Source organism: Cheilinus undulatus, linkage group 16 (genome assembly GCF_018320785.1).
Source record: "Cheilinus undulatus linkage group 16, ASM1832078v1, whole genome shotgun sequence".
Classification (NCBI taxonomy): domain Eukaryota; kingdom Metazoa; phylum Chordata; class Actinopteri; order Labriformes; family Labridae; genus Cheilinus; species Cheilinus undulatus.
In genome coordinates this window covers 25,989,935-26,197,628 of record NC_054880.1, presented here as the reverse complement: position 1 = coordinate 26,197,628, position 207,694 = coordinate 25,989,935, and the positions used below count along the sequence as shown (strand labels likewise).

General features: G+C 39.1%; 1 protein-coding gene across 3 annotated transcripts; it reads right to left on the bottom strand.

The window, feature by feature from the left end:
- Positions 1-7,503: 7,503 nt before the first annotated feature.
- Positions 7,504-133,894, bottom strand: phf14 (PHD finger protein 14). Of its 3 annotated transcripts, none has more exons than XM_041808434.1 (18): positions 133,810-133,894; positions 129,411-129,521; positions 128,440-129,167; positions 127,152-127,284; positions 107,927-108,086; positions 107,026-107,137; positions 102,257-102,394; positions 101,754-101,900; positions 99,627-99,897; positions 97,769-97,875; positions 91,788-91,883; positions 81,557-81,663; positions 80,884-81,015; positions 78,073-78,235; positions 72,519-72,581; positions 70,791-70,915; positions 37,882-37,999; positions 7,504-8,548 (listed from the first exon to the last, which is right to left on the bottom strand). In XM_041808434.1, coding segments are annotated over exons 1-18 (2,787 nt in total). In that variant the 5' UTR covers positions 133,811-133,894; the 3' UTR covers positions 7,504-8,473. The 3 variants fall into 3 exon arrangements, with proteins under 3 accessions (XP_041664368.1, XP_041664369.1, XP_041664370.1); XM_041808435.1 differs by having other exon boundaries at positions 78,085-78,235; XM_041808436.1 differs by lacking the exons at positions 7,504-8,548; positions 37,882-37,999 and adding an exon at positions 57,959-64,352.
- Positions 133,895-207,694: the final 73,800 nt, after the last annotated feature.

Here is a 207,694-nt window from a genome sequence, read left to right as displayed (position 1 = left end):
TCAGAGTAGTCATAGGTGTCTTGGTGGCCTCTCTCACTAGTCTCCTTTTTGCACGAACTGAACTCTTGGGGATTTTTGCCTTGAATTCTTTTTGCATCCATCCCCTGACTTTTACTTTTTAAGGATCTTTTCTCTGAGTTGCATTAAAATACAAACATAATCACTAAGTCTTAAGGTTTTCACATAACGTGAGCCAAACTCATGAAAAGACCTTTCATTGCCTGAGATAATCCACGGGTAAGAAGGGAGCTGCAGTTATGAAATGTACAGAGAGCAGACATTTTCACTCACCCTGTGGTTTTATAATTAAACTACTGACTTTATGAAGAGCTATTCAATATCACCGTATGGTATGTAAGGAAAATGGACTGCATAAATGCACTGTATGTCTGAAGTGGTGTGCTAAAGCCTCTGATTGCTGCTTGTTAATCTGTAATAACAGCACCTGCATCTGAAGTATGGGTATTATGGGTTATTGCTATGATTAAAGAAAGAAAAGAAGACTTATGGGTTTTAACCTATACACATGATGGACATAAACTCAGGGACAAGGGACTTAAACTTGTGTTACGTTTGGAAATACTGCTTTAAATGTATACTTTGTGTCCTATTTTTTCCTCACAGAAAAAGTTGAAACATCTCATAAATGCTGTTTGACGCTCACCTCGGTTAACTACACAGCGGGAGATCTCGTCCTGTGAGTTACATCAGCTGAAAGGTAGGATTTGCGTTCTTGGTGACATTTACCAGAAGATTTGAGGACGTTCTTCTTCTGTGTTTCTGCCTTTTAATTGCTGAGAATAATTCCAGCAAGAACAATTATTCCATGTGGTGAAGATGTCTGGATGACCTTTTACAGCTTCACTTTTATGACAAACTCAACTTGTGCCTCCTTCATGCTGCTGTATGTGTGTTCATGTGCACAAATATCAGCATGTAACATCACAGAACCCAGACCCCTATGCTCTATATTCACATTTACGGTACTGTGAACAAGTATTTGCCCCTTCCTTATTTCTTTTGCGTTTTTGTCACACTTAAATGTTTCAGATTATCAAAAAAAATGATAAAGATAACCCGAGTAAATACAAAATGCAGTTTTCAAATGATGATTTCATTTATTAAGGCAAAAATATGCCATCCAAACCTACTTGGCCCTATGTGAAAAAGTAATCGCACCCCTTTCTTATTCATAAATTTACTGTGATTAATCACATTTTTAGAAAGCTGAGTTCAGTTTCACAAACCAAATCCAGGCCTGATTACTGCCAGATTTGTTGAATCAAATAATCCCTTAAACAAAACCTTAGACAAAATGACGTAGGCTACAAGATCTCAAAAAGCAACACATCATGCTGCAACCTAAAGAATTCAAGAACAGATGAGAAACAAAGTCAATCACATCTGTCAGTTACAAAGCATTTCTAAGGCTTTGGGGCTCCAGTGAACCATGTGAGAGCCATTATCCACAAATGGGCAAAACTTGGAATAAAGGTGAACCTTCGCAGGAGTGGTTAACCAACATTACTTCAAAAGAACATCAACAACTCATCCAGGAGGTCACAAAAGAACCAAGAACAACATCTAAAAACCTGCAGGTGCCACTTGATATAAAAAGTGCAGTTACACTCAATGGCTAGTTAAAAGGTAACCAGATGAACTGATAAACAGAAAATCCACAAGGTGCAACATCTGCTATAACTACAATATTAACTAAAACAAAATCATTTGTGGATAGCAGGGGACACAGCATTTGTGTGCAACTGAAGAATGACAACTAATACCTTTGGAATAATCCAATGTCTACTGAACAATCCCTGGCATATTTTTCTTTTTCTGTTTCCAAAATGTGTTCAAGTGGCACTGGATTATTTACATGATATTATCATATACACATTTTTAACATGATATTGAATTATTTAATTATTTTTTAATACCATGATTATCGTCAAACTTGGTATACCGTGACAGCCGTACTTCACATTTGCCCAAAACATCTTGATGATCCCCAAGACTTTTGGAGAAATATTCTGTGGACTGACGGGACAAAAGTTGAACTTTCTGGCAGGTGTCATACCAACAGTCAAACACAGTGGCAGTGTGATGTCTGGGGCTGCTTTGCTGCTTCAGGACCTGGACCACTTGGACGCAATTGATGAAACCATGAATTGTGCTGTCTACCAGAAAATCTTGAAAGAGAATGTCAGGTCATCAGTTTGTGACCTTAAGCTCAAGCGCACTTGGGTTATGAAGCAGGACAACGATCTAGAACACCAGCAAGTCTACCTCTGAATGGCCTAAAAAGACAAAATGAATGTTTTGGAGAGGCCAAGTCAAAGGTCTTATTAATTAACTGTAAGAAACTGACCAGTTAGAGAGCATTTTCCTCATACATGTTTGTAAATACCCCCAACCAAACATGGAGTAATCAGCCTTGAACAAACTGGTCCATGAGTTGAACCAGTTACCTCAACTTGAAGAGTGTAAATGCCCTTAAAGTTAGTATCTGAACCACTTCTTTCTCAGTCCTTAAGTTACTAATTGAATTGTAGACGAAAGCAACACATGGAAAGCCTTAAACCATCAGCAGTGTTGGAGTAGTTACTCAAAAAATCAATCCATCACACATTATTTTCTTAAGAAGTCATAAACTTGCAAAGCAGATGGATACACCTGTTTCCGTGTTCCTCACTGGTGAATCCATCTTGCAAAGCTCCCGTCTGAACTGTTTGGGCCTGGTTAGAAAGTGACAGGACCAATCAGCGACGAGGGGCAGTACTTTCGGGTGCGGAGAAGTCATGACGTAAGCAAGCAGCAACAAGAGGCCGGTGCAATTTTGCCGGAAGACATTAGCGTGGATGCTGTTAAAGCGCCAGTTTTATCAGAACTTGGCGAGATTTCTTCATTAAAAGAAGAACAAGGAACAGCAGTGAGTTGTTTTCTTTTCAAAAGGAAGCTGTGTACTGACATGTCTACAGTCACCATGATTCGTGTTATGCAGTTCTGTATGGATTATACTCTTGGTAGGGGTGCAGCTCGGTAGCAGCTATGCCACGTGTTTTGTTGCGCTGATTGGCCCATTAGGTGTGACAGACAGAACGTTCATCCAATCACCCTCCGTTTTTTTTTTTTTTTTCAAAGGCTCTGCCCTTTCCTAATTGCTGTCTATGAGTGGTTTTCCAGATGGATGTGTGAAATGGCTAAAAGTTACTAGTTACACTACTTTTGTATTACTCCTTGTGACCTGAGATTTTCTCTGAGTCAGTCACCAGTTAAAAATAAGTCATGACTTACAGCTCATGAAAATCAAAAATCCAGTATCTCAAAATATTAGAATATTGTGGAAAAGTACATTTTCAAAGGTTTGCTGGACCCTTTTTTCTCTCATTCTGGTTCAGTACACACAACCACAATCATGGGGAAGACTGCTGACTTGACAAATGCCCAGAAGACAATCACTGACACCCTTCACAATGAGGGCAAGCCTCAGAAGGTCATTGCTGAAAGGGCAGGCTTCTCTCTGAGACTGTATCAAAGCATATTCATGGAGGGTTGACTGGAAGGGAACAGGGATGAGCTTAGCCTTCAGAGGACTGTCAAACAAAGCAGATTTAAGAACTCAGGGGAGCTTCACAAGGAATGGACTTAGACTGGAGTCAGCAGATTAAGAGCCACCACACAGACGGGTCTAGGAAATGAACTACAAGTGTCGTGTTCTTTGTGTCAAGCCACTCCTGAACCATTTATGGTCAGTGTCTCACCTGGGCTAAGGAGAAAAAAGATCTGGACTGTTGCTCAGTGGTCCAAAGTTCTGTTTTCAGCTGAAAGTCTAATTTGGAAATTAAGGTCCTGGAGTCTGGGGGAAGACTGAATCAGAGGAGCCTGAAGTCTAGTGTTTCTAGTTTCCACAGACAGTAGCTGGGTTTCCATTAATCTTGGAAATGCGCAAAATCTAAATAGCGCAATAAAAAACTGGTAATGAAAACACCTGAATCTTGAAAAACCTCTAAAATATAGCTAAAAAGTTTTTATGCTTTCATAAGGAGATTTTTCAGGCGTTTCGATATAGAAATATATTGCAAAAGTGTAATGGAAACACATTTTCCACATTTACACGTCACGTGACGTGATGCACGGTGTCACATGACCAGTCACTCCGAGACAACATGGTGTGGTACGTGTGGACAGAAGAGGAGAGGGTTTATACTTCTCTGTCACGTTCTTGTCCTTTTGGAAAAAAAAATCAAAAGTGGAGTTCATATCTCCACACATCTAAAGGTGCTCTCTGTATAGATGCTCAGTATGCCTTTAGATGTTATTAAAATTGGTCTCCCATTTAAGCAATCACCCTTCTTATGAATACTTGTTTTACAATTTACAATGATAAATCAGTTCATTTTTCTTTTGCTAAGAACAGCAGACACTTGTGTTTGCACCACTCTGCAGCATCACTGTGCAGCAGTGCAGTGTGATTGTGTGTTTGCATCATTGTGCAGTGGTGCTGTGTGATTGTGAGGATGTACCATGGCTGTAAGGACACAACAAAGCAGCTTTTCCCCCCACTCTCTGTGTAATTCTCTTCATCAGGAGCTGTTTAGTATGCTGCGGGTGTAAATGGGAGATTGGCGGGGCACTGGGTGGCAGAGCGGGCCACTCTGTCATTAATGTGCCCATCGCTGTTATCATACGCCTAATGACATCGCTCTCAGATGGCATGCTGGGAGCTCGACCACAGGGAGCCCGGCTCAAACGTCTGCAGGCGCTGCCGCCTCCCGTCATCAATTCTACACGTCTCCTCACCAAAAATGTGAGGCTGGGGATAATGTGTTTCACAGTTCAGTGCGCTCACAGGGCTTCCCTCCTGCCTGGCCTTGAAATGGGCAAATTAATAGTTCCTTTGAAACAAATTGGAATTACACCCCTCGATGCTTTAATGTCAGAAAACGACGAGCGCTGACGTCCCGGCTCTGACTGCTGATGGGATATGAAGATCTGAGAAACGCACCATGTGAGGGGGTGTAAAGATATGCAGGACCCCCGCTCCCACACACTGAGCTCAGCGTGGACCCGTACTGTACGGCGTGGCATCGGAATAAAAGACTGCCAGTGTTTAATCTTCAGCATCAAGAGGGAAACCCTTTGGTCCCATGGAAATCTATTAAGATGTTCTCCAGCACTGTTTGACTTTTATTCTTTTATTCCAGAGGGTTTTTATTTTTATCACACCGACCTTCAGTAAAAACTTAGACACATGTGATTAAAATGATTTGATTATAAAAGTTATATCCAAAATAAAACAATGCATTGTTGGTTGTGTTCAGTGAAATACACAAGATCAAACAACTGCTTCCTCAAAGAAAAAAAAACCTAATTTTACAGCTCTGCCATTGTAATAAACAAAATGTCCGAGCTGTTGCAGGCAGCTGTGTTACACTTTAGACAGATCAATTGACCAGAACTGTTGACTGGACTCACCAAATATATTAAAAATAAGTTTAACCGACTAGTAATTCTGGTTCCAACTACTTGAGGATCAGACTTTAACCATTTTCCAAGTAATCTTGGCACTCCTTAACCTGGCACGCCAGATGGATGTGTTTCACACATCCATCTGGAAAACCACTCATACACAGCGTTTGAGAAAGGGCAGAGCCCTTGGAAAAAAAAAAAAAAAAAAACCTCAGAGGGTGATTGGACGAATTCTGTCTGTCATATCTTTATGGGCCAATCAGAGCAACAAAACACGTGACGTAGCCACAACTGAGCTGCATCCCCACCGAAGACGTATCGCCATGAACCATGGACTTTTGTCGTTTTTGAAAAGAAAAAAACTCACTGCTGTTCTTTGTTCTTCTTTTAACGAAGAAATCTCGCCAAGTTCTGATAGAACTGGCGCTTAAGCAGCATCCTTGCTAATGTCTTCCGCCGTATTGCACTGGCCTCTTGTTGCTGCTTGCTTATGTCACGACTCTTCCGCACCTGAAAGTACTGCCCCTTGTCGCTGATTGGTCCTGTCACTTTCTAACCAGGCCTAAACAGTTCAGACGGGAGTTTAGCAAGATGGATTTGCCAGTGAGAAACACGGAAACGGGTGTATCCATCTGCTTTGCAAGGTTAGGCACCCCTAACTTAAAGGGTCAAATCAGACCACCAGCCCTGGCGCCCCCCCCAGGGGTGTGTCCTCTCACCAATGCTCTTCTCCCTCTAAAACAATGACTGCACCTCAGGGAACTATCAATGAAACTTCTGAAGTTTGCAGACGACAATGCTGTCATCGGTCTTATCTGTAATGTTGACGAGCCTGCATACTGACTGGGGGGTGGACGAGCTGGTCATTTGACAAACATGTCTTGAGTTTTTTTCTACAGTCTGTCGTCTCAGTGGAGAAAAGCAGCTGCTGATTCGGCACAAGTAAAACACACTTTATTCTGTTTTTTTTTTCTTCTTTTTTTTTTAACCTCTGTATATCCACATATACATAGCATGTAATATGCTGTTAACCAAGAACTATGTGACGATGTCACAGCTCACTACATCAATCATGAGTATGATACCTCATAAATGCTCTAAAATACATTTAGTTTATTTTCATTGTATTAATTTTATTAGACTATTCATTACTGTGTTGTTTTGTATTTTGCATCTTTTTGCATCCTTTTTTCCTTTTTTCATGTTTAATACACCACAGCCTATACCAACTATCACAGGTAGCTCGCGATTCACCAGAAAGATCAAACGTAAGCTATGCTACAACATTTGAAAAGTAATAAATAAGGGACATCTAGAATTTGGCCCATAAATATGGGACTTCCACAATCTTCCTGAGACAGCTCAGAAAGTTCAGCCTGCCACAGGAGCTGCTGATCATTTTCTACATAATCCAGTCTGTTCTCTGTACGTTCATCACCATCTGTTTTGGATCTGCAACCACACAGGACAGGAACAGAATGCATTGGACAATCAGATATGCAGGGCAATTTATCCAGACCTTCCTTCCATCCAGGACTTACAGTATACTGGTCCAAGCACAGGAAACACGCAGATCCCACACACCCCAGACCATAACCATTTAAACTCCTTCCTTCTGGTAGGCGTTACGGGGCACTACACGCCAAAACAACCCAACGCAGGAGCAGTTTCTTCCTGCAGGCAGTCACTTTGAAGACCACTCAACAGACACAGAGTTTCTCTGATAACCATTCAACAGTCACATCGTGGGGTTGGCCATATCATGTCAATACCACTACAATGGTGAGATTGAAAAACATGTCATGTGCATTGATTTTGAGTGATAAAGAGGAAAAAAACGTAATAAAAGCAACTAAAGACAAGGTATAGCGAGGTAACAAAACTCTCTGCTTTTTGTATGAGTAAATTATTATTTCCAAAGAGCTTAAAGATGCTCTGTCTGATCCAAAGACTTTAAGTCTGCCAAAGAACCATCTACCTGTGAAACTATTAAAAAACAAACCAGAACAAATCAGACTTTTTACACAGATACAATCATTTTTCAAACAGTTTTTATTACAAATCCAGTAACAACAAAGGTTGGTACACAACATTTTAAGGGGAAGCCTGGTACCTTCAAAGCTGGGCTTTTTTCCTGTTTTAAGGTCTAATTGGCTTGTACGTGTATATATTTTTATATATATAAAACAAAAAACCCCAAAACAAAATGGTTTTAAATTAGTCTAATAGATACTTTGCTTTGCAAGCAGCATGAAACAGCCCAATTCATGACTGCTAACAGAAAAATCTACCGGAAAATATCCTGAAGTTTTCTACATATTAGCCATTCTGGCTCTCAAAATGCAACAATGGGCCCCAGGTTTTAAAATATCAGGACCCCCCCTTTAAAATACTGTAAAAGAAACTGAAGAACATTTTTTCAGTGAGCAGACAACTTCACACAGCATAACTGAAGTAAATAAAACAAGCAGATATTGAAAATAGGGAAGAGTAAAAAGATATACATGGAATATAAAAATAAAATCCTCCAGTCGTATGTCGAATGAAATGTTTGACATCGACTCACGTCGACTCCACACGCACCACTGTGTAAACATGACTCTGAGGATTCTCCAAGTGTCGGGTCGTTTTAGTGTATGAAAATAGATTGCATGGACAGTGTCATAAATACATGGTGTTGCTGGGCTTTAACAGTCAGACACACGGTGCTGCCGGAGAAGAAGCACAGCACCGTATGTTTTTGTGAGGCTGGATGAAGATGTTTGATATCTGTTTGTGCGTCTGCTCAGCTCTGCTCATAAAAAGTACAAACTCTACGTCTGAATCTAAAGATATGGAGGATTTAAAATGTGTTTTCTAAAATACTCCTCTGTCTAATCTACTCGTAGTGATCTAAACTCGCTGCTGGCTGTCGATTAACTTTGGGAGGCTCGTAGAAAGTTTCATGTGCTGTTCGTCTGGACAGAAATGCTGTGATTGGAGGTGTTTGTCTCCTTCCTCCTGCTCAGTTTGGGATCTCCTGCTCAGCTGTTTCCTCTTTAACTGTTTCTTCTTCTTGTGGCCGCTCCTCTTCTTCCTCCTGCAAACACATGACACATCAAACCATCAAATTACGATCAGTACAGTGCTAAATTCAGTCAGAATCGGCTAAAATTGCATACTGTACACCTTATTTAAGGCTCAGTCCCATTTCTATTTTTCACCCTAATCCCCTCATTTTTGAGCACCCTCTTGCTCCTGGAAACAAAGTCTGGAGGGGAAGTAATGTACAAAATGTGATCCATCAAAACCCTGGTATATCATAGTTGTCTTTGATGGCATCTGCACACGGTTTCCAATACGCCGTCTTCAGCCACAGTAATTTCCCTTATATAGGCTTTTGGCATCTTTTTACTGAAGTCAGCAGAATCTCAGAGATATGAGAAGAGAAGACTGTGTCTTGAACAGCTGGGTAGATCAGCTGAGTTACTCAGAGCAAAGTAAACTAACTTCTAAAATGACAAAAACATCTTCAAAATGTAAATGTGAGTTTTAAACCCCACACAGAGAAAGTGACACAGTGAGCAGGAGTCACGGCGGGCCAAACGAGAAGCCAGCTGATTTACCAAAGCAGACAAAGTGAAAGTGACAGTGGAGAGAGCGGCGACGGTGATTAAACGACTCTGACAGATACAATTATCCCCCCTCCAGAGGTTAATGAACACATCTACACAGCAGAATGTGTGATCACCAGGTTAGGATCGTCAGCCCACAACACCTCGTGACTCCACGCTCCTGCAGCCGGCCCAGAGCAGACATTCTCTCTAATTCTCTGTCAGTCAAAAACATGGCTCCTCTCCCAAATGGACTCTTTGTCTGCTCATATAAATCTCCAAATATTATTTCTGAATATCGTTAACTTTTCCTTTTAGACTCATCCTGACACAATCTGTTCCATGCAGACACACAAATCTGTTTCTTTGAAACTTTCACATAAAACAGACCCATAATGTATGTGATCCTCATGGCAGCAGCTTTTCATACAGCAGAGTCCCAGCTGTGTGCTCCCTAATTAAAAGACGAGTCTTTAAAAGGCAAGAAACAGAAAACATCTTAAACAATGCACTGTGATGGGAATTTAACTGTCAAACAGTCTAAAGCCCAACTCTAAGGCAAACACATCGCTGTTGTGTTTTTAAATATTAAAAAAAAAAAAAAACTTTTCTCTGCTTTTAATGTATACATTTTGTGAATATCAAGTCAAAAGACTCTTATGTATATATTCATATCCCAACTACAGCTACAGTTTGGAAGCTAAATGCCTCTGTGAGGTTTAAAATCGTGGGATGGTGAAAGCACAGAGGTGAACTTCCATAATCTAATCAGTTCATCCATGAGTCGGAGTGGACACAAAGTTTAAAGAAAAACAAACAACGCCGCAAAAAATATCAGAATAAGATTTATTTTGTTCATTTAATATCTTTTATGTAATATATACATTTTTTTCATTTAAGCCTCTGCATTGATGTTACACCCTAGATCTGTGAAGACCTATGGGTGGGTGACTGTGGCTCAGTAGGTAGAGTTGGTTGACTTGCAGTCGGAAGGTGTGTGTCCTTGGGCAACAGATTTAACCCGAATATTTCCTCAGCTATTTCCTGAACAAAAAACACCATTTTACTGACTGTCAACTTTCCATGTAGACAGTGACATCAGCTAACAACAGACTGTATTGAGATGAAATGCTTGATGATTTTATATCATTGTAGCGTTGGGAGGACGTCTTGGGCTGTTATATTTGACCCCCAAATTGAACTAAGCCAGGAAAGGGTTGAGAAAACATCCTAACGGTGTAAATACAAAATGTCGGTGTTTTCACATGTTTATAGAAACCTTATTCCAACTGTGTGTTAAGATACAGATTTTGGATTTCACTTTTCAGAGTCTTTTAGCCTGATTTAAGGCCAGATTTACCAAGCCACTACTTGACCTCTGAAATTTGTCACAACTGATGATTTGTCCAATGACCTTCAAATGTGCGCTGTCAACACAGTTATTCTCACTGCTACCAATCAAGTCTTAGCTTTCCCTGATTTTGAGTTGTAAACATGATTCCAGGCCAGGCTTTAAGTTGTTGTCATTGTGTTTTGTTTTTTCTTTTGTTATTTGTTTTACATTAGGGAAACATCTCTTACTGACATTTGACAGCTAGGAGGTCTTTTAGTTTAAGTTTAGTTAGTTAAAGAGAATAGAAGAACAGCTCCCTGCCATTCATTTTTATTGTTATCACATGGTCAATGTTCAGTTTTTCTGCAGCATAAGTGTTTTCATTAGCATTGTGCGTGTTTAATGTGGAGTGGGAAGCTTTAAAGAACATTATGGTGCATCCTGTCATTATTATAAGTGCAGAGTCCTGGTTGCCATGCCAACTCATGAGGGTTCGCTATCTGCTTAAATGTCTGAATAACAGCACAACTGAGACATTTATGAACTGATTTAAACTAATAAAAGATATACTGAGGGCCATGATGATTACTTATAACCACTCTGTCTCTGTTAACAGAAACAGTGTGAAGTTTAAATCATCATAGAAAATATTTTAAAAATGAACAGTGGTGAGAAAACTGTGGAAGCGTTTCTTCAGAGATTCACCAGGTAGGTGTTTAAGATTCAAGCAGTATGTCATCGTTACATTCAGGAAAAGAAACACCAAAGTTTGTGTATGAACGAATGACTGCTTGGTAATAAAGATTGAAAATGAATGTGTCTGATGACCCAGGATCAAGATGAATTCATGTGTTGCTGTAAATAAATCAGAGCAGAGGATGTGTGCAGCTATTTGCAGAGGTTGTTAAGGCATGTGTAGAAACAGTAAATTAAGGTTAGGGTGAATGCAAAAGACAGCTCCTTTATTATTGCTTTTATAACATGAATCTTGTTTGGCTCTTTTTATCACTTCAGAAGTTTTCAGTGGTGGAAGGTAATTAATTATATTTACTCAAATTACTGTGATTGAACGGAACAAAAAGAAAGTCCGCTCAGCGCACTTTCTGAACGGATTTATCAATGAAAAGACATGAAGACGAGTGAGACTGAGAGTTTTCTGTGGTCAGACTATAAACCTGTATGTTAACATGAACAGTCATATGATAGAAAGCTTAGTTTTAGCAGACCAGCTGTTTGAATAAACAGAATAATTCCCCCTTCAGCACTACGAGGTCACAGATGTGAAACGGAGCTGTCCACACCCTGCAGGTGCAGATTGTCCATCAGACACGTCAATATTTATCAGATATTATGCCGGTTTATCAGAAGCGTCTCCTTTGGCTCTACAAAGAAATAATGGTTTCTTTTGTTTGTGTTATTTGAATCTTCTGACAATAGTTTATAGCAGTTAGAACAGGAGGGAAGGGAGTTTTTTGCAACACTCACCTCTCAGTGTTAAGGTGAGCCTGGAAACAAGACGTACATCGGATATAGAAGATAAGACTGTCTTACGTTACTGGTCTTAAACCTGGAGTCTGTCATTTTATTTATATCAGTTAGGTGACGGTTGATGCTGGTCCGCAGGCTCCTTAGGCTGGGAGCGCTGTACTCCCTGCTCAGAAAATATGACTGTCTCAGGTTGCTATAGTTACTCCAAACGGAGTAGCGGCTAACGGCTGCTGCGCATTAATTTGTAATGATTTTTGGCCAGAACTACTTGTGAAGTTCGAATGGTGTCCATAAATCAGAAGTTAATGGACGTCATGTCCAGAGCCAATCAGAATCGAGTATTCACCAAGACCATGGTGTAACTATATGTAGTTACATTGTTATATGTAGTTACACCATACCAACTCTGATGCAGACCAAACATGCAGACTCTGGCCCAGTTAAAAGCAGGGGTCTTGTTCGCTTCCAAACAAACCTTGGTGCGGTTCTTTTGAGGTGTTAAAGCAAAGTAGACCAACTTGTGAACCAAAGGAAGGAAGTGGCATAAAGCGTAATGATTTACAGATTTACATGTGTTATTTAATACACTCAAATACATTTCAGTACTTCGCTCAGCATCTGTGTAGCCATAGCAACACATCATAGTCTCTTGCATATGTTGGCTTGCCTTCTTCGGTACTGACTCACTCGTCTCATGTAAAGAACGACATGCTGGACAGCTCACTGCTCGTAATGCCCCAATGCAAACTCAGTACTTAGTACTTAGAGCAAACTTTAAATTAAATATTTTTTACTTTTACTTGGGTAAATGTATAGACCAGTACTGTAACTTAAGCAAATTTTAATCAGAGTAACTGTACTTTTACTTGAGTACAATAGATGTGTATTTTTTCCACCACTGGAAACTTCTAAATAAAACTGAACCTATTTTTTGGCTATACAAATCTGCCTATATCAGCTGTAAAGTGTGGCCCTATGAACAAATAAGTTAGTTGAGTTTAAGCCTGGACCAACAGGGCAACTTTGGCTGAAATCTTTTACTTTATTCATCCTAATTCCTTGTGCTTTTAAGTTTATTTAAAGACTAGAAATTTTTATTTGTTCATCCTCAAACTTTAAATGGTGTGTTGTAAGGTAGGCCTGGGCGATACGGCCTAAAAATCATATCACGGTATTTTTCTTGCCTTTGACGGTATTATATCATGGTATTACAAAATTAAAAAGAGATAATGCTTTTTAATCCAAATTCAAGTGTTATTAACCACCTTCTCCCCCTAAAACAAGCCTTTGATGACATACTCAATTTATCTCTAAGTATAGAAACACAGGAAACTTTTTTTATGTCTTTTTTAAGTCTCTCTATGTTTAGATTTAACTTCACTCCAAGTTGAGGTGTATTAAGCTGCTAATGACTCGAACACGTTTCCTAGTGAAGGTGTTCACAATAAAAGCGTTTCAGAAAAATAACAGCCGTGGACTTTTATTTTGAAGAGCTTGGCGGAAGCATTGTGTTTAGCATTGAGTTAGCTTAGCTTACCGTAGAATACGGCTAGTTTAAAGGAGCTTTTCTGACCTCGTTTAACATCGCAGCCTGGATGTTTGACTCACTGTGGACTTAGAAAAGACAGTCATAAGTTAAGATAGACTTTAAACAGTTGTTTATGCCGTTGTAAGAGGAAGAGCTGCAGTGCCGGCCTCTGAGACCAGCTTGTTATCAGTAAAGTCAGAGATGATCATGTAGGTCACATGCCCTATATGACCAGACCAAAACTGTATTAGGAGGTTAGACCAGGAAACAGTAGAAATTATAATTGGTCAATTGAATTGGAATTGTTGCACCTCTGGTTTAAGTAACTCCAAGAGCACAACATTGTTTGAGGAGAAAAACATTAAAAAAAATAGATTTAACCCCTTAATTTTGCTGTCAAAGTGTACTACTTTGATGTATTGAACTGTCAAATTAAAAAAAACCAAAAACAAACAAACAAATAAAAAACCCCGGGGGAGCAAGACCCCGGACCCCCTAGAAAGGTCGCAGTGCACATGACCAAAATGGTACCACCTATGCCTCAATTTGAGCCAGGAAAAACCTGCTGAGGTAATGCAAGTAAACCAAAGACTGAAAGTATAAATACTGGAAGAAAACATTTAGGTATAAAACTCTTCATTTTGCACCTTTAAGTTGTTGGTATATCTTTATATTTACCATCTTTTCAGTTGAATAATGACACTTTCCTTTCAAATGAAGCTGTTACACTTTCAAATCAACTGTGAGACTTTTATTTCGAGTCAGTTTAGCAACTCCGTGTCTATCCTGTAAATAAATCAGCGTGGAGGATGTGTACAGCCATTTGCAGACGTTGTTAAGGCATGTGTAGAAACAGTAAATTAAGGTTAGGGCTAATGCAAAGGACGGCTCGTATATCATCTCTTTCCTAACAGGAACCTTGTCGGCACCTCTGGAGCTGTCTTGATATGCAGTCTCGCCTGGAGAAAAATGTGCTACTTTTTCCTGAACTCTGGATACTTTGCGGTGCCGGTCCATGGGGTGGATATAAATCTCGCTGAGGGGTGACACCTCATGAACTTCGCCATCGTATACATTCGTGCCATCTACCAAATCTCCCTGACAAGCCTGCCAATTTTCCAATTACCTGTGGCGCCATCCGTTATCAGAGGGCCGGTCGGCTCTTAAATGGGAAACAAGAGGTGGGGAGGGGCCAGCACATGCTAACTATCTCATAAAGCCGGGGATGTGCCTCTGCTGCCTCCTCCTCCTCTGATTTAGTGCTCGTCCCTGAGGAGAGGGGTGACACAGGGCCTCCTGGCCTCTCGGGGCCTTCACAGAATTTCTCTGCTCTTTATCCTCCCCACTCAAACCTCTCAGCCACCCATCACTTCTGCCTCCGCCTGAGGGAGCAGACAGGAGTCGCTGGTATTATCCTGCTGTCTGTATGCCTGCAGAGCCGCCTCCTCCTCCTCCTCTGCTTGGGGAAGGAGAGAGGCAGCAAAGAGAGATGCAGCCCAATCTCCATCTGTTTTCATGTTTTTTGACTTTCACTGAAATGCAGCTTTTAAAGTGATATTGCAACAGAAAATTGCCCTCCACTTGAGCCCACTCCTCATAGTCAGCCTTATGGAGTGAGTCTGCACAAATTGTCTGTGTATCCTGCAGTTTAAAGTGTCAGAGAGACGAAGAAAACAAGCTCTTCATCATATTTTTATGTACATTTCATAACTGGTAAGCTGTTCGAGAAGGGGTTTGCTTCCTGTATGAGGGCACTCGTCGAAAAGTGACATCCATCTGGGCAACATCCCATAGACAGCGTTTGGAAGGGCAGAACCTTTTAAAAATCAAACTTGAAGGCAGAATGAACACTCTTTCTGTCACATTCATTACTGGACTTTAGAGCAAGAAAATGTTTGACAAAGTATGTACAACACTTCACTATCAGTGGGGCCAGTTAATAAATCAAACTCTTGCTAAAGCCTGTCAGGAGAAGAGAAAAGTCTTAAGTGTGTTTTATGCTCTTCTTTTAATAATGACATGTCCAGTTCTGGTCAAACTGCTGCTATAGCTGCATCCATGCTAGCCTCTTTACCAGCCACCATTGTTTACAGGCTTGCTGTCGATTCAGCTAAACCAAAGATGTAACTACTGTTTCTTTTCATTTCAAATGATGCTGAGTGGTCTGGTCATTATCTGACCCGGAACAAGCCCATCAGGTCAAAGCTTTGCATCTGGGCAATCCATTGGCTTTGCAAGGTTAGTTTTGAATCCCATAAGTTAAAAATGGTCAGGGTAAAATTGCGCCAAAAAAAGAAATAGTAAATAATTGTAAAGTAACAAATTTACATAAAAAATGAACTGCTTCAATTTGGTATGGATGCAGAACTATAGCCCAGTTCGTCAGCCGTAGGGTTTCAGGTCATTTTGTATAGACATCAAATCTGGTCAGTCCATTAGCTCTGCAAGGTTAGATTGGTAGGTCTCAAAAATAATAAATACAGCCAAAGTAAGGCTAAATGAAATATTGTTTAACAGGGAAGTGAGTAGGCCCAATAGTCCCATTGCAGGATGGGCAATGTTAGTCATGTGACCTTAAGCATGTCAGGCTGCCACTGCTTTGTTGTAGCAGAAGACCAACACCACAAGTTTTCATGTTTCTGTGACTAATATGGAGCTTAGTGTGAGGTCAAAGAAGTCATACAACCTACTGTAATCAGCTGAAGGCCAGCTGATTTCAATTATTGTCTCACAGTAAACTACAGCTCATTCTCTCAACAATGCAGTGCATTTGAGAAGAAGTTCCTCTTGCTGATCCCTGCTTCATCAATGTTATCAAAACTAAACTGTTTCCCCTCCTCCATCCCAGCCTTCTCCTTTCTAGCCTAAAGCTCTTGTTGCCGCCTAATATTCATGTTTATCTGACTATGGAGTTCATTGCTGCTGATGTAAATTTCACTGAATTCAACATGCATTTTGATAAATGTATCTATATAGGGGTCTCTAGCAATGCTCTCCCTCGAAAGTCAAAGCATTCTGCTTGACAAACCCAGGGAGCATCGTTTGAGAAGAGCCTTCACCACTGACTGAACATTAACCCTCTGTCAGCATGCACTGTCAACATTTTAATATTGTTCAAGTTTCCTTGACCAGTTGCTTTTTCTCTCAATCTTCTTTTAAATTTTTAAAGATTTATTTTTAGCTGGTCCTAGTCTTATCTTTCCATGAAAAAAATGCATTCAACAAACAATAATAATCAAAGTTTTAGTAGGAAAAAAAAAAAATTAATAAAACAAAGTGATGATATGTATGTAAAATGTTGAGTTTATATAAGAATTTTATGAAGAAATGTTGCCCCTTTCACCTGTTTTCCCTCTCCTCTTTCCCTCCTCCTCTGTTTGTGTGCATGTGTATCAGAGCCGCTGTTAGAGGGCTGCACAGTGTGATATTTGAAATCTGAAAATGACTTAAAGACCCAAATAGGAAAAAAATATAATTGCTGATTTAAAATGTAATTAATGTAAATAAAAAGTTATCCATCTGGTTAATTGCCCTTTTAAAAAAAAGCTATTTATCAGTTTTTCCAGTGTCTTTTTCAGGCTTAATTCACAGTATCCAGCAAGATGGACTCCATTGCCCACAAAGAGCATAAACAAAAGTGGATGCAAGTGATTGCAAAAGTTTGATCTGCAACAGAGGTGGGACAAAATAATCAGTTTGATTTGATAATAATATTTGAGCCTTCCACCCTGCATGTGACGATACAGGAACATGGCCGCCATTAGAATATGTTCTATTGGCATATTCAAGGAAATATGAAACAATTTTCTACTCAAAGAAAAATGTATGTTCTTCAAAAGTTCAAATTAATATATATAACAGCAAAAATGTAATCAACCAAAGTCTGTCAAATTCATCCTATCATCAGCATTTAATGTAAAAAATCCTATGTTTACATGATGACTTGTTTCTTGAATTATCATCTTAAACTGAAGACTATTAGTGATGTGAAATTTTGACCATGTTATTAATAATTTCAGCACGTTATAGATCCTCCAGCTGCTGAGCCAGAGAATCAGCATGGTCTGCTCCCTCGCTGTGGACCACACAAGCTCAGGTATGCAGGTACGGAGCCGTGATTTGCATGAGTGGCCGCTGCTGGAAACGCTTACATACCGACCCACCCCAGAAAGAGCCTGCAGGAGCTGATGGGCTCTGGCTTTGTGGGATATCTCTATCAATTCTCTCCAGGGAGACGAGGAAGAGGAGGAGGGTGGGTTTGTTGTCACCATTCTTTTTCTTTAGGCCCTCTGGCTCTAACATATACATGTATGATAATGAAATGCCACATTTTTCATTCTGGTTGGGGTCGGCGATTTAAAGGGCATGAGCAGAGCGCCGCTGTCATGTGATGCAGAAGAGGAGGAGGGATGAGAGCGAGCGTTAGGTGGCAACACAGACCAGCACACATACACTATATAATCAAGCTCATAAAGTGGATTAAAGCAGAGTGTAAAGGAATCATAATGTACAACACAGCATGCACTTTAATAAGCTTCCTCGTCTTTATCGAGCCTCTACAGTCCTCAAAAGAATTAGCTGTTAATTAGTGTGACTGATTCTCTTATCCTGTTTTCTGCTTTCTCTGTATTTATTTATGAGTGTGTGTGACTGTGCAGCGTTTGTGTGTGTTCAGAGACGCTCGGCTCTATAGCGTCCTCTCGTCTGTGATGGATTCGCCCCCCCTTGCTGTGAGATAAATGTTCAGCTGCACTGATAATAACGCAATCCTGCACATTTCTGTGCAACCCGATGAATGCCAAGAGAAGAGACGGGCATCAGGACTTCATGTTGTTCAAAATCCACAAGCACAGTGAGGTTAGAACAAGTTTATTATATTAAATTCATTTATTTAAAATCAAGTCTGCTCTGGTTTTAAATGGACATAATGCATGATTAGAATAAAATCCTAATAATAAAAACATGATTTGATATTTACAAACCTATTTAATTAAAGGCACAGTACATCTATTCTGACGCCAGTAGCAAAAGATAGACTTGCTTCTCACGTCGGCCCACCTCAACTTCTTAGTATCTTTTAAATTGAGGGCCACTAACAAAAACTGCCGTCCATAAGGTGTATTAACTTAACAGCACACCAATGTTTTGGTTTCATGGATGAATTTTTACATAATGAGGGAGAAAAGCAGTTGAAAGTGGCCCAAGCTACTCATAACTCATAACTTTTTAAAATTTTTTTAATTTAAGATTTATTTTTGGGCCTTTTCATGCCTTTATTGAGAATTTTTATTTTGTTCTGCAATGTCATCATGCGTTTCTATGCAGCTGTGTTGCTCTTTTGGAACCATCTGTTTTTGCCAAATGGAGTTTGAGCATCTACAAGCTATACCATGGCAGTTGCACTTAGCATTGTGAGAAGCTCACTTGTCTATAACTAAGGGGTGTTTTCAGTCAAACCAGCACTCCTCAGGGAAAAACAGTAAGGTGAGGTAAAGGTTTTTTCTTAAATGTAGGATTATGACCTAAAAGGGAGAAAAGAGGCTAAAAGGCCAGTCTGGTCAGTGATGTGTATTCCAGCATGTTCTAAGCAGAAAAGCAGCCACTTGGAATACACAGTATATTAGGTAAATTTTCAGTTATGTTTATCTGATTCAGCTCTTTATTCCGATATATTTGTCAGGCCGTCTCTAGGTAGCAGACAGCTTTTTAGATGGCCACAATAAAGTGAACATTTTAGTGCAAAAAATGTTAAAGGCATGCGCATTATCAGCATATCTGTAGAGGTAGATATGAACATTCCTGCAGATATTTACAATCTAACCTTTGCCAGCAGCTCTGGCAAAGGTTAGATTACTTAAGTCTTTTTCTTCATGATCCTGATTTCTTGCCGGCAAATTCCACATACTCCATGTCCAAATCATTGTATGTGCCCTGCGGTTCACCCCCACCCATTGGATGCGTTTCCAAAGATGTGAGTAGATGTGAGTTCACCCTAGGTTGTGCTAACGCTACGAATGTGTGGCACAAATCACACAAATTAGTAACTGAGGATAAGTTGTTGACTGGTGCAACTAATTCTCTTGAGTTCATTTTTTTGCATGGTCGCTAATGAAGCAAACGATGCATTTAACACATCACAAATTCTCCTCTTTCATGTAAATTACTTATTCAATTCATGCGAATGAGGGGAATTTGTGCGACGTTCAACATGCTGTTTGCTTCATTTGTGACCATTGAAAAATGTTAAATCAAGCGAATCAGTTGTGCCGTGATGGAAAATCAGCATGGAGATCCTCAGGTGATATATTTTACATATGTCACCTGAGGATCTCCAAAGGACCAGCCCTGAGGAGGGGGGAAGTTCATTCAACCAGAAAATGGAGGAGAAACTTCTTGTGTCTGTCTGTCTGCCTGAGCTATACGACACGTATAGCACGTGCCTGTTCTACTGGCACCGAGCTTGCTTGGAGGAAAGTGAGTGCGGAGCTGATGCCTGGTAAATTGTAAAGACATTGTCTGTCATTTCATTTCAACCATCTACTACTAAGTTAGCAGGTTTTGGGCTTTCCACAGCGGACTAAAAGCAGCAATCCTCTAAATGTAGTCAAGCTCAGCCATGTTTGTTGACATGTGAAAAAAGGAAGCCCCTCCCCTCTCCCATCTTTTGGGTACTCCCTTACGCGTGATTTGACGCGAGAGTGGAGCAAGTCATTTGCTGGAATTTTAAAATTAATTTGCATTAACTCCCTATGCTTGCTTGTTCAGATATGTGCGATTAGGCAATAGTTCATGTGTTGTGTGAACACAACATTGGTCCATGGTTTCGTGCAGGGATGCGTGATAATTATCGTACCGATAAATTATTGGCCAATATTGCAGATATTTAACATATTTTCATTATCCCGTTAATAAAAAAAACAGTAGGTGGCGCTGCGGTACGTGACCTGCTGTTAAGCACCAGAGAAGAGGAAGCAGCCTCAGTGCTAAGAGGCTAATAGAAGTTAACATCATGGCGGTACTGGCAGAGTTTTTCAGTATTTACAGAGAGGATAACACAACAGTGTTTGCAAAATTTGTCCCGCAAAGATCCTGAAGAGTGGAAAACAGTCCTCGAGTTTTAACACGTCAGATCCTTTAAGTCACTTAAAAGTCTTCATCCTAACAACTGTTAAACGAAGCGGCAGTAGCTGCTAGCCTCAGCCGCAGGCATTAGGACCAAGCCAAAGGCTAATACCAGGCAGAGTGCTGATTCAGCAACTAATGGAAACTGCAGAAAGTTTGCCAGAGCCAAAAGGGAACACTTATAACGACAAGATCAGTCTCACAGTCTCCTGATCCACCGCTACTTTCATAGACATTTCCCTGCCTGTACTGTTTGACGTGACATTAGGAACAGAATTTTAGCCACAGACCACAGTGTACTTAACATTTTTAACCTATTTCTGATATAAGTCATGTCAGTGTACATTTTTAATCTTTATGTAAAACATTTCAATTGCGAACATTGATTAGAAAGGAAGAGACTTACTCTGGAGTGCGCTCTGCATGGGATCACTGTGCCGACGGAGTATGTGGAGTTTGAGGGTTATCATTCTATCTTTCATTTCGCAGACCTGCCAACCTGTACGCATTTTGCATAGCAGGTATGCAATTTGACATGTTAATACACTGGCATGACTTGCCTTTCTAAACTACGCAAAAAGCTGCCGATGTGAGTTCTGAGGGGAATATGCACGTGCCGCATATGTCTGACATCACGATGCAGCAGCACGATGAAGCAGTTTCAACCAATTATAAAGAGTAGCGGAGAATAACGAGTCTGCTGAACCCATAGCGTTATATCCCTGCTCCCCCTCCTTCCTGCCTCCTGTCCTAGGCCTCCCTCCTCCAGCAATGACAAGGTGAGAGAGGTGCGTGCATGCCAGGCGCGCAGTTTTTACCTGTTGCCACAAAAACTTCAATCTCACTCTCAAACTTTGTGTGTATTGTTATGGTAAAGACACGATTTGGTGACAGATTTTTAGTTTTATTTACCATTTAACTCCAATAGTACTGCTGTTATCATTACACTGTTAGAGAGAAAAGAGGGATTTATTCATTAAGATTAGCTCTATAAACATCAGAACCCAGTGTGATACTACAATATGGACCAATATAAAAATGCATAGACCTAACACTTCAGTCCTTGAAACACAGTTAAAAGATGGACAAAGAAACATACTTCGGTCTCTAGAACACATTTTAAAGTGTAAGTAAATAAGATAAACACAGAAAAAGACTTCAGCTGTCCGTTGGTCCTGCCTAAGTAAAAAAAAAAAAAGAATGATAAAAGGATTACAGCAGCAAATAGCAGCATGAATGGAGCTCATTTGCTCCTCTGTCTGATCTCAAGGTCTGATTTCCAATTTCATATTGTTCTAATCGTCTTCAGGCACCAACACTTCTATGAAGTTAGTCAGCTTCCTGCATGTTGCTCTTGTTTTGTGTCTGGATGTGGAGATGAACCATCAGTGTCTCTCTTCTCTGCTGCACCCCAAAATTCTTAACAATGATTGGCTGTTAGCTTTGTTAGACATTAATGTAGGACTGTAATTTAGGCTGTTTTTCAAGTACTTTCACTTAGTGAGCATATATTTTGGTTACATGTTGGTTTTAGAGATGTAACAAACATTTTATATATTGTGCTACAGGTTTGAAATTAAAAGGCCTTCCATGGACAGGTGTTGAAAATTAGCACTTTGCTATAAACACTTATAGCAGTGCATCTGGGACCTGTGTATGATTAAATGTCACAGCATCAATGTTACTGTGTGTTCATGTCAAATAAAGGCTTAATGAATATGAAAATAATTTTTTGTTCTGTGCTAAAGGATTGTCAACCTCTGTAGCACCAATGCTATCTATATTCATGTGTGTGTGTGTATATATATATATATATATATACACACACAAACACACACACACATATGTACCTTCCTGTTAGTGAACTGATCCAGACAGTGAATGGGGAAATTACTGTGTGAAAAGCAAAGGAGTTGCAAAAATCTGAGAGAAAACCTGGACGACATAAGTGGTACTCAAAATATTTTGCCAAGGTTGGCAAGTCTGCATTTAGTAATCATTCTTTTTAATTCTAAAAAAAAAACAAAAAACAGCCTACTTTCTATTTTGTGAACTAGAGATTTCAAAGTCCTGTTTATGACTCCCAAAAAGGACCATGAAACTTAACATACAGGCATATTTGTTGTAGGCAAAAGTTTTAAATCATGCATCCCTAATTTTGTACCTTTTCTACTAAAGCTGCACTGTGAATATGAAAATGAAACATATAAGTCCTCAAAGGGCATTAAAAATAAGCGACAATTACTATAATACTTGTACTGTAACAACTTAATTGTTTTTTTTTTTTATCTGATTTCTGTATTCTGTTATAATGAGCCTATAATAATCTCTGATGTGTAACTGTTAGTTGTTCTCCCTCTCAGTGCTGTACAGGATCAACATCAGCTCATTCTCTCCTGTTACCCATTAAAAATGTTAAAACCTTCATAAAATTTACTGCAGTCAATCCAACATTTAGTAAACAGAGCCTCTCTCTGCTGTGTGTGTTTTCAGTGCCTGTGTGTGCTCTTGTCGCCATTCAAGAGACGATACAATTGCAGCGGGTCATAAACAGCAGCTTCATTAGCCTGTTTGGGCGCTGCGTTACGCGCTACATTTAACCACCTCTGCCCCCTGCCTCCCCCTCGTCTTCCTCCTCAGCATCCACAAACCTCAGAGCACAATTAAATTTCATGACTGCGCATATTTGCAATTCCCATTTCATTTATTACAAAGGGCATTCTTCAACGTCCTTTTTTCTCTTCCAGGAAACGTATTTCCATTTTAGTGAGGCATGACCAATACTGAGGTGAAGTTACCAGGCAACACCTAATTTAATCAGAGACAAATTCACAAGCAGCTTTTTCTTTTTATCGCCTGGTCAGATGACTCCAGACGCCTGCTGGAAGAGGATATACGGCTGGTGCTTTCTCTCTGATTTCTATTTGAAGCATTAAGAATAAAGCAGAGGATGGTAAAAAGGCCTGAGTGCTTTAAAACTGTAAAACAGGATGAGTTTCCCTGCTTTATTTCTCAGAGAGGCTGCAAACCCACACCAGGTTTGAGAGAGGATGAGAAAATGTCTCATAAACTAAGAACAAAGAGGGGGGGAAGTGTTAAATGTGTTTTACATAACATCAAGAGATCTTGATGTTTGATGCAGGTACACTTTAAACATAGTCATAGTTCACACTAAAGACCAGTGGGTTAACACAAAGACAGCTCACAACTACAGCAGCAACTGGCAATGATTGAAGTCAAAGCTAATGGTGAGCATTCAGAGGTTTGCATTTTACCTTAAAATTTAAAGTAAAGACCCCTTGCACGAGACATGACACATCTGTCGCACTTGGTCATGGCCCAGCTCGGATGCCGAAAAGGACTGTTCCTTGAATATGCAAATCTTAGAAAGCTTGAGAGGCCAGCTTTGGATGCTAGCAGATCTTTTAATTAGCATTAAATTCTTGCTTTCTCCAAAACATCTCATTTGTAACATAGAAACGCCTCTTTCAGTCGGCTCTTCACAATATTCTCTCTCTCAAATTTATGTTTGGTCAGCGTTGTGGTCTTGATGGAAATCCAGAGTTTGACTGAGACAAGACCAAGTAAAAAAATGCTCTCGAGTCAGAGACAAGACCAAGACATTCAAAACATGGTCTCGAGACCAAGACCGTTCTCAAGTACTACAACACTATCATATGCTGTATAATACACTGTTAGACCACTCAGTTGAAGGTTATAAAAAAAAAAAATTAGACGTGTTAACTTAAAAAAATCCAAAAATAGCTATTACAGCTCTATTTTTCTGAGTTAATACAACACATTTTAATTTGAAGCAAACAGGACTAAGCCATTCTAAGTTTTTGCATTGTACTCAAATTATCTGAGAATTATCCCTAAATCTACAGTTTTCCCAGAATGCCTGTGTGCATTACATTTTTTGACCATGAGTGAAGTTATTGACTCACCATAGTTTCGCCCATGTGAAGCAACTATAATATTCAATAGATGGTATACTGAACATGATAGGAAAGCACTTCCTGGTTCAGTATGCAGTATGCAGTAACCACATAAGTGATGATGATTGGCTAAGGTTTCATGGTAAGCCAATCAGAGGCAGTGTTCAGTTTACACACAAACCACACACGCACACAGCAGCCCCACACACCCAAACTAGCAGAGGAAAGCTGCAGCAATGGCGAGTCTGGAGGGAAAGTTGACGTTTTCAAAGTGGAAGTACAGACACTACTTTATTCTCATTGAGGTAAAAGGCAAGAATGTACCTGAAGTGTACATTATGTCCTGGAGCAAAGTGTTTGTCCATGTTCATTGTAAGCAACTCTACTCTAATGAAGCATCTCTCAATGGCATACGCTTCTACAAAACTAGTGGCCAAAAACACCATTGTTGACACTGTTGATAACAAAGGAAACGGAGCCACGCCGTCCAAGCAGCTGGCTGGATTTTTCTGTTCCAGCTTCACAAAAACTTGTGACAGAGACTGAACTGAATGGAAAAGTTCTGTGTAAGTACCTGCCTATGCAATTCTACTCTATGCCAGGGGTTCTCAACCTTTCAGCCTGCGACCCCCAAAATAAAGGTTGCTGAGACCGGGGACCCCCACTGTACCTGAAGGTGGTTGAACACAGTCGTGCATATTCAGAGAATAGTCATGTGCAGACAAGGCCGCCCATTAGGGGGTAAAAATGGGAGAGATTTCTGGGGCCCAGCCAAACTGGGGGCCAGCAGAATCATGGTCCATTATAAAGTTAAGCTGTGGTATTTTATATTTATCCTGAATAATAACCACTCTTATCAAAGAGACAAATTTTAAATCATTTGTGTAGTAAGTAGCCCTCTTAAAAATGTAAATCCTTTTGTTGAAAACAGAATTCAAATACAATAAAAATGGCTAAAATTGGTTAATAATGGCAAGACATGGTGGGAAGGTGGTGCAATTAGATTTTAAAAGTAGCAGAAGTTGTTAGAAATGCCAAAAATTAGATTAACGTGGCAAAATAACCTAAAAAAAGGCAAAAAAATGGCTTATTTAACTGTAAAATTGGATTCAAAAGTAGCTGATATTGCGTTACAGTGGCAAAAATAGGTGGAAATTTTGTGAAATGGGATGAAAATTGATATAAACTGGCAAAAAAGGGTTAGCTGAGGCAGAAAAAGTCAGAAACGGGCATAAATGGGTATATTAAATTAGGAAATGTGGCTTGAAAAGTGGTAAAAGGGGTTAATAGTGGCAATAATATGTCAACAGAGCCAGCAATAGGCAGAGGGTGGCAAGATTTGGTTTAGAAGTGGCAAAAACAGGCAGAGATAAGTGGTGGAAAGGGTTTAAAATGGCCAAAAAATATGTTTTAAGTTGCAAAAATGTTTTAAAATTGATAAAATTGGTGCGGAAAAGTGATGAAAATGGGTTAATGTGCTATACAAATAAACTTGCCTTGCCTTGCCTTAAAATTTGACAAAAATGATGTAAGTGGCAACAGTGTCATTTAAAAAATGTTCTTAGTTTTTAAAGCATCTGGAGACCCCCTCTCAGTGTCTCGCAACCGTCCCAACCCCAACGTTGAGAACCCCTGCTCTATGCAACTGGCTTTTGAAACCTGCTTAGAAAAAACTACAAATTCTTAGGCATATTTAAACTAAAAAAAAGTAATGTGATAGTTACTTTCCCTGGTAACTAGTTACTTTTATAGTGGAGTAATTTAGTTACTAACTCAGTTACTTTTTAGGGGAAGTAACTAGTAACGAGAACAAATTACTTTTTTAAGGTAACATGCCCAACACTGGTCATTACATAAGGAATATGGAGTTGGGGATGAGTGTGTGATTTTTGGCATGACCATTGGGCATTATAAGTAGCTGCTTCCCTGCACAACCAATGGTGGGATTCATGTTGATGGACCAGGCTAGTGGTGCTACTTTTACATGTTTACTCACTCATCAGGTAATGATTGTGCGAACCTTGTGGAGAGCTAGTTTGACTGAAAAGGTAAAAAGTGACCAGAGGATGTGGGCAGAGTGATTCACAGCCTGGGGATCTGTTCTTCTTCTTATGGTGACTATTTGTTGTTTCTTCACAGAAAAAAACAACATCTATTGTGTATCCCAATTCAGCTACACAATACAAAATGATATTTTTTAACAAAACTACCCAGCCTTAAGAATTAATTAGAAGTCAGCGGCAAAAAAGGATGATTAAGTCCATGAAGGTGGTGCCCCTAGGTGACCTGAGGTTGACCTGAGGTTAAACCCTGGTTATGGTCCTTAACGGTATTTAAGGGCAATAACTAGTAAAACAGCTTTTCAACCAGCAAACATTTACATTCATGTAGTTCCAGTGCCTAAACTTGCTGACAATCTGCTAAAGTCACTTTGTACTACAAACAGACACCAAAATGCATTTATAACCCAAACCAGCGTTTTCATTTCTAAAAGAATCTGTGAATGGAGATTATTCCCCAACAAGTTCAGGGTAAAAACATATCTAAAGTTTCCTCTTTTTCAGCTGTTTTGCTTCCACAAAAAGAAATGTTAAACTAAAGTTCATAATGTATATTTATTGCAGGAGTCTGTTGTGTCTCGGTGCAGGAAGCCATTAGCATCCAGCATGCTTTCTGCCCACGCAGCAGGAGCCGGAGACGGAGGGAACGTTATCTTAACGAAGGCTGGAGGAGCTGCTGCTCATGTCGGCTCCACTGTTTATGACCATAAAACACTGAGGGGGTCCGAGGGTGGTCTCATGTACACCCAGCGCTAAGAGGGTTATTAGAATGAGCCAGGTCCAGAGAAATGGAGTGCCGGGGCCACTGGGGACCTACACTGCAATCACACACTCCTGTTTACTCCACAAATTGGCCCCAGAGAGGAGCGCGGGCGTCTGTAGCGCCTAGTTAAAGTGATTGAGGTGACTCCCAGCCATTGATTTTCTCTTCGTCTTCGGCGTCCCGCCTGGCCACCCTTGACCATGTCCTGTGCTCCCTGCAGGCTGCGTTAGCTAGCTGCCCGTGTTTAGCTGCCACCAGCTGCCTGTAAATCACATTAAACTGTGGTTAAACTTTGGCCACGTCCAGGAGACAGCGCTCATTGATGAGGTTATCATGCTCTAAGCACCTCATGCGCTCGAGTAAAAACCTCGACTTATTGATCACACAGCCCTCACTGCTTAAAGATTAAACTTGAATACAGATCAGAGAAAGTAGGGAGGAAAAAAATTCAAATCACATGGAGGGATTTATCTTCATTCCATAAACGCAGCGATGATACCGATTAAACCAATCAGAGTGCTAATGAAAAAACGCCTCATTGACAGAATAAAAAGAGGCTAAAGGTGAGATTTCTCCACTGAGATAGTTGGTAAAAATACATTCCCTCTGCCTCGCTTAGAGCGTCTGATGAGTAATGATGCCTATTTTTCTTTCAATTTCCCAGATATAGTAAAGTCAGCCGAGTGTGACACTTCATTAAGCTAATTAGGCTAACTTAATTACAGTCTTTCACAGGTCAAGTGATGAAGCTTCTGATTGATGGCACAACTTGTAAAGGTAATCTTCCTCTGAATATCAGAGTGAACATTAGCAGCTACAAACATCAATAATTACAAACACTTAAGCCTCTTAAACAGCCTGAAGAAGAAACAGGCAAACACTGTTCCTACCATCATATTTACATGGACAGATAGGAATGCACTGTGGTACGGTGGCCTGGAGGTCTCTGACAAATAAGAGATCCCAAGCATGTTGGGAAAGGGGAAAACACAACCAGATGCTAACAGCTGCAACTCAAACACAAACGGCCATGATACTCATGCAAGTAGCCACACTGGCAGTCTGTTGGACACTTATTCATGGCGAACACATGAAAGCCAAAAGCCTTGAAGCAGAAGTTGAAGCCTGCCAACTGTTAAGAGCGTAAAAGGATAAATCTAAGTGGCCACAACTCTGATGCAAGTAGCCTCAGATTTTACAGAATTGATATGTCTGTAAATGCTGTGATGGCTGTTTAAAAATATATATCCCCCATGGTGCAGTTATCAAAAAAGCCTGCAGATGGCAGCAGTCATAAATCTGCATGATACAGCACGCCTCACTCAACCAAAACAAGTTGGTACTCTGGCTGGTAACATGGATCATAGTGTTTATCTACAGCCAGCAGACTAAAAGCAAACATACGTATTTCAGGTTTCTTCAAGCACAGGAGTTGGGACATGAGTCATGTACGCTGTAAAAACAAGTAAAACACTGCAGAAACACCAATCTTAATCGATACATGACCCCCAGGCTTAGTAGCACTGAGCAACAAAAGCTAGGCTCACTGGGTATTCTGTGGCGTCCCAACCAGCACTGAATGACGCTGTAAACTCAAAGTTTCCCTCAACTTCTGAACAGGAGCTCATAAACAGCACTTTATGCTTTGTTTGTAAAGGCATGGGCCAGAAAGTGGTGCTCATAACTACAACTTCAGGCAGCTACTTAATGAATGAGACTAACACTCTTCAATCCTCACTCATCCACTCATTACAAAGTCAATCTTACAAATTCAAGTGGGCTTATAGTAAAATAAAACCACAATATTATATAAAAAGTATGAAAAACAACAGCAAGAGAGACAACAGAGAGGTTAAATGAATTTAAATAGACTTTTTTGATTTACTTGTGTCTCTGAGGATCTGAATTTAACTGTTTTAAAATGAGAACCTTTAATCCAGTGGTACTCAACCTTATTTTACCAAAGAGCCACACTGTCTAAAAAATACTTTAGCGAGAGCCAAAATACAAACTGGGAATGTAAAGTAGATAATATATCAGATAATTTGTAGTAGAAATGAAATAGAACAGTGAATTGGTGGATAATTATGAGGTTAAATGGGATACAAATGTCTGTATAGAGTCAGAAGAACCAATATGTCACTGATAATCAGCATATATCTATTTTATTTATCACTGACATCAGGCTAAAACCTTGTATCTCAATTTTTAATGATTTTAATTTGTTTTTATAAATCATTTTTATAAATTATACATTTTTCATTCCCTAAAAAATGGTCGTTTTACGAAATACGAGTCTTTGGCCCAACAACAGCGTTATGAAAGTTCCACCTTGCCTAAAGATTTTTTAAGATATTAGAATGAGCTGAGTTTGAGCAATAAGATGCTTTTCAAAGAAAAAATTATGAATTATGGTTGGCTATTTGGGTATTTATATCTCACTTTGGGGCATTTACTGGAGTTCTGTGGCTTTATTAACATAAAAGAGATACTTTCTAATTTTTTCCACTCATTATAAGTTCTTTAGTAAAAGGGGGAGGGGTCTCATATTGGTCTTTGCCCTGGGCCTCCAAATGACTAAAACCAGCCCTGCCTCACACCTGCAGCTCTCCAGACACATCGTTTCACCCTGCCTCATTTTGGAGCTTTGGTTTTATATTTCTGCTCTTTTGACAATATTTACGATCATTAGTGCATTTAAGATCAAATAAAACACCCACATTTGACAAATTTTACTAGATATTACGTTATCTCCACGTGTGATCCGTTTGAGTTGTGCTCACTGATGACGCACATTGGCACAACTGTCATGAGATATGTGTGTGAGAGAGCATAGGCAGGATGTGGCTGGAGAAAAAGTTAAAACAAGGAAATGGGAAGCTTCAGATTAAACATGACAGCACACCTCAATGAATGAGCTCACTGAAAAGACGCAACACCTGCGGACTTCCTCTGCTCTCTTCTCTTACACTCACTCCTCCTCCATCCGATGGTAATAAAATGAAGATTTAAAATAATAAAGTTTTAAATTTGGAAGTCAAAGCCTGTCTTCTTTATGTGGGTAACAGATTAATTGATGTGACCTACCATGAATCTTTACTGATGACAGGTTTTACCTTCATAAAAGTTTTTTTGTTAAAGTTTGTGCTGCTGTCTGCACGTCAGCAGACACGCTCAGCCAATGGAGGCAGCAACACACTGCAGCTGTTTGTGTGTGTGTGTGCCGGGTGGGGGGTGGGGGGGCGCAGTAACAGAAACGAGAGAGGAAAATAATAAAATTAATGAATAGAAAAGCTCAAGAGTCATGCTTGCCTGATCGGGCAAGTCCTTACAAGTTTTGGTCGGCTTTTTAAAGTTGCCCCGGGCATTCGGGCAACTGTTAATGTCGGACCCTGCACAGTAAACGCAGTACAAGAACCGGGATGAGTTGTGATTGGTTGGTTGATGCAGCTGAGGGTGGGAATGTAATGGATGAACATGACTTGCAGCAAATCATTTCTGCTGACTTTTTCCCCTTTTTTATTTAAATATTATATCTTTTTAAGAGGCAGTAGGACTCCAAAGAGCCGCAACGAGTCATTAAAGAGCCAAATGCGGCTCGCGAGCCGCGGGTTGAGTATCACTGCTTTAATCTTTACCTCATCTGTTTTCCTTTAAAATTCAAATCAACATGTATGTTACGCATATCATTTTGTGGCCCCTGCATCATGAGGCTGGGGGAAACACCCAGACCCTGTGCTAGTGTCTAAACAGTGCCTGAATCAATACCTTTTATCCAATTTTCAATTATTGGGGCTACTTTGAACCTCAAATTGCCATATTTAAGATTTTAAATACACAAAAATGATAGGAGAAAATCCATATATGAATTAATAAATGCACACGCAACTGTTGCAAGTGCTTTCCATGGAAAATTGCTGCTGATGGACGTGGAAAAAGTTGAAAAAGCTAACATTTGCTCTGATACGCAGACACTTAACCCTCTTGAACCTTGTGGATCTCCAACAATTCCAAGTTGCAGCCCATGAGTTGTTTTCAGTATCTCAGGAACCATAACACAGATCTCTATTTAATAAATTGTAATCAGAAGCTTACCTTTTTTGCCAAGCTACAGGCAGCTCCTGGCGTTTATATCCCCTCCAGAACATTTTTAATCAGGGTGCCAACCACAGTGTTTACTCAGAGCTTTAATACCACAAATCCACATTGCTAAATCCATGATAATATGAATATTGATTATGTTTTTTCACAGAAAAACTTCACAGTGTTGCTATCAGTCTTCCATATCAACACTAGAAGTAAAAGAAACAGCTTCCTACAGCCTTTTGGCCAATCACAATGCTCAATTCTCTCGATTTTTTTCATGGCAGCCAGCCTCTGGCAGGGCCAAAGTTATCTGTTATCTGATATATAGAATATAGAATATATATAGAATGAGAATATGTATTCCTCTTTGACCAATAGAATGAAAAAAGGATGTTTGTGCTTCTAAAATGGTATTCATTTTATGCACTGGAATACCACGCATGCAGAAAATTAATTGGTTTTATGGACATTAATTATAATGATAGTTCCCATTGTTTGTTCATTAGAAAGTTGTTTTTTCTGACAGGGTCTGTAGAAACGAAATGCAGATGTAAAATGGCTTGTTCATGGTTAAACTGGATGTGATTTATATAAAGTTCTATGAGATTCAGTTTTGTTTTCTTCTTTTACTTTGTCTTTCTTGCCATACAACTTTATATAATGTCATCTGACATCCTTACAGCACATATATTCTGACAGTCCAAGTTGTCCTGAAAAAAAAGGTGTCTATATCTTGATCAAACTTAAAAGAGTTGAGATTCTACAAGCATTTTTACAAAAAACACAGGCAGATCAGAAATAGCAAAAACTTGCTTGCTTGGGTTAATAATAGCTATGATATCTAGTGATAATTGTTAACTAGCAGATCATTTTTCACCTACTTTCTCTGTATTTTCTATGGTGCATCCAAAATACTGGCAACAGTTGGCAGGTACCTCTCCTGGTTGAGGCTATCAGCCTACGATTGCTGGTCTTTATTATGGTTATTTGGATTCATCAGTCCATCAGACTTAAGTTGTTATGAACAAGTTGTTTATATTTGTGTTGTGGTTTTTCCCATTCATGTTTCCTCTTAACATGGTTGTGTTTTTCCCTGTTGCAAGGTGTTTGAGATATTTATTCATCTGAGACCTCCCAGCCACCGTACTTCAAATACAAACTGTTAGCTGAGTGGGAGTAGGCCTGTGGCTGTGGAGGAAGTGGAGAAAATGAAAGTTTTACGGGCTGTAATTTCAACAGTTGAATCCTTTTGATGACAACAAGTCTGAGAGCGGCTAAAGTGGTGCATCCCACACAAGTTCACAGCTGAGCACTTTAAACACTGCCCCAGCAACTTTAAGAGCTTTTGGCATTTCAAACCTTTTATCCAAATCTTCTGGTTTCTGATTCACCGTGTAGCTCAGCAGGCCAGGCGCCGCTGCAAGGGTATAAATAAAGCTTTAAACAAGCGGCGTTCGGCGCGCTAACAGGCTGGAATTAAAGGCCGTCCGTATATTACAGCAAGACTGTCACTTTATTACTGAAATCAATTCAGCTAGGGTCTGAGAAGACAGCAGGAGGGATGTGGCCTTGGTCAGAGTGAGGTTTATCTAAGCCAAGCAGGCCGACAGAAACACAGCGCCTATAATGAACTCCAGCCTGTCTAATAAAGCCTTTTATTGGCCCTTCACACAACAGAAACAAGCCAACAACATGCTCCTGTAAAACTGTAAACCAGCAACTCCTCTGTGATCATTACGGCTCCACAAACATCTCAACAAAACAGGAAAATCACCAGGCAAATTCTGTTTTGAAACAGGATGTCATCAACAGAATAAGAGAAAATGAGAAAGAATGAAAAGACCTGGGTCTGTAGCTGTGGTAAGACTAAGAGAACAAATAATCACTGATCCACACTAATCTGGCTTCATAGGATGTCCTTTATTTCCATGAACTGTCCTGATGAACTTTCCTGTGCAGTCCCAGTTTGATGATCTTTAAACCACTATTTCTCAGATGGACACCAACTGCTAGCCTTATGTTACACCTGTGGAGCTCCAGCCCATCTGTCACCTCTGAGAGTCGCTTCCTCTGTATCCCATCAACCGCAGAACCGCTAGGGCACCTGCCTGACCCATGTTTGAATAAAGTATGTCCATAAAATTACACCCAAGTTGCCAAATTGGCCTGTATCATACACTACGTTCATGTGTGTGCCCCCCACCACCTATCAGTAAGCAAAAGTCTGCTTCCAAAAAATTGTGTTGGTTACTTGTGCCTTGAGATATATAACAATGTTTTTGACACCCGACATGCAGCAGAACTTTCAGAATAACTGAATGCCGAAAAATAACTAAAAGTTAAAATAGTAGTGCTTACACGTAAGCAGACAGTGCGGCAGTGTTTAAAGAGCAGTAGTGAGCTTGAAGTTTGATTTTAAATTGTGAAGACTGAGATATATCATGGGAGCAGTACACCCTAAAATCACAGAACTATAATAATCAGTTTATAAAAGCATTGTTGAGCTCCTTCTCATCAGATATGCGATGAAGTTCATTGATTTCATGCAATTGCTTTTTCTTTTTGCCCATTTACTTTAGTTTCTGTAGTAAGTTAGCAATAGCCTAAATCCTTGCTTCAGAGTGACTCAAATTGCGGTACGTTAAAATTTTTCCATCCTTGTGAACACTAGGAATGTGTTGCCAAAGCTCACTAACAGTGCATCATGGGATACAAACAGACAATATGGCAGCAGCATAATCTGCTAACAGCAGAAACAATTGAAAAATGGATTGTAAAATGGATAAAAAGATGCTTAATATTAGAGTTACTGGTGTGGATTTAATCTCTAAAGACCCAGGGAAATCACTCAAGTTCCACGCTAGCTAGAAAACCTTCTGTAAGAGCTACGAAGCCATAGATGTCATTAGAACGTCTTTCAGAGGCAAACAAGTAAGCAGCAATAAAGTTGTTTAACTTTGAATAATGTGTCTCTTCTTGATGTATATGACAACACCATCCTCAGAGGGTTTAAGAACAATATCTTTTACTGGACATTGTTCGATAAACAGGAAAACTGCCAAAACTAGAATGCCCTCTGTTAAAGTCATTATCCTGTATTTGTTTTGGCATAAAGCTAATGGATTAGCTTCATGCAAAAAAAAAATTACATCCAAGTATGAAATACAAAAGCAGAAAAACTAGCCTACAACCTCTCTGGATCATTATATATATATTTAAAAAAAAAACCACACACATTTAATCATGCATTTGACACTTTTAATACTTTTAAAAGCCTTAATCTTTGCTCAATTGATTGATAAACTTTAAATACTTTTTAAGACCTGGCGGACATCCTGAATCAAAGCTCCCAGATCATCCTGTCTGTATGTTTCTCTATTATTTGTTGCTCATTCTTTTTTTTTTTTTTTTTAATAACTTTTAAACAACTCCGAAGAGAGCCAGCCATAATATCAAATAAGTGATAGGAATATAAAAAACTGTCTATAACTGGAGTGACTGTGAAGTGTGCAAACAAAACTGCAGGCTGTAGTCTGTAAATGCTCTCTCATAAAACGAGCATTTATGAATGTTAGACTTGGCTTTGCATCCTCTCATCACCAGCATAAAATGAAAAAATCCTCTTTACACTATGGATGAGTTATATAGTTGGTTTGAGGTGCTGCTGTGGGTGGCTGCTATAACTGCAATGGAAACTACCTCCTGACAGCAGTAAGAGGGTTGTTAACTGAAAACATCAGCTGATAAAGGTAGCTTAATCAAACAATCTAAAGTGAGATTTTAAATGTTAGAAATTGTCAACATATATCTAATGTCTAATATCTATTTAAAAAAAAAGAAATCAAAGTTTACTGTCCATCACATATTTGGGATGAAGTGACAGTACATTTAATCATTAACATTGTCCAATCCATAAAAAGTTTGTTTGATGCATATTTTTTTTTCTTTCTTGCTTCCCTTTCATGAAAGCATGCAGCTGTTACTTTATTAACAAATTGCTGCATTTTTCTACTAATGTTTTCACTGGCAACCATCAGCTGGCCCCTTCAGGACTTCCTCTTTGTCTTTAGACTTGAAGAGAGAACACCTGGTGTGAATAGGACCAAAATGTTTTAAACTCTCCTTGGACAATAGAACATTTTTTACCTTCTTCAAGCAAACCTCTGGCTTCTTTTGAAACACACAAACAGGCCGCCGTTCAAACAAGACGTTAAACCGAACCTGTGGTCAGCATCAAACACGCTAAGATCCTCTGTGCTGCTTCCTGCATGCCCCTCCCCTCACATGTTATACATCTTCCTCAAAGATAAGAGCGCTGGCTGCAGGGAGCTTTGACAAATCACTTCCCTACCGTACCGTTCTTTGTAGCACACTGCTGTGTAGAGGAGCTGACCGCCAGCTCTATCTCCACTGGCAGATGAATCTCAGCCGCTGCGATCAGGTAATATTCTGCACTTAATGCTGGCATTTAAGAAACATCCTCCCCTCGCAGGCAAAAACGGAGCACGGCTTGGCATTTAAAAGCAGATAATAAAACTTTCCTTAAATACAGCTCTCATCTCAGAGTGCTTTTTAGATGCCCTTAGTGGAGTCAATTATCTCCCCACACTTGCTATTACTGAGACACTTGGAGCACCTTGAGCCTTGAAAGGTCTGTACACCATGCTTTCTCAAAAATGTCACATTCTTAACTGCCTCTCAAAATGTAGACCCCGCAACATTCAAAACGCCCGACACGTGTTGGTTCCTTTCATCCATTTGTTGCTTAAACATACCTCTTCTACTCAAACTGAATAGTGAAAACTCTTTTAAAAAAGGCCTTCCTTCCTCATATATATACATGAGCATTATTCTGAAGTAGAGCATAAACAGATTTAAGTAAGGCTTTGAACTTTTTACACTTCTTCAAACCAGTGATTTCTGCTTGGTAGAAGAACAGAGAGAATAAACCTTCACACTTATTTGTCACGTCAATGAGGAAAATGTTATCCTCGTGTCGGCAGAGAAATGTCACCATGCTCCCAGGCAGAGGGAGCTGAGGGCCGGAGGTTCGAACATTTGATGTTAACAAGTGGGAGTAAGGAGGCGGAGGATGGGAACTTCAGGAGAACAAGATACTCCAAAGGAAAGGAGGAAAGAAAAGACATGGAAGAGGAAGAGACGCTACAAGACTGTCACTTCATTTAGACAACATTAAACAGGGATTTATGTCTGATTTGGACATTTGAATACAAAGTGGTTATCTTTAATCCTTTGTGTGGAAAACAGATTGATTTATGTGACTATGGTTTAATTGCTTTTGAACTAATTTTACTGTATTTAGTACGCAATTCCATTAATGTATCTGTCCAACTATGCACTCCCCGGAAAGTCAAAGCATGCTAACCCAGGGAGCAGAGACTTCTCTTCAAAGTAAAACAGTATATTTTGCATTAAAATGGTAAAATGTATGATGAGAGTGTTTCTGAACCGACCAACCACTACAGCAAGTAAATAAAAGCAATGTAACTGAGTGATTCTGACAGTAAACGGCATGAACTAAATCTTGGCTTTCTGCTTATTCCTACAGACTTTATGACTCTTTATGAGAGTTTTGTCATTACATTTCCCTCAACAAACCCTGAATCATTTTTTTCTTACAATTAAAAACTATCAGAACTCTATTGTTATTTTTCATTTTCGAGATAATACCATTCTTGAAAAGCTACAAATAAATGACTGTCTTTGTTGGTATCTTTGTGTATTTCAATGCCATTTTAGTAAATATCTCTAAAAAATTCATGTCCCAAAAATGTGTAGAAGTTAAGGCTTGATACATTGTTTCACTTGTGCTATTTTCTCTGCATATTTTTGCTTTAAACAGTAAACAAATCACCAGATATTTATGCTTTGTCCATTTAACAATACAATACAAAAAATAATATAAAAATTGTGCATTTTTAGACAAATTTCACTGTTATGGATTTTCATATGGAGACCCCTTAACATAAAAGAGAGCTTCAAACTTTTGGCTCTGATGCTGATTGAATATTTTGTTGCTGTGATTCAGCGTTTTTACTATAAGGCTTTTATAACTCTCTTCTTCTACAGCTGCATCAATCAGCCTCCTTTTTTTACATTAATGGAGCCCAGTAGGACAGACTGTGAAAATGAGGATACATCTATCAGGTTAAGACGCTGTCTTTATGGCAATTTAATTTAATGAAAAAATATCAAAGCAGTTAGTTTCAGGACAATTACATTTTGCTTTTATGTGCCTGCACAACTAAACATATGTATGCATGCATAATGAGTCTAGAGGTTTAATAAATGTGCTACAAGAATTACTAATTTCTTAAACATGAGGAAAATAAAGGGTTATTTAGATATATATATCCCATGTCAGTTATGGTAGTTTTAATAAGAAGTTAAAAGTTCTGATCTGCCTTTGAGCACAGCTTTTCTTTTCTACAGCAGAGATGTGGAAGGCTATCACAGCCCTGCCACAGAGTCCAGACTAACCTTTGAGGAGGAGGTGTCACACTCCTGGCAGATCCAGCCGTATCCCGTCTGCTTGGGGGATTTCTTCAACGGGGGGTCCAGACACCCGAAGTGATAGCAGAGACGACACTCGTCACACCTGGGAGGACAGAGAGGAAGGACTTGTATTACTCCTCACATAAATAAAACCTCTGTCCTCTTACAGTGATGAGCCATGGTAATGGATGGTGACACAGCGGCTCGTTGTCAGTCATGAGACTTTATTAATGCATTTTAAAGTTCGTCTAATCACTGCATCGCCTTGACCTCACACATACTTAGTGTCCAATGGCTCATATTAGAGTAGATAAATACAGGCCTTTTTAGTGAAGCATAAATGTCTAAAGGAAGTCTGTCTCTGAGGCAGATCAGTCAACCTCCAAATTCCCTTTGAGATCCTTGTTTTTGTTGCTAAAGCCCTGCATGAGCAGACGCTTGAATACATTTCTGACATGCATCCCTAGTAGATCCTTCAGATCTTCTCATACAGTCTTCATGTTGTCCCCTGGGTTTGTTTAAAAACTAAACGCTTTTGAACTTGTTGCACCCACTCTTGGGAAATCTCTTTCACTTCAGTAAAACTCAGCAGCTTCTGCTGATTTTTAAGAAAATTAGCTTGAGACAGATCTGTTCAATTTAGCATTTGAACATCTAACACAATAATATATAATATTTTTGCTGCTTTGTTGTTGATTTGTTGTCATTTAATTTGGCTAAGTTCACACTGCAGTTTGAAGTGACCTGAATCTGTTCTTTTTCTGACAGTGTAAACAGCACATGTTACACTGAATCTGATTTTTCATATGGGATTCAGGCCACTTTCATGTGTGGTCTAAATCAGATTCCCATCGGATCTTTTGGATTTGATCACAGTCTGAACAGCCAGGTCGTACTGAATGCGATTTCTGATGTCATTCTGGAGAGACACATATCACAGTTCTGAGGCAAAGGGCAACAGAATCGTCAGAGACAGAAGTGTTACAATTAATGAAAACATACACAGGAGACAGCTTTGACAGTGGCAGTCAGTGGAAGATCAGTGTGGTTTTAGGCCTCATAAATATTTGGGGTAATGCTTCTATACAAGCAAACCTTGAGGGTCCTATTGAACCTGACCTGTTTATGAAAGGATTTCAAAAGATGGGATGTGGCTGTAGCGCCACAGGAAAGTGACATGCATTAAAGCTAAGTTTAAGGAGGTAAAGACTCCAGCCAACATAGCGATCATGGTCGGATCAACAACTTTAGTCCTTAAAGACAAATTTTAACATTACCCACTCTGATCAGTGATTTTACTACCAGCTGGAGAACGTTTGTGGGTAATTTTATCAACCTGCTGTTTTCTTGTGAACCTCCTGCAGTTAAGTCCCCCCAAGAGTGACGTCCTTGTTTATAAAAGTGATTGTCTGAGCTTTTCTCCACAGGCAGCACTGCTTGTTCGTCTGCTTCCTACCTTTAATAAAATACTTTTTTTTTTTTTAAATTGAGAGATATAAACATGTTTGTTCCTCATCTTTGAAGACAGAAACTTGTATGAGGGTCTATAGGACCCTGAATGCAGAAATGATACTTATCCAGCCAGCATGTAGACTTAAAAGGAAGTCGCCTGTCATTAAACTAGTGAAGTGTCATTAAGATGATACTTGCTTCGTGCTAGAATTTGAACTTATACTTTTTAGAGACAATTTGAAATAAAGGCCTTCCTGCAATAAAAAGCCTCTTCATATAAAGGCCTGGTCTCCTCTGAAATGTAACTATAAAATCCTCTATTATTAACACTACTCAATGCCTCGGTCATAAATGAATCCTGAACAATCTAAAATGGCCATTTCTACTTTAAGACACATTTATTATTGTTTTGGTTTGCTTGTGTTTCTTCAAACCACTCACATAATCCCTCTTCCTTCAGTAATGGAGACGAATCGAGAGTGTTCAGGTCGATCTCCCCGCCTTTTAAAGCATTATCAGATTTTCATTGGAGAATGTGAATCTCTGTCATTGATTAGGACATAATTGGCTCTAATTGTGGAGTGTGTGTGTTTACTAGGCTGGGGTGAGTTTGTTGAAGGGCAGTCAACCTCATAAATGATTAAAAGAGTCTCCTGTCTTTGTGCTGCAGTCACAGGTCAATCTCTGCTTGCTCTGATCAACCTTTTAAACACTTTAGTGTAGTTTGTTGCGACTCTGTGTACTTTAATATGGAGTTGGGCCTGCTATTGCAGCTATAACAGCTTTAGCCAAAATAAAAAGCAAAATTCATTTGTGTTGACATGATGAACAAACATAACCACCAAGTTTAATAAAAAAAACAAAGACAAAAACCAAACACACCAAGACACTAGATTTGTGTGGTTAAAGTCATTAAGTTGACAAAATAACATTTTTTCCAAGATTTTAAAGTAAATCTGTTGACCAGTTAAATCATTATAAACATAGATTTTGCAGATGTTGTAAAGATCTACAAATACAATCTTCCTCCTGTCAATGAACTGTTCCAATAATAAATCCACTTTGTCTGCTTTCTTCTGTCTTTTCATGCTGTACTTAATGAAGAACATCATAAAATCACATCAAACACTCAGTCCAAGAAGCTGTCAGAGTGATTTGTGTGTTTGGATATCACTTAATCGTCTTTAACAGTGAAGCCAACTTTGTGTTGGATGTTTGAGCTGAAAGAAATTAGGCACTTTGATGGTTTTAGAGCTGCTGGATCAACAGAAGGACACAATATGGTGGACAGTGACTGGGTCTCGTTGTTTGATTGAAAATATCTGACAGGCTTAAGATGAGCCCCTTTTTTCATCCATTTCAAATTAATTTAGTAGCCAGACTCCTGCCAATGACAGTAAAAAGTTTTTAAATGGTTTTTAAGTTGTAGACATCCTGGTGCTGTTTCCTCTAAGTTATAGTTATCCAAGTTTATCAGATGCACATCACAAACCCTGAGGATACATCATCTGGCTCATACTTGGTGTGTGCATTGTAGCTATGCCATGGGACTGGGCATTGGTCTCCATGTAAATTTTCCTGCACTGTCTCTTGTGGCTTTACTGTAGCTCCAATAAAATAAGAGCTCACTATGGTAAAAAAAACATCTTGCAACCATACCATCAATACAAAAAAAAAAAACATACAAGATACCAAGAAAAAAAAAAAAAACCCGGCAAAAGCTTGTTCATATTTAAATCTTCTTTTATACCTTTTTCAGTTTTATCTGTTTCTTATATTTAATGCGTAATTACTGTACATTTAGAGCAAAGCTAACTGCAGTCAGAGTCCTTGCTGCTTAAGCATACTGCAATAAAGCTGATTCTGATTCTGAGGAGGCACTTCCAGTTGAGTGGCCTGGAAGCAGACCGTTTCATCTCTCCAATATATTGCACCTCCATCTGGACAACCCTCCAAAGACAGTGTTTGAGAAAGGCAGAACTTTTGAAAAAAAAAAAAAAAAAAAAACTTGGAGGGTGATTGGCCGAATGTTCTGTTTGTCGCATTTATCACAAGCCAATCAGAGCAACAACATATATGATGTAGGAGGAATGTTGAGCTGTGAAAAAATATCGATACGGCAATATATTGTGATACTTTGACATCCGATACAATATCGATACTTCAACTCTTAATATTGTTTTTTTTTTTAAGTAAAAACTCATATTTTAGCCAAGTTGTTACTAAAATACGACTTCCGCACCTCCACTTGGCTTACAAAATAACAACACCTGCACAATTCAAAGCAGACGTTTGGAAGCATTTAAGCTTCAAAGTTAAAACGGGGAGCACAAACAGCGAGTTAGAGAAAGGAAATGCTGTTTGCAAGCTCTGTCTTGCTGCCATGAAATATAGCGGGAACACCACCAACGTACTGTGTGATTTACATATACATCATCTCTATATTTTTCTTAGTTAACTGTGTAGAATATCGTAATATATCACAATATCATGATATCCAGATATATCGTGATACTATCGTATCGTGACCCAAGTATCGTGATGCGTATCGTATCGTGAGGTTCTTGCCAATACTCACCCTTAGAGGAATGTGCCACCACAGAGGAGTAAAACACATAACAGTTCTGATCAAACTGCTGCTTCAGCTGCATCCACCACTAATCTTTTCATCAGCTGCCATTGTTTACAGGCCTGCAGTTGCTTTACCCATACCATGCCTGTTGCTACTGTCTCTTCCTCCTTGAAATGATGCTGATTGGTCTGGTAATTCTCTGAATGGAACCAAGTAGCAATGCAAAATGGATCAGACATGGAATATAGACAGTCCAGATTCCATGTCTGATCCAGAGTACCTGCCCCCCCTTAAGGCATATGCACAGGCCTGATGCTCTCCCTTGATTCCAAAAACTGTCTGTACCTTTAACCCTCGTTTTCATGGACTCATCACATATCGAAGATCTTGAACTCTATCTGTCTTTGGGAAAAATGCTTTTAATGCTTTTGCCTGATCATCTTGAGTTGAGCTATAGGGTCAACTACAACCCAAACTTTTTATTAGTTTGACAGATTTTAAAACAAAATTAATGATCATTTGACTGAGTATACACATGTTTAACTGCTGAACGCTGCTGATTTGTTGAGTGATGCCAAGTTTGTTTGTTATGGTCAGTCATTTCTCAAACACATGGAGAGATTTTTGTATCTCAGTGGGAATGCACCTGTAATAAAAGGTAAAATAAAATAATAAAATGAACTAAACTGGGATCGCTGCCGTAACACAGGAATTAACTTTTAATTAACCAACATAACTAAATGTAGACACTGCTGAGACTCAGACCAGCCAAATGATAATAAACATAAAATTCTGGCAGGAGGCCTCCAACTAAAGCTGAAATAATTCTGATAATAAAGCTTGAAGTGTTTACATGTAAAGTTCAGTAAATTTACCAAAATCAGAGTAAATTTAATTGGCAGAGATAATTGGCTTCTTATGAGGTGGAGGAGTGTTAGCTAACAGCTGCTGCACATTAGCAGAGATATGCAGAGGCAGGTGGATCGCTCACACAGACACAGAGACAGAGCGGAGGATCTTGGATGGGCTGAGCAGGCATATCTGCCTGGGTAACGATGGGAATTTAAAGCGCCCTCCGGCCACCCAGTGAATAGAAGACAAATGACCAAAGAGTGTGTGCGCCGCTAATGAGCGCGCTCCTTTTGTTGCACACATACCGCCCAATTGATTTCACATGAATCTGCAGCTAAGAGGAGAAGGAAGGAGCAAACTCTTCAGTTTCTCTGCTGGAGACTTTTGAAGACCTTCCAGACTCACAGGAGGGCTCGTTTTATTCTGCAGCGCTGTGACGCCTTTACGCTCACTAATTACTCTACCTTAATGAATCCTTTGTAAGGTTTGCTGTGGATCTTTGAATTAAAGCACTGCTCACTGATGCAGGTACACTTTTCTGTGCATGTGTGTGTGATAATGTGGTCTTTAATCTTCATTTATCCATGCAAGGTGAGCTAAACTCTCTGCTTTAGTAAAACAAAAGTAGCTTTAAATTTAGACCAGCACGCACCTTCAAAGGGCTGATCAACAAAACCCAGAAAAAAAAAAACAAAACTAATTATTCATTTAAAAAAGTTTGAATTCGTTGAGAGGTCTGCTGATAGGATGTAATGGTGCACTATACGTGATGCAATATGGTGCAATGGGATATGATACGACAACATTCAATATGATATGATATGATGCAGTATTACACAATATGATAGGATCTGATATGATATGATGCAGTATACAATGATGCAGAGCAATGTGATATAATAAAATATTTGATACAACACAATATAGTGTAAAACAGTTTCACAATATGACGTGAAACAATTCTATATATAGTGCCTATAGAAAGTACTCAACTTGGATGTTTTACCCTTTTACTGATTTTATAAATCAATCACGATCAAAATTTTTTGGCTTTTTGACAAAAGAAAAATTACCAAAAAGAACCCTTTAGTGTCAAAGTGAAAACGGAGTTCTACAACATAATGTCAATTACTTGGGTTTGGTGGATGCCCGGAGAATGTCACTTGCCTGACTGCACTGTGCCTCTAAACTGTGAAGTTTGATGGAGGAGGGCTAATGGTATGGGGCTGCTTTTCAGGGTTTGGGCTAGACCCTTATCTCCAGTCAAGGCCAATCTTGATGCTTCAGCATACCGAGACATCTTGGACAATGCTATGCTTCCAACTTTGTGGCAACAGTTCAATTCCAACATGACTGTGCCCCAGTACACAAAGCAAGCTTTATAGACATGGTTTAATAGATTCCATCTAGAAGAACTTAATTAGCCTGCACAGAGCCCTGACCTCAACCCCATTATGTACAATCCATCATTTTTTTAATATGCGTTACATATGCAGTACTGGCACTTCTAAATTTTGCCCCTTGGCTTACCAGGACCTCTTTGAGCGTACCGGCACACCTGACAAGTTGCAGGTATGTTCTTCTGTCCTTTCCACAGAATGATTCACAATCTAGTTAAATGTGTTTCGAGGCACACGGTGCACATCCTGCTGTGATGACAACATCTCTGTATACAACATCCTGGTCAACTTACCAGTCACTGTTGGAGGAAAACTGGAAACCAAAATCACCTCCTCTGGACAGTCCAGCAGTGTTAATTTCGTGAACTAAAACTATGACTAAGAATGTTCGTTGACAGCCTTTTCCCATGACAAAAACTAGACTAAGATTAACAAAAAAAAGATCTGTGATGACTAAAACTGACGAAAAGTAAGTTTAGTTTTCGTCAAGATGACTAAAACTAGACTAAAATGTAATGTAGTTTTTGTCGGACTTCAAAATCTGTGATATTTCTCCACTGTGGGTAAATCTGTCAAAAAAAACAACGCAACTGTAGCTATTCTGCCTCTCAGCTGTAGAAAGCAGGGACCCCAGATTTGGCAGAGTGCAGAGAACACAGTACCATGATTTGGTACCAGATTTAGGCAAGAGAATAAATGCTTGGACTGAAAGTAAAGACTAAAATGTGAGGACTTTTTATGGACTAAAACTAGAATAAAATATTTTGAGTTTTCATCCACTCAAACTAGACTAAAACTAAACAGGGTAGATATGACTAAAATGTGACTAAAACTAAAATGTATTTCATTTAAAGACTAAAATTAAGACTAAAATTAAAAATAGCAGCCAAAATTAACACTGCAGTCCAGTACCAGAATGGATGCAGCATGCAAACATTACCACCTCTGCCGAGGAGCATGATGCTCCACTAACACCTGCTGATACTACCGCAGAGCAAGACATCAACAATATTCAATATTCAATAAAAATAAAATGAACATTAAAATAATGAACAGCCAGATTGTTGGCCAGAGGATCGTGGACTATTTTTACTCAAAGAACAACTGGCTTATTGGCAGAGACAAAAAGCCTTGATGCACAGAGGCAAAACAGTTCAGAAAGCAGAGGTTCAGATTGTCAGTGAGTCAAGGGGCTGTTTAATCTCTGCATTTGGTGCTGACAAGGAAAAAACTATTAAATTCACTGAAATTTTATATTATTTAAGATCATTTCAATTTTTTAGGTAGGCTAAATAATTTGTATTATATTTTTATGTTTTAATTTTACATTTCATATGTTTTTTAAAATTTATTTTAGGTCTCACTGCCAATATTAGGGAGAGCAGGACAATGGATGACACAGGAAATCATGAAGAGAAAGTCAGGAATACTAGAGTATGAATTATTAACAGTATTATGCTTATTTACCACAAAACAGTTTATTTTGAACTGAGTCTAATAAGGAAATAGCATCTTTCCCTTATTTTTTTGAAGGAGCGGTATTGTTTAACATTATGTGTTTCACAAACATGTAGAGACACAACGTGTAGATTATTTTCAAGTAATTTTCCATATCCATGTTGACTCTGATCAGCTGGCTGTTAATAAAAGTGCCAGTGTGAAATTTAATCCACAAGGATCTGACTTGGAAAGTGACTTTTTTTGTGATCTCTTTTCAGATAAAATAAATCTCCAAACATATATCATGTATTGTAGTTTAGCTAAAATACTACTGAAATATGGTTTTATTGTATATCAGCTAAATCAGATTTTGTGAACCCATAACAAGAGATTAAGGAGGGTACTGACACTCTGACACTGAGTAACTCCCAAAAAAATCCTAATTTATCAAACATATATTTAAAAAATCACTATCAACACATAATCCACATCAGTTTCAGCCATTGTTACTCTTATTAGTTATTAGGCCAATGAGGTTATAAGCCAATATTTTGTGCTTTTGTTAGATTCTGAATGAGGACATACACCTACATTACATCCATCGTTGTTCTCAGTGTCTGCACCGTGTGAGCCTCTGTGCTCCCAGCGCTGCCCTTACACACTTGCCAAACCAAGGTCCTTGATGTTATCAAACCAATTTGGCCCCGCTTTAATCATTGGGAAAATTGAGCAGTACCCCCCCCTCCCTTGTACTTTGGAAGCAGACAAAATCCAATCACTCATAAGAGAGCGTATTGATTGATGTAATCTTATTGGAGGTGAGGTGTTGGAGGGGACATGATTGATTGCTTTTGTCTGCTACATGTGTTGCACTTGGTTGGCCATTCTTGTTCACTTTCATCTGGTGTTTAATCTCTGTGTGAAGTTCTCAGACCCCCTCCCACCTCAGGGTGTCACCCCTGGACCCTGTCTTCACCAAGCGGTGCTGATGGCCAACAAATGGTGGCTGTTTGTTGTTTGATGTTGTCCACATCTTAAAAATTGCACGTTTCTGTCCAGATCTTATAAAGAAGAAAGAGCATCAAACCTTCAGTTATCCACAATATTTACTGAAATAACATCATAACTAAACCCAATAATACTGTTTAAAAGTCAGACAACATATTATAAAAATGAGTCATTTCTCTAAATGTCAGGCTTTTAGAGTCAGAAATGTGAGATGTAGAGAGAAAACCACTAAAGTAAAGAAATAAACTCATTTCCCGATGCAATTCTCTTCCTTGAGGACTTGATTTCAAAAGAAATTAAAATGTTTTTTTGCAGGTTTGAAAAGGTTTTTAATTCTTTTATTTTTTAATTGGAAGCTAATTATACACTTCTATTGTAAAGTTCAGTGTATGAGACGCTCTTTTCATCAAAAAAGTTGGTAACATCCTATTTATTCAACATCAGTATCTGTCAATATTGGCTCTGTAGGCAAACACTGGCGTTCTGCAAATAAAGTGGAATGATCAGATACCAGTAGCACATTCTTATCTGTTCTGTCCTACCAGTTTATTGGTGGCATCTTGTTCACCTAACAACATAATTAAAGAGGAGATTTTTCGCTGGCAGTGACATGATCAAACTCTGATCTGCATTTATGTCATAGCATTGAGGAGTAGACACAGACAGAGTGGGTTTTCACCCATTCACAAAAAAGCCAGGAGGACTTCAACAACAGACTGATCTTCCATTCCTCAGCAAGACCTTGTAAAAGCAGTTGCCACCCAGCTTCATCAGCACATGTCCAACCATGGGCTCTATGAACCCTCCAATCAGGATTTAGACACCATAGCACTGAGACCGCCCTCATCAAATCCCTAACGACCTCCTCAAAGCAGCAGATTCTGGGCACATCAGCCTACTCATCCTCCTTGACCTCTCTGCAGCCTTTGACCTGATCTCCCACACCATCCTCCTAAACCACCTATTAAGGGCTGCATAGACTAGTTGACTAGTTGACTTTACTGCTGGGTGATGACTCTTTTCGCTGGAAGTTGACTAGTCACTCATCACAAGATTAGGCCTTTACCATACCTAGCGTGTAGCTCTTTTTATTGATTTATCTAAGGTTTTTGACACTGTAGACCACCGTTCACTGATAAATGTGCTTTCATCACATTGGCATGTCAAATGCGTGCCTCAAGGTTGTCTTAGGACCTATTTCATTTGGGATTTATGTTAACAATCTGTATGATAACTTGGCAAATGCCTCTAATTATTTCAAGGAGATGACACTATTTTGTTTTTTTGTTGTGAATACATTTTGCAGGCCTTGGAGTTTTTAATCTGCTGAAAGTGTTTCTCAGTCTTGTCTGCAGAAACTTGACTTGGTGTTTAATGCTGATTAAACCAAACTCATGGTCAATAAAAGCTCAATACAAGCAAGTTACCAGGAAACATTCCATCAATTTTAACTGCACAAGGCTGACCTCCTGAGCTAGTCTCGAAACTATAAATATCTGTTTTCTTAGTGATTTGAGCAATACTTAGGTTTTTAGAGGGCATTCTATAGGTGGCCTTAGGTCTCAATGGTTTAAATAAAGGCTAAATTAGCATAAAAGGAAACAATAGACACCAAGAAGATGGCGGGTAAGGCATATAATGTGCCACTCTAGAAATCCAGTGACAGTGCATCAGGGTTTCTTTTTTGTGTAAATTCTCTGTTATATATATGCTATATTAAATTAACCTTTTGTTTGCACCCACACCAAAAATGTTTGTAAGCTGCCTGTTGTTAGGAGTATATGGATTATGATTTGAAATGTAAACATACTGTTGGTTATTTCAAACTATTCCCTTCTCCTGTACATTTATTCAAGATTTTATCAATGGCTAATCGGAGTTGAGTCGACTTTTACCACATAAAAGTCGACTTTAAAAATATTCAAGTCGTGCAACCCCTGCCGCCTATCCAACCACCCAGGCATTACTGGAACAGCTTTCCTGGTTTCAGAAAACAGTTTGCCACCATCGGCAAGTCCAGCCCTCTCTGAACCCCTGTAAACCAAGGCGTGCCTCAAGGCTCTGTCCTTGGACCACTTATTTTCATCATCTGCATGCTCCCTCTTGGTCAGATCATTTGAAACATGGTCTCAGTTTTCATTCCTATGCGATGACACACAGCTCTATCAACACACCACCTGCTCAGGTCTGCAAGAAACCGAACCTGGATATCAACAGACAAATTCAAACTGAACAGCAATGAAGAACAGCTCATGATGTGGCCCCCAGAACACTGCTCAGGAAGGTTGGAGATCTTGTGCTTAATGTGGACTGTAGTTCCATATGTCCATCCTCTGAAGTACAAAAACCTGGGTGCCATCCTGGAGTACACTCTCTCTTTTAAGTCCCACATCAAATCTGTGACCAAAACTGCCTTTTCCAGCTCAAGAACATCTACAGAGTCAGACCATCACTTACAGACTCTGCGGCCGAAACTGTCATTCTTCGGTTCATCATATCCCGTCTGGAGTACTGTAACACTCCACTGCCAGGGTTCTCACCCACACTAGGCCCTGGCAGCACATCACCCCTACCCTACTTAAATTTTTTTAATCAAAAATGGACAAAAACTCAATATCATGCATCTCTACTATTTATGATTCCAAACTCAAGAAGGCTCTGACTCAGTTAAGAGCAGATAAAGAATTGTATTGACACCAAACACTTGAAAACCATTAGGACAAATACTCCATGAGCCTTGGATTGGGCCACACCCAAGTATTGGTGAATGCAAATCGGTGTTAAAGTCTGGCAAGAAATCTGGTAAAATAAGCCAAATTCCTTTAAGAAGAGATCTTTAGAAAACCTCTGTTTACTCTCTCTCTTCTAATCAGATTACCAAAAATGATTCAAGAATCAGAAGCACAAACATGTCACACTAACAATGAGGCACAGGACATGTTCGGTTATTGATGCTCGCTCCCTCGAACCCCCAGTCATGGCTGCTTGTATCGACGGAGGGTTTGTAGCCTCAAAAACTTCTTTTCTCCCCGGCAGCCCAAGTGACTGAAACAAGGCAGTGAATTTATCACAGGTGGGCAATGCAATTATCTCGGGAGTGGCCACGTGACGGAAATCAATATGACACAAAGCACTCAGCCATTGACTCTCACCCATGACGGAGTGCAGAGCTGTCTGCACATAGAAAGGAGTGGATTATTGGACTCCTACTTTTTTTGATTTACTGCTGGGTCAGTGCAACATTAGAAAGAAGCCATTGTTTTACAAGAAGAAGGGAAGTAATGAATGGAGAGCTGAAGTCACGGCTTGTCAGAGTGTCTGCCTTTATGAGCTCATCTGGACGTTTAAGCTGGATGAAGGGAGAAGACGGGGACAGATCTCTGCAGCTCTGCTGAGAAAGGAGCTGAAGTTAGTTGTCTTTTCCAGCAGGGGGCCTCAGTGAACCACCAGGAGAGAGGTTTGTTTCAGCGGCAGGTCTGTGCCCTCACCTCGGCAGGACAAGGTTGAGTCCTGCAGAATCTGACCCGGCCAAAACCCTGGGCTGATAAAACACTACCTCTACCTACATCAACACTTTAACCACTAAGGCCGTTATTTTGATGTTTTTACTCTGCTGTGAAATAAATCTGATCATAAGAAATGTAAGGCTCTAGACTTTTCCAGAAAGTGGAAAACCACTATTGCCTTATTTGATCAAAATTACCGAACAGAGTTGTGAATATCAACAATAGTCACTTTGACCACATGCACGACGGACATGCCCTGCAAATAGGTGAGTGTTTTCTCAAGATTACTGCAAAATATTCATAAAATTTTCATTCACAGTACATACATTAAAGTGTACAAGTGTGTAAGAGGCCTGCAGGTTGAGCAAGCAATCCCAGAATGCTTTGTGAGTAGCTCAAAGCACAAACCAGGCAGGTCACTTTTTAAAAATTAGTAGACTTTAGACATTCTCTCTGTATTCTGATAGGACAGCTGAAATGAAACAGGAAATGTGGAGGAAAAACTTTCACCCAACAGTGACCAGAGGACTCTAGCCTACTCTATCAACTGCACTGAACTGGCAACCTCAGAAGGCCACTTTTAACAACTTTTCTCCATTATTATGTGAAAAAAAAGATAGTCTAACTAACAGATAGATAGATAGACTAACAAGAAAACTGAAGGATCAGCAGTAAAAAAATGTCCTCTCAAGATCTTTCAATTATGGGTAAGCCGGTTTACAACAAACATGTTTCGACAGCCAGTCTTCTTCTGCGTTGTAAAAAAAAGAACAGAACACCGTATACCTGAAATAAGGTGTTCTTCCAGTAACCCATAATTGAAAGATTTCTTGTAATTCTTTTTGGCCATGCACCTTAAGAAGTTTGATCGTTTGAGTGTGCTCCTAATTTGCCCTGTTTTGAAGCCTAGACTTAAACGAGCTAAAAATAGACCTTTGATGATAAAAACTCCTATTAAAAGTAAGTTTAGCTTTCATCAAGGTTATGAAACTTGACTCAAATGGACCGTCAGACATTAAAAATCTATTTTATTTCTCCACTGTGTATAAGGTATTTCAGTGTTTTCATCAATGAAAGGACTTACAGTGTAATAACATGAGCGTTTTGCAATTATATTATTTTACAGTTTGGCTGATTAAATTAGTTCAAAGAAAATAAACATTATGATCAAACTTAAAGACTAAAATCTAAGGGCTTTTATTGACTTAAACTGGATCGAACTGTTTTAGAGTTTTTGTTACCTAAAATTATAAAGGATTGAAACATGACTAAATTGAGGCTACAACTAAAAAAATTTTAACCTTATTAAATAAGACTACATGTAGAATAGCTTCCAAAATTTACACCGTCTTAAAACCTTTACCATGATGCAAAATTTCAGCAGAATTAAATACATTTTCCTTTTACTTGAGTAGATGTGAACACCAGCACCTTTACTTGTACTGAAGTAAGTCTTAACCAGAGTAACTGTACTTTTACTTGAGTACAAAAGTCCTGCACTTTTTCCAACTCTGCTCTGATATCTCTTTTATTCTGTCATATCTGTTGATCATGTCATTTTAAAAGACAGGCTGCACTGTATTGATCTGTCAGAACAGTCTATCTGTTGGTTTGATAACTATTTATCAAACAGGACTCAGTGTGTGTAGGCTAAGGGAATTACTTCTAAATGTCTTGATGCTGAAAATGGAGTACCTCAGTGCTCAGTCTTGGGACCGCTGCTATTTACACTGTATATCAACAGTATCGGGCATAATGTTCCCAATGCAAATCATCATTTATACTAGTATGTAGATGACACTGTTATTTATTGCTCTGCTCCTACACAGCATCAGGCTATCTGTTGCTTTCAGAAGCTTTTGATATTGTACAGGACACTTTGTGTGAGTTAAAATTGGTTCTAAGTCCTGACAAAACTAAACTCATGATGTTTTCAGACACAAAGAAAAAGGAGCTGAACCTTCCTTCTGTCACTACGTCTCAGGGTGATTTGATTGAGTCTGTCTTCTTTTAAATATCTTGTTTTCTTAACTGATGAATCGCTGTCTTTTAGGCTTCATATTGATCAAAGAAGTTAAAGCTGTGACTGGGTTTTTATTTCAGAAATAAGTGTTGTTTTTCTTTAGCTGCAAAGAAAAGGCTTGTTGCTGCCACTTTTATGCCTTTGATTGATTACGGTGATGTTCTGTGCATGCATGCATCTTCTCAATGCCTTAAATCTTTAGATATTGTGTACCACGGGGCTCTAATGTTTATAACAAATCTTAAATCCTTAGCTCATCATTGTACTCTGTATGATCGAGTTGGTCGGCCTTCTGTGACCACACATAGGCTTAATCACTGGCATATCCTTATTGTTAAGGCTTTACTTAATCTGCTTCCATCATACTTGTGTGATTTCATTCATGTCAAAAGTTCTGGAGGCTACAGTCTTCACTCTGTGACTCGGTCACAAAATTTACTTTAGCTCTCTGTTCCCAAAGTTTGTCTTGAAATGGGTAAAAGGACTTTCAGGTACGCTGTTCCGCCTGGAATCTGGTACAGGAGACATTATGTTTTGAGGAGCTGGTCTCTTTAAATCTTTTTAAAGGTAGATTGAAGGCATAAGAGGATGATGTATCATGTTGTAGATGTTTTGACTGATGATTTTCTGCTCTGTGACTCTGGATTTGTTTTTCTTTAATTGTAATTGCTTTATTTTTTATGTCTATGTCTTTGCCAACTGTGCCCCTGCCTGTCTTGGCCAGGACACTTGTAAATGAGATTTTTAATCTCAGTGAGGTTTTCCTGGTTAAATAAATTTAAATAATTACACAAGAGATACCAAATATCATGTGTGTCATTCTTTCAAAACCTAACAGAGACATAGATTACAAATTAGCCCTGGCTAGAAGTCTTTTCTACACCGGATCAGTTGCTCTGTAACTAAATGCAACAATACTTACATAATGTCTCTGACAAATTAACAGATAAATAATATCATAGTACACATTTTTGGCAAAATCAAAGTCATATTAAATGACTGGATTGATTTGATTGGCTACATATAGCCTGCAGTTCATGGATGATTCCTAAAACATCTATTATACTAACTTTGTTTCATTGTAAAATCAGCTGTGTAAACAGACTTTTTCAGATATCACTGTTTCCTAAGATACGCTATCCTTATCGTTCTTCTTCTGTAGGAATGATCTGCTGAAAAAAATGTGTAATAAAAAGTGAAGCTCCAAGGCGAAAATACCCCCTCTCATTAATTACAAAATAAAGCTGTTCTAAGTTGGCCAGTCCAAAGTTAAGGAAAACTGATTCTGCAAACCACCATCAGACTGTAAAAGTGAAAAGTTAATTTACAGAATGTGGCTAACATTAGCAGTGCTACAACTGCAGGCCTTCGATGCTCTTTGTAGCGTAACAGCCACAATCCTGTGCTGAATGTTGTCACTCAGTGCCTCGACATAGGGCTGGGCGATATATCGAGTATACTCGATGTATCCCAGCTTTTGCAACCCACGATGTATAAAATGACTATATCGCAAATATCCGAGTATAAATTATGTGGAAGTTTTGAGCCGTCAGCGTGCATTTCTCGCTGGAGTTTCACTTCTCCCATTGTCCCTGCACGCATCTCTCACAGAAGAGAGAGCTCACTCTCTCTCCTCCGCCCATCCAGAAAACTCCTCTGTACATGCGCATCAGCAGCGAGAAGCAAGGAAAGAGAAAGGTAAAGAGAGCAGCATGGCTAGTTAGTGGGGAGTTGGGTGACTTTAGAGACAGCAAGAAACAGCGCTGGATCTGCAGCGTTGAGCAGTCGTTCAACTTTGAAAAGGAAGAGGTCGAACTCATGTGGTATTTGTTAGAATACACCACAAGATGTCTCCGAGACAACGGTGGCAGTAACACATATCGCTAAAGACATTAGCCCAGTGTTGTTGAAAAGACACTTAACCCAGAATACGAGATTTGCCTGGGCGCGAGCATTTTGCTGAAGACTCCCTGCCAGAGTTGTACATTTTAGAAAGAAGACGGCCCAGCAGCGGACAAATGTGATCCACTTCTCTTCAACTACGGAGACTTATCTCAGCCTTACAGTTCAAAACACCAACAACAAGAAGTTAAAATGTTCCTGCCTCCAGATAAGCTTTTTCCACCATGATCACACAGGAGAGTTTATTGAATAAGGACTAAAGACGCTCTCATGTTATGAACTTGTCAGAAACTGGTCCAGCGTTCATCAGCACAGATAACGGACTAATATAATCACAGCTGTGAGCCTGAATGGTGGACTAGACTGCAGGGTTTTGGCCATTTACTGCATGCATGATTGTGAGTTCTGTGTAGGTTTGCTTCACCCTTAATGAGGGAAATAATCATTTTATGGTCATCAATAGTAAACACAACCCAGAAAACATTTCAGGACTTTCCATACACTGTAAAAGACTGAGTATTTCATGATTTATGTATTTTGATTTATAAGTAAACGATTGAATTGAAGTCCTCTTCAAAATAAAACTGCTAAATTTGACTTTATATTGATTTTTACTGTCTGCAAACAATTTTATTAAATATCCAATAGAACAGTCTATTTTTATCACCAAACTAGTGTCATTTGGGGCCGAATTAAATACAGCTGCTGAGAGGCCATTTCAAAATTTTGCGATATATATCGTGTATCGGGATATAGCAAAAATATATCTGGATATCAATTTTAGGCCATATCACCCAGCCCTACCTTGACATATATGAGTATAACCCGACACAGCCTCTGAAAAACTTTATCTCCATTTCATAAATCAAAAAAGTGCTAAACTTCACTACTCCTATGCGATACTATTAGTACTACCAATTCTCTGTTGTTTACATCTGGTTAAAGAGCATTGTGGCATTATGGCAGTCGTAATAAAGAACAGCTACAATGGCTCCTAGTGGTAAATGTATAAATGTATCATTACAGCTCCAGAGGTGTCCATAAGCTTTATTCCTTAAACAGAAGATCTGAACGATACACTAAACACAACAGACCAGGATTAACCTCTAATTTTGCGTCTACTACATCCCCAATGGTGGCTGAACTTAAATACTGGGCATAAATGGTAGGAAATATGAGGTTTGATTTAACTTGACATAACAATGCATGTTCTTTTGCTCATTTCTAATAGCAGAGCAATCTTTATCTGCATATTCATGATCCATTTATTCTCAAATTCTCGATAAAGTATTAAAAAAAAGATGCAAATATTACAAACATAGTCAGAATGACCACTGCAGCCATTTTTGTGGGTATTGATCTGGTGGTTTGGGCATTAAGAAAGACTATTTTGAGTTAATCAATATAAAATAGGGGCTCTATGGTTGATTTTCAGGGTTTTTATGAATTTATGATTGGGTTAGGGGGCAGCATGGCTCAGTGAAGAGATGATCAGACAGAAACCATTGAACAAGAAAGAAGAATCAGAGCGTGCCCACGCTGAGGCAGAATTGTTGGGATAAAGAGGAGAGAAGTTGAGGAGTAATAGATTTTAGCTGCTTGGCCACTCTTCCCACACAGCCCTGGTCCCAGCTCGGGTGTTTTCTGTTTTAATAGGGCGAAAAAAAAGGGTGAAGTCAGCAAAAACAAAATGCCGCCATTAAATCATCTCCCCGGATCTGGTGTCAGAGCAGTAATGGGAAACGCACTCATCATCGGAAAGGTTACTGCCTTCCAGAACCTCCCCTGCTAGCTCTTCTCTCTCTTTATCCCTCGTACCCTCCCTCCCCCCTTTCTGCGCGTCCTCCTCCCTCCGACTCATCCCCAAACCAGAACAGAAAGCAGCTATAGCAGAGCTCATCTCTGGTTTGCAAGCTGCTGCCTGGTCTCCAAGGACCCCGGGGGTCGAGGATGAGGGATTGGGGCGGCTACAGTTCTCCACGGTGGGTTGGTTCCATTTCGAAGAGATGCTCAAACCAAAAATGTCTCTTTCTGCTTTCTCTCACTGTCGTTTAAATAAAAGAGGTGGCTCATACACCTGCAGATAGAGACACTGTTGTTTTCTGTTTCATGTCAACTTTGACACAATTTTGTGAAACCGCTGAAACTTATTCCAACAGTACTTTGAATTCAGGCAGAGATTTTGGCACTCATCTGAGGAGTTTTGTCAACTGTCATTAAGAAATAATGACAAACAATATACAAAGCATGTGAACAAACATCTTAATCCACTGATGGATCCATAAAAGCTCCAGAAAAATTCTGTGAGAGTGGAACAAATGCAGAGATTAGAAATTCCTCTGCCTTAGCTGACCATACTTTCCATTTCCTCCTATGTCTCCCTTTTTCACTCTTTGTAATAAATGTGGTAAAATCAATTGATGATCAATATTTAGCTCAAACTTACAAACTACACCCTGATTCAGTTTCCATAATTTCTGGTACACAAACAAGCAGGAAATGTGTAAAAGGATTAGAAACTGGTGATACAAATAGTATGGAAATCCAACTGCCATCTAGTGTTTAGTTGGAGAACTGCAGAGCTATGTTGACATAATAATACATGAGTATGTATTCTAGCCTTCTGTAAGGCATCTGTGATTTCTGCTTTAAGTATAAATTTGCCAGCCTTAACAATTACTGAGTTAGGTTGTCAGATTAACAGGGTTGGAAAGTAACTAATAACATTTACTCAAATTAGTGTAATTGAGTAGTTTTTTTTTATTATGTATGTATTTTTTAGTACAATTTGAAATCAGTACTTTGACTTCTACTTAATTAAGTTTTAGACAGAGTGACAGTACTTTTACAACAGTACAACAGTCTTGTACTTTTTCCACCTCTATTGACTACATAGTAGAAAATAGAGAGAGAATGATTCCACATAACGCCCCAAAACAGCATAAACCTGAGTGTTTATATCTCAGGGTTTAACATCTCAAAGTTGATTTTAACCCCCAAAGAGTAATTTTAACTCCATTCTTAATGAAATGGTCTTCACTGCTGGACTTCTTTGACTGTACTGATCCACCAGTGTTCGTTCAACTCTGTAAAGAGTCATTTGATCTATTGCTTTGATGTGGGACACATATGCACCATGAGTGAAGTTATCTCTTGAGTTAAGAGTTCCTGTTTGTGACTTTAGGTGCTCCCCAAAGTTGCATAGTGTGGATCTCTAAAAAGTGCTTAAATTCCCATCACTCCGCGCAAAGCTGGATGGACGTAAATGAAGCAATGCTTTTGTTTACAGGCTGAATACTATAGGTCAGCTGACAAGGTGGTTTTTAATGCATGCTGGTAGGAAATGCATCTACACCACCTCCAAGACCACCTCTGTGTGCAGTCTGAGGAATCAGATATCAAACCGTTTTCAGTACTCTCTGAAGCACACCTACACAAAGCATTCAGGATTATCACTTGGTATACGAATGCCCAAATCAAACATAAAATCACTGTCAATGCATTGTCTAAACAGGGTGTTTGGATAGTGAAAGCATTTTTGACTGTGTTTGCATTTGAGCCCAACATCAAAGACAATTAAAATATAGATAAAGTAACATTAACCTCTGTCTGCTGGAGTTTTCAAAAGAAACTGTATAACTCATACAAAGTGAGCACAGAAACTGTAAGCTTTGGTCATGTCCTAAGTGATTCCACCATGAGTTTTTATTCAGTTGTCCAGTGAAGGGTTTTAGCTCTAAAGCCTCAGACATCTAAAGTCTTTAACAGATGTAAGAACTCAGATTTTGATGTATTTAGGCAGTGTAATACTGAGCATGAGTATGAGAATCCAGCAGTTCTGTTTTATCCTCTGCTTTATGTGGGCCGAGAAGAAACACTTCACAGAGGCGCCCCCTCCCAACAAGAAGGCCACTTCCCAGGTGATAAATCACAGATGACAGAGGGCATTACACGCACAAACGGACCGCCGCTGCCGCACCTTTAGAACAATTAATTAGCTGGCTGACACTCATTTATCACTGCGGCAATAAGGTGAAAAAGTCAAGAGTTTATTAAAGCTCCGCTTAATTTCCAGGAGCTGTAGGCCAGAGGCTGAGACACTTCACAAACAGCAGCGACGTTCACATTCTTACTTCATACACAATCACAATAATACAATACACAATTAATCAGAAATACTCCCTTAACAACACATCTGTAAACAAATGTTTGGCAATTCAAATAAAGAGTGATAAATTAAGAGTTCAACTCTGGTCACAGCACATGTTTATGATATATAATCAAGTATGTAAGCACAAAGAAACACTTATACACTGCAAAAGCTCATATATTAGAGAGTGTATCTGTCTGATCTGTGGCCATAAATAACCATTAGGCTGATTCTAAGCCACAGTCACCTCACAAGGAGAGATGCAAACCTTTCAATATCAGGTGATCCAACTACATTTGGAAGTCTGGATGTCAGGATTTGATTCAGAATTGATTTTTAATTCAGACTGATTCCTGATTTACAAACATTTCCTATTTTCACAAAGAGAAGCTTGTTTGTCCTTCTACTCCGGTCTGCTGTGCACTACAAAGCTATAAATTATGATTTGACTTTCAACCAATCGTTGTTAGTATAGCGCCAGTTCATAACCAAAGTAATCTCAAGACACTTTTCAAAGAGAGCAGGTTTAGACTGACTTGTATTAAACATTAAAAACAATGTAATGTAAAACAAAGATAACATTTATCTGTGCTTAAATTACAAAAAATATTTTTTAGGATTTAGGGCTGTCAAAAGATTCAAATTTGAATTGTGACAGACCACAGAAATTCTGAGATTAGTTGCAATTAATCGCACCCCTTTTTATCACATTTTAAAATTCCACTTATTTGCATTTCGCAAATGTTTTTTGTGTCATTTTTGATTTTCCTACTGTCTTAAACTAGGGGTAGTTGACTTCTTGCTTTGATACAGACCTACTTTTATGGGTAGATTTAAGATTTTAACATGAACTTAACCCTGGAAAAATAACTTGTTATGGATTAAAAATGAAATAAGAGAACATTAAAAAGGTTCACATGATGTTGACTTTTCCACTGAGCTGTCTGTAAATAATTTAAAGTCAAATGAGTGGTTAAGGAGCAGTGGTGGACTTATTTTCCATCACTGTGGCGAGGCTGACATGTCTTGACCAAAGTGTACTGAAAGAGACATTCAAGCATGCGATTAAAAAAAAAGTGCAATAATTGTAGACCTTGATTAATCGCTAATAACTAGATTAATCCTGACAGCCCTTGTAGGAATATATGTGTGGGCTTAAGCAAGAAACGCATTTAACACAAACTTGGCAGTTAAAAATGATGTGACTATAAATCTTAAGCACCTGCTGACAAAGCTGCTGGGGAGCAGGTGTTATGTTCAAACAAGCGACCGTGTTAACCAGTGACTTTTAACTGAAATATTGGTGACTCCTGTTGTAACAACATATGTTAAAATATACACAGCAGGTATTTCATGACAACTAAACAAAGACGATGGGTAAGTTTTCACCATCTGTTGTTATGACAACCAAAGATGCACTCGACGTACATTCACCAGTTAGTATGGTCACTTATCAAAACATAACATCGATCTTTGACATGAAACAGATGATAGAGGCTGCTATTATTATTGTACATGTTGATCAGCAGTTATTTGCTGTTGTTCTGCTTATTTTAACATGTGGATGTGAACTCGGGCTTGTGACTCTTTAGCACACTTAGCATATACGTTTGGTCAGGCTTCCTCCAACTGGGGGTATCATAGGATTAACGGTGCATCTGAACACTTCTCTTCTGGTAAAACGGGACGGGCTGAGTAACATTACTGACACTGAGAGCTAGCATTGCTAATGCTAACAGCTTATGAGCCACACACCTCCTGCTGAATCTGTGCAATAGGGAAGGTGAAGACGGTGCTTAGAGAAAATGTACTAAAGATGAAATAAAGTATATTAGAAATTATTTTTTTTTATGTTTGAATTGATGCAGAAAGATAGGAACTACATTTTTGATTCTGATATGATTTTTTTCCCCTAGCGCCTCTACCTATTATCAAAGTTGATAGATATAAAAACAATTATCTTCACTACAGGTACCTGGAGCTCAGATGTTACCACAATGCAGTGCTACTGGATAAAAACTTCCACCAAACACTTTTTGATTCCTATGCCACTGCAAAATCAATATGGATGTAAAAGCACTAATGATGGCCAAGCTTCATTACAGTGTTGTTGCAGAAATGCACTGCAAAACAGTATTGTTAATGACATTATATTTAGGGCAATGAGAAGAAATACGACTGATTCAATCACTAAGATTTGAGTTTCTGCAGTGCACGTTTGGCCTCTTCGATAAATACTGTACACATGGTCACACTACACAGCTACCGGGCATTCAAAATCTACAAGAACACATCACTTATTGTCAGTTTGAATTACTGTACAGAGTAAATAAAGAGCCATGCACTGTAAATCTGACACGCAGTCTTGGGGCGGACAGACTATGAGTGACGGGGTCAGGAGTCAACAGAGACAAACCCATTGTGGATTTGTATGTGGACACTGGAAAAGCAGTGAGCGGCCCCGGTTTGACTGCTCCCCGAAGCATGCATACGGAGCCTGGACGGGCAGAAGAGTGACACACAAGGGCACAATGTGACACTTTCTTTTATTTTGACAGCACTGACTCCGTCCCAGTGGAGACGAGGAGACAAAGCTGGGACTCTTTCTGTCAGTTTGACTGTCACTGAGAAATATGAAGACGAGAGGAAGACTTCTGAATGCCCTAACAGCGCTAAAGACTAATATCTAAGCGGTATTACTGCTAACTACACTATTTTGTTTCTATTACTGATGCTGTATGGGAGCATTACTTCACTGCTACGCCACACACAGTTGGCTTTTGTACACATGACACCAACTCCTCCTTATTTTACCTTGAAGACATGACATAACACTCAAGTCAAAATTTAAGTGCTTCAGCAAAGGATTCACTCAGGAATGATGAGGCTGACTGCGATCTATAACGCTGAGCATCTGTTAAGTCATACATGGAGGTCATCAAAAGTGCAAAAACATCCACCTTGTACCCACAAAAATAAAACATTTCAAACTAAAATTGGTCTAGTACATGTAAGATTAAGTTACACTGCAAAACCTACAATATAAGCAAGTGTTTTTGTCCCATTTGAGCCACATTTAATTAAAGTCAGAATAAAGATATTATCTCAAGATACAAAATACACTAATATGGTCTGCATTGTTTGTAATGAGTATAATTTGTGCCAGTACCAAGCTTTTTTACTTATCAAGGGCCTTTAAGGAAGGCCTTTTTTATTTAGATAGCATAATCACTCAAGTAAGTTTATCACCTTTAGTGCCATAATGCAGAGACTACCTTTGTGAAAGTTAGATGTCAAGAACATTTGGACTGATTAGATTTATGTCAATGGTTGATGTCTTTGGGCCTCTTGCTTATTTCTTTCTTAACTGTGATTTCGACATCTCAAGAAGGCTTAAAGAGATTTCCTACAAACTTTGCACAAGAACCACTCTGACTCAAGGAAAACCTGATTATATTTTGGAGTTCAAAGGTCCCAGGTGAGTGCAGGTGAGCCCCTTGCTGTTGAACATGATATCCAAAGAACCTGTTAAGGGATTTTTCTTTTTAAATTTTGCATGAATTTCATCTTTGACCTAAGGATGAACAGATTTGACTTTGCTTCATGTGCAATATCCCAAAAGTGCTCTGAGGGGTTTCCTTCAAACTTTGCACCAACATCAATTCTGACTCAAAAATATACTGATTAGATTTTGAAGGTCATGGGTCAAAAGACAAGGTCATTAGTCTTCATCTTTATAACTTGATTTGAAACACTGTCTAATGAGTGCTTTGTAGCAGGGCTGCATGATTCTGGCCAAAATGATAACCACGTTTAATTTGATCAATATTGCACTAGCTGCTTCACTGATAGGATACACATTGTTGAACTGAAAAGTACCACACAGCCACCAACGGCTCTCTTCTTGGCCTTCCGCAAATCTTTGACTGTCCTGTAATTGCAGGGCAATTAAGTGCAAAGAAGTAGTTCAAGTTCACATATTACAATTATTGCAGGACTATTTTTTTGGTTTATATCAAGATATAAAGTATATACAAGATGTTTATCTGGGCTTGCTTGCTTATTTAGTCTTAAAACAAGTAAATGTGATATTTTTACCAGAAATTAAAGAAATACACTTGCTTACATTTGAGTTTTGCAGTGTAAGTATCTGGAGGCATAAAGAGGAATTATTCAACATAAAAAAAAAAACAGTTTGGCAATTTTCTGCTTCATCATATTGCTCTACTTTGACACTCTGAGTAACAAAACCAATGAGCAAAGAGGTTTCAGTTACTCTAAGCAGCTGTAAAAAAACATATTACAATTAAAACAATCTCAAAGTTTTCATAACAAAAGGTGCACTTCAGCATCTAGAAAGCTGCTTCTCCTTAACAAAGGTCTTCAGTTGTCTTCATGTTTAAAAATTGCCAGTCTAATTTATTTATTTCCCTGACTGGATTTATACTCACATCACACAACAAGAACTCAAATCTTGTCAAGCTTTATGTAATTATCATCTATGGATTTCACTTCATCTAAGCCATGTTTACTCCATAAGGCCAGATAATCATCTTGTTTCAAGATGCAAAAAGCAAAAAAAAAAAAAAAAAGCTATATAAATTGTTTGTAATAAGTTGAACATGTGCAACTGGACAAGAAAACACAATCAAGTGTCTTAAAAATGAGTTCTACAAACTAAGATCTCATTTAAAACACCCTAGAAGTAAAATTTGCTCCATTTGTGGATTTTTAATTAATATATTACAAGGCCTAATTTTTTTGCTTTTTACACCTTAAAATAAAATGACTATCTGGACCTTTCTGGTAAGTAAGGCTTTAATGGAGTGTAAATAGTTTCAAGATTTGAGTTTTGCTGTGAAGTGTCCTGGTTTTGGTTTGACTCATGTTCAAATAAAACATGAGAAACCATTTCTTTTAATTCCCCCCAAAAAACATTTATCCTTTGACATTTCTGATCATTTGTGTGCATGTGTTTCTAATTCTCACAATTTCAGTGAGTATTTTCTGTACCAACAAAGACTCGTCAGAAATGCTGATCCAGTGTTTACATGCCAAAGTACACTGGTCTCCAGAAGCATACGCAGGATTCTCAAAACCAGGGTAAATGTCCTATTATGTCTATTTTTTAACCAAGGCCCGGTTGTTCAAAAGTAATCTAAAAGGATTAAAGACACTGGATAAGATTAAATGTTGAAATTGGGTTTTTTAGAAGCATAAAAAACATGCCATAGCTGGATAGGATCTGGAATCCAATTCAATTTCTCTCCAAGTACAAGTACCGCTTCTTTGAGCAGTTATATGCAAGGTCAAGCAGACACACCCTACAATACAACTTACGTTTAGAGGCTACTAGTGGTGGGAGGCTGTACTGCTGCTAAGATAAGAAAAAAAATTGAGCTAACAAATTTGTCAATTTTGTGCATGGACCAGATTGATCCTGTCAAATTTTTCTTGAAAAGCCAAAACAAAATCCAGCTCACTTTTATCTGTTTGACAACCTTTTGAACAACCAGGTCCAGTTTTACATCTGTCAACCCAACAAGGATACTTTTACTCATGTAAACACAGTGACCTTCTGACTTTGCATTTGTAAAATTAATAAATCACTTTAACAAAGTAAAAACCCCATTTGATGGGATCTTCTAAGAAAAAACAACTCAGTGCTTTGAACATCATATGTGGAACAGCTGCATCCATCAGTCGGCTCCATGTTAAGCTCTATTTTTTATTTTTGTTTCAAGTATTGCTTCAAAGATTTTGCTTTATTTTAGAACGGATATGTGCATACATGCATGGTCATACCCTGCAGATTCAGACGACTGCATGGATGCAGCTGGAGCCACAGAAAGAATTAAACGTGGTACTCGAAGTGTGTAAAAGCAGCAAAGAGTCCAGACTTAGTCCAAAGATATTGGTTCCATAAACACATAGTGGCTTCATGTTTTGGATTTATAGTCCATCTTAATTATTCGTTGGACAGTTGTTGGTCCGGTTTGGGTTGGGGCAGTCGCGGGGCAGTGTGACGGTCTCGTTCTCCAGCCTGACTTCTTCATACGCCTCAATCTGCCTCTCTCTGTCTCTCTAAGCCAACCGGTCATCTGTCCCGAGTTTTTATTGGAGGTGAGGTGGCTGCCCCGGCTCTCACAACCTGTGCAATGCAAAGATAGAAAGAGTCAGGGCAGCACACCTCACCCCCACGACCAGAAACCCTTTAAAAACTTTAACACTGGCCTAAAGGCTCCAGAAACATAACACAAACAAAAGTATGGAGCTTCTTTTTACATCTGCTTCTATGAACCTGCTCTTGCCATGGTGAATCACATCACTTTAAAAGAGCTCACTGCTTTATCGTCAACTTTTAAAGTAGGAAAAATACTTCAATAAAGGCCTGCATTACACAATAGCTGACTGTGACAAATGAGAGTGCACAGAAAATACAGAAAGATACAATTATTTGGATGAACAATGAATGATGGTTGTTAAAATGAGCTGATGAATTGATTTTAAAATAATGAGCATTCTGACAGCATTTGCTTCATCAGTACAACATCAGGGTTACTTTACACAGTCACTCTGATGCTATGCCTTTCACTATGAATACAATTAGAAAATAAATGCTTCAACTCTGCTGCTTTTTCTTCCATTGTTTAGGGATAAATTGTTTGCTGCTGAATTATACCATGCAGTTTCAAAATCTTTATTTTATCGTTGACTAAACTGCTCATTACTTTTGTATTTAATTCATTGTATGCACAAAAGCAGTCACTGCAAAAAGGGATGATTATCAACATTAGCGGCGGATAACAATCTGCTGACTGAATGTTAAAGATTAAGCAGAATTATTTCTGATGGATTGTCAGAACAGAGAAAAACTATACAAGTGACCATTGTTTATCTCATCATACTCAGCAGAATAATGTGCAATGCACGACTCTCTCAACGTCAGCGACTTAAAAACATCCTGAGTTGTCTTGTGTTTTTTAATCATCTAACAAAACCTAATCAACCGATGTTAATCGGTAACCAATGTTTACATCAAACCTTATTCTTACTAAAAATGAAGATAAAAGACATTGATTTTTTCCACAAACATTTAAACCTTGTAAAGCTGATTAATCCTGCAGATTTCATGTCTGTCATCAGAAAGATCCCTCTCGCAAAGCTTCAAGCTGATACACTTGTTCCCAGTCAGAGGATGACCAGACCAATCAGTATTATTTGTGGAGAAAGAGGTGTGGCTGTGGTTTTGCTGATATGATGGCAAGACTATGAACAATGGTGGCTGGAAAGAGATTAGTACGCCTTCCACATCATGTTTGTTGCCCTGATTGGCCTGTAGTGAATGTGACCGACAGAATGTTCTTCCAATCAGCCTCTGCATTTCATACTGAAAGGGTCTGCACTTCCCAAACACCATCTATGTGGTGGTGCCCAGATGGATGTGAAATATATCCAACACCATGGATATGTGAAACAGTCTATCTAGAGAGCCGGGATCTAAACTTTAAGCTAAAAAACGTGCATAAAATAACTCAAGTATTTGGCCAAAATATGTCTAACAACTCGGGGTTGTATGCATTAATAGATTAATTTCAACACAATTAAGATCCAAAATTTACATGTTACATATTCTTTCACCACATTAATTTTGTGGCACCCAGTAAAGTTAAAAAAATGTAGATATGGTATTTGGTCCTTTCTGTGGTACTGTAGAAACATGCAAGATGCAAAAATCCAAGATGGCAGAATCCGTGAAGTGGACCCTTCTTATGTAAGAATAAAAGGCTTATTTTAAGTTCATAGAAATAAAGCAAACTATATATAATAAGGTCATTAAACACTAATTCAGATAGGCCAAGGTTTATAAATATCATGTCCAATTTTCACCGAGCAGGTAAATACTACTCAATGTATCATTTTCCTACAAAAGGAGACCACTGCTTTCTTCTTGTTTCCAGGGGTGCACTATGTAGGATTTTGGCTGATATCTGATAGTCTAATGTTTCCAAACTCTTTTTAGCCAATGCTGATAGAAACAGAACTTTTTTTAAATGGTAAAAACGCCAAGTCTTTTCAAAACAGACCTGACCTGTTATCAAAATTCATTCCCTGAATTGAACAGCAGATATGACAGAAGTGTCTCTATACTGTCTTGGACATGTGACCGTTTCAAACAATAGGTCCAAGGGGTAAAAGTGTAGTTTTTTAGTGGAGAAAAGCGGAGGGACGTGGGAATAACAGTTACCATCAGCCCTTGCATACCCATCATCCTTTGCGCTCCACTCCCTGGCTTGATTTAACAGCGGGAAAAGGGTGGATGCTACAAGTGGTGAGGGAGAACCAAGTGACAAAGTTTAGAGATTGTGGAGGCAACATTTAAATCTGACGTGTGGAAGCATTTTGGTTCCCAAAAGTTGAGAACTGAGAAAAAAGAAAAGGTGACAGACAAATAAATAACAATATGCAGACATGGTCACATTTAATGGGGAGTGCGAGTAACATGAGGAGCTGCTTGGCAGCCAGGCCAAAAGACTCTTAAGGAAGCGTTCAACAGATCACAAGGACTATCAGTGACTATATCACCAAAGACCTACTGCTACTTTTAGTGGTGGACAATAAAGGTTTTAGAAGGCTAGTAAACGTGGTGGAGCCAAAGTTTATATTTATAATTTTAAGCAAAATGCACAGCTTCAGCATTTTTTTGCACATATTGTTACATTGATACATTATTATGTTCTTTAATAAAAGCTACTTTTTTCAAAGTCTTCATTTGTTTTGTTGTTGTTATTTTTTTTTTTTTTTTGATACTGCACAAAATACTGTGCGTGGACTTATTCCTGAGGTATTACTGCACCATGAGATTTAAATACTGTTACATCCCTAATCAAAGCCCAATCTTCTAAACTGCAAGAAATTTACTAGCTATAGTTCAGACCTTAAAAAACCAGAGTTCTTGGAACACACTTTGAAGTTTAAGGAATGAGGATGAAAAAAAGAAATTAACTCAAGCTGTTGTAGGTCCATCAGTTTGCTTTAAACGGCACAAATGTATTTGTAAAGCCTGCTGATATGTACAGCTAAATTATCAGCTGTAAATATCAGCAGAAATGTTCCTATCTGGCAAAGCTCATAACTGAGTTTTTGAGCCAATATCTGAGGATACCAATGCTATAGTGATAATATAGTGCATCCATACTTGTTTTGGTTTGAGAAACTCACAGTGGACAGGTTAAAAGTAATCTGCACCTTGTGATATTAAACACGTACCTTTTTTAAACTTCAGGTTCCATATTTTCTTAACTTAAGAAGCACTTACTTATGGCAAACAACACAAATCTGATAAGAAGAAGAGGCTAGTTACAAACATATTTAAATAACATTTTGGCTCCTAGGGGGCTCTAAGTAATGCACATGACTTATTTTATCAAGACATCAAATTAATGAAAGAAGCAAAGAAGAAAAAGGAACAAAGGAAGAGGTATGGAATTTGTGACAACAAAGAAATAAAAAAACATGTAAAAGAAGGGAGATCTACCATCTGCAGTGGAAGGAAAACAGACATTAGCATGTGCATAACACATATGACATCCGCCAGTTCTATATGCCTCGACTTTGACTTTTTTCTGCAAGCATTAAATGACCATATTTGTCATATCTAACAAAGTTAGATAGGACAGTCTATTCCAGTACAATGTCACTGTTAAAGAAACAAATAAATACCTGGTAATCTCGCCCTGAACATAAATTTGTAGATATACTTGCTGTTCCTTCCTGCTTTTACATATGTGTCCAGCTGCATCATGAGCGTTCCAATAAATATGCGTGCCTGCAAACTCCAAATGTTACTGGACACCACTAGAGGGCACACCAGAGAACTCAGGCAACATACCACCATCTAATCTGTGGGATGTAAACTAAAAGCATGGGGACACTTGAGGAGGTTACTATTATGTTAATTCTGAGACCAGAACTAAAATATGTTTTAAAGTCCCTGTAAAATAATAAAAAAATTGTTATGGTAGGTTTGTTGTATGACATGCCACTATTGTGAACCACCAGGCCATGTAAAACAACTCTAAGTGTATAAAATTAAGCCTAAAAATCATGAAAAATGAGGCAGTAATATCTCGAGCCTCTTAAATTAGGAAAAAAATGTTACAACCTGGCTGGGGGAATCATCTGTCTGCTCTGCTGGACCTGTCAGCTCTCTGTGTCATCCACAAGAAAAACAATCACATTCATGTCCTGGCAGGCAGTTCAGAGCTAAAAAGTCTCAGTTTCATTTTCTCATCCTGTATTTAATGCTTCAGGAATTCCTTATATTTACTCTTTAAGTAATGTGAAGTTACGTTTCTTCTGTCTTTGTAGTTTAATTGCAGCTAAAAAAAAATTCTGATGTTGCCTTCCAAAATAAAAGAATAAAACATGCTATTATCAGACACTTTACTAAACTTTAGCACTGTGACACTAACAGACATGAGGGATCGACATGTGGCTGCTAGAAGCGAGACAGTCACAGTCCATGTCTTTGAATCATCCAGGACTAAAGACAAGAGTCATGTGGATTAAAACACACCTTTAGCAGGTACGATGTGCTTTGTCCTGCTGCATCTGGTTCATGTGAAAATAGACAGCATTCCAGCAATTAGCCTACCCGTTGGCCTTATGACAAGCTATGGCTAGCGCATTGGGGATTTATTTACTGTTTCTGGCACAAATCTCTCTGTTACTTTTAATGACCTGCAGGCTACCATGGCTGAAAGATTTGGGGAATTTACCCCAAGGTTAACAAAAACACAACATGTAACTGGCAGTTAACGTTTGATGAAGGCAGTGACATCAGCTAACAACAGACTGTACTGAGATAAACTGCTAGGTGATTTTTTTACATATCGTTGTAACGTTAGGGGGGTGGGGTAATTCCCCATCAAGACTGGTGACATCGTGGGCTGCTAAATTTGTCCTGCCTAAATTAAACCAAGCCAAGTACGAGGTGAAAACTTTTAAATGGTCATACATGTATCTGTGTTTCACATGTTTACAGCAGCCTTAATCCAACATATACAGCATGTTAAGACACAAAAATTGGATTTAACTTTACAGGGACTTTACCATCAAGAATCAATAGTAAAATCACATCAGCTCAGACTGATGACCTGTGGTCAGAACATAACCTCTGCACTTTGTTTCTACAGTATTTTCCTCTGTGCACAGATGTAATGCTCTTGATCTTTCAGTTTATTTAGTGATGATGTTAACTGGTGACTTTCAGCTGACTATGTTTGCAGATACGGTCATGACAACAGCTGGTGAAAACAGAAATAGTCCTCATAAATATCTCTTTGTCATTATCCCAAAATATCCTCGTCAGATACATATTTAATGAAAAACTAAATTAATATACAACTGAACTAAAATACAACTACTATGATATACACAAACTCACTCAACTGAAAGTCAGCAGTTTGTACAATCACTTTTTAAACTGAAACAGTAACCATATTTTCATTATTTTTACAGGTTTAACCATCAGCTTTTAAAATGGGATTTTTAAGTCCCAGCTGGTTTGACAGCTATGTTTTTGTCTGATTATTGTTTTTCATAGCTGTTGTTGTCTCTGCTGCTGTGCTGATTGTCACATTTCCTCTACCAATCATGTGTATGCTGCATCGGGCATATGTTGTGTTTTTTAAGGATGTGCATTTACCAATGCTTCAGACTAATACAGGGGTTGCATGGCAGCCATTGTGCTTCTGAGTATGCATAGTTAACAGCAGGTCTATCTCCAGCTTAAAGCACACCCCTAACCACTACATACTAGGGAATCTTAATCTACAAAACGAACATCACACTTTATTAAAGAATACTTAAAACTGGAGACTGATACCATAAAGTCAAAAGGGAAATGTTTACAGAGGGAATAAATTGACTAAAAAGTTGGCTCAAATGCATGCCTCAAATAAAAGGCTGTCTCAAATAAAGGCCTTTTGTTTTAAGTTAATTAATGGTAAGAAAGAAAAGTTAAGTGTAGAAGAGTATTATGCTTAGAAGAAAACAAATGTGTTAAAAAAAGAAATTAAATGGTTAAAGGTGTCATTCAACAACTACGACACTCCAGCAGGGAGAATACAAACTCATGAAGAGACTTCTGTTCTTAAGAATTGGAGGTAATGTTTGTCTGATAGACTGATCAAATAACGACGTGCTGACAAGATGCCTGCTGTGATCTCCTTTTTTATTTTCTTGCAGAAGTCCAATGTCAAAGAAGAATCCTGCTTATTAGACGGCTGACGCCTAAAACCCCAAGAAAGCTGCAGATAAATTGTGCTATTCATTACGCCTTAATGAACTGTGCAAATGTATGTGGCAGGTCAATATAGGCGGCCTATGGAGAAGACACCATCAGCCCCCTCGTTCAGCAGAGCCCAGGCGGCCGGAGCCTAATGAAGACTGAACTTTAATCATCAGGAGGATATGGCTTCTTCACAAGACACCCCCTCTGATGCTCACACAGACAGTCACACACAAACAGCATGCCTAATAACCCCCTCCCAAATCTCTGAAATACGCTCACATGGTCCCTCACCTCACAAGGTTTTCATTGTCCCCCGGTCCTTTGCAGGTTGTACACTCGGTCCGCGTGTCATCAGCTTTAGGTGTTTTTTTCTGCATTGCAGATTGGCGTTGCCGGCGTTCCCTTGGAAGCGGTTCCTATGGAAACAGATGGATTATAATCAAGAGCTGTATGTATGGGCTCTTGAAAGTGAAATATAAAGCAAAGGAGAGAAGGAGAGTACATCACAGCAGTATTAATTCAATGCTATGTATGAGAGTTGCTGTTAGGATTGGACTTCAGCATTAGAAGGCAGCCGTAGCTCAGACTATCAGGGCTCAGGTTGGGAACCTGAGGGTTAGTGATTTAAGTAGGATTGTGGACCAAGTCTTGAATTTGGTCTGGTGGCTGAGGAGGACACCCCCATCAAGGCACTAAAACCCCACTGCTGCATGTGCAGCCCCTCTCTTACATCTTTCCAGTCATGCATGTCCACTGGCTCCTGTTAATGCATATCACTAGCCTCGGGCCATAACCTCATATCTTGATTTTTCATGATTTTATATGTTGTTTAGAAATCAGTGCTGTTGGTCACCCTTTTACATCTGTCAGTGGGTTTTCATATTTTAAACCACTAAAAGGAGTCAGGAAGATGCTCACTATGACCACTGAGTGTAAAATTACAAAAAAATACAGTGTTTTTTTCATTCCTTGAAAAGTTGTGATTTTGGGGATAAGAGGTTATGGCACGATGGTTGCAATATGTGGGAATTTCAGCCTATACGTATGCAGCATGTCTAAGAAAGGATCGGAAAAAATGGATTTCATTTGGGGATTAATAACCAAAGCTGACCCTTGCTAGAGGAATTTGCTTAAACTTTTAAAAGACATTAAAAGGCTGGTATTTTACACCCTCTCACATCTAAAAGCAGCTTGTCAGCAAGTCACTGAAATTTTAGTCTCAGACTAAGACTTTGCAAAGACTGGAGTCACTTATTGCAAGACTAGAATTGGATTCCTTTTAAGATTATTTACACCTAGTGGAATTTACAATAAAAGCCTTTGGGCAGACAATATGTATTACTTGTTTTACTCATTACACCTGTACAGAGGTTGTGTCAGTTATAAGGGCTTTGGGAACACAACTTTTTATGTTTTATTAGTCCAAGTTGAATTTTAGTCCATCTAACCTTTATAGTTTTACTGGACAGAAACTGAAAAACTTTTTAGTCTAGTTGTAGTTAGGAAAAAAGTACATTTGTTTTGTGAAATTAATATGACTGCTAAATACTTATCACCATTAGGGATGCACAATATTGGATTTTTGCTGTTATCTAATATGCTATTGCTTGGAGTAACCAATCCAATCAACTCATTAATACCTAATCTGTGTCTATATTAGCCAATTTGATTCATAGTTGTTGGGTATTGATCCTTATTTTTCAACTAAAAAGATGGCTGTGCCCTATATACTTGTTTGACTGGTACACTTGTACAAAATGCTAAGACATGCATTGTCAATATTGTTAATGGAGCGCAGACCATCAGCCAGTGCATGCAAACATTCAAAATTCTCATGTTTCATAAACAACTTTTTTACTGTTCAAAGCATGCTGGGATGCATAGCGACATAGAAAAGGGTTTTCATATCTTTTCTCCCTCATTAGATCATAGACCTGCATTAAAATGTGGTATACCATTCAGTAAATAAATCTTGTAGAGTGCTGATTTGTTTGAAAAAAACTCTACAGAGTGACAGACCTCAATTTTTTCTTCTCTGTCTTCACACATGGGGATTCTCTTCCTCTTCTGTCCTCTGGTTCTCTGTCAGACACAAACAGTTCACTTTTAAGTCATGGTCAAACAACAAGACTTTAAAGATCTGACAGACAAATTTCATTTTCAATCAACCATGTATGAAAAAAGTAGAGCCTGACCAATATCTGATGACATTACTGAGTAAATATCTGAGAAATATTTAGGCTGATCAGTCAAGGATGAACAACAATGTCTGGATGTCTGGAGACACTCATTCAAAGATCTGAAGTTGTATTATCAAACTTCTCTTCTTGTTGCTAGCAAACGAACGGCCGAGCTGCTGGGGAGCTCTAAAGAGGGGAAGAAAAATCGACAACATATTTAAACAGATTGTGAAAACAATTCCATCTGTCGCCTTTGGCTCGCCTCTGCTATCCAGATGGAGCACTTATCATTAAGAATGCTAACTGCAAGAACGCTGCCAATTGGCTCCTGCATACCTTAACTATTTCCCCACCACTAAACAAAAGACCTGATGTTATTTAGTTATTTCTGCATTAAAGCAGTGTCTATTGAAGTAATCTATGAGGACGAGCAGAGCAGGGGGAAGATCAGTAGCTGGTTCAGCTAAAAATGCTTAGACGCACAGCACAGCTAATCTCAGGCTCTGCTCAGGTGAGGAAATTAAAACTGCAGGCAGTTTATAAGTCCTCGGCAAAATCAATCTTTTAATTAAGTACATCAGTGCATCTTTAACAAGCATGAATCATTTCACACAGGATTAGAGAAATTAACAGAGCATAGGAAGAGCTACTAACTACATATATTAACTTAATTCTCATAATTTCCATCTGATTAATGACATATGTCTGTATGGGAGGTTTAATGTTAGTGCTGTGGTTGTAGTTGGAGCAGTAAATCACGACTCATTAGGAGGAGGATTTTACAGCCACCTTCAGTTAGCCTCCTGAACCCTGAAGTCCTCCTGAAAGTGTTTCTTTAATTAGCTAGAAGGTGAGAAAATAGCTTCATCACTGAATCTTTCCACATTCTTTTAAAAAAATAACCAATTTATGATGAGGAAATCACAACATACCTGTAAAAGCTTGGCTCTCTAAATCCTGAGTTATTTCTTTGTAACTTATTCATTATTTCTAAATAAATGTTTATGGAAAAACAGTGGACAATAACAAAAGCCAGAGAGTCCTTTTGTCTCTTGGACACTAGTTTAAATTACTACTAGCTGTATGTGTGTCACATTTAAGTCTTAGGTTCAAGAAATTTTCAATGCATTTCTGGAAAGCATTGCGAAGCAAAAGCCCTATCTAGAAACGAGTACCCGCAGTTTCAAATTGCTTTTATTTTGAAGTTTATTCCAGGGAGTAAATTTCGTTGTATTGATGTCACTTTACAAAGTTGTACAGATCTTTTTTCAGGTCCCTTTTGTACCTGTATGTTTCTTAAGTTCATGTTTTTAAATGTTAAAAGATTGTTTCCTTTAGATCAGTACCACAACTTGAACCACGGTTGTAAGGCATGACAAACAGCCAGTAAAATGAGGAGTGATTCCTATGTTTTATTGAAGTGCATTAATTTTAATTTAGTTGAAAACACATGTCTTTGACCTTTCTTGTATAGAATCAGTCCTTATGAAATTTCAAAAACCAATAAATCTTAACACTTCATGTTATAAAGGTTAGCTGTGGCTGCCTCTTAGGAAACCCAATGATTTACTGAGGCCTAATCATTTAAAACTCACACATATATGCAGATGTCAAATTAGTCTGTAATAGTGCTTAGTAATTATGATCTCAATAGAGTGGTGCAGTGGTGCAGAGTGCTGTAACTTTGCAGGCAAAACCCAGAAGTTAGTGTCACATGGGTTCCCTCGGCGGCAAGACTATGGCATTTTTTAATGGGTTTTTAGGTCATTGATAAAAGTAAGATCTGTGTCCAATAAAAGATTATGAAACTTACACGTTTTGTTCATAAAGATAACATTCATAAATAATATAAGCATCATATTTAGTTTGCAAATAAAATTGACGAAAGTAAAAAGCTAATGTCATGCTATATTGAACTAAACTCAGTCAAGTGAATTTAACGTCATCACCCGCGGATACAAATGAGAGGCAGGCTCAGTTGCCGCACTTGGAGTGATGACATTTAAGGCCCCGACAAACGCTGTAGTCCTTGTTAGCTGTCCTTTAGTAACCACCTCTATTAAGATGTGAAGTATCTACTTTTCAGATGTATCTAATATTGTCAGAAAAACATTACACTTGCTTGATTTTGTGTTCACCACAGACCTTTTAACCGAAAACTTAGTCAAAAATCCCATAAACTTTCAGATGAGGGAACCAGAAGTGCTAAAATGCTAACTCGCTTCCAAGTTTTAGGACCCATTCCTGCACCCCTCTAAAGATATTGAAATAATTGTGATTATGATTTGTGCCATGATCAGCAGCTCTAGTAGGCATTAGTAGGCACCACAGCAGTGAGCTTGACAAACAGCTGTTATTGTTGTTAACCATCAGTGGAGCAGGTTTGTAGATTAACACCTGCTGAAGCTGGTCAGGAGAAGAGCAAAAACATATTTTCCAAAAAGAAACACTTTCAGTGTGGTTCTTTACTCTTCCTTTAACAGAATAGAATTATTGTCCAGTTCTGATCAAACTGTCGCTGTAGCTGTATCAACGCTAATCTCTTCACCGGCTGCCATTGTTTACAGGCTTGCAGTCATTTTAACTAAAATACACCAGTAGCTACTGCCTATTTCTTCTCAAATGATGCTGACTGGTCATTCTCTGACAGGGAACAGGCATATCAACTAGATTACTGATCTCCCTGGTGACAGACAGAATCTGGACAGTCCATCAGCGTTGGCTGGTTAGAAGCCTGAAGGATATCACAGGAATGTGATGTGAACCTGTTACACTTAGCCAACCTTCGGCTTTGGAAATATCCTTGAAATGGGCCAACTTTGTAAACCAGGTGTAATGTTCAGGCTTCTTTAAGATGGTATAGATGAAACTATATATAAAAAGGGCCATCTACTAAACCCACATCCTCAAAAGCATGAGAGTAAGTACATACTTGCTGTAGCTGCAAAAATGCAGAGTATTAAAACGGTCCATGACAGAGTTCAATAAAACAGTGGTTGGGCTTCTTTTCCACCCCACAGATTGAAGAATAAATGTGTGTTAAATGATTTGTCCTTGCATGAAGTCTGTTTGAGATGCTCTCTACCTTAAACCGTGCTGTGTGGAATCACGGAGCATTAATTTTACAGCTGTGACGTTGCATACATATGACATAAAATTCAGCTCACAAGTTGACTTTACACGTTTTTCTCCAGTGAGCGGTACAGGCCATGAATAGCAGCCACAAGACTTGCAGCTTCATCAAGGTGGCAGCGGGCCATGTCAGCCCTTTTGGCCAAATGTAAATGTGTGTATGTTGCACACACACATATATTAACTCTCCAACACACAGCTCAGCCTCGTATGCCAGCAGGAGGTTGATTAGCCGGTTCTGATAAATTGAAACATGGCTTTAGAGAAGTGCCAGTGCCTGGGTGCCCTGGTAAAAGCATTAAAAATGCAAAGCAGGGGCCTTTTAGCGTCTGCCATTGCACGCCTTGCATTTGAAGATAAATGCTGCAGTGAAGTGCCTCGCCCGAGTGGCTGTGGCTGCGAGTAAAATCAGAAAGCTGCTTAATCCCCGAGAGCTCCAGCAGGGTCCTGGGCACATGTCTGGGCCCAGGGTTTCCAAACCTGAACAGAAAAACACATTAACCCAGACTGCCACTGTGCTCCAACACTCCACTGTTTCCCCTCCAAGACAGATGGAGTGCAGAGAGTGAGAGAAGTGGCTTCGACGCTCCTCCTTTTCTTTGTTCATTCCTCTATTTGTAACACAGACTGCAGCCACGAGTGGCTCCAGAGGAACTGACTCTGCTGAGAGCATCCACAGTCACCCGAGGAAAGTTCCCTTGAGTCCCAGGTGAGTGGCACTGGGTCGCATATTGACAGTGAAAAAAAGAAAAAGGAGGAAGTGAAAGACAAGCCCAGCCCCCGCTCCTCAGCACGAAGCAGCCAGATATCAATCTGGAGTGTTTCTTGAGGGAGCGGGGAGGCGGCTCTGTATCTCAGGATCAGAGCATGGTCGGAGCAGATAAGTAGGATTCAGTGAGGGATTGTGTTCCTCCTCACAGCTGACACTAAATGTTTCTCTGCAGGCTGACACAGTCCACATACCTCTGCTGTGTTGTACTCCACAACAAAAGTTGTGGGGTAACAACAAGAGAATTTACAGCTGCACTGACCAAAAAAAAAAGCCTGAAATGTTTTAAAACTGCCACACTGACCAAAAAAAGGCCTGAAATGTCTTAAAACTGCTGCATTGACCCAAAAATGTCCTCTGTGGTTTTAAAACTTAGCCTACAGGCTGACAAAAAGAATTTAGTTCATTCAAATCTTCACGGATTAAAAAAATAACAGAGATCATAGATATAAACACATTTTTAACTGACTCTCAACATTATAATCCCCTGACGAAATTTACCAGAAAATATGGCCACTATGACACAGTTGATTGTTTGTAGTAATGATTTCACAGTTAAGATTCCACAGATCCAAGATCTCACAAAAATCTGTGTCTTCAAATGTGATTTTAAAGTTAACAAAAAAACATAGACAACGTTCCAAGTCCTTAGCTGGCTGTCACTTAACTTGAGACTGTTTATGCTTTTGAGCTGTAAATTCATAACATCTGGTTGGTTGAGTTATGCCTACTACAAGTCAACAGCCACAGAGTAACTCTGATGACTACACAATAGTCACAGAGGATCAGATAATAGAACTTTAATTCAACAAGCACCTTAGCCATCTACATGTAAAAAACCCTGCACTGTCTCTCAGGCTTTACTCTGGCTCCGATACAGTAAGAAAACTCACTGTGGTAAAATGCCTCATCTCATTTGCACTTATTAAGTAAAACCATCTTACATTTTCTTATGCACCTTGTGTGAAGTGCCCCTATCCTTGGTTATTCTATCCTTCATGTCGATCATGTCTAGTCAGCATTCTTGCAGTGTTTGCACATCTTGCAACCATACTATCAATGCACACAGACTTGTACATACTAGGAAAAATACCAAACAACAACAGCTTACTAAATGAATCATGCTGTACATCTAGCATAGCAACCCTTTTCTATGTTCCACCCACTTCTCATTTAACGTCTATTGTTTGTGTTTTGACCCATCAAAAGTCCTTTTAGCAGTAAACATTTAAATATTTTTGCTCTGGGGAACAAACAATCACCTTGTGTGACTTTCTGAAAGCTTAAGGAGCATCAGGCTAATGAGAACTCCAGTTAATTATTTGTAATCAATAAAGATAAATCAATTAGCCAACACCAACATCAATAACACTCAAATGAGTGGGGGACAAGCTGAGCATTAAAACATTTCATTATTTTTGGCCCTAAAAAGGTTGTTCAAATATCTATATCTAGTGGTTATGATTGAGATTTTCAGTGTGCTGATACACACCGTGCCCCTCACTTGATGTTTCTTGGGTTCTGGCGACATCTCCTGTGGGATGAATTTGATTGGCCCCTTGATCTGTCGTCTAGACCTCTTGGTGCCATCAGGTAGTGTCTCCATGGCGATATCAGCCTCATCGCTGCTGGCCTGGTCGCACTCGGAGCATTGCCTGAGGAGAGAGAAGAGAGTTCATTTCACTTTTAACCCCATGTGTGTTCAGACTGCATTAGTGAAGACTTGAAACCAGATTTGATCCTAGAGTGTTAATTGTGCTGCAGCGGAAGTTATCATAAAACAGACATGTTGGTGTTGATATTGCTGTGAGACAGACTCACAGTTTACTGCCGTCATCTGCCTGTCAGTTGGTGTATTTAACTGAGGAGTGTTGTTCGTCAAACCAGCACTCCACAAGCATGATTTACTTAACAGTTTTCTTTAAATGCACAACTCTGACTAAAGGGAGGGGGCAGTTAAAAAGTGGGGCTAAACTCTGCCTATCTGGTCAGCCATTATGTATTCCAGCATGTTCTAAGCAGTGAAGCTGTATCTTGCAGTGAACAGTAAATGAGATGAGTTTCAATTTTCTTTAGAGCTTGTTCAGGAGGTTGCACACAGTGACATAACCTATCTTTAGATGAAATAATTGGCATTAAAATAACATTTTATAGACCAAATTTTGCAGTAATTCCTTTCATTTAAAACAGAGGGACAAAAAATGTTTGAGATCATCGAACAGTGGAAGAAGTGGTTCCTTAAGTGAAAGAATATCTTATGACTATCACATGTCCATATCAAATATCCTCTCATGATAATAAAAATCTGCCATCGTTGAGAGAAGCAACTGTGACATTTCTACCATCTCTGCATCCGTCATCTGATAATCCTGCTGCCACCGACTGGCCTCAAATGTCATGACCAATATGAACAAACAAACTCTGAGTGAGTAGGGAGAGAAGGAATATAGAGAGCAATCGCTCTTCATCAAACATGAGGGAGATAGTTTCATGAATTTAGTATTAACTAAGACTGTCAAAGGATTTTATTTAGGTACTAAATCATTACATCAGTTTAGTGCTTCCTTTGTCCTTAACCTTTGAATGTTGGAGCTAGTTGTCCATTTCAAGCACAGACCCTGTCTGTAGTTAAATGTGTCTTGTTTTTACTGCACCTACAAATGCTCTGTTATTGATGTATGTGTAACCTTATTAAAGAGAGAAAATATAACAGCCTGTGTAAAGCCGCTAAGCCTTTATCTGCTGTGTTCCTCTCATATTCTCTGTGCTGTCATGTTGAATCATGCTCTGCAGTGTGAGGGCTTGTACAGTCGAGTATCTCACTGATATGCGTCTGTGCTTTCTGAGAATCCTGAACTGTGTAACCTTCACTAATGGCTCTCCAGTAGCTGCAGTTTTCAAGCTAACAGTGAACCTGTCGCCTTTATGAGTCCTAGCAGCTCATTTTTTGTACATGTTACTTGTCAGGCACTGACATTAAATTACTCTATATGGGTTCAATGCAGAAGTTTGAAGGAAAATCTTGACTTTTCTATACTTGAGTCATTCTGTGTTATTAAGTGGCTTGTTATGGACAGTATCAGAAAAAAAGGAATGTACTGTATATCTGAAACAAAATCAGCATGTCTAATAAATGTTCTTGTTTCAAAAAGACCTGTACAATTACTCCTAAGATCATCAAGTTTCAAAAAGGTTTGACTTTCTCATTTAGAGAAACTCCAAATGTACTGGGATGCAGACTATCAGGGCTCATATATGCTTCATGTTTCATACTTAAAGATATGAGTGGGGCCTTCTAATCTTTTGTCTGTATTTGTGCACTTTCTTAGAAAGCTTTCTGGCGCAGACCAAATGTTGGAATACCACCAGAAATTGTAGACACTTTGAACACTTAAATGACATCATTTTGTGTAAGAAGTGAAAGTCAGCTTGGCAGCAGAAAAGATGAAGTAGAGGTGCATGCCATCTAGTAAATATGTTTTTTATGCAAACTCTAATGAAAGGACGTGTGAGTTAATGCATTGTGACAATTTTATTAAAACATATGATAAGGGAGCATAAATGGGTCTTCAGTTTATACTTGATGCTGGAAAATTGCAATTAACAGGCTAAAAAAATTTTGCATTGTATCATGGTCATTTTAATTTCAGGCATTATCTAATTCACTGAACAACGTCTTGTTAGAGCTATCATTTAATTGATCAGTTACTTAACAATCAAATAAAATATATAACATTTCTTAAGAGATGCATTACAACTTAGAAGCTCTGCAGTCTTAAAGGATCATTGACAGAAGAAAGTATTTGATGAAGTCTAGGAGATGTCAGCCGTTCATGCAGGCATCAACAAAACTCATCTCTTCAAGTATCCTCCCAGCTGACTCTTTCACAAGGCACATGGCTGCACCTGAGCCCTCATCCAGTATGTAGTGAGCTGGATCAGGAGAGCATTCCAGGTGCCCATAGAAGTGCAGCTGCCACTCCAGTATCCAGCAGCTGACCCTTCCCATCCCTACTCCCCTGAGTACATCAGCATTGGACACATGGTCTTGCCAGCGATACCCAAAAATGCATGCTCCATTGTGCATCCTCAAAAATCAATGCAACAAATACAAAAAATGACTTTAAGCAGAGTTTGTCCCCAGCTTCTTTTTTTTTTTTTTTTTTTTTTTTTTAACACAGCCACTTGTTAAGCCAGAACTTCTTGAAGAAAATGGTATAAGTTGTTAGTATTTTAGCCAAGAGATTTAGACCTGGATGTATTCCCCCTGCCACCCCTCCACCTATCATGTCGCATCTCTCACCAGTAGCTGTTCTTGGTCTTCTTGGGCATTCGTGTCAGCGGAGGCTCCAGGCAGCCGAGGTGGTAGTAGAGCTTACATGTGTCACACAACACCAGCAGATGTTGGTCCTGGTTCTTCTTACAGATACCACAGCTGAAAGAAATTATGACATTACATGCTCATAAGGTTGTTGTAACATTTGAAACTTTAATACTGCATGCTTTAAATGACAAAATCTCCTGTTTTAATGGTTGATAAGATACAACTCCACAAATCTTTTAAAAATCGAGCTTTTTAGTCCTTTTTGACCAAAACTTCTTGAGAATATTGTGCAACTGAGATGATGTGAAGAAGTCTTCTTAAATAACATGCTTGTGTTTAATGATTTCGATGATTATACAACATTAAACTTCTCAATGTTGGCTGTAAGATGCATCATTTAGCCAAACACAGGATCCTATAATAAAATGAATAGCAGATACTTTCTATTTAATGTCTTACCATAAGAACAAAGCTGATGTAAACTAACACTTTAACCTTAATTGGCTTTAGAAGGATAATGGGTCTATTCAGAAGGCTCTTTCATCCTTCCCCTTGGCATTGGATGATATTTGAACCATCGCAGAGCAGAGCAGTTTCACTATCTTTACTCTGCCATTCAAACTCCATGTCTCATGACACCTGCGGTGTTTACCTGTAGAGGATTGCCGGCAGGCTGGATGACTTCCCTGGGGATCCTCCCTCCTTCTTGCTTGGCTTTCTCTCTTTTGGGGCTTTCAGAACAGCTGGGGTGTTCAGTTTCTGCCAAAAACAGACACAAATTTTTCATGTTAAGTAATAAATAGCAACAAACCTTTCAGAAAATAGTGGCAGTTCTTCTATATAAGCTGCTGACCCACTGTCAAATATCGCTCACATTGTTTCAGTAGTGAACACTCCTGTCATAGTTTCAACCACCTTTTACTAAATGGAATAGCTACTACTAAAGGTTGTTTGCAGATCCAGATGACTCGCAAATGTCAGGTGGGGGTCAGGAAGCGAAGAACAACAGTTATGCAGAGGAACTGCAAAGACTGACTACATAGGAAGCAATTGGCTCTACCGTGCACTTCGCAAGTGGATCGCTGAGGATTGCTGTGCAGTCAGACTATGTGGAATTTGGCAGTAAGGCAGAGTTTAGCTATCCTCCTGAGGAATCATTTCATCTTCTTGTATCTGCAAACTCATTCTTTCAGTAACTACCCAAAGCTCATGACCAAAGATGAAGGTAGAAATGTAGATCGACTGGTACGTTAAAACTCTGGCTCAGCTTCCTCTTTACCAAGACAGTACGGTACAATGTCTGCAACACTGTTGATGTTGATTCCCGGGTCAATCTGACGATATACTCTACCTTCACTTGCAAACAAGACACTTAAACACCTTCATGTAATGCAAAGACTCACTCCCTATCTGGAGAGAACAATCAACTGTTTTCTGGCAGAGAACCATGGCCTAGACTGTTGCACCATGAAAAAATGGGCAACTTTTACATTTTAGTAAATTTCATGTACTCTTTGCTTTACTTTTGGCATGAACATAATGCATGCTATCCTTCTAGCTGACAGTGATGATGCAATTTCTGCTATGGTTAGCATTCATGCTTTCTGACATCCAAGTCAAAGCCTTGTGTGGAAACTAGTTTACACCTTTTTTTCCTCTCAGAGATCTGGATTTTTTGTTGAATTTTTCCTTATATAATTTCCTTTCATAATTTAATTCATTTTTATTTCTATGAGGTTTGGTAAGAGGCCTTATTGCTTTTTTAAGACTTTTAATCATCTCTCCTGCAGCCTAGTTGAATATTCTGATCACACACGTATAGTGGGAATAAAAATGAATGTGTAGATTGGTGTTTTGCTCCTTCAGAGTTAGGGTTACAGGCAGGTGACACTACCAAACGCCTGCTTTGTACTGGCTGTGAGTTTAGACCAGTAGCTCAATCTTGGCTGTAAAAGTTTGCCCACAGCAGAGATGTGAGGAAAGGCGAGGGGAACCTGTTGTATGTGGCAGGTGAAAAGCGGCAGCAGACAGTCCGTTGATTCTCCACTCCATCTCAGGTGCGTCGCTGCCACGCAGGTTAATTAGAAAACTTATCTCATAGGGACCGAGTCTGTCACTAAACAGACAAGGTTTTCCCAGAGGAAGTTCTAATCTGGGCATGCTCGTTCTGCCTGCAGCGGCCAGGGAGTGTACCCGCAGGGAGGTCTGATAGATGGAGGGACGGGGTGACCAGAGCACAAAGGGGACTGCAGGGGCTATCTGCTCAACCCTGGGTTGAGTCCACCGCCATCCCACCACCAGGAAGCAACTCTGCTGCTGATATGCAGCAGCTTCAACATTGTTAACAAGCTTTATCAGGCAGATGGAGAAGTTTAAAGCTATGGATTATTTATATTCAGTGGAAACAGTACATAATGGGCTTTTATCAGTAAAAATAAAATGGTGATGAAACCTGTTGAATACCATGGCAACAAGAATAAAACTCCTGAACACCCCACAACAGCTCAATTATTCTTTTTTAATCATCAAAAATTTGAGGTAATCTCCACATGGTTTAAACGGTACAAATATGGTGGAATCATTTGTTGCCAATGTGTTTATGCAATTCAGACAGTGCTCTCTTTCTCTTGGTTAGAAATGGGGCCAAAGACCATTCAGTTTCTGTACACTTTGAAATAGCTCAAACAACCAGAACAGCCATGTCTCTCACAGTTGATAGAGCACAATTTAGTTTTAAGCAAACACTATCACTTCAAGTATTTGTTGACAAGCAGTGAAGAACTGACGTGCACCACTCCCGATAAATGTAATGTGTCAACATCAGAAGTAGACAATGGGATGACGAAAAAAAATGCCTCTGTAACGTTAGACTTTTGAGAGGTATAAAGGGAAAGGTGTCGGGTGTCTGAAAGGTTCTGTTTGCAGCACTGTAGTGATATGTCAATGCTAAAAGCCAGGACATCGCCAGTAGATGACCAATGTTCGCAAGCATTGAAAGTAAGAACACATTGCAGATGTGCTCCCTTAATATGTAAGGTCTGCTTTATATATTTTACAAGCAATCTTTCTTTTTGAACCATCGAGAGTGAAGTATTTCCAGACTTTCATTGTTCTAGGACATGCAGATATTGCATCAGGCGCCGCCATTTCTCTCTGTTTTTCTTTTCCTGTTGATCTCTGATGAGCATGCACAACTCTCAACAGAGATCATATGAATGACAGATGGCTCACTCCTAAGCATCTCAGCTTGAGAAAACAATGTTTTGCAAACACAATAAAAACACGCTGCATTAAAAAATGTGTGCGGACAAAACAAATAAATCATCGCCAATAAAATAAGTCGGCAACGGAAGTCATCATTGATTATTGTCGACAATGGCACAGAATAGTTGCATCCCTAAAATCGAGTCAGTTCACCTTTGAGCCAGAGTAGACATTTGTGCAAAGTTTGAGAAAGACCCTCTAATCACTCTTGAGATGTTGTGTTCACAAGAATACCCGAATGTATGGACTTAGGGATGAAAGACTGGACAGATAAACAGAAACCATAATGCCTCTGGTTTTTGGATATTGCCTGCACAGAGGCATAAAAACATCAAAGTATATACGTATATAGTGTTTGTTCAGCTAAAGAATATCGAGATCTGAATCTGGTCCATATTTTGTCCCTGCCCCGGTTGCAAACAGCTGTCTTGCTTCCTGCTCAATCCTCAAGGGGAAACTCGTGAAAAACGTTACAGTGCTGGAGCAAAAAGGCCAATTTCCTCTGCTGAGAGCATTTTCATCATGTTCAATCAAGTAAAATAAAGAAGCAGTGGCGTAAATCATCACTTAAAATTAGCTCTGCAAAGCAAAGTGTTCTCCTGCATAACTCTGTCTGCAGATCAAGCTGTGAGCTTCAGCTGTAAGACTAATCCACTCATGCTGGCATCTTTGGGCCCTAAAGCCCCCTCTATCTAAAGCTCTCTGATCTAATATCAGATTGTGGGATGCTAAAATCTCTCCACTACCTCCTGAGGATTCGTGTAGTTGGCAGCCACTCTTTACAAAGTCTGCACACCACCAATCAGGGCAGCTGTACGGGGGTCTGTTTTTCCTCTATCATTGTGTCATACAGTCACAGCATCAGAGGGGTTTTAGGTTCCAACTTTACTTCCTCTTGACCTCATCTATCTTATGGAGAATATTTTTTAGTTTAAGAGCATATTGGTTTCATGTTCAGACTTTATCATTCTTTCCCGTAATTCATGCTCCTGTGAAGCTCATTAGTCATTTCTTGAACACAGGGATTAAAGCAAAAAAAAAAAATCTTTTGACTGAAATTTTTTTTTCAACACCAAACCATATTACTCGACCATCAACCTACCATGCCACATGTGTAAGAGTCTTTTTTCTGCCTATCAGTCACTTCCCAGAGGTTTTCATGTAAAATGGAGTATACCGTGTACATGCTCTTAGCCCAAGGGCATTCACACAGTATACTGTTCTCTAATAAAGCATTCAAGTTGTAAAAGACTTTCACCTACACTATTAAGATGCTCAGTACCAATAGCATTTTAAAGGAAGAAGGCGATTTTGAACAGCTTTTCTGATAGTTTGCTTTTATGTAATTTCAGTGTTTTCAATCTATTCAATAAAAAGCTTTTTGCAAGGCTTAACTCAGATATAATGTAGTCATACAAATATTCAACCATCTCCATAACTTTTCAGTGCAAGTTATTTATTTTACTTTGAACAGCCATATCACTTAACAGAAAAACAAAACTCACAGCAGCACCAACAATTAGGAACAATTAAGTGCAGTTGTGTAAATGGCTATCCTGCTATTCATCTCTTCTGCTTTTTGGCAGTGAAACCAAATGCCTCAAGTGACACCCATTTCTGGGGTCTTTCTGAATGAGCTACAGGTTCTGGGGCTCCGACTCCAGCAGTGGAGGAGGAGGCTGTAGCACAGGGGTCTCAAACTCATTTAGGGTAGGGGCCGGATTTGCTCCAACGAGACATCCTGTGGGCCGCACAATTTTTTTTAGCAATATCAGTATGACCAACGACTGATATATAGGCTGCTGTAATGTTTATAGAGAGAAATGATCCAATATTAGATGTAGGTACCATTTAATAAGTACTGCATGTTTGCGCACTAAATGGTTAATTAGCTACCTTAAAAGGAGAATTTATTTGCAAGTAATCTAAACAGGTCAGGCAAAAATATGCTGACCTTGTAACATATGACTTGGCTTTAAAACAGCAACCTTTTCACAAAATCTCATCTGAGCCCTATTTAACCTGGCCTGGGCCTGCCTACACAGAGTCCAGAGAGGAGAAAGAGAAAGAGAAAGGAGGGATGGAGAGCGACAGAGAGAGAGAAAGAGAGAGAGAGAGAGACAGACAGACAGAGAGAGAGAGAGAGAGAGAGAGAGAGAGAGAGAGAGAGAGAGAGAGAGCCTGCCACCCTTTCTTGTGGAGATTCGCGCACTGCTGCCCTGTTACTGTTTATAAAGCTGCAAACCCTCACCTGCTGAGTGAAAACTTGACTTTAAACACACGTTTGAGCCCTAGTCATTCTTCTGCATGTCCACTCTATCTGAACCCCCCTGACGTCCCTGCACGCGTCATGAACTGGAGCATCTCTGTGTGTAATTTAGCGCTGCGTCAAGATCAAACATGCCCACCTCTCATGCCTCATGTCTCATGCCTGTGTCCAGATTAGGATTAAATGTTCAGTTATAAAGTTTGGTTTTTATCGTTATGAGAGGAATTTTTACTGTTTGATGAGACCTGGAGTTAAATACGCCACAGGATTTATAAACCACGTCCCGTTTAAACTTAAGTGATCATGACCATAATGTCACTTCTTGTTGACATAAAATTAAAAAATATGTAAATAAATTAGTTGATATTACTTTGGCATTATAGATTGTAATAATCAGGGATTAAACCAGACGAGAGATTGAACTGAGTCGCTCTCAAAAGCAAAATACGATGTCTGCGTCACAATTACGCAGGGAAAACATTTGTCATCCTGAGCGCAGCTGTTTTAATCCCACTCAGGAGAAGTTTGGTTTTACAAGGCAAAAACCTCTGCATTCCTTTATAGACTTATTTAAACTCCTATCCATATCTCTGACCCTTCCTGTCACATCAGTGATCTGTGATGTCTGCGTCGTTTAAAGAATGAGTTGAGGAACAGCAGTGGAGACTCTCAGACCAGCACCCTGGTAGCCCAAGTACTGCTGGCACTAAACTCAGACAGAACCCAAGCCCTGGACAAAGCAGAAATCATTGATGCCTTCGCCCTCAACCATAACAACCGGAAGGCTGTTTATTATGAAGACATCAAACTAGCGTGTTTTTTCAGCTGCAGTGTGTTAATTAAATGCATTTGTAGATTAAGGCACCTGTTTTGAATTGTTCTTATATCTTAATGCTTATTCATGTTATGGATATAATATGAACTGAGCCTTTTGTTGGCTTTAAAGCTGCAGTGTTGTTGACTGGCAGCAGAAACTGGTGGATTTTTGCAACTGAGGCTGGAGTGTGCGTGCGTAAAAGGTGCGGGCTGCACTAACACTACACTTTGATGTCAAGTGGGGGGCCAAAAAATATCTTCCTGAGTTTGAGACCCATTGTGTACTATAACCCCAACCTTGTCTTATTCAACAGTACATTAACTTTAGAGAGATGTCAATAAGTAACATGTAGCCCCCCCCCCCCCAATTTTCCAAATGACGGAAATCCATTGTGGCGACGCAGAACTTTAATCCATGTGAACAAATATGTCAAAGATTTGCTGATCCCAGGTGACTTAAGAAGGTGATTTTATATTTTCTTTGTTATTTAAGACAGTGCATCAACAGCAATGAGTTTATAACTGTGATCAGATGATGCATAATGATCATGATAATTGCCCAATCCAGTAGTCAAAGGGGTTCAGGACCCATCAGCTCTGCTCCTCGTCCATGGGCAGCAGCCCATTCAGTGAAGTTTTACTGATCAGCGCTGCTCTCTTGTGCCGGGCTGGCCACATTATGGCTATGAGAATAGAATACCCCATAAAATATATCCCATAAAATACCCCATACATACCAGTTGGCTCTAAAAAGTAGGTAGGTCATATCGCAGTGCTAGCTGTGCTAACATCTTCTCATATTTGGCAGAGTCCCTTTGGAATCCACTGTGTGATTAAAAATTAATGTTAAAATCAAAAGCAGAAAAACTAGCCCTACCTCTTCTGAAAATTATTAAATGACAAACTATAAACAAAAATAGCCACACAATTTAATACTGTATAATCTTGCATTTAAGACTTTTAAATACTTTTTAAAAGCCTTGATTTAAGCTAATTTAGCAACTTTTGTACTTTTGAAACCCCACAGAAACCCTGATGCATCCATTAGTAGGGAGGTGTTAATATTATTGGTATGATATTGGTATCAGCGTTAATTGTTCACAAAGGGAACTATTCTGCAAAAACTTGATTTTTTTGATCTCTTAGAAACCAAAAAGTGAAAAAGTAATCATTCTGTGACAACAAGTCTTTAAAAAAAAAAAAAAGTTTTTCAAAAAGTCCTTATTATGCTTTATTCAAAGCAGTCTGCAGTGGCACAGAGGGACACATCACAGTCTCTCTGTGTCTGTGTCTTTCTCTCCATTATTAGTCATTCAGGCTCTCTCCTCCAGTTTCTAAGTGTTTGCACAGGCGTAGTTTGGCAAAGCATTACGTGACGACGGAACAGCATGCTATTGGTTCTCACAGTCCAGTCACAATACATTATGGGATACAAAATAATATGGCGGACAGCTATCTGCTAGCTGCAGGGATGATTGAAAAATGGATTACTTCCATAAAATGGATAAAAAGACATTCAATATTGGATGTGGATTTAATCTTTTAAGATCTTGGAAAGTCAACCAAGTTCCAGGCTTGCTAGAAAACCTTCTGTAAGAGCTATGAAGGTATAGATAAAATCATTAGAACAGCACAATGGAGGGATTTCAGGGGAAAAACAAGTAAGAGGCTATGGTTTATGGTTCAAAAGTTATTTAACTTTTAATAATCCCTGTCTCTTCGTGTTGCAAACAACAACGCTGTCTCCAAGGGTTGAAGTGTGCTTTGAAGACTGAAATTAGTTCATCCTTACACTTTAAACTGTGTGTTTAAAGGGCTACGAATTTAGGTCAAAACCAGATTTAAACATCAGAATCCGTATACATATGGCTATAATTAATTTGTAAATATCGGCATATTGGACATCGGCAAAAATCCAAAATTGTACAAATTGTACAAAATTGTTCATAACTGCGTTATGTAGTTCTCTAGGCCCGTAAAGATGTAACAGACAGAATGTACATCCAATTACCCTCTGAGATTTTTTTCAAACGCTCTGCCCTTTCCCAAACGCTGTATATCAGAGGTTTGGGAAATGGGATGGATGTGAGAAACAAATCCATCTGGCGTGTCAAGTTACAATTTTGATACACCCTAAAAGATTATCCTTCGTTTAAGACTGGTTGATTAATTACAATACATTTTTTTGTGTTAAGCCACCTAGAAACATCCAACTTAAAGTCTTTATTTTGATGAGCAACAGCAAACTGGACCACCTTGATGCATGAATCCCTGTTCAAATACCTATAACCTGGAGCTTTTTGGGTATTATCTCATTATATGAAGTCTGCTGGAAAATATCTTCTGTGTTTTCTTGTCAAGTTGCCAGGAGAGTTAAACTTTCCAGAGCACAAGGAACAAAGCCCCGGCTGTGTACTGGAAGAGGGATGAGAGCCCCAGTTGGGGACATCAATAATTTCTGCAAATGCAGGCAGGCAGGATGACAAATAGGAGATGAAAACGTGGCAGATAGATGACACAAAAGCATGCGGTGCTGTGACTGATGTTGCTACTTAAAGCGTGCGTGTTCATAATTAGGTGATTTATGGTGGTCATTGCAGATTCACTGCCAGTTTTCCTTCTAGTCCCTGTCCATTCTGCTGCCTCGCCACCACATTAATATCCTTCGACCATTTGTCTATACGGCTCATGCTCTTCAACGAGCGCACTTTAAAAAGACTTTTTATGGATTTAGATGGTACTTATACACTTAAATCTCTGCAGAAGTGACTGCACTGTCCCAGGCTGCACAACGGATATCTAATCTATTTTCTTGAATATTTCCAGGTAAAGGGTCAGAGTGAGCTGCTTTCTCTAGTCATTTAAGTCAAGACACGACTGAAAATAGTGACAGAGAACTTATAAAGGACAGCAACAGTTAGAGTGTTTGTGTGCATTTTAGTCACTCAACCATGTTTTATGTTTCAGGGTTAGCTTAAGCCAGTGAGTGCATGCTACTCAGGCTTAGGTAGGCTACTGCATTTTGTTTTAATTTAATTCATGATACGAAGTTTTTAGAGCTCATAAGATTATGACTAAAGCGCTCCTTAGGCCTACTTGTCCATCCGTGTCTCTAAACTCTGACACCGCAGTGTGTGGTGTAGATGACAGAGCAGAGGAGAGACAAAGTGATTTCTCCCCCTTACTGACATATTTCTTTATATCTCCAGTCCACCAATGGACACTTCCCCCCCGTTCACCTCAGTAAAAAAAAACCCACGTAGCATGCCTTCTGGACATTATTTACCATAATATCAAAGCACTGTCATCACTAATGGTTTTAATGATAATTAAAATAGAAACAGTATGATAACTGTGGGGAAATTTTACCTGGATGCATGGTCTGGATCACAAAGACAGCGCTCTCCCCCTTAGTCTTTGGGGACTCAGCTTTTCTTTGATACAAGTAGAAAAAAAGTAGTTGAGAACCTCAGGCTTAGACTAGGGATGCAATGATTATGGACCTTGATGGCATGATTATAGTCAGAGAAATAATCTCAGTTTCATAGTTCACAGAATTACGTCAAGTTATTTCTTAAGTTCTAATGTATAACATGACATGAATAACATTATAATGAAATTTGAACCCTAACACATTACCATTGTATGTATAACAGGTTTTAATGACTGTAATCTTGTAAACTGAAGAGTTACTTTTAAAAGTAACAAAACCCATTGTTGATTATGAGGTTCCTTAAGTTTGTGTGGATTTTGAGGGTAAAGTTTGTGATGAGAGGGTCTATCTAGAGAACTAATAATGAAGGTATGATAATCCTAAAAAATCTTTAAAAAAAAATTAATAAATAAATAAAGTTTTTTTAAAAGATTTATTTTTGGCCTTTTTTGCCTTTATTAGATAGGACAGTGGATAGAGTCGGAAACAGGGAGGAGAGCGGGGAGAGACATGCAGGAAATAGTGCCACGGGCCGGATTCGAACCCGGGTCGCCTGCGTATATGGCGTGCGCCTTAACCACTCGACTACCGGCGCGCAAAAAAAAAAAAAAAAAATATACTTAAATAATAGGAAGAGAAAAAGGCACCGAAAAGTAATTTTCCACATCCGGATCACTTTTTTACTTCAACCTCATCAAAACCTTCCAAAAAATAGCAATAAAATGTTTAGAAAGTATATTGGACCAATGCTGCTGTTTTATCACAGCCACATTTCAAGAATAAATCTGTTCAAGCAAACAAACTATCTGTATCTGTAGACTGCAGTACACATTCATTAAATAACCCATCAGCTGTAGAGGAACATCTCTGCAATTGGTTGCCATAGAAACGAGAATGGGGACTGCAGCTTTTACTTCCCAGCAGTCAGGTCTGACTTTATGGTGAATGACAGCTCAATCAGTTAGTGTAAAATGAAAGGACTTTTATAAACAGTGGGGTTTTACCCAGCTGCTGTTGGCCATGTTGGCTGCTACAGGTGTTCTACAGAACAGAAATCATTCAGACAGCTACGAGTTAAGAAGGTAAAGATGGTAGAGATACCTGACCAACGATGCCCCCCAGCAGAGTCCACATGTTTTGGCCTTCGCTCCGCAGCTTTCCGTTCTCATTCAGCAGCTCCTCCAGAGACTCACAGAGCTGCAAGGAGACACAACATGAGGAATTAAAAGTCCATCAGTTTTTAAAGCTCTGTCTTTAAGACTGTGTCTAACAATGTGAGCTTCAGTAAAGAGAAATAAAAAACAAGAAAAAAATGAAGGTAAAGGGCCGCGTAATTAATGCATAGATCATATTTGTGGTATGTTGTCATTATTTCCTTTAATTTTAAGGCTATTCATGGTGAATGAGAGTCCATGTTTATTCAATTAATTATTAATTAAAAATTCAACATGGATATTCTAAAGCTGTCAAAATAATGTTAGAGTTTAAATGTCAATATTCTTAAAACTAAAACAAAACCGTTTTTGAGTTCTGTTAAATTAAATAACTTGGCCATGCCACAGAATAAACACAAAAGATGATACTTTTTTTTTTTTTATTAAAATGATATTTTCTGTTATTACTTTGCCTCCCTCATAACAAACATACATAAACATTTTAAAACCATACTAATAACAACAGCCTGCAGATATGATTTGAATGAAAGACCCTTATAGTAAGATTCTGCCTTAATTATGTCCTCTTGCAATTATTTCATCCCAGATGAGACATAGGTAAGCCTAAGCCTATTAAAGTTATTGATATTATGATAACTCATAAACATTTGTCACTTACTTACTTACTTACTCAACAAGCTAACGTTAGTTTATTGATGCTTGTTGTTAGACCGACCCACACTCACAGACAGACACACAAACTCTCTGTCACACATACACACACACACCCACACACACACACACACACAGGCACACACACCCAACAGCTCCTGTTGCCCTGTGACTGCAGCTCAAGCTTTTCCTTCCTCTCTCCTATTTTAGCAGACATTTAGAACACAAAGTGAGGCAAATTTCATGCATTAAATGAAATACTAAACTTACTAAACTTAAGTTCCGCGGGAGTTTTTACAATAGCAAGCTATTTTTAGATCAATGGCGTCTCATCTCCGTCACAAGACACGGTTGATGATGAATATATCTACTTAATTTTTCAGCTAATCACCAGATTATAATCAGAGAAGTACTAAACCAAGCCAAAATAAAGATTATCAGCTGTCTGTGTGTGATGTAAACAGCTCCGTCTCACGCCAAGTGACACCATAACTGCGCGACACAACGAATCGATACATAAATCCGTTGCCAACTTTTTAAATTATTGATTTTCATCGATTCGTTGTTGCAGCCCTACCTGAAATGATCCCGTCTTTACAGGATTTTTTTTCAAAACGAAATGGAAGTACATTGTTTTCATCTCTGTGTGGACAAGGCCTAATACAGTCTTAGTATCAGCTTAACTCAACCTCCGCCCCCTGTAAGGATCGCAAACTCATGCCGAAGCAGATCAGCAGATGAGCAAAAACATATTTTTTTGTCATGAAAAGCCTTCAGGGCTGTTATTTGCTGTTGATTGAATAAAGATATGTGGTCCAGTTCTGATAAAACTGCCGCTGTACTTAGCTGTACCCAAGCTACCTGCTTCACTTGCGGCAGCCATTGCTAACAGGTAACAGTGCAACAAAACCCCACCTGTAGCAACCGCTTCATTGGGCACAATAAAGCAGCCAAATCATCTACTCTGCAAGCTTAGTTGCTGCCTGTTACCCACCTGATGGTAAAAAAGGGTGTTTACTCCCTGGCTAAAGCTGGTATTTGCAGTTCTCAATCATAGTAACTTTTTTGAAATGACTGTTACAGAGGAAAGTTATATTAGTAAATCATGTATGTTGTGTTTCATTTGGATGTCCTTTCCCATACAATACAAAAACAAAGGCCTTGTACTGTCAAAAATGTCCTAGTGATGATTTCTTACAAATCAGGTCATTCTGGTTTCAATTTCACTTCCAAGCAGCATCTGCAGCAAATTCAAGTGAAGAAACAGAGATGGTGGATTGTTTCACTATATGTGTGTTGCTGCTGACATTTTGAGCCTTCCTTGAGGTCCAGACTTCAGTGCTCCAAAACATTTGTGTTGCTGCTTTACATTTACACCATGTTTGTTTTGCACTGCTGTCTTTCTGCTTTTCTGCTCTGTTGTGTACAAATGCACTTCCTGATTATTTGTATATTCTGATCACACCTCCAGCCAAAGACATAAGTACACAGCTCCCATCATAAGCACATACGGCAGGACAAAGATTTTTTTTTTCCCTTGGACCATGAAGGAGTTGGTGCCACACTAGAACTGTTTTTTTTTCTGTCCCAGAGCCAATTTGTTGGTTATTCAAAAAACACAAGAACTGGTTCTGGATTAAGCACTGGTCTCAAAGCAGCCCTAGAATTGGTTGGGTGGAAAAGGGCTGCAAGTTCAAACACTTGCAAACCATCCTGGTAGGGCAGAAAAACAAGTGATTTATTTAATTTGCTCACAAACAAAGGGGGTGAGCAGTGCTGAGAAGGATCACAGTTCAAGTGAAAACATGGCAGCTGATTAAATGTTTTATGGAGCACATTTACACCTCTAATGTTGCATGTAAACCTCTGAACCAATTCTGCAGACGGTGTAACTTCTCAATGTTAACACAGAGAACTGGGCCTTATGCCACCAGTAAACCTTGGGCAGGGTTTAACCATCATATATCAGTCAAAGTGACATTCCTTCAATGGCAGTTTCTTCAAGGCCAAAGCCATGTAAGAGCAACTCATAGCGTGCAATTAGCAACACACACTCCATTAATAATGCTTAACACGCACGGCAGAGGACTGAACGCAACATTAACTCTTGTGACTTTTACTCTGCTGTCGTGTTTCCCTCCTCGTGTTGACAGATGGAGCAGCAGCCTCTTCACGGAGGGTGTGGGGTGGAGGAGACATGAGAGGAAGGCATGCAGGATTCAGTTCATATCACAGAGCTTGGTGTAGACAGATATAACTCTGTGGCAGAGATTAAAAATCATTATAAAATCAAAGTCACACTAATTACTGACTGCTGTGTCTGTGTTTGCTTCCTCTGTTTCCACACAGGCCTCATTCTCAACAAACACATGTGCCAGCTGTCAGCAGAAGGATAAGAATCTAAATTTTTTATTAAAGCTCAGCTGCTTGATTTTTAAAATATGTGTAAAGATAATGATGTAACGGTATGTGTAAGAATAAAGGATTAGTAAGAATAAAGGCTATCAGCATTGATGCATTAAAAGCGATTAATTAAGGTCTTTTATTAGTGGTTTAATTTTTTCTGCTATCAAAAATATGTTGTGGTATCCTTTTACCTTTAAAAGGTCATACATCAGCTTCTTAGAAAATGGATGTCTGAGGTCGCAATTAAAAAAACCAACATATTATTGCTCTGCTGATTTAACTCTAAACAATGGCTTGGCTTTAACCTTACAAATTGATTCACTAAGGCTCTGCTGCTTATTCTTATAGTTCATTCTGCATACTGAGGCTCAGTGTCATCAAAATTGGCAGGATCAGGTTGATTTCATAGGAACAGGAGCATATATCACCGTTTCACATTCAGGTTGCTCATAGTAAGTCCACTTAAGAAAGTAATGACATATTAAGAAAATGAACAGGATTTCCACATTCTCAAAGATCCAAGAAAATTTAAACAGTCTATAATCACTCAACTATTAATAAATGCAAATACAGCAATGCTTATCTTTTGAAACATAAAATGACCCTCTCTGTTGTCTCTCTCTGTTGTTTTTTTATACTTTTTATACAATATTGTCTTTATAAGCCCACTTGAATTTGTAAAAATGAGTTTATGTTTTGTAATGAACTAGGGGTGTGGCGATCAAAATGGCACGAGATTTCTCATCAAAAAAAAAAAAATCCATCTCGCAAGATCAATATTGCACAGACACTAGGAGCAGCAGCTCTCCTGACAGAAAACAATACCAAACTGAAAATTATAAAAGATCACAAAGATGCCTTGGACACTTTAACAGCTAATGGTTTGACAGCTAATGACGAAATGGAGATGATCCATGATCACCGCTTCAACCCCCCCACTCCCTCCTCCGCGTGCGCTACTAATAAGTTCATCATAACGGTGCGAAATGATTAAATTACGCTGCTGGAAACCTGTGCAGTCTCCGTGAGGAGAATACAGGGTTAACTTAGTTCCTGTACGCACGCAGACTTGTTCATAGTACTGCTACCTGTGACTTTGTAACTTTGATTCAGTCGCTGCTTCCTCATGTCTCCTTCTTGTCTCACCGTCTGTCAGTCACACATCCATCAGCTGTTGGCTGTTTGTATCATCAGTCATAAGCTTAACATGTGTAGAGCAACGGGCTGTCGTATACTTCAGTGGTAAACTTAGCAAAACTTAGAAAAACAAACTCTGTTTGAGCGCCATAGAGTCCATTGTTAGCTCTAAAAGCCAAAGCTCTAGCCCCAGTTTAACGCGCCCTGTTTGTTGTCTAACAGCAGGCAGAGCAGAGACACACACTCGCTCAGCAACGCACAAACATTAACACACACCCTCATCTGTGTGTCATGTCCAACACTGTCAAAGCTCATTTAAGACAAAAGACCACAAACCAATAAAATAATCTATTTTTCTAAATTACAGCAAACATGTCATTGAAAGAAAGATTTACTGTAAGTGTTTTAAATATGGATGTCCTTAAGAGGACATCCATATTTAAGAGTAAAGAGGATGACAAATAGTTTAAATTTACTAATAGTTCTTTAGATTTAGGTCTGTTACAAATGGTTTAAAAGTACTTCCCAGATAATCTAAATGCTCTTATCATCATTATTATTGGAACTGTAACAGAGTGCAAAGTGTAGTAAACTAAAGAAGTGGTAGACTATTAAAATGAAAGGTTTGATTTGAAGAGCATTAAAATGTACAGTCTGACTCAGAGTTAGACAAGACAAACTGTGTGTAAGTATTGATAGCCTATTCAGTATAAGAGGAGTTATTTTAAACGTTTCTGAATAGATCTGAATGCTTTGCAATTATGACTTTCAGCTGTATAAAGGACATTATCCACCCATGTATTTTTTCCAAAATTCAAAGAAAAAGTGTAAAATCTCGTCTTGTCTCGTGAGCCCAAAGCTTGTCTCGTCTCGTGAGGTAAGAGTCTCATCACACCCCTATAATGAACCAATGAGTGAGGATTAAATAGTTCCTCACATTGCCTTAAGCAGCTGCTTGGAGCCTTGGTCATCAGCACCCCTGTTTGGCTTATGTTTTTACAAATAAAGCATTAAATGCTTTAGGGGAGTTTTGACTTAACAGTCATTCAAAAATAATCAGGATGCTGCAGATTAGCCCGGTAAGCTTAGCTGCTAACTATCTTGGTGTTGTGTGTCAATGAAGACAGGTGTTGCTGCAGTGTTTTCCCTTGTTCAGTGCACACCTTGCATGACTCATGTTCAGCTCCTGACTTTCTGGTGTTTAAAGAAACTTAAAATAATACAGTAACCTTGCTTTTAGTCTTGCTGGCATTGGGAAAACTATAGCCAATATTTCCCAGGGTGAGTACCAACTTTTTTGGTTAAGTGAGGCCTACGCTGTATCATGCAGTTGTATAACAGTCTTTTCTGTTAACTGCACAATGGGGGATGTATACATTAAAACTGCCATCACAGCATTTATGACCATATCGATTCTGTAACAACTCTACTGATACACATATGGGCAAGGTGCATGTGACAATATATTGCCGCATCATTTTCTTGAGAAGTTAACAGGGAAAAAGACCGGGCTAAAACCCTCCATAATTTGACTGAATGATCAACCTCAAAGTTGGCAGTTTTTTAATTATTTAACTACCCTGGTGGCTACCGCTACAGTTACTGGTAAACAAAAGTTACCCAGAAGTGTCTATTTTTGTGTCTGTAATGTTGCAAAGGTAATTCACCTGTAGAAACACAACCCTTGTTACAGGCTTAGACAGAGCGGCTCACCTTGTTGTACTCCACGTGGAGTTTTTCTTGCTCTCCTTCCAGCTTGTCTTTTAGGTTCTTCTGCTCAGAGATGTTGTCCTGGATCTGGATCATTCGCATGTTACGCTCTGCATAACAATGGGACAAAAATCAATAGCACGATCACAATCTACTCACAGGAAAAAGCACATGAGAGGGTGTACTGATGGCAGATAGGCGCTCTGCTGCAGGCTAATGAAGAGTGCTCTCAAGGTTACCGACATGAGGTCTCCAACATCTGGCATCACAAGTAATTATTTGAGGAGAAAATGCCTTTAGACAGCATTTACCTAACTTCACCCTTCTGTCAAACATTTACCATAGATTTCATGTTTTATACCCTACTTAGCTTTGGTAAAGATTACAAGTTTTTATCCTTCAATTTAGACTGAAAAAGCACAGAGACAAGAAGATTTTTACCTCGAAATCACACTGATGTTTTAACAGTTTATCTGTAAGTATTGTTTATCTATAAATGTAAGTGAATGAAGAGAAACACACTGATAATCATCTGGTTTAAGCTCTATGTTTTTTTTCCACAGGCAGCTCTTAAGAAGATTAAAGAACAATGGAATGAGGAACAATGCTGCTGGTTACTGCAACTTTTTCTATGGATATATACAGGGAAAAATGTGAGTTAAAGAGCTGCCATTACTGTGGTTTCTCTTTATAACATTCACACCTTCGACAAAAGAAGCAAACCATTCTTTCCTTTGAACATGACTTTCTGGCAACTTTACTAGTATAGGACAATGAGAAGGACATATGGCATTATAGGCTGCTCAATATGTGGTGACAAACTAAAAAAACAAAACAAAACAGAAGCTCACAGCACACAAGCTTTCAATTCATGAGGAGTCATCCTATATGAGAGTAGACACTTAACACAGATTCAGTCACTTCTATTAGTTCTTTTTTCTCTCTTTAAACTGACTAAAAGCCTTAATTCTCTAATGGTGGGCCAGGACCCAAATGTGGGTCCGTGAAGCCATTTTTAGTGGGTTGTGGATATGTGCCTGAAAAAACATGTTTGGCATAAAGTCTATGATGTGCTTTTATGTGAGGTAACCCCGCATCTCTTATTTCTGTAATATCTTTTGTTCTATCAAACAACCAAACTACCCGCTTTTTATTAAAAAACATACAAATATGTATTGGACTATATTTAATTTGGAATATATCAAAGTTAACTTTGTATCTATAACTCACTTTTCCTCTAACCTGACATGCCAGATTGATTTGTTTCACACATCCATGTGGAAAACCATCAACATACAGAGTTTGGGAAAGGGCAGAGCCTTTGAAAAAAACTCAGAGGGTGATTGGATGAACATTCTGTCACATCTTTACGGGCCAATCAGAGCAACAAAACACCTGACGTCGCCACCGCTACTGAAGTGCAGCTACCGAGGAATACAGAACTGCATAATGTGAACAATGGCGAGTGTAGACATGTCAGTAAACGACTTTTGTTGTTTTTGAAAAGAAGCAACTCACTGCTGTTCTTTGTTCTTCTCTTAATAAAGAAATGTCGTCAAGTTCTGATAAAACTGGCGCTTTAGCAGCATCCACACTAATGTCTTCCACCAAAACGGCACCGGCCTCATGTCGCTGCTTGCTTACGTCACGACTCTGCCACACCTACTGCCCCTCGTTGCTGATTGGTCCTGTCACTTTTTAACCAGGCCCAAACGGTTCAGACAGGAGCTTTGCAAGATAGACACGCCAATGAGAAACAAGGAAATGGGCGTATCCATCTGTTTTGCAAAGTTACTTTCTCTCAGAATCTTTCAGAAAATATGTTTGGATCTTGGAGGAAAACAAACATGACTTTTCTCACCTAGGTAGTAGTTGACAAAGTCTGCAGTGAGTGCCGGCTGCTTGTGTTTCCTGCGTCCGTCCAGGCTGGCGTTGGCATCAGACGTGTCCACGGGGAAAATGTCGGTGCTGATGCCCATTAGCTCGGCCTTCCTCATCAGCTTCCTGATGGCTGAGGCGCTGGAGGTAAGCGGTCTTGGCAGCTTCTCGCGAGGCACCCAGGCCTGAGGTCGAGTGTTTCTGGACAGCTCTGCTTTGGCTCTGTACTGCTGCAGGCGGGTGGTGATACGGGCCTGCAGGTGGGACACAAGTACATGAAAACAGAGGCCTTTATTTATTAATTTATATTATCAGGGGAGTTTTTGCCTTTGCTTAACAGAGGATAGGGATGGCTACAGCCTCCATATCTTTGCCTTTTTAGACCATCTCTGTCTGTTGTGTGGATCTAATTGTAATTAATAGGATTCTTCTTTGTTAATCCAATTATTCAGTACTGTATCTGAACAAACTTTTGAGGGTTGAAACATCTTCAAAAACACATGTGCATCAGGTCAGGTGAAAATCAGCTATAATTCCTGTCATGCCAGGAATTACAAAAAGTCTACTGGACTGATATCGCCAAATCAACAGGAAGCTCACCATTTTAAATTTTTGGTGAAAAGAAATGGTTGATGAAGCAATGTCTAGGGTTCATTTTAGGATTATCTCCTTGTTGGGATTTAATCTGATCAAATTTATCTTTGGTATATAGTTAGAAGAGTCTTCTAGGATGAAAAGTTGTACAAAAATTTTAAAAAGAAAAAAAATCATGTACCAAACTCAAAGGGCGTGGCCATGGGGGTCCATCAAACTTTGATGACCCAAAATGGAACAGAAACAGGCTTTTTCTCAAAACCAGGAGATAGTTCCTGCAAAGTTGAGCAAATCTTCCATAATATCAGTGTGAAACATTTTAAGTATTCCCATGCTATCTTCTTTAGCTCACAGGTCTGACACTGTAGCTGTTGCCATGGTGACCCATTATTTGCCATGAAAGAGGAAGTAATTTCTTGCAGGGCTTTGAGGGTCTTTAAACAGTCTGTACTGGCATGTAAATTGATGTACATAAGCCCAGTGAAAAACTTCAAAGATGGGTTTGGTTGGTGGGTGTTGTTAAATGGCTCAGTGGCGCCCCCTACGATATACTTCAAAAAGTCAGTCCCCTAGCATGTTCAGCCTAGAATTTTCAAATTTGATTGGCATGTGTATCATGTCAGGACCTACAAAAAAGCCTCTTGGACCCAAATTGTCAAATAGACAGTAAGTCGGAGGTTTTTGGGAACAAGATTGGTTAAAATTTTACAATTCAGGCCTCATTCTGGGATTAACCACTCCCAAATAATGAACTAGAACCAATTCAATAATTTCTGTAGGGCTGCTAAAATACATTATGGAAAAAATAATAATTTCCCTCTTTTCAACAACTAAAGGGGCATGGCTCTGGCTAAAGTGTGTCTCTCCATGTAAGAGAAAGCTAGTCTTACTAAAACATACAGTGTGCAAACTGTCTCAACCCTTCCACGTGTGATTCAAGACCAATTCTCAACTTATCTGTATTCTATTTTTAAATATCTGTCACAGTGCAGCCAATTCTTAAGGCTCATTATAACCTGCCTGACATGATTAAATGTGTTACTTTGTGTGGTCTGTCTCACTTCAAGTTTTGTGTAAAAGACAAGACCGTTCATGGCTGGTAATCCTTTCTGTGTTTGGTGGGCATCAGTGCTGCAGAGCATTTTACAGCATTGCCAGGGTCCCATGTGTACCAAACCCCAACATGCACAAAGGTGTGAGGGACTGTTCAGTGCCTCCCACAGCCATAGTTGTTATTATTAAAGTCATAATACAGCTAGTCATCAGTGCCTCATACTGCCACATTCTGGAGATAAAACATCACCAGTGGTTGCCTTTCACTGCTGGCAGGCTGTTTAAAGGTTTCATGTTCTGACGAATGAAACAATGTTATGTTACAGTATGAATCAGAGCACTGTGTCATCATAGCATGTCATCATTTTTTTTAACAGCAGCTAAATTTAACGTTCTTCAGCATTATAAAAAGCACATCCACACATCTGACTCTTGCAGCTGACATTAAGGAGCAAACCCCTACCTGGGCTTCAGGAGTCAGCTGTTTCTCTCTCTCCTGCAGAGAGACCTTACAGTAGGACTGTAACGCCAGATAATTCTTCCTTTTCCACTTCCTGTCAAAGCGGTCTGCATGCTGCTTGCAATATGCAAAAAATGGATCAGCAATATCCTGTGGAAACACAAACACAAGCATGGATTAACAGCTGTAATAATAATAATTAACAAGATTGCCACATTTCAGCTTCTACAAGTTAAAAAAAAAAACTCCAAACACCTCCCCCTCTCTGTCTGCTGGAATCATTTAAGCTCTGCTGTTAGTTGCTGATGCTATCAGCATTTTGTGTTTTAATAAAGCTTTTTATTATAAGTCACTGGAAAAAGTCGTTTTCTGGATACTTGTACTAAGAGGAATAAGGCTTGTTAGTAGAAACGATTAACTCATGCCAGCCAAGGTATTTCTGCTAACTGTGATGTCATTTTATGAGGATTTTTTTGTGCTTTGGATGTGAAGGTCTCATTCCTTACCTCCTCTGCAGCAGCCTCTGACAGAAGCCCCTCCCTCTGTGCACAGGTGACGTGGAAATATGAGCGACACATTCCTGCGTCACAGCTGATGCAGACGCCGGTCCTGGCAAAGCGAGCGTCCTCACAGAAACTGCATTCCTGCAAAATGGTAGAGAATGAGGAGAATGTCTTTAAACATTAAACACAGCAGATTTTCCTCTCTGACAACTCAAAGGCTTTTGACAGCATACAAAATGTACCGCTATCAATAGCTTATTTCAAAACTCAGATCCTCACATTGCAGACATTACTGTTCAACATTTTTTTTTTTCAAGGGTTTCCACATCAATCCTAAAAATTACAGTTCAGCCCCACTCATTGATTACTTTTCACAAATAGTCTGACTTCATGTATTTTTCAAATACATTTACACTGTGCTCGGTGTTTTTTTTTCTTTCAAACCTAACCTAGAACCAAACCCCATTTTAACTTCAGTTCACTTTGCACCTAGAAATCAAGAATACGCACTTTAAAGGAGCCTCAAAAGATTTAAATGTTTGAAGTTCTTCCAGTGAAACTAAAGACCCCTCTGAAGAACGTTGTATTCTGTATACAACTCAACTTTCAATAAAGATGGTGATGAATCAAGAATTGGAACTAATAATTTTGAGCCAATCAAGTGTCTTAACTCAGTGAAAGGAGTGCACTTTGGTGGCTAAAATTTGATCAGTGTTAACTGATGGTAATCAAGCACATCTTCAAAGAGGATTTATGTGTTTATTTCAGAAAAATATACATTTTCTGTATATTCTCTCTGACAGGGTCAGCACAGAACATCATCAGGACATGCCTTCCATCTTTTTAAGTTGGACTTAACATAACTAGAGACGTGCCTCACTGGTTGTTTTGACCTGTTTTCTCCTTGTTGCTTTAACCCCTGTTGTTCCATGCACTTTACTACTGCCACTTTTAGAAGCGCTGACATCTTGTTGTACAGCTTTGCAATGATGCTAAAATATTTCCATTCTTCTCTCTTTACTTCTAGTGTAACTTCCTTGCATCCTTTGTGATGGCCCTGCCCCATGCTCTTTCTTTTCCTCCCAAAGTTGTGCCAAAGTCAGTCATGTCATTAATGTCATCTGCAGCTGAAAATTAATGTATATCAAGAAAACAGAAAGAAAACAGTCTCTTCACAATAAAAATATTAATTAGTGACTAAAATGTGAATCATTTTTCAAGCAGTTGTTTTGTCAAAAACATAAATCATCATGTATTTATGACCTAGCTGTCTTGATTCAATAAAAGGCAGGCTTTTATGTTCAGTCTTTTTTTGAAGAATGTCTAAAGAGCTGTTGCATCTGCTGTCACATATCCTGTTTCATCTCATTCTGCCCCCACCTGGATGGCAAAAGGGGCATGTTACTCAATGGATGCTCGTGCTAATTGCATACTCCTGTGACAAGCTCCCAACGTTAGTCTTTGTAGAGCAAATTTTGTACATGGAAAGGTTAGAAAGCTTGAAATTTCCATATAAGATGTCTGCAACTCATTATATGAACGTGAAAACAATTTTGCATAGCAATGTACCATTTGCAATAGAACCACAGAATGGGCTAAAGCTAACACTAGCAATCGTCATTTTTTCTGTTTAAAACATGACTTTAGTGGTTTTCAACTAAATAAGATGTTAGAAACACAAAGACTTTTGGTAAATTATCCTTGTGTAGTACAGTGTGAATATTTTAAATTTTATTGAAAAACTAAACAAAGAGTTACTCACAAGGACAGCTACATCAGCTACATCGGCACTAGGGGTGTAATGATTCATTACATATTCATTACATATCCGCATGCTTGGATATGACAGTTTCCGCCCAGCCACGAGTCACAATGCTGAATAAATACTGTGCATTAAAAACTGAAAACTGCAGCACTTTAAAGTGAAACACAAACATTTGTTCACTTTTTTAAAGAAAGTTTTTCATGTAAATGCCTTCAACATTTGCAAGAAAATTCTCAAAATGTATCAATATTGTGTTTATTTCCTTTATGTGAAAAGTAACAGATTGTGGTAAATGGGTTCGCAATATCATCTGATATCTATCGCAGGCCTCTAAATCGAACTGAATTGAATCGAATCAAAATCGAATCATGGCAGACTTTGTGATATCGGCAAATATTGAATCATTCTGAGAATTGATATCGTATTGTGATGAAACTGGTGATTTACAACCCTAATCGGCACCAAGGCTTTTGTTTACTTTTAGATCAATGTCTGTATGGAGAAACGCCTCGCTCAGTCTCTATGAGTTTGATGGAGTCACTGGTATTACTTTAATTCCTCCTAAATACATCTAGAATGTAACTGTCGACTAATATGTATGGCACCATATTCAGTCATCCATTATGGTGAGTGAGATCATGACAGTGCAAAAAGTTTATTAAGAACATTTGTATTATAAAGGCTATTATATCGGGTTATTACAGCAGTTGTCAACTGTTTTGCCCCAAGCACACCTAAGATGAAGCCAAAATATCAAGGCACACTATATTCATATCCATGCAAAACAGCCTCTTTAACATGCATCACAGTATCATTGGTTATAGTATATTTGTGGTAGTAAGGTATGATTGAGACTTGCCTCAAGGCACCCTAGTTTTTATGACACTACTTGGGCTATAGGGAGCTATATTAAATAGCTATGTATGATACACCAGTTTAATGCTGATATTGGCCAATATCAGCCCTGCGGGAAAACATAAACCACTGGTAAATAATATGGCATGAGCTGATGTCAGTAGCCAGTGTTTATCTGAAGTGTCATATCAATTAAATGATGGCATCTGGTGTACCAAACTGCAGAACCAAAGAGGGGAATTTTTCCTGGGCAGAGAAAGTCAACTGTTGGACAAACTCCGATCTGTTTTCATGGTCAAACATGAGAGAAAATGCTGCCATAGTGGAAGTGTTACAAAAACAGAAATGATGGGAAAAGAGCAGTATCTGCAATCAGCTAAATTTCCACAATCTGTGTATGTTTCATGGAGGAAAATGCAAATCAAGATCTGCACTCAATTTTAACAAAAGCTCCAGCAAACAGATTAAACTGAACAAAAACATTGGCAACATTTGACCAAGAGGAGAGAGGGAAATCCTTGCTCCTCTTTGACAAAGTTGCCAATTTTTTGTTCAGTTAATCCTTGTAATTTACAAAAATAGAGCACCGTTCACCGTTTTTACATTCTTTTTCTTGGCGTCATTATGAAAGTCCCTGTAAAATGGAATACATCATTTTTGTCCTAACACATTAGATATGTCGGAATAAGGTTGCTCTAAACATGCTGAACAACTGATTTTTTTTATTTATACTGTTAACAAGTCGTTCACCTCTTTACTGGTTTGGTTTAATTTGAGTAGGGCCAATATAAGAGCCCATGACATCACCCGTCTTGATGGGGAATTACCCTGCTCCCCCATGCTACAATATTATGAAATCACCAAGCAGTTAATCTCTGTACAGTCTGTTGTTTGCTGATGTCACTGCCTTCATAGAAAGTTAACAGCTTTCATGCTTTGTTTTTGTTCATTGTGAGGTAAATTTCCCAAATCTATCAGCTACAGTGGTAACCTGACACGCCAGATGGATTTGTTTCACACATCCATCTGGAAAACCTTTGCATTTTCCAGATGGATGTGTGACAGCATATAGAGAGCGTTTGGGAACAGGCAGAGCCTTTGAAAAAAACTTGGATGAACATTCTGTCCATCACATCTTTACGGGCCAATAAGAGCAACAAAACATGTGACGAAGCCACTACCAAAGTGAGCCCCTACGAGGAGTAGTCTCCATCGAGAACTGGATAACACGAACCATGGCAACTGTAGACATGTCAGTACACAATTTTTGTCGTTTTTGAAAAGAAATCAAATCACTGCTGTTCTTTGTTCTGCTATTAATTAAGAAATGTCGTCAAGTTCTGATAAAAAAAATGGCACTTCAGCAGCATCCACGCTAATGTCTTCCGCCATAACTGCACCGGCCTCTTGTTGCTGCTTGCTTACGCCACGACTCTTCCGCACCGAAAAGTACTGCACCTCATTGCTGATTGGTCCCGTCACTTTCTAACCTGGCCCAAACAGTTCAGACAGGAGCTTTGCAAGATGGATTCACCAGTGAGAAACATGGAAATGGGCGAATCCATCTGCTTTGCAAGGTTACTACAGTGACCAACAGGTCATTAAAAGCATCACAACAGAGAGATTTGTGCCAAACAGTCAATGTAATCCCCAACATCTGTCTCAGATGCATTTTATTTAATTTTAGAAGATCATATTTCTCGTCAGGGGGTGTGGTTTTCGCTCATTTAAATGACATGTCCACAACATCCTAGAGCAACTATTACTGCCTCGTTTTTCATGAAGTTAAAGCTTAATTTTGTGAACTTAGGGCTGTTTTTCATGACTGAAATTTGGCCTAGTGGTTTATAACATAGTGGCCTGTCATACAGCAGACCTAAAAACAATATTTTCTATCACCAACATGGACTTTAAGTCATTCAATATATAGGATTTTAAGATCTGAACCAGGCAAGAAGAGTTATGTCTGTTAAACAAAATGGTAGACTTGTGGACTCTGGTCACCAATATGTAGATTTTGGATGCATAGTAATAAAAGAATATCTAAAAAGTGCATTCTGACTGCAGAATATAAAACATGAGTGTCACCTCACATTTAAAATCAATATAGACTAACACTTCTAACTAAACGAGTATGCAAAGAAGCTCATACCTTGGCTCCATATTTGGAATAGTTCATCTCTGTGAGCGTCACTGGTCGTAGTTTGTCGATGTCTCCGAACGCTACACCAGGGACATAAAGCGCACAAACCACATGCACCCATCTGAAAACACGAAGAAAGAAAATCAGACTGTTTCATTCAAGAGAAAATGGACAAACCTCTAGGCATGAGAACAGAAATAAACAAGTTTGCATATTTTTTTAAAAGGTGGCATTTAAAATGTATTGATTTATGGACACTCATTGAAAAAATGACAGCATCAAATGGATTAAAAATCTTGCTGTGGTCATTTATGCATTAGGTGTAGTGTATTAGAGCAGACAATGAGGCACTTAATATGATCAAACTGGCTGCAGAGAGTCACTCAGACACTTGAAAAAGAAATGGATTCATAGATTTATGTAGGCCCAGACTCCAGCTACAGTCTGCTGTGACACAATTTCAAATGCGGACTTTAGGGAAGAGAATCCGAAGTCCAATATAAAGATATCCATCTCTAGCAAGCAACAGCTTCACAGTTTAATTTGCTGTGTTTTTCATGCTCTAGTGAAGTAGTAAATTCGGGTGCAGCCTGGCTGAGGAGCACTATCAGCGATAACGTGGCTGAAGTCTCCACGCTTCACATAACACACTCTTTTCTCTCACTCCTTTTCTTCCTCTATCTCTTCTCCTCCCTCACTCCTCTGCCACTTCTCTCTCTCCTCCTTAATCCAACTTCCCTTCTTACCGCTGCTGAATATGTGAACGATTTCAGACTCTTCATATGTTGCCTTCAGCATTTTAACCAGCTGAGGTCATTAGCTAAAGCATCATTTGTTTCTGAACACGTTCCACTCGCTGCCTCTGGTAAATGGCAGCTGACCGATGGGTCAATGTGTGAGCGCGTCCCACCTCCCGGCGTCCGTCTCTTTGAAGATGCCATCCTGGTTGGGGCACAGCTCACAGCTGGGAGCCACTCCGTTCTTACAGGCATCACAGAACCAAGGCTCCGTTGAGTTCTCGGAAGCAGAGCTCATGATGGAATCACTCTCACCGTCAACACCGTAACAACCTGGAAAACAGAAAAAAAGTGGTTATGTGAAAATTCCAGTGGCAATGGTTGCTCTTTTTAAGTCATTTTTGTTTTATTTTTGCATTTTGAATGTAAGAGTTAGGAATGACATGCAGCAAAAGATAAAGGGCTGGAACCAAAAGTAGGACCACAGTAGCAAGGATTTATCCTCTGTTTAACCCTTGGAACTCCAAGGGTTAAGTTTGATATTTTTGGTCCACCTGTATTCTATATGCAAGTATGCCAGTAGAATCTCATCCCTTTTAAGCACAATCAAGTTGCAGAAATGTATTTTTTCATAACAACCTGGGCTATTAGAATACGAATGCTGCAAAGATGGCAGATGAGTGTATCAAAAGTTATAAGACCAGAAAGACCAAGGGTCAATCCTATTTCTACCCCTTAGCCCTTGTCCCAGCCCTTCTCCTTGGTTTTGCGCATTCATGTCAGGTGAAGGGGCATCCCAATTCTCTTTTGAAACAAGGGCTAGGGCTAAGGGCGACATAGCCCTTGAAACAAGGATTTTTTCAGGACCACACTTGCAAAATGGCACAATGGACTATGAAGGAGGCGCATAAATGTAAATATTTGCGGCACTGATTATAGAAAATACAAAAGTAGTGCTTTCTCACATATTCAATCTTTAGCTACAAAGGATGGGAGTTAATTGTATTTTCGGTCATGTGTAAATTAGGGCTATTAATTGTATAAATAAATGGAGAAGATCAGCAGAGGGATCCATAGTATGAAGGAGATGGCCGAAGCTTTATTGTCACTTTCCACGATGCACTGTTTATCAGTAATGTGTGATGATGAACAGCAAACAGGTGGCTTCTCATTTCTTAAGGGAAGGTTTTCACCCCGACCCCTTACCACTCCGTTTCAAGGGGCAAGAGGAAGGGGTAGACAAAAGGGAAGGGCTAAGGGGTAAACAAAGGGGAAGGGCCCCAAGTAAAATACTAAATTGAAATTGAATCTCATAGAACTTTACACAAATCATATCCAGATCACCATGAGCGAGCCTTTTCACATCTGCATTTAGTTCCTACAGGCCTTGTCTATGAGGAGAAAATAATCACAACTTTTTAACAAACACAACAGAAACTATCCCTATTACTGATCCCCGTAAAACCTATTCACATTTTGTGCACATGTGGTATTTTATTGTTTGGGCTGTAGAGACCTATTTTTAAAATTTCCTTTCCAAACTGGCAGATAACTTTTTTGTCTCTTGTTGAATTTTGGCTGGCCCTGATTGGTCACTAAACAATAGAAGAAGTCATATCATCGTGGATGTAGCAATATGGATCTGTAGAATCAAAGCTCTGAATGAACACAGCACTTTGCGCCTGGATTAAAAATGTTCTGGATAGGATATTAACATCAAGAACGTCTACAGAGCAGCAAAAAGGTACACTTCAGATCACAATTTATGCAGTGGAGATCCGTCTTCTGGCTCCTGAGATGTTGTGAAATAAAATGCATATGCTACCACTTTAACCTGACAAGCCAGGTGGATTTGTTTCACACATCAATCTGGAAAACCCCTCATAGACAGCGATTAGGAAAGGGCAGAGCCTTTGAAAAAAAAAAACTCAGAGGGTGACTGGATGAGTTCTGTCCGTCACATCTTTACGGGCCAGTCAGGGCAACAAAACATGTGACGTAGCTGCTACCTCCACAGAGAACTGCATAACGATTTTTGTCGTTTTTGAAAAGAAAACAACTCACTGTTGTTCTTTGGTCTGCTATTAATTAAGAAATGTCGTCAAGTTCTGATATAACTGGCACTTTAGCAGCATCCACGCTAATGTCTTCCGCCATAACTGCACCAGCCTCTTGTTGCTGCTTGCTTACGTCACAACTCTGCAGCGCCCGAAAGTACTACCCCTCGTCGCTGATTGGTCCTGTCACTTTCTAACCAGGCCCAAAAAAAAAGCCCTCTCGGGTTTCTTTACCTCACCTGTGCAAATCCTCATATGTACTTTCCTTGTGAAAGCTGTACAACATTTGTAAAATTTTAACTGTGCAAACATAAATAAATAAATAAATAAACAGTTCAGATGGGAGCTTTGCAAGATGGATTAGCCAGTGAGAAACATGGAAACAGGCGTATCGAACTGCTTTGCCAGGTTACTATCACTGGGGATCGTCAGCAACCCAGCGGGATACAGAGGGTAAAGCGGGTCTGTCTTTCTATGTAATTGAAGGGCATCCCTTACTGAAACTGTTCAGGAAGATGTTGACATGAACATGAACAACACCTATTTATACATGTCAGTTTCTAATGTAAAATCACAGTGATGTGTAACACAAGGTTGTAGCTATCCTCAACTTCTAGGTCTTAAAAAGTTAAACTCATTTAAAGTTTGCTTTGACACTTTTTATATTATGCTCTTATGTACAGTGATGTGAAAATTATTTCATGAATGAACATTGATTAACCACATTTTTTGGAAAGCTGAATTCAATTTCACTAGCCACATCCAGGCCTCAGGAATCAAGGAATCACTTAAATAGAACCTGCCTGGCAAAGTGAAGTAGGCTAAACAGATCTCAAAAAACAATACATCATGGTGTGATCTAAAGCAATTCAAGACCAGATTAGAAACAGAGTCAGAAATGCAAGGTTGCTTGCTGTTGGTTGGAGCAAAGCCCTTTGCACTTGGAATGCAATACTGGCAGAATATGTGGATTTTGGCAGTAAGTAAAAGTTAATCATCTGTCTGGGTGTGATGTGAATAGCTACAAGCAGCAGTGTGACATCATAATAGTACAGCCTAACAAATCAATAAATAAATTTGTCACCGAAATGTATAATTTTTGATTTATTGGTTTGTTTCTGAAGCTCTAGGATATAAAATCCCTCCAACTAGTTCTGGGTCTGCCCTGATCAGATGCCAGGACTACCTTATATGATTCCTAGTATTGCAAAGGAGCAGCGCCTCTTCTCCAAACTCACTTGATGTTCCTCAACCCTTCTCTAAGGCTTAGCCCAGCCACCATCCTGAGCAATCTCATCTCTGCTTGCATCTCTGCTTGTATCCACGTTCTCACTGTTTCGGTCACTGACCAAAGTTCATGTTCACTGGTGGGGGCTGGAATAAAGATCCCCTTGCAATTTGAGAGTTTAGTTCAGATTCCTCTTTACCACAGTGGCCTGGCCATTCTCCCCTCTGTCCTGAAGATGCTCCCAAATTACTTTCATCTTTACTTGGAGCAAAGACACACTCCCCACCTGGGAGAGATCTCCATCCTTCAAGAACCAAAACCTCAGACTGAGAGGTGCTAACCCTCATCCAAGCTGCCTCACAGCCAGCTGAAGAAGCCAACAGAACCACATCTTCTGCAAAAGTAGAGATCAAATTTTGAGGCTGCCAAACCAGAAACCCTCCACTCCAGTAGCTGTGCCTTGAGATCCTGTCCATGAAATCAGTGATAATGGCCAACCCAGGGCAGACAGCAACAATCACCTGGAAGATATTCAACTTTGTGCTAAAATAATGTGTCAGAAAAGAGCTACTTCAACCTATAAGTTGGAATGAGTCAGTTAAAAAGCTGTGTTGTTTGTCCTGTGTGCAACTATTGATTGTTATGTATACTGCACAATCCACATAGTTTTATATTCTAACTCTTCAAGAGCCAAGAAGAAGACTCAAAGTCGAAGGAGACCTGGTATGCCCTGGCCTGCAGCTGTCAATCTGCTGTGACACTGCAGCACTGCAAATTGAACATTTGATAAAAAAAATTAAGCAAGAAGAAGCTAAGCGAAAGAATTTCAATGTTGTCCTCTTAATTTTCTCAGGTTGCCTAAACAATTACTTGGCTGATGTGGTTTCTATGGCAGCTATTACACCAGGCAGACGTGCTCTTCACTACCAATGAGGGCAGCAATCAGTGCTCTGCCTCCGTTGGGGAGATAACGCTCTAACTCTTAATTCAGTCCACCAGCCTTCAGGCTTTTTGAGCAATAGGAAAGACTCACAAATCAAAAGCTCAATGTTCTGCATGCCTGTCACTGCCAGCCACACCGGGGAGCCAAGCGGCTCATGGAAAACAAACACTGGAGCAGACTGAGTTGTTTATTTCATGTCCTTTTCTGATTGAGAGTACTATTTGCTGCATGTCACGGTGAATCGCTAATTCTGAACTCTGCTCATTCTCAGCTGGTGGGGTAAATCTTCAGTCTTTACAGGCCACTGGTTTCATCTTGAGATCAACTCAAACACACCAATCAAGCTGCTGATTGCTCCTCTGGGGCAATTAAGACACAGCTGGACTTCATCCTGACCTTCAAAACCAAGAGCATCTTCTTATCTAACCACCCATGATACGAACAAAACTACTGCCTCCATTTTCATCCTCAGTATGTGGCAGAGGTGGGAGGCTAACTCCTGCTATCTCCATTACAGCTCCACTCAACTTTTATTTTTTTCAAGGAAAGGTATTACTGGAATACCTTTGGAAACAGCTGGGTGCTTCATCTTCACTGATTGGGCTTTGAACCGTGAAACTGGGGGTTGTAAACGACCACCATGCTGGTTTAACCGACTTACGGCTGAACCGTGGCACAAATCTTCGGTGTTCCTTTTGAACTGGGATACAAAGCTCAGACCGTTAAGCCACGGGTTGCTGGCTAATATGAGCTAAGCTGACAAAAAGTGATGACTACAGGATAGCTTCATAATCCCTGAAGGAAAGATTATCCTTGTCAGAAATGACGAGCTTGGCAGGAAAAAAAAAAGAATAAGAAGAAGAAGGGCGAGGTGGAGTTGACTGAACCGAGAGAAGTACTTTTAACTGTATTGAGATTTAATAGAAAGAACTGTTTGCCTCTCGACCACAAAATCCTTCAGACTAGGAGTGGAGAGAGAATATGAAGCCCTGTGTGTTTAAAAACACAAAAGACTGCTAACTCTGAATAGTTGTTTGCATCCCGATGACAAGAAAAACTGATCTGCGCCATATTTAAATAACCCAATACACTTGTATTCTAATGACATAGATGGCAAACAGATGGGTGACCTATTAATATTGAAGCTACCCCAATACCAAAAAAGCTGGGGCACTGTGTAAAATGTAAATAAAACAGAATGTAATAATTTGCAAATTGAATAGACCTCATATTTTGTTCAAAATAGAACATAAACAAAATATCAGATTAGCTCATTTGATTTGATGGCAGAAACTCTACTAGAAAAACAGGGACAGAGTAACAAAAGACTGGAAAAGTGGTAATAATGAAAAACAGCTGGAGGAACATTTTGCAAGAACACAGGTAACATGTCAGTAACATGACTGGGTATAAAAGGAGCATTTTAGAGAGGCAGAGTCTCGCAAAACTAAACATGGGCAGAGGTTCACAAATCAGCGAAAAACTGCATCTAAAAGTCCTCAATATAAAACTGCAAAGACTTTGAGTATCCCACCAGGAACAGTCCATGATATTATTAAAAATTCAGAGAATCTGGAGACATCTCTGTGCACAAGGGACAAGGTCAAAGATCAATGTTGGATGCTTGTGATCTTAGGGCCCTCAGGTGGCACTGCATTTAAAGCAGTCATGATTCTGTACTAGAAATCCCTGCATGGGAGAGGGGCAATCCAGCTTGTCATCAGCACACAGTTCAAAAGCCTGCATCTCTGATGGTATGGAGTTGCATTAGTGCCTATGGTATGGGCAGCACATGTGGAAAGGCACTATCAATGCTGAAAGGTATAGAGGTTTTAGAGCAACATATGCTCCCATCCAGACAATGTCTTTCATGGAAGGCCTTGCACTATTGAGCAAGACAATGCTAAAGCACACACTGCATCCATGACCACACCATGGCTTTGCAGTAGAAAAGTCCAGGTGCTGAACTTGCCTGCCTGCAGTCCAGACCTTTCACCAGCAGAAAACATTTGGCACATTGTGTTGGAATTGGTGTTTCAAAACATGTTGGCACACATAGTCCTTCGGTAGGTTATTACCATGCATCTAAAAAAAATGATCACACAGTTACGTAACAAACCTTGTGGCTCAATAGTTTGATTAAAAAGATTTGCTTGGAGACAACAAGTGACCAGTTGAGTTCACTTGGACAACACAACTCCTAGGCTGTGGGTCCAAACTTCTCAAGTATCACCATAATAAAGGCTGAGAGCTCAACTGTCATACTGTAAGTACCATAAGTAGCAGGATTATGAACTCCCCATGGGGAAAACAGATGATACTAAAAGAATTACAAAGCTGAAAGGACACAGCATGCTGTTGGCTTAGATTAACAAAATGCAAATCATCACACAGGATGACAGTAAACCTTGAAGTACCATCAAATGGACCTCAACTTTATACTTGCTATTCAGGACTTAGCTGGGCTCTTTCCAAAAGCTGAGGGCCAACGACTTCTTTTTAGGGTCTAAACATTAAGAGAAGAACATGTCTTTATGGGTTTTGTTGACAATAATCAATTAATACGAGACTTGGAAGTCTGGAATGACCCATTACTTTTTTTTTTGCTATTTACAAGTATATTTCTCAAATTTTCCACTGGCGTTTAAGATAATCCTTACATCAGTGTTTTTAATCCCAGAACCAAGTAAACCAGCTAACTCTCACACCTATGTAACATTTTAAGGGATATTTGGTGCAAAAAAAAAAAAAAAAAAAAAAAAAAAAAACGAAAAAATGAAAAAGGCACAGGACTGTGTACGGTTTTCCTTTCAGAATTGAAGGGAATAATTCATTGCAATTCCCTCAATCCACGGCAACGTATCACTTTTCAAACTTCGCAAATGTGCAAGTACCTTCTCTTTATATTTATCTTTCGTGTAATGTTTTTATTGTTTATATGGAATTGTAAACAGTGTATTTCTTTTGTCTTGAATCGTCCAGAAACCATGCTTTCCTTAAAACAAGGTTGATATTTAATGATATGGAAGCATATACAGGGTTTCACACTAGTAATAACTCTACCTAGGATGGGCAGGACATTATGGCTAATAATTAAATCCCCTGTGGACACAAGGAATGGGATTTTACTTTCAGAATCCCACTGTTGAGCTCTACTGCTCTTAAATAAAAAGAAGCTGCCCTGGAAATTCAGACAACCTAAAAAGAAACAGTAGTAGCTTTACAATCAAGAGTGACAAAGAATTCCTTCTTTGGCATTTACAGTCAAAAGCAAACAGAGGCAAAAGGAGAGCTTGCAGTATGGTAATGATGTCTGCCTGTACGACTGGCTAGAGTGTGATAATCAAAAGGCAGGCTGGTAAGAAGACGACTCCTGTATGTGCTCTGTGGAGATGCTTCTGCCCATCCAGCTTTTGATCTTTCAGCCCGGTCTGCCGTGCCTTTCCTTTCATGTCGGCCTCTCTTCTCGTCTGAGAGGGAGTGATGGTGTCCGGACAGCAGTGTGAACGCAACAACAAAGAGGAGCGGTGAAGTCGAGCAGCAAGACTGACTGGTATGAGCTCTGGGTACTGACGGCTCGTCTTTCATCGCTGCCTCAAAGTCCCCCTTGTTTGACCTTGTCTTTAGCTCAAACAAGTTACTTTGTGATTTCTAAAATGAGCTAACATGTTGTGTGAACACCTTTCAGTGGAGGTGGAGGAAATGATCTCCAGAATCAGGATATTCATTCATTTAATTCGAAAGTACTTTAGAAGAGAAATAGTCATGATTCTTCTAACAGATAATGGTCCTTTTTAGGGTTGTACCTCACCTAGAATAAAGGCCACTTCAGATGTCTGATTGTTTAAGTCAAGCATCACATCTCATTCCATTATCAGACCACATGAGTGTCCTTTATTCCTAGAAGACCTAAATCTTAATCAGCAGTAAACCTGCTATTAAAACATTTCCATCAAACTAGTTTTCTAGCATTTGAAGTCAACTTCCTGTTGTTTAAAATTTTCTTGTTTAATCAAACTAGAGTCCTGTATGGGACGCTTTTCTCAACCCCTGAATTTTCTGACCATTACCACCCACTCCCATGCAATACACTCCTGCCTGCACGTGCAACAGGTCTGTCTCACAGACAGAAGATTAATCTTTAGTCTATTTATGCCTATGTCTATTTATTGCTGCACTCTTCATTGATGCTTAATGCAATCAGGTCAATTTGCATGGAAAGGGGTGTTTTTCCCCAGTTAAGTGCATAATGGCTCAGTTTCTCTGCGTACCGGTGCATATTTGCAGGGACTGACCTACAACATAATAAGAGGAGCATAAAAGCTGTGCCTTTTGACTTATTAACAAAGTTTTAGAGCATGCACTTTATCGTAGAGCCTTAACAAAGCATCATACTGTTTTGGCTGCACAGAGACATACCCATATTAAATTATGTTTACGCCGCACCACCAACTGCAACTAAAAAGTAACAGCAAATAAACCATAATTTTCAACTCCAACATGTGAGACATCTCCTGTTATCTTGTTTAATAAGAGTACAGAGAGGTGCTTTAAATAAAGTTTACTTTAAAAGGGCCAGATACGTGTCCTTGTGGGCATGTTTCAATAAAGTCCAGTTGTTCTCCAGCTCTGTTGCTTTCTCTCTCAGTTGTTAATAAAACAGACTCATGAGCCAGGTGAAGTTCCACTGATACAAGACTCAATAAGTCTTCGTGAGTGATGTTTTTAGGGACTTTAGGCTATAGCCCTTAGTGTTTTGTAATAACAGAAAAAAGTAAGTGTATTTCATTTCAGTTAAATAGTCCAGGGACCGCCCATAGTAGGCATTTATTACAAATAATAAAGGACACAGAAATGATCCCAGAGGAACTCCATCTTTGTTTGTAGTGTTTTAAGACTACTTGTAAGAAGTATTTAAATACTTTCTTTGGATTAAACACTTGTACTGTACAATACTATACATAGACAAACCCTTAGAGGGAGTAGCTGAGGGGTAACTCCAATAACCTGAATGATATAATAATTGATTTTGTCTGCTTGCACATAAATTCATGCAGTTGGACTTCAGGGTGAGAGTCAAGCCTATGAACTGTGGAGCATGCTCAGAACATGGGGGCCAATTTGGGTTATATAATTTATATCAACCCCCAACTAAGTTATCTAGGTGTGTTAATCCAACTTTAATAGACTTGATTAGTATCATTTCAATTTGAATAACATTTTTTTCTTTATGGTTTTAGTCAGAGTAACACAAAAAGTCTACTTTTCTTTTTTAATATCACATAAACATAATGAACTAGAAAAGCACTCAAAGAGTGCAGACCTCCACCATTAGTCCTATCTCCCAATAGTACAGAATCCTTTAAAAAAATTCCTGGATCCAGATGGTGATCCAGCTCACTCCCAAAATCTAATCAATTCTTCCTTATGCCATTTCTGACATTTCCAAAATTTCATCAAAATCCATCCTCAACTTTTTGAGATGCTAACAAACAAACAAACTAACTAACAAATGAACAAACCCATCCGATCACATAAGCTCCTTGGCGGAGGTAATAATGTCAGTTCAATTTCTGCACAAGGATTACATATCAGTCATTACCTATGGCAGCCTATTTTGTGGAAACTGGTTGAAGCTATCAATTATGGCAATTCAAAACCATTTTTACCTCTTCATCAATTGGACCTTTAACTATGTAGAAGTATTTCAAAATCACAAAACATCTCGCAATAGTTGGGTTGTCCCGATCAGCACTTTTGGCCTCCGATCCCAGTCTGATTTTTTAATACTGAATATCTGTCAAGACCGAGTCCCGATCTGATATTCATAATTGCTTAGATTAAAGTTACAATTGTTTTTGTTTACAAAAATAACTGAAGTAAACACAATAACTACTAGATGTCTCACACTTATTCCATTCAACTTAGTACAGCCAACATTGTTGTAAAAAACATAAAATCACATTTCTACTCAAAATGGTGTATTAGCTCTGTTTCACTTTATTAATCAGTCAATAAATAAATAAAGCTGAATTTCAACTTGACTGTATTAGTCACAACAAAAACTGAAGTCAAAACAGTTTAACTTGAATAGGATCAAAAACATATGAATCATACAGATTTAAAACAACAATCCCTATTCAAATGTAGAAGCTTTATCTGAGACGTACACCAAAACACTAGCATTGCAATAAAACCCAACTATCAAATACAAGGCACTCTTGTTATTACAGTGCAATTTCTGAAGTGCAACTGGAGCTGCTACATCATGTTTTCCTCTCACTTTTATTCCTTTACCCACTATTACTTTAAAATGAAGTGTAGCTTCTTGTTTAGGAACATTCTCAATGGCCTTCTTTACATGCTCTGCTGTGTAAGACCCACGAAACTGGCGTGCATGTACACTGCACACTTTAACTCAAAGGTGGAGGACTGTTCAGTGAGACTCAGCAGTGACATGGGGCAAACATCAGAGCTCTAAATGTCTGTGGTGAAGCAATGACAGTAAAGTTGCTTTTTAAATTCTCTAGTATGCTGTCACATACTTTGTTGTACAGCTCTGGTAAGCAGTGTCAGTAATGTAATGTCAAGACGGCAGGGCATAGCGTGGGTCTAAAAGCTCAAGAAGATGACAAAAACTAAAATTCTCCACCATAGAGATGGGATGGTTGTCCAAAGTTCTCTTAAAGTCCAGAGGTTGTTGCTTCAGTGAAGCTGCCTGTTGCTATAGTGAAGTCACTGTATTCTGCTGTATGCTAAGTTTAGAGAAGATGGATCAAATTTGTAGTGTTAACTGCTGCTACCACCTCGTGAAACGGTCATGTTGCAGATGTTTGCAAGTGGTAACTGGACTGTTTTCACTCTCACGTTTGAAGTTTTTCCACACCGCTGACATTTTAAACACAGGAATGCTAATGTTGCTACTGCTGCTTTGTTGTGTTACTGATGCGTTTACGGCCTGTCGTAAATTGTGCTCTGATTACAACAGCTGATCAGATCAAATTGCCAATCTCCGATCAATTAAAAATACTTTAATCAGCTCTGATCCGATACATACGATCGGGATTGGGACATCCCTGCTCAATAGTACAAGTAATGGCATGATACAGAGCCAGAGGGGCATCCATTAAACACTGGACACCCTGGCTAGTTAAAGAAGTGTCCTATTTAATTAGAGGTGAGGATTCTTAGATCAGTTTAACATGAATGATGAGTCTTCATAAATCTGCATGGCTTAAAAATGGAATTCATTCTTTTCCAATTGTTCCCATTAACCATTAGACATGCCCCAACTAAGGCCTGTGAACAGAAATCCTGGGAGATGAAAAGCTGTGCAGTAAATCTCATGGATAAGATCGTATATAACATGACAAAAAATAGCTGAGCTGTTGAATTAAGCCTCCAATAGCACAATAGATCTGTCCACTTAGAGCACAAGTACACAGGGGCTGCAAACTTATGGCTCGAATTAAGTTCCATATTTCACTGCCCTGGAAAAAAGGAGCACCATTCACGTCCTTGGAGAGGAAGATAGGAAAGTGGCCGCAAGTGCTGCCACTGCAAACCACTTAGTCTCCCCCGTGTGTCTTTTCAGAGAGATTAAACATGTCTCAGAGGAGGAAAATATCAGCCGACCAAACGAACAAGATAAATTTAAGACCTGCTCCTAATATCTCCTGTCTGCCTAGAGAATTGGTGATTAGGACGGTTCCCACCCTCCGCAGCAGTGTGTATGTGCATATCATAAGAGCGAGATAATCTGACAAGTCCTGCTCAAAGGTGCTTGCTGCTTCAAGGCTAAACTCTGATACAGTTCAGCCAATCACTGTCACGTCGAACTGTCTGAGTGTAAATTTGTGATTACAGGAAGATGTCGACATGTTGCTGATTATGTAACCCCATGCAAATCATTATTTTCATTATATTACAGCAATATTTCATCATTAAGCTGGGAAACTTTCTAGACATACGCTGCATATAAAGTGTGCTGTATAAATAAATTACCTTACATTTACTTTCTTCAGATTTATCAGGGGAAAAATACTTAACAGTGAGTCACTTATAATAAAGTAAATAGAACTTTTAGGATCATGTTGTTAACTATAATGCAATGTTTCATCTATCTTTATTGTGTTCTACAGCTTTCTTAGCTCACAGTCAAGGTTTCAGGCTGTAAATGTAAAATGGGATACATCATAAAGCTTGCAGTGATGTTTCATAAAGCATCAAATAAAGGAAACACAGACTCTTTTTTACCTAAATCCACTTGCAACTGTAAAGTGTGAGGGTAAAACAGGGTCAAACAGAACAATTTATACCAATGAAGGAATGAAATTCTGGTGGTCAGCTGGAGTCTTCACATTCTCATGGACAATCAGGTCTTTATGAAACCAACCCACCAAAAAAAGCTCATTTTTTACTAGCAAGGGATACACCGACCTGATCCTGGTTTCCATCATCCACTCAATTAAGAATTGATTTTTGTTTCAAGCTGATCTCTGATGAACAACATTTCCTTATATATATATTCCTTATATATTAATTATTTTTGGACATTTAAGGGCTTAATAAAATTGTTCAAGATAATGTTTAATGTCCTATATTTTCAGCATTTTTATTAGCTGATTACAATAATGTAAAATAAAGATAGCATTTATTTGTGCTTAAATTGCATAATGCTTTATTATTGGGGGGGTGGGAGGTGGTTTTAAGTGAGTATTCCCAGAAACTTGTCTGTGAAAAATAATCATAAATCTAAAGTCATCACTGTTGATGATGCTGCAGGAGAGTAGGTGTAACGGTTTAACCAGTGACTGTGTTAACTAGTGACTTTCAGCTCCAAGTGTCTGAGGTTAGCTTAGTAGCAAAAACTGGACATTTTCCATTACCTCTAAAATATACTTAGCTTAGTGCTGTGAAAAAGAATTTCCCCCTTTCTGATTCCTGATGTTTTTGCATATTTATCACACTTAAATGTTTTGAATCATCAAACCAATTTTCATATTTCACAAAGACAACCCAAGTAAATACAAAATGCAGAGTCTGAATGATTATTTAATATTAAAAAAAAAAATCCAAACCTATCTGGCCCTGTGTAAAAAAGTAATTGCCCCCCTGAACCTAATAACTGGTTGTGCCACCCTTGGCAGCATTAACTGAAACCAGGCATTTGCAATAACTGGTGATGAGTCTTTCACATCACTGTGGGGGAATTTTGGACCACTCTTCTTCACAGAATTGTTTCAACTCAGTCATATTGCAGGGTTTTTCAGAACCTTTCAAACCTTAATTTTGTTTTTCTTGAGCCATTCAGAGGTGGACTCGCTGGTATATTTCGGGTCGTTGTCCTGCTGAACAACCCAAGTGCGCTTGAACTTGAGGGCATGAACTGATGGCCGGACGTTGGCCTTAAGGAATTTCTGGTAGACAGCAGAATTCATGGTACCATCACTCACAGCAAGTGGTCCAGGTCCTGAAGCAGCAAAGCAGCCCCAGACCATCACACTGCCACCACCATGTTTGACCGTTAGCTCGATGTTCTTTTTAGCACATGATGTGTTATTTTTACAGCAGAGGGCCGCACACCTTTCAAAAAGTTCAACTTTTTGTCTCGTCAGTCCACTGAATATTTTTCAAAAAGTCTTGGGGATCATCAAGCTGTTTTTTGGCAAATGTGAGATGAGCCTTTGTGTTCTTTTTTGTCAGCAGTGGTTTTGGCCTATGAACTCTCCCATGATGCCATTTTTGCCCAGTGTCTTTCTTATGGTTGTGTCATGAACTCTGACCTTAACTGCGGCCATTGAGGCCAGCAGTTCTTTGGATGTTGTTCTGGGTTCTTTTGTGGCGTCCTGGATAAGTCCTTGTTGCACTCTTGGAGTCAATTTGGTCGGCCGAGCACTCCTGTGAAGGTTCACCACTGTTTCCAGTTTTCTCCATTTGTGGATAATGGCTCTGACCGTGGTTTGCTGGAGTCCTAAAGCCTCGGAAATGGCTTTGTAACCTTTTAGAGACTGACAGATTTCAATCACTTTGTTTCTCATCTGTTCTTGAACTTCTTTGAATCGCGGCATGATGTGTTTCTATTTGAGATCTTGTAGCCTACTTCACTTTGTCTGACAGTTTCAATTTAAGTGATTTCTTGATCCAACAAATCTGGCGGTATCAGGCCTGACTGTGGCCAGTAAAATTGAACTCAGCTTTCAAAAAACTGCGGTTAATCACAGTTAATTCATGATTTAACAAGGGAGGCAATTACTTTCTCACACAGGGCCAGACAAGTTTGGATTTTTTTTCCCCTTAAAAAATTAAATAATCGTTCAGACACTGCATTTTTTTATTTACTTGGGCTTTCTTTGTTAAATATAAAAATTTGTTTGATGAGCCGAAACATTTAAGTGTGATAAATATGCAAAAACATCAGCAATCAGAAAGGGGGCAAATACTTTTTTCACGGCACTGTATGAATTTAATGAAAAACTAAATGCACTTAGTTTTCAAAATTTTTTGTCACAACAAGATGCATTAGAAACAAAGTCAGCAGTTTACATGGTCACTTGCTTAACCGTGACAGGTGTTACAGTTTTAACAAGCGACTGAGTTAACTGGTGATAAACAGCTGAATACTTACCTACGATGTCAAACTTGGTGCAACGTGTTTAGAACTGAAAAAAGGGACTCTTTAAGTTTTTGATATTCATGTTACAACAACTACAGATGCATCTGACATAAAGTCACCAGTTAACATGACCACGTTAAGTTGTAACACTGGTCTTTGATGTGACACAGATGTTAGATCCTGTTATTGTTATTGTCCTTGTGGGTCAGAAGGTTTTGGTTTTTATTCTACATACTTAAACTCCATGTGGATGTGAATGAATGATGTGAGCTCTGGCTTTTAACTCATTCATGAAGTAAGCGACATTACTTGGTTTGGAACACATGTTGGGTCAGGCTCCCTCTTACTGCGGGATTGTGGAGTCTAAAGTGAGTCTTAATAAATGTTTTTTAACCCTAATCAGTACACCTGGGTTCTGAGCGGACCCCTGCACTATGTATTTTGTTATGTTTTTGATTATAAGGATTATTTGTGTTTGCTATTTCAGGTAGTTGTTACCCACTAAGGCAGGGCTATTCAATTACAAATTCAATTGGGCCACATTTTCAAATCAAGAAATGTAGCCGGGCCAGACATGTTCGGCGTCTGGCTGGTAATGCCAGATTTCAAACCAATACAGATCAACTTGATGAAAAATATGTACTTTTTATTTGTAGTCTCCCTTTTAAATTTGGCAACATGACAAAAGTGCATTAAAAAGTGCATAAAAACAACAGAGCTGTATTTGAACATAACCTGAGGTAGCAGAAAGTTTTTTTTTTTACTTGAATAAAAATAAAATAAATAGAATGAAAAATAAAATAAAATTCTGTTAATATTTTTTTGGTCACATCTTACTCAGACATATCTTAAAGTGCATAAAAACTAAATTTGCACAGTTGTAGCTATAACATTTGATTCTAGTCATGTCTGAACTTGGACGTTTACACAGTGCATTTAGCTGAACAAAAAAGACAACTGTTAAACACTACAGTGCACAAACATATGAATAAAACTAAACACCTACTACTGCACTTTCTTTTCAATCAGTATATCTGATTAGAAGACTCACTTTAGTTACAAATCCCATGTTACTCTGCTGACATTCTCAATGAGAAAAGTGGCATTTTTTGTTCTGAACAACAGCAGTAATTTTTAGCTCATAAGACGTCAGTGCAATTTAAAGACATTGGTGAAGGGTGCTGTCAGACAGTGAACATCGAGTGCTGCTTTTGATAGCATTCATGTGTGAAAAACTTGATTCACGTGTGTATGTTGGTCCAAATATACTGAGCATGCGGATGGCTACTTTACGAGTGTTGGGGAACATTTTAAACAGCAGATGTCACATTCGATTTCATTTTGTCGTCTTTTATCACCTCATCCATGATGGCCAGCATACATACTTTCACAGTTTCAGAGTCAGTAAATGTCCTTTTCTTCATCGCCAAAATCCACGAAACACGGAGCTATGGCTCTCTCTTGAGGTGTTCATGTTCGCACCATCGTGGTACAGCTGCGGTTGTTAGATGTAATCAGACTCTGCACTTTTACCGTTCTCCCCTGTGAACTGTCCGTGAAGTTGGTCTGGAAAACCGGGTGTTTCTCGATGTGGTGCCTCTGGACATTGTATTCTTTCAGTACCCCAGTGCACTCATGGCAAAGTAAACACATAGGTTTGGCGTTTGAGCTTGATGGTAAAATAAACAAGTATTTATTAGTCCACACAGGGTTAAATGGACGGTTTCCACTGTCAATTTAACGCTTCAGAGTTGAAAAGAACATGTTTTATACTCGCTATCTTGGAGCTTCTTCTGTCTGCATCGCTAGCAACGTTTCAAAACAACACAGTGCATTGTAGGTAGACTGTTGCTAGGCAACACGGAGTGTTGCATTCACGGTCTGAAATATTGTGGGAATTTATGAAAACTTGCAAAACATGTTGCCCTCAGCATCTCTGGCATGACCACAGGCTGGGTCACTTGGGGGTTGGTTCTGGGCTGCATGTGGCCCATGGGCTGCCAATTGAAGGCCTGCAGTAAGGTTTCATGCCACACAATAAATCACTGTGCTGCTCTTGTTAATTGGATTTCTATTTCAGATTTTTGATTTGGGTCCCTGCAGACTCTAGCAAGATCATCCGCTGCATGTTAGTTTGTTTATGTTACTTACCTTGTCAGCTATTTTCATCCAAACTTATTAAAAATACATATTCGCCAACTTTAACAGTATTCATTTCACTATTTTTGCATATTTTATGGCAAAAACTGAGTGAACTACTCCAACAGTACTCCAAGTGTTTGTTTTGATGAGTGTGTCTAAATATTCTGAGATATGCAATGTTTTTTTCGTATTTAAGTGAAATTTGTGGTTATATCCTCTTTAATCCAGATAACATATGTGAACATTTATCAGCAGTTACTGGATGTAAAAGCTATAAGCTTCAGATACCTCAAGCTGTTAGGTTATAGCACAAAACATCCATGGATTGTACACCAACAACTTGATTTCAGCTTCTGTCACAAAGATGTTCTATCACTTGACTTAAGCGTATGAAATTTTTAGAGACAATGTTAGCAACATGAAAAGCCAAGGAAATCAAAGAAGTTAAAGCTTCAGCTGCTCTGTACATTAAGTGCAGCTCTTCACTGTGACAGCAGAGGACGAGTAATACTGTAGCTAGTGGTACAGATACAATACACAGATGTTCCCTTTTTAATAATTGGCACAAGCTGACCCTGACATTAAAAGAAATTTAAAACAGATTATTTCAATAAACATTTTCTATCTGTAGGTCAGTTGGAGCATTTCTGTTTGTACTTAAAGCAGCAGTTCTTCCCAACCTGTCTGTCTTTGTCTAAGGCTTTTAAATCAGTCCAAATAAGAGGAAATAGATTAATAAATTAAGTGATTGAAAATTAGCAGGGTCCCATTGATCCTCCCTGCATGGTCAGCGGTGACTATGGATGTGTGGGAGAAGTCCAATCCCAAAGAGATGACTCAGTCATCGATCTTGTTTCCCAGCAGTCAGACTCACTCAGCTGATAAAAGCTGAAACAAGAAGTTTATTTCCTCCACAGACTCGGTTACACAGCTACAGACGCAATCATACAACAACACAAACTGCCTGAGCCATATTGTGTCTTGTCCCATCCTTATTGCGTGTGTTTACCATGACATTTTTACAAGCATTTTGCTTTCAAGGACAAAGAAGCTTCCACAGCGTCTTAAACATTATCAGTAGTCAAATAACCAAACTATCACTAATGGGGAAATAAGAGAGAAGCAGAGGAGAAATGTTATGTGATCGCTTATGGGGAAGCAGGGCTGGAATTTTATAATGGGACAGCAAAAACTGGGCTCAAAATATTTAATTCCCTCAAGTCTGGGACTCAAAAAACTCAACATACACCTATAGTGCCCCCCCATTCTTAAACAAGACATGTTAGTATGGATGTAGGGCTGGTCAATTAATGGAAAATTAGATTAAATCGCAATATGGCCTGCAGCAATTTTCAAATCGTAGCAGTTGCGATATTTATTTAACCTGAAATTTGTGTCAAAATACCAGTTTTAAACTTTTTTTGCAGCAGAGATGTTATGCATGACATATCATGCAATCATTCAGGTGCCATTTTTTTAGAATATTCTGCAAAAAAACCTACCTTCTTCATTTTTGTACTTTTTTCTTGTCAATAAATTTCTAATCAATTAATATAAGAATGACATGAAACCTTTAATGCAATAATTCTTAACCAATTTGCAATACAAGTCAAAATCATTAGAACGAGACATTTTTAAAGAATTGATCAACCCTTGTTTAAGAATAAAAGACAGTTAGGGAGTAATCACATATCAAATTGCAATTGCAATATTGGGGAAAAAAATCGCAATTACATTATTTTCCAAAATCATTCTGCCCTATACGGTTGTGTGCCAGAGGATGCGGTAGACTCTCTTGCTCTCCATCGCTTTGATGGACGTGATTGCAAAAATTCTGTCAAATTGTTATATCAGTCATTTTCCTCTTTATGATGATGAAGCATGGCATGGTTTATCACAAATAGGGCTGTCAAAGTTTTTGTTACTCTGATATTTTTTCGATACCATGTGGTTCAAACACAAGCAGAGAAAGAGATGGCACATGGCATGCAGTAGTGCGCTATAAACAGTAGGATCAAGTAGAGAGGGAGCATTACTAGTGACAAAGAAAACAATGCAACAGAGAGAGAACACATTTTTTTTTACCGTTTTGTGGTTGTATAACTTCGAAACACTTTGACATCTGCACACAATAAGGAGCACAGTTTGTTTAATAGCTGCTGCTGCATTCTGCTTTATTGCTGTGAAATATTCCTTTTACATATTACCCCACATATTATCAATTTGGTCTTTGGAAGAAAACACTACAATGACATAACCAAGCTCAGTCAGAGCTTTGCCTCTGAAACACTCACAGTGTTATGTAGATGTGAAGTGTGAAATCCAGAAGTAATAGAAGTATTTTTTAGGGGCTGATGTTATTCAGGAATCTTTAGCTCTGTTTTTCCTATTTCAGCCTAACTCTGCAGCTTACCTTCATGCACGGTCACCCCGCAGTTATCACACTGGATGATCTCATCTGCATCCTCACTGTTGTCTCCCAGACACACGCAGCAGATGAGGATGTGCTGTGTGCTCCAGGTCTGGGACCGGTCCAGTAAAGCGTCCTGGGGAATCAGGAAACAGAGCCTCAGTAAAGCCACTTATCTGACGCCCCCTCCCCTGATATGAGCACAGATCCAGTAACTGGCAGTTAGTAAATCCCATAAACAATGCTCATGGACGCTGCGCTAAGTCGATTACAACAAAGGGAAAAATTCTCCTGGAATCACTCCGATACCATCTAAACCCGTCATTGGATTATACGGTGACTTTGTGACTCCTATTGTTGTTTGGTTTTATAGAATGCCAGACAAAATAGTCAACATGGGGGCCTAATTCATCTGCAAAGGTTTATAAAAGTAGGACCACTTTAAAGATTTCATTTGTTTCAATGTTGTCAAATTAGAAGTGCAGCATGGACAGTCCATGTGAAGTTTGTCCAATTAAACACAGACTTTCATAATACACTAGAAACAACTATCATATCAGAATAATTTAAAATAAGGAAACAAGGCATGTGATTAGTTTGAATCAGGTTTTACCTTGCAGGGCACATGATTAGCTATTGTCTCAATGTTTTTGTGATATTATTATTATAGATTTTTTTTGTTGGGTTCAAACAAACCATACAAAACATTAGCCTGACAAAACAGTGATAAAATGAAGCCAGTTGTGGACCTTTCATCTCTTGTGTTTTTGCATCTAAAAATAACATTGTTGTTGTTCATGTAGTCTGGTAGCTTCTAGGAGAGGCTTGTAATAGCTGTTTCTGGTTTGAAAAGGCACCCTTTAGCAAAAAGGTCCATCTTTGTGAACAATATTTCTGTAATGCTTTCATTCAGTTAAAATAAAAGTCTTTTTTCAGAGGCAAAACAAACATACTTTCGAATGCTGCACTTTGCTTGGTTTCACAAGAATCACTCTGCAGACTTGGGTCCAGGTTTTATAGTATTACAATTGCCTTGAAATGCTTCGAACAAATTAAGTTAAAAGTGGACTGCAAAAAAGGGGGGCAAAAACTTTTCTGGACCAAGGAGCTTAATGTATTTTGCCTGTTTGATGTACTAATGATGCACTGTTACTGAATCTGATTTTTCTGATGTTGATTTCTTTCTTTTGTGTTTCAATTCAAACAGATCTGCCGCACAAAAACTCAATTTTATGCAATTTCACTTGGGTTTTCTTTTGTTTTTTAAAAGGTCAGACTTTATGAGACTCACCTCGTTGCCCTTTCCCTGGGACATGCTATCGTTAGTCAGCTCCTCATCGAAAGCACTGCTGCTCTTTGCCTTCTTCTTCGGCTTCTTTGCCTCCTTTTCACTGTCACTGCTGCTGTTGTTGTTGTCTTCACCTCCCTCTTCTCTCTCATCGTCATCGTCATCGTCATCATCATCATCATCGTTGTCATCGTCGTCATCGTCGCTAGCACTTCCGCCCTCCTCTTCCTCGGTTCCTCCTTTCTGAGTGGCTGCTTTGCCTTTCTTCTTCCCTGCCGTGGGTCTCCAGTCGTTATCATCCTCACTGTCGTAGTCATCCATCTCGTTCAGCTCCTCCATGGTGGTGAAGTCCAGCAGGGGGCGATTTCTGCGAAAGTTCCACTTCTTAGGCTCAGTCTGAGACTCGTCAGTAGTGACACCGACAGAGCCAGACGCTGAGGTAGACTCGGTACCAGCAGTTGCAGTGGGATCTGGCTCTGATGCCTTCTTGTTCTTGCGTCTGCTCTTGGGTGGTGTGACAGCGGGGGCATCTTTGGTGGAGCTGTCGGAGGAAGGCTGCTGTTTGGCCTTCTCTTCATCTTCTGTCAGGTTTTCTTCGGTAGCCAGGTCTTTGGCCTCCTCTTCATCTATACCATCTTCTGCTGAACCAGCGTTGTCTGACTCGCTTTCTGAGCCTGCAGCACTCGCTTTAGACCCCTCCTCATCACTGCCATTGCCTGTGCCATCTGATCCTGTGAACAAATATCAATGATAGAAGTGTACAAAACTGAATGATAAGGTCACTAGGAACAGCCTGTAGCTGCTCTAGCATCAGTAGGAACTTTTTAAAGGCTGGTGTCTTTATAGAAAATCAACATATGGACGATTTATAGACATGTGTTCAACCTTTTCATTGAAAAAAGTTATCTTTATTGTTTAATGAAGATGCAAATGATATAAAATTAAGACTTCTAGACAGAAAACAACTGCATTACCGGTAGCATCTCCCACTTCAAAGTCACTGTCGTCTGAGCTGTCGTAATCCAAGGCGTCCAACAGAGACGCAGCAAGCGGCTTCACCTGCCGGCGCTTCAAACTACGGTCCACTGAAAGAGAAGAAATTAAAACAGGGAGTGTAAGCTGTGAGGTCCATATTGCAGAACTTCAAGCTGGATGTATGATGAACTCAGTGCAGAGGTATTAAAATAGCATTAACAAAGGCGGTGATTAGAGAATTCCTGGTGTTCTATTTTAAACAAAACCTGTAATTTAAGTTCAGCTTTCAGATGATGCTCCCACTCCACAACATTTTAAGATCTGAGCTAAGTGCATTACGGTGATTATGAATATATGATAGACTGTCACAAGACAATTAATCAAAGGACAATCAATCTAATAATACTTTATAAATACAATAATCTATGGTAAGATAGAAACTTCAATAATATCCAAACATAGGCTCGAGGATATAGGCTTAAACCTTTGTTAAATACTTGTTCCATTTTAAACTACAAGTGAGCTTTTCTTGGAGTACTTATAAAGTTTTACAGGACACATGAATGTTTTTTTTTTTTCCCGCCTGGTCATGATAACTTAATAATTATAAGACCAGATTTCTATGGGCTTTCTTTAAAATTCCTGCCTACACATTCAAAAAGTCTGTCTTTGTTCTTAAAATATTACCCTTTCTCTCAACAAACACGCCCCTTTCATTGCCTTCTTTACAACCTTATTTTGTACAGTTACAGCATACATAACAACCCTTACTTTTAAGACAAAAGCAACAAGTAGTAGCCAGATTAAAGCAAATCAAACCTTCCTCTTCTGTTCAGAAGGTAGAACAATTCAACTTTTCGTGTGACAATGATGCTTCATCTACTGAAAGCAAATCTAAGAGACTAAGGATGAAAACAGGCTCTTCCTCGATTCAGCAAAAGAAACTAACTCATGCGCATGTGCTCAGTGTAGGAGAATACAGAGAGGTGCATACTACAAGATCATCTTTGAAGATTTTCTTGCTAGATTTTCCTGTGGTGTGAGGTGTGTTCAGACTGATTTTATCCTCTCTGATCTGCTCAGGAGACCATTGTGGTTGCTCTGATTTGACATATTAATATTCATTATCTACAATCATAAATCCTGTTGTGTGTGGGGTGGAATGGGGATGGTTGATTTTTATTGATACTGATACCCTTATTGGGTATCCTTATTACCCTCTGTGCTCCTTATTGATCCGAGTTCTTATCAATACCACTATCGGTACTTTCCATAGTCTGGTGGAAAGACAAAATGCAGGGAAATTTTTAAAGCACAAGTGGTCTTAGCTGAGTAGTGCTTGAGTTAAAAAGCTATGATTCAGTTTGTCACATCTGTTTTACATCCCTCAGATACAAACACATTCCTCATATTCACAACAGTATTTATTGAAGTTTCTCATCAAAAACTAAATTTTCCCATTTTTATGTGACATTTGAGCACATCATAACATATAGAATACAGTCGTCTAATTTCCTGAGGTTACTTGAATGCATCATATTTTCAGAGTTTCAGCTTGTTAAGTTCGCTGATGAACTTCAATTTTGCTGATTCTACCATGGATTTCTACTGTGGATTAATATTTTAACCAACAGGACTTGTTACAAAGTTCTGGAGTACTTTTCATCATTTATCTGAGCAGCTGAAGAAGAAAACTGTCCTGAAGCAGCTGAAGAGAGTGGTATGAGTGTATGTTACTCCCAGATTTTTGTTTACCCAATGTTGCAATTAAATACTTCATAATTTCTTAAGTTCCTCATCTCACGTATTTTCCGACAAAAACAAGCAATAATTCATTCTATAATATAGTTAACCAACACAATATTAGATTAAACCAGGGCTGGACAATTTAGAAAAAAATATCTAATTCTGATAATTTCAATTCATTTTGCAAATTGGATATGAACTGTTGTATTAAAGGGAGTGATAATTTTAATATAACTCTCATGTGAAAACATACAAAAATGAGAAAAACAGGATTTTTTTGTACACTATTCTTAAAATATGCCACTAAAATGACTGCATGTTATGTAATGCATAATGTCTCTACTGCAAAAAACATTTAAACTGGTATTTTGTCACAAATTTCAGGTTACAGAAATACTGCACCTTCTGCGATTTGAGAATTGCAGCAGGCCATATTGCTATTTAATCTCATTTGCAATTAATTTCCCAGCCCTACCTGACAGCAGTATCAATAAGCTAGAAAGTTATTGATTTTCGGGTATTTCAAAAATACAGAACAGGGTCCGTAAGGACCTTGGTTTTGATCCCCATCCCTAGCGGGGGCAACACTGACACAACATAATATAACTGCCGAGAGGAGGATCAGGAGAGCTCAATCCATTAAGCCACATCCATTTACTGAGAGAGGCGTAGTCAGGGGTGGAGTCAGACAGCTCATTGACATTTAAACACACAGACACAACTCGTTCTGCACAGGGCTGAAACAAAGGGATTTTTAGACATGCAAAATTCAATACTAGAGTGTTTTTTTTAGCAAAAAACTTCACAGACATGTTTTGGGGCCCTCCGAGACCAATATAAACTTGTATTAAAGGGGTAAAATATGTGACCTTTAATACAAGAACAACTGCAGCATTTTATGAAACTGTCTAACTGCACAGCCCAACACCACAGTTGCAATTGCGTTTAGATTAATTGTGCACCTTATTCCCTTAAATTCACTACAAAGTTTAAAGAACGAGGATGAATAAAGAAAAAGGCCTGTAGGTCTGTTGATCCTACCTACAACTCCTTAAACCTATTAGTAAATAGCTGCTATTAACAATAAACATAGGCTTTTATGTACAGCCAATTAACCATTTGGAAATATAAGCAGACATTTTCATATATGCCAACAGAAATATTTAGTCTAATTTTCAAAGCTGCCAATACCGATATTATGTTGATTAAAAACATGCATGCCTACAAGCAATGTCAAATCAAACCACGTGTTTGTTATGCTGGACCTGATAAATGCAGATCAACACTTGATTGAACTGAAATTAAGGCAAAATAAGGAAAAATTGACATCAGAAGGGATTAACTGAAAAATCTCTGTTGCAGCAGAGGCCGGTAAAAATTTTGCCTCTTATTTAGTCACTGAGACATGGAGGAGGAAATGAAATTTGAATATGTTTTTGATGTTGGCAGGTAGATCTGACCAATTTGTCATCTAGTGCCATTTATCTCACACTACAGTACACACAATAGGCCTGTAGGCATTATGATGCTACTCCGTGGACTGATCAGGCATTTGGCCTGCATGTTTTGGATGTGTGGATACCTGCAGGTTTCTGCACAAAGTGATGTTGTAGTACTGATGCAGAAGTATAAACCTATCTTAGATAAAGCTGAGACCAAAATTAAAGTCATTTGAGGTCTACTTACGATTTGATTTACTCTCAATGAATTCAGATTAATCCCATCTCATTTTATGTCATTGTGAAGTTGATATTCATCTCAAGCAGAAGCAAAATAATAATAGTTCAACCTGTATGTCAGACGGTTAACTATAGCCACAACTGCATATCCGCCACTGCATCAGACCGTACTCTGGTTTTGACTAAGCTCATTTGTTTTTCGTTTGTTTTTTTTTTTGAGTTCGAACTACAGCTTTTTAGCATTGTGTCTCTATTTAAATCAAACGACAGACACGTGAAAAGCAGATTTAATTATGCTACGTAAAATCTCCAGCTGCTTCAACTAAGTATCACTGTGCTGCCTACATTTTTTAATAAACATAAATACTTTAACCAGTATCTATCATAAGCCTAGCTTGCGCATTGTGTTAGCATTTAGCAACCTGTTAGCAAACAAAGAGCACCTCCGCAGGTAACCGGTGGCCTAAAGCCGAACCTCTCCACGTGTCGTTTTTGTCCATTAGTTTACTCCACTACACATCCAGCCTAACATACTCCGTACACACAGGTTAGCGGAAACATAAGCTCAAACTTAGTGCAGCGGTATCCCTTACATCTTCACCTGGCAAACACTAGTCAGAAAGCTAATTACGGCTAGCATTAGCGTTAGCACTTCATATCAATATGCAGTAATCTTATGAAATTCCGCGTAACACGTTTAATCGTATGAGAGCAGCGTTAAGTGGGTTACGCATTGACTCAAATTAACAGAAAGCAAAATGCAGCACTAGGCTTGAAACAAAGAAGATTTAGCTTTAGTAGCAGCACCAGTGCTAGTTACGGAGCATGGCTGGGCTAGGTTAGCCGGCTAGCTGCTAGATAGCACCAGCGCGTATTTGCAAATAACGTCAATAAACCGGTTCCGAGGCGAATCAGAGTTATTCAAAATGATTCGGAGTACAACAGGGAAATAAAAGTGTAAAAAAGGACTCACTCTGTGGTTTCGTTTTTACATTAAAGGACAACACAGCTCTCCCTTTAGCAGCATGTTATGTGGACAATAGAACGCAGCAGTGACGTATTGACGGTTGGATGCTGTTGCCATGGAGACAGTTTACATCGTGGATACAGGATGGGCACATAAGTGCATACATAAGAACGGGACAGCATTTCTTTTTTGTGACATTCGAGTTTTGCTTTAGTTTTGGTTATTTACATACTGAAATGTGTTTATAATCATAACTCCTTTTCATTTTTGCAAGTTTTTATATGACAACACATACTTATCCAACCAGTATCCCAGTAATACAACTTGTATGATTGTTGTTAAACATTACTCAAACAACAAGGAATTTTTTAGCTATGTAACAGTCAATCAACCATTATTTCAGAGGCTTTTGAGATGCCATCCATATTGTAAATAGGGTGAATTCAGGTAAATTTGAACACTTTATAAATTACTGTCCTCTGTTCACTTTCTTGCCATGAATTTGACAAAATTTTCCAAGACATGTCACAGGCCATGATATATTTCTCTGGTAATGAAGACATTTGCTATCCATTTAAGGTGAACAGAAGGTTTTATCATGTTACCAGGAGGAAGCAGGGATGGGAACTGATAAGATTTTATTGATATCAATGCTATTATCCATTCCCTTATTGATTATATCCTGTGAATTCTCTTTTTGGAAAAGTAGACTCTTGGGAGTTTTTTTTTTTTAACAACACAATTTTCTCCATTTTGAGTCCCTTCCTCTCTGAACAACACTCAGAGCCACAACATAATTGCTCTCCCCATCTCAAACACACACACATCATCAGCAGCAAACAAAACTACCAGCTACATAACAAGAAATATTAAGCTGAAGGTCCAAAGGTAGGCCTATTTCCTCCTCATTTTTTTCTTTTATCATAATACCCCAAAGCTTAAGAAGCCATCTGGGGTCCTGCTGTTACTGTGTGAGTGTGTTCAGTCGTGTGAACAAAATATCAAGTTTGACTGAAATCCACTTGACCAGTGTTTGGCCATTATGACCCCTTGTAAACTACATGACAGGCGATGCATGTTCAGTGTTTATCTTGCAACTCAAAATTTCTGTCTGAAATTGCTGAAAATTGCAATATATCCCTAGTTTAAACCATTGCAAACACCTGCTATTTCTCCAGAGCTACCAACATCAGGCCTTATCCACCAATGTCTTCTTAAGAGTTTAAAGGTGCAATCTCTTAAATTTGTTCTTAAGAAAGTTTCTCGGAGAAACCTACCTGGGATTTGTGACGCATTACTAAACTGTTGAATTGTTCTTGAATTGATGAATACCAGGTGCTCATAAACTGGTAACGTGCACTTTTCTCCTAATTAGCGTGGAGAAACATCCCTTTTATGCCCATTAAAGGACACAAGACCACAGGGCGGTGGAGGAGAGAAGAAGAAGCAAGACATCAGTAATGTCTGAATTAAAATAATCTGTAAAAAAAAATCTTTGAACAATACTTTAAATACTTTCATAGTTGTAGGTGGATGTAGTTTTTTTCTAAATGAAACCAAAAGAGAAAGATTTAATTCTATTTTTAGCACCAGTAGTGGATATCAAATATATGCTACAAGCACATTAATAGGATAAAATCACTTGTTCAGATGGTGCATTCATCAGAAATTCATGCATGACACTATAAGAATAGGATGCATTCCTGATGGGTTGAAAAAAATAGTTAAACAGGGCATGGTGGGGAATGAGTTTGATTTGATTTAAACATACACTATATTGCGAAAAGTATTCACTCACACATCCAAATAATTGAAATCAGGTATTCCAATCACTTCCATGACCACAGGTGTATAAAATCAAGCACCTAGGCATGCAGACTGTTTCTACAAGCATTTGTGAAAGAATGGGTCGCTCTCAGGAGCTCAGTGAATTCCAGCATGGTACTGCGATAGGATGCCGCCTGTGCAACAAGTCCAGTCATAAAATTTCCTCACTCCTAAATATTTCCCCCTAAATATACTTAAGTAAAAGTAAAAGTAAAAGTAGTGATTTTAAAAGTACTTTAAAAAGTACAAGTACACAGAAAAGCTACACAATTAGAGTAACTTGAGTAAATGTAATTAATTACTTTCCATCCCTGGTTTGAATACGGGCCTATCTCTATGTAGCCAGCAACACATGGCAGGTGTGCAGTGTGATGTTTTGCTAAAGCTCCACAAAAAGTGTGTGCACTAAAACCTGGTAAATCAGTTTAAAGGCACAGCTTTAATGTTGCCCTTAATGTGTTGTTGGCCTATCTCCGCACATACGCATCGGCACTAGCCATTGAGCCATACAGTTATTTGGGGGGGAAACACCTCTTTCCATGCAAATTGGCCTTAATGCATTAAGCACCTAATGATGAGGATGGAAATAGAGTAAAGATTAGCCTACTGTCTTTCCAAACTTTCCAGTGATCAGAACACAATTTCACCTCTGTATGACTTTAAAATAAATAATGACAAATGATGCGTAAATAAGGTTGGTAAGGATTACTTAGACATTGCTGTTACTAAGCCATAACCATGAGTTAAATCAGTCTGGGACTCCCAGCTGATTTTTTTATACATGTGTGGAACCGTTACACGTGACAAGACAAGTTGTTTTCTTAGGGTTTCCTTCTTTCAGAAACTTAATCAGGGTGGTGCTTAAGTGAACATATCAATATTGCCTTTAATTTAATGCACTGTCTTTATTTTGGATTTGGCACACCTGTTGCGGGTACAGGTAGAGTGGATGGCACGAGCCATGGGAGCGGACAGTAATGGTCAGATGTCCAGTGGGATTAAGAAAAGAGTCTCGAGCAGGACTCTAGTTATTCAATTTTTTATAAGTGCTAAACTGATAAAAATGCAGTAAATTAGAATCAAAAAAATATTTTTATTGTGTCATTCCTAGAAAATCTGAGTGCTGATGAATGTAAAATTGCACATTTTATCCTGTTAATCAGTACAAGTATTGGTCAGGCTGCCCTGGAGTGTTCTTTTGTTCTTACCTAAGAAAAATCCACAGAGAAGAAAACGTTGGTGTATGTCAGAATCTTCATTAAAAAAAAAAAAAAATAAAATAAAAACTGTGTTAGATGGTCTTAAGAACAAAGTTCTCCTCAAGAATAGTTGGTGAAGACACTGATTGTCAAATACAGTGCTGACCCTTGGACCAATGGGCCCAGTTTGACCCCCTTTTCACTGTCTACAAAAAACGCAGACAACCAGATTCTTAAACATTTTCCCCATCGATGGTCAATCAAATGACAACCTACCCTGTGCAAAAGCATAAAAACAGGAACACACCCCACTTGTCTTGCTAGCTTGTGAGTCTTTGGCCTGACTTGGGCTTTAGCTCCCATTTATCAGCAGCTTTGATTAAGAGTAAAAGGTTTACCTCCACGTTTTTCCAAAAGCAGTTTCAGATTTATAGAAGTGAGAGCTGAGGGTGACACTTGTTTAAATATAATTTGTTCGGCATGCCTCAGAGGTAATTGGTTACCAGTGAACACTTAATTGTGATCCAGAGTGGAGCAGAGTGGAGCCAGTGGAGTGGTAATACAGTTCACTCCCTGCAGATGTAGAATGAGATGTAAAAGCAGCCTCATGAAAGATAAATGCTGAACATGGTGTCACATGATTTACACTGCGTGTAGGGACAAATATTCCAATTTAAATGCAGATCCTGAAGTGGAGCGAGGTTGTACATCAACTCCGACATTTTGGTACATTTTAACCTTCAGATTCATAAATAACACCCGACGCAATTACTCCTCTTCAAATGAGCTTTTAAACCTTACATGTCATGGTGCGTCCTTATAGTAATGTTTTTATTTCCTAAAGCTTGTGTTATTCTTGCTCTCAGTGTAATTGCTTCTGTCCTGTGGCTCATCAGGCTGACTGATATCTGCGGTAGGACGCTTTCTCAAGATCTCCACTCCCTACACTGAGCCTGCACCGACTCTCAGACCGCTTCTATTAAATCAAACTTCACTAAAGTCGAGTTTTATCGTCTGCTGCTTTTCACTCTGCTCTTCAGGCTAATGGGTGGAGGATAATTTTCAGTGTGTACTGTATGTTTGTGCACCTCATTTGTGCCTTTTAAATGACTCCAGCCTTTTGTGTGTGTTTAAATAACATTACAGTGAAAGAACAGTTCAATCTCTGAGTCAGTGGTTAAGATCTGACTTTAGTTGTTGACTTTTCTGATAGGACAACTATAAAGAGATAGGAAATGTGATGAAGAAAGAGGTGGCATCTACTCAAGGGTGCCTCTGGCCAAAGTGAGGCCCTCTAATGTATCCACCATGCACTGTGTACCACACATATGCACTGTGGGTTAGGCCCAGTTCAGACCAAAGATCTGCATTATAATGAGTCTGTTTAAGAACATTGCTGGTGAAAGTCCCAGAAGTCTAAACTGAGCAGTCATAACTCAAATCAGGCCATCTGATGCCACCTGCATATTAGTGAAAAATTGTGTCATCAGCATACGGTCATGCTGAGAGTTTTGGAAATGATTACATCTAATTTATATGTTTTGTCGACTTTAATTTACACTACCACAGCTAATGTCCACATTAGCTGAACACACAACACTGTATGATCTAATACATGAGAAACTGGAGCCTGCTGTAGCAAAACTTGTCTATTAAATATCTCAGCGGATGTCTTTGTTACAACAAGGCTGAGCGAGGGAGGCGTGTTTGTGTGATATTGGGCCACCACCCTGCATGGTGATGACAAAGGGGAATTAGTGGTGAATCACCCTCATGCACCCTTATAAAGCTTAACATATAATTTGTTATTATTTGTTGTTACCAGATTTTAAAGCAGCTGATGTTTGCATGAGGGGGTTTGATGTTTGAACGGCAAAGATCAAAACAATTAGAACCATGAGGACACTTTATAGGGTTTTTTTTATATTCGCTTACAAAACTATGGCAGAATTTTTTAAAGTTAAATTTAAGTTGTACATTTAGAGCATTTTTAAATTAAAAAATGTACAACAAATCACACTGAAACTTGTGGTCCAGATGGTGATGATAATGTGACGGTTCTGGGCTAAAACCTTATTGCTGAGACCCATTAAAAAGCATAATTTGATTAGACTCTAAACTGTAGGAAAACAGCTTCATCTGGTATGATTTTCTACCAAGCAACTGACAATTGTCATCTATATCAAAAACTTTAAGTCTTGGTTCTCATAAATGTATGACTTTTTTGAACCCAAAAAAGGGATGCTTTTGTCATTAGTTGAGGACTTTTTAAGACCCCATAATAGATTTTCATCATAAATTTGACTTTTTAAGTTTTTTTAAATCTGAAAAATTCTCATTTTTTCCTTAAATGTCTGAAATTGTTTTTGGAGGTTATTTTTATCATACATTTGATAAATGTAAAATAAAACGTTAAAATATTCATTTTTTTTTCATTATTTTTTTACTCTTATCTTTGAAAAGTTAACATTTGTTTTTAATAAAATGTGACTTCTTTAACTCAAGTTTAAGTATTTTCTTGTTTTATCTTGAAAATTTCAACTCTTTTGTCATAAGTTTGCAATTCCTTTTAGTCATAAATAGATTTTTTTTTAAGTTTTTTGTCATAAATTGGATTTTTTTTTACTAAAAAGGATGTTCTTTGTCATATTTTATCACGCTTTAATCTTGAAAATGTCACACTTTTTGTTACCAATTTACAACTTTTTTGTAAATTTATGAATTTTTACCCCAAAATTTAATTTTTTGTGATAAATATGTGACCTTTCAAACTCAAATGTTTAACTTTTTTTGTTTGAATTTAAACATTTAAACTCAAAAATTTTAATTCTTTAGTCGTGAGTTTACCACTTTCAAACTAAAAAATGTGTGTCATTTTGTTAAATTTATGACACTTTAAACTAAAACAAAAAATCAATTTTTAAAATAAATTTCTGACTTTATTGAGTTTCCATCAAAAATTTAAATTACAACATTTTGATTTTATAAGTTTATGATGTTTAAACTGAAACATTTCATTCTCAAAAAATTAACAAACCTTTTTTATTTAATTTCTTTTCTTTTGTTTTAAGAGTGTCCCTATTACAACATTAAATTTATCAGTCACCTACTGGATTGTTAAGTGTCCCCTTCAAAGTGTGCATCATTTATGCATGATTTTAATGATTAGTTATAAATTACATTGAAACAAGAAAGAACTAGAAATTGTAAATAATGCAGATATCAATCTCTAAGATCACATATTTATGTCTTCAGATTTATTTATTGCATACAGTCCAAATCCCCCAAACTCTCAGTTTACTATAATTAATGATGAAGAAAAGCAAGAAATCCTGATATCTATGAAGGTGTGACTACAAAAATCTGAATTTTGCTTCAAAAATGACTGAGCATTTAATCATTTCCATTTGATTACTATTAATAAGTCACCCAAATAGTTTGCAATTAATTTTTGCAAATCAATTTTTGGTGATTTATTGATTAGTCAACTCTTAGTTGTTTTATTTCAATATTCCTCCTAAACTTTGAACAGCCCTTTGAAAGCTCTGGGCCTGTTCTTCGAGAGGAAAAGAAAGGCAGCCTACTTCATCCTGAGTATGTTACTTGCTAAAAGAAAAAGAGGAATCCAGTCAGGGTCTGAGCTGACTTTGTTTGTATTATTCACTGTAGGAGAAGACCTCAAATAACGTCAATAAAAAAATCAAAGTATCTAATCAAGATTGAAATTTACAAGGTCAGTCTCCCTGAAGATAAGCAGCACCAGCATGACTGACTGAAGTATGACAGCAGGCAATAGTAGTAATAGTAATACTAATAATAAAATCATTTGATCCCTAAAAATAGAAAAAAAAAACAAGAAAAAAGAGGAATCCACTGCAGCTCTTAGTGCAGTTCTTGTGCTTTTCAATGTGATATTTTTTCCTAAATGTTCTCCTCATGAGGTCCAGCAAAGGTCACAAACACAATGTTTGGTATAAATGTCTCCTCTCACCTAATGTTTATAAGAGCAGCCTTTACTTTCCTGCTCTTTATCCATTTGTCCTCTTCAGGAAGTGTTTAAGCTGCAAAGAAACTTTGATTTCAGAGAATGTAATTCAGTTAGATTTACACTTGGCCTCACTCACATTATCGCTCCGATCAATGCAATTTCAGACCCTCTACCTGTCATATTCCCTCCAACGCTATCAGGCTGCATCTGAAGCTGTATGTTGATCAGAGGCGGGCAGCGCCGAAAACGATGGAAATGCTGATAGTGATGATGACAATGATGGCTGTGCTGATATCCTTAAAGTGTTTTGATGTGGGCTGATAAAAAAGACCTGCTTCTTTGCAGCTGAATACAAGGCCATTTGTCATCAGGCCAGGACAGTCGTAATCATCCCTTTTGCTCGCCTTCGCCATCAGTCTTCCTCCTCACATGGATCACGATCAATCTGAGCTCATTTATTTTAATCGTCTCCTATTTTGCTAAAGTGGCAAAGTCAGAGGAGGACAATAGAAACAGAGCTGGTTAGAATATGACCACGGCTTTAAGGAAGTACACGCTCTTAAAGGAAGTTCTGTTATTTATAAACGTGTAAATTACTAACAAGACTGAAACTTTATGATTGCCCCTGCAGTGCTTTCTCAATCTAGCTAGAGTGGATACTTCACTCTTAAAACCTCCCAGATTTCACTGATAAAAGACCAGAAACCACAGACCACAGGACTTGCATTTTTAATTGTTAGTAGTGTAGTAGAAGGTGAGTTCAGATAAAATAGAATCGATAAACAATGTAAAATCAGCTGATCTACTAAGAGAGAGAGAGAGAGAATCATATTGTCAGTGCACTCTTAAAGATTATTTGGACAGATAGGCTGAATCAAATAAAATCAAATTTATGGAATCACAGACTTAGAGAGACATTTCCTGGAGCTGTGATTATTCTCATTCTCTCCTCTCCTGGTCTGCTTTCACAGTAGTTCGCCTATTCCAAGGGATCCCACTCATCCTGCACTCTTCTTGTGAGGTCTGGACATTGACTGACGGCCAGAGTTGCCGACTGCGACAACTTCTTTTCTGCATTTTTAGGTATTGTTGGTAAGACCACGCATCTTAAGCCGAGAGTCAGGATGAGGAGGGTCAGCTGCTGGATACAGAAGAAGCACCTTTGCTTCTATGGGCTCGTAGCACGCTTTTTGGATCTAATCTAGCTCACCACATATTTAGTGCACAGGACCCGATGGGGTGGAGCAGGTGTTGGGCAAATCGTGGAGGGGTCAGCTTGGAGGATACCTGAAGAGATGGGGCATGGGCCTTGTGCAGACCTGGACAATAGCCATCAGAAGGCCAGAGCAGTCCAGGACCAAGGTTGACATGGTTAAGTCCTGAACTGGCATATGCTCCCATACCTGACCTGGCCTGAACACCGTCTCTGAGAAGGTTCCAGGCACCAAAAGACTCAAATGCAGAAATGAGCAGGCACAGTTTGAGGTTCCTGGTTCCTCCTGCTCTTTCCAGACTCTTTGGTCTAAATATGGCCATTTCTGGCTCATGAGATGGGGACTGAAAAAAGAAGGCTGAACTCAAAGCTTGAAAACAGGGTCAATAAATCAAAGACTGATGCCTCGGTCACTGGGTTTAACTTAATAAACAAACCATCCAATTACTAAAAGTTTGGTTTTTCTGACCCTGAACAACCTTAAGTCTGAAGGCCCAGACTTTAGACTGCCATTTTTTTTATGCATAAGAAGAAAAAGCCCTTATGAGTATTGCGGTCATCTGTCCGTATAGAGATAGATTCAGAAAACAGTGACACACGCTCAATCTCACAAACACACAGTGCAAGTATAAGCAAGGTTAATAGATGTCATGGAAACAGTATTCATTAGCCAGGGCACCTTGACACTGTGAGTGTGGATAGACTCCTCTCACTACAGCACAAGATCCAATCGGCTTTAAGCTCTGCCACTTTATATGTTATGATGCTTCAGAGTTCCTCTATTGGAGATATTCTCCAAAAAAATGCAGATGGCATGTGTCTGACAACTTCCAATTTCCTTTAAAAAGACGCAACTATTTATAAAACTTCCCAGCACTCTCTCCTTGGTGCTTCAGACGCAGCCTCCATTTCTCTGATGGATTGGCTGTCATATCCCGACAGAGCGGCGCTTCTTTCACTTTATAGACGTCTCTGTGCTCCTGACTGTGCACTGCAGGCTCTACTTTTTCTCCCTTATCTTTACACTGCTGCTTCTGGCCTCCTCGTGTAAACAAACAAGCTGCAGCGCTGAATAATCAGGACTTATGGAGTGTTTATCTCAGCCTATGGAGCTCATAGAAAGTATAAAGTCATCATCATGATGCAGTAACTCATCATTAACATTAATGTTGGGGCCACTGAAGTGATGTGCATGTTTAGTATGAATGTGAGTGCAAAAATATATATGAGGAGAAAATACAAAAGTCTTCAAAGGGGTCAGTTTGGGGCCGAGGATAAGACTCATTCAGGTGGAGGGTTGTCAGAACTATGGCATGATGGGCCGACTGTAGCCTGTGATCAGTTTTTCAGTTGGTCTGCAGAAAACTGTCAAATTGGCACCTCCATTTAATGGTGTTTCATTTGGTTAAAGGGGCCGACAAACCACAGGATTTTAAGACCCACTTCAGGCCACATCAGCCTTTTTCAAGTCCAGCCACAAATTCTCTATCGGACTGAGATCTGGGCTTTGACTTAGCTACTCAAGAACATTCAACTTGTTGTCTTCCAGCCATTTCTGTGTAGCTGTTGCTGTATGCTTCAGGTCATTGTGTTGCTGCACAATAAATCTTCTCCCAAGCCATAGTTCTCTTACAGACTGAATAAGATTGTCCTCCAGGATTTTCCTATGTTTTGCAACATTCATTTTACCCTCTACCTATACAAGCCTTCTAGGGCTGGCTGCTAAGAAGCATCACTACATCATGATGCTGCTACCACCATGCTTCACAGTGGGGATGGAGTGTTTGGGGTGATGTGCAGTGTTTAGTGTCTGTTAAACAGAGCATCTTGTCTGATGGCCAAAAAAACATCATTTTGGTCTCATCAGACATTCTTCCACTTGAGTCTCCCACATGCCTTTTGATGAACTCTATAGTCGAGATTTTGAGTTTTCAAGTGGCTTTCTTTGCTTCCTCCCACAAAACTTTGACTGGTGGAGAATTCAATTGTTGTATGCAGAGTCTCTCCCATCTCAGCTGCTGAAGCTTGTAACTCCTTCAGAGTAGTCATATGTATCTTGGTGGCCTCTCTCACTAGTCTTTTCTTTCAGGCTCACTCAGCTCGTGAGGTCAGCTTGATCTCAGCAGATTTACACATGACCCATATTCTATTATTGTATCCATCCCCTGAGTTACACTTTTCAATAACCTTTTGTCTGAGTTAGTGGGAGGGTTCTTTTGTCTTCATGGTGTAATGGTAGCCAGGATTACTGATTAACCAGTACAGTGACTTGAAACACATTTGCTGCACTCCTGTGATTCCCATTCTACTACTAGCATCAACTGGCTGGAGCGCTACTATAATGATGACAAGTTGGGGAGAATATTTACTGTATGTTATCATTTTTTTTTACATTACATATTTTTGTTTGACATTAGCTTGTAGAAATCTGTTTCCCTTTGACTTTAAAGAGGTTGTTTTGTAGTAAGCCTAATTACATTAGCCATGATTGACTTATAAAAGCAATAAATGGGTAAAACATCCAAGGGGTGGATACTTTTTAGGCACTGTATGCAACCTATGAGTTAAACATAATGCAACAGAAACCACACAAATGGTGTAACTTAAAGCCTGTATTATTGCATTTTTGAGAATAAAATAAAAATTCAAAGTTACTTTTGAGTATGACCAACCATGACAGTAAAAGAGTGGATGTCCAAAAAATTTAATAGGTCAAAAAATGTATAGAGCTTTTCCTGTTTTTTTGTGCAGCCACTTTCCCTCTCCATAGCCTGCATACTTACTTTTACTCCATAGATGGGGCATCACAGACTGAAATCTCTTATCGCTAATACAATTACTATTTCTAAGTGCCTTATACAACTTAACTTCAATGATACTGAAATATCCCTGTAATGGCAATTTCCAAGTCTAATTTTACATTATTCAGCTTAAATGATTTGATAACCGAGCAGTTCATCACAGTTGCCAATCAAATTTTAATCATAATCTAATAGTTGAATCATGAGATGGTTGAAGGCGCACAGCCCTAGCATTTACAACCAAATTTCAACATCAAAACCCTGACTGATGCTCACCTGGATGCCTGTTATGTCCTTTTTTCATTGTGAAACCAGGTTGAAACACATGTAGGCCACTTTACCTTAGGTCAGGGGTTGTGATAGTTTCATAGCCGCCATCCTCACAGGAATACTTAAAAAAATGTGGCTGTGCATGTGAGCGTCGACCTGGTGGACATTGTCTTGGTGGTAAATCTGGTCCCTGCAGCAGGCCTGCGTGCGAGCAGCAGCTTATCAGCTCCGACCACACTGCCAACCACCTCCATCGCCTGAGAGGAAAATAAATTGCACCCATGCAGTTAATAAGAATAAGAAATATATTGCGACAGCGTCTCACACGAGCATTACAAATACGGCATAGAGACGTAGCTGCTGGGTGTGTGGACAGCAGTGAGACGTCGTCCCGTATCAGACGCAGCTTCGACCTGCTCCTCATGATGAACAGCCGAGGTGGCTCTCTCCCTCCTCCACAAAGCCAAACAAACATTTATTTCCTTAGCGTTACAGCGCTCGGTGTCATGGGTGCATATTGAATTCCTGACAACAGCGTGACGATGTCTATGGAAGGTAATTACATATTGAATGTTCTTTTTCTTCATTCAGCTCCTGGAGGGGAAAATCCATCTGTTGCACCCACAGATTGTACGGAGAAATCATGTTTCCTCAAGCCCTCAAACACAGCCATTTACATCGACATCAAAACAGGTAGGAGCAGCGCCAGATATCTGTGGCATGCTAAATTAACTTCTGGCAGAACGGCACGTGATACATTTCCTGTGAAATAGGGAGGATGTCCTATTCTACACAGCTGGAAAAAGGGGAAACTCTGACTCCTTCCTACAGATATGATTTAATAGATATCTGTTTGGTTACAGTAAATATTTCCTGAGAACTGCCTGGTAACACAGACGTTTTCTGTTTCTGACACCTCCATGAGGAGAGGCTGGAAATATGTACAAGAGGTGAATAATATCATAACATTTGAGGACATCGGAATTTGATGAAAGGAACAAAAACAAAAAAGAGCATTTTCAAAATGCACCAGTCTGCAGCTCAGACGAAATTAGTTTCAAATTTGATGACAAAGTGCATTAATGTGGACTTCCCTGATATGACTGGGTTTTCCTAATATCCCGTTTTGTGTTTGGGCATGTAAACATCAAATCCCAAATTCAGAAACTGTGATAATGTGACAAATAACTGATTAGGACCCATAAGCAAAACACGAGCCAAGGTTGAAGGTAAAAGGAGGTCATCTAATAGACAATGGTGCAAAAATGAAGGTGAGTGAGCTGGCTGGTTGCAGAAAGGGACACTGGCAGGACGTAGGAGGCACGGCAAGAGAAAAGAACATAAAATCTATCAGCAAACCTGAAAAATTCCAGGAAAATTCACTCGCTAAGCTTACTGAGTCAAACGTTGAGAGGGCCAGGTTACGACTCATGAAGGTGAAAGAATACTCTGACCTCTGAAGGCTCTACACAAGGTGGTAAAGAGATCTTGATTGTCCAGAGATTGGCTGCAGCCGTGACTACCCAGTGCTCCCAGTGCCCAAACCTCCCAACCCTGCCTGCAGTTTTAGAAAAAAAGACACAAAGAGCCTCCTATTCAACACAAAAAAATATCCAAGCACAAAATAAAGAAAACATATGAACCATGACAATTAAGCATATATTCTGGTAATAAAAAACAGATCTTGCTACCTGGAGAACTTCGAAAGAAAACAGGACACTGTGGCATTTATATGTTTGGATTGGGATTTTACAGTGCTTGCTAATTTTATACGATGCTTGCAGATGACATCAGGTCACAGAATAGAATTCAAAATTGGGGGCAGGAAGTGTTTTTTACATCAAAAAAGAACTATCAATATGCAAATATTTTACCACTCCTTTCTTTTGTTTGGGCTTTTTATGCTTTATTCATAGAGAAGGCCAGTGGATAGAGTTGGAAACAGGGATGAGAGACATGCAGGAGTGTCGCCACCGGCCAGACATGAACCCAGACTGCTCGGTACATGTTACAATGTTACAATGTTACAATGTCATTTAGCAGACGCTTTTCTCCAAAGCGACGTACATTTGAGAGCAAGAACAACACAAGCAATGATCTAGACAAGAAGAAACAACATCAGTAAGTGCCATCAAGTGCTTCAGGTTCAATTGGACGCAAGTGCTGCCGTGTAGAGGTACATGGGTCATGCCTTAATCACTAGGCCATCTGCGCCCTACTTCTACTTTCTTCAGCTACATTTGAGTACCAAATAATGACACATTGAGGCAAAAAAGTGTGGAAAGCTCATGGAGAAACAGCAGCAGGCATGGATTAAAAGCCTTTATCTAAGGTCTGGAGGATTGGAGTCACACAGTGCTGTCATGTGGTCTGTTTCCACCAAATGGCCTGGTTTGGTTCAGTACAGTTTGTTATTCGTTATAGTAAACTCTTCTCTTTATACAGCCAATGTCCGTCCAGCCTTGCTTGTTGTGATGGGAAATCTGTGTCTTTTTAGAAACCTGAATCATTTAGTTTGGCTGTCCTTTTGGCTTCCAAACGGCTCTTCATTTGCTACCAGTTTGGCTTTTTAAATGTCTATTACATAAAGACAAAAATGGAGGAAAGGAGACTGGCTCTCAAACAAGAGTTAGCTCCAGTCAAAAATGAGGGAGAAAAGCTGTTAAAGAGGCCCAGCTAGCCTCTTAGCTCAATACAAGGCTCCTCTAGACTGCTGTCTCCTTAATCTGGCTGGACGTGCAGATGATGATAACTGCAGCGTGCAGATCCACCTAGGGCTTTAACACACTAACTTTCCTCCATTCCCACTGATTCCTAACAGGTGTTCATCACTTACTGCAGTCTATGTGGCATTTGCACTTCATTGCGACTGCAAACAACCTGTTTAATATGATTGAAGGAGTGTCAATTTTTGCTACAAAAAAGCACCATGTTTTATGCTAGGGGCTTTGTGTTCTGAAAAAAAGAAAATAAAGAAAAACAATTGTGGACTCGCCCCTATGTTGCAACTAGAGGACAATGTGGACTGGATATCCTTTAAATAGAACTTGAGCTACAAATGTGAGAAAATTCGCTTCACTGCTAAATATAGACTAGGGTTGATCCTATGTCTACTTCTTCTTTTATTTATGCCCAGAAGAAGAAGAAGAAGAAGAAGCTTGCTAACTTCACTGTATGTAAACAGTGAGGCTAGCTAGCTTAATGTGTCTCATCTGTTCCACCCTTTAGCTAGCAGCCTAGAGTGTCTGTAGTACAACATAATATGTTAATAAGAGCATCTTAGCGTCTCAGCCCGAGTGTGACATTGAAGGAAAATGGCTGTTGTGTAAAAATAGTGAATATTTGGTGTCATAAAGGGGTTACAACAAATAAACCTGACTAGACTTGATACTTTCCTACCTCTTTGTTTAGTGTTTCCTCCCTCACAGTGTGTTCTTATCATCTTTGTTAAACCATTGTGTCTGTACCTTCATCCCTGCTGGGCAGCACCCTTAGGACCCCGATAAACCCCGGCTGTGTGAGCGCCTCTGTCAGACTGTGGAAATAAATCTTTTGTTCTCTGATGTAAGATGCTCAGCTTCAGCCGGTGGGATTAGCACTGCTAATTCACTGTCTTGGCAGGAGCTGGATTCTGTTTGCACACGTCGCACAGCGGCTGCAGAGACACACGGCTTTGTTTGTGGGAGGGGGCCACCAGTGAAGGGACGGGCTGGACACAGCTGCTGGAAAAATACAAATAAAACCATACTATGTTCATTAACTACTACTACTGCAGACCACTAGGAGTTTAGAAACAAGTCTCACAAATAAAATGTAATTCCAAAAAAGTTGGGGCACTGTGTAAAATATAAGTGAAAAAAGAAGGCAATGATTGTCAAATCTCATGATCTCATATTTTATTCAGAACAGAAAAAAACACATTAGATGCTCAAACTAAGATATTTTCCAATTTCATGAAAATTATTAGCTCATTTTAAATTTGACGGCAGCAACACATCTCAACAAAGGACAAGGCGATGTGCCATTTTGAAGCATCCCCTTTTCTTTTAACAACAGTCTGTAAACATCTGGCAAGTGAGGAGACCAGTTGCCAGTGTTTTGGGGGAGTAATGTTGTCCCATTCTTGTTTGATGTAGGATTGTAGCTGCTCAACAGTCCTGGGTCTTCTTTGCTGGATTTTTTTATGGTGTTCCAAATGCTTATTGTTGGTGATAGGTCTGGACTGCAGAATGGCCATTTCAGCACCTGGACCCTTCTATTGTGAAGCCATGCTGTTGTGACAAATGTGTTATGTGGTATATCATTCTCTTGCTGAAATATGCAAGGCCTTCCCTGACAGAGACATTGTCTGGATGGGAGCATATGTTGCTCTAAAACCTCTATATACTTTTCAGTATTAATGTTGTCTTTCCAGATGTGTAAGCTGCCCATGCCATAGGCACTAATGAAACCCCATCCCCTCAGAGATGCAGACTTTTGGACTTTGGGCTGATAAGAGGATGGTCCCTCTCTACTTTAGTCCAGAGGACACCCTGCCCATGGTTTCCAAAATAACTTTAAGGGAATATTTCGGGATTTTTAAAGTTGGGTTGTATGCGGTACTCGCCTATAGTAGTGGCATTAGCCTCCAGCGATTTTTGTGAAAGTTGATCCTGTGGTTATAATGAGGTCAAAGAGATCTGCGGCATTATGGCTGTAGATGGGAACATTTTATCTACGTAGTTTAAAAAGTTTTACGTATAAATGTGACAAGAAAATATGGTGGCTCACCTGTACGCTGTATCAGAAATGTACAAAGCACTACAATTCTCCCAAAAAAGCCCTCTGTGTCAGGCACTAATTTAGCTTGCAGCTTTCACCATTTTGTCTCCTTCTGCCGCACACTGATTCTCTGAACAGCTGTGTGGGTCTGCAGGCTTCCACAGGAATAATAACACCAAACCAAGCTAAAACAAAGCTAATATGAGCGATTTGGACTGGAGTGATGATGATGTGCCATTTACTGTAGATAAGAGAGGATATTTGCATGAACCAGAGTACACAGAAGAAGAACTCATACAGATGGATAGTTTTAAGCAGGAGCAAACCTGTGTATGGGTTCACAATTTTCCAAACCTACACCACCAGGTAAATTGAAATCGCTCATAGTGTCTTTGTTTTAGCTTGGTGTGGTGTTATTATTCCGGTAGAAGCCCGCACACAACTGATCGAAGGATCAGTGCGTGGCGAAAGGAGACAAAGTGGTGAAAGCTTGCTATCTTGCTTTTTGAGAAAGAAAGATTGCAAGGAAACAATTGTCAACATGCTTTATGGTTTTAGAGTGATGAAGATGGTTTGAGAACAGTTAGATGTTACAAATACTGTTGGCTCTGAGGGATTATTTTATTTTTTCTTCAAATGATAAACAGGTTTGTTAGCCTTGAAAATAGTTACCAGAAGTGCCTTATCAGAAATTGTATGGGAGCGTGCCCTTGGATCTTGCACTTCACTGTAAAGCTTCAGCAATTAGTACGGTGATCAAGTAAAAGCAACCAGTTACTTTACAAGATTTGATGAGGGGTAACCCCATTAACTAATGGTAGCAGTTAACTATTTATTAGTTACCTGGGCCTATGCTGATTTTTGTGACTTTTTTTTTTTACAATGTTTTTCAAAGATCTTTCTAGCATACAGTAGTGGTGGTTGGCCAGCCATGCTTTTAACTATGTATACATCCCAGCAGCCTTTGTTGGTCCCAGTGAGTGTTGTCTAATTGAAATGTGGTGTAATGAAGCCCTCTGAGTTCATTTATTGAGTCTGTGTTCAAAAGCAGCCGCTTCAGGAAATTCAATAGCGCTCTCTCTCTCTCCCGCTCTCTCTCTCTCTCTCTCTGTCCCTCCCTTACTTGTTCGCTCTCGCAAATAACACTCAGTATTGTGATTGCTCTTTTATGAAACGGAGGAACACTTTTCATATCTGTGTCACTTATTCTCTCTTCAAACTGCTTTTTTTTCTCAGCGAGCACAAATAGAGAGACCACATGTTCAGCTGCTGCCACACATTTCCATCACACACACACCCACAGACAGAGCGAGTGTCAGAGAGCGCTGCGGCTATGTTCATATTCATTTCCTCCTGATTATGTCTTTCTCGTGTCTGTGATTACTCCCAGACAGCGCTGGGCCCGCTCATTTCAGAATACATCATAAACAATTTACACGTCATTAGTTTTGTTTTGATCATATTTGTTTGACGAAATGTCTCCCTGCATGGCGAGCGCTGGGGTTATTTACCCCATTTAGGGGCCCAAGGAACACCATGCAGGGTGCGTTTTGTTGCATCGTGTGATTAATTGTCATGACTATGTGCAGAACTTTAAATGAGCCTAACAAAGAGGCAGACATGTGTGTCAAGAGTATCAATACATGGTCAGCTTAAACTATCACCTGGTGGTTATATGCCTCCATTAAGGTATGCAAAGGGCAGTGGCTGGTCAAGAAGAAGGGCTATGGAAGATTCTGTGGTAGTGTGATCTTGTCTCCTTAGGTGTGACAGTATGCTTTGAGATAAACTTTGAATTATAGAGCTGAGTAAATATATGGAGGTCAAACTGTTGCATAAAATAATGATGTCTAATGACTAATTTCTAAACCTCTTTGAAAAGTCATTTTATTGGATGGAGGTTTTACAGTATAAAGTCCAAGTCCCAAAACACCTGGGTGCGCTTAGCTCCATCATTCAGTGCCGCTGTGAAGGCGGCAGCTGTTAGCATATTGTCAGTGGGGAAAGCGGCTAAAGGGAGGTGCGTTAGTAGACTGTTCAGCAGGACTGAGGCCAGTGTCGGGGCTGTAACCACTTCTGTTGTTCCAGAGGACTGGCACCAAAGCTGTGGATGCTGAAACATTCCCAGGTGTCTTTGGCAGTTTGGCTTTGTTGGGGCTTTTAGGAAGGAATCTGAAATCCTCTTCTGTGACATGTTGTATGAGCTATGTATATGCTCAGGTTAACACAATATACGATGTCAGGATTAGAGGAAGTTTATTCACTGCCACTATATTGTTCCCCAGTACCATCTAACAGCCTTAATCTGCTTTTTGCTCCTCTTTGGGTTTTTCTCTCTGTTATGGCATTCTGTAGAAGTATAACCTGAATTTGTCACCTCATTGGTTAGCGCAGCCAAATTTTTGAAGAACATGCTGTTTAAAAAAAATGAAGATATCACATAAAGGTTGAATCTGTCTTGCAGTATATCATAGTTGAATGGTTTTACTTCCATATGTTCTTCAGATATCACATTTACAAGCAAGGGATGAACATGAGGCCTAACAACCATGTTCTTTGACCTTTGACCTACAGAATCTAATCAGTTAATTCTTGAGTCAGAGTGGACATTTGTGCAAAGAGAAATATCCATCAAAGCTTTCTTGAGATATTGCATCACAAGAATGAAAAACCTGAATATATGATCCCTCTGGGGTCCAGTATCATCAGCTAAATCCCTGATTTACTGTAAGAGAGGTTGTGCATCTACAGTAGCTCTGTGTGTTTGTTGTTTGTCATTGTGTGTTTATGTGTGCCATGCTCTCGTCCTGCAGAGGGCAGTAAAACAAACAGCAAACATAGAGGCTGATGTAAGCCAGAGCAAACAAATAGAGAGGTCCCTGTCGTATTAACATGCAAAAACATGCAAACAGAGCATGAAATACCAGAAAACATCCTCACTGAGTCATTCTGTCTAAGGTTTGGGGCTTGAACTGCTTCTTTACATACAGTAGGTGATGTTCACACCTGTTTTAACCTCTCTATGGCAAGATTTTACACATCTGAAAGGTCTTCAGGAACACGTTTACTCCTACCACGTGGACTAAAGAAAGTCTGTCACAATCAACCTGCTTTCATGATTGAAATCAGAGATGTTTGGACACTTTTTGCTCAGTTCCTGGTTGAAATATTGCAATTACTGTAGTACAACACACAAAGATGCATTTTAAGACAAAGAAATTTCATTAAAAATGTGAAACTTCAATATATCCTGGATTTATCAAAAACAAAGTGAACTGTTTCAACACTCTTTTTGTTTAAATCTTGATGAATATGGTTTACAACTTCAATATCCACTATCTCAAAATGTGATAATATAATAATATTGGTATCATTACATGCCATACGCAGTGAAGCTGCTGCTGATAAGAATGAATGTGGGTGAATTAGCCACAAACTGAGAGGCTAGCTGTGCCTCTTTAACAACTTTTCTCCCTCATGTTGTCATTAAAAGGCATGTAAAGGACACAGTGAGTTGTTACCTGTCATCCTTGGATGAGCTGGTTTCAAGCTGGCTCCTTTGTGAGCGATGAAAGCCAGTTCTTGTTTGAGAACTTTGTTCTCAAACAAGAGCTCATTTGTTGTTGTTGTTGTTTTTTTTTTCTCAAAGATTTATTTTTGGGCTTTTTTGCCTTTATTAGATAGAGGAGGACAGTGGACAGAGTCAGAAACAGGGTGAAGAGTTGGGGAGAGACATGTGGTTAAGGGCCTCAGGCCGGAGTCTAACCCTGGGCCGCCCATGTACATGGGGAGCACCTTTAACCACAAGGCCACCTGCTCCCCATTTGTTGTTGTTTTAAGACAACCCCCCCCCCCCCCCCCCATGATGGTATCGAGTGAAGGGCTGTTAAGCCGTGTTTCCATCAGGGGGTCCGGTTTGATTCAGTTTGGTTTAGTACACTAAACCCCCAAATAGTTTGTGTTTCCACAGACACCCATGCTCTCACTTGGGTGGGCGGGGCTGTGAAAGCATGCATGTAAAGTCACAGACAGCGCGAGTCAACTGTTCCACCTGCAGAGTTATAGAAAGAATGAGTGACAGAAATCAGTCGGGAATAAGCAGTAAACTGCTTTATTTCAGCTGAAAGTGCTTTTAAAAAAATAACAACATCTTAATGATGTTAACCACTGTCAGTAAAGATCCTCAGCTGATGGAATACGTGTATAGAGACGGTTTAAGTCGTAACGCTACATTAATATGTGAATATAACTAGTCTAGAACAATTTATACAACAAAATATGAAAGTTTAGAGCTGTACTGTGAGAATTCACCGCATTCAAAATAAAGTTAAAGTTCAGGTGGTGTTAAAATCAACCTAGATTAAGTCAGAAATCCGGGGTGTGCTGATCTCGTTTAAAAATGGTCTGCAGCCTGAAGTTTTACGAGCCCGTTGAACAACCACAGAGCGATGTTTTCACAGTTTATCTAACGTAAGACGTAGATTAATAACAAGTTACTAATGAGAATGAATTGTTCAAAGGCTTCGTATTCACAAAACTTCTGCATTAATTTCGTTTCTCATCCATCGCAGATGGATCAGGCTGATGTGAGCCTTCAGGTTCTGCTTTGTGTTCTTAAAATCATCCAGCTAAACGTCAGGAAACTTGATTTGTGGCCAGATACCAACATCCATAGACTAGGAAACAGTTTGGATCTACGTCGAGTCCAGATATTTCCCATTTAGGCAGATATTGGTCCATTTTTCTCCTGTTTTCTCCCGCTTCTCACAGCAGACTTCCGTCTTTGAAGGCGAGCAGCTGAGTCGTGCACTGACGTGATGTCAGTGCAGCCCCTATTGTTGTGTGTGTAGCTCCACCTTTTTGGTACGGTTAGGTAAGATTGGCACCCCTACGGAAGGATGCCAAAAAGTGGGACGGTACGGTTAGCTTTTTTGGGACCCTTTCTCTATGGAAACGACAAAAAAAGCGTGCCGTCCCGCACTGAACTGAACTGAACTGCTCGGTGGAAACGACCTATTAGGGAGCTGAAAGACTGGGTCTTATTACTGAGGGTCCCCAAGGATCCAGATCTCTAAAAAGAGAACCAAAAGTCCTGCTATCCCATTTATCTATTTGCATGACAACCATTGAAGCTGGCACAGATGGGAAACATTTTGCTCCCCATTCACAGTGACAGTGAAATGTCAAAAGGATGTAATTATCACTACTTGAAAGGCACTGTAAATTATATTATTTATTTACAATATTTAACGAGGATAACCTCACTAAGATCAAGGATCTGATTTAGAAGAGTGTCCTTGCCAAGACAGCAGCCATTTAACAGTTATAGACATGAAACATAGCTATTACAAAGATCAACCAGTCCTGACTCAGAGAGCTCAGAGTCATTGGTTAAAACATCTACAACCTGAAGAATCATCCTCCAATACCTTTAATCTACCTTTATAAAGTTTGAAAGAGACCAGCTCCTCAAGACACAGAGGCCTCTTCCACATGGAGACGAATTCAAGAGTATCATAAAGTTTTTTGTTGTATCAGCATTTCATCCACAAAGAAGCAGCGTTTTGGGAGGCCGTGAGTCTTACTTGTTGAGACTGGAACCCCAAGTGAGCAAATCTGTAAACGCTTACTGTTTCATCTCCGTGTGTACAGCCAACTACATCTTTCTTGAAACGATTATATCATACATAGCATAGCCCACTAAAGTCACGCTTGCATGTCAAACCAAAAAAACTATGTGTTTATGCTGCAGTAGCTACAGAGCTTATTATGGCTTTTACAGCAAAAAAAAAGAAATTTTCATGAAATGTCAGAAATGGCATAACGAAGAACTGATTAGATTTTGGGACTGATCCGGATAGCCATCTGGACCCAGACTTTTTTACTATCAGATTCTTTACTATTGGGAGATAGGGCTAATGGCAGAGGTCTGTGCTGTTACCACTTTACACCAGGAGGTGGCGGCCATGAGCAATTTCAATCTTAGCAGCATGTTTTTGGTGTGTTTCTATTCAAAGTTTTGGAGTTTATAGAGTTTGAAAGATGCACGCCCAGTGGAGGAGACGAGTCGGAGCATAGCATAGAGAAAGACAGCAAATTGTAGCGAGAATACTCACAATGCTGGGAGGAATAGAGGAATATTCACCCTCTGCCATGACTTTCAGTCATCCTGTGAGACCATAGGTGCTTGCGCCATGACAGTCCACATGTAGCGAAGCCAATGCTTTGCCTCACTGTGTCTCCACCCGACCGGGGAGGGAGTAATCGGCGAATCGGATTTTGGGAGTGATCTGGATCAAATGTAATGTAAAAGATACATTATCAATGTAATGATAATGTAACAGAGCAGTGGGATTTCGGAAGTCTATGAGTTACAACACTTATTGCTGTTTGACAGAGATTTTCACACTATCACAGTTTAAAAAGATGGGCTTTATATACCTGATAGCCTGAAGCTCTGATCGTTGAAACTTTACCTTCACATATTTCACCCACGTCTGAATCTCAGAGAGCTGTTTATTCATTGTGCTAATTACACAAGTTATTAATAACACGGTCTGACACTATCTGGGGCTGTCATTCAACAAGGAGAATAAAACCTGTCACTACCTTTGTGTGCAAAAAGATGAGATGGTTCACACTGTATATCACTTTGATGGGGGAAGCTATGTGATTGTTGTAGAAAAGGGGGACAAAACTACAGCTTTCCAGTCAGTGGTTAATTTTTAATTCGTCTGCAGCTAATTATAGAATTAAAATGAAACACTGACAACATATAAAATAGGGCTAATGTTTGTATGTATTGTAAATTTTACCTCTTGTTTCCTGTTACTAATGGTTACAGAGTCAAGTCAACTTGAAGTTCATTCATTACTATGAGAATCTCTGCAATATCTGATACGCAAACAAAACTCCTCCCCTCTTTAAAATCAACTCAACCCTAACAAACACTAACCACAACCATAGCCGACCTGAACCCTAGCAAACCTAACCCTGACAACCATTGCATCCCTAGCTAACCCTAGCAACCCTAACATGAACCCTCTCAACCATAACCCTAACCAACCCTAGCAAGCCTGACATCAACCCTAGCAATCCTAACATGAACCCTCCCAACCTGAACCCTAGCCTAGCCAACCCTAGCAACCCTGACATGAACCCTCCCAACCATAACCCTAACCAACCCTAGCAACCCTGACATCAACCCTAGCAACCCTAACATGAACCCTCCCAACCAGAACCCTAGCCTCGCCAACCCTAGCAACCCTGACATGAACGCTCCCAACCATAACCCTAACCAACCCTAGCAACCCTGACATCAACCCTAGCAACCCTAACATGAACCCTCCCAACCTGAACCCTAGCCTCGCCAACCCTAGCAACCCTGACATGAACCCTCCCAACCATAACCCTAACCAACCCTAGCAACCCTGACATCAACCCTAGCAACCCTAACATGAACCCTCCCAACCTGAACCCTAGCAACCCTGACATTAACCCTAGCAACCCTAACCCTAGCCAATCCAAACCTTGGCAACCCTAATCCTGCCAACCATAGCATTCCTAACCCTAGCCAACCCTAAAATGAACCCTACCAACCCTAACCCTAGTCGACCCTAGCAACCCCAACCCTAACCCTACCCAACCTTAGCAACCCTAACTCTAGCTCACCCTAGTCCCCCCCTTCTTTTTTTTTTTTTTTTTTAACCACATTGTGAATCTGCATAAAAACATGTGATGATCAAACAAGTTTGGTTAGCTTTTCTGGCTGTTCATACATCTTTTCACTGACATATTTAACAAAATACATGGTTCTAGCAGGCAAACATCACTTGCTTCTTGATATGTATGACAATCAGTTGGTCAATCTTTATTAGTCTAATATAGTATAAGTTACAGTGGAGAGAACTCCACTTAGGTTGTTTGCAGTTACGTGATCCCAATGATGCGTCAATGGCAGATGGTGAACGGAAAGTGAACAACATCCATTAGGAATGAATGGGAGTGGAGGAAAGGGAATCTATAAGTCTTGCAATTATCATCAGAAAATTTCTATGTACATTGAGTACGAGCCCTACACTTTGCAAAAAAATAATTTTAACACAGTTTAACTAATTTACCTTGCAAATTACAAATTACACTGTCCTGCAGACCACCTAGTGAGAATTGTTGTCTCAGTTTAAGCCACAAAAAAGCGCATCAATAAATTGTCCTGTCAAAATCTTTGTTTACATAAATATTACAGTAGCACTGCCAAGTGCTGAAAATAAAATATGCACTGATCCAAATAAATTCATACCATCTTCATAAACTCAATTTTTTTTCCGGTGTTTTCTTATCGGCACATAGATTTTTGTCACATACCTGAATAAGTCCGTAAATTAATACAAGATAACTCATCTGTCAATATAAAAACACAGATACATATACACTACAGTCAAGCTGGCTTCATGTTCTAATGTGAGCCAATTTTCTTTTGTGTTTTCAAATTTGATGCCAAGGGCTGCATTTGGCCAGACTTTCAATTTGTACTTGATAACATTAGAGACTTATAAGTCTCTAATGGAAAGCTGTAATAAGGGGTTGTTATTTCTTTAAACTTTCACTGGATTGTGTTTTGCTAAGTTTATTTCACTGAAGATGAGGTATGTATAAAGGCCCTGTCATCCTGATGTTTTTCTGCTTGTGGCCCTTGGTGTAAAAAGTTTAGACACTCCTTTTGCAGAATTATGATGAAACTGGAATATTTAGGGGCACTTTTGCGCCCCTTTATTTATGAATGTGTTTCTTATCAGTATTTATCATTACAGAGTTAATCATGCAGGAGAACGGTGGCTTCTTGAGCATTTACCTGGACGTGATACTAATGCAGAGAAACAAGGGATTCAGCTTCTTTTGGACGGGCGTTGGAGCATTCAAAGAGATAAAGAGAGAAAACAAAGGCTGAGGCTGAACCTGCTGCCAGCACAAAGCTTCAGTCAACCTGCCAATTAACTGATTGTGGGAAAGTGATCTGCAGTGGGAGCACAAACACGTCGTCTTCTTCCAGGTTAGAATCTGCAGAAACACAAGAGTAGTCACATTTAAATCTGCTTTAAAGACATCTGACTCTTTTATTTTGGGGCTTTTACTGAAACTGCTGTTCTTTTCAACATCAACAGACATATTCAGGAACAAAAGAACCGTCACCCCATGAAATTATGAACATATGAGCATTTCTGCAGAGTTATCAAGCATAAGTATACACTTATTTTGATGTGGATGCTTTTCTCCATGTGGATATTTTTTAAGAATACAGGAAACTACTGGACCTCCCACCAGCTTACCTGTCTACTTTCTCACTACTTTTTGGTTAAAAAAAAATCAAACAAAATCAAATATGATAAAAAGAAATCAGCGTAAACACGCCCTTAGCAGGATAGCATTAATGCTGGCTGTGTCTGGATGTGTTGTCACTTGCTTTCACTGCATAAACAGCTTTGGAGGGACAGTTTGTGATTTGCAGAGAGAGGCTGAAGCACAAACTGATACCACAGGAGCAAAATGAGCTGCCAGGAGCAGAGCTTTTCACACTGAGGGATTATACAGGAGTCTGCAGCTCTACTGTCTCTCTACCTGCTGCAGACAACGTGAAGGAAGCAACATATACGTGACTGCATGGCTGCATCTTTACCAAGCAACAAACAAAGAAGGTTCACACAAAGGTGAACGATTTTACCGCAGCTCACTTAGCTTTTGTGAACCTGAGACAATTCACAAATCCATGAGATATATTTCAAATCAACATAACACCGCCCAATTTAATTAAATCAAACTATGCCCGTACAGCTACCATCTCTTTCTCTTCAAATGGGGCTGATTGGTCGTTGTATGATGTACTGTATATATCACAAGTTTGGTCTATATGTGTAAGCTCTATGAGAACATGCAGAAATAAAGTTGCTCTGTGTGTATCTATATGTGTTTCAGATGTAGAGCATAAATGAGTGACCTTAAAATGCTGTTTGCATGTGTACAAAAGAGACAGAAAAACCTCTAAATTCAAAATTACCCATGTGTTGACTAGGCCTCAAGTATGGAGGCCTATTAGGGCCACTCTGAAAAGTAATAGAAGAGGCGTCAATTTCAAGACAAACATCTTTTGGGTGTATTAAATTGTACATTTAAAAGGAAAAACTCAAAATTACAACATTTTATACACTTGTAAGTTTTTGATTTTATACATTTGTAAATTTGAAGTCATAAGTTAACAGCATTATAAAGTTGTACATTTACAAGAAACAACGTTCAGAACGCTGGTTTCATCAGAGTCATCTCTCTGATGCTGGCAATGTGGTGAAATCAGACTCCACTGATAGATTTATGAAAAAAACCAAACAGCTTCATAGGGAAGGATTTCTCATATATCAGCTGTTTTCAACTTTAGATTTGTAAACTCAAGACTCTTAAAATTGAACATTTCAAGTTTTTTTGTATAATTTTCTGACCTTTTAAGTTTGAAATTTTCAAGTTTTTTTGGTAAATGTGACTTTCTAAAGATGAAAATGTCCATTTTTTTTTGTCTCAGATGTATTACTTTTTAAACTGAATCATAATCATGCCATTCAAGTTTTTTTCCTCCTTATTTCCAGTCTTTCCTTGAAAAGACAATTTAAAGTTATTCCTTGTAAATTTCAGACTTCATAAACTCGTTCTCTTGTTAGTTTTACAACTTATTAGACTTTTTTGTTAAGTTCACTTATGACATCTGAAACTTGAAAGTTTCATGTTTTTCCTGGTAAATTTAAGAATAATTAAACTTGAAAATCTGATTTTTTTTCTTCATAATTTTTAAGACCCTTTAACTTGAGAGAAAGAAGTGGAAATGTTCAAGTACTATTCATAAATATATGATCTTTTCAGCTCCAAGATTTCAGGTTTTTCCATGGAAATCTGAAGCTTCTCAAACTCTAAAAATTTCAGATTTTAATGGTCAATTCAACACTTTATATCCTTGGTAATTTCAAGTTTTTTGTCTTTATAGTAAACTTTTTAAACTCCAAAAGTTCAGTTTTTCCTGGAAATTTAAGAGTTCTTAAATTTGAAAAAGATAATAAATTAATAACAATACATTCAAGACTTGAAAATGTTAAGATTTTCTTGTAAATCTATGGGTGTTTTACTTGATTAGTCCAAGTTTTTTTTTTTCTCATAAAACTATATTTTAAACTCCAAAAAGTCAGTTTCTTAAGCACCGATGGCTCCTATTTAGTTATGCATTTTTTTTAGTGAGGCCCATCCTGAGAAGCTGGAGAAGCTGACATGGCATATAGTTCAGCTGCACATCATTTCAAGCTTCAAATTAGTTTTAAAAATAAGAAGGAAAACCGTAATAAAGTCCACTTTTTGGAAAAAGAACCTCTCCCCTCCACTTGCTTGCCTATGGAGCTGAACTGTTTACATATTATGAAATATTTGATTACTTTGATTTTGATAGTCATTCTTGGTATGTTACTCTGTTATTACTTAATGCTTCAGTATTGATTAGTTTCTCATTTATACCTTGATATTCATGGTTATTTTAATGTCTTATTGTGAAGTGTCAGCAGATCTCTCAGCAAGGACACAAAGGTCTGGTTTTCTTATAAGATGTGAGTGTTAGTGTTTAAAAAATGAATTAAATAATCCCTCCTGGAGCCGTCTGCCCATATAATGCACCCAGCTGCATGTTTAGCAGCCGCTCTCTCTTTATCTGTGTTGACACGCAGCCTCCTGAACCATGTTGATGTCGGTCTGATGCTCCTGTAAATGAATGCAGACCGCACTGACCGACTATCAGCCGCCTATCAGTTATTACTTCAAAGCCGGGGTGTGAGCTGAGCCGGCTGAAGGTCTGCGCTCCAGCGTCTGATTCAGGAGATCAACCCAAACAGCCCAGAGTCAATTACCAGGCTTAGCTAGGATATGAGCTAAAGTAGCAAAGATTTCCACCGACACACGGGGAAAAGAAAGGACGGAGGAGAGAGGGAGAGCGCAAATATCAGGGAGAGAAACCTTGGAGGCCATTTCAATACTTTTCTCCAATTTATCTCCTCCTCCGTCTCTCCCCCGCTGCCTCCCTCTGAACGCCTGCAGGTAGAGAACAGACTTCCACTGAGCAGTTTTATTTGAATAATTCCTGCCTGTTATATATATATTAAAGTGAAATCAGGGGAGATCAGAGAAAGGGGATTATGCATGAGTGGTAATTTGTCTCTAGCTGATGTTTTTTCTTCACTGGTGGTGCGTGAACAGAATCAGTGAAAGCACAGAGGAGACACGCTGTGGTGGCTGTAAACGTGGTGGTCACTATGGAACACTTTGCCTTAACAGAGCTAATACAACTTTAATGTGAGGACAGAAAATAAAGGAGAATTTAACTTTCTAGTGCATTTCTTTTTAAATCAAGTCAAATATGACAGACGACGGCCAAAAGCCCTAATCCATGTATGAAAGCTATGCTCCTCTGGAAATACTACAGCACCCACAATGCTACAGCGTCACAGTGACTTTGGACCCCTGTAAACATGGGAATGTCTACAGGGACCCAGGACCACAGATGATGACTATTGGCTGGTGATGAAGCATTGAATACTCATATTATAATACATTACATTATAATAATGTATAATTTAATTATTAACTGCAATAAAGATACGTATTTGAAAAGCTTGAACAACTACCCTTAAAAAATCAAAGGCATCGCAATGAACTGTAGGATAGTCCCTACATTCTTTGCTTACACAGTCTTGTACCTTTGCCTACTTTGTTATTTTCTAATGCCATTTTTATCTTATTTAAACGTAGCCTATAGAACATCTGCCTTTGAATTTGTGGACTACACCATCATTCTACAGCCTAGTTTAAGGCCCATAATCTGTAACTCTGTAGAAACTCTTTGATTGAAATTATGAAATGGATACAACTGAAGAAATCACGATATTATACATGCATCCTGGATTAATGTGTCATATTTATGATTTATAAAGTGTGCAGCACATAACTGTTAAAGAACAGCAGATGTAAGGAATGTTTGTGCTAAATCAACATTCGTGTGAGCTAGTTATGGACCATGTTTCACCCTTTTATTGATTTTAGAAATCAAACATGGTCAATGTATTTGTCTTTTTGACAAAAAAGACATTTTGTGGTACAAAAAATCCCCCCCCGTACAGTGGGAGCACAATAAGACACTAGTTAATGAGACACGTTTGGTGTTTTGAACCAGGCTGTGAACCAGTTTATTTTGTGTGTAAAAACTGGCTGTTTAACATGTGTGCAGACGGAACTCCTGGTGTTCCTGCAGCCAGCCTCAAGTGGACACTCGCGGTACAGCAATTTTTTGCACTTCCACATTGGCTTCATTTTCAGGACCGGAGGTTGGCGCTTACATGCAACCCAAAGACAAGGCTAAATGAGAAGTAAAAATCCGGGGGTGGATGCAAAAGAATTTTTAAGGCACTGAACACCCCCAGTTAAATTCACCATCAAGAAATGGGAAGAATATGGGTCATGTGTAAATCTGCCTAGATCACAAACTGAGCGACTGTTCAAGAAGGATACTACTGAGAGAGGCCAACAAGACACCCATGACTACTCTGAAGGAGGTACAAGCTTCAGCAGCTGAGATGGGAGAGACTCTGCATACAACAATGGTTTCCCGGGTTTCTCACCAGTCAAAGCTTTGTGGGAGAGTGGCAAAGAGAAAGCCTCTGTTGAAGAAAACTCATATTAAGTCTCTATTAGAGTTCACCGAAAGGCATGTGGGAGACTTCATTGTCAAGTGGAAGAAAGTTCTTTGGTCTGATGAGACCAAAATGATGCTTTTTGGCCACTGAACAAGTGTTACGTTTGGCAGACACCAAATACTGCACATCACCTGTTATGCACCCGTCTAGGGGGAAGGTGCATAACATAATGAATTTAAGAAAGAGAATGTTTTTTTCCCAGTCCCCAAACTAATAGTAAAAGTCAAGGTTGCAGTTTAACAAAATGTATTACCTCTGCCAAGGAGGTTATGTGATCGGCAGGGTTTGTTAGTTAGTTAGTTAGTTAGTTAGTTAGTTAGTTAGTTTGTTAGCAACATAACTCACAAAGTTATGGACGGATTTTGATGAAATTTTCATGAAATGTCAGAAATGGCATAAGGAAGTGATCCAGATTACCGTCTGGATCCAGGAATTTTTAAAATGGATTCTTCACTATTGGGAGATAGAGCTATTGGCGGAGGTCTGCGCTCTCCAAGTGCTTTTCTAGTTTACAATAAGTTAAAGGTGACATATTTTACCCTTGCCAAGTTCATATTGTTCTTAGAGTTCCCCAAAACATGCCTTTGAAATTTAATGCTGAAAAACACTCCAGTGTTGGATTTTTCATGTCTAAAAACCTCTCTGTTTCATGCCTTCTCAGAACGCGTTGTTTCTGTGTCTGTTGCTTTAAATGGTAATTAGCTGTCTGACTCCGCCCCTGACCACACCCCTCTCAGGAAATGGATGTGGCATTCCTGATGTTGCAGACACTTATCCAAAGTTTAGGACCTGACTGGGATTCAAACCATCAATTTCCCAGACTGTAGTCAGCAGGGTAACCCACTGACCCATCCAGCATTTCAGCTGGTAGCTGAGAGGATCAGTAGAGGAGGGCGGAACTTTCCTCCTAGCCAACAAAAACCCAGTTCTCAATGAAACTACTTGTTGGAGGCCAGGAAGAAACAACAAAGGCGCTGCTGTGAGAGAGGTTCCCCCGTCAACCGTAGGCTGCCGTATTTTAAAGGAGTGGAAGGCCAATCAGGGCTGCGTGCCCCTGCCGTCAGCCCCAACCCTACCGGCCAATCACGTAGCACCACCTGGAGACACATCAAAGATCCACTCACACGACAGACAGCACACTCCCTCGTAAACACATGGGATTAACAGAGGACTCACTCTCACACGAAACAAGACAATGATCCACACAACAACAGAGCACTCACTCTCACACAAAAGAACAATACAAAATACACAAGTGTTTCTCTTATTGAAGCCATTTTGTTTCATTTAGAGTGCGTCTGGCTTTTGCAGACCGTTTGCCCTTACTGGCCACCGTAGCACACAAATCTGAATCAGATCATATCTTTTAGCATCTATGTGAACAGAGAAGTTAAAATCTCTGATCAGAATAAATTCCTTTGGATTGTGAAATAAAAAAAAAGCTCCTGTAACTGCAGCTAGTGTTGTGGAAGCATCGACTGCATTGAAGTGTTTAGTTGTCAACTGTTTAATATTTTATTTAAAAAAACAATCTATTGATCCATGTTTATAGTGGAGTTGGTATAATGGTGTGAAAGAGGCTGTCGTTGTTAGGTTTTTTAAATTGTTTTCTTTTAAAGCATGCTCTTATAAGATGAAGACATCTTCTAAATCTTAAACCTTTCCTATGATGATAAAGGCTGAGCCCCTCCTGTGATGTATTAGTCGATATACCATGGACCTTGGAGGAATAAAGTGTCTAAAATATGTATTTAGACGATAGAGCTGGTAAACATGTTGAAAGTAATACATGGTTTATATAACACCACTGTAAGGTTTACAAGTCACTTCTTATTTAATCCTTGAAGCTATTTGCCGCGGATTCTCTGCCTTGCTGAGTGGGAGTGGGAGCGGTGCTCTGTTCAACATCATAAAACGGCAGATTTATCTGCAAGGGTCAGATTGATCTATTAGGGACCCTCTGTTGACATCACATCCACCATGTCCTGTGCTTATGCTTGCTAAACGGCTGCACTCTGCTGGAGCTTTCTGCTGAAATAAGCAGCGCTTGGGCTCCTCGGGGTGGGACAACCTTCACTGCATCGCTCCTGAATCATCCATAACCATGGAACTGCGGTGCTGATAAACATTCACCCTACAGTGGAGGGAAGGGGGGGGAGCTTTGGCAAACAATGTGCGTGTCTTTGGGCACAGAGTAATACATTCTTTCAATCAGCCTTGTCAGAAGCGCTGCAGCCCCAAGATGGTATTGTATTTGATTTTCAAACTGGCCTTTGATTGCAGGAGGGAATGGCACCCTCGTGACACTGAAAACAAGAAATGCAATTACTCCACTACTCTGTGTTCTGCAGGCAATTAATTCATTTTGATTTGCTGTGTATTTCCTGGGCCTCCTTCCTCATTAGTAATGATTAATCACGGAGAAGTCCACTCCTGTCTTGGGGTTCAGGCTCTTACTTTTAACCGGTGCTGGAGCCATGGGCTGATAATGAGACAGTGGGCCCCTGGGCAAAGACATGTGAAGCCCCCACCCATCTTTCGTACGAGCAGGCCTCACAGTTCAGTCATTTAAGGATATTTTTTCCTGTGTCTGAAGTTTTCTCTCATCTTCACTGTGCATTTGTAGTTGTTTTTGTCTCTTTACCATCGCTGTCGTCTTTGTGGTTATTTCACATGTTGTTGTTGTCTCTTTTTTTCATCTCTTTCAAATCATCTTTGGCACTCAGTAGCCATTTTTCCATCTTTATTTATCAGTACAAATCATTGCTGTTTTCAGTCGTGTCCTTTTCTTGTTCTGCCATTATTTCCATCTTTTTGTAGTTGTATTGCATCTTGTTATAGTTATTTTGAGTCTCCTTGGGGTTATTTTGGGTCTATTTGCAGCCAGTGGCATCATTTTGTTGTTATTTTGCATCATTTTGTTTTCTGTCCCATTGAGGCCAGTTGCATCTGTTTGTCATTGTCTTGAATGTCTGTGTAGTTGATTTTTGTTCTTATGCAGTCATTTTGCATGCATTCATAGTCATTTTGCATCTCTTTGCAGTAAGTAGCCTCTTGTTGATGCTTAGCATTTTATTGTGGTTATTTTCTGTCTTACTAAGGTCAGAAGCACATGTTTGTCTGTTTCAGGCATTTCGCATGAATTTGTAGTTATTTTGTGTCTCTGTCTTGAAAATGTTTTGCATTTTTTGGTGAAGTCTGGACTGCAGTCAGGTCAGTTCAGCAACCGGGCTCCTCCCCTGTGAAGCCATGCCGTTGGGATGGATGCTGTATGTGGTTTAGCATTGTCTTGATGAAATATGCAAGGCCTTCCCTGAAAAAGGTGTTGTCTTGGTATGAGCGTATGATGCCCTATACCAGTGTTACCCAACCAATTTTCCTTGGAGCCCCCCCTACTAGCTCCTCAGAAAAGCGGAGCCCCCCTAGGACCCAGGAGAGAAGAAAAAGTGACACATTGCTTCCAAAAATCAACATAGATTTTAATTGTTCCACTGATAAAACCCTAAAAAAGGTCTATGCATAGTTTTCTTAACAAAAGACCTTTGTATGAACTACTTTATAACTGCCTTATCATGGTTTTAGTCAATATTTGCAAACCTATTTTTGGCAGCCTCAGAGCAGACAAAGCCTCGTGCTCCCCCTAAGATCTCTGGCGCCCCCCCGGGGGGTCCCGGACCCCAGGTTGGGAACAAAGGCCCTATACCACTGATCATCAACTGGCGGCCCAGGGGCCACGTCAGGCCCCTCAAAGCTTCCTGTCCGGCCCCTGAAAGATCATTACATTCAGAAAAGGAGGAAAAAAGATTTTAAGAGTATCTTTTGGCTTTAAATGTCTGCAGCTGTTAAATCCATTCCACAAAAGATAATACTGAAATTGTTTTAGAATGACTTAACATTTGATCTGTGTTTTTTTCAGAGATTTACTGTCATAATTAGTAAGTATTTTTAAAAGGGTTAAGGTTGGCAGAAGTGCTGCAAAAATGACCAGATAAAATGGTGAAAAGAGGTTAAATGTAGCAAAAAATGGTTAAAGGGGAAAAGGCACAAAAGGTATCAAAAATTGGTTACAAATAACAAAAAAGAAGTGCAAGAAAGTAACGAAAAGGGGTTAAAAAGTGGAAAATTTGATAAAAGAGTGGCACAAAGGGGATAAAACATGCAGGAAAAGTGGTTTAAAGGGGGTTAAAATCTTTCAAAAATTGAGTTAAAGAGGCAACAATGAGCAAAAAGTATCAACATTGGGTTAAAAGTGGGAAAATTTGATTTAAAAATTTCAAAAAATGTTTTATAAAAGTGATGAAAAGGGGTGGCAAAAAAGAAAAGTGGCAAAACTTGGATAAAAAAGTGTCACAAATGGGGTAAAACATGCAGGAAAAGTGTTTTAAATTGGGTTAAAATCTTTCAAAAATTTCTTAAAAGAGAAAACAAGGGGCAAAAGTATCAACAATGGGTCAAAAGTGGCAAAAATTGGTTTTAAAGTTGCAGAAAATGTTTAAAAAGTAATAAAAATGGGTTAAAAATTGGAAAAAATAGAAAAGTGGCAAAAATTGATAAGAGTGTCACAAAAGGGATAAAACATGCATGAAAAGTGTTTTAAATTGGGTAAAAATCTTTCAAAAAATTGTGTTAAAGAGGCAAAAAGTATCATCAATTAGTTAAAAGTAGGAAAAATTGGTTTTAAAGTCACAAAAATAGTTGAAAAATGTAATGAAAAGGGGTTAAAAAGTGGCAAAAATAGAAGAAAAGTGGCAAAAATTGATAAGAGTGTCACAAAGGGGATAAAACATGTATGAAAATGGTTTAAATGGGGTTAAAATCTTTGTTAAAGAGGCCCCCACAGTTTCTGTTGAGACCAAATCTGGCCCTTGTGCAGATGTACTTGATGACCCCTGCTCTATACCTTTATATACTTTTAAGCATTGATGGTACCTTTCCGGATGTGTAAGCTGTTCATACTATAGGCGTGAATGCAGGCCTAGAGATGTATGCCTTGAAACTGTGCGCTGCTAACAAGCTGGATTGCCCCTCTCCACTTAAGTTTGCAGGACAAGGCATGTGGTTTTCAAATACAGTTTCAAATTTTGATTCAATAAAAAAAATATACTGTTGATGTATAGTGATGTGGGTTTTGTCAAGTGTTTGTTTTTGTGTTACTGCTTGTCTATTTAGTGCTGTCTGTCTGAGGAAAAATATTAATAAAAAAAAAAAATTTGATTCATCTTACCACAGAGCAGTTTTCCATTTATGTGTGTCTGAGTATGTGATTGAATAGAAACATTGATCTTTCCTCTACACTTCTCTACCACAGGCACGTCATACACTAGGACCCATATTTGATAGTGTGAGATAAATGTTTGATATCAGGTGTGTTATACTGCCCAGCAAGTGAGTGGATTTCATCTCACTCGCAAGGTTTTTTTTGGGAGACAGTATATTTTGAAGAATAAGAACATGTTATTTTCATTATTCAAAAAAACATTGATCACAGTTTAAATATCAAAAAGTTCAAATATCAATCATATGTCTTGATATCTGTGCTAAATTTGGGAGGTCAAACGCACCCAAACTGGTACCCAAAAGAAGATCCATTTGTGAGTCAAAAGAGCCGACTCTTTTTCCTGAGCTGAGCCGAATGATCTACATCACTAAAAACAGCTGAAATTCCCATCAATATTGCCTTTAACATATCAATTTTGAACAATAATGCCACCAAAAAAGTAAGTTAATTTGACTGAATACAAGTAACAAAGACTGAAAGGTGCACCTTAACCAAGAAAGCGTTACTCCACAAAGCTCAGTACATCATCCTTGCAATTTTGAATTTATTTCCAACAGGTGATACACTCTAACTTAGAGGGTAACTTCACTCATGGTGCAAAAGTGTCCAATGCCCAAAGGCATTCTGGGAAAACAATGCAGATTAAGAGATGACTGTCAAATTATTTGAGTACAATGACAAAAAATACTTAAAGTGATCAAGTACAGTTCACATAAAAATAAAAATGTGTTCTATCAACTCAGAAACATAGAGCTAAAATAGCTGTTTTGGATTTGTAAGTGAACACAGCCAGTTTCTTTAAACAACTCTTCAGTCTTACAACGTATGATACAGCTCTAACTTGCATTTGTGGATGGCACAGCCAACTGTGTTGACATCGCGATCTCTGGAAGTGTTCCTGAGGACATGCATTCATGATTTCCAGAGCAGAATCATGACTTTTTTTAATGCAGCGCCACCTGAGGGCCTGGATATCATTAGGATCCATACTGACCTTCAGCTTTGTGGACAGTCTTCTGAAGAAATTCTGGACTGTGAATGGGGGTATATTCAAAATCTTTGCACTTTTATGTCGAGGAAAATGTTCTGAAATTGTTCCCCAATTTTTGGTGTAGTTTTTCACAAATTGCTGAATTTCTAAATATCTTTATTTCTGGACTCTTTCTCTCTAAAATGCTTCTTTAATACCCAGTCATGTAACTGACCTATTGCCAATTAACCTTACTATTTTTTCAGTACTACTGCCCTTTCCAGCCTTTTGTTTTCCTGTCCCTACTTTTTTGAGATGTGTTGCTGCCACGAAATTCAAAATTATCTTACATTTTTCATAAAATGGTAAAATGTCTTGGTTTCAATATCTGACATGTTGTTTATATTCTATTATAAATTATAATTTTTAAATCAATAAATTTCTGTTTTTAATTACATTTTACACAGCATCTCAACTTTTTTTGGAATTGGAGTTGTACTTGGATTGTAAATTTCCATTTAGCTCTTCAGATCAGGGGCGATTTTTCCCATTTATCTTCATGAAGTTCAGTAAGGCAGGGAACTCTGGATGGGGAGTGATGCAGGCTGCAGGCTGCAGGCGTCTGGTAGCTGCCATATGCGAGTCTAAGCCTGCAGACCCAAGCAGCTGATCATGAGATGACTATGTACTAAGGCAGAATAAACGTAGCTGAGAGTTGCATTGTAAAATAGTGCCAAACACAGGGGCTTTCTGGGAGGGAAATAAAATGCTTTAAACCTTTTCAGTACAGTATAGAATTGGCTCATTTTTTCCTTAAACTCACTAAATAACACACTCTTTAGCACTTTATAGCCTCTCCTTAAAAGGGCAATGCACACTAAAATCACTGAAGGCTAATTAGTATTGCAAAGTATCTTATGCAACCCAACTTCAAATATACCAAAATATCCCTTAAAGGGTAGACTCTGGTTTATAGCTTTCCTGATGTTGTCAGCCCCGGGGTCCTTGCCCTGTGAGTTCAGTGATCCGTCCAAACATGAAGCCATGAAAAACAGCGTGCAGTGATCCCTGCTCTCTTAGGTTAGGTGTCACATTCTGCTACATTTGAAATCAATGGGTTTGATTAAAGACATTGATGAATTTCTCAGGTGTGACGTAGAGACATGTTTCCAATTTAACTCACCGTCATTCTTCATGGACAGATTGTCTGAGGCGAGTTTTAATTAAAATTTAAACAACCAGATCAGCTGAATTAGAAAGCAAACTCCGAGAGAATTAAATAAACACCAGACTCGGTGATAATGGGGCCTGATTCTGGAGAAAGATTGTCCTCCGAAGCTTTGCAGCAGCAGCAGCGACGATGGAGGCAGCAGCTCTCCCTCCTCCCCTCCTGACGCCAGTGGTCTCTTTCCAAATGGAAGGCACGGGGAAGGAGGCGGGGGAGGCAGGAGGGAGAGTGCAGAGAAGAGGAAGTTATCACCAAATTGCCATATCTACAAAGCTCTCCCTGCACGCCACAGATTTCCCCTCTTTAATCTGACACATACAGTCTCATGCCTGCTAAAACCCTGCAAGGCGCTGTGAAGCTCGGCATCCCGGGCTGAAAGAACGCCGCCGCCAAGAAGGAGGGAGTCAGGGAGAGAGACAGAGAAACAGAAAAAGAGAGAGAGAGAGAGGGACCATTTTATTTGTTCTTTGGAGCAAACATGCGCCCGGCTCTATGAAGGGAGTTAAATCGTGGAGGTTAATTGAAAAATGAGATAAACAAAGGCTGTGAAAAGCAGAGGGAAAGATTGTGGCTGGCAGCGCAGGCAGGCCACCACTGAACCTCCTTCAGACTGTGCAACCCTGATAAAAAAGCACAGTTAATTGTCTCGCAATTTCTTCCACTTAATTTCAGTCCAATTAGAGAAAAAATAGCGAGGAACTGTCTCCTTCCTTTCATTGCTATGCACGTTCCATTCCTCGGCAGAAAATAACTTTAATGGGCGGATCTCTGTGAAGACAAGCTTTCATTTTGTCATGAAGTCATGCTCAGCAAAGATGTTCCACTGTCTCCAAGAATACGAACATTATGTCCCAAACAATCTTCTTTTCACGTGGAACATTCCCTCAGCATGATGAGTGCTGAATCCTCCGCTGCAGCTGCATGAAGTTCAGCTCATTTGGTGACTAATAACTCCCTGGTGGATAAATGAGGCGGCGGTGTGGGAGCCGCTGCGCTCGTCTATCACTCTTTACAGTAGAGAGGATCAAAAGAAGCCCATTTGGTTGAAGACCCCTCTTTGAGGTAAGAGGCAAACTGAAATGTCAAAGCACTTTAAGGTGAGCGTCTGACCCACAAGATCACAGTGGTAAACGCTCTGCAGGAATTAGCTGTAAGCAAATTTTTACAGAACAATACGAGGCCTGTGTAAAGAAGCAGAACAGCTGATGCTTCATGTATTCATGCTTATAAAAGAGCTGAAGAGGCTGTGACCACCTGGTTTTGACCCACAAATAAGAAAATCATTATTAAAAGGGAATCAACTGTAAATTCTGTCTAACAATTACAATTTTATCCAATTAATAACATGCTTTCGAATGAATCAACCACAAATATCAATCACAGAAGAACTGCGTGGCTGTCACAAGGCAGAACTATGGTTTTATTATTATTTATTTATAGTATTATGCATGCTTTTATAATTTTTATTCCATACAGATCTTAATTTTATAGTGATTATTGTTGTTTAAATTGTCTTGGTTTAATTGCATGCTTTTAGAACTGTTCTGGCTTGTTAAGATTGTGATTTTAGATGACCTGTGTAGCTTCTGGACTGACAGTTTAATGCACCAATCAGTGGCTGGAGGGAGGGCCTACAGGGGTAAAACAGTGAAGTAAAAGACAGCAGAGGAGCATGAGTAAGAAGCTAGAGGCCTGGAAAGAAGACCGTGAACAGTGTTAGAGCTTTGAACCACATGAACCACTACCTCATGGCAGACAACAAAACAAGAGCCACAACGGAGCAGACAGCCAAATGCCAGCCAGCAGAAGTTGAGAAAATACAGAGTTTAAGGATGCAGAATACACGCAGTGGCAGAGTGAGGAACTCCAAGCAAGTATCCTGTTGGGAAGTCAGATTGAGCACAGCAAACATTTTCTTGAAGTGTATGTACACCATACTGGCAGCATCTTGCTCCTGTATGACAGGTGGACCCATAGGTGGAGAGGAGCAGTGCAGCATCAAGAGTTCCTCAATCAAGCGACATCACCCAGATTGCTCCTGGTTTAGCTGGCTGAGTGCTGAGTACCCAAGAACCAAGTGACTTTTTAGCCTTATTACTCCTTATTTCACACTTTTAGTCCTCCCACCCTATTTTAATTTTTTTTTAATTCCCTTAATTTAGCCCATTTTAGCAGACATTTAAACAAATATCTTTAGCATTTTATGGGGGTTTTATCGGTGCAGTTAACATCCATTGGAAATAAATCAGTGTTGCACCTGTAATTTTTGTCTATGTTTTTGATCACTGTTTTTAGATGTTTTAACCAGATTTTAATGAATTTGATATAGGGTTACTTTTTTTCACATGGCTCTTTTTCTGTATGCCAGGTCTGTAGCAGGATGACACCGATTGTCTAGAGCGGGAGCTTGCTCTACAGTGCACTTCACGTGTAGATTGCTTGCCAGATAGTATATGTTGAATTTGGCAGTTACACAGTGTCTTTATCTTGAATTTTTTTACCATAACAAAACAAATAAACAAAAAAACTCCCAAAAACCCTCTTTAAGTGGTCAGGTTGTTGTGTGAAGGCAGCCCAGGTTAAAGTCCGGCCTGTGCACTTTCACTGCATGTCATTCCCCACTTTCTCATCGCTGCTTCCTGCTTTATCCACTGTCCTATCCCTCTCTATTAAAGGCAAAAAAGCCCCATTATAAATCTTTGAAAGAAAATAAAGGAATGGAAGAAAGGAGAGATATGAATGAAGGGTTTCTAATGAACAGGAAACAGTCTCTTCTTGCTTGAACTACTGCAGAGTTCAGTTTCAAACAAGTCAAAACACTTGACACAGTCAAAGAAATGACAGACAAGAAAATCTGACCAACAAGGTTTATTCTTACTTTATTTTGTGCAAAAACAAACAAAAAAAAAAAACACTAAGACAAGACAATGACACATCACAGTAGCATATGGGTAATGTTTTTTTTTTTTGGACATTGGATGAGCTGATGAGGATGACAACCAAATGATAGGGAGCTCAGTAATCACAGCAACATTAAATGATAATGATAAGAGGAAAATAAAATAGAAATGATTACATGATAAAAGTACAAATCCAATCATAAAAAAATCATAGAATAACTAGAAGTGGTAATAATGACAAAAAATAACAAGAACATATCAATATACATGTAGTTATGTACAGGTGGTGGTGGTTCCCAATCTTTTTTTCTTAGGGTCCCCCCACTCATATCTCAGAAAAACTAACCCAGGACCAACTTGGAAAAACACACACATCAATTTTAATTGTTTTTATTGACAAAATACCAACATAATAGGCCCATACTATTGTTCTTGACAAAATACCTACTGTGACTTGTTTCCCTTAATAAATAAAATCATCATTTAGAAACTGCATTTTGTATTTACTTGGGTTGTCTTTGTGAGATATTTAAATTGGTTTGATGATCCAAAACATTTAGAGTGTGATAAACATGCAAAAAGGTCAGGAATCAGAAAAGTATCAGGGGAGGATACTTTTTCACGGCACTGTCTGTATAAAGTGGCCCTAATGCACAGCAGTGTATTAGGGCCATTCTGAAAAAAAAAAAAAAAAAAAAAAAGGAATTATAGAGAGGATCTGTTCATCTTTCAAAGAACAACTAACTTGGTTTAGAAGGAAAAAAAATGTTTTTTTTTTTTTTTTTACTTTAAATGTTGTCAATGTATGTGAGCTAAAATGTAGAATTGTTGAGACTATAAAGCTGAAAATCCAACCACTGTTTTCAGTTTGGTTTCTGGTAATATTTTTTTTTTAATTTAAACTGTTGTAAATTAACCATTTTAAAAATTTGAAAGATTTTTGAAGTTATTTCTTGAAAATTTCCAACTTTTGAACTTCGGAATTTTGAGTGTGATATCTTGTAAATATATGACTTAATAATTTATATTTTTTCCTGAAAAAAAATGTGGCTTTTTTTTGGCACAAAAATTTCTGGCTTCTCTTCATATGCATATCTTATTTTGACAACGTCAGAGCAGACAGGGCTCAGATCTTTGCCCCTCCCAACCCCCCCTAGGGGTGCACAGACCACAGGTTTGGAACCACTGATGGAGATGATGTAAAGATGTAATATGTGGTAAATTGTGATTTTATTCAGACTTTGAAAGAGGCTGAAGTCTGGGAATACTTGAGATTTGTGTATGACTTAAAAAGCTAAGGATGGTTTCACTGGCCCCAGTAAACTTGACCACAAAGTCTGTCAGTGTAAACACAAGTGTACCGATCTTTGACTGTGCCTGAACCAGCTTGTTAAAGAAATCTCAACTGTGTACTCAAGCAAGTCCATGGTAGATGAGAATACAGTTGGTAGATCTACAATGGCAATTCTAAATGTCTTCTGACTCTTCAAAAACCAGTATTTCCATGCAGCATGGGCTTGTTTTATCCTCTGGGCTGCACAACAGATGTGGAAATAGGAAAAGGTTCATTGTTAGCAATAATAAAGGATGCACAAAAAAAAATCAATAGAAGTTGCTGCTAGTGGTTGCCTTGACTGCCTCTTCTTCTTTCTTCTTCTTGGCAGATCTGTAAACTATATGAATATATTGTGACCTACTGCATCAGACTGAGTACATATGCACAGAATAATGTTACTGATGCAAAAGCAAACCAACAGGAGAGACAGAATAAGGGGGAAATCATGCTCTGGCATGGTAATAAGCTATTGGTTCCTGATGTGAAAACTCCCTAAAAGCTTTAAAAGCGTACTTGAATCTGACTCAGCATTTCTGTCTTCAAATGCTTGAATTGCTTTATGATCTTGAAGGAGATCAGCTGAAGTTTTTACTATTTTTTCTATTTTACTGTCTGATTTATAAACAAACACACAAAATATTAATCTACTCTGCAAAGACATTACAGTTGTCTTCCTGAAGGAAATGATGGATGATATTTACTTTGAAACAAACAAGAAGTTTAACAAATCACAGAATAACATTTTAAAGTTTTAATGGAACTGGTGTTCTTCATAAAGGTGACAGCAGTAGTTTTTACACTGAGGGAAAATAAGACAGTGTTTTCTTTGCTTATCTTGGAGCTCTCTTCACTTTTTTCTCGTCTCTTTGTCTCCCTAAGACATAATAAACTTGCCTTTAACTTCGAGTCCACACACCAGAGCTTCTTTTAACCCTTGTGAAAGACACCAAACTAAACAAAAAAAAAAAAGGAAATATCTACATTTGAGATTCATGTCTGACTTTGGAGCCTGGTGCCTCATGGACACAGCGGCGTGATTAGCATATGTTTGGTGCTGCAGAATGAATCTTAGGGGAGATATACATACATTAGGAGATGTCCCATTAGCGGGCCGGCAGAGGGGCTGATTTATGTTTTCTGTTGGCGTCACCTGACAGGGACATTAGTGTTACGGATGGGGACAGGTGACGTTGTCAGGATCATCAGTCTCCAGGTGACGCACTGCCAAAATGATGTGAGAGGAGCAGACAGAGGATTATGGGTAGCGTCGGAGTTAGAAAAAAAGGCTCCTGCAGCTTGCTTTTCAGAGCTCCTGCTGAAGATTACCTTGTCAGCATCAGAGGAAAAACACTCTGCAGCAAGACAAACGACAATTCAATAATTCTGAATGCTTTCAAAGTGTCTGTGTGTTGCAGAACTCAATTACAGCGATAAAGGCGACTAATACAAGTTCAGCGGGTATGAGGCTGATGCTGACAAGATTTATCGCATCATGTGAGCTTATGACTTATTCATGGCCTATTATACTTTATGATTGCTATCACTTTGGCACTAAATACAGCTGACACCATACAGCACAGAACTGTATGAAAGGACACTTTGAAAGATTAGGCCGAGATGTAAGAATGGGAAAGGATTCATGTCACGCCGAGTCACCATTCACAAATCACTGAAAGAGGACAAAAATCATTCCTAGTTCTATCATTCTCTGCTGGATCTGAAAAAGCTCAAAGAAATGAACATAAACTCTACATGAAGAGACGACAAGAGACAACAACACCTCTCCAAACAAAGAAATCGAGTATCAACAACGTGTACTTCCACGAAATTTTAACAGCGGCCCTCTGATCACTCTTGGTGAATGTTTTTTTTTTTTCATACATCGCAAAAACATCTTGTTACTCTCATTTTGAGCCATATGCCTCTCAGAAGTCTGCCGTACTTCAAGATATAAAACATAAAAGGCAATATTTGGATATGTTAATGCTTGGCTGACACCAAAAGATTTAAAATTTTAACTGGTTTCAAAAACGTTAATGGCCCCATACATTGAAACAGATTTAACAGTGTTGTTTTTATAGTGCATGTAGTAAAACACAGCCCACAACACATCAACAGATGCATTCACAAAAAACCAGAGTCTACACTCTCAAAAGTCCAAATCTCACTCAGCCAAACATGTCTTTAGAGTAAAATACAGCAACGATTTCAGTCCAGGTCCTTTCCAGGACACATTTTATAACCCCAATTCCAAAAAAGTTGGCATGCTCTGTAAAAGCAAATAAAACAGAATGCAATTATTTTCAAATCTCATAAACCCATATTTGCAATAAAACATAAACAAAATATCACCTGTTGAAATTGAGACATTTAAAACATTTATTTATTATATTATTTATTATTATATATTATCTCATTTTGAATTTGATGGCAAGAAAGTATGGACTGGGCAACAAATGGCTAGAAAAGTAATGAAAAACAGCTGGAGGAGCATTTAACAATTTATGATGTTAATTGGCAACAGGCGAGTAACATGTTTGGGTACAAGAGAAGCATTTTAGAGAGGCAGAGTCTCTCAGGAGTAAAGCTGGGCAGAAGTTCACCAATCTTTGCAAACCGTCTCAAAATTGTGGAGCAATTTCCGGAAAATGTTCCTCAACAAAAAATTGCAAAGACTTTGAATATATCACCATGTAGAGTAAATAATATTACCAAAACATTAAGAGAATCTGTAGAAATCTCTGTGTATAAGCAACAAAGGCCAAGGTCAATACAGGATGCTTATGATTTTTGGGCCATAAGGCTACACTGCATTAAAACCAGACCTGACTGGGAATCTGGGCATGGGTTCAGTAACACTTCTAGAAGTCATTGTTTGTCAACATGTTGGCCATGCCATCCATGAATGCAAGTTTGAGCTGTAATATACAAAGAAGGAGCCACATGTGAATACAAAACAGAAATGCTTCTGTCTTCTCTCCAAAGGCCTTTTAAAACACTGAGGCAAAATGGAAAACTGTTCTGTGGTCAGATTAATCGAAATTTGAAATTCTTTATGTTTTTTTGCCATTGTAGTGAAATCATTTGACAGTCATTTCTCAATCTGCATTATTGTCCCAGAATGCCTTTGGGCATTAGACACTTTTGTACCAAGAGTGAAGTTGCCTTTTCAGTTTGAGCCATCCTACCTGTGAGGACAAACCTAAACATAGCAGGAGTTATACTGAATTCTGAGGAAAAACACTTTCTGGATGAAGCGCACCTTTCACTCTTTGTTACTTTATTATCATTAAAATGATCTTACTTTGGATGGCCTGATTGATCAAAATTAAAATATATGAAAAGTTAATGGAAAATTCAGTGGATAATAGTTTTCAGTACCAAACATTTTTATTTCTTCACATCTTCAGATCACTCTAAAGCACCAATATGGACTTTTTCTGCAACCCTTTATAATCATGATCAAAATTATTGGCCATTTTTCCCATTTTATATTTTATCTTGAACTCTTGAACTTGTTTCCATAAGGGGGTCTGTTTGATTCAGTACTGTTTGGTATGGTTTGGTACGCTAAACCCCAAAATAGTTCGCATTTGCACAGACACCCGTACCCTCGCTTGGTGGGCGGGCTGTAAAGGCATGCATGTGAAGTCACAGTCAGTGTGAGTCTGCTAGTCTAGCCGCAGAGTTGTAGAAAGGATGAGTGACAGAAATCAGGAGCTTCTGTGTTTTGAAGCCCAGAGCCAAGCAGCTTTGTCAACCCCCTATTGTTGTGTGTGTAGCACCACCTTTTTGGGACAGATAAGTAAGATTGGTACCCCTAAAGAAGGGTGCCAGCGAGGGTGTAGAGGGTGTTAAGAAAAGCTGTCCTACTTGAACCACGTTAGGTTTGGACGATTTATATTTTCATTCTAAATCTAACATGAGACGATGCAATAAAACAGCGTATCACAGGAGACATGTAGCAGCGAACTGTCCCCTCTCTGTTTATCTGGAGTCTGCAGCATCAGACAACACTCTCGCTACCTCGGCCTTAATGAGTTGACTGTTTTTTTTATCTGTGAACGATCTCATATGGCGGCTGTATATGGAAAATGTAGACGTAGTTTGCAAACTAAGGGGACAGACCTGTCCTTCAGTAGCATCTGTCTGAAATATATCCACACAGCCGAGAGAAGAGAGGATATCCTCTTTCCCTCAGCTGCAAAACTTTAAGCCACTGACTTAGATTGCAGCTAGCTTGTTGACGACACTGCCTGGGGTGGAAACTGTCAACAAGCATGCGGGGGGAATTTCAAAATTAATAGATTGAAGCATTGATTTAGATCAATGTTTTGACTTTCCATTAATCTGACTGGATCGATAATCAACCAATCGATACATCGATATGCATCGATGAATCATTACACAATCCAGAAACACCATCTCTGGGCCAAAGCTCATGGAAAACGGACTGAGGCAAAATGAAAAAACTGTTCTGCAGTCAGATGAAGTACAATTTTAAATTCTTTTCAGAAACCACAGACCCTGTGTCCTGTGACCTAGAGAGGAGAGGGACATCCAGCTTGTTATCAGTACACAGTTCAAAAGCCTGTATCTCTGCAGGTATGGGAAGCTTACATATGCTCCCATCCAGACAACGTCTCTGTCAAAGAAGGCCTTGTATATTTCAACAAGACCATGCTAAACCACATCCATCCCTACAGCATGGCTTCACATCTATCTATCTATCTATCTATCTATCTATCTATCTATCTATCTATCTATCTATCTATCTATCTATCTATCTATCTATCTGGTTGATCAGTCTGGGTTTTTCGATGTGTATTTATTACATCACACGCTGCAGTGATAACTCTGGACTCACACATTGTAATACGCATAGAGAGATCGACAAACAGAGGGAGGGGGGTGCAGAGGCATAAAGGGGGGAGGGGACATATGCAGAGAATGTGTGTGAGTGAAGGGGGGAGAGTGAGAGTGAGAGAGAGAGAGAGAATCAAACGCTGGCTGAATTGGGCCCAAATATCCAAGGTTAATTTTGTGAGAAAGCTGCAGTGCCCAGATAAGACCATCCCTGCAAATGAGTTCTGCCTGCCTGGATTACAGCTAAATTTATGCAGCTTTCCTTATCCTTTCACAAGCTCCTCTGAAGTGGCATAATTAACTTGCGCACATAAAATGTGCACATTTTCTGCATGGTGGTAACATTCCTCATTTTACTGCTTTGATTTTTTTTCTGCCCTATTCATGAAGGTACTTTAAATTTTGCTTTTTCCTCAAGTTTGGAGATTTGTCATTGTAATGGCACAAGATGGCTCTCTGACTACTTAATCATTCTAATTACTCAATGGATAAATCTGCACCGTCGTTATATTCTGCATAGATACGGCCAATAAACAAACACGGCGCTCCAATTATCCTCAAGTGTACATGCTGCGCTGACTATATACAGTAAAAACAAAAAGGTGCAAAGATGATTATGCAAAGCAGCTTTAAGTTCTGACTCATCATTCATGCTTTACAGTAGCATGCACGCAGGTAAACACTGGCACATGTGAGCGTGTCTTGACAGTGAAGGAGCAGAAATCCCCCTACATGTCCAGACACTCAGAAATCCTTGAATCTTCAAAGCACACGCTGCTCAGATGCAAATATGGTAAGCTGCACTTGAGGACAGGAGGATATGCTCTGCTATTACAAAGCTTTTTTTCCCATCATGCCCCAGGCTGCTCTGTTTATCTGCCCACACCCCCCTAAAACGCCGTCCAGGAAGGGCTTCCTCCTCTTCCTCCTCAGTGGCAGCAGCAGTCCAGAAAGCAGCTCCATCATTTCAATTTCTGTCCCCACTCCTACCACATCCTCCTATCATCAGCATGTTTCAGCCGCAGGCACAAACACTTGATTAATATTTATCCTACAGACGACCAGCCGCACATAGACACACCAAAAAATGAAAAATATACAGCTGATATAACACTGAGTCTAGTCTGTGATGTTAGGGTGTTGTTACCAAGAGTCATTCTGCAGAGTTAAAACAGCATACAAAGTCTGGTAAAAGGAGGAAAAACAAAACAAAAACATAAAGGCAGCAGATTTTAAGTTGTTAAATCCTGGCTAGCTTCTGTTTAACAAGATTTAATACTTGTGTGATCTTTCAAAACAGGAACAGATTACGTTTAAGCTGTCCAATGCTATTGTATGGTCATTTTTCCCCTCAGTTACAATATCTGCAGTTACGTCATTGGCAAAATTTATATGTAGATATCAAATATATACAAACATACACACACCTATTTTCCTTGTAGATCAGGGGTGTCAAACTCAGTCACATCAGGGGCTGTGTTCTGAATTTAGATCTAACCTGAGACCTAAGAGGGTCAGCATTTATTCATAAATGGTCAAACCTCATTTTCACAAATAATAAATTATGGGGAAATAAACAGCTCTGATGATAAATGATTTGGAGATTTTTTTAAAAAAAGTAAAAATGATAACTCTAAAGGCTCAAAATCTGACATGAAAAGTCAAACTTATTAGTTCAAAAGGTCAACACATGAAATTAAAAGTCAAAATAATGTTTTTAAAAGGCAAATATAATAGAAAGTCAAAATCATGAGTTCTAAGGGCAAAATACAAGATAAAATTTGCAATCATGAGCTTTAAAGGTGAAAATATAGGACACAAGGATACAAAATCAAGGTTTTTTAAAGGTCAAAACAGGACATACAATTTCAAATCAGGAGTTTTAAAAGTCAAAATATGAGATTAATTTTTAAATTGTGAGTCTTAAAAGCCAAAATCAGAAGTTGGAAAAGTCAAAATATGGAATAAAAAGTCAAAGTCATATGTTTAAGTTGGAATTATGAGATGCACAACGGAAAATATGAAAGGAAAACACAAATGAATTTCTTTTCCCATATTTCTGACTTTTATTCTAGTAATTTATCTTTATCATTATTATTTTTCAAACATTTTTATGAATTAACAAGGATATTTCAAATCATCAAGGTTAAGTTTATATTTTTGGGCTAGAGGAAACCTACAGACCAGTTGTAATAAAAATACAATATGATCCAATGAAACTGTTCCACAGTCCACGTTTGGCCCCCGGGCCTTGAGTTTGACACCCCAGTTATGAATAACACCAAGTGTCTCCTGTAAAAAAGAGGCTGAGTCAAGAGCTGAAAGTGGAGCAGGGGAGTAGACAGTCTGGTAGTTGTATGTTCAGGGCTTACAGTGGGCCCCCTTGATAGTGTGGCGCCTTAGGCAACCACCTACACCTGATGGGGGATATTTAAGGCCAACATATGGTTAATTCTGTCAATATGTACATTGGCTGTAAATATCAGCAGATATTTGTGCTTACATTAATGCCAGTGGAAGTTGATTGTGATTTTATATGATCTTTTGTTCGTGGCTTAATTGCTGTTGTTCCTAAACGCTTCCACCACAATAATATAATATCACTTACAGCTGACTGAAAATCCTGCAGGGATGAAATTTCACAAAGTGTCTTATTGCAAAGGTGGAATCCATCACAGTACCACACTTGAAGTGACTGAGCTCATCAGAATGACATATTTTGTATCACAAATGATTGCAAATTTAATTTATTTCAATGATTAACAGGTGTGTCCAAATACTTTTGTTTATGTTGTACCTGAAAATGTCATTACAGTTCCTGTTAGTGTAATGGTCAGTTGGCCAAATACTGGATTTGTTTCACACATTCATCTGTAAAACCACTCATAGACAGCGTTTGGGAAAGGGCAGAGGCTTTGAAAAAAACTCGGTGTGACTGGATGAACGTACTGCCTGTCACATCTTTACGGGCCAATCAGAACAACAAAACACGTGACGTAGCCGCTATAGAGGACTAAACTCCATGGGGAATTGTATAACGTAAACCATGGCGACTGTAGATATGTTAGTACACTTTTTTTTTTTTTTTTTTTAATTGCAAGACAGAACAAACAAAGACCAACACATGTAACAGGACATACAGGATAGATAGTAAACAAGCAGACTGGTTTTACAGTTTTTAGGAGAAATGAAAAACAAAATGAAAAGAGGACAGAGTCAGTACACGACTTTTGTCGTTTTTGAAAAGAAAACAACTCAATGCTGTTCTTTGTTCTTCCTTTAACGAAGAAATTTCGTCATGTTTTGATAAAACTTACACTTTAGCAGCATCCATGCTAATGTCTTCCACAATATCTGCACCAGCCTCTTGTTGCTGCTTGCTTACGTCACGACTCTGCTATGCCAGAAAGTACTGCCCTTAATCACTGATTGGTCCTGTCACTTTCTAACCGAGCCCAAACGGTTCAGACGGAAGCTTTGAAAGATGGATTAGCCAGTAAGAAACACGCAAACGGGCGTATCCATCTGCTATGCAAGGTTAGTTATCCACTGAATTAGTCTGAGACTTTAAGTGCTCTTATAAGAGCACATAATGCATCAGTATACCTTGCCTAGCTACGTAGTTGACTCTCTAACACACTTACCAAAGAGTGGTTTAACTTTATTTAGTGTGGAGTAATATAAACACTTTTAAATGGTTGAATTTAACCCTATATAAGTTTAATTAACACTGGCAATTTTTCTGTGTATTATATTTTATTATAGATGTGTGACCTTAACTGAACAATGGTTGGAGATCTACTCGCTTGTTGTTTGTCCCAATAAGGAAAGATCTTCTTTTACTGTACAACTCCTTAGTAGCTAGGTAACATTTACACCTAATACTTTTTTTCCTTTACTTGAGTAGATTTATAGACCAGTACTTTTATTTAAGAAAGTTTTAACATAGGTAACTTTACTTTTACTTGAGTACAATAGTCGTGACATTTTGCAGCAACTTTATTCCAACACATCTGACGTGTTTAGGGATTAATATCTGATTTTGCTTTACAGGGCTGTCAATAAAAATACATAAAGTATGTTGTGCCTTCATCATGAGTGGTGGGGGGTCGTGTCCTAATGAATGTTGCATGTTGTGTATTTTTCAGTAAATATATTTATATCTACCCCGTCTTTTGTTTAGCTTGTTGTTTATCAGAGAGATTTCTATAGCCCTGTTTTAACATCCATCCCTGCTGTGTGGTGAATAAATTTCATCTAAACAGCCACAGAATAAACCTGAAAGAGTTTTTTCTTCTGCTGTATACATTTGCTTTCTTTTTTATTCTCTTGCAGGTATTTTACAGCCACTAAAACCTTTCTACTGGAGCGGCATGCGCTCTGCAGCTCACAGAAATGAACACTTACATGCTGAATAAATCAGATATAAAAGATACTGGTGAAAAGAAAAATAGTTCTTTAGAAATTAAACCTGCCAGCCGCCGTGCTTTGTCCCGCCGTGTCACTATGGTAACAACATAATTAGTGAATGTGCTCTATCACTGTCAGCAAGACTGGACTGAAATTAATTTCCAACGTTTCACAAATGAGCTGATGAGCCTGAGATGGGCTGGATTCTGTTGGTTGGGACTGATAAAAGGAGCGCTGATAATGGAGACGATTTCTGTTCATCATTTAGTCCTGGAGAAGATTCTGGAAGAAGAGCGGACTCGTCCTGCGCCGTCGCACCACGGAACTGTGGTTTTTCCTCTTTCCAGCCGCTCTCATAAAAAAAAAAACCCTTACAATAATCTTTTCAATCATGTGTGTCGTGCATGTTGAATGAAGGGTGAGGATTACGGAAACCTTTGTTACAGCTCTTAGCGTGGAATAACTGTTAAAATTCACAAAGCCTAAATTACTTTTTTCCATATCTGACGTGATGATCTACTCGCATCAACTTCTTGGCAGACAGAAAAGCGCTTTTGCAAAGTCTCAATCACTCCCCATTGTGATGATTTTCTGTGTAATCCAGCAATTTTCACAATCCGGATTATCTTATCATCTCCCCGCTGATAAACAGAAGCAAAATAACGTCAGATTTCATTTACACTACCCCCGACAGAAATAATCACTAAAACTCTCTCTATGAATTGGGGGTCATGCCCTACTTTTTCACTAAAGTGTTCAACAAACTTTCCCCACTCACAGCACCTCCAAAGCTTCACTTTGACAATTTGTTTGTCCTATTTTGATTCATGTCAACCCTCTTTCCCTTCCTACAGACCCCACTCAAGTTCAAGCCCCCTTGATGAACAATGATACCAAAACTAGGAAACAAATCTTTGACTGTCCTTGAATTTTGCCGCAGATATTCACTGAGGATAGACAGTAGAGGGCTGTTTGCAGATGAAGTCACCTCATAGTGAAGAACTTTAGACAGGGGCAGGAGGTGATTTCGCCATAAAGAAGCACAATCAAAATGCCAAAGTTTTGTGATTTGTACAGCTGGGCCAAATGATTAAATTGGAAAAAGGAAATAGTTACTTTTGAGGGGCAGGGTCAGACGACGCCCACATATGGTCCATCTACACAAGTGGTCCGGTTCGGTTCAGCCCAGTTTGACAAAGGAGATCTGTGTCTTTTAGTGGTTGGGAAAATTTGGCTCAGCTCCTAAGCAGCGATTTTTGACAGCTTTTCTCCTGTCTTTCCTGGAAAAAAATTCAACCAACTGAAAGAGTAGTTTACACGTTGTATAGTACAGTTTTTAATGAAGAGAGTCTTTAATTAAAAACAAAAAGTAAGTCATGAAGGTGGGTGTTTTTCTTCAATACGAGTAGGATGGGCTTGAAGGAAAAAAAGGTTTGGAAGTACTGTTTTAATGGATGCAGTATGGACAGTGAGCATGCCATGCTGTGTGTTGCAATGCATCACATGCCAGCATGCTGTTGATACAGTGGAAGCTGCAGAGGTTGGCGTGCTTAGCAGTGGGCCTGGTCTGCACATGACCTTAAATGCCAAGGGGGGCCCAGATAAAGGAGTACTGTGTTACATGAGTGCAATGTTAATTTCGTCGACTGAAACTATGACTAAAAATGGTGCCAACAGCCTTTTTTCCATGACGAAAACTAGACGAAGGTTATTTCCACACCTGATAGTTTGGGGGACTCGGTCCATTTTGGAACGGAAATTGCAACATTGTTGGACTTTCCTGTGGTTTGGTTTGCATTCACATTGCTCTTGGTCAAATGGACCAAACTGTCTGAACACCTACAACCTCTGCCTGTTAGGGGCGCTGTCATCACAAACGGTGGTCAAGAAGAAAAGAAGCCATAAAAAAAATACAAAACTGGAAGTCATTCTCCCTTCACTGGCCTTTTTGTCCACATAAACAATGAAAAAACACTGAATTTACGCTGTCTTTGGGTTTCTGCTTTTGCATTGGGGGATTATGAGCAGCCAGTGAGACGGTGAGCTGTCCAGGATGTCGTTCTATACATGACATGAATAAATTAGCACCGACTACAATGTGTTGCTATGGCTACACAGACGTCAAGCGAGGTACCGACATGTAGTTGAGTGTATTTAAATCTGTATATCATTACACTCTATGCCATTTCCTGCCTTTTGTTCACAAGTTGGTTTACTTTGCTTTCACACCTCAAACGAACTGCGCCAGGGATTGTTGGATTATTGGAAGCGGGCCGGGCCCCCTTGTTTTCAAGTGGACCAGAGTCCGCTTGTTTGGTCCACACCAGAGTTCGTGTGAGCTTTCACACCAATCCAAATGAACCGGGTTTGACTATCTGACCAGAGTTTGTTTAAAGTGGACCAAACAGCTTTGGTGTGAATGTGCCCTAAGACTAGCCAAAGATTGACCTTGCAAAGCAGATGGATACACCTGTTTCTGTGTTCCTCACTGGTGAATCCATCTTGCAAAGCTCCCATCTGAACTGTTTGGGCCTGGTTAGAAAAGGAAAGGACCAATTAGCGATGAGGGGCAGCGAGTCATGACGTATGCAAGAAGCAACAAGAGGCTGGTGCAGATATGGCGGAAGACATTAGCGTGGATGCTGCTAAAGTGTCAGTTTTATCAGAACTTGATATTTCTTTGTTTAAAAAAGAACAAAGAACAGCATTGAGTTGTTTTCTTTTCAAAAATGTCAGAAATGGTGAACTGACATGTCTACAGTTGCCATGGTTTGTGTTATGCAATTCTGTATGGATTTACTCCTCAGTAGAGGCTATGTCAGGTGTTTTGTTGCTCTGATTGGCCTGTAAAGATGTGACAGACAGAACACTCGTCCAATCACCCTCCAAGTTTTTTTCAAAGCCTCTTCCCTTTCCCAAACGCTGTCTATGAGAGGTTTTCCAGATGGATGTATGAAACAAATCCATCTGACATGTCAGGTTAGCCAAAGATGGCTCTGTGATGACTAAAACTGACTAAGTAAGTTTAGTTTTCATCAAGCTGACGAAAACTAAACTACAATGTAATTTAGTTTTCGTTGAACATTAAAAATCCGTGATATTTCTTCACTGTGGGTAAATCTGTCAAAAACAATGCATCTGTATCTCTTTTGCCTCTTAACAGTAGAAAGCAGGGACCCCAGGTTTGGCAGGATGCATAGAACTCATCACCATGACTTGGTAAGAGTCAAGGCAAGAGAAAAAATGCTTGGACTGAAAGTAAAGACTAAAATGTTTGGAAGTTGTCGTTGCCTGAAACTAGACAAACTAAAAAGGTAGAAATGACTAAAATGAGACTAAAACTAAAAAGACGTGATCAAAAGACCAAGACTTGCGTAGGTGAGCTCAGGCGATTGAACTTTCAACCAGTGTCAGAAAATGATCACAAGTAAGCAGCACAAAACATAAATAAGATATCAACAGAGCAGCAGCGTCCAGTAGCAGTCCCACTTCCTTATAAATTAGTCTTTAATGTAACATCCAATACTTCCACTGCAAAAATAAAGAAGTCGCACCATCATGACAGCCATCATTTGAGACATGTCCTGTTAATAAAGAATTTCTCTGGCTTTAAAGCTGTTGTGACTCTTAAATTTAATGTAAAAAAAGACTTAAACTTTGTGACATAGTAGTAGTCATTTTTAATTTGTATAGACATTTCAGTGCAACAATTCAGCAAATTTTAGCCTTAATTATAATTTTCACTCACAGCCTTGTAAGCATTGTTAGGGAATGTAAAATTGTCAAAAAGTACATAGGACTTTGATGCAGAATTAATGCAAATATGAACATACAATGCTTTCCTGGATGCCAAGTTAGATAATATAAAACTTACATGAATGGTAATTTTATTGTCAATCCACTTGTGTTTCTGAGGGCATCCTATCTTGTTTTTATCATTCTTTCATTGAAAGTCTGAACATTTTCTTTTATTTGCTGGTTTAATGGATTGTCTGTAAAGGACAGAAACAGACTGAATCAGATGGTTGAAGTCTCCTCCAAGGTTATTGGAGTCCAGCTGAAGGACCTGAGCACCCTCTGGAAAAAAACGTGTGGTCCAGAAAGCCAGAGGACTAATAGATCAGCAAGGCCAAATTCTCTCCTCTGACTTTTCTCTCATACCCTCTGGGTGGCGCTATCATGCACCCCCAAGGAAAACAAACAGATACTTAAACTCATGTATCCCTTCAGCTATCAGGGTGCTGAGAGGTAAACTGAAACTGATTTGTGGCTCATGCTAAATTTGGGGTCTCAGGTGTGTCTTACTTCTTAATGCATTTTTGACATTGTATTTATTGTATGTATTTTATTTATGTTATTTATTGCTGATCCTGCTGATCTGATGGCACTGACATGTGAATGTGGTTGCCTATATGCAGCTGTGAATGTTTTGTATTTGTTTTTTTTTTTGTTCCCTAATTGTTTAGATTGTTTCAATAAGGCAGGGTAAACTGTAAACTGAATCGCCCTTCAGGGATTAATAAAGTCGTCTGAACTGAACTGAACAGACAAGATTCCAGTAAATTTGTCCATGTGTTGTATTGTTATATGACTGAACTCGGTGTGGTTATTATCCAGCTGACATATGGCAGTAGTTTTCATCCAGTCACTTCCACCATAATCATTTCAATCTAAGTTCTGCATGATGGAAACCGGTCATATATCTAACAATGTCCATGTTCCATGTTGTGTTTTTGTCATGAAAATATGTAAATTTAATTTTTAGCTGGTATATTTTGTTATTAATTTACTTTTATTACATTTGATAACTGCACCAACATACTTGTATTATGGTTACAAAACCAGAATGCTCTTGGAAAGATTTGATTGTTTTTCTCCCACACAGCCCTCCTTTAACTTTCTTATTTTCTACTGTCACTCAGTCTGTGTTTTTTTTCCATATGTTTTCATTTTGAGATTACAGCTCAGGGGGATTGCAGGGTTTGCCAACTTGCACCTCTGAATGTCCCCTGATGAATACAAGTCCTTTATTAAAACCAGCGAGCACATTTTGTGTCTCTCCTGCAATCAGGACTTTGATTGCAGGACAATGGATGTGTTTGATTGAGACATAATCAGACTCTTCACTAATTTGACTTCAAAGGAAAATCAGTGGCATGCAGACGTGAGCTGACAAATCACACGGAGAGTCCTTACTCTAAAGAGGTCACCGAGGTCTGTTTTATAAGACACCGTGGACGCGAAGTTCACTTTGTAAAAGATGGGTTTGGATTAATAGAGTCCTTTTATTCTGAGTTTGATAAATATATCATCAATGTAGATTTTTATTTCTGAGGGTGGTGGGAAGTGACAGACTCTCCCAGCATGCAGTGAAGCATTTTCAACAGTTGGTACAACCATCTTTTACAGAAGGCCCAAGCTTACACGTCTGTGAATTTTTAATGTTTCTAGCCCTGTGAATTAACTATCTTAAATGCCTGCACCTGGATTATTTTTACCAGTCTTTTTGGTCTTAATTTTTCCATCCCTTTAAGAGTCTAGCATGTTTAATTTTTCTTTCTGCCCTTGATGATTTGTTCTGAGACAATGGCATAGCAAAAGTAGTTCAATCAGGAGAGACTTAATATGAATTTAACTATAATTTATTTCACAAGTTTGGAAATGTTTGAAAGTCCGAGAGCAGGATAGGATACCCCAAGTGTCATCTAGACATAGGGGGTGGTGATAGAGGGAGTAGGATGAGGAATGGACTTCTATGGAGCTTGACCCAGACACTGATGAGATGGCATGGAGGTGGCTGGGGTGGAGGAGGGTTGCAGCAGTAACATTAAAACAAGAGACTGACTTTGGAGGAGAGTAGAACAGATTTATAAAATATTACAGCAACAAGATGATTGGAGCCGCATTTGACCCCTGGGCCATAGTTTGGACACTCCTGCTTTAGGCCATCACACAGAAGGGGGAAACTCATCTTACCGGTATTTGGGATATGGGGGAAACAATTCTGTTCCTAACGTTTGGTGACAAACTTTGATGCTGATGGATTCAACTGCCAGTGATTTGTTGATTATGTTACTGTGTATGTTTTCCATGCTGTACTCATACATTGCAACGTTCTCCAAGCAGGAAATCAAGAGTGAGCAATCTCACATCTTTACTATCTTTGGTGAGAGTTGTATTCAAATCAGCAGAGTGACGTGATGTGGAAACAAAACTTAACATAATGGCAGGGGACTCATTTGTCTGCAGCAGCAGTGAAAGCAACTTCAGAGCTAACACTGATTTTTTTGACGTGTCAGCAGTGAACACACATGTGCCATATTCTTTCCATTTCTTGATGATGACTTAACTGAAGTCTGGGGGATGTTCAGTGCCTTAGAAATTTGTATTTTAATTCATCCCCTGACAAACCTTTCAATAACCTTTTCTCTGAGTTGCTTGGAGTCTTCTTTTGTCTTCATGATCCAATGGTAGCCAGGAATACTGATTAACCAGTGACTGGACCTTCCAGACACAGGTGTCTTTAAACTACAATCACTTGTGACACATTCACTGCACTCAGGAGATCCCCATTTCACTAACTGTGAGACTACTAGCACCAATTGGCGGGTCCTCTGTTAGTTGGGGGCCACTGTATAGTCTGTCAGTCATGTCACAGCATGAAGTTATGGCTCTGTAATCCTAATTTAACACAGTAACAAGAAAAAATGATTTTGGTGTGGTGTTGGTGTGCCTAGTGTTCTCTGTAGTATAAAGGCTTTATGGTGATCAAAGTCAATGCCCACTTATTTGGCCTTTTTCCATACATTTATGTAAGTGTCATTACTTTCATGATTGCTTTTCTTCACCATGTCTTTACAACATCTATTGAAACGAACAGATAAAGGGCTGGGAGCGTCCTTGATCATCATTATTTTCATTAATAGCTCTGTATGGTCCTCATCAGTAGTGTTGTGTAACATAATGTCTGTTGGTTACATAACCAACCTGCTTTTTTAGATACACCAAATATGGCCCTGTAAACATCTGTAACGTGACAGTTTAAGTTTGCAAATATGTATTTATTCAACTCAAACTCTCATGTTGTAATGAGTGTAATCAGTGGCTCAGTGGGATAACTAACATGATTCAGGGTTTCAAAACAGGTAAAGAACTGTTGAATTTGGCTGATTTGATTTGATAAGTCATAAAGATACAAAATGAAGATCTGAAGATCTGGCTCATTGTTGAGCTGAGCCAAATAATCTGGATTTCTGAAAAGACAATCACTAGTGAAGCTTGTTGATAAGTGCTGGGTAGTTCTCAGCTACCCCAGAAGTAGAAAGGGTATCAAACACAGATACTGCGTTTTAGAGACTCATTTCTACCACTGAGGACACCAGTGGAGAATAGTCTAGCTTAGTGCATAGTGCTCTCTAAAGAATGGGGTCTTTAGCTTTCTCTCTAAAGTAGAAAGGGACTCTGTGGATGGACCATCGAGCGACATCTGAGCTATCAGACATCAAACAATAAGGATGCACAATAAAATCAGTACCAATAAATTATAGGCTGATATTGCATATATATGTTATCCCTATAATAAAATATCAACTGATAAATCTGCCGATATTAAAGGCCTTTGCTTTCTTTCTCACAAGACAATATACACAGTAGGTGGGTCCATGAATCATCATTATGCCCAGAGAAGAAGAAGCCTCAGCGCTGAGAAGCTAAAGCACCTCTAATAACATGGCATCACTGGTGGAGTTATTCTGTATTTAAGAGGAGGATAACATGACAGTGTTTGTAACCGAAGAGTAAGGAGCATCAACCTAATGACAGACTTTTAATACGAAGCAAGAGTAGCCACTAGCATTGGGACCAGGCTGAAGGCTAATGCCTCTTACAGACTGTGTGTTTTTTAAGCAATCTCATCTGTTTCTGGCACGCTACACTGTGAGATATGAATGTCAAATGACATCAGGTTTGAGGTGTGCGGAGCGAGCGATGACAACTCCCACTAAATGCCGCTGAATGTCACGTTACGATGAACGCAAGAAACCACTGTCATCAGTGTGTGTCATCCATCTAAGCTGCGAGTGCTATGGTAAAAAAAAGAAGCAATACAACAAAGTCGTAACCATAACATTCATATGCTTATACGAAAGAATTGAAGATCAAGATTTCCCTCCTTGGTGGAATCTCACAAACTTCAGCTTTTTGGCATTGTCTCCATTCTAACGCTAACTAATGCTAGCTTATTTGTTTGTGTGTATCGTTCCGTTATTTCTTACTGCATTCCTTTTGGTCGGTTAGTCGACAGGTCATAGCAGCAGCCACATTGTGAGATGGTCATTCTAAATTTTTGACTCTGTCAGAATTTTATCCCGGGCTATCTTTGGTTGAAAGACCACAACAACGACCATCTGTCAGCCTGTCTCACAGTGTAACATAGGACGACTGTTTTGAAACCACAACCAAAATTATTGCCAGGATAGGTCATCTTTTGTCTGGGACAGCCCAAAGTCCTACAGTGTATACCAGGCTTAATATTAGGCACAGTGCTGATAAAGCAGGCATTTGAAACTGAAGAAAGTTTGCCAGAGACAACCAAAAGGCAAATCTACTAATGACAAAATCAGTCTCGCAACCTCCTTATTGATGGTTGACTTCTTCTTTGAAACTTGTAGTAGCAGGAAAAGTCTAAATAAAGCCAGTGTGAAGAAAAGAGCAGTCATCTGTGTTCTCAAAAGCAGCACTTCTGTAGATTTGTGCATGTGTAAATACAGCATTAGGCTGGTCATCATGCTAACGATCCATTCACCTTCAAACAGACTTCATTCTGGGGGGAATGTGATAACATTGCTGCTGCAGAAACGCCAGGTTTTAGGTAACAAATGTTTTATTTTTCTCATAGTAGCACAGTCATCATCCTGCAGGTAGTCACAGCTATTATCCCAGAGAAATTCCTTGTCGTTTTGATGTTAATCAGCGAACGCTGATGACATTATATATTTATTTAGTAAATATTCAAATTGGCCTTGAATCAAGGAGCACTCGGCAACTTCTAATCAGCCCACTGTGTCTGTAACCTCTAGAAATTAGCCGCCGCTAATTATCGCCTAAAAGCTTTAATTTGTTTTGCAACAATTGCTGAGCTGTGTGCATACAGAGCACAGAGGCTCACAGGAGACCATCTCATTCATTTCTTTCCCCTTTTTTTGATTTCTCCGTTGTTGTGGATGAGGAGAAGGCTCCCTATGGACCCTTCTATCACTACCTACGAGCGCTCTCTCCGACCAGCCACAAAATACAGCAACAGCTTGTAGGTAATTGATCAGGCAAGTGAACTGTAAAATATTCATTTTCTACTTCAACAGCCAGATAAATCTCTGGGGAGGGTTTGGGGAGGACGCCGGTGGAAATATTGCTTATGCACCACGAGGTGGGAGCTGCAGCCGCATGATGGCGAGGGCCAGATAAGAGGGGAAGCGTGGCCGGGTTGGGCTGTAGCTGCCAGTGATGGCCAGTCATGCAATTCCCTGCTTGGCTTTAGACCAAGAAGCCAAATCCCCGTCTACAGCCCGGGATTTCATGCTGCAGAGCCGACGGGGGGCTGCTCTGCACCCGCCAACACCGGCGAGCTAAAAACCTGGATCCTGCACCAGCCTGCCTGACCTGTTTTTGTGTATTGTTGCATCAAACACACACACATCGGAGACGGTGCCACTTCAATTCGCTGATTGTGTTTGTGTGTGATTGACACTTAAGCAGAGGGAAAACCAGCAATTTCCAAGGCTCTCCTTTTATTTGTCAATGGATTTTATCAATGAGGCAGCCAGTGAAACAGATGAGAAACAAATCCATTGGCCCCCTCCTACCCCTCCTCCTCGTCCCCCCAAGGCTGCAATGATAAAAAGGTCAGAGTGTCAGAAAAGAAAGGTTATTTAAAAAGTGTTTTTTTCCCATTCTTTGATTGATCCACGCTGATGAATTCATATTTAATCTACATGAATCTATATATGCTAATGTGTTTGAGCAACAGCAAAGCAGCTCAAACGTTCAGAGCCTTTAGCTCTGACCTTTTACTGTGAAACGGCTGTTCACACCTCTCTACACAAACACTATTCTCTCTACAGCCGTGTGCCCACTGCTTTTTTATTCACATATTTAAAAACTGAATGCAAATTTCACCTCTTTCTCTATCAAAATCCCACTTTTAGTATGTTGCTTCTTTAGAACCACCATAGGCCCTAATTTAATACACTGTGCTTAGATGTCATGTGGGCTGTACATGTTAAAAATGTGAGTAAAAGGTGTATGTTTCTGCTGCATTTATATTCCTCAGCTGGAGAAATACTTACTGTTTCATTTTGCATTCACATCCAGCTACCTCATGAGCATTCTTGTAAATATACCTGTCTATACCGTGTTACTATAAGTAACCACTAGAGGGCACATGAGCGAGCTCGAGCCCTATACAACTACCTGATGTGTGGGATGTAAACTACAAACATGGAAACACTTTAGGGTTTTTATGATATTAATTTTGGGATCAGAACTAACATATTATTAAAATCAATAGTCAAAAGTAACATGAAATCAGCTCAGATTGATGACTGGTGGCCAGAACATACTGTCTGCACTCCTCAAGATTTTCCTCCATGCATGGACATAACACTCCTTGTATTCCAGTTTAATTAGTGACCGTGTTAGCTGATGACTTTCAGCTGACTACATTTGCAGATGTCGTCATTACAGCAGCTGATCAAAACAGAATGACTCCAAGAATGACTATTTATCTGTTAGTCTTAGAGATGCAGCTGATACAGATGTTTAAAATAACAAGAAGATACAGATGTTTTTTTTTTTTTTGAATACTACTTTTTCCTTGTAATTTTACCATAAAAACAAATCAGTTTGTCTGAGAGGTTTTGTTTTTTGCCTTGTAAAACATCCCTTATATACGGTAGCCTGGAAGTACAAGACAAAACCACAACACTTTTACAAAGCTTGAAAAAAAATTCACATTAGCCAAAACATTTCTAGATTTCATAATACAAATAGTCAGAAAAAGACTTCAACAAATTACAAAACAAATTTAATTTTTTTAAAAACAAATTTACAAAAATCAAATACAAAATATCAAATTCTGAAACACTTTTAAAATACATTTTTTATTTCATGAAATAAATTACAAATAAATAAATACATTTAAAATGTATAATTTACAACAAACAAACAAACAAACAAAAATATCCAATACAAGATTACAAAGTCTGAAACACTTTAGAGAAATCATTTTTATATTTCATGACACACACAAAAAAATGTAAAATCTAGATTTAAAATTTGGCATTTACATTTTGCAAAACAAATTTACAAAACACTTGCACATGAGATGAGACAGATTTACAAGTAGTAGAACACTTTTATAACTTCTAAAACAAATGTAGAAACAACGGTATCTTATGGAAAGGGAATGTACCAAATGTGGGAAGTCATCCTAGTTTTGTAAAAGTGTTCCAGACTCGTGGTTTTTGCATCCGACTTTGTAAATTTGTTTTATGAACTGCAATAAAGGTTGTAGTTAATATAAATTAGTTTTCAAGCTTTCTAAAAATGTTTAAGACTTAGTAGCTTTTTTGTATTGCACCTCCGTATTTATATGATTCATCAGCAATACACCGCGTTCCACATTATTATGCAAATGATATTTTTCTCTGATTTTCCTAAATATTAATGCAAATGACAGAATATTTTTCAAGTCATCAGCCATTAGAGCATAATTCAAATGTTTTTGAACAAACTTCATAATGACAAAAATTGTTCTTTAAAAAATAAAAACCTCAAAATGCACTGTTCCACATTATTATGCACAACAGCTTTTTAAAACATTTTATAGGCTGTGAAGAACTGGAAATGGTCATTTGTAGAAATTGCAGCATCGGGGGTCATATTTACTTAAATCAAAGCTATTTCAATCAAAAACATCTTAACAGGACAAGTTCCATGTTAACATAGGAGCCCTTCTTTGATATCACCTTCACTATTTTTGCATCCATTGAACTTGTGATTTGTGTTTTGGAGAGTTTCTGCTAGAATTTTTTTTTGCAGGATGTCAGAATATCCTCCCAGAGCTGCTGTTTTGATGTGAACTGCCTCCCACCCTCATAGATCTTTAGCTTGAGGATGCTCCAAAGGTTCTCAGTAGGGTTGAGGTCAGGGGAGGATGGGGGCCACACCATGAGTTTCTCTCCTTTTATGCCCATAGCAGCCAATGACACAGAGGTATTCTTTGCAGCATGAGATGGAGCATTGTTATGCTTGAAGAAAATTTTGCTACAGAAGGCACGATTCACTTTTTGTACCATGGAAGAAAGTGGTCAGTCAGAAACTCTATATACTTTGCCGAGGTCATTTTCACACCTTCAGGGACCCTAAAGGGGCCTACCGGCTCTCTCCTCATGATTCCGACCCAAACATGACTCCGCCCCCTCCCCAGCCTCATTGGGACATGGTGGCCATCCACCAACCATCCACTACTCCTCCATCTGGACCATCCAGAGTTGCACGGTACTCATCAGTCAACAAGACTGTTTGAAAATGAGTCTTCATGTATTTCTGGGCCCACTGCAACCGTTTTTGCTTGTGAGCATTGGTTAGGGGTGGCTGAATAGTAGGTTTATACACGACTGCAAGCCTCTGGAGAATCCTACACCTTGAGGTTGGTGGGACTCCAGAGGCACCAGCACCTTCAAATACTTGTTTGCTGCTTTGTAATGGATTCTTAGCATCTGCTCTCTTAATCTGATGTATTTGTCCGTCAGAAACCTTCCTCATTATGTCTTTATCTGCACAAACCTGTCTGTGCTCTGAATCAGCCACAAATTTCTTCACAGTACGATGATCATGCTTAATTTTTCCTGAAATATTGAATGTTTTCATTCCTTGTCCAAGGCATTACACTATTTGACACTTTTCAGCAGCAGAGAGATCCTTTTTCTTTCCCATATTGCTGAAACCTGTGGCCTGCTTAATAATGTGGAACATGTGGAAAAGTGCATTTAGGTTTTTATTTAAAAAAAATAATAGTTATCAGTATGAAGTTTGTTCAGAAACATTTGAATTATACTCTGACGTTTTGACTTGAAAAATATTATGACTGTCATTTGCATTGATATTTAGAAAATCAGAGAAAAAAGTTGTTTGCATAATAATGTGAAACGCGGTGTATACCAGATGCCAACATAAATTTGATTAGACACAACAGATAAACACTGGTAACGGATCACAATGCCAAAAAAGATGCATAAATATTCCTTCTTTAACTTTACATCTTGGACAGTTCAGTGAGATATCTTTAGACTTTTTTTGCATCCTTAATGGAGTTAAATAAAGATGGTAGATAAATTTAAAGTTTGCTTCTTTAATTCTGTTTCTTGTAAATGGAAAAGATGTATTCTCAAAAATGTGTTACCATGTATTTTCATCAAGTTCTAGCCCCAAATCTTTTTCCCAAGTCTTTACCACTTAAAGAATTTAATAGTCATGGTTTAAAAGGCTTATAGGTCTGTACGAGGAACATTTTAAAGAATCCTTGCCATCTTTGTGCAATTCTCTAATATGTGCATAGTTCTTCGACTGTGGAAGTGGGTTTTTTTGTCACAAAAGTTTTCAATGATTGGCATAAAGATGGGATCAAGTTCTATCCAGAATTCTCTATAAAATTCAATTGTAAAACCGTCTGGCCCTGGGCTTTTATTTAGCATTAGATTCATTGTAGCCAGAACTTCTGCTTTTGTATGCGGTGAGTCAAGGTATTGTTGATCTGATTCTGTTAATCTGGGCAAGCTGCTGTTTCAAGGGTGGTTATCCAATTCCTGTTGTGAATAATGGCTGTGGGACTTGTAGAGTGTCTTGTAAAAGTCATAAAAGGCTTGCTTGATCTGTCTGGGGTTATATGTTACTTTGTCATCGTTTAAACTAACTGCTTTGATAACCCTTTCAGCTTGCTCTTTCTTTAACTGATGGGCAATAACTTGCTTGGTTTATTGCCAAAGTCATAATGTTTTTGTCTGATATGCTTCATTTTTATTACAGTTTAGTTTGAAATATCAGCATTTAGTTGTGTTCTGGCTGTAAATAATTGTTTCCAATTATCCTCTGTAGACATAGCCTTATGGAGTGCTTCCAATCTGTTTACTTCATTCTCAAGTCCTTGTTAAATCTTCCTTAATGTTTCTTGATTTTTAAAAGAAACATATGAGATAATTAAGCCTCTTAAGGTAGCTTTCGCAGCCTCCCAGATAATACAAGGATCTGTTAAGAGAACATTATTTTCCTTTCTATAGTTTTTTATCCCTTTTTGCATTTTTGTTTTGAATTCTTCATCATTAAGTAAGTTGGTTTCAAATTTCCAGGGCTTAATATAACATTTTTTTCCTTATAAAACTGGACAGTTAGGTAAATTCTTGCATGATCTAAAAGGATAATTGGATTTATTCTGGAATCTTTTATCATATGCATAAATTTAGAGTTGATGAAAAAGTAGTTGATTCTGGAATATGAACTGAGAACATTTGAATAAAAGGTATAGTCTTTGACAACTTGTTTTAAATCACACCAGAATTCAATAAGGCCACTTTCTTCACACAATCCTTGGAGAACCTTTGAGGATTTGGAACTATTTGTTGTAGACTGATTAGATTTATCTAAAATAGGATTCACAGTGCAGTTGAAATCTCCACCTTGAAATTCGGGATCACATGATTTCAGACAACCTGTTTTACCTGGATTTCCAGGAGGTTAAAATTTTCAGCCGTCGTCCCTCCTGCTGTGTTGACAGTCATACCTTCACTGCCTCTACTACTCATGTGCATGTATTTTGCATCTGGACTATATTGATTTTTAAGATGTGCTTAAGTGTCAAGTCAAACTAACACACGGGATAAGTGGCAGCCATGATATGTACTTCTACAAAGTGCAATAGTGGCACTATTGTAAACTTAAAGGCCTTTCTGTAGGCATTTTTGTAAACCTTTCAAGTACTACTAAATACAGAAACAATTGCAGCCTTTCATGCGATCAATTGCACAGCCTCATGTTGGGATTGTGATTAGAATACTTGTGCAGCACTAATTTCAGTCCAAAGATTCTACATATTGTATCTTCAACACGGCACTGTTTATAAGACAAAACATGCACCTACCTCCTGCAACTTGAGTGGAAATTTTCTGGTCTAAATCATGGGAAAAAGGCATGAATCTGATATTAAGTTACACAGATGTGTGAAATAAAAGTGTAGACATATTGTCTGCATATGAATCAGGGGCCATGTGAGGTCTTGGTGGCCCTCACTCACTCGTCTCTTTCTCTGTTTTTCTAAACACTTCACAGCCCGCTAAAAGAGGACGAAAAAAGCCAAGTCAGAGAGCTGCAGCGAGCTGTGTGTTTGTAATTAAGTAGTTAGAAATCAAAGCAATATGTGCAATGATTAATATTTAATAACATGGAGTTTTTATGGCTCGGTTAATTGAATACCTTATCTTTATTATGCAGATGCTTCATAAATATGAAATATTACACATTACAGATAGCTACTCTTGAAAACCTCACTGAAGCATTTAGAAATATAATTAAGCTTAGCAAAAATAAACGGCGGACTTTCCCTCTCTGGAAGCTTTATCTCCAATGAACCTACATCAACAAAATAATAAACAGCTCTGTGGACTCATGCTGAATGAAACATTCGTCTGTTCCCCGACCTACAAAAAAAAAAAAAAAAAAAAAAATTATAAAAACAAACTTATTCTGTTATTGCTTCTCTTTTCTGACTTTGTCTTTATTCTTTAAAGATCAATGTAAGCTCTCGCAGAGGGTTGATTAATCGTGGGATTACGTCTGAGCTCAGCTGTGGAATATTTCAATATACAATGTAATCTCGTCATTGTTTGCTGCTCCGCGGTCAGAGCAGAGGCACGCTGGATTTGAGGAGTCCAACAATGATCGTCTGCAGTGGATTACTCAAAGCCACGCACACTATTAAAGCTGAGGAGCCCAAAACACGGAAATACACTACCTCACATGCCACAAAGAGTTTGGATGGATTAAAGTTACTGAATTTCATGTAGAGTGTAGAGTTTTGTAGGTAGAATTGGATACTTTTGTCCATGAATATTTCAACAACAATGAAAATGATAGCCATGACATTTAGTGCAGACATTCACACTACTCAAATGATGAATTAGGAACCTGCGCCTGGATCCCAGTATACACATGTGGACTTTCCCAGCTTTGAAGGGTGCCTTCTTCAGACAGCATGTTTCAGCTCCTTCCACAGATGTTCAATAGGATTAAGATCAGGACTCATAGAAGGCTACTTCAGAATAGTTCAGTGTTGTGTTCTTAGCCATTCTTGGGTGTTTTTAGCTGGGTTTTGGGTCATTATCCTGTGACCTGTGACTGAGACCTAGCTTTCTGACACTGGGCAGTACTTTTCGCTCCAGAATGCCTTGACAGTCTTGAGGTTGCATTGTACCCTGCACAGATTCAAGACACCCCTGTGCCAGATGCAGGAAAACAGCCCCAGAACATAAGAGAGCCTCCTCCATGTTTCATAGTAGGCACAGTGTTCTTTTCTTTGTATGCTTCATTTCTGCATCTGTGAACATAGAGCTGATGTGTCTCTCAGTTTTGTCTCATCTCTCTAAAGGACATTCTCCCAGAAGCTTTGTAGCTTGTCAACATGCATTTTGACAAATTCCAGTCTGCCTTTTTTAAAATTTGCTTTCAACATTGGAGTCTTCTTCAGTTGTCTTTCGTTAAATCCACTTTAGCTCAAACAGCAACGGATGACACTGATGTATGGAGTTCACCTCTAATCTCTTTGTAAGTTTTTCTGAGCTCTTTGATTACCATTCGTATTGTCCGTCTCTTCAGTTTGCCATCAGTTGTCCTCTTGCGTCCACAGGGAGGTTGGCTACAGTCTTGTGGACCTTAAACTTCTAAATAATATGTGCAACTGTAATCACAGGAACATTGAGCTGCATGGAGATGGTCTTATAGCCTGTAGTGTTAACATACAGTTATTTTCTTTGTAATCTCCTGGGACAACTTTCTCCTTAGCTTTCTGTGGCCCATGTTCTGTGTGGTACACACCATGATACCAAACAGCACAATGACAACATTTCACCCTTTGAACAGGCCAACTGACTGATTACAAGTTTAAAGACAGCTGTGATGCTTATTACAGGACATACCTTAGTTTAACATGTACATCTTTTCTAGGGGTACCATTCATTTCCCCTCGCCAGTTTCATTCGTTTGTTTTTAGAATGATGATTTTTAAACCACAATTCAAAAGCAATGTCTGATTTTCACACGTCAATTTCCAGAACATTTTTATTTATTATTAATTTGCCAGTTTCAAGTTATTTCAGGCAACCATTGTGGGGTTTCTTTCTTTAACAGAAGGGTACCAACAATTTTGTCCATGTGTGTATAATGGGACCCATTGTCCAGTGCTGTAGTCCAGTGGTTCACAACTGGTGGAGGTTCTACTATCTGTTCCTTGATGAAGATTTGTGACCCAAATTACGGTCATTTTTCAACCAATTGGATCTCAGACAATTCAAAACGTGAAAAAACAGAGAGAAACAAACATGTTTTAAGAGTTTAATTGACTTTTTTTTGTACTGTTTTTCATTGGGACACATCAACAACCTGTCCGTTTGGAGAGGTGGTCTCGGGCTTGAGTCATCCTGTTCTGTCAAATTACACTGACAATGTGAACACAACAATAGCTGAGTATAATGTTATGTGATTTTAGATGCCTTTTTCATATTTTTTTAAATTCTTTTTTACCATTGAATGTAAATAATGGGTATTGTTTTGTTTGTATTGGGCTGTATACATATGCAAGTGTGTCTAGGCACACAGTGATATTACAGATGATTGACGTTGTACAGATCAACTGCGCCTGTTAAAATGCCCTTGGATCTGGGTCTTGGCCCCTAATCTGAAACCACCCTGAGATACTGAACCATATACTGTACCTCATGTTTTGTATTTTTCATTTTGGAGCATGAAAAGCTTTTTCAATCATAATGGAAGAACATCTCTCAATAAAAGGATTGAAACTACCCTGGGATGTTAAAATATTCCTCTAAAAGCCAATATAATGAAATTTCTCACATTGCTTGGGTAGTCAAAGCAATCTGTGGCTGCTCTCAGCTTAGACTGTTGAGATAAATTTGTTTATAACAGCAGTGATTTTTCAGTTAGAGATCTTATAAACAACAGACTCACTTGTTGATTCTCTCCAGAGATAAGGGGAGTTTTAGACATAAAAAAGGTGAAAATTGATCTAATGAATGATGTGAATATTGAGCATGGAAGGATTCAACAGGTCCATAGCTCTCTAAGTTTCTTTTTGTGAACTGTCCATGTTTGGGCAGTCAGCCACGTAACCGAAGGATGTAGAAATCCCATTAGCTACGTCTCCTGTAGGCTGATGGATCAGAAGTGAGGCTGCTCCTCCTGGAGCCATGAGGAGGAGGTTCGCCCACTCTTTTTACCCCTCTCTAACCTGCAGCATGGGAGCCTGTGGTGGGATTTTGACCACGATGCTGATGCATGAACCCACATGTTCTGAGGCTGCATCTCAGCTGCTTCAGATAGCATTAGGAGTGGAGGATCAAAGAGAAGAAACCCCAGGATTTTATTATCTATGACGAAATGATAAAGCCCTCCCCGCTGTGGAGAGCAACAGTGATTGTTTGAGAAGTTTCCAGAAAGCCAAGTGTCAGCTAAAAGATGGAGTCAGACTGCAGGGGGTTCTGCGACTGAACCGCTAAGTACACCACTTAAGACTTTAAGACAGGAACACATAGACTGGCGACCTATGGCATTTTCACTCCTACAGTTGTGGTCTAAATCATGGACAAACATGTGACTAAAACTCTAAGAGGACAAGCATACATGCACTTTATTTATTCAATTTCCCTGTAAATGTGGGAAATTTGGGTAAATTATTCAGGAATAACCATGTTATTGTAGGAAAAAGTTATGAAAACGAAGATGCACAAGTCAAAATCTTGAAAAAAGATACATGATTCACTCATTTTATGGGAAAATTAAATAAAATATATGGATGTACAGTCCTGTGCATAAGTTCTAGGCATGTAGGGCGCTAAGGATTCACCATGGGGCCTGGAGTACTGGAGGGGGAACAAGCAAAATCTCTTTTGCCTTGGCCTTTTCACCCCTTGTAAAATGCCCAGAGACCACCCAAGAGAATCTGGCTGCAGACCTGGTGGGGCGACTGCGACCGTGGGGATGGAAATGATACACATTACCCAAGCTGGGACCAGAATATCATACTGAATGACATATATTATTTTGTTCCCTGTCAGAGGATACAGTTAGTGGCTTTATTTTTTTTTTTTTTACACCAGTAGAATTTTGTGAATAAAAATCAAAAATTTACTGGGGGCGCAGGCAGCCGAGTGGTTAAGCTACAGGTTTGAATCCGGCCTGAGGCCCTTTACCGCATGTCTCTCCCCTGCTCTTGTCCTTGTTTCCGACTCTATCCACTATCCTCCTCTATCAAATAAAGGCAAAAAAAATGCCAAAAATAAACCTCAAAAAAAAAAAAAAAAAAAAAAAAATCGAAAATTTACTGAGGGGGATAAATTTAAATTTAACAAACCACAAACTAAGGAAAATCCAAAGGGGGTTAGGCACCTGGGCTTTAAAGGTTAGGTGATAAGGGGAAGGGGAAGAAATCAAAATAACACACCACAGACAAAGGAAAAACCCACCACGGTCGAGGTAGCCCTTTTGAAGAGGTCTGCATCAGATGAGCCCCAAATGCCCCACCATGGAGGTCTACAGCCAGATGTCTCTCAAGACTGCTGGTGGGTTTCGGGGCCCTTGAGACATTTACATCAAGACCAGGGGCTTGTAGCAACCCTCCAACTCGCCAGATGGTACTCTATGCTGTGCTTACTCGCCACTTCCACACCTTACTGTACCCTTTGTTATTTTTGGTACGGATTATTTTTCGATGCCCCCGGTACAATGCAAAGACATCCAGAGAGTTGTGTCTATCCTCCTTCCTGCTCAGTGGTGCCCTCAGGTGGGCTTACTTGCCACATCTACGCCTTAATTCAACCTCAGTTTTTGGCCCAGACATGCCAAAAAACAATTTTTGAATTGTGGGAAAAGATAGATGAAATATTTATGTTTTCTGTAAAAGTTATGTGGTTTCATGTAAAATTCTGAGGTTTTCCACCTAAGAAGTTACTTTTCTTTGTCAGGTGACAAGTAATCTGTATCTTGTGCCAGAATTGTGATTTTCCACAGGCACACTCCACAACAAGTGTTGGTTTTGACCTTTGCCTCATCGGAAAGATAACTGGTCAAGAAGTGTGCTAATGCTGGTGATTAAGAATTCGATTTGAAATTTACTACAACAAACTTAGATCATAACGTAATGTTGTTTCAATGTGTTATGGGCCTTATGAACGAGCTTTTCAGGAATGCCAAGGATTGTCCAATTTCATAGAAACTTGAAACTCTGTTTTAAAAAGCACAGAGGTGCTCAGAATTAAGGGGTAGGGTTACAGTTAATAATGGGATTGAGTTTATAAGAGCAACTTTAAATTAACATACTTTGTTTGAGTCATTTGTCCACAAGTGATTGATCTTAGCCATCTCAGCCTGTTTCACTGCAGCTTTCTGGAGAAATCTGCTGGAGCAATTCACCAACTTTTTTTTTTGCCCCTATTCATCATCAGAGCTATAAATATGCAAAAAAGGATTCCAGGTTTAAAAATACCAGAATCCTCTTTAAATAGGGTGCCATCAGATGACTCAGGATTTCGTTGTCAAGACTGGAGACTTGAAAAATAAAGCCAAATTTCCACTGGCAGCTCTCCTCTGAAGCGTTTTCTGATAAATTCAAACAGCAGAATTTTCCAGAGCCTCTGCGTCAGGAAACATGATGACCTCTCTTCATGGAACAGTGACAGACAGCCTGTTTTCCCTCCACTTCTCTCCTCTTTGCCATAAGCTGTCATGTCAGTCACTTTGGTTGACGGCCCCTCAAGTTCCCCCGAGGGGCCTCCCTATAATGTGACACGATGGCAGACATTAACCTGGGATTAAATCTAAAAGGTAAGATGGCGACGGGGATTTGTGGCTGTCACAGGAGCTTAAAGGCGATGTGGTGCATTTTATTTTATTTTATTTTGCGGTGAAGCCGTGGTGGGGTGGAGGGGGGTATGTAATTAACCTCCTCTGTGGGGGAAATTCTATTACAAGCTCCTATTCTGCCATGCAAAGTGTGGTGCGGGGAGATGTCACAGGCCGTCAAGCAGAAAGCCAGGGCTGTCTGCATTTTAAACCAAACTTCCAATTTTCTCCCCCTATCTTTCTTCATTCTCACTGAAGCTGGAAATTGAGTATGGCACACTTATGTGGAGAGGGAGGGAGGGGAATAAAAGGTAAGCTGCTTTCCAGGAGTTTAACAAGTTAGTTATTCTACCTACATTACCTGAATGTTTAGGCAGAGAGCCATGGTTGTTTGGTGTTTCTGGAGCTGCTGGTAATGTTGAGGCTACGTCTTTTAATTTAGTATTTAATTAGGTTTAAAAACTGAATTTAATGACTGTCACCCATCAGAGACTTTCCAGCTAAAACAGCAAAAGTCTTCCAGTATTTTTAGACAAATCCTGCTCTGCCTGTTAATGCATTATTTCTGGGTTTTTTTATGTTTAAATTGAGGAAAGAGAAAACAAACCAGAAATGTAAAGCCCAAGGGTGAAAGCTGGCATACGAGTTTGAATGACAGCTGAGCTAGCAGACACACAACATAAACTAGAACTACCCTCCGGAGGTTTTCTGCCTCCAGGAGGTATACAATGGCTGGACAGTGAAAGGACAGCTGTGGGTCAGGATGGAGGCATAGGTTTTTTTTCACATTTGTGCAAAGTATGAAGAAAATGTCTTAAAGGGTTCTTAACATATGATTAGAAACAACAGAAGCACATAAGGCCAAAAGACCTTTAACCTTCAACGTTGAGTCAGAGTGGTCACTTGTGCAAAGTTGGAAGAAAATTCCATGAAAGCATTTCATTGAATAAAACCACTCTAGTGGACAGGTATGTTTGCACCTTTGTGTAAATGGATGGAAAACCCCAAGACAAAATGACTTAGGTGGCTTTCACACTGTAAAACCTACTTTCCCCAGCAAAGCAGTTAATTCCCATTTTCTAAATAAATCGTGTAAATCATCAGAATCAAGTCAACAAATGGTTTGTTATGACTCACCTTACAGATGTTCAAGGGATGGAATCAGGGCTGTTTCTAGCTTTGTGGGGGCCCTATGCAAGATGCTGTTTGGGGCCCCCTAGTTTGCTAAACTAATGGAGGTATTCCTAATCCATTAGATGATCCATGAACACGCCACAATCTATTAGACTTCACAAGCAAAACATGCCACAGTCATGATAACCTCTCATATTAAAATATTTATGGTCTGAACCTATATCTTTTTCTGTGGGCGGAGCTAACAGTCATATATAGCAGAATTTACATGACACTTACTTCACTTACTTCAGTTTGATATTATGCTTCTTCTGAATTAGCTGAAGGGGGACGGGCCTCATGATAGTCTTTGCCCTGGGTCCTCAAATGACTACAACTGGCCTGCCTCACACCTGCAGCTCTCCAAGACACATCGTTCAGCCCTTCCTCATTCTGTAGCTTTGGTTTTATATTTCTGCTCTTTTGACAGGATTTATTATCAGTATTACATTAAAAATCAAATAAAACACCCACGTTTGGACAGCTTTCACTTGATATTATGTTTTTACCTCTGCCAAGGAGGTTATATGATCGGCAGGGTTTAATGGTTTGTTAGCAACATAACTCTTCATAAGATATGGGTGTGAGAGCGCATCGGTAGGAAGTAACTGGAGGAAAAAGTTAAAACAAGGGCAAGGGAAGCTTCCATTTGAACACAAGACAGCACAGCTCAATGAATGAACTACTTGAAGAGACGCAACACTGGCGGGCTTCCTCTGCTCTCTTCT

Coding starts and splice junctions, on each gene's coding strand:
- phf14 (XM_041808434.1), bottom strand. Junction 108,087..127,151: donor CGGGGTGACCGTGCATGAAG/GTAAGCTGCAGA, acceptor TCTGTTTTCCAG/GTTGTTACGGTGTTGACGGT. Junction 101,901..102,256: donor CAGAGGCTGCTGCAGAGGAG/GTAAGGAATGAG, acceptor GTGTTTCCACAG/GATATTGCTGATCCATTTTT.